This window comes from Hippopotamus amphibius, chromosome 2 (genome assembly GCF_030028045.1).
Source record: "Hippopotamus amphibius kiboko isolate mHipAmp2 chromosome 2, mHipAmp2.hap2, whole genome shotgun sequence".
NCBI lineage: Eukaryota > Metazoa > Chordata > Mammalia > Artiodactyla > Hippopotamidae > Hippopotamus > Hippopotamus amphibius.
In genome coordinates this window covers 56648436-56908036 of record NC_080187.1, presented here as the reverse complement: position 1 = coordinate 56908036, position 259601 = coordinate 56648436, and the positions used below count along the sequence as shown (strand labels likewise).

Here is a 259601-nt window from a genome sequence, read left to right as displayed (position 1 = left end):
TCATTTTTAAAGACTTTTTACAGTGCTTAATTTCATTTTTGCAGTACTAAATACTAAATCAAAGACTTAAACTTTCTAAAACAAGTTAAAACTTTTATCAGTCATAAACCATAACATAAAACTATCCTCAAGTGATTTACATAGATAAAATTGACACACTACATTTTTTTTTTTGTATTTTACTGCTATCAAATCTGAATGAAATGTACTTTACCATAGATGTTTTTCTTCTATTTTTGGTTTTCCAAAGCTATTAATATTAAAGACAAACTTTAAAGGTACAGTGTTCCAAAAGTGCTTAATGGACTCCAACAGCTGCCTCAAATAAAAATTTAATAATGTGTATATGATTACATTTTCCCTAAATGGTGATACCTTATCCAAAGATGAAGAGTACCCCTATTTTTAATAGGTAGAATGAACCTTTGTGTCAGTCTTGCAGAAGCTTTAATGGAGAAAAAATGGACTTTATTTTTAAAAGATAAATGAGCAGGCATTTATACTAGAGAATGGTAGTATGTTTTAGTTGAGCAGTAATACACAACCTTGAATTTTAGAGGACTCAGTGCTTCTTATTTGTCCACTACCTTATTATTCTATTCTCATCAATGAAAAATGATTAAACATTTCCACCGTAATTCCCTCTACACTTATACAGATGTAAGTTAACATTTTTAGCACACAGGAGAAATTATATGTAATAAAATTACTGTATCTTTTGAACTTAACAAATTTGAATTTGTATTTAAACACTGATTATATGTCTGATAATTCTTAAAATAATGGCACTTTCACTAATTTATTTGGGGATCTTGGGTACATTCGTAATTTGTGTTATTCTTCATGTTTAACTTGGAAGTGGGCTATTCCCCTGCCATAAGCAGACGCTGATAAGATCTATTTCTGATCAGTTTTCCAGAAGATCTTTTTGAGAGACTGTTTCCCTAAAGTTTGGGTGTAGGTATTGAGGTAACACCATCAAACAGCACTTGGAAATTTTTCTTTCATTTAGCAGTAGCTGTGATGATTCTCATCTGTGACACTAAGGGTTAGTTTTATATATTTAAGAGAAACATTGCTTAAATTAAAATGCCTCTATAAAGGAATGCTATTATAAATTATTGTAACAGTATTCTCAAGTATCAATTTTTAATTTCTTTGGTGTAGCAAACTATAAGCCCAGCCACTCATATGGTCATGGTTAATCTTTTTATTAATAAAAGTTATACTTAGAATAAACTTAGTCTTGTCAAGTTGCTTGTATTGTCCTATTCTCTTGACACCTACAAATATATACATATTCTATCCCTCTGTATTAAACTTTTTGAAAAATTATGGTAGGAGAAAACTTTCATCCTGTTAATCTCTTGATCTTTATTTAGTGGCTGGGCAATAGTTATTATATAAATCTGTATCTGTCTATATACATGTTTATATAACTAACTACTGGATATTAAGCTTTCCTCTGTGAAGCCCTTAGACCTTTGGAGTAGAAAAGTACATTTACATGCTCTTTTTTTCCTTTCAAATTGAGGATTAAAAAAAAAAAAAAAACCCAAACTTTAATTGTGAGAATCTGGTCACAGACATTCCTAAAGAAAGCTAAAGACAATAAAACTGAGGTTCTTTTAGTTTGTAACAGTATTTATACAAGTAATGTATAAATATTTGTGAAAGCTTAACATTACTGATAAAAGTATTTTTAGTGAAATTTAAACCATTGCCTGTTGGGGAACACTGCCTCAGCATCTTTTCTCTACCACATAAAAATTCAAGTGGAGATAGTAACGTTCACTTCTGGAAGAACCAAGCCAAGCCCCTTCCCCCACCCCCCCCCCCCCCCAAAAAAAGCAAAGCTAGGTATATGCTAGGTAATCAAGAATCAAGTCAGTTTACTGTAGAATTTGAGAGCACTACTATTTTAGATATTTATCTGTACACACACACACACACACACACCATGGTTAAAGGTTTTTTACACACCCCTCCTCTCCAAAAAGCCTTGGAAACTGATTCCACTTCATCTTGTAACTGCATACAAGGTCAAGACATTACATCTCACCCCTTGGTATTAATCAAAAGCTTTGAGAATTTACAAAGTCCTGAGGTTCTCAAATGCTGGTTTGTTTTTTGTTTTTTTTAATTCTCCGAAGGATTTTGGATTTTTTTTTAATTTTTTTTATTTTTTTGGGGGTACACCAGGTTCAATCATCTGTTTTTATACACACATCCCCATATTCCCTCCCCTCCCCGACTCCCCCCCCTCGAGTCCCCCCCACCCCCCCCGCCCCAGTCCTCCAAGGCATCCTCCATCCTCGAGCTGGACTCCCCCCGCCATACAAAAATATGGAACGCTTCACGAATTTGCGTATCATCCTTGTGCAGGGGCCATGCTAATCTTCTCTGTATCGTTCCAATTTTAGTATATGTGCTGCCGAAGCGAGCACTCAAATGCTGGTTTTAAGTGTAATGATAAGTTGAGTTTTGTCTCCTTGACATGATATTGCATAATGATATTAAATTTTGGGACCTACTATATAAGAAATGAACACCCACCTTGCAGGCTTAAAGTTAATAATTGGTATGAAAAGGCCCACCTTGGAACAGTACCTGTGAAAAGGAAGGCACTACAAAATTTAGTTTCCTCCAAAAGGAGGAATTTGGCAAACAAAAATAATTAAACTGGAGTAAAGGAGGAAAGCTGGTATTTGCCTTTTAAAAATGCTTTAACCTTATGTGAACAGCAGCCAGTTACTTGAGGACCTTCCCACTAGGGGGCACCAGTTAAGCCTTGATCAACATTTAGGAGGTATTTTTGAGAATGCATAAATGAGATTCTGTTTCTATACTGAAAGAGCTTCATTATTAAAAACCAAATTGGGAACCAAATAAAGGGAAAGTCCAAAGTGTATGCCCAAATAACACCACTATTCAACATGACTGTGGAATGAGTGATGGAGGGGGAACCCAAGTATCAACTATGCTGTCCGTCATAGTCATACCTCCTGGAAAAGTAGCAAAAATGAAACTGGAAGAGAATTAATTAGGAGCTGCCTTTTCTTTCAGTCACAGATTAATCAGTCTGCCCCCTTCCCCTTGCAAAATCAGATCTTTATGTACCATGTTACCTTTCTCCTTTACAAGGAGACCAGGAATTTCCTGTTGCACGTTTATGCTGATTTAACTCTGGAATGTCTAAATTCCTTTTAAAAAGTAACTTCTGTCTCCCGAATGTGCGTTCTTCAGCAAGACCAAGGAAAGAAAAAAAATACCCCAGCAGTAATCAAGCAGAGGAAATTCCCATCCACGTTTGTATGTATTTCTTTTGTTCGCTCTTTTCTGGGCATACTTAAAGCCAGATTTCCCCTCTACACAGCCTCGTAATTTGTTGCTGATCCATTATTTATTTAACCAGTGCCTGTTATCTAGATTGATTTTTATTTTCATTTTTGCAAGTGGAAGTATTGGAATAGTGAACATACATACCAGCCTTGGTGTGTAAGATTTTTAGGATACATTCCTAGAAATGTAATTACTGTATAAAAGGATATGGGTGTATTTAAGATTTGGTACATACTGTCAAGTTTCCGTTCCAAAAATGGAAGTTTCATCACAAATATACCCCTACCTTCACACTCCCACTAATGGACAAAAAAATCTCATGTTTTATAATAGTCAATCAGAAAAAGTCAAAAATGGTAACCCAATTTGTGTTTACATATTTCTAGTCAGATAGTATTTTCTGTAATCTGGATACAAGACTTTATCACACATGTGCTTTATAAAAATTTTCTCCCAGTATGAGGCTTGTCTTTTCACAGAGCTTTTTGAAGAGCAGAAGTTAATATTTTTAGAAATTTAAGTTTTCAGTTTTTATATCTACGTCTGGTTTGAGTTGGTTTTTGTATTTGTTACATATAAAAATTATATATGTACCATATGTAGATTGAGGTTCATTTTTCTTTGCACCTTTATTGAAAATCAGTTGACACAGTGTTAGTCTATGTCTGAACTATTCCATTAGTTTATACTGAGCTTTCACCCGTGCTACATTGCATGATCACTGTAGCTTTGCGCAAGTAATGCAACTATGTTCTTTTTGAAAATTGTTTTGCCAGTTTTAGTTCTTTTGTCTTGCCATATACATTTTAGAATCAGCCTGTTGACAAGACCAAACCCCCTGCTTGGATTTTGATAATGATTGCATTGAATCCATAGACTAGTTCAGGGAGAGTGGATGTCTTAATATTTGTCCTCCAATCCACGTATGCAGCGTATTGCTCCATTTATATAGGTCTTTGATTTCTTTTATCAGTGTTTTTAGATCTTAGCATACAGAGCTTGCACATATATTATTAGCACTTTATGAGTTTTTTTATGTGTGCTTTTGTAAATGGTACTTTAAAAATTTTCAGTTTCCAAAATGTTTATTGCTAATAACTAGAAATACGATTTTTTTGTATTTTGACCTTGTACCCTGACACCTTGCCAGATTCACTTATGTAGATTTTTAAAAAGCTTTCTACATAGTCATGTCTGCAGATTACTACTTATAATAAATGTTTTATTTTTTTCCAGTCTTTCCAGTTTTCCTTTCCAATGCCTTTTATTTCTTTTTCCTGTCTTGCTGCACTGGTTAGACCTTCCAGTATGATGGTGAAAGGAGTAGTGATATCAGACACATCCTTGTCCTGTCACCAATATTAGGGGCAAGCATGCAGTCTTCTACCATGAAGTATATTAGTTGTAAATTTTTTAGATGGTCTTCATCAGGCTGAGGAAATTCCCTTTTACTCCTAGTTTTCTGAGAGTTCTTAATCATGAATGGGTGTTGGATTTTGTCAGATGTTTTTTCTGCATCTATTACAATGATCATGTAGTCTTTCTTCATAAAAATGTTGACAAGGTGAATTACATTGATTTTTTACTTGTGGACCTGGCCTTGCATTCCCAGAGCATTACTGGATTCTTTTGCTAGTATTTTGTTGAGTATTTTTGCTTCAGGGTTCATGAGAGATATTCATCTATAGTTTCCTTACCTTTTAATGTCATTGTCTGGTCAGTGTAATACTGACCTCATAAAATGAGTTTCCCTCCACACCTATATTATCAAAGATTGTAGGCAGAATTCATATAATTTCTTCCTTAAATGTTGGGTGGAATTCACCAGTGATGCCATTTGGGCTTCTTTATTGAAAGGTTGTTATCTGAATCCAGTTTTTTTTGAAGACATAAAATTACACAAATTATTACTTCTTAAACGAGTTTTGGCAGTTTGCCCTTCAAGGAAATTGTCCATTTCACCTAAGTTGTCGCATTTATGAGCACAGTTATTCATAACATTCTCTTATCTTTTGTCTTAGTCTGCTCAGACTATTTTAACAAAATATCAGACTGGGTTTTCATTTTTTAGTTTACTGTCAAACCAAAGAGTTATTTCATTTAGGGTTAGAAAGTCCAACTTAAAATAAGAAAAAGTTATTTTATGTTCACTTTCATGTTTGATGGTTTTTATTATGAATCATTTTATTTCTTCATTGCATTTTCATGATGTTCTAATTCTGAACTCCATTAAGGTTATAAGAGGTAAAAATTGTTATAGGTGAAGTAGTCACTCCAAAATACCAAATAATATGCTGCATTAGCTTTAATTAATCTTGACCTATACAGCACTAAAAATTACTTAATTGCTTAAAGTAAGCATTATTAAACCAGACTCCTCATTTGAAAGATGACACAATATAAAATTGTTCTGGCAAGGGTCATATTAGCTGTGAATCACTCTACAAAGATGGCTGTAATATGTGTCCCTTTTGAGAATTGAAATGTGTTATTTTATTGTTCTCTGAATCTCTCAGCAGAGTCCGCAGAAGGAAGCACCACATTTGAAGTTTTCCCAGTGATTTTGCTTCCTCACAGTATCTTTTTGAAAATGTTAATTTATTAGTCCCAATCTAGATCAAACTCTTGCTGCCCACAGTTTACTTTGTAACACCTGAAAGGATCCACTCATCAGGTTATGTAGTTGTTACCTTAAGTGGCAAACAACAAGGTGGTTAGGATGTGGTGGAATGCCACACCAGGAACCCTGCCAGTCTAAGAACATATTATTGTAAAGTTCTCTTCTCTTCTCTCTTCAGTCTCTCAACTGGCAGTGCTGACTGATCTTGCAGAGCAGTTGATCTGGTCACTGGATGAGAAGGCCTCTCAACGGCTCAGTCCTCAATTTATTCTACCATGTTTACTTCCCTTCCTTCTGAAACCACTAAGTTTACACCTCTTCTGCTTTAGAATTAGGGCCAAAACAAGGCAAAATTACTTGCAGCCGGGTATGATATGGAATCCATACTCAATATAATTAATAATAGTTTGCAGAGTACATCATGGTTTCTGTAGCACTCTTAACAAACATCTCATGTGATCCCTACTACATCCCTGAGATAGTAAGAGAGCATTACTTTCCCCATTTGACCCTCAAGCAGGCTCAGAGAGGATGTGACTTGCCCAGCATCTCACCACTGGTAAGCCTGGCCTCAGACCTAGTTTTTCTTACTCCAGGTCCCATGTTCTTTTGTGCTATATTACACATAATTCCTCTCTGAGATTAAAGACGTGTATTTTTACTTCCATTTTATAATGGTGGTGATGATGACTGTAGTTGCATAGTACTAAGGATTTTACATAATTTAATTTTCTCAAAGTAACCTGCCTTGAGCCACACAACTAGTAAATACTACCCAGTTGGGTTGTCTCCAGAGCCCACAGTCTCAACCACTACTTTAGACTGCCAGGAAAGAGAAAAAAAAAAGTCCATCCACGATTCCACCTCTCAGAGATCATTTATTTTGCTTTCACACATACAAAAGCTGGAGTGCTATTCATACTGTTCTATAGACTGTTTTCACCTTACGGCTCACATTTTTCCATCACTGATAAACATTTTCATTTTTAATGACTGCATTACAAGGAAACACCATTGTGTATTAAATTGACTTCCTGTTGGCCACATCTAGTGTTTTTTTCTAAGTTCTTTGTTGCTAATGATGCTGCAATGACTATCCATGTACAGACTCTGATTATTTTGTTAGGCTAATTTCCTGGAAGCGAAAGTTCTAGATCAATAGACTACATTTAAAATCTGGATACACGGTGCCTACCAGAAAGGTTGTAGACAAAGCTCTGTTAGACACTGAGACAAGCTTAAAGTCCTAATTTATTATTTTTGTTTGTTTTGGCCGTGCCATGTAGCTTGTAGGATCTTAGTTCCCCAACCAGGGATCGAACCCAGGCCCTAGGTAGTGAAAGCTCAGATTCTTTACCACTGGACTGCCAGGGAAGTCCCTTAAAGTCCTAATTTAGATATCAATATTACAGGTGCCAAAGCAGTTCCCAAGATTGTGGATCACTACGTCCATTTCCTGACTGATTTATATCATTTGGTCCTTATTTTTCCAAAAGCAATAAATACTGCAGAGTTCTTGAACTTGATGAAACTTCATAGATCAAGGCAAAACATTTTCTGCAAGATACAATTATGGCTCTTTCTCTTTACAGGAAAGTAAAACTATAATTTGAGAGAAATCATTCCCTGGATTAATGCAAAGGCAGCCAGCATTTTTTTTTTTTTTGTGAGCATTTGAAAGGAAACCAATCCTTTCCTACAAGTCAAATGCTAAATAACTACACCTCATAGACTGAACTTTCGATAAGCCCATAATTAATAAGTAGGAACTCTGTGATTAGTAAAAAGTTCCAAAGGAAGGGTGCCTGGCAGTGCAGCTGGTGTGTCCAGGTGAGATTTCTGTAAATCGAGTAAAGAAGAATCCGGCCCAACCAGAGCCATTTTTCTAGACAGTGCCTTGGAGGCCAAGAAACTAGACTATAATCAGAATACAATGCCCATTTCATTCACATGTGTGTGAAAATGAAAACAGAGCACAGTAGCAGTGAGTCTGTACTTTGCAATCAAATGGTTATGGGTTCAAGTACGGGCTCTATCACTGTCATCTTGTTAATGGCACTGTGCAAGTGTCTGGGTTTTTTATTTGTAAAATAATCATAATACCTAACTCATAAGATTGTTGAGAGAATTAAATAGGAAATTATCTCAAATTAAGTACACAATAACTTTAGCTGCTATTCTACCTTCCACCTGATGTATTATCTAACTAGGTCTGGATGAAGGCAATGCGTATACATCCACTACATACAGTGTAGTATCTACAAACTCTTTGGCATCTAGACCCAGCTTAACTCATACATAATGCATGAATGTCCCCTCATGGTAAATTACATGCTTTACTGTAAGACTCATCTTCAGGCCTTCCCCAAGAGTAGGGCTGGCTGGACCACATGTCCTGCCACCCCTAACTAGGATCTCACTTGCATGTGGTTTTTCCCATCATAATAAACATGTGAAAGGGACATTTACCAAGGCAACTGGGAATAATTCAGGCTTTACTCAATAATTTAGTTTGCTTTAACTGGAATCTGCCTCCCTACATCAAGGAAACCCTAGTGTAGTTTACAAAGTCCTAAAGAAAAGGCCATTGTTTCTTGCTCCCTTTTCCTCTTCTACTGCTTTTGTCTGTAGCCTTGTGCTCCCATTCACAGGCCTCCTTCCTGTTCTCTGAGCATGCCAAGCTTCTGATCATCACAAGGCTGTCTGCTTTACATCTTAGTTCAAATGTCTACTCCTCAGAGAGTTTTCTCCAGACTAAAGCTGGTCCACTTCCTTCGGTTAGTCTTAATCACCAACCCCCGACCTTCTGTTTTCTTCTTGGCACTTGCTACTATCTGGAATTATGTCAGTCACATATTTGATAATTATTTGTCTCACAACTGAAATAGGAAGCTACAAAAAAAAGAAGCTTTCTTAACTGCAGCAATCTGGACGCTAAAACATGCCTGGCACTTGGTAAGTGCTAAAAAATATTTTATTGAATGGCTGAATGAATACATCCTGGCTTTTTGACTAGTCCTCTATAACCTTGCCCAAGCTACGCAATGTATTTAAGCTGGATACTAATAATGATACTTAACTCGGAGGGTTGTGGTGAGGATCACCTGAGGTACTATATGTAGCACAGTCCTTGGCTTTAAACAGTAGCTATTATGATGTTGGCATGTTTAATGATGATGTGATATTTTGTAATGTATTTATTGAAGGAAATTTTCATTGAATATAGATTATAGGTAGATTTTTTACTTTCAGCACTTTAAAGAAATTCCAACACTTTCTGCCCTCCATAGTTTCCAATGCAGAGTTTGCTCTTTTCTTATCTCTCTCTGTAAATCGGTTTTTAGCTGCTGCTTTTAAGATTCTCCTTTATCACTGTTATTTTCTGTTTGGTTGGTTTTGCCATGTAATTATGATGGGCCTATGAGTTTCTTCATCGCTTTCCTGTTTAGGGGTTGTTGAGTATTTTGAAAGATTTGGAAATTTTTCTTCAAAAACTTTATTTCTTTCATGATTTTACCTGTACTACCTTCTGCTCTCCTCCTAGGACTCCAATTATATGTGTTAGATTTGTTTTATACTATTCTATAGGTTACAGAGAATGTGTTCATTTTTTTCCCATCATTTTTCTCTATGTACTTCCTTTTAAATGGATTCTATTACTTTGTTTTCAAGTTCACAAGTCTTTTCTTCTGCATAAATGCCATTATCGGGGTTCCCTGGTGGCGCAGTGGTTAAGAATCCACCTGCCAATGCAGGGAACACGGGTTCCAGCCCTGGTCCGGGAATATCCCACATGCTGCGGAGCAACTGAGCCCATGCGCCACAACTACTGAGCCCATGTGCTGCAACTACTGAAGCCCACATGCGTAGAGCCAGTGCTCTGCAACAAGAGAAGCCATGGCGATCAGAAGCCTGTGCACCATAGGGAGGAGTGGCCCCTGCTCACCACAACTAGAGACAGCCTGTGCACAGCAACAAAGACCCAACACAGCCAAAAATAAAAATAAACAAATCTTCAAAAAAAAAAAGTCATTATCTTTGTCATTTCTAGGTCTATTTTTTTAAATAAATTATTTATTTATTGGCTGTGTTGGGTCATTATTGCTGCACAGGCTTTCTCTAGTTGCAGAGAGCAGAGGCTACTCCTCGCTGCTGTGCACAGGCTTCTCATTGTGGTGGCTTCTCTTGTTGCAGAGCACAGGCTCTAGGCATGTGGGCTCAGTAGTTGTGGCTCATAGGCTCTAGAGCGCAGGCTCAGTAGTTGTGGTGCACAGGCTTAGTTGCTCCATGGCATGTGGGATCTTCCCGGACCACGGCTGAAACCTGTGTCCCCTGCACTGACAGGTGGATTCTTAACCATTGTGCCACCAGGGAAGTCCCTAGGTCTATTTCTATTGACTGATTTTCCTTCTAATTATGGCTTACATTTTTCTGCTTATGGCTCACATGTTTCTGCTTCTTGGCATATCTAGTACTTTTTTATTAGTTTCTGGACATTTTGAATCATAGTTGTAATCACTGTTATATTGTTTGTAACATCTAGACTTTTTGTTTCTTAAAGAGTACTAGGTTTGTTCTTGCAAGCAGTCATTTGCAGTTCAACTTCATCTCTTCAAGACTTGGCTTTATTAAGCCATGTGAAGTTAGCCATAGAGCTTCACTGTCCAATATGGTAGCCTCTAGCTATATTTGACTACTGAAATTTCAAAATAAATTATTTAAATGAGTTAAACTTAAGTAAAACTAAAAATTCAGTTCCTCAGTCACACCAGACACATTTCAAGTACTCAATGGCCACATGTGGCTAGTAGCAACTATATTGGAAATCACAAGTCTAGAATACCTTTTTTTTTTTCTCGCTGCATTGGGTCTTTGTTGCTGAGCTCGGGCTTTCTCTAGTTGCGGTGAGCAGAGGCTACTCTGTTGTGCATGGGCTTCTCAGTGCGGTGGTTTCTCTTGTTGCAGACCATGGGCTCTAGGAGTGTGCACTTCGGTAGTTGCAGCATGTGGGCTCATTAGTTGCGGCATGCAGGCCCTAGAGCACAAGGGCTTCAGTAGCTGTGGCACACGGGCTTAGCTGCTCCACAGCATGTGGGATCTTCCTGGACCAGGGATCGAACCTGTGCCCCTTATATTGGCAGGTGGATTCTTAACCATTAGCCTACCAGGAAAGTCCCTAGAATATCTTTTACTCCAGAGATAGTTTAGCTCTACTCCTAAGGCATGACCTTTCTGGGGTCTCTACTGGGTGTTCAATGAGAACACGCCAATCTGTCTCATCAGAACTTAAATATATCTCATTCCTGAGTAATTGTTCAGCTTACGGTGCCCCAGGCATTCTTTGCTTGTGGAGTTTCACTTTACACTTGCATGCCTTAGTATTAAGCAAAGAATAAAAGGGATCAATATGCATTTTCTTTTTCACGTTGGGTCCCTTCTACCCAGAACTCTGTCCAAAAACTTCCAGTCATCTTACCTCCCTGGACTCAGAATCCTGTCTCTTTATCTCATCAAATCTACCATGCTCTGCTTTTAATTCTCTATCCTGCTATGGCCTTCCCTTTAATTAGAAAATCAAGGTAATTCTAGGACTTGTCTTGATTGTTTTCTTTGTCTCATGTATCAAGGTCCTATGCTTCTGGGAATTCGCTGGTGGTCCAGTGGTTAGGTGCTTTCACTGCCCGGGCCCAAGTTCAATCCTTGTTCAGGGAACTAAGATTCTGCAAGATGTGGCGTGGCCAAAAAAAAGTCCTATGCTCCCTGATTATGCAATGTTTGTAAACTACTGTTCTGTTTTATTAGTTGCATATTATCAGAAGCTAAGTCTAGACCCTGTTATTCTACGATAGATGGAAATGGAAGTCCCTGTTTCATTATTTAAATTATATTTCCTGTGCTAGTGACATATCCAAAATATATTAGCATTTCTGCCACAATTAAACATAATGTAATTACACACTATTTAGTAATTTTGGTAATTTATTTTACTTAAATAGTTGTATCCATGTTTTAACTTATTTTGTCTAGAAATTTTTTATACAACTTTTCAGTCAGTGATGCATTCATTATCTTTTTCTCCCATGTTTACACAATTTTCTGTTGTGTTTTTTATACTTAGACACCTAAATATAAAGTCTTATTCATAAAGAAAACTAAAACTTCCATAGACAAGAGGATTACTGCAAAGTTTGGTGGAAATTATGGACAATAATAAAATATGCAGTATATTAACACTGGAATATGAAGGAAAAGATATATAATAGGAGGTATTAGTTCAAAAGTTACTTTACTATTTTAATCAATGTATCCCTTTGATCTGTTCATTTTAAAATCAATTGTATTGATATTAGGGACTTCCCTGGTGGTCCAGTGGTTAAGATTCTGCACTTCCACTGCAGGGTGCGCAGGTTTGATCCCTGGTCAGGAAACTAAGATCCCGCATGCTGTGCAGTGTGGCCAAAAAATATAAAATAAAATAAAATAAAATAAACTGCATTAACGCATGATGTATAATAAATTAATCTTCTATTGCTTCCAAGCAAATTGCTACAAACTTAGAGGTTTAAAACAACATCAACTTATTGTCTTACAGTTCTGTAGGTCAGAATTCCAGGTGGTCTTGGCTGGTTCACAGCTCCAAATCTCAAAAGAATGAAATCAATAGGTTGGCTGGCTGAGGTCTCATCAGGAGACTCTGGAAGAATTCACTTTGAAGCATATTCAGATTGCTGAAAGAATCCAGGTCCTTGCAGGTTAGGAAAAATAATGGCCAGAGTAAATATTTAAGGGACTGATTCAAGGAAATTTTCCAGAAATGAGATCCAAGTCTATAAACAAAGACATAAATATGTAGGAAAACCTCTTGAGAGTCTAGTTAAAAAGTTAAACCAAATTATAAAGCAGAGAGGGTAATAAAACTGAACTTGGATTTCCCCAAAACAATATTTAGTTCTAGAAGACAGGGGAGTAACGCTGATACAATCCTTAAAAAATAAAGTATAACCTTATTATTTTATACCTTTCTATTAATATAGCACACAGTGTTCAGAGAGGAAAACAAAGTACTGTAGATGTTTTGAAGAAATATCACAGATTGCAGAGAAAATTTAATATAAGGAACTGTTTATACAAAATGACTTACCTAGAGACTAGTTACTTCAGGAAGACACTCCCAGCCCTGAGGCTGAAGACACAAAATGGGAAATGATGTTATCCAGAGATGTGATCATTTCTGTAATGGTGAGGCAGCTCTTGGAACTGCCAACATGACCTTATATCAGAAAGCCAGGAATGCAAACTCCTTTGGATGCTGTGGAAGCCCAGGAGTCCAAAGTGCTTGCGGGTCCCAGGCTGAGAGGCCACAGATGCTATGCTGTGAAGACTGCGGGAGTACCTGGGGCTGCTACTGTGGGAACCATCACACCCAGGCAGGAAGCCAGCAGCCCAGATTTACTGCCTCTGCTACTGCCGCCACTACCAGAGACACAATAAAGAAATGCTTCTACCATTCTTCCTACCTTCCAACTTCCTGCCAGAATGGCCCTTAAGCAGAAACTAGGTGGAAGCCAGATTGCAAAGAGATGTGGAAATGTAGTGTGCAGGCTTCTTCAGAGAGAACATGGAGATGCTGAGACAAGAGAACAATAATTGGCACACTACACAAATTATATTAAAATCTAAGAGAAACAGACATCTCCAAGCAAGAAGGGCTTAATGAGACCAGATTATCCTCCTGCCTGAAATTTTAAAAACAACACAGGCAAAACATATAAACAATAGTTTTGAAGACAATGAATATTAAGCAGCAAAGCACAGTAATCCCTGAGAGAGAAATGTCAACAAGGTGAGGCCTAAAACTGCTGCATTTCCTGCCTGGTGAGAGTTTCTAGACTGTGGCAAAAGGAGAGGGAACTGAAGTGGTGCCTGGGAAACTTTCTGAGGAGGGGTGAGTCTTCTAAGGCCCAGGTGGGTAGCATTCGCAGAACAAAGTACCAGAGTGATGACCAGATGCACAGAGGGAAAATGTCAGAGATCAGAAACCTACCCCCTTGAGTATTCAGCAGATACTGACTGGCCAATGCCCCCAGCCCCACACCTCCCTGGCTCAGAACTGGTTTTGGTGATGGCAGCCTATGTCCCTACTGTGACAATATGGTATCTGATTCCAGAAGGAGAAGAGCAGAATGTATTCTCAAAGAAATAGGTTTGTTCTAACCTGGGTGGGGACTACCTGAAGGTGCTTGCCTTTGCTTCGCTTAACTTGGAAGCCAACCAGGACAGAAAAGTGGCTATATAAAGGGAGTTCCTTGGAATTATTATAAGGCAAATGAACGACTACTGCTGCCTGGGGAGAAAATTAGAGTCAAGACAAGCAAATAGATGCACCAAAACCCTAGGGGAAAAGCTGGGGAGATAGTTTCTTTGGTAAATTAGCACATTCAAAAGTGACCACATATATTGAGGAATTTAGAAAGCCAGGCATATGCCCACGGCAGGATGTGTGCTTAAAAAAGACCTGAAAAGACCCGACACGTTCACCTCTGGCTGATCTTCAGGCTCACCATAAGCAAGAAGTAGTGGCTAAGACAAAGTGGCCTGGCAAAGCAATGAAGGAGTGCTCCAACACAAACTGAGGATTCATTCCATTTCTTTTTTCTTTTCTTTTCCTTTTTTTCTTCGGTTTCAGATATTCAAGGAAATCTCTGTCAAAACACTAACTAATCACAAACTAAAGGCACAGAGACTTCAGAGATCTCACTTGACAAAGTATGTGGACCTCACAAAAAGAGTTTTGTGTTTTTTTAGATTTATTTTATTATTTATTTTATTTTTGGCTGCATTGGGTCTTCATTGCTGAGCGTGGGCTTTCTCTAGTTGCAGCAAGCAAGGGTTACTCTTCATTGTGGTACACAGGTTTCTCATTGCGGTGGCTTCTCTTGTTGTGGAGCATGGGCTCTAGGCGCACAGGCTTCAGTAGTTGCAGCACAAAGACTCAGCAGTTGTGGCACAAGGGCTTAGTTGCCCAACAGCATGTGGGATCTTCCTGGGCCAGGGATCAAACCCGTGTCCTCTGCATTGGCAGGCAGATTCTTAACCACTGCGCCACCAGGGAAGTCCCAAAAATAGTTTTTAAAGGCCACTAAAATACAAACAACTACAGTCCACAACTAACAACAAAATAAACCCAAGAAGGGGGAAAATGTGATTTCCAGAGTCCTCATTAGAATATGTAAAATGTCCAGTTTCCAACAAAAAATCAAGAAGCACATAAACAAGAAAGTATGGCCCATTCACAGAAAAAATGAACAGTGTCTGAGGAAGCACAAACATTGACCTTATTAGACAAAGACTTTAAATCAACTGTTTTAAATGTACTCAAAGAGCTAAAGGAAAACATAGATAAAGAGCTAAAGGGAAACATGGAAAATGATGTCTCAACAAATAAGGAATACTGATAAACAGAAATTATAAAAAGGAACCAAAAAGAAATTATGAAACTGAAGACTACAATAATCAAAATGAAAAACTCAATAGCAGATTTGAGCAGACAGAAGAAACAATCAGCAAACCTGAAGACAGGTCAATTGAAATTATCCACTCTGAGAAGTGAGAAGGAAAAAGAATGAAGAAAAATGAAGTCTTCCGGTTTGTGGTTTGGCATTCAAGAAGCATGGAAGTTGCCACTCCATCCTATCAAAAAGTAAAAAGCTGAAAATAACTGAAATATCCAAAATTTTACTTAGGTCCACAAGAGAAGTGAGGACACAGGGGGAACTGCTGCACCCCAAATTGGAGAGACTGATGGGCAAATACAAAAAATCACAACTTTCCAGAGCAGAAACCCATGAGCCAAACTTCCCCAGGAATCAGTGCTGGGAAAATCTGAGCTGCAATTGATGAATTGCTGAAGGCTCAGTGCAGACAACTCTGAGAGTTAAAAAATTCCAAGGGATCCAGTCATTGGGAGGTCCCCACACTTGTGAGTCTTACCTCCTGGATTTCTACTGGGTTCTCACAGTAAATATTGGAGAAATATCGCCTCATGCTTTCAGCAGATCAGTGGAAAAGGAACCTTTTTTTTTTTTTTGACCACATGGTGAGGCTTGTGGGATCTTATTTCCCAACAAGAGACTGAATCCAGGCCCCCTCCAGTGGAAGTGCAGAGTACTAACCCCTGGACCTCCATGGAATTCTCAAAGGAACCATTTTGAAATATGCCAGACCATTCTGTTCTTCTTGAGAAAGTCTGCCCTCAGGAGAAACTATTTAACCAGACCCATACCTCCTGGGTTTCTTTTATTATTTTTTTAAATCAGCGCCTACTTACCTAGGAGAAGGGAAATACCCAATCCAGATGACTCTAACCTTCCACATGAAGGAAGGGAAGTACTGAAGTCCAGCTGCCTCTAGACTTCCATGTGAGAGAAGGAAAACACCCAACTTCAGCCCACTCTTGCCATCCTGCCTCACGTTAGCAGGGTGGAGAGTAAGACGCATGTGTGAAGTGTACAGTCTAGTAGCAGGCGCTCACTAAAAGACTGACACCTAATTTAATTATAAGATTATAGAACTACAGAACGTTTCCCCTTGCCTACAATCTACCTGTGCTTTACTAAAGGCTTATTAATAGCAGATCCTTTTACCCAGTACATCATGCTTAGTTAACCCCCACACCAAAAAAAAGAAAAAAAAAAAAAAAAGAAGAAAATTCAAAATATACTAAAAGGCAAAAAAACACAGCTTGAATAGATAGTGCAGGCATCAGAACCAGACAGAGATATGGCAGGGATGTTGGAATTTTCAGGCTGGGAATTTAAAGCAACTGTGATTAATACCCTAAAGACTCTAATGGATAAAGCAGACAGTATGCAAGAACAGATGGACAATGTAAGCAAAGAGGGTAAAATTCTAAGAAAGAAACAAAAAAGAAATGCTAGAGACAAAAATCACTGTAACAGAAATGAAGAATGCCTTTGATGAGCTTATTAGTATACTGGACATGGCTGAGAAAAAAACCTCTGAGCTGGGGAATATCTTAATAGAAACCCCCAAAACAGCTAAGCTAACAGACCTAACAGACAAAAGACTGAAGAAGGCAGAACACAATATCCAAGAACTGTAGGACAACTACAAAAGGTGTAACACACACAGGTTATAACAGAAGAAGAAAGAGAAAAAGGGAAAAAAGAAATATTTGAAAAAAATAATGACTGAGAGTTTTCCCTAAATTAATGTCAAATACCAAATCAAGACAGTATGGTACTGGCACAAAAACAGAAAGGAAGATTAATGGAACAGAACAGAGAACTCAGAGGTAAATCCAAGCACATATGGGCATCTAATATTTGACAAGGGAGGCAAGAATATACAATGGAAAAAAGACAGCCTCTTCAATAAGTGGTGCTGGAAAAATTGGACAGCAACATGTAAACGAATGATATTAGAACACTTCCTAACACCATACACAAAAATAAACTCAAAATGGATTAAAGACCTAAATGTAAGGCCAGACACTATAAAACTCCTAGAGGAAAATATAGGCAGAACACTCTAGGACATGCATCAAAGCAAGATCCTTTTGGACCCACCTCCTAAAACAGTGGAAATAAAATCAAGAATAAACAAATGGGACCTAATGAAACTTAAAAGCTTTTGCACAGTGAAAGAAACCATAAACAAGACAAGAAGGCAACCCTCAGAATGGGAGAAAATACTTGCCAATGAAGCAATGGACAAAGGATTAATCTCCAAAATTTACAAGCAGCTCATGCAGCTTAATACCAAAAAAGCAAATAACCCAATCCACAAATGGGTGGAAGACCTAAATAGACATTTCTCCAAAGAAGACATACAGATGGCCAACAAGCACATGAAAAGATGCTCAACATCACTAATCATCAGAGAAATGCAAGTCAAAGCCACAATGAGGTATCACCTCACACCGGTCCGAATGGCCATCATCACAAAATCTAGAAACAACAAATGTTGGAGAGGGTGTGGAGAAAAGGGAACCCTCCTGCACTGTTGGGAATGTAAGTTGGTACAGCCAGTATGGAAAACATTTTGGAGGTTCCTTAAAAAACTACAAATAGAACTACCATATGATCCAGTAATCCCACTACTGGGCATATACCCAGAGAAAACCATAATCCAAAAAGAAACATGTACCATAATGTTTATTGCAGCACTATTTACAATAGCCAGGACATGGAAGCAACCTAAATACCCATCAACAAATGAATGGATAAAGAAGATGTGGTATATATATACAATGGAATATTACTCAGCTATAAAAAGGAATGAAATGGAGCTATATGTAATGAGATGGATAGACCTAGAGTCTGTCATACAGAGTGAAGTAAGCCAGAAAGAGAAAAACAAATATTGTATGCTAACTCGTATATACGGAATCTAAAAACAAAAACAAAAACATGGTACTGATGAACCCAGTGACAGGACAAGAATAAAGATGCAGATGCAGAGAATGGACTGGAGGACATGGGGTTGTGGGGGCAGGGGGTTTAGAGGAAGCTGGGACGAATTGAGAGAGTAGCATAGACATATATATACTATCAACTGTAAAACAGATAGCTAGTGGGAAGTTGCTGTATAACAAAGGGAGATCAACTCAATGATGGGTGATGCCTTAGAGGGCCGGGACGGGGAGGGTGCAGGGGAGTCGTGGGAGGGAGGGGATATGGGGATATGTGTATAAATATAGCTGATTCACTTTGGTGTACCTCATAAGCTGGTACAAGAGTTTAAAGCAATTATATTCCAATAAAGAGCTTAAAAAAACAAACAAACAAAAAAACTCAGAACACCAGCAGGATAAAAGCAAAACAAAACAATGACACCAAGACATATCATTTTCAAAATACAGAAAATCAAAGATAAAGAAAAAAATTCTTAAGAAGCTAGAGGTAAAAAACATCTTATTTATAAAATAAAAGATAATAATTACAAGTGACCTCTCCTCTGAAATAATGAAGGCAAGAAAAGAGTGAAGTAAAATATTTAAAATGTTGAGAGAAAAAAACATCTAGAATTCTGTATCCTGTGAAATTATTCTTCAAAAATGAAAGAGAAATACAGATTTTCTCAAACAAAAATTGAGGAAATTTGTTCCAGTAGACCTGCCTTGCAAGAAATGTTTCTCTTGAGAAAATAAAATGATATAGGTCAGAAACTTGGATCTACATAAAGACAGGAAAAGCACTGGAGAAGGAATAAGTGAAGGTGAAAATTTTCTTATTCTTAACTGATTTAACAGATAACAGTTTGTTCAAAATAATAATAGCAACAAGGTATATGTGGTCATCAGTGAAATAAATGACAACAATAATACTAGAGAAGGAATGGAGAGATTAGGATTATTTTGTTATTATAAGGTGCTCACACTACCTGGGTAACAGTACAGTGTTACTTGAAAGTAGATTTGAATTAGTTGTAAATGTATATTGCAAACTCTAGAGCAGCCAGAATAGCCAACAAAATATTTAACATAACAACAAAGTTAGGGGACTGACACTACCAGACTTCAAGATTTACTAAAAATCTAAAATAATCAGTGTGGTATTGATCAAAGAATAGATAGACAGATCAATGGAACAAAAATGGAGAGCCTAGAAACAGCTGCACATAAATACAGTGAACTGACCTTGGACAAGGAGCAAAGGCAATACAATGGAGAAAAGACAGTCTTTCCAACAAATGGTGCCAGAACAACTAGACATCCCCATAAAAAAAAAAGAATCTAGAATAGACTTTATATCCTTCACCAAAATTAGCTCAAAATAGATCACAGATCTAAATGTAAAACACAAAACTTTATATAAAACTAGAAGATGACATAGGAAAAAAATCTAGAAGAACTTGCTTTTGTCAATGACTTTTCCACTGCAACACCAAGGGCATAATCTATGAAAGAAATAATTGATAAGGTGAACTTCATTAAAATGAAAACCTTCAGCTCTTTGAAAGACACTGACAAGAGAAAGAAAAGACAATTTACAGACTGGGAGAAGATATTTATAAAAGACATATCTCATAAAGGACTGTTGCACAAAATATACAAAGAATTTTAAAACCCAACAAAGAAAACAAACGATCTGAATGGGCCAAAGACCTTAACAGACACCTGCCCAAAGGAGATATAGAAAGAAGTAAACTGTCACTGATTTGCATATGACAGACACTGTATGGAGAAAAACCTAAAATCTCTACCAAAAAACCATTGGACAACTAATAAATGAATTCACAAAGTTGCAGGATACAAGCTTAATATACAGAAATCTGTTGCTTTTCTGTACACTAATAACTATCAGAAAGATAAAGCAAGAAAATAATACTATTTGAATCTCAGAAAAAAATAAAATAAAATAACTAGGAATAAAAACTTAGGAGGTTAAAGACATACTCTGAAAACCATAAAATATTGATGAAGGAAACTGAAGACGATACAAAGAAATGGAACAATATCCTGTGTTCTTGGATTAGAAGAATTAATATTTTTAAAATGTCCATACTACCCAAAGCAATCTTCAGATTTAATGCAATCCCTATCAAAATACGCATGACATTTTTCACAGACCTAGAACAACCAATCCTAAAATTTATATGGAACAACAAAAGACCTCAAATTGCCAAAACAGTCTTAAGAAAAAAAAGAACAAAGCTGGAGGTATCACGCTCCCAGACTTCAGACAATACTACAAAGCTACAATAATCAAAACAGTATGGTACTGGCATAAAAACAGACACATAGATCAAAGAGTCCAGAAATAAACCCACATACTTATGGTCAACTAATCCACAACAAAGGAGGCAAGAATATAAAATTGAGAAAAGACAGTCTCTTCAATGAGTGGTGCCAGAAAAGCAGGACAGCTACATGTAAAAAAATGAAATTAGCACATTACCTCACACCATATACAAAAAAACAAAAAACAAAAAAATGGATTAAAGACCTAAATGTAAGGCTGGAAATATGCAACTCCTAGAAGAAAACATAGGTACAACACTCCGTGTGGTTCAATCGCATGTTGTTCAAGGGTCAACTGTACATTGCTATAAACTTAGGATGTTAATTGCAACTTTCATGGTAACAACCTAGAAATTATAATTTGTTGGCATATAATTGTTCATAGTATTTTCTTATTCTTATTTGTATTTCTGTTAAGTCTATAGTAAGGTCCCCACTTTCACTTTTGATACTAGCTATTTGCTTCTTCTCTGTTTCTTTGTCAGTCCAGCTAAAGGTTGGTCAATTCTGTTGATATTTTCAAAGAGCCAACTATTTGCCTATTGTGTTTATCTCTGCTCTAATATTTATTATTTATTTCCTTCTGCTAGCCTTTGCTTTAGTTTGGTCTTTTTCCAGTTCCTTAAGTCATAAAGTTAGGCTATGGATATGCAGGTAAATATTAAGAAAGAACATGATCTTCTAAAAATTGGGTAGGAGAGGGAAAGGAGGAAGAAGAGGCATTATACTAATTTCACTACTGTTCCTTTCTGAGCATTAAATGAAACAATCTAAAGAAATGACAGAATTCTATAAATATACAGTTATAAAGGGAACTGATTGAACAAAAATTTAGATTTCTAGGTTATACAATGAAATACATCAGAAAACAAATAGGGCCAGAATGAAAGATATTTTAACGTATTAAGTGGAAAGCATGATGTAAAATAATAATATTAAATCCAAATACATGTAAGTTATCAATAAATGTAAATATGTTAAACTGCCCTATTAAAAGAAAAATAAATTTTGACTACATCCTAATGCAAAGACTACTTTTTTGCTGTTATCAAGTGACACACCTAATGGACTGAGGACAAAATTATGACCAATTCATAATGATAAAGACACAGTTATGAGGACTTCCCTGGTGGCACAGTGGTTAAGAATCTGCCTGCCAATGCAGGGGATACGGGTTCAATCCCTGGCCCGGGAAGATCTCACATGCCACAGACCAATTAAGCCTGTGTGCAACAACTACTACTGTGCTCTAGAGCCCACTAGCCACAACTACTGAGCCTGTGCTCTGCAACAAGAGAAGCCACCACAATGAGAAGCCCGCACACGGAAACGAAGAGTAGCCCCAGCTCTCCGCAACTATAGAAAGCCTGTGCACAGCAATGAACACCCAACGCAGCCAATAAATAAAAATAAAAATAAAAAAAGACACAGTTATGAGCATCTATGCATCAAATAATGAAGCCTGAACAACAAAAGAGATAGAAGAAATAGAAACATATCAGGAGTGGGAAATATTAACTGACCTCTAGAAATCCATAACACATAAAGAGGGGGAAAATATAAAAAACATAAATGACATTATTATTAAGGTAGTTCCAACAGATACATCAAACCTGCTGCCCTGAACACAGAAACCATACCTTCTTTTCAAATACTCATGGAACATTCCCCAAAAGGAACCATGTATTACGCTTCAAGAAAACCTAAGAAAAATCTCCAAACTAGAAATAGTTAAAAAAAAAAAAAAACTCTGACCAGCGAAAAGTTCTTAAATACCCAAATAAAGAATGAAATAATCATCAAATGTAAGAAGTTAGGAAAAATGAGACATAACAACTAATGAGCATAGGGTTTCTTTTGGGGGTGACAAAAGTACAAAATTAGAATGGTGATGGCTGCACAACTCTGTGAATATAACAAAAACATTTAACTGTGAACCTTAAATGGATTAGTTGCAGAGTATTTGAATTATATCTCAATTAAGCTGATAAAAAAGGACAAGAACATACAATTAGGAGGAAGGAATTGGGTTTAAAAGAGCCAATAAAATAGATAAACCATTAGGTAATATAATCATGACAAAATAAAGTTCAAATAACCCATGGAAGGAAATAAAGGTAACATCCTACAGAAACAGAACCGCCCCCCGCAAAAAAAAAACAAAACACACTAGATCTGGATGTTTCCTTAGGGGAAACAGAAAAATAATTTCAATTTTCTCTACTTAAGACCATAGAAAAGGAAACTTTTAATTTTTTTTAATTATACCAAACCTCAAAAAAAGATTAAGAAATGTTTAAGATTTTTTTAAACACCTTTAAAAAATTTTTTTAGAACTTTCATTGAGATACAGCTAACATACAATAAACTGCATATATTTAAGTGTACAATTTGGTATCCCTATCTCCCAGTTCATCCCCCCCAACCCTCCCCGCTTTCCCCACTTGTAAAATTTTTAACAAAAATAGAATAAGGAGGAATATCAGTCTGAATGGAAGACAACTTTGTAAATATGTCAGTTATCCCCCCAAAGTTCATCTGAAGAGTAACTAGTCAATGAAAAATTTTAAACAAACTTTCTCTTATAGTTATCTAATAGAGCTATTGTAGAGAAACCTGAAATGAACTCCCGTTTTTGTGGGAATTTAAAATGTGATAAAGGTGCAATTTCAAGTCAGTGTGGAAAGGACAACTTAAAAAATAATAAATACTGTTGGATCAATTGGGAAGAACTGAAGTTAAGCAATTTACAACATATAAAAATAAGTTTCAGATGGATTAGGAGTATAAATATAAAAATTAAACCTGTAAGAAAATTAGAAAAAAATTATACGGAGGAGATTCAAAATCATGGTGGGAGGGTATTCCCCAGCCATATAAAAATAATAGATCAGATTGCCTGAAAATTTTAACTTTGACAGAGTGGAAAAAGGTTAAAAGACAAATGACAAACTGAGAGAAATAGATGTCACACATATATGAGACCAAGGAAACGACAAAGACATGGAGAGAGGAAGCAGATGGAGTGTTTAGGAACACAGTTCACTGTCACCCACGTACAGGAAACATGGCTTGCCTTGTCACGTCCCAGAAATGGGCTAAGTGATGGACTTGGATGATTATTTTTTTCTCTAGGTTTTCCTGAAATTTTCCTTTAAAAAAAAAAAAAAGATTGCGTGCTGTCTGAAATTAAATTTAAAAAAATAATTGTTTAACAACTAAAAAGTCTGGCCTGCCTTATATTGTTCCCTGTTTGGCGTGTCAGTGTTCCACCAGCTTTATTTTAGATTTATGAGGGGAGGCACCGGGACTTTTGCTTCCTTTGTGTCACCACGGTACCCATTACACACTGAGTCCTTACAGATATTGAAAAAAAAATGCTCACGTATTGGATAAAACAATGTTGATCCTGTAGGTGTGGGAGACCTGCGTGCCTGAGGGCACCTGAGGGCCTTGCACTCCCTCATTACACACGTCGCCCCATCCTCTATCCCATTTCCAGCCCTATACCTCACTCCATCCGGCTGGTACAAATGACACGCAGGAATTCATTCCTGGCGCGCGCGTCAGCGTGCCTCCTGCGTCTCCACGTCTGTTGCTCGCCTGGGCACGCCCCCACCCCGCCCCGTCGCTTGTTGTGTTGTCATCACGTGGCCGGGGCGGGCCCTGACGTCAGGGCCAGGGGAGGGACTGCGCAGGCGCAGAAAAGGGGGCGGGGGACTCGGCTTGTTGTGTTGCTGCCCGAGAGCTGGAGACGGTCCTGCTGCGGCCGCAGCACTTCCAGCCGCCTGACAATGTCGTCTCACTTGGTAGAGCAGCCGCCGCCCCCGCACAACAACAACAACAACTGTGAGGAAGGGGAACAGTCTCTGCCCCCGCCAGCCGGCCTCAACAGTGAGTGCGGGGCCGGGGGGCTCGGTAAAGGGGATGGGGGAGGAGGAACTGCTTGGGCCGCCGCGGCCAGCTCCGCGCGGGGAGCGGGAGGAGAAGGCAGCCCATTGGTAAAGGCCGAGGATGTGGAGATGACTGACAGGTCCCCTCACCTGTCAGGAGACGCTGCTCCTGTCTTCTTCCTGACCTGGCTCAGCTCCCTCCCGGGGTCTTGGGTGCGGGGCTGCTTGGGTTCGCCGTTGGGGAGGGTGGGTGGGAAGACAGGGGATCGAGCGGATCCCACCTCTGGTGTGCCCCTGAGCACAGCCAATCGGGGCGTGGAGGGGCCGGCCTTGGGGTTCGGGGTGGGAGGGTGGGCGGAGCGGGCAGCCTAGGGGACGTGGGCAGGGATGGGGACGTGCGGCGGGGACGCCGGGGGATGGACGCGGGCGACGGGCCGAGGGGAGGGGGCGGTCGAGGGACGGGCGGGAGGTGAAGTGTGCGGCGGGGCTTGGGCCAGGCGCGGCTGACCCCACCTCACTGGGTCGGCCCTCCCCCAGGACTCAGAATGTGAGCCCTCTTGTTGCGTTCCTTTGTTAGCACAAGCTGGCCAGGAAAATTATTTGGTAATTCGGTGGTTACTTGTATCACGTGGGGGGGGCGGGGGTGAGGAGGCTATGCTACTTTTTTTTAAAAGATGTTTCAGAGTTGCTCAAGTTTGTGTGTGTGTGTGTGTGTGTGTGTATGTGTGCTTAACGGTGGGGTTGTGTGTCGTGTAAACCTGATTATGAACAGCTTGAACCATCCAAGACTGCACAGAAAACGGAGTCTGCGGCAATGAATTTTCAGGCATGGGATTAAAAATACATTGGTACACTGGGGCGGTTGTAAGTTAATGGCAGTATCGAATTACGATCAACTGCAGTTGCTTTTCCTAACATTCTGGTGGTTAGACATCTTGTTCTAAGGTTATTCCGTGTTGTCTTTAAAGCTCGCTTGAAAGTCTTGGAAAGGTTCTTACCTAACCTTCCTGTAATTTACCTTTTGAAAGAGGTGGTTGGGACAGTTAGCATATGGCCAGATGAAATCCTTTAAAAATCAGTTGGATGCTTAAATGACATTCAGAGGCACTGCGAGATCTTTCATCAGAGGGAGGTATTCCAGCATGGCCTAACAATTATTTTAGGGAAGACAGTTCCTGTCCTCACAAGATGGGGATAGAACTTAAGTGTTTTTAGGATGTTTTCATTGTTTATTGCTTTTGCTCCATCTTTTGATTAGTGATTCAATGTTGACTTATCAAAACTTTGAAGTGTCTTATGTTCCAGAATGTAAGATTTAGATGTTATTTCCCACAGCAAATTAAGATTAATTTCTGTCTTTTAATGTAATTTGCTTCACATATTAATATGCATTTTAAAATTATTTACCTGTTTTTAGCATACTCTTTTAGAAGCATGTGACTTTAGAATGGGCAGAAACTTTAGCGATAACTCTCCACTTTTATTTACTGGTAAAGAAACAGGTCTGTTTAGAATGGATAAAAAACAAGGTCCAAATGTGTAGCACTGGCAACTATATCCAATCTCCTAGGATAAATCATAATGGAAAAGAATATAAAAAAAGAATGTGTATATGTGTATAACTGAGTCACTTTGCTGTACAGCAGAAATTAATTCAACATTGTAAATTACCTATATTTCAATTAAAAAAAAAAAAAGAAACAGGTCTAGAGTAAAGTGTGTTGTCCAAGTTCACGGCAGGCTAGGTCCTAGAGCTGAGGTTTTACTTTCACCCAATCTAGTGTTCTTTTCAGAATACTTCTTTTCAGTGGCCCACAATCCCCTGATTATGTGTGTTTCTTACTCTCCCAGTGTTATCCCACCTACTATATAGAGGTGACCTGCCTATCAATCTCTTTTTAATATGCCGTTTCTTAATTGTACCCAAGTTTTCCTGTGATACTTACAAGGTAGCTGTTTGGTCAGTATGTGTACCTGACTTCATAGAAAGCAAAGGAATTTTTCTTTTCCTTTGACCATGTAACAGAAAAATGGGGTGAGCTCTGCGTGATGGTTTTCCTGTGTCCTGACAGACGTCTGAGGTCTTTGATGTCCTTGGCCAATCAGGTGCTGCTACGTTGGTATTAGCTCTTACAGAAGTGCAAGAACGCTCAGCCTGTGTGTGATATCAAAATGTTGCTTTGGGAAATATGCTAGATAGAAAGTATTTTATTTGGGCTAGAGTGTGTTGCTTTTAACTGTTACTGAAAAGCTTTCCGATAGTGCCACATTTCATTACGCTCCTCTCGCCTTTTACTCTGTTTTTTAGCTCGTTATACACTGGACTGAACAAAACAAGAAGTCTTATTGATTCCTTCGAGTGATTTTTGGACACTGAGCAAAACAACTTATTCAGGCATCTAATACTATCCAAATTGCTGATAAGTGAAAGTTCTTTGTTGGGTAAAGTTGCACAACTCTGAAAAACAGGAGGTGAACTCATTGTACAGATTATCTCTGGCTTGGGATTTTATCTTTAGTTCAGGGGTCAAAGCAGAGTTTTAATAGCAAATTATTGAAATATTTGGAATAAGGAAACTTTTCTCTGATCTTTTTTTTTAAGTTTATCCTTGTATGGGGCCTGTTTGCTTTCATTACAAATTAGTGGGCAAATATCTGAACTACTTCCAAAGTTAAAAGTATATTTTCCAGTTGGTAGTTTTATTCTAGAGAAAACTATCAAGTTACTTAAGAATATTGGACATTTATGTCATAAAATTCGGTACGTAATATGAGGGAAATTACGGTAGTAATAAAATTCTCGTCATTGTTTCACATAGGAAGTACAGCTTTTTTTTTTTTTTTTTTTTAGCACAGGCTTTTTAATCTTTTTAAACATCTTTACCTATGATGTACTTGCTTCATCAGTATGGCAAGGAGGCTTTTAAGGCTATGACATGTGGAACTTCAGTGCCATATAATACTTTTTTTTTTTTTTAGAAAAACATCAGTGACTGTTCTCAGTCTGGATTCCAAAGTCAGGTACTTGAAATAAAATAAAGGTTTTGAGGAAAGAAAATAAGACATAATGAAATGTGTTAACCCTGGTTAGAATGAGTTACACATGGAATTGAAACGTTGGGGAAGATATGAGAAATACTCTTTATCCTTTTCTCTCTCCCCCCATTCCCTTGCTGTCCTTGCAAGAGGATTGAACTGCTGATTATAAAATTATAAAGAGTAAATACAGCATGCAGTCATGAATGTAATCACAATTATTGGACCAACTTTCACGATGAACTGTATTACAGAATCTAGAAGTGTGCATCTCTGAATCCTTTTAGCAGTTCTCAGACTTAAACTAGAAAATATCTCCTGTAGTGTATATATGTACAGCCTGGCGTAAGAGTTTGTAGTTTTTTAATATAATAGAAAGAGCCTCCAGTTTTTAATTTTAAAACTTAATTATTAGGAAGAGAATTCGCTCTGAGATTTTTTTCTACATTGTACTGCTTGGACAGCATAATGCTCATATCTTGTTTCCTTTCCAAGTAAAAAGGGACTTTTTGATTTTTTTCCATTTTACTCAGAAGATAAAGCTATGTTCTAACTTTCTCTGCAGCACTGATTATTTCCATAGATGATATTACTGGAAGAGAATTAAGAGTTAAAGGAAATCTACCTTTTTAAGGCTTTTAACGGATATTGCCAGATTACCCGGCAGAATGTTCACGGAAGTCCTGGTTGTAATAACAAAATATTAGAAACAATCATTTGGGTAATGTTTAACCATTGCCATTTGGATAATGGTTAAAGCATTGTGTATCTTTATGATGGGATGCAGTGCAGCTCAAAAGAATAAAGTAAGGTAATGTATTTTGACATTGAAAGACATCAACAATTTTGTTAGGTAAGACACTACAGAAAAATATGTATAGTACAATTCCATTTTTTTAAAAAAAAAAAAAAGCAAAGCACAAAAACCAGAATTATTCTCTGGAAGTCTACATATGAAACTATTAAAAGTAGTTTCCTTTAGGACTAGGAATGGGAGGTTGGGAGGAGAGGTATTAATTTTTCCTTCATGTACTGATGAATGCATTAAGTTTGTAATAAGAAATGTTTTTTAAAAGATACCGAGTATAATTATAATAGTAACTAACACACAGCTCTTATTATGTGCTTGGGACTGTTTGTGTTTTATTCCTGTCATCCTTGCAACAACCCTTTGAGGTACACATGGGGGTGTTGTTTGTTGTTTGTTTTGTTTTGTTTTCCACTGTGTGCAGGCAACCATTCTGTGCCAGTTTTTTAATTGAGGTGTAATTGACATATAACATTATATTAGTTTCAAGTGTACAAAATAATAGTTTTATTTATTTATTCATTCATTTTGAAATGATCACCACAGTAAGTCTAGTTAACATTCATCACCACACATTGTTATGAAAAATTTTTTTTCTTCTGATGAGAACTTTTAAGATCTATTCTCTTTTCTTCCACATATACGTTACAGTTATTAACTGTAGTCACCATGCTGTACATTACATCCTCAGGACGGACTTCTCACTGGAAGTTTGTACCTTTTGACCACTTTCTGGTAAATACAGTTATTAACCCTATTTTATAGGTGGGAAAACTGAAACGCAGGTTAAGTGACCTGTCTAGGCTGTGACAATTTGATGTGATAGAAGGGGAGTCTTTGACAACTGGACATGATAGAAGGTAGAAGGAGAGTCTGGCTTCAGTCTGTGCTCTTCGTCACTATGCTAATACATGCCTGATAGATATTGTCTGCCTTGAGTAGGGATGCCTTCAGTTACACTACAGGGTGTTAAGGCAATTACAGGTCATTTTCACTGAGCTTTTCTAGGTGTGTCTCCTCAAGTTCCTACATTATGATTGCTTACATATATTTAATGTAGAAAGTAGAATTTGGATATGGGTTTGGAAGTCCTTCAAAAAAGCAAGGTCTCGAAAACCTGATATTGTTACAGCCTTTTTCCTCTCTGATCATCTGCTTCAACTGAATGTTAATTGTATTTTAGGGAAGACTGGCTTCCACAGAAACTCATCTAGAACTCCTGGTTCCTTGGTTCTGCTTCTGCCAGAGCAACTCCAGCCTTTTGTTTATTTTTTTTCACATTGGGCTTCTGTACAAGAAGAACTGGTCCCATTGGTGTAAAATGTTTGACAGTCCTAGAAAGAGTGGAAGTAAGAAAAAAACAGATTGTTCATCATATACCTCTTTCTTTCGCTCTTTGCAGTTAAAATATTTTTCAGAGCTCTGAATTTAGGGATGCTTTTGGTATATTTCTATGCATTCCAGAGGCACTCCACAAATATTTAAATGACCTTCAGTGTTAGATCTTTCTTAGCTATTCTAGTTGAATTTCTTCATCCATTTTGAGTTGTCTAGTCTGTGTCCATTTTTGTGTGTGGAGAGAACTAGATCGCAGAGATGCCATGCAGTTGGGTTGTTTGGCAGTACAGTCCCAAAGAATCAGGGATGATAATGGGACTCTGACAGCCACTGGGACCACCTTGGAGGGAAAGGAAGGAAAGGGTAACTTCATTCTTAGAGGGCAAACGCTGTTCTAAGTACGTTACAAATATCAGCTCTTTTAACTAGTGTATAGATGAGCATCTCCTGTTTACTAGGCACTTTACCTGTGTTCCTCTGTTTAATCCCTTTCAACTCTGGGAGGAAGGTACTGTGTTATCTCTGTTTTACAAATGAGGAAACCAAAGCTCAGAAAGTCATAGTAAGTGGGAGTCAGATTTCCGACCAGGGCTACCTTTGAGCTTTTTCTTCGTAGACAGGTGATGTCAAGTTCACTTCTGGGTCTGGACCTCATTTAGAGTGCATTTTAGGGTTTGAGCCTGTTATTCCGATTTATGGATGGAAGACTGTTCAGCCACAGAACTCTCTCTAACACTTCTGCTTGGAGTTTAGAGAAATGGCTCCACCAACCTGCTTGGTTACGTTTTCTGAAACAAAATTTGTTGTAAGGAATGGAAATTATGAAAAGAAAAATATACCACTCTCTCTTTCTGTTATGAAGTTGATTTATTGGCTGCTGTTGTCAATTCTCACTAAAATTAAAGGACCATCACGTAGTCAGCAAACTCATGGAGCCAATATTATCAAGACCAGTCCAAATTACCAGGGCCCATCCCCTTTCCTGTGGCTCCACCTTCTTTGACTTGTTCGCCTGAGGCAACGTCAGTGTTGCTGGTAGCAGGTGCCTGGTTTTCTCTCCCAAACCAACAAGGCTTCATGAAAACCCTAGAAAGTGGAAACTTGTGGGTGAGAAGAGAGAAAAGACAAGTTTGCAAGGTATGTTTAGCACATAGAGAAAGAAAAAGGAGCAGGAAGAGTGAGGTATAAAGGAAGGGAAGAAACTAATTTGTGGGATAGGGAATAAAGCTTTTTTCAGTTTTTAGCATTCTCAACTGACTTAGTTAAGAGCCAGCTGCATTCATTTTTATGCTCCAGACTAGTACGCAAATGGAAATGTTTATGTTCAAATTTAAGTTTCCTCTTCAGGAGCTTCTCAATTGTTTGCGCTAATTAGGGCACAGTTGTTAATGTACTTAGATAATCTTTATGAAGTTTCTAAGCCACATGGAGCGGATACAACTAAATAGCTGAGGTAGACTGTGGGGGAAAATATATATGTAACTAAAATATTAAAGATGTAAGTAGCCTCTCTGGTAACACAGTCACTATTTATTTTTTGAAAAGCAACCTACAGGTTTTCAGTAAAGTGTTTATTGTATATAAATTAAGCTTTAACCAGAGAGAAAATTGGCTGAAAGACACATTTTCTGAGATGCTCATTTCAGAGTTCCAGCTTCTTCTAAATCGGTTGATTGCACGAGCTCCTTCAGGAGCAGAACTATATAGATTCTCAGACGTTTATTGCTCCTTGTTTATTTTCTTCAGAATACTTTGGCATTTGGTTTGAGGCGAGCCAGAATTCTTATCTGAATTCACCAAATTCACATGGTGTGTGTGCACGAGAGCCTCCTGTTCTGCTGTGGTTAACTGCAGTTATCTGACTTGTCCAACAGGTTCCTGGGTGGAGCTCCCCATGAACAGCAGCAATGGCAATGATAATGGCAATGGGAAAAATGGGGGGCTAGAACACGTACCCTCCTCATCCTCAATCCACAATGGAGACATGGAGAAGATTCTTCTGGACGCACAACATGAATCCGGACAGAGTAGTTCAAGAGGCAGTTCTCACTGCGACAGGTGAGATCCTCGTTTTGGTGGAATTCTGGAAATGGCTGGGTTGCAAGGTTCATCCCCATTAGGAAAAATGAATCGCTTACATCGTCATTTGACGAAATAGAACTCCTGATTTCTTTTGCAGTGTGCGTATTTAAATCAGACAGCCAGTTGACAAAGACACGAGTGCCCACTTTTTGCTTAGATTAAATCAGTTTTCTTAGATTGTACCGTATTCAGATGTTTACCAGTTTAAAAGTCAGTGGTATGAAGGTTTACTTACAGAATTAATCTTTCTCCCATTTTCCTTTGTCCTTTCATAGATCTCTTTCTGCCTTGAATATGCTTACCTCTGTGTATGTCTGTCCTCCCTTCTAGACCGTGAGGCTTTGAAAGGCAGGGATCCTGTTTCATCTCCTCTGAACTCTTGACAGTGATGTTGCTGGCATACAGCAGACACTCAGTAAATGTTTGAGTTGTAGGAACTACAAGTTGATCCAAGTTAAAGCAGTATTTGCACAGTGGAAGCACCAGCCAGGGTCTGTAAAGATACAGAAGTCTATTGCGTTTCCTCAGAGTTCAGAGGAAGTTTTATTTCAAACCTCGTTTTTCTGTATTTGGCTTGGGGAAACCAGTTCTGATTAAGGACTGCTTATGGTGAAAGAGTTAAGGATACAGATGTGTATAAGGAGAATGAAACTGAGTTGTTAGTTTATTTTTCAGTCCAAGCTTCTCCTTTTTTCCAGAGGGACTAGGTATTAAATGATATAGTGGTATATTGAACAATTCTTAGACCAGTGACAGCCATAGTATTAGCATTCTGGGGTATTGGATGATCTTCTGACTAAAGGTTCACTGATATTGAGAGATGGCTTTGGATGAAAATTGCTGGTTTTAGGCCCTGTTTGGTGAGAGAGCTAGAAGAAAAAGTTCACTGATATTGGCCATATAGAAAATGCGGATACACAGGAAATAGATTAAGGAAACATCTAAAACTGTAAACAGTGATTATCTCTAGGAGATGGAATGATGGCCATTTGTTTGCTTTCGAATTTTTATACTTTGTAAGATTGTTTAGAGTACATATTATTTCTTATCGGAAAAGGTAGAAAAGGAGAATCAGGAGTTAAATCATGTTCGAAGTTCCTGCATGACTTATGATCCACTGATGTTACCAAGGCCACAGAGGACTGGTCTGACGGCTCTGTGGCACCACTGCCACCATGTCACATTGCTCACGTGTCCCTGTGCCTCTGAAGAGCCGGGGATGGCTCTTGTCATGAGCAGAAGTGGAGCAGATGGCTCTTCTCTGAGCAGCTTGCCCCCAATTCTCGGAGCTACAGGATTAGTCTCTTTTTGAGAATCATGTTTATATTATGTTACATTTATATTATGGGACTCGCTGATGGGTTTCTGAAGTTTTCTGCTGGTCATGGGCCTGTTGATAAGGCTTTTATTATGTGTTCAAATACGTGACCCTTAATCGTTGGTGCTGGTGAGTCCCTTAACCTGCTGTTCACTTGGTGCTGTCATTGAGCAAAGAAAAGCTCACCTGCCCACCCTTCTGGTCATCTTACGTCATTTATGGTTGCAGTTGTACTTGGAATTGAATGTGAATTCATCTTCCCATGATCATGTTTCAGTTAGGTTTCTAAACATGTGGATTGAGGTGTGGCAGACACTCGTGGACACTTTCCTGTTCTCCGCTTATGCAGCGACAGACTCGGGGTTACCGGTCACCTCTCGGAGGCGGCCCCGAACTCTGGCTTAGTACTGCTCTCCGGCGATATCTAACACTTGATCACTTTAAAAGGTCTTCACAATGCATGTCATCTGAACTGCCAACATCTCTATATTTGAATTTGTTAAGAAGTGTTGCTTCTAGGCGGAAATGTTTTAGGATTGTTGGCTGTTAGTCCCCAAGTTAATTTATGTATATTTTCAATTTAAAAACTATTCTGTAGGTATATTTTTGTCACTGTGGTGGTGGTTAGATTACCGCTGTGTGTTTTGCTTTGTGCTCCAGCCTATTGTAGGAGTTGCCAGCCTACACACTAGATTCACCCAGGGAGCTTTTAAAAATACCAGTGCACAGACCCCATCCCTAGAGATTCTTGTTCTGTTGTCAAGACATGAGAAAATTTTAAAAGCTCCCAGCTGATCCTAATGTGAGCCAGGATAGTAATGCATTCCAGATTGTTACCAGTGAAATGTTGAGTATTTTTCTAAGTGAGCTTGGTGCCAGTGGTAAGAAGAGTATAAAGTAGAGCTGTACATCTCTTGAATTCTTGACTTGGTCATTCTGCTGCCTTGACCTGGTCATGGCTGTGTGAGGCTGGTCCTTAACTTGATCTCTGGTTGTGAATCCAACAGTGTTATGAGCATAATGACGGTACACTGAGGATGACAAGAGTCCCTCGTTCTACTTGGTTTCTGTGCTATAGCCTGAGATTTCTAGTTCAAGACAAAAATTTTCTAAATACGTTGATATGATGGTTTGATATAGAACCAGCTTTTCACTTTTCCTACCCCCATTTAAGAATCTCCTGTGTCAGTTATGATAGTCAAAGACTCCTAGGCCTAACATCTGAAACATTTCTGGTGATCTTACTTACTTTCCAGTCAGTCTCACCAGCATCTCTATATATTACCATTGTACACATGCCCTTGACAACGTTAACAGTTAATATCTATTCCTTTGAGCAAGTTAAGCCTGGAGCATCCTTCATGCCCACTTGAGTTTATATTTGGTAAGGTGGGGCGTGTAGTGAAAGATCTAGTGACTTGCTGTGGTTACGCAAGGAATCATTGATAAAGCTAAGAATAGCACTTAGCACACTGTATTCAGCTACTGTATCAAGTACAGCTCGTGACCATATATCTTTGTCTAAAAATTTATCTGTAAGTTTTTATAGTTCTGAGAATATATCTTGTACTTGTTATCACTTGTTATAAGCTCATGTAATTCACTCTGAAATTCTCAAAGTCAGTATTTCTAAAAATGGTTCTCAAACTCTTTGGTCTCCATACTCCTCTACACTTGTAAAAACTATTAGGGACCCCAAAGATCGTTTGTGTATGTGGGTTATATATTTTGATATTTACTATATTAGAAATTAAAACTGAGAACATTAAAAATATGTATTCATTCATTCCAACAATAATAAACCTATTACATGTTAACATAAGTAACTTTTTAAACAAAAAGTAACTTTTCCATAACCAAAAAAATTGGTCAGAATAGTGGCATTGTTTTACATTTATGCAAATCTCTTTAGTGTCTGGCTTAATAGAAAACAGCTGGATTTTCATCTGCTTTTACATTCTTTTTGCCGTGATATTACACATAATATAGCCTTTGGAAAATTTCACTGTACACTCATGAGAAAATGAGAATGAAAAAGGCAAATAAATCCTAATAGTATTATGAAAACAATTTTAATCTCAAAGACCCTTTGAAAGAGTCTTAAAGGGCTGCTTTCACACGTTGAGAACTGCTGGTGAATTATTTAATGATGAAAGAACTTTAAAGAACCCCAAACTAGAGTTTCTGAATTTGAAGACCATTTTATCTTTATTGGAAAAAAGAATAAAAATAAGAAAATGTGACGGTTTTGTGTCTTTAGGTAATATTTCTGTTGCATATTTATCATTGCAAAGGAATTTACCACCACTGAAAAAGTCTAGAACGTTTGGGACTTAGGGTGCTCAATTTCTTTTTTTCTTACATGGGGTTATGGTATACTTTCTGATTTGCTGCTTTTTCAGAGCCATACTATTATAACTTTTAATTTTCTAATTTCCAGTAGAGGCTAATTTATTTGACAAAATGAGAATTAAAACTAATGACTGAATGTGTCTTTCTCTTCTAGCCCTTCCCCGCAAGAAGATGGGCAGATCACGTTCGATGTGGAAATGCACACCAGCAGGGACCATAGCTCTCAGGTGTGTGTGTATGTTTGTTTATTCTTCTGATTTACAATAGGTAATTAGGAAAAATGAAAATCTCTTAAGTAGTCTGTTTTGCTAAAATATAGTAAAGAATATGAAGACTTTAAAAAATAGTTTGAACAATGAAATGTTACTCAGCCATAAAAAAAGAACAAGATAATGTCATTTGCAGCAACGTGGATGGACCTAGAGATTGTCATACTAAGTGAAGTAAGTCAGAGAAGGACAAATATCATATGATATTGCTTATATGTGGAATCTAAAAAAAAAATGGTACAAATGAACTTATTTACAAAACAGAAACAGTCACAAATGTAGAAAACAAACTTAAGGCTACAGGGGGAAGGGCAGAGGAGAGAGAAATTGGGAGATTGGGATTGACATATACACACTACTATATATAAAATAGGTAACTAATAAGGAACTACCGTATAAGCACAGGGAACTCTACTCAATACTCTGTAATGATCTATATGGGAAAAGAATCTAAAAAAGAGTGGATACATGTATATGTATAACTGATTCACTTTGCTGTACAGCAGAAACTAACAACATTTTAAATCAACTATACTTCAATAAAAATTTTAAAAAATAGTTTGAGGCTGTTTTAAGTTATTCAGTTTCTGATGTTGCATTTTATTTATGCTGCTGTGGTTGTCATCGTGCTCCTTTACAGCTCAGAATTTTGGGTCCTATCACCCTAAAAGAATTAGGAAATTCTTGTTTATAATGTATCATTTCAATATTCCAGGCTAGTTTCTTGAGTTTATAAATAGAAAACTGAGACAGACGTCTTATTTAAGGTTACAGAATAAATGAAAGGGAAAGTTGTTGTAGAACCAGGTGTAAAAACTTTTTTGTGTGTGAAATCAAAGCAGTGACTTTCGAGATGACGTTCAACAGCTAGAGATGAAATTCACCTAAATTATGCAGGGTTCTTTAAGGTAAAGAAGTTAAATATAGTTCACTAGGAGTTGACATTGTTGGAAATTTAGATGGGTATAGTATTGAAAGCTTACAAAGGTTTGTGATAAATCAGTAATTGTTGTAAAAGGTTTAGAATGTTCGTAGCCAGCCCTTGACTTTATTGATGTGTCAGATCACCGACAAGTGTCAGATTGCACATTCTTAAGAACAGGAACCATTGTTTTTCTTTCACATGTTAAGGTACTTGAAGAATATATGTTGAATGAATGTTTAAATGAATGCTAACAAAAACACTGTTTTCTGGGGTTCTCACTGGCTCCCTTTGCACTGGAAGTACTTTGCGTGTTACCTTGGATCCACCCAGTATTCTTTGTGTTTCAGAGGCTGCACTGTTTCTCCCTATGTTGACTGTGCTTTATTTGTGCTGTTTTCTGAAACCTAGAAAATCTATGGGACTGAAAGCTAATTTATTTTATGATAAACTTTATACTGTAGAGAAGCTTATAGTAGCAAGCCTCTCATGTAGGGAGTTGACTGACTGGAAATGTGGAATTGCTCATTTCTATGTGTCGATTTTGTCATGTGCAGTAACCTGTAGCTAGTAAAGAGGAGAATATTTAAAGTTTCCGTGGGAAAAAAAAAGTGTACTGAAGAATCTGAAGATGAAGAAATGAAATTAATTCTTCGATGCGGTCTTTCCTGAGGAAGATGTCTCCACCCAAATTGTCTTTTGTACAGGCAGATTGAAAATCCAGAGTAGCATTTCCCAAAACATGTTTTGAGGAACATTTGCTCAATGGGAAGCTCCGTAAGATAGTTTTGAATTCAGATAGTGAGAAATACTGCAGCTCCTAATCTTGCTCACCCTCCACTCCAGTAGTCACAGTGCATAGTAGCACATTAAAGGCTCTGACAGTTCCTGCAGTAAAGAAATCTGTTGACTCTTCCTCGGTATCCTCAGGGCCTTGGTTCCAGGACAGCCCCCTGCCCCCATCCCAATACCGCAATCCTTAGATGCTCAAGTCCTATATATATATATATATATATATGCAGTTGGCCTCCATGTTCGTGGATATGTGACCGACGGGTACTGAGGGCCAACTGTGTTTCTCAAGCTTATTTGACCTTAGATTTCCCTCCCCTTCCACACATACCTTTTTCCCCTAAAAATCTACCTAATAACTAATAACCACAGAGAAGGGCTGTCCTGGCTCATGGGATGGCAGGTGTTAGGCTCACAATTAGGCTCACCTGAGAACTGAATTTTAAGTGGAATTCTAGAGCTGACTGCATCCATCCTAGAACTCCAAAGGAATTTGTGAAATCCAGGAGAGAAAATGGAAGATGCTGGCCTCTTTGTCAGAATATGATAGGATTGCTAGTGTGATCCCTATTCAGAAACAAGTGCCTGAGAAAACACTGGTTATCATCAAGTCGTGGGTAAAGAATATTAACAATCAGATCTGCCAGTTTAAACCAGGTTGTGTTTTCCAAAAAGCAGTCTAACTCCTATAAGAAAAACATTACATCCTTTAGAGTAAGAGTTTTAGTAAGGGAGAAATCAGTAGGTATAATGTATACTTAAACTTTCCAAAAGCCTTTTATATTGCTTGTTTTTAATTGAAGAGATGATAATTTAAAAATTAATTTAGGGTTTGGGAAGATGGGTTTTTTTTTCGTGAATGAGAAGGAAACAGTTAAAAACAGTAAAGGACTATTATGGTACTTGCTCTTACTGAATTTTTTTAGATTGTCCACGTGAGAAATATATGACAATTTTAACCTTTTTAGGAGGAGGAAGGAAAGAAACTAATATTTACTAGATATATTCTAGGTGCTAATTTTTTTTTAAAGGTTTTCCCACTTTAATGTTTTCAGTCCAGTGGAAGAGGTGATACATGCCCAGGCATGAATTGGAAAAAATGAAGCTTTGTCTTAAGTTACTTATCTAAGATCACAAAGCACGTAAGTGATAGAACCAGGACTGAAACCAGGGCTGTCTGGGCCTATGGCCCCTGTTCTACTAAAATAAGTCGATGAATGGGATTGATTTCAGGAGAGCCCACAAGGTCGTGAGAATGAACTAAAACATGTCTGGTGAGCGTGGTACGAGGAAGCCTAAGGTATAATGCATTTAGGAAAAGGATTATTCAAACTGGGCTTTTAAGATGATGGTCCTCAAGAGTCTCAGTTTTGTAGCAGAAAATAGACTGTAGATTGTCTCTCAGAGGCATTGTTCACTGTGTTTCTGGGACCAAAGAGGCCAGCACGGGGTTGGGTATCATTGGAAGATGATACAAACTGAAAATGCCTTTCTTTTCCCTCCTTTAAAACTGTGGCTTATCTGTATCACAGTATATAGTTTAATATCCACATTTAGAGACCTAAGAGAGCTTGAGGTGGGCCAGAGAAGGAAAATGTAAGTGATTAGAAGGTAAGGGACTGCACATGGCAACAGGCTAAAATGATCCGAATCTTCTATCTGAATAGATGTAGGTGTGGAGCGAGGGTTATTGATTTGGATAAAGGCATGAATATCACTTCATTAGATTAAGTGCATTTTTACCATATTCTGAAATTCCAAGAATCAAAAGGGAATTTAAAGCCTAAAACTGGCAAATTTAAGATTAATAAAAGGAAGCAAAGGATAGTAGTGAATGAGGAGAGCTGACAATCGTTATTCTTACTCATTCTAAACTAATCTGGGAATTTTTTTTTTAATAGCCCAAAGATCATCATCTTTAAAATTTCACATAAAATCTTGTTATATTTTCATTCTTTTGGAAAGTATGAAATGTTACCTTGTTCGCAAATTTAAACCTAAATCTTTGAGTGGTTTTAGAAGCGATATTTGAGACCAAAGCTGGCAGCTGAACAGAAGTGACCTGCAGTGTGTTGAATGAGGTATTGTGTGACACAAGCTGATCTATAAGTAAATTGTAACAATTTATTTTTTTTTGATTTAGGATGTTTTCAGATTTACTCCAGAGAGCCAACTCATGATTCTGAGTAATCTCAGTACCCAGTGGAACAAGCTTAATCCTAAAGGCTGCATTGTGTCATTCAGTGGAATTTGCCAAGTCCAGCAGAACTGAATAAGAATGATAGTACCAGAGTAGCAAAAATCCACGGGGATTTTACTTTCTGTTCGATAGCAAAAGGGACCATCTATATTTAGAGATTCTCTGAAGCTACCTTCCTAGGGCAGCTGTTTCATAGAGAATTTTCATAACTACCTACTAAAAAGAATGAAAGTTTGAATTCTATCCAAACAGAATAACAAAACAAAATAGTTCTTTGCTTTGAAACCCTTTGGTTTGAGGTCATAGCATCATATTCCTTAAAACTGAATAAAAAAGATGTGTCAATTTTCATGAATTTCTCATCCCTGTGGGGTGTGTGGAAAGAGAAGCTGTTGGAAATTTTGATTGTTCTTAGCCTGAAACTTTAGGTTATTCACATTAGCAAGAGAAAGGATTTCTTTTTTATTTATTTGATTTGAAAGATGTCAGATTCTTACTCCACATTAAATAAATTACTCTTAAAACTTTTGGCTTAAATAGTTTTGAATAAACCTTGGAAAATGTTTGGATAGCAATTTGTCTAAAAACATGTGATCTCCTTCCAGGGAGTAAAACCTAATGCCTAAGTGTGGGGGCTCTGGAGACAGTTTGCCTAGATTTGAATACTGGCCCTGCTACTTACTGCTTATAGAAACTTAGGTAGTTACTTAATTTATGTCTCAGTTTCCTCATCTGTAAAATGGAATATTAGTAGTTCCTTTTTTTTACAGGGTTGTTGTAAGGTAAAGATTAATGCATGTAAAGTGCTTAGACTGATGCTTGTCTCTTGATAAGTGCTTAATAAATACTATTTATATTATTGTATTATAAGTTATTTACTTCCTCAGCCCATCTCCCAGTTATTTATTTTCTCATCGCTTTATATTTGTTACTGTCTACTTTTTGATATGCTCCCCTTTGTTTTTAATTTTTTTAATTATGAAAAATTTTGGATGCATACAAAAGTAAAGAGGATATTACAGTGGCCCTCCATATATGTATCACCCAGATTCAACAGTTATGAATGTTTTCTGCACTTTAGTTACATTATATCCCAAAATATACTTTTATCAGATTCATATTCTTGTTTTTAATTGAGGAATAATTCAGATTTCAGGTTCATATTCAATGTTTAGATATAACAACAGTGAAACTTACTCAAGTTTTTTTTAAGATATTAAATACTCTGATCTTAGATCATTTTGTTAGCCTTTTTAGAAAAATGGCATCTTTCTTATATAAAAATTACTGATGCACAAGCTTATAATTTTTGTATATTTTCTGTCTAGATTTGTCTTCTGTAGTAGGAAGGATCAGTCTTCCTTTTTCTCCTTTTTTAAAGTGTGATTTCTCCTTTACAGTCAGAAGAAGAAGTTGCAGAAGGAGAGAAAGAAGTGGATGCTTTGAAGAAAAGTGTAGACTGGGTGTCCGACTGGTCCAGTAGACCTGAAAACATTCCACCTAAGTAAGTTGGTACATGTTTCTTTTCAGTGGACACAGTGCATGCAGTGTGGGCCTGCTAATTCCTGAGGTATTTTAAGCAAATGCATTTCTGACACCTGCCTCTGCATTTCTTCCCCTAGGGAGTTCCACTTCAGGCACCCTAAACGTTCTGTTTCCCTAAGCATGAGGAAAAGTGGAGCCATGAAGAAAGGGGGGATTTTCTCTGCAGAATTTCTTAAGGTGTTCATTCCATCTCTCTTCCTTTCCCATGTTTTGGCTTTGGGGCTAGGGTAAGTACTGGTCAGTGCCTCAAGTTTCTCCCATTCATTTTATTCACAGATTTTATTTCCAGCTGTGAGAAATATACATGAAAGAGTTTGTGTTGTTGTCCTTTTAATGTTGTAGCGCAAGTGGGGTGACCTTCAAAGAATTATTGAAGTCGATACATTATTGGTATTGGTTTCCCCCGCTCTCTGAAAATAGAGCATTTCTGTGAAACCTTCCGTAAGCTGAAATGGCGTAAAGTGAAGAAGCAGTTACCTTAGGACACATCTTGCTAACTGATGCACAAAATACATCAAGATAAAACACAGATGCACTCAGACTCAGTTCAGAGCTATGGGGACTGGATGCTGGATGCTGAGATGCTGGTGTGGTTCCCAGCAAGGAGCTTGACAGGGCTGCTCTCACTGCTCGGGGTGTGCTGCCTCTGTAGCAGCTTGCTGCAAAACCAGCATTGTACACTTCATTTTTTGCCTTTTTAAAAAAATAAAAGTGAAAAGCCTCTTCGAATTTCAGTTAGGGAAAACAGGTACTAAGCAAACTGTCAAAAAGTGGGGGATACCTGTCCCAATAAGCATTTTTAATAGTACAGATTTTTTCTTATTTAAAAATAAGTTGTTCATATGATTTAATCCCCTAAATGATCATTTTTAAGTAAGCGCTTCTATATTTGATTATTCTTTTTTTGGGTTTTGTTATTGTTTATAAATTACTCAAGATTAGCTGAGTTTTAAAGTAAACTACTCTTTAGTGTGTAAAGTTGGGGTTGATGTGAACATTTCTATTTCCCAATTGGGAAAATACACCATTTTATTGAGTAGTCCTTGAGTGAAACTGGAAAGTTGGTTGAGGGTACTATTGTTTTCTCTTTGTATTGATAGCATTTTTTTTTCTTCTAAAATCAACCCCACATTTATCTGTAATTCATCATTTTTCAGGCATGTCTTTTAAATTCTTTTTTTTTTGAACAATTGAGGAAATATATTTTTGAAATATTTTAGGAGTTAAACACTTACGGTTAAATATTTTTAAGAAATATCTGCTATTCTTTTTAAGCATGCCCAGTGGGTCATTTTCTGTACATACTGCACAGAAGATACAGCATCTCTTACCTTCCCTTTAAGGAGCTCAGCATATGGGAGAGATGTTCACAGTCATGAACTTGGAAACATACGTGACTTTCCCACATACTCCTTCTGTCTTTCTGGGTGCCTGATCTGCTTTTGTGAGGGTGAGCGCAGTGAGGGCACCCAGCAAAACAGAGAGTGTATGAATACTGTATGGGGTAGGAGTTCACACCCCCTGCAGCACTGACTGTACAGTAGTTCATTTGCCCTCAAGAGGTTGGTTGGCTTTTGTACTTTGAGGTATCTTCCTTCTATGAATCTTAAAACTGTTTCTCTTGCTGGTGTAACTATCGTTATAGATGAATGTAGAGAAAAGGATTTTAAAAAGTATACTTGGTTTTATTATGCTGGGGTATGGGACTGGTTCCATATTTTCCTTAACTTCCTTTATGCTTCTGTTATGTAAGGGTGAAACACTTGCTCGGCATAGGAAAGTAATATCTGGTTGGCCAAAAGATTCGTTCCGGTTTCTCCATAAGATGTTACAGAAAAACCCAAACGAACTTTTTGGCCAACCCAAAATAACGCCCTTAATCCTTAAGAGTTAAACTGTTAGTAAGAGCATTTTAAAGCACTGGCAGCTTTGTAATTTGATATATTACTGTATTTTGTATCTGAAATCTCAGTAGAATTTTTTGTCTACCACAGCGGACCATCTCAAAGGAGGTTGGCTCTGCTTTAAGTCTCTCTGGCTTTGCTTTGTCTAATCACTGCCCCGTGCTGTCCAGTCCTGCCCAATGAGTAAACATAATCATATAAAACCAGTTTAGCTGGCTGATGACTAGCTTTAAGTAAGTCAGTGATGATTTCAGGGTGTTAGGGAACTGTGCACAGAGACCTTCAGAGCCTTTTACGATGGCTGAAAACTTTCATTTGTAAGTACAGTTCAGCCTGTGGACAAGTCAGTATAGAACTGTTGAACAGATGAAGCATGATATCCTCTGTTTCCTTTCAGCATCTACATTGGAAAACGACTGAGCACGCCTTCTGCCAGCACCTACTGAGGGAAAAGAAGAGCCCCTGGGGGGGCGTGTGACTTGTGAAGTGGTGTATTGTCACAGTAGTTTATTTGAACTTGAGACCATTGTAAGCATGACCCAGCCTACACCCTATTTTTACATATCAAAGTTCCAGTAACTCTCAAATCCAGTATTTTATTCAGACTCTGTTGAGGCATTTTACTAACCTCATCTCCTTTTTGGCCTGTAAAACACTTTAGAATTTCCTAAGAGTTTACTGTTGTTTAGAAATTTGCAAGGGCTTCTTTTCCGCAAATGCCACCAGCAGATTATAATTTTATCGACAATGCTATTATCTCCTTTTAGTACCACCAGACTTAGAGCTGCATCATTCATGGTATAAATTTTACTCTTGCAAGGTAACTCCCATCTTTCTCTTAAAAGGAGACCAGGTTAGCAAATGCTATAAAAAGCTTTGTTGTTTTGTTTTTCAAGATAAAGGCAAGCTTCTCTAAGCTTGAATTTATAGTTATTAAAAAAAGAAAACAAAAACAAAAATAAGACACACGAAAAAAATATCCTGGGCAATAAAAAATTATTTTAAACCAGCTTTGGAGCCACTTTTTGTCTAAGCCTCTTAATGGCGCCTTTTAATTTGTAGGAGGCAGGCTATATAAAATGGTAGGTGCAAAGTAGAAGAACTAGAATACATCAGCAGATTTTAATACTAGTATGTTATAATGCTGTCTTTTCTATGGTGTAGAATCTTTATTTCTGGTTAAGGAATGTCTCAGGCCTAGAAATCTATGAAATTGCTTTGGGGATTTTTGTGTGTGTGTTTGTTATTTTTATGTTTATTAGCTGCATGATTTTGAATTTTTTTTCTTTCCTTTTTTCTTTTTTCCTAAGAGGCTTTAGAATGAATTCCAATTTGTGGTATAAATACAGGCTTCTTGTTTTAGGAAGCATCACTTACACTCTGAAGCCTTTAAACTCTGAAGATAATTGTTTCAGAGTTATTTCAAGAACTTGGGCAACTTTGAAAACCAGACTTGGGTTTTGGGAACAGTTGACAGAGTTCTGAAGAGATGCCATTGGTTGTCTTCTGCTCTCTCCCTTTCTCATGTTTACTGTACAACCTGCCCAAGGCGATTCCTGTGATTCTGCAGGCATTGGCCATTTCCTCCTCCTGAAGCCATCTTTTCAGTTACGTTCAACACCTGAAGTTCCAGAACACTCAACAACTTCCTCTAATGGTATACTTTTTGGTTCATTTCTCAGATGTGAAGCTTTAGGACCAAAATATTAGAAAGCATCAGATTTCCCACTTATTTCAAGTAGGTTTATTGGCTTTCCAAACACATAGCATGACTCTGAAGGATACTATTATATGTTTTATATATAAATAATTACTGTTTATGGTATAGACATTGAATATTTAGAGAACCATTGTTAATTTGAAGACTAGTAGTCTATTCAGTAAATAAGGAGCGTCAGGGTTGACTTGAGTAAAAAGCCCTCTAACCACCAGATTTTTCTAGTTTGCAGAAACTGAGTCTTTTTCTCTCTCACATCAAGTTTTGTAAAGTTGATGTGTTATAGTGGAAAATAACAGAGATTAAACAAAACAATTAATTTCTGATTCTTTTTATTCAAGAAAATAAGTGGCTATCTTTAAGAAAGATGATATATCCAAGTAGTTTTCTGAATTCTTTGACTGTTTCTCTTTATAGACTTTGGTGTCTAAATAATTTTGGACATCTTTTTATTATTCCTTGTTTCTATCTTCTTCACAAATCTGATAACACTTGATTTGCCTTCTATAACCTGCTTATTTCAAGTCTTCGTATTTCCTTGGAAAGAAAGTAAATCTGCTGGCCCACTGACTTTGAAAAGCTTGAATAAAATTGGAAAGGCTGGTAAAAGTTAAGAGAACTAAAAAGCTAAACTGTTCTAATATACAATTTATATTACAGTTGGTATGGGAGGAAAAAGTAAAATTACACTTAGAGAAAAGCAACTTTTTACAGGCAACACATTATTCTCTTTTAAAATTCAGTAGTAATCCTATCAGGTATGTGATTGAATTTGGGTATATTTGTGGGTTTTTTCCAACATTGAAAATAAATTTGGTCCTGCCCTTTTTCTTAAATAGCTGTGAAATTTTGGACTATTACTTAATACATTATCACAGTAGAACTTAATCACAAGATGAAATCATGCAGTATTTATTGATAACCTTAACATATGGGATAAATGTTTTGTGGTCCTATGTGTTGAATGGAAACAGATTGTGTGATTGGAGAGTTCGACAATTAACAGTTGACATTTTTAAGATTAATGTTTAAAAAGCTTTACACGTGTTTACAATTTGAGGACGAAAAGGCAGGCTTCATTTTCCTTGTATTTGATGAAAACTGGCCTAAGATATTTGTAAATATAATCAAGAGCAAAACTGCACAAACTTGCACATTGAAACGTGCAGCAAGTTACTTTGAATGCAGTAAAGACATTTACTATTCTAAAAAATGAAAACTGAAGACTTAGCCAGTCAGATGAATTTTCAAGTGAACCAGTTGAAATTATCGGAAATAACTGAGCCAAAGTGATTATGCATTCTTCATCTATTTAGTTAGCACTTTGTATCATTATATACAGTTTACAATCCATGTATAACTTGTAGCTACAAACATTTTGTGCCATTAAAGCTCTCACAAAAGTCTTTCTGTCAGTATATCATTTTGTGTTCCGTGTGTTGCCTGGGAGTTCAGGGGAGATGAGGCCTCACCCGTCTACACACGTTTTCCATCATTAAGCTCCTCAAATCCCAGAGGACCTGCCAGTGTGCCAGTCACATAGGAGTGGATGGTGTTCCTGCCCTCCTGAGGCTGCCACTCCCAGGGAGACAGCCGGATGTAATCATTTATCATGTATGTGGTACTAGGGTGTAACATTCAGAGCATCTGTTCTGCCAGAGAGCAGCGGGTGCTGCTCACAGAGGAGGGGATTTGTTGAAGGACGAGTAAGCGTTCAGCAAATGCAAAAGGGAATTACAAGCATGCCATGGGAAAATACATTCCGGAAATAACGAAGTTCACTGTGGCTGGAAAACTCCGGGCTGGAGAGGACACTGAAAATGTACTGAAGGGTTGAACCAAACTAAAGTCTACATGCCCTCGGGGTGGGGGGTGGATGTTGAACTTATTTGAATAGTCAGTGGGATACCTTTGAGAGGTTTATTTAAAGCAGGGAAATGCTTGAAGACTTCAGTGTTAGATAGTTAGGAAAGAGTGAGGAAAAAGAGGCCAGGAGACTGGTGAGTTCTCTAAGGAAGGAATAGGAGCTTGCCCTCGGCTGTAACCTTAGGGGTGGGAAAGGTGGGCTGGAGTGGACTTGGGACACAAAGCCGAGTCAATGGTAAAGAGATGGTTGAGAAAGGAAGAAGGCCTGTGTGATGATGCCATTAACTGTGAAAGTGAGGACCAGAGGAGGAATGGAGTGGTGGGGGAGGGAAAGATGATCTCAACTTTGAGTACATTTGACCTGGTTTGAACATAGCCAGCAGACACTTCTTATTACATAGAACTAGAACTTAGGAGAAAAATCTGGGGTGGAAATAAAGCACACAGGCATGTGTATTATATTTGAAGGTTTGGCCATGAGGACAGATGAGAGAAGTCAGCAAAGTAGCAGTGAAGTGCAGCATTTGAAGACTGAGCAGAGAGAAGCTCAAAAAGTTTGAGTGACGAAAACAGTGTGGTAGGAGAACCGCCCCTCCCCCAAAAGAGGAAGTGGTGACCTATCCTGTCCAATTTAGTGGTTAAAGAAGGTGAATTGAAGAGCTTTTGGACTGGGCAGTTGAATCACTGCTGATCTTTGCAAGACCATTTCTGTCAGAGCAAAAGAGGGGTCCCAGGTTAAACTGAATCGGGTCAATGAATGGATAGCAACTAAAAGTGTTGGCTTTTCTCGGTCCATTTGGAGATGAAGAAAGTGAAGGGGAAGATTTCCAAGAGGAGACTGGATGGTAGGATTGTTTGCTTAGGCTGGGATACAGAGCTAGGAGGAGTAAATTTGTAGGCTAAGGAGGGAGTGCAAAGGGAAATAGCCAAGACCTGAGGGAGCCGATAAATAACTGGATAAAGTCCTGGAGGGAGTAAGCAGGATATATTCAGGACTCAGAGGGGAGATTAACCTTGGAAAGGGGGAGAGGGACTTTTGGAAACACTCAAAATTTACAAAACCCAAACATTTACAATAGGAAATAAAAAAGTAGATGAGAAGAGGTGAAGAGAGATCTGTGAGGAGTGAAGGACTGGTAATTTGAGGAAATCCACATCTGATGGGCTCTGTTTTCCCCATGAAGACTAGGTCTTTGAAGATGAGGTTGGTGGTAGATGCTGAAGGGAGATGGAACTGTTTTCCATCAATATCTCCAGATCTGAGAGGAGCCGGAACTAAAGCTGAGACTCTTGGAGCCTTTTCATTGCTCTTGGCATCTTTCCCCAGTGCACCTTGATGTTGAGCAGGCTGTAAACCCAGACCCGGCTCTGCCACGTTTCAGCCTAGTCGGTGCTTTTGAGCTTTCAGCTGTCTCGGATTAGACTAAATGATCTCTTGGGACTTTTTAATTCTATAATTGCTGTCAATAAATTACAGTTCAGTCTAAAAGGCAGGATTAAGAATGGCTGAATGACGTATAGGCGTTGTGAACATCTTACAAGTATTACTTTATATTTGTTAGTGGAACAAGAAAGCGTGTTTTTCTGAGCGTCTCCTTTATGTCACTTGGTAAATGGACAAAATTGCAAACCAGAATGCAGAGGAAAAGCTATGAATTCTGGGTGCAGATGAGCGAGGATTCCAAATCACAAATGATTTAAAACTTTAATAAATTAGCCCCATTCCTGACATTTAAGATTGTACGTGTTTTAGCCCTGGGGTGTTTGATTTATTGTACCTCTGCTCTATGAAGGGTATGAAGTTCAAAGTCCTAACCACTTTTCTAGATTAATTATAAAGTTTAGTGAAATCTTCGGAGTGCGGAGAACAATTTGTAAAGATTACCATGTCATCTACTTCATTTATTATCATTTCTTACTTAGAAACACAACTGTAAAGGTCATGAAATTAGCCAGTTTATAAATTCAAATCGAGGGAAAAACAGTTTCTGCCAAAGGCCTCATTTCTCCAGCAGAAAAGACAGGAGGAGCTCAATCAGAAGTCAATGGACAGGACTTCCCTGGTGGTGCAGTGGTTAGGAATCCACCTGCCAATGCAGGGGACACGGGTTTGATCCCTGTTCCGGGAAGGTCCCACATGCCGTGGAGCAGCTAAGCCCGTGTGCCACAACTACTGAGCCTGTGCTCTAGAGCCTGTGAGCCACAACTGCCGAGCCCACATGCCTAGTGCCCATGCTCCCCAACAAGAGAAGCCACCATAATGAGAAGCCCACGCAGCGCCCGCATGTCGCACCTAGAGAAAGCCTGTGCAGCAACGAAGACGTGGTGCAACCAATAAATAAATACATAAATTAATTTTTAAAAAAAGTCAGTGGACAATGAATGGCAAGTCCTATAAATAACTGGAAAGAGCATTCAAACTGTTTCCAAGGGTTCTGAATAAGTGCTAGTGGATGGTTAAGCCGCTGATCAATTCTTAGACTTTGACATGCAGATTTGAAGTTTGCGTAAGTGAAATGAGGCTGGAAACTTGGGGTGAGAGAAGAAAGGCTAGAAATCACATCAGAAATTATTTCCTTACCACTTTGTAAAAAAGCACACCCCCACAGTTGGTAGCATTTTTTGAAATGCTCAACAAACAAAAATGTCTTTACTTCCTCAACCTCGATGAATTTGACTTCCATTTAATGTCCTCTCCTCTACTTTCGAATATCGAATGTAGATAGCATGAATATTGAATACGGAAATAAACAATAGGTTTTTGTTTTTGTTTTTTAAAGCTCCAAAAGTGATTCTGCTGCACAGCCAAGATTTTGACTCACTGACCCCCTGGAAGGATGCCCATAGCTGTAATCAAGGCAGTTCTCTACTGGACTCCAGGCCCATGTATCCAGCCACCACAGGCACTTGTTATTTTTATTTTTATTTTTTGGCCGGGCCATGCAGCATGTGGGATCTTAGTTCCCGGACCAGGGATGGAACCAGAGCCCCTTGCAGTGAAAGCGCGGAGTCCTGACCACTGGACCTCCAGGGAAGCCCCAGGCACTGGCATTTAAAACTTATGTCCTGAACTCATCTTCCCCATTTTCTGTGTGCCCCTCTTCTTATATTGCCTCTGAATTACACAAGTATCCCTTCAGTTGCCCAAACCGGAAACTTGCCAATTATTTTCCTTCTCTACTTCTCCAGTCAGTCACCACTGGCCTGTTAATTCTACCTTCAAAATAGCTCCACCTACTTCTCCCCACCTTCCGCTACCTTAATTCAGGCTGCCCCCTCTGCCCCCCCTTCCCCCCCCCCCACACCGTTCTTTGTTGGGCCCCTGCAAAAGCTTCCTAACTGGTTTCCATGGCAGCCAGAGTAATTGTTCTGAAATGCAAATCCGATCAGATCACGGTGTCACCCTTAAATGGTTCCCCATTGTCTTGAGAGCAAAATTAAAGTTCCCTAATTTTGCTGCCAGGCCCTTCTTCATCAGGCTCTGCCCATCTCAGCCTCACCGCTCCCTTGGCTGTTCTCCAAACCCTCCTCCACAGGGTTCAGACTGAACAGGTCTTCATGCTCTTCTAACTCTTGGCCTTTGTGAGTACAGTTTCCTGTGCCAGCATAGCCCTTCCCCCACCCCTCCCTCTCCCTCTTCATTTTTCAGGGCTCGGGCTCAGCGTTCACTTCCTTTGAGAAAACTTCTTTGACACCTGTCACACACACACTCCACACCCGAGTGGACTGAGTGCCTCTCCTGTAATCTCCCAGAACATCTGGCATTTACCCCCGTTGTGGCACAGTTCACCCTGAAATATGATTGTCCTTTTCCATGTCTGCTTCCCTCGTAGACCTCGAGGCTCCCTAAGTGCTGCATCTGGTTTGTTTTCCACCGTGTCCCAGAATGGACAGTGCTTGTCCTCGCACGCATGCTAAAAATAGTGACAATTACTGAATTTTGTTTTACACAGACACAGACACACACACACACACACACGGCCAGCTTCACGCTAGTTTTATTGAATTTACCTGAAGTGGAATAGCGAGTATTTTGAGATAATTTAAGAATTAGGAAGGACTGAACTCTAGGGAAGTTGCATAGAATGGCAGCAGATTTTTGAAAATGTTCATTTTGGAGAGAGAAGAGGAAAATGATTAAAAAACACTTAAGGGAAAGAGCAGAGCTCCTGGAAACCTGAAATCTCCTGAAGCAACATGGGTCAAACTGATTAGTTAAACATCTGGTTAAACCCAGAAATCTTCTCTTGTATCCTAGCTAGGGTGCCTGTGTGTTCTGTATTAGAACTGTCACATGCCAAAGCAGCTCTGTGTCATCACTGGTTTTAAAAATGGGGTTAGAGGTACCCCAGGGCTGGCTTGCATAATGTTAAACGTCGGCTGATTACCCTTCATCTTGTAACGTTGTTCATGGGTTGGGATTGCATTAGGTGGCTTGAAATGAGATGGCTGGCCATTGGAGGTGTTTGGACTAAAGTTCAGCTTACAGAAAAAGTCTACAGTGGCAAGTCTGAGACATTTTTAAAGGTTACACTCCATTTATAGTTATTATAAAATATCAGCTATATTCCCCATGTTGTACAATACATCCTTGTAGCTTATTTTATACCTAATAATTCTTACCTCTTCCTCCTCTACTCCCATATTGCCCCTCCCCCCGCAACACACACTGGTAACCACTAGTTTGTTCTCTATATCTGTGAGTCTGTTTCTTTTTTGTTATGTTCACTAGTTTGTTGTTTTATTTAGATTCCACATATAAGTGATAACAGATAATATTTGTCTTTCTCTGTCTGACTTACTTCACTTAGCGTAATGCCCTCCAAGTCCGTCCGTGTGGCTGCAGATGGCAAAATTTCATGAGACTTTTAAAAATCAGTGTTTCTAACAAGTTATCTCCACTGCCTGTTGAGGAACACTGCATCTGGTAAGGATTTTCTTTTTGCTGAGCTCTGTGGTTGCTGTTACTTTAATAGAGTCCTATAATAGGTAATTTTATAGATGAAGGAACCAGGGCTCAAAGATCTTAAATATTTTGCTCATATCATACCATTAATCAATTATAGCTTTGAGATGCCAATTTAAAGCAAAATCACTTTCCAGGGCTCTTTTTTAAATCAAGCATCTGGGGTTTCTTACTTTTTCTGAAATAATTCTGAAGTGTCCATTTATATCCTGAAAATCACAGCTTCTAACCAAAACATGATTTCTGCAATAATTAAAATTTTTTTGAAAATACTTGTCAACTGCTCTAATGGTAGATCTGAGAAATAACAGAATTGGATCAAATCCTGGGCAGTGTTGTCACAGTGAGTGGTATATTTTGTTATACTTGGCAACACCAACAATCCTTGTGCAAGGATAGATTTTAAGCTTTAAGCCATCCATTTGGGCAACACCAAATGGATAAATCTAAAAAAGGAAACCCATACACATTTCAGCCATTTCTGAAAGTTAATTTTCATATCATCTGTGCCTTTATCCATGTTATAATGTTCTTGCCAAAGAATCTATATTTTGGGTGGGGTGTAATTCAGGCTGAGAACAGTGTGAAGAAAGATGTGTGGGATGGGGGTGGGTGGGAGGGAGGACCAAGAGGGAGGGGATATGTATTGTATATACAGGCGATTAACTTTGTTGTACACCAGAAACTAACACAACGTTGTAAACTATACTCCAATTAAAAAAAAAAAGAAAGAAACTGTCAGTATCACTGGCTTCTTAAACATTGCCATGTTAGCCATGGGATTTAATACACAAATCACTGTTTGAGGTGAGGAGTGAGGGGCAAAGGAGGGACCGGAGGATGGAAGGAAGTATGAAAACATTAGGGGAACCCTTAGCATGGGCCAGAAATGGAATCTTGAGCTCTTACATTTGTTAATCCTCACAACAGCCTGTGTTGTTGCTCTTGAGATTTTACAGAAGAGAAAATCTAGGTTCAATAAATGACCCAGATCTCACCCACGTTTTTGCTCATAGAACAACTTCTGAATCCCTTTGGGTTTTAGTCTATAGGCTGGTGACTCTTAGTTCCAGGTGAACTGTCCTTCCCGTAATGCACACTCTCTGGTTGATGGGTCAACTTTTTATTCTTTGGTGGATGTGATTTTTTTTTTTTCTAGTGGGAAAATCAGATATTTATGCAGTGAGCACAGTCTTAAAGGAATTTCCAATGTCAGTAAATGCAGTGTTTTCCAAACTTTGGTTTAACCTTGGTGATTTTTGCTGGTTTAATGTAAGGTGGATGTGAATCTTAAAAATCATTCTCTGTAAGAATAAGGACGCTTCAGTCCACAAAGGCACTTATGACCTTTTGTTTCACGCATTTTTTTTAACCAACGAGTGTTCATGGTGTACATGCTCTGTGCCAGGGACTCTTCTGGGATGCCAGATTTATAGCTGCTGCATTCATTAGTCGCCTCTGACTAGTGGATTCTGGTATAGTCTGATGTACATAGGGTCTATTAAAAAGTTCATTACAAGTGACAGAATCATTGAGAGGACTGGAGAGCCACTCCTCTGAACTAATGAAACTGCTGAACCCCAGGCACTACAGTTTTCTTTTTTTTTTCTTTTTAACTGATGGTCATTTTATTTTATTTTTCAAAATTTTTATTGGAGTATAGTTGATTTACAATGTTGTATTAGTTTTGTTGTACAGCAGGGACATTTTTTTCTTTTTCTTCTTTATTTTTGGTGGCACCACACAGCAGGCAAGATCTTAGTTCCCCAACCAGGGACTGAACCTGTGTCCCCTGCAGGGAAAGCACAGAGTCTTAACCACTGGACCACCAGGGAATTCCCAGCAGAGACATTTATCAATCCTACTCCCAGGACCTCACTCGGCAGCTCCTGCTGTTGCCAGCACCAAAGCTGCTTCTGTCCCAGGCACTAATCTTTGGAGCCACCACCACTACTTCTGCCCGAAGGAAAGAAGTGATTCTTCAAACCCTTTCCTCTTGTGTGATCAGTTCTGGACTCTAAATCCTCTGTCAGTGTGCCTGATGAGGGATGCTCATGTCCTATGTGCAGGAGAGCCTAGTAAAGTGAGTGAAACTGGGGATGGTCTTTCACCTTCCTGCCCCTCCCACTTGGGTTCACTAAATGGTTGATTCTTCCAACACAGAAAGTTCAGGTGCCGAGTCACTACAAATGAGTTCCGTTCCAAGAGCACATGCATAAGTCCAATTTGCTTGAAAGTCCAACAAAGTTAGCCTAGGTACCCAACTAACACAATCGGCTATATAGTACTGTACTGTAATAGGTTTATAATACTTTTCACACAAAAGTAAAGTACATAAAAGCACAGCCACTTGTAGAGGAAGCATGCATATGACGATGTACACCAGACACGTGAACTAACTTACGTGATTGGACACGTGAACGCACGTTCCCATCTTTGAAAGTTCGCAACTTGAAGGTTCGTATGTAGGAGACACTGTAATTGTACAAATCATTGCAATAAGTGTTAAGAAGAAAAGGAATCTCTGAGAGCCTATCATATGGAGATTTAAAAAATGTGAAGGAGCAGAGGAAGTGGCCTTAAACTGAGCCCTGGAAACTGAGAAGTGGCTGCAGGAAGAAAAGGGTGGAGGAGACCATTCTAGACATAGGGAGCAGCACGTGCTCTGAAGGTAAAAGAAAACATGTGCGAGTAGCTGAAAGAAGGTCAGAGTGATGTGCTTTAGAGCATTGGGGAGAAACTGGAGAGGCAGACAACAAACAGGATATGCAGAGTCTGGGAGGCCAGGCTAGTGATTGTGGACTTCATTCCAAGAGTTCAGGGGTGTCACTGAAGAATTTTAACCGGAAAACCAACAGGCATAGGCATAGATTTGTGTAATTAAAAGACCACTGTTTTAAATTTAGAGAATGAACTTGAGAAGGACATGAATGGATGCAGGTTGACCAATTAGAATGAAGAGATTATAGTGGCTTTTTCTTTTCTTCTTCTTTTTTTTTTTTTGCCACGCCATGCAGCATGTGGGATCTTGATTCCCTGACCAGGAATTGAACCTGCTCCCCACCCCCTGCATTGGAAACATGAAGCCTTTTTTTTTTTTTTAATTTTTAATTTTTAATTTTTTAACACAAACTGCATATATTTAGAGTGTACAATTTGGTATCCCAATCTCCCAATTCATTCCCCCCCAACCCTCCCCACTTTCCCCACTTGGTGTCCATATGTTTGTTCTCTACATCTGGGTCTCTACTTCTGCCTTGCAAACCAGTTGATTTGTACCATTTTTCTAGAGTACACATATATGTGTTAATATACGATATTTGTGTTTCTCTTTCTGACTCACTTCACTCTGTATAACAGTCTCTAGGTCCATCCATGTCTCTAAAAATGTCCCAGTTTCATTCCTTTTTACAGCTGAGTAATATTCCATTGTGTATATGTACCACATCTTTATCCATTCATCTGTTGATAGACATTTAGGTTGGGAAGCATGAAGTCTTAACCACTGGACCGCCAGGGAAGTCCCTACAGTGGCTTAAAATGAAATCTGTGGTTGTGGAGATGGGGGAGAAATGGATTTGAGGAATATCCAGGAAGTAGAATCAATAGGATGAAATGAATGATGCGCTATGTCACCCAAAGATGAAAAAGGTTATTCTCAGGTGATGGTCCCACTTCCTGAGGGACAGCAAGTCTAGTGGTTCAGAATGAGATCGAGGGCTTGTCAGATAACCCAGCAGAAATGTGTACCAGGTCACTGGATAGAGAGCCTGGAACTCAGAAGTGAGAGCTGGGATGCGGACACAGAGTTTGGTCTTAAGCAGCAAATGGATGGTAGATGAAGCCGTGGAGTGGGAGCTATGGTCTAGAAGGAGAGAGTGAAAGAGAAGAAGGAAGATCTAGAAAGAGTCCCAGAAAATGGCAACACTGAAAGATTTGGACAGAGGAGAAGCTAAAAGAAAGTTGAAAAGGAAAAGCCAGGGAGGAGGAAATTCAGGCGTGGGAACTGAGAGAGGAGAGTATTTATAGAGCTGTGATGCCAAATGTTGTTTCAAGATCAATTTACATGAGGGACTGCAGAGCATTTACTGGTTTCATCAACATGGAAACATTGATTGGAACAACTGCCTAGTTGGAAGATGGCTGGCATTGGGAGCTGGACTAGAGAGCTTTGCGGAGACGGAGGAGGAGGAATGGGGACAGCCCTTTCTGGCACACGTGGCCATGAAAGAGAAGAAAGAGATAGGATGATAACTGGGGGATAGGTATTTGAGGGAGGATTTTTTTTTAAAGCAGAAAAGATTTGAGCATATTTAAGTGCATAAGCAAAGGATTGAGTAGAAAAAGAAAATAAAGGAGAGATACAAGTGAGCAGGCTTTTGCTCTAGTCTCTTGCTACATGAAGATCAATGGCCCTGAGAAGGATGAAGCTGCAAAGCTGCCTTACGATGTCTCACCAGGACCCTCTCCTCCAAGCCCTTAATTGCTCTATAGGCCAATGCAGAACCCCGGCCGGGGGCAGTTTTCCTGTGCACAGTGATGCACTTACCTTCAACACTATCAAACCAATAAATAGTACTTGTAAAGTGATTTTGGGGGGGGGGGGGCATGCTGCACAGTATATGGGATCTTAGTTCCCCGACCAGGGATCGAATCCCTGCCCCCTGCAGTGGAAGCTCAGAGTGCTAACCACTGGACCACCAGGGAAGTCCCTAAATTGATTTTTAAGGGCATGTGTGCAACTACATCCAACCTTGCAATCACACCTGGTATGTAAGTTTGAGAGCAGAAAGCTAAACGGGTCTTCATGATCCAGGCAGAGGAATTTGGGGTGAGTGTAGAGGTCAGATCCCTAGGGGATGGAGAAGGAGCCCGGCAGAGGAACGAGGCCACAGATATTCTTTAGCTGAGAGGGACTTTGGAATGTAAATCTCTTTTTCCCAAACAAAATCTCCAGTGACGTCTGCCCTGCTTGTCCCAGAGAGTAAGTGGATTATTTGGGAAGCATTCAAAAAGATGTTGTATTTCAAAACTGGGTCAAAACTGTAATTCAGAGAAAGCTGTACTCACTGGATAACTTGTTTTTCACTATTAAAAAAAAAATCCAGGCTTAATTTACATAAAGGAAAACTTTTAAATACACAGTTCTTCGAGTTTTGACAAATGCATAGAGTTATATAACCACCACCACAACCAAGATACTAGAATAGTTCCATCATCCATCCCCCAGATTCCCACATCCTTATATTATTCATATTATACTCATATTAAGAACAAAATCCTGATTGGAAAACTGGAAACAACCTCAGTCAATGGTAGTTTTGAATGCTTATGGCTGTCACCTAATAAAATTTTTAAAAAAATAATGGGAGCAGGCAAAGAAAGTTAACATGGATTTAAAAATTATACTAGGGTAATTGCCAGTGTTGGATGGAGTTGGAAACATGAGTTTAAAAATCATTTTAGGGACTTTCGTGGTGGCACAGTGGTTAAGAATCCACCTTCCAATTCAGGGTACATGGGTTCAAGCCCCGGTCCAGAAAGATCCCACATGCAACTAACCCTGTGCACCACAACTACTGAGCCTGCACTCTAGAGCCTGAGAACCACAACTACTGAGCCCATATGTCACAACTACTGAACCCCGTGCACCTAGAGCCCGTGCTCTGCAACAAGAGAAGTCACCTCAATGAGAAGCCCACGCACCGCATCTAAGAGTAGCCCCCTCTCGCAGCAACCAGAGAAAGCCTGCACACAGCAGTGAAGACCCAATGCAACCAGATAAATAAATAAAATTAAAATATTATAAATAAAAAATAAAAATCATTTTACAAACAATATTTATTGGCTTAAATTCTGTTATAAGGAGCTCCTTCCAACCTTTTCAGAGCAATTCAAATAGACAATTTTTTTTCTTAAAGAAGGGAAAGCCATATGCACACTCAAAATAGGATGACTATTTCCATATAGAGACTTCGGAGCCGAGGCGGCAACTCAGGCCTTCTGGGCTCTAGTTCGAAAGCAAGCGGTGGAGTTGGAGATGGGGTGTAGCACCGCTCCACAGCGGGTGAGCGCAGGGCCAAGGTCAGCCAGCTCTGGAAAGCGGGTGTCTGCGGGGCAGAGAAGGCAGAGCACAGCTCCTGCCGACACTGCATCAGCCCTGGCCAGCCGGTAGGAAGCCGAGGCCGAGGGAGGACGGAGCCAGCCTCACAGTCCAGCTGCAGCTGAGAGAGCCGATGGGGCACTGCTACAATCACGTGGAGGAGACTCCATGAACCACACAAACACAGGGGCCCCTGCACTGCATGCCCAGCGAGGACCTCCGGCCTGGCCAGAGCCTGCAGACTATGCAAACCACCAAGACACCTAACGCTAAACTCAAGCTGCCAACACAAGCAGCCATCAGATGATGGGTTCCAGAGGAAATGCAAATAAAAGATGTTTTTTTAAAAACCATGGTTAAATATACATGTTCTACTGTCTTAACCATTTTTCAGTGTGCAGTTCAATGGCATTAAATGCATTCACATTGCTGTGTAACCGTCACCCCCATCCATTTCCAGAACTTTCCGTCTTTCCAAAATGAAACTCTGTACCCATCAAACACTAACTCCCCCTTCTCCCCTCCCCCCTACTGACCACTGTTCTACTTTCTATCTTTATTAATTAGATGTTTGTCGTATTTCACTTAGCATAATGTCTTCTAGGTTTATCCATGGCGTAGCATGTGTCATAATTTCCTTCCTTTTCAAGATTGAATAGTATTCCGTTGTGTGTTGATGGACACTTGGGTTGCTTCTTTTGGCCCTTAAATAATGCTGCTGTGAACACGGGTGTACAAATCTCTGTAAATGGCAGGGGTTTGTTTGGTTTGGTTTGGTTTGGTTTTACTTTGTTTTGTTTTAAAGAGGAAGCATAGGGCTTCCCCGGTGCCTCAGTGGTTAGGAATCCACCTGACAATGTAGTGGACATGGGTTTGATCCCTGGGCCAGGATGATCCCACATACCTTGGAGCAAATAAGCCTGTGAGCCACATCTATGAGCCCGTGTGCCACAACTACTCAAGCCCGTAAGCCTAGAGCCTGTGCTCCAACAAGAGAAGTCACCATAATGAGAGGCCCGCACACTGCATCGAAGAGTTGCCCTCGCTCACCACAACTAGAGAAAGCCTGCATGCACCAATAAAGACCCAACGCAGCCAATAAATAAATAAACGAATAAATACATTTATAAAAAAACAAAAAACAAAACAAGAAAAGAGGCAGCATAGCATAATAATTAAAAAACAGAGCCAGAAGCTTAGGTGGGATACATGTTATTTGTGGACTTCGTTCAATTTACTTCACTTCTCTTCCTGTACCTGGGTCCCCTCACCTGTACAACAGGGTGATAACAATATCTTCCATAGAGGGTTGTTGTAATTACATGAGATTTTATATACACATAAAGTGCTTAGCACAATGCCTGGCACATAGGGCCATGTAAGTATTTATTATTTTACGTTGAATCACGTATGCTCAGGATCCCCAAGAAGATAGATGAAGGCATAACGTCCACTAAAAATTCTAAAACAAAATATGCAGAGAGGAAACAAAATCAAATACACATGAGAAAAAAACACCTTGAGAATGAATTACACAGTCACTGAAAAAAGACACAGGATGAATGATAAACTAGAAATAAGGAGAGAATTACTAAGTTGGAAGCTGCTGCTGTAATATTCACCACAGTGCATCACTAAGTGTCAGAGAGCTTTCTTTGTGATGCTCAAATAACTCTTATTTAAAGGTGGGGAGGACTTCACATCTCCTTTCAGCCCTTCTTTCCAGCACACATCCTTGGAAAAGTGGAAGAGTTTTTTACTTCCTCTCTCTTGCTCTTAAACTCCCTCGGTCAGGCTTCTCCATCACCCCAGGAACACTGCCTTTGTCAGGGTCACCTATCACCTCCATGGTGCTGTATCCGGTAGTTCCTGCACAATCCTGGTCCCCTGTAACCTCTAATTACCTTGTGACGCCACTGATCACATAAACACTTTCTTCCCTTGACTTCCAGGATCTTGCCCTCTTGTGTTTTTCCCTCCTACATCCCTGGAGCTGCTCCTCAGGCTTCCTTTTGTTGGACCCCCCGGCTCTCTTGCCTTGTAATACCAGTGCAACCCCAGAGCACTCCCTGGACATGAGCACCCAGCATCTCATGGCTTCTAGTCACTGAAGACTCCCACGTTATGTCTGTAGCTGCGAGCTGGCCCGTGGACTCGGAGTTCATACATCTGTCTGCTTCCCACCTCCACGTGGACAGCTATTAGCCATCTCAAATGGATTGAGTCCAAAATACATTTCCCCTCCACACAGACACAGACCACTCATTTCTCCTGCGTTTTCCTCCATCTGATTAAATGGCAACGTGGTCCATTCAGTGGCTTAGGTCACCTTCCTCCCATCCTGTGTCTCTGTCACACCCCCATATTTAACCCATCAGCAAATCTTAGCCTCTACATTTAAAGTACATCCCGAATCTAACCTCCACCACCACCACTTTAGTCTAAGGTTCCAACCAGTCACTGCTCTGCTTATGGCCCTCTCCCTCCCAGCAGTCACTTCTTATTTCCTTCTGGACAAAATGTACAGGTCTTGACCATGACTCAGCAGGTCCTATCTTGCTGCCTTGATGCAATGCTCCACTCCTATGTGCTCACTGCAGTTCACGCTCACTGACCTCCTTTGTGGGCATCCTGCAAGCTGGCTCCCACCTCCCCACCTTCTCATCAGGGGTTCCCGGGACTGCGTTTTCCCAGAGAGCTGATTAGCTCCCTTCTTTACCCTATTTAGGCCTCATCAGAGAGGGTGCATCTAAAATAGTGAAGCCTCCCTTCTGCCATTTCATATCCTCTGCTTTATTCTTTTCATAGCACGTACATATGTGTACGCACAGTACCTATGTGTACGTGTGTGTGTGCGCGTGCACGCACGCTCTGTCTACCTCCATTAGAATACAGGCGGAGATTTCTTTCAGTTTTGGTCACTGCTGTGTCATACAGCACATAGTCAATCATAAAAATATAAAGATCCTTAATGCTCAGCACCAGGGGATGGTTGAAATATATTCTGATGCCCCCACCAACTGGAGGTGGTAGAGCCATTTAAAATGAACTTGTAGAAGAATAGCTAATGACTGAAACAATGAGAGGGATGAGATAGCCATAAGAATAGTTGTTCATGGTCTGCAGATGAAATATTGACGTTTAAGATGTCAAGGTAGGACCTGGGTGATGAGAAAGCCCAGGAAGGAGGCTGAAATAGAATGGAGGTGAATGTCACCCAAGTGAATATTGAAGTTGCCCAGCTGGATCGTGGGGCTTGGGATGGAGAGGGAGGCTGGCGACTTCCAGCGTCCTCTAGGAGAAATGGCGAGGGGTTAGGATTTGGCAGGTGACACATAAAGACAGAGGCACAGAAGGTGGGACAGCGGCGGGCAGGAGCTGCCGGGTGGCGTGGAAGCAAAGGCAGAGACAGTGCCAGTCCCAGCCATGGATGTGGACATGGGAGAAGGGCAGCCTCCGTCGGGGGGCAGCAGGGTTACGGCTCAGATTGGGGGCACCTTAATGAGGGTCCCAGAGAACGTGAGGTGAGGAGGGAGGGGCTGCGTTGGGGTGAGGTGGGGGCGGGAAGGGTCTGCCTTTTGAGTTGAGCTTGTTGTTTAGGGAAGAAGACAGGATGAATTTCATCGCTTCCGCCATGTCCAGTGTAACCAGCAGGGCTGAATAAAAATGCGGCACCCTTCAAACTAGCGTCCTTGAAATCATGGGAATCAATCTGTGCACCACTCTCTTGGCACTAAAAATGTTATGTTTATTTTTTCTAGTGGTTTTCTAATAAAAAAAAAAAGCGACTTTTTCACTGTTGCCTCTTCTCTCTCCATAGGACCACACATTCCTCAGCATCTTGGGCATAACTTCTGACTTGCTTCGGGGATTAAAAGGCCAATCTGATCCACTTTAAAACACCCATCTCAGGGAATTCCAGCTCAAGCAGTGCAGCACAGCCAAAAAAAAAATTTTTTTTTTAATTTTTTAAAGAAATTAAAAAAAAAAAGAAACATAAAACGCCCATCTCAAGGTCAGGTGAAGTCCATCCCTTCCCCTTCCCCCAACATCGACCTGTGTTCAGTCCCAGGGAGTGAAGGAGAGGGGCTGGCTCTGCTCTCTACCCCTCTATCCCCTCCACATCTTGAGACGCCCTTCACCCTCCTCCGGTGTCTGGGAGGGGAGGGAGAGAGAGGTGTGTGAGCTGGTCTGACTGAGTGACCTTGTACTTGCTGCCGGTCAGAGGCTGCGAGGAGCCAAGACCTCTCTCTGGCTTGGCGTGACTTGTGTCACTGGGCAGTGCCTGCACAGTTGGGGTGTGGGGTGTTCTCAGGGGGGCATCACTTCTGTATTCATTTCCTCTTCCAAACTCCAGCGGACAAAACCCACCTCCTCTCTGCTTTGCACCCAGAGAGCAGCACTGGGGCAGGCTCAGCTGACTCCACCTGGAGAAGGGCCTCCCGCTCACCGTCCTGCAGGGCAGCCCGGCACTGGCTCCGCGGCTCCCTCAGGCCCTGCCTTGCTCAGTGAGCACCGCCCCCCCAGCCCGCAATGGGCAGCTCTGAGCCCTGGAGGAAGCCAAAGCTGCCTTCTCCCTTTATCTCCCCAGGCTGTTCTTTTTCATCGTGGAGAAATTCACGTAACATACAATTAACACTTTCAACACGAACAATTCATTGGCATTTAGTACATTCTCCGTATTGTCCGACCACGTCTATCCAGGTCCAAAGCATTTCATCACCCCAAAAGGAAACCCTATCTTCATGAAGTAGTTACTCTCCATTTCCCCTCTCCCAGCCCCTGCCAACCACCAATCTGTACTCTATTTAGCTATTCTCGATGTTTCATATAAATGGAATTATACAATAGGTGGCCTTTTGTTTCTGGCTTCTTTCATTTACAATGAGATTCATCTGCATTGTCACATGGATCAGAACTTCATTCTTTTTTAAGACTGAATAATGTATTTTTTTGGATATATGCTCCCTAGACTTTTAAAAATACAGTATACTTTTACATATAAAAAGATATACAAAATAGTATGTGTCACTGCCCAGTGACACAAGCCACCAGCCAACTTAAAAAGGCAAACACTATTTGGGAGCTACTCTATACCTTTAAGAACGCATCTTTACAGTCATTTGAATGGGATTTCAGGAGGCAACAGGAGTAGATGAGTGTATATGATTTGCCCTCTGCATTCAGAGACCCCTATTTTACTTTGCTGAACTATGTAGATGTAGGGCTTTAATAAAAATAAAGCTAAATAAAAATGAAAGAAGCTCGGGAATTCCCTGGCAGTCCAGTGGTTATATGTGCTTTCACTGCCATGTGCCCAGGTTCATCCCCTGGTCAGGGAACTAAGATCCCACAAGCTGCACAGTGACATGACCAAAAAAAAAAAAAAAAAAAAAGTTAAATTTATTAACAATCTGGAAGATTGCAATTGAAGTGAAAACGAGTTACTACTTTATATCCATCAGACTGCAAAAATTAAAAAGAGCCTTTCATTACAGGAGTTGGGGAAGGGAGATGCAGATGGTCTGGCAGCATTTATTAACATTTGACACACATGCAACTTTTGGTCTTGGAATTTGACTCTTGAGAATCTGTTCCATGGGGAGGAAAGTTCCAAGTTTGTAATGATATGAGTACAAAAATGTTTGTTAGTGTTGCAGAGGCCCAAACTAGAAACAAATGAAGGGGCTTCCCTGGTGGCGCAGTGATTAAGAATCCACCTGCCAACATGGGACACGGGTTTGAGCCCTGGTCGGGGAAGATCCCACGTGCCTCGGAGCAACTAAGCCCGCGAGTCACAACTACTGAGCCCACGTGCTACAACTACCAAAGCCCAAGTGCCTAGAGCCTGTGCTCTGAAACAAGAGAAGCCACTGTAATGAGAAGCCCGCACACCACAACAAAGAGTAGCCCCTGCGCACCTCAACTAGAGAAAGCCCTCTACAAACAATGAAAACCCAATGCAACCAAAAAATAAATAAATAAATAAGAAAGAAAGAAATAAATTTATTGAAAAGAGAGAAACAAATGAAGGCCTGTGAGTGGGAATGGCTGAACAATGGTTCACCCACATCATGGAATGTTAAATAGCCATTAACTGGAAATCAACTACAAGGAAAAAACCTGCAAAAAACCACAAACGTGACGGCTAAACGATATGCTACTAAACAACCAATACATCACTGAAGAAATCAAAGAAGAAATTTTTAAAAATACCCTGAGATGAATGAAAATGAGAACACAATGATCCAATATCTATGAGACACAGCAGAAGCAGTTCTAAGAGGAAAGTTTATAGTGATACAAGCTTACCCCAGAAAACAAGAAAAATCTCAAACAACCTAACCTTGCACATAAAGGAACTAGAAAAACAAAAACAAACAAAGCCCAAAGTTAGCAGAAAGAAAGAGATCATAAAGATCAGAGCAGAAAAAAAAAATCAGAGCAGAAATAAATGAAACAGAGACTAAAAAAGACTAGTGAAACTAAGAGCTGGTTCTTTGAAAAGATAAACAAAATTGATATACCATTATCCAGACTCATCAAGAAAAAAAGAGGGTCCAAATGAATAAAATCAGAAATGAAAAAGGAGATGTTTCAATCAACACAACAGAAATATAAAGGATCATAGGAAATTATTACAAACATTGATAATTATACACCAACAAAATGGACAACCTAAAAGAAATGGACTAATTCCTTGAAATGTACAATCTCCCAAGACTGAAACAGGAAGAAATAGAAACAGACCAATTACTTGTATTGACATTGAATCAATAATTAAAAAATAAATTCCCAACAAACAAAAGTTCAGGACCAGACAGCTTCACAGGTGAATTCTACCAAACATTTAGAGAAGAGTTAACACTTATCCTTCTCAAACAGGCCAATATCACTGATGAACAGTGGCGATCATCTTGAAATGTATAAAAATATTGGATCACTGTTGTGTGTAATAGGAACTAACATAGTGTTATACTTCAATAACAAACAAATTCATAGAAAAAAAAAAGATCAAGTTTGTGGTTACCAGAGACAGGGAATGGGGGAATGGGAATGTATCAAAAGCTATTGATACAAACTTCCAGTTATAAGACATAGAAGTAAAAAAAAAAAAAAAAAAAAAAAAGGAAGGGCTTCCTAGGTAGCGCAGTGGTTAAGAATCCGCCTGCCAATGTGGAGGTCACTGGCTTGATCCCAGCTCCAGGAAGATCCCACATCCTGTGGAGCAACTAAGCCCGTGTGCCAAAAAAAAGACATAGAAGTACTAGGGTGTAATGTATAACATGATAAATGTAAGTAACACGGCTGTATGTTAGATATGAAAGTTAAGAAAGTAAATTTTAAGAGTTCTCCTCACAAAGAAAAACATTGTTTCCTGTGTTTCTTTGATTTTGTAACCATACAAGAAGCTGGATGTTCACTAAACATATTGGGATAAGCATTTCATGATGGATGCAAGTCAAATCATTATGCTGTATACCTTAAACCTATACAGTGCTGTATGTCAATTATGTTTCAATAAAACTGGAAGAAAAAAACCCAGTAAATGAGAACCATATAAGATGTCTCGCAAGGAATTCCATGAGGTATGGTTCAGTGAGAAGTATGATACACTGTCTGTAAATACTATTATTTTTATTTAATAGTGTCCACCCTTGTTTATATGTGAGTATACATACGTAGATGTAGTGTGTGTGGCACTGTGTGACTTTGGAGAAAAATGACTAATGGGGACTTCCCTGGTTGTCCAGTGGGTAAGACTCTGAGCCCCCAATGCAGGGGGCCTGGGTTCAATCCCTGGTCGGGAAACTGAGATCCCACATACATGCTGCAACTAAGAAGTCTGCATGCTGCAACTAAAGATACCGTGTGCCGTAACTAAGACCCAGTGCAGCCAAAATAAATAAATAGATAGATAAATAAATAAATAAATATTTGTTTAAAAATGACTAATGGGCAGTGTGGTGATGGAGGACCTGAAATAGACGAAGTGGGGGAGAGGAAACGTCAGTGCCCAAAACACCACATATGATATAACCCATTTATGTAAACTTCTATACCTGTGCGTGTCTATTTTTTAAAAATAGAGAAAGAAACCTCGACATAATGGGCTTTGATTTATATTGCGTATCTTTTCTGCATCTTTTGAGATGAGATGATATGTTTTTCTTTAGTATGTTAATCTGGTGGATTGCATTAAGAGATTTAATGCAAAATAATTCTTGCTTTCCTGGGATAAACAAAACTTGAACATGACTTTTTAACATACATAACTGGATTCATTTGTATGTGAGTGGGGCTCAGATCTCTGACCCTCTCCCAACCCACTAGCCTTTCCTCCTTCAGGCTCAGGAAATGCACTCTCCCTGGATCTGGGCCACTTCCCCTCTTCCTACCAAAGACTGTCCTCTGCCACCTCATTGACCATCTACCCTAATTGCAGAGGTACGTTTCCACCTTTAAAACACAAAGTTCTCTCAGTGGCTTCCAGGGTGACTTGCTTGTCTGCCAAATTCTTCTCTTATCCTAAAATGTGTGCATGTGCGCACACACTGATAAAAGAGAATTTCATATATTGAGGTCTGGGAAAGTCATTCTGGCTTATATATGAGTTATCTTGAATTTTTTGCTAACTAAAACAGCCTGTTTGTGGCCTATCAAACACACATTTTACATTTGCTTTAATTATTAAAGAAAAGGGTGCATTGACCAGAATTAAACAATGTCCCTGTTAAAAATAAAGATTAAATGACTCCCTTCCTGGGACGCTGATGCAGGTACTCCTTTGATGATAAGATTCTCTCTTCAGGTGCCAATGCTGTACTGACTTGCTGTGTGCGTGCCCATCTTTCTTTTTTTTTTTTTGAAACCTTGAAAGAATGTATCCCTGACTTGTTTGATGTTCTTTGTTCTGACAAAACATAAAACCGTGCTGAAAACCATGCTGCTACGAAGCAGTTTCTCAGAGTTATCTGAGAGGCTGTCTTCCAGGCCATAGTTCTCAGTTTGGCTCAAATAAAACTCTTTTCTATTCCTATTATAGATTGTTTATTGTTTATTTTCGTTGACAACACACACACACACACACATGCACACACACCCCCTATATCAAAGAGAACCAAAGCTTTAGAAATAAAACGGAGTTCTGATTACAAATATACATCTCCTCTCCCTCCCGAGACCCTACCAAAATTACAGTTAAGGAACTCGAAAAGGAATCAGTTGATCATTATAAAGAGAATGTAAGAGAAGGATCAGCAAATGGGAGGTTTCAGCACATTAATGGAAGAAAGATGCCAAGGGAACTTGGGACTCCCCATCTCCTTATACTGATGGTGATGTCGTTAGCTACAGATAGACTGAAGCCCCAGCAACGCCCTGCTGACTTTGCCCTTGATCCTGGCTCTGCCTCAAACTAATCAGTTTCAGGGCCGCATTTGCCGAGATGCTCAAGCCCCCAGATGAAGTCCCCCTGTGGTCTCCCTGTGCCTATGAGGGCTGTGGCTCAGTGTGGTGGATTTACATCAAAGATAGGCATGGGGAGGGGAAGGGCAGGGAAAGGCATTTTACGGTGATGGGGGGTTGGAGGGGGAGAGGGAGTGAGGGAGAAAGAGAGGAGCTTGTGTGTGGTGGGAGGGAGGAGGCAAACAGGACAAATGAACATTTCAGAGCCTAAGGTCCTAAACAAACTAATAAAGCTACTGAATAAAGTCCTTTCAGCTTTCTGAATTAGAATACGGCTAACCAAGATTTAATTTCTTAAAATTATAATAGGTGGTTTTATTGGTATTAATTACATTTGGAAACGTATTTATTAATCTTTTCTCATGAAAGTCAAATTCTGAGTGTCTCAAATTGATGCAATTTGATTAGTCTCTTTGAGACCAATGGGCTATTTTTTTTTTAAGATTTTTTTTGATGTGGACCATTTTTAACGTCTTTATTGAATTTGTTACAATATTGCTTCTGTTTTATGTCTTGGTTTTTTGGCTGCGAGGCATGTGGGATCTTAGCTTCCTGACCAGGGATAGAACGCACACCCGCTGCATTGGAAGGTGAAATCTTAACCACTGGACCACCAGGGAAGTTCTAGGGCTACTTTTTTTAATTGCAGTAAAACACATAACATAAAATTTACCACCATAACAATTTTAAAATTACTATTTTATTATTTTTATTAATAGACTTTATTTTTTAGAGCAGTTTTATTTAGGTTCATAGCAAAATTGAGTGGAAGGCACAGAGGTTTCCCATATGCCCCCTGCCTCCCCGCCCCTCAGCTCCCGGGCAAGCATCCCTCACTAAAACCATCCCCCACCAGAGTGAAACATTTGTTACAATGATGAACCTACACTGACACATACTCATCATCCAAAGTCATAGTATACATTAGGGTTCACTCTTGGTTTTGGACATTCTATGGGTTTAGGCAAATATATAATGGCATGTATCCATAATTACAGTATGGCATAAAATCGTTTCACTGCCCTAAAAATTCTTTGTGTTCCACCTATTCGTCTCTAATGCCCCACTAACCTCTGGCAACCAGTGGTCTTTTTTTTTGGCTGCTGTGCATGGCTTGTGGCTTTCAGAATCTTAGTCCCCGGACCAGGGATCAAAGCCAGGCCTTCAGCAGTGAAAGTGCGGAATTCCAACAACTGGACCGCCAGGGAATTTTTACCAGTGGTATCTTCTTCATAGTTTGGCCATTTCCAGAATGTTACATAATTGGAATCATAACAAATGTAGTTTTTTCAGATTGACTTTTTTTTTTATAAATTTATTTTATTTTTGGCTGTGTTGGGGCTTTGTTGCTGTTCGCAGTCTTGCTCTAGTTGTGGCGAGGGGTGGCTACTCTTTGTCCCAGTGCGCGGGCTTCTCGTTGCAGTGGCTTGTCTTGTTTCAGAGCATGGGCTTTAGGCGTGCATGCTTCAGTAGTTGTGGCATGAGGGCTCAGTAGTTGTGGCTCATGGACTCTAGAACGCAGGCTCAGTACTTGTGGCACACGGGCTTAGTTGCTCCGCGGCATGTGGGATCTTCCCGGACCAGGGCTTGAACCCGTGTTCCCTACATTGGCAGGCAGATTCTCAACCACTGCACCACCAAGGAAGCCCTCAGATTGACTTCTATCACTTAGTAGCATGCATGTAAATTTCCTCCAGGACTTTTCATGGCTCAATGACTGATTTCTTTTCACCACCAAATAATATTCCATTGTCTGGGTGTACCAGAGTTGATTTGTTCATTCACCTACTGAAGGACATCTTGGTAGCTTCCATGTTTTAGCAATGATGAATAAAGCTGCTGTAAACATTTGTGTGCAGGTTTTCATGTGGATGTAAGTTTTCAACTCCTTTGGGTAAATACCAAAGAGTATAACTGCTGGGTCATATGCTAAGAGTGTGTTTAGTTTTGTAAGATACTGCCAACCTGTCTTCCAAAGTGGCTGCATCATTTTGCATTCCCACCAGCAATCAATGAGAGTTCCTGTTGCTCCACATCCTCTCTAGCACTTGGTGTGGTCAGTGTTCTGGATTTTAGCCATTCTAATTGTTGTGCAGTGGTATCTCATTGCTTTAATTTGCATTTCCCTGATGACGTATGACGTGGAACATCTTTACATATACTTATTTGTCACTGTGTATCTTCTATGGTGAAATGTTTGTTAAGGTCTTTGGCCCATTTTTTTTTTTTTTTGGCTGTGGCATGTGGCGTGCGGGATCTTATTTCCCCGACCAAGGACTGAGCTCGCACCCCCTGAATGGGAACGAGGAGTCTTAACAAATGGACTACCAGGGAGGTCCGTGGCCCATTTTTAAATTGGATTGTTTGCGTAAGTTAGAAGGGGAAAGGGTGTGATCCAAGTTAAATAATTCTAAGGGACTTCCCATGTGGCGCAGTGGTTAAGAATCCGCCTGCCAATGCAGGGGACACGGGTTCGATCCCTGATTCAAGGATGATCCCACATGCCTCGGAGCAACGAAGCCCGTGAGCCACAACTACTAAGCCCACGCACCACAACTACTGAAGCCCAAGCTCCTAGAGCCCCATGCTCCGCAACAAGAGAAGACACTGCACAGAGAAGCCTGCACACCACAACGAAGAGTAGCCCCCACTAGCCGCAACTAGAGAAAAGCCTGTGCGCAGCAACGAGTATCCAACGCAGCCCCTCCCCTCAAAAAAAGAGTTCTAAGGACTTGTATTATATAAAGGGGAATTAAAATATTGTGTAAATTTAGGCTTTGTTCAGTTAAACATGTAAAAGTTTTGAGGATAACCAATAGAAACAGATAGTATAAATTCCATATCAGCAGAGGGGGAAACAGTGGATAAAAGAAATATACATTAAAAAAAATAATAAATGGAGTTGTTTGTTTTCTTATTGCTAAGGTTTAAAATTTCTTTGTGCATTTTGCATAACAGTCCTTTATCAGATGTGTCTTTTGCAAATATCTTCTCCCAGTCTGTGGCTTGTCTTTTCAGTCTCTTGACATTGTCTTTTGCATAGCAGAATATTTTCATTTTAATGAAGTCCAGCTTATTAATTCTTTCTTTCAAGGATTATGCCTTTGGTGTTGCATCTAAAAAGTCACTATCAAGCCCAAGGTCATGTAGATTTTCTCCTTATGCTATATAGTGTGAATTTTATAGTTTTGCCTTTACGTTTATTATAACCCATGATCCATTTTGAGCCATCTTAACCATTTTTAAGTGTACCGTTTAGTAGTGCTAACTGTGTGCGTGGGGTTATGCAACAGCTCTCTAGAACTTTTTCATCTTGGAAAACCGAAACTCTACACCCATTAAACAACATCTCCCCATTTCCTCCAATCCCCAGCCCCTGACAACCACCCTTCTGTTTTCTGTCTCTATGAATTTGACTACTCTAGGTACTTCAAATAAGTGGAATCACACAGTATTTGTCTTTTTGTGACTGGCTTATTTCCCTTAGCAAAATACCCTCAAGATTCATCCCTGTTGTAGCATGTGACAGGATTTCCTTCCTTTTAAAGGCTAGCTAATATTCCATTATGTATATATATCACATTTTCTCCATCCATTCAAATGTCAAAGGCTACTTGGCCTGCTACCCCCTTTGTTATTATGAATAATGCTGCTATGAACGTGGCTGTACAAATATCTGTTCGAGAACTCACTTTCAATTCCTTTGGAGGTATACCCAGAAGCGGAATTGCTGGATCATATGGTAACTCTATTTTTAACTTTTTTGAGGAACCTCCATATTATTTTCCACAGCAGCTGCACCCATTTGCATTCCCACCAGCAACGTACAAGCGTTCCAATTTTCTCCTCATCTTCCCCAATGTGTGGGGTTTTTTTGGTTTGTTTGTTTGTTTGTTTTACAGTAGCCACCCTAAATGGGTATAAGGTGATCAGGACTTAAATTTTCAATCTTTATCTGGAAATGATTTACATTGAGTTAGAGATGGTTAACGGTCACGTGTGTGTGTGTGTGTGTGTAAGAGAGAGAGGGAAAGAGAGAGAAACTACATAGGTATAAACTGCCTATTTTTGCTAATTAGCAATGGGACTATAATTGGAATTATTTGAGAATGAAGGATTCAGTGTGATGTGGTAGCAAAAAAAAAATTCACTTTACGCAGTAGACGTGTTGAAGAGATACTGTGCCTATTGGGAATTGTTTTTTAGTAAAGCAAGTGAAAATGCAAATATTTTCAGAGAACTCTACATGAAGGAATCCCATGGTGAAGTTACATGTAATTTGGTAATGTAAATAATTAATGCGATTGCTAAGCACATGTTTTGGAAGAGTTGTCTCTCTCTCTTTCTCTTCCATTTCTTTCCCTTCTTCATTCTTTTCTTTCCCGCCACCTTCAAAAAGGACTTGATATACCATATTAAAGATGAGTGTAAGATTAAAAGATAAATTGGAAGAGAAAGAAAAGATAGGAGAAAAATTTAGTCAGAGCAAATATTAATTCCCCAAATACATGCTTTGTGAAGATATGCTTTTTATTAAAGGAAGCTTGAAAAAAATAGGATCTGAGCATCCTAGCTTCCAGTGCAAAAAGGAAAACATAATCTAATATGTCATTTACACAGTCCAAAAAATTCAAACAAGCCAATTGCATAGTTCTGATTAGTGATGCCTGAAAGATTTTTCTCCCCGAGAAGTATTAAAAAAAAAGGACACAGTGTCCTATCAATACCTGCATACTCCACAGTTATCTCCAGAATAAATACAATACTGAATTTTTTAAAAATCAATGTGCCAGCAAAACATAGGCCGGCCTGTGTAGAACAGTCCTTTGCCTAAAATGTTGCTGATCTTGTCTTTCAGAGATCTTATTTGTTTTTTTTATAATCTTCAGGACTGACTCATCAAAGACAAAGGAAGAAGGGTTTTATTGAATGTTTGGAACCCCAGACTTAACCTCAAAAATTCTAAGGAAAATATTTGATGACAAATTTAATTATTGAAAAAAATTTGAACTTGTGTACGAAAAATACCGTAAAAAAAGTCAACAGGTAAGTGATAATCTGGGAAAAGGTTGTTCAGCAAATATGACAAAGAGAAAAATTGCCTCTTCTGCTAAGCCCCCAGCCCCGCCCCACCCCGTTCCCATTTACATGTAAGTGGATACAGTGCGGAGAAGGGAGGAGGACAGGATTCAGGAAGGGCCTTTACGGAAGATGTTGTATGATAATTTTTGGAGTTCATAAAATCTTTGTGAAACCCTTCTCTCAGAATCAGGTTTCTGTGGGGACAGTGCTCAATTTCCATGGTGTTTCTCCATCATCCAATCTGTAACATCCCTCAGGTTCTGGCAGCCCCCTGACCCTGCCTGGATTTCTTGCTCAAGGACCCTACATGTTGGGGCTGGGTAGTCTTTCTTTCTTTTCTTTTCTTTTTTAAAAAAATATGTTTATTTATTTAGGCTGCCAAGTCTCAGCTGCAGCACGCGGGATCTTTGTTGTGGCACGTGAACTGTTAGTTGTGGCATATGGGATCTAGTTCCCTGGCCAGGGACGGAACCCTGGCCTCCTGCATTGGGAGTGCAGAGTCTTACGCACTGAACCACCAGGGAAGTCCCGGTCCTGGGTAGTCCTAACGCCCAACCTGGGTGATCTCATCCCAACTAGAGGTTTTGACTTCCAGTTTGACTTTATGTAGATAATATCTTTATATGTGTATTGCCTCCTGGGACTTCTCCATGAGGAGATCTCCTAGTACTTCAAATCCAACACATTGAAGATGGAACTTAATCTCTTCCCCTCAAACTCTTCCTCTCCTGATCCCTTTCTCTCCTGGGAAGTGTTGCCACCACTCAGCTGCTCCAGTCAAAACCTGGGTGGTACCCACATTCCTTTTCTGCCTCCCTTTCCTGTTCAAATGTATCACAAGTCCATTGGCTCTGACTCCGATATTTCTCCAGTCCATTTACTTCTCCCTCTCCCTATGGCCTCTCCCCTGGTTTGCTTACTATAAATTTTTGTCTGAGTTACAGAGCAGCCTCCTGATGGGTCTCCTTGCCTCCATGGTACCTGCCTTCAGAGGATTCTGTACAGGGCAGCCAGAGTGGTCTTTCTAAAATGCAAATCTGATCAGACAGCCTTCTGTTTAAATCCCTTCAATGGCTTACAGTGGCCCTTGGTATAAAGGCCAAACGCCTGCTCTTGTCAAGCAGAGAAAGATAAAAATAAACAAACAGGGAATTCATTGGTGGTCCAGTGGTTAGGACTCCATGCTTTCACTGTCAAGGGCCTGGGTTCAGTCTCTGGATGGGGAACTAAGAACCTACAAACCACATGGTGCCGCCAAATATAAAAAAAGTAAATAAATTAAAAAAATAAACAGATATTTTAATAAATTGTATTAAAAAGGCCATTTTACATAAAAATACGTGCAACAAGAAAATAATACAGAGTGATGCACTAGATGTGAACGTAGATGTTGGTATAGGTATGATTTGAGGAGGAAAATGACATTGGTGTTGATCTTGGTCTATGAGGGACAGCGTGATTGGGCACCTCCCCTCCCTGTTCCACGTCGTTGAAGGCACCATGTTCTGACTCCTAGGCCTTCACACAAACTATTATCTCTGCCTCATTTGCTCCCTTCTCCCTCTTCACTTAAGTAAAAACTACCTTTCAGGTCATCTTTAAGGAAGTCTGCTCACTCTCCAGAACACTGTACTTTGCAAGGTATGTCATGCTCAGCTGCTTTGTAGAAGGTGTGTTCCAAATACACCCTCACAAGCAAGACATCAAAGGGCTGGTTCCCCATGTCTACATGCCTGCAGGTGGCCATTGTCTATGCTTCTTAATCTTGGCCATTTTGCTATTGTCCCTTCTTTTTAACCTTGGCTGTCTTGATAGGCAAATGATAGTATCTCCTTGTTGTCTTAATTTGTGTTTCTTTGATTGTAGTGAGATTGGACATATTTTTATGTGTTGACTATCTGTTTGAGTTTTTCTTTTTGATTTTCCAATTTATCTCCTTCATTTGTTTTTCATTGCTATTCTTATAGTTTTATCATCCACCCAACAGCACATTTCCTGCATGCATACTCTATGTCAGGCCGTTGTGATGGGCTGAATTGTGTTCTCTTAAAATCCATATGTTAAAACCCCCAGTATCTCAGAAATGGACTATATTTGGAGACAGGCCCTTTGAAGAAATAATTAAGGTAAAATGAGGTCGTGTGGGTGGGCCCTAATCCAATATGACTTTGTGTCCTTATAAGAAGGGATTAGGACACAGACACACAAAGGGAAGATGGTGTGAGGACACAAGGGAAGATGGTATCTACAAGGGAAGAAAAGAGGCCTCAGAAGAAACCAACCCTGCCAACACTTTGATCTTGGGCTTCCAGCCTCCAGAATTGTGAGAAAATAAATGTCTACTGTTTAAGCCCGCCCCCACCCCCACCCCAATCTGTGGTATTTTGTTGTGGTAGCCCTAGGAAACTAACACAGCAGTGTTCTGGGCACTGGCATTTAAACATTCGAATAAGACAAAGTCTTTGCTGTTATGAATTGGAGCAGGAAGAAATAAATAAGATACATAAGTTCATTGTATATCATATTTTATTATATTTGTATCTTGTTATAACTGCCTTATTTATAATAAGCTGCAGATAATATTTGTGATAAGTGCTATAAAGAAAATATATAGGATGTTGTAATAGAAAGTGATGAGAGCCCACCAGGAGGGATTGTGGGGTTGGAGAAGTTCTCTCTGAGGAACTAAGACCTGAAGACAGGAAAGAGCTGACCACACGAAGGTCAGGCAGAGGTGAAACACACAGGCAGTGCAAAGGCCTGGAGGCACCCATGAGTTTGGCTTGCGTATTAGTTTCCTGTGGCTGATGTAACAACTGCCCACAAATTTAAAGGCTTAAAACCACAGAAACGTATTCTCTCCCAGTTCTAGATGTCTGAAATTAAGCTGGTGGCAGGGCTATGCTCCCTCCAGAAGCTGCAGAAGAGGAGCCCTCCTTGCCTCTTCCTGTTTCTGGAGGCTTCAGGCATTCACAGGCCCTCTACCTCTGTGTGCACTTAATCTCCCCCAGTTCTCTCTTATAGGACACTCGTGGTGGCCTCTAGGGCCCACAGGATAATCCAAGACAAGTGCCTCATCTCAAAATTCTTAATCACATCTGCAAAGACTCTTTAGCAGGTAACATTTACAAGTTCCAGGGATTAGGATCTTGTATCTTTGGGTGGTGGTTAGTCAGCCTACTGTGGCTTGACTGAGAACAAGGGAGAAGGTCTGTTCTGCCTGGAGCACCTGCATGTCAGGGGGAGTGATGTCTATTGTAAGAGACATGGGACCCAATGGCAGGTTCTAGCAGGGGACGGAGGGAACCGATTTAAGTTTGAAGGCCATCACTCTGGCTGCCCTGGGAAGAATGCATCACTCAGGGGAAGCAGGAAGAAGAGTTAGGAGGTTATTGTAGTTGTCCTGGAAGGACGTGGAAACAGCTTGCATTAGGGTGGAAGTGATGGAGATGGGGAGTAGAGTCACTTGGGATGCATTCTGGAGACAGAGCCAGCAAGACATACTGATGGGCTTAATATGCATGCTGAGTGGAAGGAGAAATCAAAGATAACTCCTAGGTTTCCAGCTTGAGCCAGAGTGTGCAGTAGTGCCATTTACTGAGGGAGGAAGTCTGGGCACAAAGGAGATAAAGGGGCTGTGGGAACAGAAGTTCTTTTTATTTCAATATTTATTTTTTATTGAAGTCTAGTTGATGTAGAATATTATGTAAATTGCATGTGTACAGTATGGTGATACACAAGGTTATAGTCCATTTATAGTTATTATAAAATACTGGCTCTATTCCCGTGTTGTACAATACTTCCTCTTATACATAACAGTTCATACCTCTTACTCTCCTACACCTATCTTACCCCTCCCCCCTTCCCTGTCTCCACTGGCAACCAGTAGCTGGTTGTCTATATCTATGAGTCTGCTTCTTTCTTTTTTTATGTTATATTCACTAGTTTTTTGTATTTTAAAAATTCCACATTCCTGTATAAGTGATATCATGTGGTATTTGTCGTTCTCTGTCTGACTTATTTCACTTAGCATAATGCCCTCTAAGTCCATCCATGTTGCTACAAATGGCAATATTTCATTTTTTTTATGGCTGAGTAGTATTCCATTGTGTGTGTGCATATATATATACCACATCTTCTTTATCCATTCATCTGTTGATGGACACTTATGTAGCTTCTATGTCTTGGCAATTGTACACAATGCTACTATGAACATGAGGGTGGAGAAGTTCTTTTTGGATAATTTGGAACTTGAAATGCCCATTGAACACCCAGTGGAGAAGTCAACAGGTGGTTGGAAATATAGGTCTGGAGCTCAGAAGAGGAGTCAGACCTGGACATGTAAATTTGGGAGTCATCTGTGATAGATGGTATGTACAGCCATGGGACTGGATGAGGTCGCCTCCCTAGAGAATGTGGATTAAGAAGAGAAGTGGGCCTGGAATTGGACCCCCAGATGTTCCAAAACTTAGCCAACAGCCAACACATCTGTCCTGTTTGAGGGACTGCCTCCTAAACGCTCACAAAATCACACAAGAACCAGTCAAAGCAAAGCTGCTCAACATCACTAATTATTAGAGACATGCAAATCAAAACCACAGTGAGTTATCACTTCACACCCGTTAGAATGGGCATCCTCAGAAAATCTACAAACAGTAAAGGCTGGAGAGGGTATGGAGAAAAGGGAATGCTCTTGCACTGTTGGTGGGAATGTAAATTGATACAGCCACTATGGAGAACAGTATGGAGGTTCCTTGCAAAACTAAAAATAGAGTTACCATATGACCCAGCAATCCCACTACTGGGCCTATACCCAGAGATCACCATAATTCAAAAAGACACATGCACGCCAGTGTTCACTGTAGCACTATTTACAATAGCCAGGACATGGAAGCAACCTAAATGTCCATCAACAGATGAGTGGATAAAGAAGATGTGGTATATATATACAATGGAATATTACTCAGCTGTAAAAAGGAATGAAACTGGGACATTTTTAGAGACATGGATGGACCTAGAGACTGTCATACAGAGTGACGTGAGTCAGAAAGAGAAAAACAAATATTGTATATTAACACATATATGTGGAATATAGAAAAATGGTACAAATCAGCTGGTTTTCAAGGCAGAAATAGAGACCCAGATGTAGAGAACAAACATATGGACACCAAGTGGGGAAAGCGGGGAGGATTGAAGGGGAATGAATTGGGAGATTGGGATTGTCATAGATACACTACTAATAAGAAAAAACATACCAAATTGTACACTCTAAATACATGCAGTTTATTGTATATTAACTGTATCTCAATAAAAGTTCTTAAAAAACAAAAAGAACCAGTCAAAGCAAATAGGTTAACTTACCCTCAGGTATGGGTAGGGAAAGACCTGGAATGTTTAGCCTCTGGAGGAGACTTTGTCATGTCAGTCTGGGGTCCTGGAAGCCTATGGTAGGAGGGGTGTGGAGACAGAGAATATGGGGAGCATGGGAGGCCCCATGCATCCTTCCTCTTGTCAGTATGGCCATGCTTTGTAACCTTTTAGGTGTGGTTGTATCAGAATGTAAGTATCGGGGACTTCCCTGGTGGTGCAGCGGTTAAGAATCCACCTGCCAATGCAGGGGACCAGTGTTCGATCCCTGGGCCAGGAAGATCCCACATGCCATGGAGCAACTAAGCCCGTGCACCACTGAGCCTGCATTCTGGAGCCCACAAGCCACAACTACTGAGCACACATGCCACAACTACTGAAGCCTGCATGCCTAGAGCCCGTGCTCCACAACACGAAAAGCCATGGCAATGAGAAGCCCGTGCACTGCAGCAAAGAGTAGTCCCCGCTCGCCAGCAACTAAAGAAAGCCTGTGCACAGCAACGAAGGCCCAAAGTCAAGCAAAAAATAAAAATAAATAAATGTATTTAAAAAAAAAAAGAATGTAAGTGTCATGAGTGAGATGTAGTGCAGTGTGGTAGCCATGAGCTCAGATACTGGAGCCAGGCTGCTTGGGCAGAATCCTTAGCTATGTAGACTTAGGCAAGGTAAGCAATCTTTCTGGACCCAACTTATCCTTCTTTAAAAGGGAATAATATCAATTAATTCCATTTCTGGTTATAGGTCCAAAAGAATTGCAAGAAGGGACTCAAAGAGATACTTGTACATCCATGTTCACAGCAGCATTATTCCCTATAGCCAAAAGGCAGAAGCAACCCAAGGGTTATTCAAAACATGAATCAATAAAAAAATGTGGTGTATACATATAACAAAATATCGTTCAGCCTTGGAAAGAGAATTCTGACTTGGGCTATAACACGGAGGAAACTTGTAGACATTAAGCGAAATAAGCCAACCACAAAAGGACAGATACTGTGTGATTCCACTGATACGAGGTCCCTAGAATCATCAAACTCATGGAGACAGAAAGCAGAATGGTGGTTACCAGGGGATGTGGGGAGGAGGAAGGGAATTTATTGTTTAACCAGAACAGAATGTACATACAGTGTGTATGTCATGCCACATGGGTACACTTCAAAATGGTTATGTGTACACTTTAAAAATGTACAGTTAAAATGGTTAAAATTGTAAAATGTATGTTATGCCTATTTTACTGCAATGGAAAAACAAGGAAGCAGGATAATAATAACTGTCTGGTAGGTTTACCGGGAGGCCTAGCTGAGCTAATACACGTAAAGAGCGTGCAGCAGGGCCCAGCGAATGACAGTTACTGCTATTTTGTGAACACATTCACCTTAAAAAGAGGCTCATTTTATGGCAGCTGTTCTCAAGAGTCCACCCTCTGGGCACGTCTCCTACACGACCCCTATGTGGCCCTCCAGGTGCCACCGTAAATACCGCTGAAGTGTCTCTCATTCTTCTTGGGAAAACAGGCAGCATTGGTCAACTTGATCTCAGCAATTTTTTAACCTTAGGTATAAATCCATCCGTTTTGTTGACAAACCTTGAGCCAGGACACAGCTGACAATACTTAGAAGTGCCTCAGCCACTTGTTTATTGTATGGTCGAGGGCAGCTGGGTCATCCAGGTGTCCCTGGATGTCAGGGGACACATCCCAGCCGGACTGGAGAGGGCGGAGCCTGGGAAGCACACTCGAGCTTCAAGGCCTGCTGGGTCTATGTGGTACCCCTCTTCCTGGCTCTCAGATCCTCTCGCAAGGATCCCAGGGGTATTGTTTATCAGATCATCACAGACATGCCCAGAGTCACGTTTAATCAAATATCTGGGCACCCTGTGGCCCAGTCAAGTTGACACCAAAATTATCCATAACGAGTATTGTATGAATCAATGAGAAAAAATGTCCTGGTTACAATTACAGTCCAGGACCTGGAAAGGGAACCAGGCTGAATTCAATTTTAGGTCCGGAAAGGACTTCAGAGGGCATCTTATGAAGCCTAGTGTTTAAGAGCTTGAAGTGCTTAAGTGTTTTGCTCAGATAAGTAGAGCTACTTAGTGGTGGAGACCCAGGTGCCCTCAAATGAATGAGCAATTGCTTATTATGATAATAATAAGTTAACATACTGGCTCATCTCTTGTATTAATCCATTTAATAACAAATGAGCCCCTAATCTGACCAATGGGGATGCTGAGGCCGGGCCACCCACCCACCGGGGCAGAGCCAGGAATCACACCCATGCCTACTGGTTCCAGAGCTTCTGCCCTTAACTACCGTGCTAGAAGATCTGATGGATTTGCCTGAGAGCCGTGTGTGGGTCCAGGAGAACCTTTTATGAGGCATGATCTCAGCTGGAGCTTGAGTGGCACAGCAAGCTGTGCGAGTTCGGCCAGTTTTGGCCTCTGTGAACTTTCTGAATTGGACTCAGTGGGCCAGTCTGTTGTCTAAAAGGAAAAGGACCGCATTCACGTTGGAGTTTCATTAAAAGAGGTTTCTGGCCCCTTTACCATACCTTCAAAAGAGGATATACTTTCTTACATGAGTCAATACAGCTGCTTTTTAAGAACATGGGACCGATCCTTATTTTGGAAGCTGTCAGCTCCCCTGTGATGTAGGATATGAACCAGGGGAAATAGGGTTTCAATACCAGGGAAACTGCTCAGTTTATTGCCCTCCAGGGACAAACGGGAAGCTCCGCTTCCTTCCCCTACAAATGCACTCACGTAGCTTTTTCTTTTTCCCTTTTTAAAATGAATCTGAAGTTTCCTTCCCACACTCCCATCTATGTTTTGCCCTCATTCATGTTTTGCCCATCAACAGTGTTTTTACTTTTATTTATTAAAAGCACACTGTTTTAGATCACGTTCCCAGAAGGAGGACTTGAGAGAGATATTCTTGTGAAAGTGATTTATTAAGAGAATATTCTTCAGAAAAAAACCTAAGGGAGAGAGGGAATCAGGATAGAGAGGGGGAAGGGCTGGGGCCCAGGCAGGATGCGGTCTCAAGTCAAGGGTAAGTTTGGCTTAATCCACAGGGGGAAGGTTCTGGAACATAAACTGCCCTGCACAGCTAACCCACCTGGAGGCAAAGAGTCAGCTGTGTACAGTGTATCAATCAGTCTGTGGCCTTGGGGGGGTCCCGTCAGTGTCAGCAAAGGGTCATTCTCCAGACCCCGGGGGGCTGTGGCTGGGGCGGTTCTGGCTGGGGCACCACAGCTTCTGCTTCACACATGCCGTTTGATCGCCCAGCATCTGACAACATTTCCCCATAACTTCCCTCCCCCTCCCCCTCCTCCCCACCCCCTCCTCCCCTCCCCCCCCCCCCCTCCTTTGTGTTACAGTTACCAAATGAGCAGGGGCAGAAGCAGCAAGGTGGAGGGGCTGGAGAGGTGGGGAGGTGGAGGCCATTAGGGAACAACCCCCCAGTGGCCATTTGCTCTGTTCCTAATTCACCACATGCCTGGCCTGGTGTTCAGCCTGCAGATGTGAAAAATCAGAGTTGGGAGCAGGAAAGGAACTTGGAAAACATCTGGTCTGCAGGTGTGCGGGCGTGCATTAAATCAGTAACAAACTCAGGACTGGAATTCAGGTCTCCTGACTCAAGGACAAGGCTCTTTTCCCGACAGCCTGCTGCCTGCGCTGGCTTCTCAGACTGACTCTTTTTGCTGTCTGCGCCCCGGGGCTACTGTTTGTTGTGTGACAATCCTGGAGAGAGTATCTTAGTGCACATTTAGTATCACCAAAATGTGAGGCACAGGGACTTCCTTGGCGGTCCAGTGGTTAAGACTCCATTCTCCCAATGCAGGTGGCACAGGTTTGACCCCTGGTCTGGGAACTAAGATCCCACATACCGAAAGGCATGGCCAAAAAACAAAAACAAAGAAACAACAACCAAAAGAGAGGAAAACAAACAAATAAATGCAAGTCATTTCATTAAAAAAAAAAGTATGGGGCACATAGTAAGGGAATGAGAGTAGACAGAACAGAGATAAGTTGAGATTCTTTAGATTTTTCAGTCACATGCTATAGAGCTTTCTGTAGGGCTTGGGTACCCAATGAAGGTTTTTAACAAGAGGAATGATGTAAAGAGTTGGTTTGGGGGGAATGTGGCAGTATGGAGGATGGGCCAATAGAGAAACAGATGGCAGACAAGACTTCCCTGGTGGTGCAGTGGTTAAGAATCTGCCTACCAATACAGGGGACACGGGTTCAATCCCTGGTTGGGGAAGATCCCACATGCCACAGAGCAACTTAGCCTGTGCACCACAACTACTGAGCCTGTGTGCTATAGCTACTGAAGCCCATGCCCTAGAGCCCGTGCTCTGCAAAAAGAAAAGCCACCTCAGGAGACGCCAGTGCAACTAGAGAAAGCCCACGTGCAGCAACGAAGACCCAATGCAGCCAAAAATTAAAAAAAGAAAAGAAAAGAAAAAGATGGCAGACAATTTATAGCAAGTTAGGCAAGACACGATGAAGCCCCACACCAAAATATCTTTTAGCATAGGTGCTAGGGGGAGAGTTGAGCAGGATAGCCAAGAAGCTAGGGATCTGATAAAAACAGCCGCCAAAACTTCATCTTTAGGTAAAATACGGGTTACCACTGAGAGCACTTCCTAAAAGTCTCTTGCATATGTTTCTTGGAAGGAAGGGGTAGGAGGTGATACCGTGCCCAACACTATCTGTGAGGGTTACCGCGTCCAAGCTCCCTCTGCTCGCCACATGACAGGCCAATGAATCAGAGACGAGGTGCTGAGGCAAGGAATACGACTCTATTTGGAAAGCCAGCAGACTGAGAAGATGGCAGACTAGTGTCTTTAAAAAACCATTTCATTGTGGTCTGGATGTCAGTTTCTTTTACAGAATCAGAGAGGGAGAGGTGGTGAGGAAGTAAAGTGAAAAGGGCCATCAGTCTTGCAAAACACCTCCTGAAATGACCCGCCTTGGTGAGGGGATGTGTTAAGTTCATCTCTGCAGCCCTTCACAGGTGGGCAGGGCAGATTGTTTGCCTGTGGGCTGAACAGAGGCACTTCGGTTGAACATTCAGGCAGAGGGGCAGAGTTCCCTGAGGCAGGCCATCATGTGTGATTATCATAACAAAAGCAGCAAAAAGCAAAGGTTAAAGTCAAAGAAACAGACCCAACACGGAATCTGATTTAGCCTTTCCCTGTTACATGAGGGGTTGTATTGGGTTCCTAGGGCTCCTGTAAAAAACGCCACCAACTGGATGGCTTGAAACAAGAAAAAAATATTTTCTTGGGGTTCTGGAAGCTAGAAGGTCAAAATTCAGGTGTCAGTGGGGTTGGCTCCTTCTGGAGCTTCTGAGAGAGGATCTGAGGGAGTTTTCACGCCTCTCTCCGAGCTTCTGGCGGCTCCTGGCATTCCTTGGGTTGTAGATGAGTAACAGGCAAGAGCTAAATCAGACCCTGCCCACCTGTGAAGGGCTGCAGAAAAGAAGAGCTTAACACATCCCCCCACCGAGGCTGGTCATTTCAGGAGATGTTTTGCAAGACTGATGGCCCTTTCTACTTTATCTCCCCTCTGCCTCTCTGTCTCTATTCTGCTTTTTCACTTTGCTTACTCACTGCCTCTTCCTCTCTGATTCTATAAAAGAAATTGGCATCCAGACCCCAATAAGATGGTTTTCCAGAGACTCTAGTCTGCCATCTTCTCGGTCTGCTGGCTTTCCAAATAAAGTTGTCTTCCTTGCCCCAACACCCCGTCTCTGATTCATTGGCCTGTTGTGTGGTGAGCAGAGCAAGCTTGGACTCAGATGCATCACTCCAATCTCTGCCTCCATCATTCATGGTGTTCCCCCTGTGTGTGTCTCTGTCCCCACCCTCATCTAATGTGGCCTCACCTTAGCCTGAGCACATCTGCAAAGACTAATTCCAAGTAAGGTCACACAGTACCGGAAGTTAGGACGTTTCATCTTTTCAGGAGACACAGTTCAACCCACACCGGTATGTTATGCCCACTCCAGTTGAAAGTTTCAGACAACCTCTGGCTGAAGGGGAAGAAAGGGACTTGACCTACTTGCGTAATTTGAAGTATGAGGGCATGGCTCTGCCGTCCTCAGGATTGCTTCACTGTCAGGAAGGATCCCTCTGTGGGTGGCTAAGATTATCCTCCACCCACCCTGATCACATTCAAATTTACAAAGGTAATCTCAGTAAAAAGGTCTCCCTCTAAATCCACGGCAACCTTTCCCCAGGAGTTATGGGTCACACCTCCAATCCTTGGAGGCAACGTGCCCAAATCATCACAGCTGAAGCAGGTTATCATGGAATATGGGGGGGGGGGCTTTCCCCAAAGTGTTGCCAGTCAATGTTCTTTCTCTGCCTCTGCACAAGTGAGGACAAGGGGAAAGCCCCAGCTATAAATACCAGCTGCTTCCTGGCCATCTTGATTTTGTGGACAACTTGCATGACAGACAGGCACTGCATCTGCTGACTTCTGTTCATGTGGTTTTGATGGACACATCTCTGATCAGCCTTTACTTTGTTCTGCTCAGGAATCTGACATTTACCCCCGTTTCCTCACCTGCCCACGGGAGGTAAGAGCCAGTGGGAGAGCTTGCCTAATGAATGAGCTGAGCTCAGTACCTAGAGGCTCTCTGCTGTCTGTGCCTCCGAGGCCATGACACTGAGGGTGGCTGGCTCCTGGGCGCTGTTCCTTGTATTATGCCTTTTGGGACTGCCTGCCACCCATCAGATTCTCTCTTCACAGGCCTCCCAGAGGTGCAGGGAACCTAGTCTGCCAAGTGCTCCAAACTGGCCTCTTCCTCCCTTTCCCAGGACAGGAGAGCAAGAAGCTAAAAACATCTTGAGGTCCGTACCTGGGTCATAGCTCCATAAACTTCCTGCTACCACCACTGCCATCACGCTCAGCATCTGAGCTGGAAAACTGCCCTACTTCCCTCCAGCCAGCTTTTCTTCTATGTTGCTCAGCCAGAGTTCCCTGACAATAGGCCAACAGAGCTAAGAAAACCTCAGGGACAGCTAGCCCAGGCCCCTCCCTGTATAGACTGTGAGAACATCTCGTTTTCATCCTCATTCGCCTGAGGGGCGATGAAGGAAGGCAGGCTGGGTTGCGCCTTGAGCAGCAAGGGCCTCCTGGACTGGGCTGACCTGCGGCCCTGCTGGATCCCTGTCTTCCCTTTGTCCCAGGTGAACAGCCGCCCACCCTTACCCCCGACTTGGCACTTGCTTTTCCACCTTGAAAATAAAGGAAACCCCCTCTAAAATAGAATCGGGCAGCCCTGAAGGGGGAGCTCTCACACACTCAGCCTAGGTCACCAGCAGGGAGAAAAAAGATGAGAATTATTCTGAAAAGAGACAGCATTTTCCACCTGGGAGTTTAATCTCCTGTTTTTAAGAATTAGAAGGAAGATCCCTCCCTGCCCCAGCAGCAATGCTCTAACTACCACCGGCAGCCGATGAGAAACTGTCACAACCTTGAACTCTCCTTCTCCTCCGATAAACTTTTGTTTAAAATAACCCTCCCCAATTTCCTCCTACAACTTAATAAAAGCTGACCTTCCCTTTGTCTTTTCTGACTTGCCTACCAGTCACCAGAGCTTGCTTGTCCCAGATGGCAATTCCTCTGCTCTTCCCAAATAAACTCCATCTTATTTTTTGTAATTTGTCAATTATATTTTTTTCAGGTTGACACCACTCACGTTCTCCTCTTTAGAACCTCCCATAGGATGAAACAAAATATGAATATTCTTACGAACAATATCATCATCAACAAAACAATAATAATAATATTATGCATCCCCATGTACCAAGCCCTGTATTTAGTCCTTTCCGGTCAGTAGCTCATTTATTCCTTTCTCCTAAAAAAGTAGGTATATCTCTACTTTTCAGATGAACACACTGAAGTTCAGAGAGAGATTGAGAAATAGGCCCACATTCACAAACCTAGTGTGTGAAAGGACTGTCAGACTTGAACTCTGAGTGAGGCAGTCTCAGGCTGCGGGAAGAGGTGAATATGGCCATTGTCCCTTTTCTGTCTTCTTCTTGACACCACTTGCATTTCTCCTATACCTGGCCATGTCCTATAGCCATTTTTCTTAATTAGAACAAAAAAGCTTTAATTTTTAACCTGCTATTTTAATTTTTGAAATAATTAATTTTTGCCGTATCTTAATTTCTTCCTTTTGGTTTCCTTAAGTTTCTTTTTCAAATGTAAGTGTTCTGAGTGTTAATTTCTAAAGGATCTGTTGTTTCATCTTGAGTTTCTCTTTGACCCAAGAGTTAAAGATTTCCAAATGGTTAAGCTTTCATGACTAATGACTAATTTTGTTTGTTTGGTTCTGATGTTGGGGTGGGGATGGGCAGGAAGGCTATTTGTGTAAGTGTGTTTGTGTGTGTTTAGGAGAAACTTGTTTGTTTGACCTGCATTAATTCACACCAGCTGTGTGAGGGCATATGTTGAACTCCACAGGAAACACAGAAGCAGGTAAGGCAACGCTTATAGAGAATCAAGTCTCAATTACTTACATCAGCTTCCAAGGCTTTTTCTTTTTTTAATTGAAATATAATTGACATATTAGTTTTAGGTGTATAACGTGATTTGATATATGTATGTATTGTGAAACGATTACTGCAATAAGTTTAGCTAATATGTTTCACCTCACAGAGTTACAAATTTTTTCTTATGATGAGAACTTTTAAGATCTAATCTCTGAGCAACTGTCAAATATACAATTACTAGTATATATTTTAAAATAAATTTATTTACTTATTTATTTATTTGTTTTGGGGTCTTTGTTGCTGCAGGTGGGCTTTCTCTAGTTCCGCCCATTGGGGCTGGGGGCTACTCTTCTTTGCGGACTGCGGGCTTCTCACGGGGGTGGCTTCTCTTGTTGCGGAGCACGGGTTCTAGGCACCCGGGGTTCAGTAGCTGTAGCTCGCTGGCTCTGGAGTGCAGGCTCAGTAGTTGTGGCATAGGAGCTTAGTTGCTCCTCTGTATGTAGGATCTTCCTGGACCAGTGATCAAACCCATGTCCCCTACATTTCCAGGAGGATTCTTAACCACTGTCCAACCAGGGAAGTTCCAGACGGTGTTTCCTTTAAATAAGTTGATATCTTATTACTCAAGTCCTGAGGGCCTGTGACTGTTAGTTCCTCCCATTTTTAAAATAAATACAAAAAATGTATTTTTTACTCATTTCCTTTGTTCCTTTGACAGTTTTCACCTTGAATTCCACTTTGCATGACATTGGATTTATCACCTCTGCTTTATTCTCTGGCTTGTATTTCACTCTCTTTCCTTCCTTCCTTCCTTCCTTCAATAAATAACCGTGCGCCCCACTGTGTGTCAGGTTGTAGGTGCTGAGGTAGAGCAGGCAACAAAATAAACCTGGAACTTACATTCTAGTGCAGGGAGAAAGAAAGTAAAACAAGATAAATATGAAAACTATGGTCTAGTGTTTTAGGTCCTTTCTACTTAAAGGCCCCCCCCCCCCCCCGCAGATCCACAGGCACAAGGTGGGAACGGGTTAGAAACGTGAGGACCCACCTTGGACCAACTGAGTGTGCATCTGTGTTGTATGTAACAAGTTTCCCGGGTGGATCCACCCGCATGTTCGGGTTTGAGAAGCACTGCTTAGACCCTGATAAATGCTATGGAGAAAAACAGGCAGTGAAGGGGGTCGTGAGGCCTCGCTGGGAAGGGGGCCTTGTAGTAGAACACGTGAGTTCCGCAGATACGAGGAGGAAGAAGGTGCAGCAAACGGCAAAGCAGAGCGAGCGGGTGAAAGAAGCTCCCAAAGAAGCAGGCATCCTCACTCGGCCTTGATCTCAGGCCTTTTGTTTTGGGTGTGTCCTGGCGGCGCCGTTTCTGAGTGCGGCGATTTGGGCGGCGCTGCAAGATCTCCCTGCGCAGGGATGCAAGGAGCGCCGTACGCAGTGCTAAGCCGGGGCGCTGGCGAATAAAGCTTGCCTGCCTAGGGTTTCTACGGTTCCATCCTAGCTCCCCAGCTCCCCAGGCTTTCTCTTTAAAATGCAATTCCTCCTCCCCGCCCCCTTACACCATCCAGGCTAATTGGAAGAAATCCCAAGGCAACCTTGGCGTTTACCACATTCTCTCGGCTTCCTTTACCTAAGTGTCCCATCCACGGCTCCTCTCATCCCTGCAATCTTCCCCAGTTTTTCCACGCCTGCACCATCGAAACTCTTAGGAGAGCCGTCCAGGCAAGTGGATCTCACACGGAGCCGACCGAGAAAATCACCCGTGCCTCCACTGGCCCTCGGTTTCTGAGCAGAAGGACGTGGAGCCAGGCCTGGACCGGCGTCAGACCGAGCCGGGCTCCGCCGCCCCGACTGGACCCTTGAGGCGGTTACTTGATCTCTCCACGCTGTACTGTCCTCCGCTGTGAGAATGAGATAACACCCGTTTCACTGGGTTGTTTTAAGGCGCAAGAGAGAGCATTTACAGGAAAGCAGTTTGTAAGTGGCAGAGTGCTAAACACACGGGACTAACTTCAGCTCGCTGCTTGCGGCTAAACGATTGATGTCTAGACTCCCCCCTCTCCCCAAGCCATGTTCCGGTTTCTTCTGCACTTGGGATTGCCCTCTCGCCTGGTTATTGCACATAGCCTACTCGATTCTGCATCTCGGGCCCCAGGTCTCCCCGGGGAGGGCAGGCCGGGTGCGGAGAAGAGGACTGATTGGTTGGGCAGAAGGTGGGACGAGCGGTGACGCGCGGAGCCGGGGAGACTGCGCCGCGGGGCGCGCCGGGCGCTGGGGCCGCGGCAGGGGCGGGCCGCGGCGGAAAGGGAGCGGAGCGGTGGGGGGGCCGAGTGGGGGGGGGGGTAAGAAGGGGACGGGGACACGACGGAGAGGGGCGGAGGGAAGAACGGAGAGGGTGGGGTGGCACAAAGTGGAGGGGAGGAGGAGAGGAAAGGAACCGGGTGGGGAGGGGAGAGAGTGATGGGACGGGAGGGAAGAAGAGGAAAAGAGAGCCAGGGTGGGAAGAGGGCCGAGGGCCTGGAGGGGGGGAGAGGAGGATGGGGGCGGAGGGCGCCTTCCTGCGGCGGGGACTGAGGCCTGATCCCGGCCCGGGCCGCCGCGTCCCGCGGAGGACAGTGTCCCTGGTGAATCATCACTGGTCCAGTAGGAGAAGAGACGGAGGCTGAGCTGCGGGAGGAGGGGGCTCGGGAGAGAGAGGGCCCGCAGGGGCGTCTGGCCGGGATCGGGTTTGCACCCACCCGCAGAGCCTTGGCTCCGGGCGTCGCTGCGCCGGGAGGTTTCCGGTCACAGCTTGTCTCTGGGCATTTGGGTTCTTCCAGGGCCGGCGGTTCTCACAGCCACCGCCCTTCCCTCCCTTGGCTGCTGCCCCGTGCGGGAGGGGAGGGACGTCGGGGTCGTGTCCCCGGCGCTGGCTGGCTGGCTGGCGGGGCGGAGAGGTGGGGGCTCTCAGTGACCCAGAGTAGGACCTCCCGTGTGCTCGGTGCGGGTTTGTGGGCTGTGAAACTGGAGTACAAGGTCTCCAGGAGGACCCCGGGAGAGGGGCCGTTGCAGGGGGTTCTGGAATGGGGTCTGACCTCGGGATTTGCGAGCGTCAGGGCGGAGGAGGCATGAGCCTTGAAAGATGGGGGTGGTCTGGCCGTTGGAGATGTGGGTGCCCCAGGCCTAGGGAATGAGGTGATGGAGGCACGGGCCTGCTGGGGTCGAGGGCTGGAGGAGTGGGAGGCGAGCCGGAAAGGTCCCAACCCATCGAGTGCCTGCAGAGTGACGCGCCGCCGAGGTAGCCCTTCTGAGCCTCCATGTCCTCATCTGTAGGTTGGGACAGTAGCTCACTGTTTTGAAGATTAATAATGTATGTGAAACTAAAGCTGCTCCCAGCTTGGCGCTGCTTAATAAACTTAGTCCTTTCCCTTCCTGGAAGGAGAAGAAAGTGAACTTGTGAGGGTTCTCTGGACACTTTACACGCACAGCTAAGAGCCGAATAGAGTTCAACAGAATAGGTGTCTAAGAGTCGAACGGAAAACGTGCCTGACCTGACCCGCCATCTGCTTCTGAGATGCACATCCCTTAGGACTGTGGTCTCAACTTGTTCAGTCTTTGTTGGGGATGCTTACATAGCACAACGGAGGGAGTTTGCTAGTACTGATTGCATTAGAATGGATAGACACACATCTGGTGGCTTTCTCTCTCTCATATGTATATAGAACCACTCAGATTATCTTCAGCCAGAATTCCTTGATTTGGAAGTCTGTGCCAGGTTCAGGATTCAACATAACAAGGTCAGAGAGGTGGGATCCCAGAACTGTCACTGAGGAGCCCTGGGCAAAAGTTTTGGCACCAGCCAGGCCCTGTGTCCATGATAAAGCACAAGGCAGAGTGACCTGCCTGAAGTCACGCTGCTTGTGTGTTGGGCTTTGTGGGATTTTGACCTTGCTGAGTCATGGAGGGGTTGAGAAGGCCCTGGCAAGGTGCTTCCATGACTCAGTTTCTCTACCTGTATCCTGGGAGTGAGGATACTGGCTGTTTAGTTTCACTTAGGGTAGGTGCCGTCTTAAATAGCTCCTCCCACTCAAGGCAGTGGTGGGTGGGACAGTCATTAATGCCGGATGGGTGTGGATAGCCTCCTAGTGAGCTCAGTACCCTGGCACGCTTGAAGCAACGCGGAGGGGCCTGGCAGGGAGGGTGGCACCCCCAAAGGGAGGGGAAGAGGAAGGTGCAGAGGTGTGGCAGACTTGGCAGAGAATGTCATGACACTGGGGTTCCCCATGGGTGGGGCAGGCTGTGTGAATGCCCTGGACAGGTGAAGCTTCCCCTGGTGGGACCATGATTTAGGAAGTAGATTGAGTGATGGAACAGTCTGGGCTGAGCCACAGAATGTGGCCATAAATGCAAAGAAGTATGTACCTTCTTTCCTTTCTCCTAAGAGCAGTAGTCAGCCCAGCCCTCCTGAACCTGGCTCCTGCCTTGTTTCCTTCTCCAGGTGGACCCTGCTTTGATGACAGGCTCATTTTTGGAGGTATTTTCTTCCCACAGAGATTTACATAATGAGCAGCCTTTGCTGGTGTCAGCTCTTAATGTCATTGAAACACCCGGTGAACCCTAGAAGCAGCCCTGAGTGAGTAGAATGGCTTGTAAGACCCCTCTTTATTCTGGCCAGGCTGTTGTCTTCCTGCCTCTTCATCCTTCTTAGCATTACCTCTGCCCCCTCCTCAACAAGCTCATTTATCTGTATACTTACTCTTAGGATTTCCCCCTCCCTGCCGCACCCCTCCATACACACACCGAGAATATTCTCTCCCACTGCACTCAATCCTTCTCATCCTCAGGGTTTAGTGCAGCCCAACCTCCATTTCCAGTCCTTCCCTGACAGCTCCAGCCTTGTTCTGTGAACTCAAATAGCATTCAGAGTCATTTCACATGTTATATATGATCGTGAATGCCTGCCACTTTTATGTTTCTGAATCTTAACTCCTCATCTGAAATGTGAGTTTCCCGGTGGCAGAGATGCTACCATATATATCCTTATTTATGTCCTTTTGAAATGTTTCCATCAATCTTTTGAGCAATTCCTTACTTAAGAATATTCTAGGCATATCTTATGCTCTGAGCCATTTGTCCTAGCAGCGCTGACTCTTTTTAGCAGAGAATGGATTTAGAAACCACAATTAGGGTGGCAGATGTGCTGGTTACAGTTGAGGTATTGCCACTCCCACACCTTCTCAGTGGACAGAGCTAGGGATATACATGAAGATACATTTGTATATTTGCATCTGTGCACATATATTTGTTTCTATAATGAAATGTACCGATGAAAAGAATGAGCTCGCACCAATAACTCCAGTTCCAATCTGGCATCAAAAGATTCATTCTGGTTTCCTGCCTTTATTTGTAACTCTCTTCTCCAACAGGAAGAAATCTGGCTTAACATTATCTGTAATATGGCTACTTACTGATCACCCCTGCCCCCCTTTATGCAACCAGTCTCCCAGTGCCACCGGTACCCCTTCCCTATGTGAATGCCATCCTCACCCCCTTGAACTCCAGCACCTCATTCACACACAGTCGCCTTCCTTTTCAGGATCTGACACTCTGTGGCACACCCCCTCCTTCCTGCTTGCACTCTGTCCTCCACATGCTTGGGTTTTGACATCTCACACTGGGGCACTCCTCAGCACCCCTGTTGTTGAGACACCTGTCACCGTGCTCAGTGTCTGAGACCTCACCCTGTCACGCCCCGAACCTGAAGCAGAATCCGGCCTCTGCACCCCGATACCAGATTGAATCTTGGAGATGGTGTTCGGGTGGAGTCGTAAAGAATAGCTTTATCGCTTTCCCAGGAAAAGGGGGCCACCGTGGGCTAATGCCCACAAAACTGTGTGCCCTCACCTGCAGGGGGTATTGAGGCGTTTTATAGTCATGGTTCAAAGAGGGTGTGATCAGCCTGTGGACAAGCTTCTGACGGGCTGGTGGCGAGGTAAGTGCAGCATCATCAGCCGTCTGGTTGCAGCCCTGTCTGGGGTCAAGTGCTTGTGGGCAGATGTAACTTCTCCCACCTGGTGGGGGTTTCCGTATCTGCAAAACAGCTCAAAGGTACTGTTGTGTGTATCTGTTGATGGGGAACCAGGACCTTGCCCCAAGGCTGCAGTACGGTTCCTCCCTTGTCTCACATCACCTCCCCTCTCTAATTAACAACTGTTTCAACCTACCTGTTGGAACTCAGGGAAGGTCATGGAGGCCGAATGAAGCCTATTTTCTGTAATCAAAGAAATGGCGGACACAGGAAGGCGTTTGTGCCCAGGAGCCCCACAGGGTCTTGCTCGATATCAAACAGAGCCGCCCTTCTACCCTCATACTGACATCCTTTTCACCTGCTTCGGGTGAAGTGGGGGCCTGACACCCCAATCGAACCCCTTCAGTTCCCATGTGGACAGCTGCTTTTCTAGGCTTCACCCAATGGCTTTAGGACTGAGTTATTCAGGTAGGAAAGGGGAAGAGGAAGAGCCACATGTTAAATCTTAAGTCTCAGATTCCTCATCAGTAAAATGAGTGTAATAATGGTTCCCACCGAATACAGTTAATTACTGTGAGAACTACGTGACATAGGTACGGGAGTGCTTTCTCCGCTCAGGGCCTGGCCCACGGCAAGTACTCAGTGTCCAGTGCCATCATTATTACCATAAATTAACATTCCCATTTTTATTGCATCATTTGGCAGGAATACAATGGAGACCTATAGAAGAGAAGAAAGCAGGAGGCGTGGGTGCCAATGGCAGATGTATCAAGACAGGAGGACTGGTGCCTCTTTCTTAAGAGAATGAAGACATTCATTGTATCAACTAAGTTCAAGTATGTAAGTGAGGAGAAAAAATGGGGAGGAGACATCCAATATGTTAAGAGTGGTTATCTTTTTGGTAGGATTATTTGACTTCAAAATTTTTAATGTTTTCCAAAATGTATTCAATAAATATTATTCAGACATAAAAAAAAAAATTTTAGAAGGATTCTGCTTAACTTCGACGTAACTAATTTAAAAACTGCTCTAAGCCTGAGTGGTTGGTTGTGCCTTTTTCTTCTGCCTGATCGGTTCGGGAGTCAAGGGAGCCTGGATTCAAACCCTGGCTCTGCCATTTACTAGCTGGGTGACCATGGACAAGTTAATGAACTCCTCTGCACTTTTATTTTTTGTTTTGTGAAGTGAGGAGTCTTATAGTGCCTAATTCAGGGTTATTTAACAATTAAATGAGATAATGCCTATAAAGTACCTGGCCCAGGGTAAGCACAAAAAAATGTTAGTTACTAATGTTTTTATTATGTCATGGGAAGGAATGTAGTGAGTGGTTCCTCCAATGTCTCAGAAGGAAAGAATTCCTTCTCTGAGTAGCCTCAGCTATGCCTCCCACTGAGTGAGTAGCTTGTGACTAATCCAGAGAGCTCAGGCCACTGAGCCTCCCATGGGACATTCAGCAGAGGCAAGGGTGGCAAATTAAAGCAGGGGAAGTGGTTTCCTCCCTTCTTGGATGGGATCCAAAGAGATCAGTTTCTTAACTGACTCGGCATCCTGGCATTAGGACACCATGACTGGCACCCACAGGACAGATGAAACAGCTCTGTCTGAGTTGATGTCCAGTCTGGGATCCACTCACGCGTTCATTCATTTCTCTGTCAATTTCATGTGTATTTATTAAGTGGTTGCTATTTGTCAGGCACTGCTGTAGGCAATGGTATACAACTGTTAAAATACGATTAATTAAAATTATATATAAAAATTAAAAATGCAATGAATAAGGAACTCAGATATCTGTACACCCATGTTCACAGCAGCATTATTCACCATAGCCAAAAGGTGGAAGCAACCCAAGTGTTCATTGATAGATGAATGGATAAACAAAATGTGGTATATACATACAGAAGAATATTATTCAGCCTTAAAAAGGCAGAAATGCTGTCATGCTGTCACGTCTACAACATGGATGAACTTGAAGACATTAAACTAAGTGAAATAAGCCAGTCACAAAAGGACAAGTGTTGTATGATTCATTTGAGGTGCCCAGGGCAGTCAAGTTGATAGAGACAGAAAGCAGAATGCTGGTTGCCAGGGCCTGGGAGGAAAGGGGAGAAATGAGGAATTAGTTTTTAGTGGGTACATAGTTTCAATTCGGGATGATGAAAAAGTTCTGGAGATGGATGGTGGTGATGGTGAAGGTATTTGATGCCACTCAACTATACACTTAAAAACAGTCAAAATGGTAAATTTTATGTTGTGTATATTTTACCACAATTCTTTTTTTTTTTTTTTGGCTGCATTGGGTCTTCATTGCTGCACGCGGGCTTTCTCTGGTTGTGGTGAGCGGGGGCTACTCTTTGTTGCGGTGTACGACCTTCTCATTGTGGTGGCTTCTCTTGTTGCAGAGCACGGGCTCTAGGCACCTGGACTTCAGTAGTTGTGGCGCACGGGCTTAGTTGCTCCGCAGCATGTGAGATCCTCCCGGACCAGGTATCAAACCTGTGTCCCCTGCATTGGTAGGCAGATTCTTAACTACTGCGCCACTAGGGAAGTGCTATCACAATTTTTTAAATGTGAAAAATTATAGATATTCCACTTTAGATAGTGGAGTAAAGAACAGAAATTAAGTTCATGAAAAGATTTACCTAACAGGTTTAACTTACAATTTGTTTTCTTTTAAAATTTCTTGGAGACTTCACCACACAAGATGTGTGGAAGGCAAATAAGCCTGTGAAAAGATGCTCCACATTATTAGTCATTAGGAAAATGCAGCTTAACACCACAGTAAGATACCGTCATACACCTATTACAGTGACTAGAATTAAAAAGATTGACCATACAAAGTGCTGACAAGGATGTAGAGCAATTGGAACTCTCATACTTTACTGGTGGAAAACAGTTTGACAGTTTGTTTAAAAAAAAAAGTCGGACATATGCTGCCATACAATCCAGCCATTGCACTCCTATGTATTTACCCAGGAGAAATGAAAGCATACGCTCAAACAGGAAACAACACAAATGTCCATCAACAGATAAATGGATAAACAGACTGTGTTATATGCATACAATAGAATACTACTCAAGAATAAAAAAAGGATATATGACTGCTATTTCATGGATGAATCTCAAAATAATCACACTGGGTAAAAAAAAGCCAGGCAAAAGAGAGCATATACCATATGATTACATTTATATAAAATTGTAGGAAATGCTAACTAATATGTGGTGTCAGAGCCAATCAGTGGTTGCCTGCAAATGAGAGAAGGGTTGTAGAGGGCAAGAGGAAGAGATTATCAGAGGACAACAAGGAAATTTGAGGGGCTGCTAGATAAATTTATTATCTTGATTGTGGTGATTCTTTCATGGGTGTGTACATGTCAGAGCTAATCATATTATATACTTAAATGTGTGCAGTTTATTGCATGTGAATTATATATTAATAAACTGATAAAGCCAGTTTAGAAAAAATTGTAATGCACACAAAGAATGCAGTTAGGGGCAAGAAGTTGAAAATCTCCAACAGCTAGGGTTGTGTGGGACACAAGGTAGGGCTGTGCACGCGAATGGTAGAGGTCAGGTGAGGCTTCACAGAAATGACCTGAGGACAAGTAAGTGTTGTCAGGCAAAGCGTGGGATTGTGGATGGTGTTTCACATTGAGGAAGAAATGGGTGTGAAGACTCACAGGCAGGAGAGAGCCTGAGCTGAGACTCCGTGTGGCTGGAACTCAGGCCACAGGGGACAGTAGAGAGACATAAGGCCAGAGAGGTCAGCAGGTGACCCACTATGCGTGTGGATTTTATCCTGGCGTCAATGGAGAATGACTAGAAGCAAACAAGGGGTTATCACCTGTGCAGTTTAGAAAGATGCTCTGGCTGCAACCTGGGGAGTGAGCTGAGGAGGAAGCAGAGTGCAGGCAGGAGTCCAGGGATTAGGTAAGGAGGGGTGAGGACATTTGACTGGCAGGGAATGACCCAAGACTAGAGCTGTTGGGATATGCCACTTCCCTTCAACTTTTCAACACCCTGCAGAGCTAGGAAATTTTATCTCAGCTTTACAGAAGAGGAAACAGTGTGGAAGCAGTTTAAGTAACTTGGTTACGGTCATATAGCTCCTGAGGAAGAGATCTGGAGTTTCCGGTCTGATGGGTTCTTAGTCAAAAGTCCACAATGCTCACAGGCTTCTCTCAGATTTAAATAAAAGGCATCTGGGATGACTCTCCTCTCTCCCACTGCCTGATTTTCTCACCCTCACTGTGGTTTGTTCTATGAATGTCTTCCTTTGGGAGGAGGCAGGGTGCCATGGGAACACCTAACAGAGAATGTAACGCCATCTGGGAAGTCAGGAAAGGAAGGCTTCCTGGAAGAAGGGACATTGCAGCTGGGCCATGAAGAATTCAAAGGAGAGGGAAGAGCTAGTAATGGAACAAGCTGGGGGAGTGGGGCATGAGAAGGAGAAGGTGTTCTAGAATGGAGAGAAGAGCATGTGAGAATAAGCTCCAGCATGGCATGCTGGAATAACTGAGCTTCAGTGTGCCTGAGTGATGGTGTGAGGCGGAGAGAGGCACATCTGATGGATTTTCAGCTCCCTGTGTAACAACTGAGAGAATGGAGCGGATGGGAGGGAGACCAGTAGGGTGAACCTTGTTGATTTGATGGTGAGATCCTGCTTGCCAGGCATCTGCTTATTGTGGTTACCATGGAAACATAAGACAGCAGACCCAGAAGCCTCTAGTCAGCCCTGCTTATTCAATATGATGAGACTAAGTTCAAGATGGGGAAGAGGTTTTTTTCCTAGCTTTTCTACTGGCAGCACGGAAACCTTGTTTAAAACTATGTATGCATAGTGGTAAAATACACATGACATAAAATGTATCATTTTAGTCATTTTAAGTATATGGTTAGTGGTAGTACATACATTCATAATATGGTACAGCCATCTCCACCATTTATCTCCAGAAATTTTTCATCATCTCCAACTGAAACTCTGTATCCATTCTTATAACTCCCATCTTCCCTTCCCCCAGCTCCTGGTGACTAGTATTCTACTTTCTGTCTCTCTAAATTTGACAACTCTAGGTACCTCATATAAGTGGAATCATGCAATATTTGTCTTTTTGTGACTGGCTTTTTTCACTTAGCATAATGTCTTCAGAGTTTATCCAAACTGTAGCACGTGTCAGCATTTCCTTCCTTTTTAAGACTGAGTAGTATTCCAATGTGTGTACATATCACATTTTGTTTATCCATTCATCTGTTGCATATTTGGATGGCTGCAACTTTTGACTATTGTGGATAATGCTGCTGTGAACTCAGGTATGCTGGAAGCCTCCTCTGTAGACATGGATTATTGGTAGTGAGTGAAGAAGACAGACTTTTGCTGATGAGTTTTGAGTAAAAGAAACGGAGAATAGAGAGAAAAGAATAATGTTTTCCCTGAAAGTCACCCAGAAGTACCTTTTGTGCCTACATAAGGACTGATTCTAGGCAATACCCTCTTTTGCTGTTGTCCTAAAGACGTTCATTTAGTCTGCACGTGGTCCACCTTGAGTTAGCATGACAGACTTGGCAGAGCCACTTCCATTTTGGAAGCACAGATTCGCCCTGGGAACTTTCTCCTGGGGAATTCTCTGGGCTTTCAGGAAAACTGCCAAAAGGCCAACTGGTTTACTCCATCAGCTACAAAAATGTAGGCTCCTTGATGGGAATATCATGCCTATTCTGTCTATCTTACTAACTAGTGAATCTCCAACAGCTAGAACACTGCCTGTCACTTAAAGAATATTTGTCAAGTAAACGAATGTGTCTTCCACTGCTTGAGCCCTCCGTGCTCCTGGACAAGTCTTATCTCAGGAAAAGAGGCCACGGGACTAGAACCAGACTCAGGAGCTTACCCAGGCTCTGATTCTGTCTGACATGCCCTGTGGTCTTGCCTTGTCACTTATAGTTCCTGGTTTCTCATCGCTCAGCTGGTGGAAATGACAGCTGCTTGGACTCACCTCACGAGCATGGAGGGGAGCATGTAAATAAAAGTGCCGTAGGAACGGACGTCATGACTGTATCTAGCTGTGAACTGTCTTTAGGGCGCCAGCCCTGCACTGACAGCTAACCTTGTACTTGCGGGCACCTACGAGATCTCAGTGCCTCCGCACAAGCAGCCCTGCATCCCAACTTCCTATTTTTCTCATTGTATCGCTATTTTCTCGGTCTTTTGTGCTTGAAACGTGAGTCACGTCTAGCTCTTCCCTCTCTCTTGCCTCCCCTTTCAGGCCCTAAGCCCAGCTGCTTCTTTCCTTCCCCACCGCCCCTGGTCAGGTGTCCCTCCCTACTCTGACCATTGCCGAAGACTTGATCACCTCCTGCCTCTTGACTTTGCTGCTGCCAGAGACAACCTCCAGCCTGAAGCTCTGATTCCATCATGCCCTTATTTAAAAATGACCCAAGGATGCTCAGGCACACTAGAATGGCTACTAACAAAGAAACAACAAGTGTTGCCGAGAATGTAGATAAATTGGAACCCTTGTGCCCTGTTGGCAGGAATGTAAAATGGTGCAACCATTATGGAAGACAGTGTGGTGCTCCCTCAAAAAATTAAAAATAGAACTACCATATGATTCAGCAACCCCACTTCTTGGTATATATCCAAAAGGATTGAAAGCAGGGACTCAGGGACTTCCCTGGTGGTCCAGTGGTTAAGACTCCAAGCTTCCACTGCAGAGGGTGTGGGTTTGATCCCTGATGGGGGAAGTTCTACATGCTGCATAATGCGGCCAAAGGAAAAAAAAAAGGTTTCATGGAAGCAAGGACTCAAAGAGATATTTGTATACCCGTGTTTGTCTCAGCATTATTCTCAATAGTCAAAAGGTGGAAGCAACTGGCCTTTATCCATTGACAGATGAGTGGATAAACAAATGTGGTCTGTACACACAACGGAATATTATTCAGCCTCAAAAAAGAAGGAAACTCTGTCACACGTTATAACATGCATAAAGCTTGATCTTCAGTGAAATAAGCCTGTCACAAAAAAGACAAATGCTACATGATTCCACTTAAATGAGGTACCTAGAGTGGTCAAATTTATAGAGACGGAAAGTAGAATGGGAGTTACCTGGGGTGGGGGTGGGGGAGAAAAGGGGAGTTGTTTAATGGGTACAGAGTTTCAGATTCGCAGGCTGAAGAAATTCTGGAGACCTATGTCACAACAATGTGAATATACTTAACGCTACTGAACTGTACTCTTAAAAATAGTTAAAATGATAAATTTGATATACTTTTCACCACAATTTTTAAAAAAAGACTGATGGATCAGTCGACTAAATCTATCCTCTGCACCCTGACTTTCAAGGTCCTCCAACACCTGTTTTTTCTGTTGACCTCGCCTAGACATATCTTGAGCATCCTGGCCTCTTCGCCTCGGCATCCACGGCTCCCTCTGGCCAGAACACTGATGTTCTTTCATCTCTGTGAGGCTGAAATGCTTCCTGTGTTTTAAAAACCCAGCTCAAGTGTTCCACTGTGTTATTTCTGTGAACGATACACACTTCTGGGACTATACCTACAGTGTTGGTGGGAAAGTGTTTGTGTGTGTTCCTTCTTTTGCTCCCCTGACTAGGCTGAATTCCTGAGGGTGGAGAGGACATGGTTTGTTCCTGCTTCCAGCACAGTGTGGTCCAACCAGCAGTAGGTGATTGCTGGTTTGTGGGGGATGGGGGGTGGGCGTTCTCCTTGCTCCCCATTAGGCCTTTTCTGACTCTCTTTGTCTGTCTGTCCCAGCCTCGATTGCTGACCTTATCCCCTTTCTCATCCATGAGTTCTTGAAGGGCAGAGCCTGGAGTGTATTCTCTTTTTTTTTTTTGGCTTGCTATACAACATGCGGGATCTTAGTTCCCTGACCAGGGATTGAACCCACATCCCCCGCAGTGGAAGCCCAGAGTCTTAACCTCTGGACCACCAGGTAAGTCCCCTGAAGTTTATTCTTTGCATGACTCACAACGCCTTGCCCAGTGCCTTGCTCGGAGGGGCTGTACAAATGTTTGAGGGTTATAAAAATAGGTGAGGATGCCTAGCCACGGGTTTTGTTGCCTCTCTCCCAGATGGGAAGCTGAGAAGGAGTTGACTGAGCTCTTCCTTCTGCTGCCCTCTGTGAATTGTAAACCCTGGGTCCTAGCTGTCCTGCTGCTTCAGTATTTCTTTGTTCTGGAGCAAGTGCAGCTGCCAAGACCGCAGAGGAAGGGGGTGAGGGAGATTCTCAGCCATTGCAGATGACTGTCCTTGTTACCTCCAGTGCCACCAGCCAAAGGCCTTTTCATTAGACCAGACACATTGGCTCTAGGCTGGCCGGGCTTCCTGTCACCGATGGACTCTCTGTGTAACGTCTCAGCTGGATTTGGCAGAGTTTGTGATTCCAGGGGACATGGCTGGTCCACTTTGGTGGATTTGCACATTGACATCCTGTTTGTGTGCCCGTCTGCAGGCCTGGCAGCTTCTCTCTGCGTCTGCCTTTTTCTCGGAAGCTCAGCAGCAGGGGAGGTGGCTCTATCCACTACCTCATGGAAACCAGACTTCCATGTACACAGAGGAGCAGGCTGAGTTAGGTCTGGGTTTTTCTGGAATAGTTGAGATTGTCGTAATTTTATTCATTGAAATGGAGATGAAGTGCTAAATGTAAGAGTTAAGGGTAATGTAAACATTGTATCTTTGTAAAGTTTTTTCAGGTCAATTCACTAATTTAAAAAAAAATCCTTTGGCCAGCCACGTGCCCTTATTTTTGTGTTGTGTGAGCCATGGGGAAACTGAGACGTAAGATGTTCCAGCTGGGACACATTTTTCTGCTTCTGAACATTAGGAATTGCCTTTAAAACACTAGACGTAAGACCCAAGGCTAGAATTAGCCTATTAGTGGGCAGCCTTTTGAAAACATCCCTAAAGTTCTCTTTAGAGAATAGTAGGTTCCCACACAACCATTTCTTATCTTCCAGTTTGTCAGCACCTTGATCTTGTTACTGATCCCTGATCCTCAGTTCCCATACTGAGCTGACACTTCTGCATTAATCATACCGGTTTATTTTCTGTATTTTCTGATGCTTTGACATGTAGGACCTTGCTGATCCTGGAGAGACTGTCCCTTCCAGGTCTAGGCAATTTCTAGAGATAGTAAAAACGTGCCTGCGAGTGCACCTTTCATAAGCAATCCAACCAATCCAGACCCCCAATCACCTCCTTTATCTGCTCTCACCCTTTGGGCCACTGTCCACCTGCTCTAATCACCCCAGGGCCAGGTACTGGACAACTAGGGACAATGCCGGTGCGCCAGAGCCTGCTGAAATTGTTCAAACTAGCCAATCCTAAGCTTGCTTCCCCTGCCTTGCCTTTCCTGAAAAAACAATAGTAAAGACTCTTTCTTTCTCACTCCTTCTGCCCCCTGACTGACCCTGATGCTTCCCCATGTGGCCCTGCATGTCACATCCCCTATTTTTAGGGGTGTCTGAGTATAAAAACGTCTTTCTTCATGAGGGTCATTTTCATGTCTGCATGTTTACTATACCTGATTAAAATAATCAACACATAGCCTTTCTTTGGCTGAGATCTTGGTAATTCCTAGTGACTCTCAAATGGCAGTTGGCTCCTTGCCCCTGGCCTTCATTCTTTAGCCTAAGAGTAAGCCTGTCATCTGACTCTTCAGGCTCTATGCTCTCATTTCTCTCTGACCAATGTCAAACCAGACACAGCAAGAACTTACTCTTGGAAGAGAAGTTTAGCTTCACAGGGTAATTTGAGTTGCCCTAGAAAAGCTCCAAGCCCCCTAAACTGCATCCTGATGCCTAAAATTTTCCCATCACTAACCCACCCCTTCTCCTTGAGCATCATCCTCTACTTTCTTCTCACCTTTTTTGTTTTGAAATAATTTTCTCAGTTGCTTTTCCCGTTATGATAAAAAGAATAAAGATTGGATCATAGTGGCATATGGAGTGCATGCATCTACTTCTCCTATTCCAAATCCCACCAAATGACGGTAAATATATCCTTAATAAGGATGGCCTCCAAGCTCAGTCATTAGTTCCCTTCTACCCATACAGATAGCATTGTGGAGAATGACGTATATTCTGATTAGCACAAGATTTTGACAGGAAAAAAATTTTTCAAGTTATATTTGTAGAAAAATAGAATCATAATGTAGAATTTCCAAATCATTAGAAGAAAAATGCAATCCAATAAAAGTCAGAAAACAAATAACTTAAAGAAGAAGAAAGCATGGTAAGTATAAACCATAAAAGATAATCAGGAACAAATCTAAGTACATCAATAATCACAATAAATGAAAATGGATTTAAATATTTTATTAAAATTCTCTCAGATTGGGTTAAGAAAAGACAACAACCTCAAGGGATATACAGTTTGCAGGAGACTTTTTTGAAACTAATGTCTTAGTGTTAAAAAGAAAACATGAAAAAAGATATTTTTAAGTAAATGTTAATAAAAAGAAAGTATCAGAGAAAAATAACACTCAAAGTGAAAATTATTATAAGAGAAAGGTTTTGTTTTTTATTATGAAAGCTGTAATTTACAAAAAGAGCTATAGTAGTTTAAATCTTTATGCACCTAATAGCACGGCTTTAAAACATATTAAGCATAAACTGATAGAAGTATAAAGAGAAATGAATGAATCCATAATCATAGTGGGAGATTTAGAAGTTCACCTTTTTCAGTTATTGACAAATAAAGTAAACAAAAATTAAGTGAGGACACAGGGGATTTGAATAAATGAATACAATTTACAAATAACTATATGTAGAATTTTATATCCAATGAAGAGAAGCTACATTATTTTTACATATTTAAGGTACATGAATAAAAATTAGCTATCAAGTCTCACACACACAAAACATCTGTTTGAAAAATGCAGATGGCCACAATAACAAAAATTATTGCAAAAGAAAATATACACAATGAAATCATTCACATAGTATTTAAGAAAGAATCAAAAGCTGCTGGTAGTGATTATGTCTGGGGAAGAGCTGAAGGTGGGTCTGGGAATTTTTACAGATAGCCTCATGAATGAACTGTTTGCTTGAATTTTTTATTGTGTGTAATTCTGAAGTATCTAAGGTAACAAGTACATAAAATAACAAATGAATAAGATATAATGAGCATGTTCTCCCTTCTTACAATTAAGAAAAAGAACACTGAAAAAATAAGTTATTTAGACATACAATCACCAAGATCATCATATATAAAATCCCATGGATGAATATAAAGCCTAGCCAGAGTGAATGTATAGCCTCAAATGCACATATTAGAAAATAATAAACAGAACATAAGTGAACTAAGTGTTTAACTAAAAAAGGCTTTTGTAAAGACTTCCAAAACCAAAAGAAAGGCTAATCCAAATAAAAGTTTCCAGTATTGAAGAGACAAGACTATTATTTGCCGTTACTAAAATTATCTACTGTAAACATCCCAGGGAATCAATTGAAACCCCATAATCCAATAAATAAGAATAAAATGATGTGATATTTTTGCTCCTTATTTAGATAACATTTAGAATTTCCAGTGTTTGTAGGGATGTGGGAAATAGACATACATAGTGCTGGTGCGGATGTAAGTTAGCCCATTTGAGGGTAACTCAGCAGAATCTATCAACTTTAAAAGCACTTATCCTTTGACAAACAATTGCACTTGTAACTATCCTAGAACAAAATTTTTGCATGTACTCAAAGAAACTTGCACGAGGAGTTCGCTGCAGCATTGTTTGAAATCAGGGGACATTTAAGAGCAATCTAAAAGTTTATTAGTGTGAACAAAAAAATGTCATCTATTTATACTATGGAATATCATACAAAATTTTTAAAATGGTATAAAATTGCTGACAGAATCTCTAAGACATACAATATTGTTACTTGAAAACATATACAAATTAAAATATTAGCTATTTTGTCAGACACCGCTGTTGATAGACCCGAAAGCCACTGTCAGACTGCCTCCTTGACGCTATCTCCTCAGATCGTTGGAACAGTTAAACACTTGCATTTATGGCTTCCATTGCATCTAGAGGTGACCATGCGACACATCTGGCAAGTGAAATACATATGGCAGTCCATTGGTAGGTTTCTGGAAATCTTTGCTTTCCCGATAAAAAGATCAGATAGAGCAGTCCTCTCCTCTTCTTCCCACCTTGAACACAGAGATGTAGCAGGTGGACCGCTGGAAGGGTACATCTTGCAGCCACAAGATCACAAACAGGAGTGAAAGCCCCAGAGAATCATCAAGACAGTAGTGCCACCTAATGTCACCGAGCTTCTTGGCTAACTCTAGGACCAACTCATGTCCAGAATTCGTAGACTGTGAGTCAAACCAAACCCCCATTTAAGTCACCTTATAAAAAGTTTCTAGATAAACACATTTCAACTAAAACAACCACACGTTGGTATATGTACACCCAGAGAAGATGCACAGAGACTACCCAGAAGGTGTCTCACCAAATTATCTATAGTTACCACTCCAGAATGGAATGGGATTGACTCTAATTACTTTGTAGTGTTTCACATATTCACAAAGCCTGCTCACCTAGCGCCTGTGCTCCACAACAAGAGAAGCCACCGCAATGAGAAGCCCCTGCTCGCCACAGCTAGAGAAAGCCCGTGCGCATCAACGAAAACTCAACCCAGCCAAAAATAAATAAATAATAAAAAATAATAAAATAAATCTTTAAAAAAAAAGAATTCTATGGGTTTGGACAAATGTATACTGACATGTATCCACCACCACAGTATCATACAGATTAGTTTCACTGCCCTAAAAGTTGCCTGTCCTTTACCTATTCATCACTCTTCTTTCTCCTCCCACCTACCCCTACTCCCCACCACCACCAGCCCAATCTCTGGCTATCACTGACTTTTTACTGTCTTAATTTTGCCTTTTCTAGAATGTGATATAGTTGGAATTGTATAGTATGAAGTCTTTCAGATCAGCTTCTTCTTTCTTTTTTTCCCCCCCAGACTGGCTTTTTTCACTTAGCAATATGCATTTGAGTTTCCTCCAGGTCTTTTCATGGCTCATTTCTTTTTAGCACCAAATAATATTCCATTGTCTGGATGTACTATGGTTTATTTATTCATTCGCCCACTGTAGGACATGTTGGTAGTTCCCAAGATTTGGCAGTTCTGAATAAAGCTGCTATAAATATATGTGTGCAGGTTTTTGTGTGTATATAAGTTTTAAACTCACTTGGGTATAAATACCAAAGAGTACAGTTGCTGGATGGTATGATAAGAACACGTTTAGTTTTGTAAGAAACTCCCAAACTGCCTTGCCAAGTGGCTGTACCGTTTTGCATTCCCACCAGCAATGGACGAGAGTTCCTATTGCTTGTCAGCGTTTGGTATTGTCAGATTTTTGGATGTTAGCCATTCTAATAGGTGTGTCGTGGTTTGTCATTGTGGTTTTAATTTGCGATTGCATAATGACATATGATGTTTTGCTTCTGCTCACATGCTTATTTGCCATCTGTTGCTCTCTTTTCATAAAATGCATAACCCAGGTGACAGCTGGGGTCTGCTGACGCCTCGAAGTCCGATGAGATTTATTAACCTCTTTATTCCAAGCGCTGTGAAAGTGCTCCTCCTTCTTTGAGATAAATCTAGGCTAGATTAGACAAAGAAAGACTTACGGAAGTGGAGCAATTTATAATGCCTAACACCGAATTCTGGTCCTCTTCCAGAAGTTCCCTGCCTCTGTCTCATCTAATTGGGCAGGGCAGTGCCCTCAGAGTCACCCTTCATCACTTCTCTTCCTCATTCTCTTATCCAGGTCCTGGCAACGGTACCTCCAAAATATTTCTCAGATCCATCCACTTCTCTCCACTGCCATCACCACCACCACCCAATACATAAGAACCTATTCAGGCTACCTTTTTTCTCACCTAAAGGACTGCAAATGGGACAAGAGCAAGAGGGACCTCTTCAATAGGCAAATCTCTTCACGTTACCCTCCTGCTTCCAGAACAGGTAAAATCCTGACAAAGTCCCTGTACCACAGCCCTCACCCCCCACTCCACTCATTGGCACATGCATTTTATCCAGTTCGAATCCTTTCTCCTCGCCTCGGTTCCTGGGAACATCTACTCAGTGTTCAACACGCAGCTCAAGAATCACTTGGCAAAGAAACTGACTGTGAGTGGGACAGACCTCCTTCTTACAACACAGGCTCTCTCTCCCTCGGAACACCTGTCACAGGTGCAATTTGACACGGCTTGTGTGATGTTCACAGTGCCCGTTTCGCCATCAGACTGTGAACTCCATTAATCTAGGGATCCTGCCTGCTGCTGCTCACCATTTTATCCAGTGCTTAATACACTGTCACCCTCCTAACAAGCACTTGATAAGTATTTGTCAAATGAATGAATGACTAAATGAATCCCTTCCCCGCAGGATTCTCAGCACAGGACTGACTGATCCTCCTGGCCTTCTTCTACTGAGGCTGGCATAATAACACAGATAAAAAAATCACCCCAAAACGTGAGTGGCTCTAGAACAGATGAATCTTACTAAACTCAGCAATGGAGAATGGCTTTTGACTTTCTGGGAAAAGATCCAGTATAATAAAATAATGTTTCTTTCTCTCAGCATACAACTAGGCCAGAAATATTTTACATCAGCTTGCATTTTACATCATCACCATTTCCTTAGAGCTCCAGGGAAGCTCTCAGTATTCCAGATGGTAAAATCTGGATACATTTGTAAGATCTGAATTTCCTCACCCTACGTTAGACTAGCAGGATGGTTCCTGAGTTCAACTTTTTCTGCCTCCTTTCACATATGAATAGTGTGGTCATGTGATGGGTGCAGATGGGGCCCCTGTTTCTCCCAGGAGCTCACAGCCTGTCTTGTCCAGGTCAGGGTACACGGTTAGGAGAAAGTCTGGACTACAGCCTCCTGGTGAATCATCTGCCCAAAGATTTTGGGAGAATTCTACCAAAGGGGACTTTGAGGAACTGAAGAACACATTGGTTGCTTCTCTGAGATTCCTCACTGTGGAAGGGAGAGGGTGACCCTAGGCTTTGTCTGGTCACACCTGATGGACTGTGGGGGGAGGGACCCCTGACTGAGCATGAGTGAATGAGACAATTTTCCTGGAACTGAGGGCTGGCACAGAGACTCTTCTAGTTCCTATTGAACTTACAAGTTGGAGGGCTACTTGGGGTCCAGGCTGGCACGACTGTTTTTTCCCTGCGCACAGAGAGGCGGATAGATTAAAGCACAAGAGGCCATTTCGTCCCAGTTCCTGGTTCCAGGCCCTTAACCAGTTCCTGGTTCCTGTGTTCCCCTCCCGAAGTCCTACGAGATACCCCTGCATCCTGCCAATAGATTCTAATTGATGCTTGAGCATGTGCCTATAAACAGATACAGAGATATGGTGAGGACCTCCCATATATCACCTCCTTTGCGAGAATCTTACACATCAGATCTCATTACCCTCATTTGACAGGTAAGGAAACAGAGGCTTAGAGAGGTCAGGCAACGTCCCAAGGTCACACACCTAGTAGGTGGCATGGAAGCAGATAAGCATCTGGCATCAGTGTTAATGCAAGTTCATGTGCCAGATGCACAGTGAGGCCAAACAAACTGAAATGTTGGAGTTTAGAGCAGAGAAAGGCTTATTGCAGGGCCATGCAAAGGAGACAGGTGGCTCATGCCCTGAAAAGCTGCGAGCTCCCGGAAGGGTTTCCACAAAACATTTTTAAAGGCTGGGGGTGGGGAGAGTGGGGCATGTGTGTCACAGGGCACGTGATCAGCTTGTGCACAATTCTATGATTTGGCTGATGGTGAGGTAACAGGGCGGTTTCACAAGGGTTAACATGCTCAGTCCTTAGGCTCCAGGAGGCCTGGGGCCATGTGATTCTTCCACTGGAGGAGAGCAGGGTTTTCACATCTGCAAAACAACTTAGGAAATGTGCATCAAATACTATTATCTAGGTACTTCAGGGAGGAGCTAAAGCAGAGGACACGGGGGAGGTCTGTCCCAGGAAGACCCCATAGGGGCCTGCTTGGTTACATTAGGAACCAAGGTGGCAACTCCAGTGGCTCCTGCCTTAACAACTAACCGGTGGGCCAGAAGTGGGGGGATGGCTGGGGTGGACGTCGTCTCCTGTCCAGGGAAGAAGCAGCATTTCCCTCCTGTCCTGGTTACACCTGATCACCATCCATCCACGCAGCAGAAGGCATCAAATTCATTGCCCTATGCAAAATTCCTTCTCTGCCCCTCAGCCCTGTCTCATTTCCTCTGCTGACACGACAGGATGCAATTAACATCATAGCCTTCCAAGACAGATGCCTGTTTGACCCATCACTCAGGCCAGGGGAGGTCTGTGCTTCACATCATTAAGGAGCTGGCACATTTCCCATCGGGGTGCTTGGGAAAGCGGGGGCCATAGGAGGGAGGAGGAAGATGTATGTTCTAGTTGTAGAGCAGCAGTCTTTTTGCTTTTCCCTTCTCATGACTTGTCTGCAGGTTCCTACCTCAGGCAGTACATTCTCTCAGGAGCCAGGCTGATTGTGCTAGAAGTTGCCCTTGTGTAAGCATAGCCCAAGCATGGTTTCCATGGGAACATCTCAGAAGGAGGATGCTAGGATTCCAGGCTCTTTGTGGCCTTGGATAAACAATGAACTGGTTGCTTTTGAGAAGCCCAGACTCTTCCCTTGAACTTCTCTAATGCTCTGCACAGCCCCTCCCACCATACATACAAAAAGCAAGTGAAATGAAAAACTAAGTTAATTCAGCCTTCAATTTGTAGGAAAAAAAGAAACCTTATGTTTATTTAATAAACCAGTGTGCGTGTGTTTTAGAAAATGGAGTGGTCAAACCCACTAAGAATTACAAAGAATCCTAGGAGAGAATTCTAACAAGGGACCCCTGAAGTTCCTGCGGGGGGTTGGGGGACTTTAGCTTCCCCTTGATGCCTTGTCTGCTCAGTCACTGTCTGATTAAGCAGTTTTTCAATGCTGCCCCTCGATTAAGGACTCATCCATCCATCCACTCATTCATACATCCCACTATCATTTATGGAGCACCTACCCCTGGCAAAGTCGGGTACTGCACCACCACCTGGGGACACCAAGAACTTAAGGAATTTACAGTTTAGTAAGGAAGACAAATAGTGGGCAGATTATAAATTACAGGTGTGTCCAGACCTGAAGAAGGAGGAATTCAAGCAGCTGTAGCCCCACGTTATAACTCAGCCTTTGAGATATTATTAGTAATGGTCAGCCCTTTGCTTTCTGCCCTGGTGACTCCTGAGTACTTTGGTCCTATAATTAGAAGAGAATGGCCTTTCTCTTTCTAGACTGCCTTCTAAAGATTGGAACATGCCGTGGAGCCCCTGTGGTCCTCAGGACCCACTTTAGGTAACTTCTCAGATGCTTTATTTTCTCTTATTTTTTTAATAGTTTTAAAAATTCTTTTTCAAACTCTTTTCCAATTTAGGTTATTACAGTGTATTGAGCAGAATTCCCCATGCTATACAGTAGGTCCTTCTTGCTTATCTGTTTTAATTACAGCAATATGTATATGTCAATCCCAAACTTCCAATCTATCCCTCCCTCTCAGATTCTTTAGTATCATAGGGAAAGACCGTGGGCTTGGAGGCCAGGATCTGGGGTCAAATTCCACCCCTGTCACTGACAAGCTGGGTGACTGCTGAATCTTGGTTTCCTCATTTTTATTTTTAAAAATTTTTAAAAATTTATTTTATTGAAGTATGATTGATTTACAGTGTTGTGTCAATTTCTGCTATATAGCAAAGTGATTCAGTTATACATATATCTTCTTTCTCATATTCCTTCCTTTTTTAAATTTTATTTATTTATTACGCCGTGCTGGGTCTTAGTTGTGGCACACAGGATCTTTAGTTGCAGCATGCAGGATCTTTAGTTGCAGCATGCATGTGGGATCTAGTTCCCTGACCAGGGATTGAACCCGGGCCCTCTTCATTGGGAGCACAGAGTCTCACCCACTGGACCACCAGGGGAATCCCCTCATATTCTTTCCCATTATGGTTTATCACAGGATATTGAATATAGTTCCCTGTGCTATACAGTGGGACCTTGTTTATCCATTCTATATATAATAATTTGCATCTGCTAATCCCAAACTCCCAACCCATCCCTCCTCCATCTCTTCTCTGCCTTGGCAACCTGAAGTCTGTTCTCTCTGTCTGTGAGTCTGTTTCTGTTTTGTAGATAAATTCATTTGTATCATATTTTAGATCCCACATATAAATGATTTCGTATGGTATTTGTCCTTCTCTTTCTGACTTACTTCACTTAGTATGATAATCTATAGGTCCATCCATGTTGCTGCAAATGGCATTCTTTTGTCCTTTTTTTATGCTTGAGTAATATTCCATTGTATATATGTACCACTTCTTTACCCATTCATCTGTCGATGGACATGTGGTTTCCATGTCTTGGCTACTATAAATAGTGCTGCTATGAACATTGAGGTGCATGTATGTATTCTTTGGAATTGGAGTTTTGTCCGGATATGTGCTCAGGAGTGGGACTGCTGGATCATATGGCAACTCTATTTGTAGTTTTTTAAGGTTTCCTCATTTTTAAAATGGACTGTCTGGTAGAGACTGTTGTGAGGTTAAATGAAATAATACCCGCAAAGCTCCTGTCATAGTGTTTGGCATATGGAGAGGTAAAGAAGTATGGGTCCCCTCCTTTCTACTGTTTAGAATTCCACCCCCACCCCCACCTCGCTCCACTTATTGCCAGCTGTTTGCCTGACCTGCCACTGGAAACAGCTGTTATCTGGGACCCAGCACTACTTGCCAAACTGTACTTTCCTTTTACTGGACCCCACAGCAGAGTGGTTTCCCCGAGTGCCTGGCTGGTCTCATGTGCAGACTGCTTTCTGCAGCTTAGTACACACCCCCCATGCCCCTATTCCCCTCTGCTCTGTTTTGTTGTAAGAGGATAAACAGTGCATGGGGTTCCTGTGAGGGAACCTGAAGAAGTTAAGTGTATGGGGAGAAGTATCAATGTGTTGAGAAGACAGGTCCACCCAGCAGAAGTAAGTAAACCTTCTCCTCTCTTGCAAGTTTAATTGCATTAATCATTTATGTTCTTTCATCCCCTGAAGGACCCCACTGTCCCACTTGTCTTTGTATTGAGTCTCAGCCTATTATAAAGCCTTCAATTCAACAGTTACAAAGTAATTATCTTAAGTGAAAGCATAGGCAGCATTGAGCATCCTTCCTGGTCTCTGAAAGGGCCTGGTGTTTGGATAAGGGCTGGCTGTCTGAAGAGGCAGCACAGGCAGCCTCCTGGGAGGTGTGATTTGAGCTATGTCTTCTCCACCCGAATATCTCTTCTCACCAGCTGTCGAAGCGCCTGAAGTTCCAAAATTAGACGACTGCTTTTTTTCACTCCCTGAAGTTCCAAAATTAGACGACTGCTTTTTTTCACTCCCCTTATTAAAATGTCCCAGTTCCTGGCAAAGGCAAGGAGATGAAGTTGTCATGGCATGGCCAGTAGGGTCAGCCTGGGGTCCCTGGGGACATGCAGGAGCCAGGACAGATTTGCAGACTTGACCTTTTCTTTGGTACCGCTTTCCTGGCCTGAGACAGCCAGCCGAGAGCATGGGCCTGAGAAGCCAGCAGACTCTACAGGAGAGGAGGAGGAGGATATGGATACAGGACAGGATCGGTGCTGATGTGGAAACTATTTAAAGAGATTGTGCTCATACTTGACCTTTCAGGGGCAGAGGCCAGGGCAGGGGGCCCAAACTCCGTGGAGGTGGCTTGGGAGTGTCTTGAGACCAGGAAGTCCAGAGTGAGAAAAAACAGCGTCCGTGTGAGAGCCCCAAGCCACGACGGAGGGGACAGACTCACGTGCCACACTGAGGGTCGGGATGGCCCAGCAAAGCAGGAGACTGGATGGGGACCAGCAGAGACCAGCTTAGGTTTTTGGGGGGTTGCAGTGAAGCACCACCTTGGGCTTTGGGTCATTGTGACCTCTGCTGGGTGGGGTGGGCCTGAGGCTGGCTCCCCCTGGGCCCTGGGGCTGCACTGTGGGCCCCTGGGTTGACGTTCCTTCATGGGTGCCTACAGGATACTAAAAAACAACAAAAACAAACAAACACAAAACCATGGTCTTTGTCCCCAGTTTCTGTCACAGAGCTTCAAAAACCCTTGGACTTTCCAGGGAATCCCCTGGTGGTCCAGTCGTTATGACTACACGCTTTCACTGCTGAGGTTGAGGACACGGGTTCAGTCCCTGGTCAGGGAACTAAGATCCCACAAGCCACGCAGTGCGGTCAAAAAAAAAAAGAAAGACAAGAAAAAACTCTTTGTATTTTGCAGATGATGGGAGCATCTTTTGTTATTTATAATAAGCTCTCCCCTTTTCCTCTTTTTTGGCCTCACCCCGCAGCATACGGGATCTTAGTTCCCCGACCAGAGATCAAACCCACACCCCTTGCCGTGGAAGCATCAAGTCTTAACCACTGGACTGCCAGGAAAGTCCCTGCAATGAACCCCGTTTAACCATACTTGAGTTTATGCTAACAAGGTGACTCATGGCAGGACCCCTAAGTAGCTTCCGGATGGAGACTGGTGCCAGAAAAACCACCACGTGACCAGAGGGCTGGAACGCTCACCCCCCACCCCAGCCCACTGCCCACCTCCGGGGAAGGAAGAGGGGCTGGAGACGGGTCACGTGGTCAGTGGTTTCCTCAACCAGGCCCAAGTACGGAAATCTTGACAGAAGCTCTGAACAAAAAGCTCAGGGAGCTTCCTGGTTGGTGACGTCATCCATACACCAAGACACAGGCACATCCTGACCCACGAGTGGGCACGGAAGCGCCTGCACCTCCACTTCCCTAGACCTTGCCCTACGTGTTGCTTCTAGTTGGCTATTTCTGAATTGTATCCTTTACAATAACATGATAAGTGTGTGTATAGTGCTTCCCTGAGTTCTGTGAGTTGTTCTAGTGCATTATCAGATTGGGGAGGTGTTGTGGGACCCCCCGAATTTGCAACTGACCAGGTGGAAGTGTAGGTAGCTTGCGGATACCCAAGACTGTGGCTGGTGTCTGAAGCGTAGGCGGTCTTGTAGGACTGAACCCTCACCTTGCGAGGTCTGTGCTAACTCCAGTTAGTGTCAGAACTGGACTGAATTGTAGAAAACCCAGCTGGTGTCAGGACACAGCCCCTTCCTCCGATGAAAGGTGAAATTATATCTTACAGCTGTGTTGGTATAAATGTGAATGTAATTCAGGCTGGGTTCACTATGATAAATCCACTATTGTGACGATCATTTTTCCCATCTGACTCTAAAAGAAATTCACATGAAAACCTTCGCACTGGCCCCAGGCACTGAGCCTAGTGTGCACAATGGATGAGTCGGTTAGCCTTGCACTTCAGCGCATGTCTCCGAGAAGCTGGGCTCCTGCAGCAGCTTGAGGATGGAGCACAGAGAGGCGCCCAGAGGGACAGAGAAGGAGGTAGGAAGGAAAGACATCATCATTTTGTACTGGAATGATTCCTTATATGCCAGATTCCTGTTACAACAACCTGGACCCATGCTCGGACCATGGCAGCCTTTGTAGTCTTTAGGGACAACTTTCAGACACTATTTGGTGCTGTCTTTGCTGGCACTTGGACAAATGTCTAATCTACCAGGGGAGTGAAGCAGTATCCTGGTTCAAGTCTAAGAGAGGGGTGTTCACAAAGATTTAAGAAGTTCCCAACCCCTTCTTACAAATTCTAGCTTCTCCCAAATACAACCATGTGACTACACACTCAACATAGAAGGGACGTTGGAGGGAATGTCATCAGGATATGAATGAATTCAAAACCTGGAGTTTCTGATCCCAACTTGTCTGGTGGTCTAATTGATATTCCAAGTAGGTCATGGCCAGGTTCTGGGCAATCTCTGCTCCAAATCAAAAATCCCAAGTTACCTAGATGGGGACATGCATTCCACACCCCCCCTGCCCCCACCACTGAATTAGTTTCCTAGGGCTGCCATAATAAGGTGCTGAAAACAGAGTGACTTCAGCAACAGACATCCATTGTCTCCCAGTTCTGCAGGCTAGAAGTCTGAGATCAGGGTGTCAGCAGGGTTGGTTCCTTCTGAGGGATGTAAGGGAGAATCTGTCCCATGCCTCTCCGCCCTCTTCTGGTGGTTTGCTGGCAATGTTTGGCATTTTGGCTAATAGATGTGTCACTCCGACCTCTGCCTTCATCTTCACATGATGTTCTCCCCGTGTGCACGTCTGTGTCCACATTCCCCCTTAATATAAGGACACCAGTCATATTGAATGAGGGACCCACCTTACTTCAGTACAACCTTATCTTAACTAATTACATCTCCAGTGACCCTTTCTAAATAAAGTCACTGCCTGAGGTCCTGGGGGATTAAGACTTCAACATATAAATCTTGGGGCGGGGGCACAATTTAACCTATAACACCTACCTTTACTCTTCTTTGTTCACTGGAGGCTCTAATGGAAGCAGACATGAACCCAGCAGCCAGAAGGCAAGGTGGGTGGGGGCTCAGTGAGCTGGGGATGAGGAGGCAGAGAACCATATGCACATCTTTGGTGGTTCATATGCATCCTTCCTCAGAGAAGCTCAGCAGCGATTGGCTTTGAATGTCTGAATTATTAGACTTCCTTGTAGCTACTGTATCAGTGTTGTGGGTGTGATGAATAATGTTGCACTTTAGCCATTCTCTTTGGCAACTGCCTCATCCCTAGTGGCATTTCAGATTCAAAGTTTCCTCTGCTCTCATGAGGAAAGTCACTTTCTATAATCCAATGTCCCTTCACTCCTGAATTAGAGCAGGTTCTTAGTGATGAGTGGCAGAAATGGTCTCTGGGTAATTTAAAAAGAAAGGGAATTGAGGAAGGGATGTTGGATAGGTCACTGGCTCTCTAGGAAGGATGGAGAACCAGGTGAAGGCTGTGCTTCCAGAAACAAAACACTCCACAGACAGAAGGACCCAGCACGCGCTCCACCACTGGGCTCAGGCACCAAGGCGGCATGTCCACCCTGGATGTTAGGCGTTGCTTCCACTGCCCTGGAAAATCTATCTAGAGGGTTTTTTTTTTTTTTTCAGATTCCGAGGCATCCCTGAGACCCAAAGGATAAGCACAGCTGCACTAAAGCTTTCTTTTTTTCTTTTTCCTTTCTTATCTTTTCTTTCTTTCTTTCTTTTTTTTTTTTTTGCTGTGTTGGGTCTTTGTTGCAGTGAGTAGGCTTTCTCTCTGGTTGTGGCAAGTGAGCGCTACTCTTTGTTGTGGTGTGTGGGCTTCTCATTGTGGTGGCTTCTCTTGCTGTGGAGCACGGGCTCTAGGTAAGTGGGCTTCAGTAGTTGCAGCACGTGGGCTCAGAACCTGTGGCACACAAGCTTAGTTGCTCTGCAGCATGTGGGGTCTTCCTGGACCAGGGATCGAATCTGTGTCCCCTGCATTGGCAGGCAGATTTTTTTTTTTAGCTCTTTATTGGAATATAATTGCTTTACACTGTTGTGCCAGTTTTTGCTGTGCAACAAAGTGAATCAGCTGTATTTGTACTTATATCCCCATATCCCCTCCCTCCCGCGACTCCTTCCCACTTTCCCTATCCCAGCCCTCTAAGTCATCACCTATCATCGAGTTGGTCTCCCTGTGTTATGCAGCAGCTTCCCACTAGCTATCTATTTTACATTTGGTAGTGTATATGTGTCAGTGCTATTCTCTCACTTCATCCTGGTTTCTCCTTTGCACCCACCCCCCCACCCCATGTCCTCAAGTCCATTCTCTACATCTGGCAGGCAGATTTTTAACAACTGCACCACCAGGGAAGTCCCTGCACTAAAGCTTTCTAAAGCCACCTTTATGGACAACATTCTCTGATTAGCTGTAGATGCTAATAGTCACCTCCTGACGGTGAAAATTTAGCTCTGCTGGGGTCTTGAGGGGAGCAGATCCTGAGATGAGTTGAGTGAAAAACTTTATTAGGAGTAACACCTGTGAGAGGAAAAGGCAGGAAGCGGGATGGGGGAGGGGTGGGGGCAATCAGACCGTGGTGCAGAACTGTCCCCTCCAGACTGATGGGAACTCCGAGCAAACACCTGCAGAGGAGAGGGGGATGGGAACGGCCGGGCACTCGAGCCGAGTCATGCTTGGCCACTGTCCCGGGTACCTCAGGAAGAGGGTGACTTTGATGCCAAAGCAGAGGTGGACTTAAAGGAGTCTGTCAGTTAATCATGTGCCTATGGGCTGGGCTAGAGCTTTGGTCCCAAAGCAAAGGGAAACAGCCCTTCAAGAATGTGGGTCGTGCGTAGCCATGCAATTCTCAGAGTCTGCATCCCCTCCAGGCAGAACTGCACATGTAGTTGGGGGCATCTTTACAGAGGCAGCACATGTCAATATCATGTGTTGGCTTCTGTCATTTTGTTTATTCTGTGCGTCTTGTTTCCACTTCCCCAATAATATTGCAACTCTCCAAAGCTACAGATGAATCTGACTTCCTTAGCATCCCCAACAGAGCCTAGCCCGAGGCTGAACACAGAGTAAAATCTCTAGGAACATTTTCTTTCTTTCTTTCCTTCCTTTTTTTTTTTTTTTTAAATTTTTTGGCCATGCTGCGTGGCATGTGGGATCTTAGTTCCCTGACCAGAGGTTGAACCCACTCCCCTTGCACTGAAAGCGCAGAGTCTTAGCCACTGGACCACCAGGAAAGTCCCTCTAGGAACATTTTCTGATCCATCTTAGGTGGCTTCACACTGCTTCCTCACCCTGTCTCCACCACAGCCCCACCCTGTCCCTAAGCATTGCAGTCTGAAGGCTTCTTTGGAACGGGCCAAACCTTAAGCCCCTGGCTCGCTGTCAGGATGAATTCCTGACAGACAAGTGCTTTCCTGCCCATCCCCCTCTCCAATCATTCATTGTTCTTGTCACAAATTAAAAAGAAAAGCAGGCAGTGCTTAGGAAAAGCTGTGGCCCCACTCTTGACACCTCCCGCGCAGAAAAGCATTTGACAACCGGTTCCCATGGCAACAGGCTTTCTTTGAAATAATTTCTTGTTCGGTGCACCAGACCCCCGCCTTTCTCTTCTTGGGAGTAATGGCCAGCATTGAAAATGAGATCAGACAAGGAGAGAACATCAAGACGAACGGAGTCTGCAGGCTGGCAAGAGGGCACTCATATCCCAGGAGGGAAGAGCTCAACGCCTCTGTCCTCAGGGCCACACTGGTCCTCACCAAAGGGTTAAAAATGCCAAAGATGAGACCTGAAAAAAGCTGACAGCAGCATCAACAGGAACTATTTAGAGCCACTCAGTTGTGCAGAGCTCTCTAATTTTGGAAAGGGGCCATGTTCGCACATTCTGTGCAACAGTGTCTGTCCCGGAAGCTGCTGGCTTCCTTTTTTTTTTGGGGGGGGGGGGTTGGGGGTTCTTTGGTGCCTTGGTGCATGGGCAGTGCTTTCCCCTCAGAGGAGAGCTGCCCCTGCCCTTATCTGTGTCCCCACTGTGCTAAGCAGTGAGACCCAGACCTGACTTCTGTTATGGGCTGACCTGTCCCCCAAATTCCTATGTTGAAGTCCTAACCTCCGGGAATTCAGAATGTGACTGTATATTTGGGAGACAGGGCCTCTAAAGAGGTGATTAAGTGAAAATGAGACCCCTGGGGTGGGCCCTAATCCAAGCTGACTGATGCCTGTTTAAGAAGAGGAGATTTGGACATAGAAGAGATACCGGAGATGCACAGGCATAGAGGAAAGGCCATGTGAGGACTCGGTGAGAAGGCAGCCATCTGCAAGCCAAGGAGAGAGGCCTCGGGAGAAGCCAGCCCTGCCCACACAGTGATCTTGGGCTTCCAGCCCCCAGTCTGTGTTTCGTCGTGGCGGTCTGAGCACGCTAACGCAACTTCGCTCTGGGCCGCAGAGGCTCCATTTGTCAGATTGGGTCTCGGGAAAGTCCGTCTAGAATCATCTGCTCTACATTCCCTCCGCAGGCGGATGGGCTCCACCAAGAGCTCCAGCAAGCTCACTGCCCTCACCATGTGACGTGTGATACACTTGTGTCTTGATGCGTCTGAAGGTCTCTTCCCTAACGGGATACAGCATTCTATGAAGTGACTCATGGAGGCCCAGGGTCCACCCTTCACAGCAAAGGAGGCCAGATAGGTCTGAGTGATTCAGGAGGCTGGGCGACCTAAGTGGATATGTCCTTGCTTCTCCATCCACCCACGTTTACCGTATTTTAACATATATGAGATCCCAGAATGGGATGCTTTGAGGTTGGGATACTATCTTCTCCCATTTGTATCCTGGCTGCTGGGACTGTGCTTTGCATGAAGGCACTTAACAAGGATCTCTGAATAAGTTAATGAATTTTATTTTGGCCAAGAGAAGGAAGCTTTAGGATTTAAATCAAAAGAGAAATTGCTGGTCTTTTGTTCGTTTTCTTCCTTCCTTCCTTCTTCCTTCCTTCCTTCCTTTTCTTTCTTTCTTTCTTTCTTTCTTTCTTTCTTTCTTTCTTTCTTTCTTTCTTTCTTTCTTTCTTTCTTTCTTCTTTTTCTTTCTTTCTTTCTTTCTTTCTTTCTTTCTTTCTTTCTTTCTTTCTTTCTTTCTTTCTTCCCTTCCTTCCTTCCTTCCTGCCTTTCTTTCTTTCTTTCTTTCTTTCTTTCTTTCTTTCTTTCTCTTTTTCTTCCTTCCTTCCTTCCTTTGTTCCTTTTCTTCTTTCCTTCCTTCCTTTCCTTCTTTCTTTCTTTCTTTCTTTTTCTCTTTCTTTTCCTTCCTTCCTTCCTTCCTTCCTTCCTTCCTTTCTTCCTTTCTTCCTTTCTTTCTGAAGAGGAGGAGACAAAGGCTTAGGAAGTGAAGTGACACAGAAGCAGAACCAGGACCAAAAAGAAGGTCTCCCAAATCCAAGTTCAGGGGTCTTTCTGCTCTGCCATTCACTGAACTTGATGCACAGCCAACTGTGTGTGCACCCATGTCAGGAAAACAAAGACAACACCTACATTTTCAGGTGAGCATAGTAACTTAGGTCAGCATTCAAGTGTGAATTTACTTATTATGTTTCAAGGGACCTGGCATTATTCTGTGTACTTACTGATATTTGCCTCTTTTATCTTTTCAGTCCCTTCATTAAAATTCTCAGTGGCTCGCAATTGAGTCCCAAGCAAAGGGATTGTACATAGTAAGCATTCGATATGTTTTAAAAAATAAGTTAAGAAAAATTGAAATCAGAGATAATTCTTAATCCCTCCCCCCCGGCATTCAAAGCTCTCCATAGTCTTATACATTCATTTTCAGCCTTTGTAGACAAAATCCTTTGCTCTAGCTGGCTCAGTTTCCTTTCTGCTCCCAGAATGCATCATTTGTAACTCTACTTTGGTTGTTCTCCCAGACTCAGATCACCCTTTTCTCCCTTATTTGTCCATCCTGAAGTTGCTCACATCTTCAAGCCTAACCGAAACCACCCCTCCTTCTGGCTTGGTGCACAAATAAGAGCAATAAGGATTTGGAGTCTGGAAGCTGTGGGTGGAGGAAAAGGAATGTGCAAAGCATCCTGAAATAGAGCTGCAACTTAGGAAGAAAACATGGAGAGACAGAAACAGAGGGGCTGCGTTTGCTTCTGCCATTCAGAGAAACTATGACCTTGGGCATGTCACAAACCCTGCAGCTGAAGTTTCCTCATTTATACAATGGAGCTTTAGACTAGACCGTCCTTAAGACAATTCCAGCCTTAACACTGACTGCACATCAACCCAAACATCTGTTTTGCAGAGCTCCCGACTCTTTTCTCTCCTCCTCCCCAAGGCCATGTGTGCACAAAGTCCTGCTCCCCAGAGACCTTGATCATTAGCCACCCCCTCTTTTCTATCTTCAATGTCTTCCTCTCTAATGGTTCTCTCCTACCAGCACTGAATGTGCTGAACATCCTTTCTATCTTCCAAACAAGGAGGTGGGCTTCTGCTTTTGTCCATGATGGAATATCCAGTACCAGATTTGCCTTCCTGCCATAAACACCAATACATTAGACAAATACATTAAAAAATGTTTTCAGACATTAGGGAATGGGCAGTGCAGAATTGTGATTCCCTATAGAAAGGAAGCAAACGAGATTAGCCCTAAGATTGCTCTGGTTTTCTGCCTGGAGACACTTTCCTGATGATGGCACAAGGAAGAGGTACCCAAGCAGAGCCAGGGGTCTCCGTGAGTTGAGGGGAGGCCAAGGTAGCTGGAATTTTGCTGACAGAGTGTCAGAAAGGAGGATGACATGTAGAGAAAGCACTCCAGAAGTCAGCATTGAGGTCCCCTTGAGTCTTTGGCTGAATACTTAGTTATGCCCACATAGGAAAAATCCCCACATTGCCAGGCAAAGAAAACTATAACCCCCATAATGGAACAATTCCCAAAGCTTGGAGATGTTAGAGTTATGACTAGCCAAAGGAGAGGAATCTCTTTGAACACTGGGATCATTTAGTAAAGACTCAGAAGAGTCATGCATCAGTAGTAGGGCTAAATCATCCCTATCTGACTTCTCCTAACAAAGCTTAAAAACAAGCCTCAAAAGATGCAAGGTGTTTCACAAACAACTGTCTGGTAGAGCTAACTTCTACACCCTTTAAAGGAACAGAACAAAATCCAGACACTCAACAACCTAATATTCACAATGACATTGTATTGTCAGGGTTAAGTAGTCAGGATTCAATCAGAGAAGCAGGATGTGTAGGAGCAATATATGTCTATATATGACACGAGGTTATTACAAGAACCGGCTTACACAGTTACCGGAGTTAGCTAAGCAAGCCTGAAGTCCACAGGGCAGGCAGGCAATCAGGGAAGAACACAGTAGGCTAGAAGCACAGGGGGGAAGAAGAAAGAAGAAAATTTCAGATCTAGCCATTTTTTGGAATCTCTGAGCTCAGCGGAGGCCCGAGCCCTTTTTTCTGGAGGCGGCGGGCTGTGTTGGGTCTTGGTTGCTGCGTGCGGGCTTTCTCTAGTCGTGGTGAGTGGGGGCTACTCTTTGTTGTGGTGTGCGGGCTTATCATTGCAGTGGCTTCTCTCTAGTTGTGGGGCATGGACTCTAAGCGCACGGGCTCAGGAGTTGTGGCTTGCGGGCTCTAGAGAACAGCCTCAGTAGTTGTGGCACACGGGCTGAACTGCTCTGCGGCATGTGGGATCTTCCCAGACCAGGGATCAAACCCGTGTCCCCTGCATTGGCAGGCAGATTGTTAACCACTGCGCCACCAGGGAAGTCCCCAGACCCCTCTTTTAAAGACTTCCAAATGATTAAATTAGGCCTCTTAGAATATTCCCCATTTTACTAACTTAAAGGCAACTGATTATGGGCTTGAAATACATCTGCAAAGTTCCTTCAAAATGGCCTAGATTTGTATTTGACTGAAACTCTAGGACAGGGTGTATGTGTGTCTTATAAAATAGTTGCTCTTTCCCTTCCATACTCCAACTCCCATGAGAAACTATGTCTTGGACCCTACCCTAACTGGAAACATACTAGAAAGGGAATTCTGGGGACTATACTTCAGCTTAGCCAAGGTGACGTATCACTAAGCCATCGCATTCAGCCTCCATTAAAAGAAATTGTCAGACCTTTGCTGAAGCATAACCAGGAGAAAACTATAAACAGATACAGACATGACAGAGATGATGGAATTAATAGAAAAAAACTTTGAGAACCATCATAAACATGCTCAAAAATTTAAGGGAAAATCTGAAGACAATGAGGAGATAAATTGAAGGTATTAAAAGAAATCAAACAGAACATCTAGAGTTGAAAAAATAAAATGTCTACAGTGAAAAATTCACCAGATGGGCTTAGCTGTAGATTAGACACCAAAGAAGAAAAAAAATTAAGGAACTTGGAGATGTAGTAATAAAAATTCTCATTGAAGCACAGAGAGAAAAAGATCTGAAGAAAAAAAAGAAACAGAGCCTCCATGACAGTATCATGTAGTCTAACATATGTGCAGTGGTGGTCCCCAAAAGAGACAGAGATCAGAATGTAGTTGGAAAAAATAGTCAAAATTTTCCAAATTTGATGAAAAATATAAACCTCAATATTCAATAAGTTCAATGAACACCAAGCAGAATAAATAAATACCACATCAAAGCACATCATAATCTAACTGAGGAAAACCAGTGAGAAAGAGGAAAATCTTAAACTAGAGAAAAAAAAGAAACATCATACTCAAGAGAACAAAAATGAGATTTACTACAGAATTTTTGTCAGAAGCAGTGCAAGCCAGAAGTTAAAGGAAAGACATCAAATGTGCTGAAATTGAAAAAAAAATTGCTAACCTAAAATTCTGTACGTAGTGAAAAGATTCTTTAAAAGTAGGGTAAAATAAAGACATTTTTCATAGAAACAAGCTGAGATAATTCATTGCCAATAGACCAGCACCACAAAAAATTGTAAAAAGGAGTTTCCACAGGATGAAGGAAAATGACATGAGATAGAAACTCAAATGTATATTAAAAAAATGAAGAGTACTAGAAATATTAAATGAGTGTGTACATACAAAAGATATTTTTTCTTGGGACTTCCTTGGTGATCCAGTGGTTAAGACTTTGAGCTTCCAATGCCAGGGGAGTGGGTTTGATCCCTGGTTGGGGACTAAGATCCCACATGCTGCGTGGCATGGCCAAAAAAAAAAAAAAAAAAAAGAGAGATTTTTTTGTAGTTTTAAAATATTTTAAAAAAACATTGAAGGCAGAAATCAGAACGGGCCGGGCCTCTCCCTCTGCTCAGGATCTCACATTTCATTGTTGGCTGGGCTCTCATCTGGAGGCATGGGGAAGAATCTATTATTTAGCTCATTCAGGTTGTTGGCAGAACCTGGTTCTAGGTTGTAGGTTGAAGGTCTAAGGTCTATGTTTCCTTGCTGGCTGGGAGCCAAACTCCAGCATCAGCTCCCTGAGGCTTACAATTCTCACATGGCCCCCTCCGTATTCAAAGCACAATGATGTATCAAGTTCTCACACTTTGAATCTGCCTGACTTCCCTTTTTATTAATCAGAGATAGGTCTCTAAATTTTTTTTTAAGATTTTTTTTTTAGAACAGTTTCAGTTTCACAGCAAAATTGAGAGGAAGGTACAGAGATTTCCCACATGCCTCCTATCCCACCATGCATCACCTCTCCCATTATCAATGTCCCTTACCAGAGTATCCCGTCTCAACAGCTCTTACCATCATCGACATGCCCTATATTTGTTACAATAGATAAATTTACTTTGACAGCTGAAGTTAAATCAGCGTCCAAAGTCCACTGTTTATCTTACTTCATTCTTGGTGTTATACATTTTGTGGGTTTGGGCAAATGTATAATGATAGGAATCTATTATTGTAGTATCATACAGAGTATTTTCATACCCTAAAAATCCTCTGTGCTCTGCCTATTCATCCCATCACTCACCTCACCCCCTGGCAACCACTGATCTTTTTATTGTCTCCATGGTTTTTCCGTCCCAAGAATGTCATATGGTTGAATCATACAGTAAGTAGTCTTTTCAGATTGATTTCTTTCAGTTAGTGATACCATTTGAGCTTCCTCCATGTCTTTTCACAGTTCGATAGCTCATTTCTTTTTAGTGCTGTATAGTATTCCACTGTCGGAATGTACTACAGTTTACTTGCCCATTCACCTATTGCAGGAAAACTTGCTAGTTTCCAAGTTTTGTCAATTATGAAGAAAGCTACCATAAATATCCATGTGCAGGTTTTGGGGTGGGCATAAGTTTTCAGCTCCTTTGGGTAAATACCAAGGAGCATGAATGCTGGATGGTAGGGTAAGGGTATGTTTAGATTTTTAAAAATTTTTTTGTTTTGTTTTGGCCACACCACATGGCTTGTGGGACCATAGTTCCCCAACCAGGGATTGAAACTGGGCCTCGGCAGCGAGAGCACCGAGTCTTAACCACTGGACCACCAGGGAATTTCTAAGAGTATGCTTAGTTTTGTAAGAAACTGCCAAACTGTCTTCCAAAGTGGCTGCACCATTTTTATTCCCACCAGCAAGGAATGAGACTTCCTGTTACTCCACATCCTTGTGAGCATTTGGTGTCGTTAGTGTTCTGGATTTTGGCCATTCCAATAATTGTGTAGTGGTATCTTATTGTTGTTTTCATTTCCATTTCCTTGATTGACATATGATGTGAAGCATCTTTTCGTATGCTTTTTCGTTGTCTGTATATTTTCTTTGGTGAGGTGTCTGTTAAGGTCTGTGGCCCATAAAGTTCTCTAATTTTAAGGGCTTATGTGATTAGATAGGGCCCTCCCCAATAATTTCCCCAATAATCTTTTAGTAAATAAGACAGTCAGTATTGGTGCCAAGATAGACAGATAGATCAACAGGGCAGAATAGAGTCCAGAAACAGACACCCACATATATGGTCAATCGATTTTTGACAAAAATTCAAAAACCATTCAGTAGAGAAATGATAGTGTTTTCAACAAATGGTGCTGGAACAGTTGGATATCCATATGCAAAAAAGAAAAAAAAAAAAAAGAAGCAAAACCTGGAAGAACCAAAAGAGAGAAGCAGACAAATCCACAATTACAATTGCATATTGTAACACCCGTCTCAATAATTCACAAAACAAGTAGGCAGAAAATGAGCAAGGAAATAAAAAAAGTGTACAGCTTTTTCAACCAACTTGACTTAATTAAAACTTGCAGTCTACAACAGTAGAGTCCACGTTATCCTCATGTGCACATTGAACATTCATGAAGATAGACCATGTGTTAGATCATAAGTCTTTGAAACCATACAGGGTGTATTCTCTTGCGACAAAAGAACTAAATCAGAAGTCAGTAATAAAAAGATGATTGAAAACCCACATATTGGAAACTGGGCAACATATTACTAAATAATTCAAGAATCAGAAAAGAGATATAAGAGAAATTAGGAAATATTTTGAAATGACTAACAATAAAAAAAATCAAAATTTGTGGAATGCAGGTAAAGCAGCTCATAAAGGAAAGTTATAGCTTTCAATGCTTATAGGTAGCTCCCTATACTCCTGAACAACTGGCTATAAATCAGAAGTTCCCACACTCCTCCTTTGGGTTCTATTAATTTGCTAGAGTGAATCACAGAATTCAGGCAACCTGTTTACTCAATAGATTATGAGTTTATTACAAAGGAAATGAAAGGATGTGAATCGGCAGCCAGATGAAGTGATGCATGGGGCAAGGTTCTGAATAAAGGAATTTCTGTGCTCAGGGAGTGTGGAGCCCTGGGGTCCAGCATGCTGGCACATGGAAGCGTTTTGGTTCACCCACCTGGAGCTCTCTAATGCCCCACATTTTTGGTTGTCTTATGGAGGCCTCATTACAAAAGCACGATTGATTGAATTACTGACCGTTGGTGACTGATGCAACCTCCAGCCTTACTCCCCTCCCCGGAAACTGAGATGGGACTGAAAGTTCCAACCCTCTGCTCATGATTGGTTCCCCTGGCAACCAGTGCCCCCATCTTCAGGGGATTTCCAAAAGTCACCACATTAACATAAACCCAGTTCTGCTGAAAATGGGCTTGTGAATGACTAGACACCTATTTCACCTTTATGGCCCTGAAGCCATTTCAGGAACTGAGAACAAGAGAACAAATATTATAACAAAAGATGCTCCCATTGCTCTTATTTCTCAGGAAATTACAAGAGTTTTGAGAGCTGTGAGCTAGGAACTATGGCCGGAAGACTGAAACATGTATTTATTGTAAATCACAATATCTTTTAAGTACTTTGCAACCCCCAAAAAACTAATTCATGGTTTATGAAAAAATTCATAATGAAAATATTTAAAGTACTACATAACAAAATTATGGGATGTAGTTAGAGTGATACTTGGGGGACCTCCCCAGTGGCACAGTGGTTAAGAATCCACCTTCCAATGCAGAGGACATGAGTTTGAGCCCTGGTCAGGGAAAATCCCACATGCAGCAAAGCAATTAAGCCCATGAGCCACAACTACTGAGCCCGCCTGCTGCAACTGCTGAAGCCCACAGGCCTAGAGCTCGTGCTCCGCAACAAGAGAAGCCACTGCAATAAGAAACCTGTGCAGCATAGTAGCTCCCACACTGCAACAAAGAGCAACCCCCACTTGCCACAACTAGAGAAAGCCTGTGCACAGCAATGAAGACCCAATGCAGCCAAAAAAAAAAAAAAAAAAAAGGGATACTTGGACATAAATTTCTATGCTTATTAATATTTTTTAAAAAATTATGAAACATAGAAAAGAAGGAACAATCGTCAAGAAGCTGGAAGTGAAGTGGTATATTAATTCTAAACATCATGAAAGGAAAGATAATAAAAATAAGAACAGAAATTACTAACATAATGATAGAGATTATGAACAAGTCCAAAGGCTGATTCTTTGAAAAACGTCAATGAAATAGCTAAACTTCTGGGAATGTTAACCCAGAAAGAAAGAGCAGGAACACAAGTAATAGAATAAGGAACCACAACTATAGAAGCATTCATAATTAAAAACATCTGATAGAACAGTGACAAATTTATGCCTAGACATTTTTTAATTATTTGTTTATTTAGACATTTCTTTAAAAAAACTAGATAAAATGGAAAAAAATTAGAGATCTGAGCTACAAAAATTAACTTCAGAAGGAGACAGAAAATCCAAATAGTTCAATAACCATTAAATAAATCCAATCAGGAGTCCAGCCCCTCCACTCTGCCAACCACCTCCAAATATTTCTAGGTTCAGATGATTTTAAAGGCAAATTTGTACTAAATCTTGGCTGAATGAGGTTTATTTATGCAGTGGTTTAAATATGTTATTGCCCTTTTGGCTTTCATATTTTCTTAAGAGAAGTCAGCAGTACGGTTAGCCCCCAATATCCGCGTGTTCTGCATATGTGGATTCAACCAAAGGCGGATTGGAAATATTCGAGAAAAAAAAATCCAGGTAGTTCCAAAAAGCAAAACTACTTATATAGCATTTATATTATATTAGGTATTATAGGTAATTCAGAGACGGTTTAAAGTATACGGAGGATGTGTGTAGATTATACGCAATTACTATGCGTATAAGGGACTTGAGCATCGTGGATTTGTCCTGGAACCAATGCCCCTAGGATACTGAGGGAAGACTGTAATTCCTATGATTACGTCTCTCAATGAAATATGCAACTCACCTCTGGCTGGTTTCAATATTTTCTGGGTTTACAGCAGTTTATTTTTGGTTATAGCGGCTTGACGACAATGTGCCTGTATGGGATTTTCTTCATGCTTCGCTCGGGTTGTCTGTTCCCTTCCTTGTGTTTTGTTTCACTCCTTGTCTGTTTCCAGGTTTTAATTTCCATTGCTCTGTCTTTTGTTTCCGCTGTAGGTTGGAAGTGTCAGGAGTTGGGGTGGGGTAGGAGGTACAAATGGCCCCCTCGGCCTCTCTCCTTATTCCTCGGTATGTATCAGGCCCCATCCCTGGGCCCTGAGGACTTTGCCTACTTCATAAGCAGATTGCTCAGTTCAGGCTAACCTGCCCACTCCTGGCAAACACCATAGCCCACCTGGTAACAGAGGAGGTACATAAGCCCAGCCCTTATCCCAGGGAGTATAACTCTGATAGATTCTTAAGCCAAAACCACTCTTGTTACAAATGGGGTACTTTTCAGATCCATGCCACCGAGTGCTCTGAAGCATCAAAGAGCTGCCAAGCAGGCTGTGGTCAAGGAGGACTAGCTTGCACCTAGCTTAGCTGCCGATAAAATCTAGGGGTCCCAGGGAGGGATACGACCTAGGGATTCCATGGTTCTGCCAAGTTGCCCTCTTAGTCATCAACTAAAAGCCCACCCAAGGCCCTAATGTGGCTTGGGGAACCTCTGAAGCCGGGGCCCTCACCCCACACTGCCAATTGTAGGCCATAAACCCAGGCCAGGGATGGTGCTTGGGAGTCCAAAGGATTTCTATCTTAGCTTTAGGCCCATTAAATCACCTTGAAATTGGAAACAGCCTTAGTTGGTAGGTGTTTTTCCCAAGATGGCAAGACACCCAGCCCTAGACATTTACAGTTGCCTCAGGCCTATATAGACGTTTTCTATTTAGAAAATTTAAAATGTTCACTAGCCATTATTTGGGTAATTTTTTGTTATTAATGTATAGTTGAATTACAATGCTATGTTAATTACTGCTGTACAGCAGTGACTCAGCTATACATATATATACATTCCTTTTCATATTCTTTTCCATTGTGGTTCATCACAGGATATTGGATATAGTTCCCTGTGCTTTACAGCAGGACCTCGTTGTTTATCCATTCTGTATATACCAGTTTGCATCTCACTAGCCACTATTTGGAATGGCAGGGTCCCCAAGCTCTGGAAGTGTCATCAGAGGCTGACATCCCTGTATGGGATATTACTAGGGAATGAATACGATGGCCAGTCAGCAGAACTCAGCATCCCTTCGTCTTCTTCCTCTTTTTTTTTTTTTTTGGTTGTTGTTAATGTGCTTTTTATTTAAAACAGTTTTAGATTTATACCATTATTGGATAGATAGTACAGAGAGTTCCTGTACATTCCACACCCACTTTCCTCTATTGTGAACAGTATGTACATTGTTACAGATGAACCGATACATTATTGTTAACTAAATTTGTACTGCATTCAGATTTCCTCAGTTAGTCCCCAACTACCTTTTTCTGTTCTTGGATCCCATGCAGGACACCACATTATATTCAGTCATCACGTTTTCTTAGTCAGTGTCCCTTCTTTACCAACCTCGTTTCCACTGTATTACGTATGTTCACTTACAATACAAAGTTTACTCTTGTAGAAGGAAATCCTGCCATTCGTGGCAACATGGATGCACCCTGAGGACATTATCCTAAATGAAATAAGCCGGACCCAGATAGACAAATACTGTGTGGTCTCACTGATATGTAGACTCTATAGTCAAACTCACAGAAGCAGAGAGTAGAATGGTGGTGACCAGGGGCTGGGAGGTGGGGGAAATGGGAACATGATGGGCAAAGGGCACAAACCTTCACTTATGCAGGATGAGTACGTTCTGAAGAGCCATGTATAGCGTGGTGACTATAGTTAGTAACACCGCAGTACGCGCTTGAAATTTACTAAGAGTGTGTCCTAAGTGTTCTTACAACACATACCATGGTAACTACTCAGGTGATGGATGTGTTAATTAGCTTGATTGTGGAGATCATTTCATAATGTATACTTACATCTAAACATCACACTGTACTTCTTAAATCTATATAATTTTTATTTGTCAATTATACCTCAATAAAGTTGGAAAGACAAAGTTTCCTTTTGTGACAATTGCTTGTTATTTCAAGAAAGCTTCATTTTAATAATTAAGTTTCCTAGCAAAGCTGTTGTGCCAAGAAACCAGGAAGGGCCCTCAGTGGGGCTGCCTTTAGGCTGTTCAGAGCAGGGGCAGGATTGGGACAGGATGGGATGGGGGTCCCCGCCCTTCCCTGGGGACATCTTGCAGTGGCTCCCAGCCTGAGTACCACTGCACTGTCTGGGTAACTCCTCCCTCTGGGAACTTTTCCCTTCAAGGGTGGATGGGGGAATTCCTAGGTGGTGCAGTGGGACATGGGTTCGAGCCCTGGTCTGGGAAGATCCCACATGCTGCAGAGCAACTAAGCCCGTGCGCCACAACTACTGAGCCTACACTCTAGAGCCTGTGAGCCACAACTATTGAGCCCATGTGCCACAACTACTGAAGCCCACAAGCCTAAAGCCTGTGCTCCACAACAAGAGAAGCCACCACAATGAGGAGCCCACGCACCACAATGAAGAGTAGCCCCCGCTCACCACAACTAGAGAAAGCCCATGTGCAGCAACGAAGACCCAACGCAGCCAATAAATAAATAAGTAAATCAATCAATCAATAAATAGTTTTTTTTTTTAGAACGTGTGGGTGGGAGTGGGGCAGATGGGGAAAAGTCTCAGCTGCTGCTTAAAGCAGCCCATACAATTAATGGGCAGCTCCAGCTGGAGGCCTGAAAGAGATACTGAAATCCTACACTATTTTTTTCTCTTATAATAGAATTGATTTTGGCATGCGCTTCTGGAGTTACTATGGTTTTTAAGAAAATGTCCATTTGGGGTGTCAAGGACCACTTGGGCACAGCAGAGAGTTGGGTAATGCAGGTCTGGACCAGGAACAACTCCAGGGCCTGCTAGAGTGAGAAGGCTAGCTTCAGAGAAGCCCATCTTTGGACACCATCTTCCATCCCAAGAGAGCTTCTGGATAAGCGTTAAGTCTTCTCTGGGCAAACTCAAGGAGTTCCTAGTCTACCCAGACAGGTGGGGGATGGGAGAGATGTCTGCCCTGATCCTGGGCCTTTAGACCGCCCAAAGATTATGCTGGTGGTCAAACATCAACAACAACAACAAAATACACCCTGAGTGAGTTTTACAATACTTGTCTCAGATCCTCTTACTGCATTGTATGTTTCATCTCAGGCTCCATGCCTTCAAAACTCTACCTTCCAACCCTCTGGCTTCAAAACTCTGCTTTCCCAGTCTTGCTTGTAGGTGTCTGTTGGACACGGCTTGTATTCATTAGCTTTTTGTTCCTATTTCTTTAGATAACACCCAGCCAGATCCGGTCCTAAATGCCACCTTCCCCCCACCCCCACCCCGACATTAGTTTCTTTGCCAATGCTCTGTCCAGGCTTGTTAGGACTGACCCACAGTGGGAGATGGGGCAGAGTGAGTGAGCACATGCCAGGAGGGAGCAAAGGTGTTTGCAGGTGGGAAAGTGATGGTGAACAAAAGAGATGCTGTCACCACTCTCCAATCTCTCCTGAGTCGGGGAGGCTGAGAAGTTTCCACTCAAGGGACTTGAGGACAACAGATTACGAGGAGGACCAGAGTTCAATTAACGAATATGGTGACAGGGTACTCTGCAAGGGCTCTGATAACATAGGCTAGTTTGTCCAGGACATCGTGGAATATCCGGTAGGCATGTAGGAGGGTCTCAAAGATCAGCAGTGGGGAGAAGGCACAGTGTAGGGTGGACGTGAGAGTAAAGATGGGAACTGATGACCGGAGAGTCTTGCGTTTAGGATGGACAGCAGAAGACAACAGAAGGAGAGGCTTGGCAGGACTGGCTGGTACAGGAGGAGATATCAGGTGATATCTACGGCCTGAAGAGGCGGGTGGCCCCTGGTGAAAAGTTAACTTCAGCAGTAGGTTATGTAATCTTGGAAGCCTCAGTCTCCAAGGGTCAGAACCAGAGACAGATTAAGTACAAGGTGAGACCAATCTCCCAGAAGGTTTTGTGCAAGTGATTGGGAGAGGGTGTTGGGTATCCCTTCAGACACCCATCTTATAATGGGTAGATCTGCACTGTGTACAGCCCCTGAGGAATGCTCCCCCATTGTGCTGTAGAAAAGAAGGGAAGAAATTTCAAGAGGGCCAAAGGCAAGAGGAATTTTATCCCTTTTATATATTTATAATAGCGAAAAATGATTTCATCAAGAAATGCAGTATTTCACCTTTAGGTCATTTCACCATTGGCAGAATAGAGTCTGGTGAATGTATCTGTACAGTTACTTGCCTAAGCAAATGAGCTGGAGGTCTCTGAGGGAACTGGCCTCCATCTGTTGTTTCTTGTAGTTTAAAAGGGAAATCAATGGTGGGTAGACTGAGCTCTCTCTCATCCTTGGAAACAAAGCCCAAGTATTCCCATTCCAGCATTTTGCTCTCAGGTTTTTTTTTCTAGAAGAGTTCAAGCCCTTTTGGTTTTAGCTTGATTTTTTAATCTTACCTCTCAATTTTTTTTTTAGTAATGAAATCCCTTCTTCAAGCAATAGTTTGTGCACGACACGAAGCAGAAAAAAACTCAGAATTTTACCAGTATGTATTTATTTTATAACTTCACATTTATAACACTTTAATTTGCATACTGTGAATACATGCGAACAATGAGGCCATTTTCATGAATACAAAAAACACACAAAATCAGGGTGTATAGGATGACAGTTGTATCACTTTGATTGAACAATATTGAGAAGTATAACTTAAATGATCACAAACGGTACCTTTTTAAAAAAATGCTTTTCTTACAATCTCAGGACATTCAGTTAAAATTATTCATGATCAGAAAGAATTTATTTCTTATAATCACTAACAATAGCCAACAATAGCTGGAAAATTTATCACAAAGATAACAGACAACAAGCGCTCAAACTTACCACAAGTGCCGAAATGGTTTCTAATGTAATATTGTCACAACCTGACAGCCAGATTACACATTTACTTGTTACTGCAGGACTGTTAGAAAAGGAAGAGAGCATGCATTGACCAGACAATAAGCATTGTGAAAATAATAAAAAGAGCCTTGATGTATTGAGGGCTTTCTGTGTTCCAGATATTATGCTGAGTGCTTAAAAGGCGTGATGTCATTTGATCCTAACAACAACCCTATTCCATTATCCTCCCATTTTTCTGATGAGGAAACTGATATTTAGAGAAGTTAAGCCACTTGTTCATTGTATATAAAAAGCTACCATGCTGCTATACATCAATTGTGTTGAAGCTTTGCCTAGCATGTAACTAAATGATGTTCATTTCTGCTTGAAGCACACATGACGTCACAGGACACGCATGGGCCTGATTTAAACATCTCTGAGGTGCTAAGACTTCCTTAATCGATGAAGAAGTAAAAGAAGTTTGGATATGTGCTCAGAATTTGCAAGGGAACCTTTCTTCCAAGGTCTGCACAAAATGAGTTAATCTGGAAACAAAAGTGAGCCTGTTGATAAATGCCAGCATGTTAAAATTTGGGTATCAACATACTTGTGTCTATCTGTTATTTATTAGGGATTTAAAGAGTTTAGAATACATTTTCAAGATGGAACTGCTGAAAAATCCCTGCAGAACTGCAAAGCACAATTTGAATACCGTAATCACAGTGGAGAGAGGATGAGCCAGAGTCAGAGAGGTTTGGACTTCCGTCTGGGCTCTGCCACATGTTAGCATTTTGATGATGAGCAGACCATGTAACCCATCTGAGTTCTTCCTTCTCTTTTATTTTTTAAAATTAATTAATTAATTTTTTTAAGATTTTTTTTTTGATGTGGACTGTTTTAAGAATTTTTTTTTTTTAGAGCTTTTATTGAGATACAGTTAGCAGACAATAAACTGCATATATTTAGGGTGGACAATTTGGTATTTTTTTTCTTGTTAGTAATGTATATATGGCAATCCCAATCTCCCAATTCACCCCAACCCAACCCGCCCCCTTGGTGTCCACATGTTTGTTCTCTACATCTGTGTCTCTATTTCTGCCTTGCAAACTGGTTGATCTGTACCATTTTTCTATATTCCACATATATGCGTTAATATACGATATTTGTTTTTCTCTTTCTGACTTACTTCACTCTGTATGACAGTCTCTAGGTCCATCCATGTCTCTACAAATGTCCCAATTTCGTTCCTTTTTATGGCTGAGTAATATTCCATTGTATATATGTAGATGTGGACTGTTTTTAAAGTCTTTATTGAATTTGTTACAATATTGTTTCTGTTTTATATTTTGGATTTTTGGCCATGAGGCATGTGGGATCTTAGTTCCCCCGCCAGGGATTGAACCTGCACCCCCTGCCTTGGAAGGTGAAGTCTTCACCACTGGACTGCCAAGGAAGTCCCTCTTTCTCTTTTAAAATGAACATAATTATACCACGTTGGGGATGCTGTATACGCAAAATGAGATACATGTAAAATGCCTGGCACAGAGCAGGTCCTCAGTAACTGTGAGCGCTCTTCCTCTCCTCTTTGCCCTTTGTCGCCACTAAAAATCCTCCTCTTTAACCAGGCTGGCCTGATTCCAAACATGGCCCACACGCCCCATGCTCTGGCTGGCCCTCCCGTGATGTCTACCCCTTCTTAAGGATGTCCCTCACATTGTGGACCCCTGTGTCCTCAGGGCCCAACACACTGCCTGGAACCATATATCTGACACCCAGCAGAGAAGCTGGAAATGCTTGTAGGAAAAGAGAGAAACCTAAAATGGAGATGTCGTGCTCATTTGGCAATGACACTTATCTTGGCTTCTACTGGCATCGTGAACTTATTTACACGTAAGGTTATTTAGCTTTTCATGCTCAGAGGCTATATCTTCTCCAAGAGCAGGGCCAGGGTGGTGGGTTTACGACCATTAGCTCTTTGAACACTGCCTCACATGGCTTGGTACTCAGAGACAGCTTGCTGATTCGAGAAAGGAAAACACTTAAGTCAAAGAGCTTGGATTTTTAAATACATGACAAAAGATATTTTTTTCTCACATTATTTCTTTATTTTGGTCTTTTGGGGGGACGTATTTAAAGGAAACCTGGTTCAGATTCTTTAGGTGTAATATCTCATACTTGGAATTTAATGTTTTATTTATTAATAATCTATGTAGGGTCCAAGGAACTCTCAGGTATATTTTTTTCTTAGGAGAATCAAGACCTGGCTTGAATGCCTTGATTGCAACTGTGCAAATTAAAGAAAAAAAGACTGAGAGGGTCTCAGCCTGGTAAGGCGCTGCCTCCAGGTTGTGGGTCCCCCTGTGAGTTGGGTTCTAGTCATCGTTACCCCAGTGGCCATAGCCATCCCCATCTTCTGGCTCTTCAATATTCTCGTTTTCAAAAGCGGCCTCTTCTTCCTCTTCTTCGCGGATTACCTTCATTAACTCCAGGAAGCTGGGAGGCGGCCCCTGGTCTTTCAGCTCCCTGAGCCTACACCAGAGGATCTCGCTGAGGCTCGCTCCGGCCATGACCTGCTCCAGGCGGACCTGGTCCGCGATGTTCCTGGGAATGGCCCGCTTCTCCACAGCTCTCCGCAGCAGGGTTTCTAACCGCAACACGTAGGCTGAGACTTTCTCTCCTTCCTCCTGATAGGTCTTCAGGTATTTCACCTGCGAGGTCCTACAACTCTCCAAGCTTCCAAACACTTGCTTAAATGCTTCCAGACACTCTTCTACACTTACAGACGGATTGTCTGCCTGGACTATGTGCATGAGGTCCAGGGCAGGGCCACGAAGGCTTTCCGTCAACCATCTTTTCTTTTCTGCCTCTGCTACCGGCCACTCTTTGACTATCTCGGTGGCCTGTTCCAACCAGATTTCAAAGGGCTCTTCCTCTGGGGCAGGCGCAGCGCTCCCTGAGAACATTCTCAGTTTCCGGTACCGCATGGGGAGCAGAGGTTGAGGGGCATGTGCTATTGCCTGTCCCAATAGATGGGCCAGTAACTCCTGTGAGACGCAGGGCATGGACGCTGGAGACACTCCCTCGTGCCCGAGCGCTCGGAACATTCCTGAGACCGTCTGCCCCTCTTTCTCTAGAAAGAGGTTCAGTCTTTCAAGAAATTCAGTGTCCTGGTTAGGGGTCTTAAAGATCACTTTCCAGATACCCCCCTTTCCCTGAACCTCGCTGGGGATCACAGAGACGTCAGTGTCCTCCAGAAGCTCTAACAACACAGCATTGGCGTTCTCCTGCTTCCTGAATATTTTGCCAAGCATTCTATACCTGCCCAGAGACTTCAAAGTCTCCCGGAGGATCTCTTGAATCTCAGCTTCATTGCAGTCCAGTGGTATCCCCATAACCATCAGTGACTTCTGATCGTCCACACTCATGATCCTACACCAGTCCTCCAACAGTGCCAGCGCCATCGCCCCTGATACTGACTCACTTGAACTCTACGGCTCCTGATTAGTTTGTGGTGCAGATAGGTGCTGCCTTAGAATTGAGGATATCCTGGATGAGCTTCTAAACTTACAACCCGCCAGTGAACAAGCCCTGGGTCCTCGTCTTCTGGACCAATAACCCTTACTGCACAGTGGCAAGAACTTGTCACTTTCTGTGAGGTCTTCAGACCTGACTCAAGGTGGCTGGTTAGCATCTCATTTACGACAGGACCATGGGCTGGGGCTCTACAGCCCAGTGGGTGCTATTTCTCTCACGCAGCCACGTTGGGGGGCTGCCCCACGGGAAGCACGTGCAAGAGCTGCTTTCTCTGCCCTCTGGGTCTGTGCCGCCTCACCTCACTCTAACCAGTGGGGAGTCGCCTTCACTCTGGCACCCAGAACTCCTGGAGGGAAGTCTCCCAGCAGAGTGGCTTGGGCTCCTAGGGAAACAAGGCTCAGTTTTACCACACAGCCCTCTCCTTCCTGGAAGCATCGGTACCTGGTTAGGGATGGAAGTGGGGGCGGGGGGAGGGTGGACCAGGGATTCTGTGTCACATAGTATTTGAGTCAGAGCTCTTCTTTGCTTATAGTGACTTTTTTGTTTTCTTGGGGACCCTCCTGCAATCTGGCTTCCCCACCACGTACTCATCAGGCATGCTAATTGATGGAACCTTAGTTTTGGACAGGACTCAAGATCCTTCCCTCGTGAAGAATGAAATCAGGAGACCTGGCCTGATACCTGTTTATGTGTTCCAAAACATTCCATGACAGCCAAGGAGCTTATGTATTCATTCCACTTCCAGCTCAGGAAGATGTCACCCAACTCTGCACAATGGCGTGTCTGGGTGTCTCTCAGCTCCAGCCAAGCCAAGCTGATCTGTAGAAATATAATAATAGTGTATTTTTATGACTTGGTAATATCCAATGTGAAGACTGTTAATGCACTTATTCAAAAATATGGCAATCCTTGGAAATTCCCTGGTGGTCCAGTGGTTAGGACTTGGAGCTTTCATTGCTGGGCCACAAGCCTTGTGACGTGACTGAAAAAAAAAGAAGGCAATCCTTCACAATTTAATTAAAGCTACTAAACAATATTAAGTTGCTTCATTTCTTTGATTAAAAAATCCAATTAGGAATCACTCAAACATTTAAAATCCATTTAATATAGGTTTAGCAATATAACGTATATAATATACTTTAATATAATAACATAGATACAACAATTTAATATGGGTTTAACAATTTAAAAATACTCAAAGCCAAATAAATTAAACTCGGAGTCATGAATTAATTCTCTTTGGTTATGCCTGGTTATGCTTTGCAAATGAACATCTAAGGGTTTCTTTTGCTATAAATGTTAAGTTACTAACATGATGCTTTCTTCATAGTATCTGAACTTGAATGAGTTATTTGAGGACAAAAAAACAGAGAGGAGGCACACCTGTGGAAAGCCAGTGGAGATCGGGTAATGTAAAAAGGGAAGAGTGTCTATCTTGTGTTGCTGTCATGGAGTGTGTGGTAAGTGGCTAGGGCCATTCTTCCCCTAAAAATCTCCATTGGTCCAAATGGGATCCATATGCCACAGACGCCAACCTTCAGCTATAGAGGCAGCTGCTCCTGCTGCAGGCACAATTCCAGAGTCCTTTTGGTAGGTGTTGAAAGGAGGGTGCGGGTGCCAGAGGGTGGGGAGGGAAAAATGCTGGGTTGCATCCTTGCCCAGAAGCTCCAGGGATCTGAGTTCAGTGTCTCTTCCCTCCGTGCCTCACACTCCTCTAAGATATGGGGGTGACCTTCCTCCCCATTATAATGTTCAGAGGAAACATGAGATGTCAAAAGGCATTGGACACCCAGGAAGAAACATCTCTAAGGTCTACATGACTGTCACGCTGCAGTTAGGCTACATTTGGGTGGCTTCTTCCTCCAAAGGCAATCTCTGCCTGCAATGTAGCCTTCAAGTAAAAAGATGGCAAATGAAACGTCCCTGATACACGGTAAGGCCACAGATGGGGATATTTGGATATGGAAAAAAAGGTGAAAATCTTGTCTTTTCTCACATAAAGGTAGGATAAGTTGGAAAAGGAACCAGACTTTCAGGTGGAAGACCCAGTAGAATTGTTGGATCATTTAACTAGCTAGTTACCTTGGACGAAGCATCTAAATCTGTTTCCTATCCTGGAACCCTTGGAAGTGGTCATCAGTGAGCACTCATAAGGGGGATGCTGGGACTAGGAAATAGTGTAATTCGTGTGGAAGCACTTTATTCACGTGCAAAGCACATCTGGTGGTAAGTCCAGTGTCTGCCTCTGGTTCTCTCATCCCCTGCACATATACATTCCTCTCACTCCTTCCCCCTCCTCTCCTTCTCATTCGGAGACTCCTTCCCACCCACCACGGTGGGCTTATCTTCAAGCTGGGAGTGGTTGTTCTCCAAATTTAACTCCATTCACCCGACTATCCCTCACAATTGTGCGGGCGGGCAGGATATTCGCATTTAGTCTTTCCAAGGGCAGGGGCTGACAATGGGACTGAATCTTTGGTTGCTCTGCCCGGCACGACGCTCCTGCGGTCAACAGTTTCCCAGTCCAAACCCGCCCTGGTTACTGAGCATGCCCCGAGCTCCTTCTCGAGTCGCCAAAGGACAGGCATCATTTCTGCAGGGCTTTGGCACTGTGGCGAGAGGGGTGGGGCTGTAATCCACCCTGGAAAGGGACTGAGACGTGGAAAAACACACGCAGATAGGAGTAAGCAATGAAGAGCCCTCCGAGACCGTGTTACTGGCATCAAAATGCCCTCTGACGCCCACCAACCGGTAGCTGTGGCTGGTCTCCTTGCGCAGACACACCAAGTCCCCATATCTCTTTCCCCTGCTTGGCCTCACACAGTTCAAGGCAATCATCACAGCCAGCACCGCATCTCCTTACCCTAAACTGGACGCGCGCGCACTAACGCTCCAGGCACAGGGCTTCTGGCAACCTAGGAAACCCCGCGGCTCTGGCGCAGTGCGCTGCAGGGCCGGTGGAATAAGGCGGGGCTCCCCGCGCGCAGGGCAGGGCTGGAAATTTGGGGATTGGGCTTCAGTGTGTATCTTTCCCCCTCTCTTGGCGGGGGACCGGGGCAGGAGATAGCAAATGAAAACATTCTGCTGGGCCCTTCTTGGCGCAGTGGCGCGATTATCGTACGTGGCGCCATCGGGCGATATAGCTGGCCTGCATCCTCCCTTACTATACGCCCAAGCGGCCGTGCTGGGCTGGAATTTGCAGACTTCACGCTTGGCCACACTCGCACAGACCGTAGACCTACATCTCTCTATACCCACACCCTCCGTATTGGCTACGCCCCTCTGTATCTCTCCCCGCCCTGCTGCGCGACCCCCCACCACTGCGGATGCAGTAAGTGAGACCCTTGTTTCAATCTCTGCTCCCAGTAGCCCACCAAGGCCCGTGGCTAGACTGAAGCTTCGGTGTCCCGCGCCTCGTATGGTCCCCACCTTTCCGCGCTGCCTGCGCCATCCCTTCCCCACCCTCAGCGCCGCCCCTTCTTCTCCCCCCCACCCCCCGCCCCGGGTGTCCAGGCGCCTGCCAGTGTGTGTCCCTTTCCCCGTCCGTCAGCTCACACCCCTCCCCACGATGGGCCCTCATCGCTGGCCCACCTCCGCAATGCCGTGGGGGAAAGGCGCCTAGGCCGGGTAGATCTGGGAGCTGGGCGCGAGGGCCACGGACTGTGCGCTCTGATCTTCGCCCCCGCGTGCCCTGCCCCATCCCATACTCACCCTGGCGCGGAGAGCGGTCAGCAGGCCCTCCGCTCCGCATCCATTAGCCGGTGGTCTGGCAGCTTCACTTCCGGAGCGCGGGAGTCTCGGCGGCGCCGCCCTCCCCTGCCTCCCCGGCTCTGCGCTCCCCTCCCGGGCGCCGCGCCCCGCCTCCGCCCCGCCCGCGCCTCCCTGCTCGCGCAGCTGCCGGGAACTGGCAGCCTCTCGGTTCTTGCTGCCGCAGCCCGCCACCCTCCCAGACCCAACTTTGCTGCTCGCCAGAGCTCGCGCGGCGGCGGCGGGGGGCGTGGGCAGGGAGGGGAGAAAGCAGGGTCAAGGGGAGGGACCGGGAGGGGTTGGTCGCTCGCTCGCCAGCCCTCCTTCCTTTCTGTACACCTTGCGGTTGGCAGAGAGCGGCAGCCGCGGCAGCAGCCGGGGGGTTTGTGCATAGAGACAGGCAGACTTAGGGACCGGCAGGCGGACGGACGGACGGAGAGGACCCTCCCCAAGCCCCCCACGCCATGGCCGAGAGAAAGCAATCCGGGAAGGCGGCAGAGGACGAAGAGGTCCCTGCCTTTTTTAAAAACCTGGGCTCAGGCAGCCCCAAGCCTCGGCAGAAATTCTGTGGCATGTTCTGCCCAGTGGAAGGGTCCTCGGAGAACAAGACCATCGACTTCGACTCGCTGTCGGTGGGCCGGGGCTCGGGGCAGGTGGTGGCTCAGCAGCGGGACGTCGCCCACCTGGGCCCGGACCCGCAGCCGCCGTACTCCCGGCAGGGTCGGCGCGCCGGCGGGGAGCCATCTGTTGAATCGGGCCGGAAGGTGGAGATTCGGCGGGCCTCGGGCAAGGAAGCCCTGCAGAACATCAATGACCAGGTTGGTATGGGCGGGGGCCGGTGTTTGAGACAGAGGATGCGGCGTGGGGATCGCCCCTCCCTCGCCCCCCTTTTAGCTTGATGGAGAACCAAGGATCCCAGCGTGCCCACCGTCCTGCCCCGCCTCGAATATTGCTTCCTTGCCTGTGCACACTCACCCCACCCTACCCGACCCTTCTCCGTGCCGAGTGCCGAAAGGCTCGGGCTCGGTGGTGGGCGGCTGTGTGCCCACAAAGGCTGCCCGCGCCTCCCTGGGCCTGACTGGTGGGGGGTTGGGGTAAAGGATGGGCCTATCCCCGCCGGGGTGGGGGTGGGGGTGGGGGTTCGCATGGCTGGAGGGGGAAGGGACGGACCGCGTTTCCATTCTTCTTAAATCCTCCGGGGCGGCTTCCGATTGCAGCTGTGGCTGGCTGCCCCACCCTTTTTTGATGCAGCTCCGAGCGTGCAGTGAAGGGTTCGCGTGCAGGCCGGCGGGCTCCCCGGGGGTCAGGAGGGGCGGGGGCCTCGACGGCTGCGCCCCGCCGCGCCCTGCACGCTCTCCCAGCGCTGCTCCTCTGGCGCCCTCCGCGCTCGCGTCCCGAGCTCGGAGGCCAGGACCATGGTCAGCGCCTCCCCCGGACCGCAAGGGAGAATCTATCTTGTCACCCTGACTCCTGTTCGCAGCGCGAGAAGGACCCAGGAGGCAGTGGAATCACGCGAGGAAACCGCGACGCTCCTAAATAGCCCATGTGGAGAACAAAGTTCCGCTAAGTATCTCAGCAAGGGCTTCCCAGAGCGCTCCCCCAGCCACTGTTTGGGAGGGGCTGTAAAAAGAAAATGGAAAAACCCTCACATTTTGACTAGGCTGTCATAGATGGATTAGATCCCCTATACTGTGTTAATGAGGAAACAAAGAAGACCAATTTGGTAAACCTAATTTCAGAAAATGTTTGTCATCTCTGGCAAATATGTACAGTGTGCATTTTAAGTCTTCTCATACCACGTGTTTTTTTTTTTTTTTTAATCAGGGTGACCTTCACACTAGTGCAGTTTTTTTCCCTCAGCCTTAATTTCTCAAGTGATAAATTACTGTGTGAAAGGTTTCAACACTTGTTTGCTGTTTTTCTCCCATGACCGTTGGTGAAGACGAGAAATCAATGACTGCTTATTTATTGAATACCTATGGTATGCCTTGCTTTTCTGGGTAGGGTGAAGGTTAGCTATAAAAAGCTCAAGGTGATTTCTTCTTAAGGGTGTTCCGGAGTAGTTGGGAGTGGGCTGTACATGTCCACTGAGTGATAACAAGCATTTATTCGGCACTCAGGTTGTAGGCTCCCAGGAACTCATCAGAGAACACTTAAGGGTTGATGACAATGGCCCGAACACATTACTGTTTCCTGATGTGGTACAGAGTTTTGCAGCTTTTGACTTTTATAGGACCAGTTCTAGGACAGATAAACCATTTGCTGTCACTTTCAAATGACAGCTAATTAATTAATTCCTCCACCTGCAGCCCTGTCCTCTGATTTATGCACATGGGAGGGGGTACCTGCTACCCATATTTCACTATGAGTCAACCAGAAGAACTCAATCCAAGAACTGGCTTTGTTCCAAGTGATCAGACAATTGAAGTAAAAGTTCCTAATAATGTGACTTATTACTGAAAGCTGAGTGATGTGAAACACTTCCCTGTGTGAATACACTGGGTGAGGGCCAGACCATGATTTGTATAGTATCTTCATCTTCAGCTAGTTGTGATGGTAATCCTGATGTCCTAAAGGGAGCAGAAAAATGCCTTGAGATAAGAAAGAGATCATTTAGAAAATGGCAGATCAGAGGACAGAGGTTGAAAGTGACCACCTTTATAATGATGGCAAGGAATTAAAGCTCAAGCTTGAAAGGCAAAGTTTCACTGGGTTGAATAACACATCTCTTTTCCTGTCCATTTAGAAGCTTGGATGTTTGACCGTCAGAGCTACTTGTTTGAACACTCTCTGAATTTAATAGAAATTCTAAATTGTAGACCTAGGGCACATGGAGGGGGAGATTTGAAGAGGAAATACCCAACCAACACCCCAGGCAGTTTTAGCCTCTGAAAACCCACATTTGCTTTGGGTATCCAGTTACTAGTAACAGAGGGTGATTCTGGCTTGGTCTTTCATCAGCCTTCCCTGAATCTTCATTTTCAATGTTGCCTTATCACATAAAAGCTGTTCCTGTGGGAGTTTTTTTTTTTTTCATTCATGACTAAGAGCATTTACCAGGATCAGTGTTTGAAGATTTCATGTCTATACAAGAGAGAAAAGGGATTTGTGGTTCTATATCTATATCTATATCTATATCTATATCTATATCTATCTATACCTATATCTATGCTTATTTCCAAAAGCATGGTTGGATCCATCACTTTGACTGAATTGAGTAGCCATTACTTAGTTTTCAGCTAATGAGCAAAGTAACTACCAACATCTCAGGGCATTCCTATCTGAAGCCCTGGAACAGACAGAGGTGGAGGAGAACGAGAGTGAGTGGGTCTTGGGGCCCCTGTCTCATGTCTCCCTCCTCCCCTAAATCTGTATTTATATGTGTCATTATTGTATTGTCAGAAGTGGCTTTGTCTGCTCTAGGGGTCGTGCTGTTCTTCTAGCAAGGCTTTGGGAAAGGATGGTACAGGCTTCCTTAGCCCAGATGCCACATGGCTTGTGGGAGATGAGGGGAGGTTGACAACTTGCATTTGCATTTGCGGGTTGGCATCAGAAAGCAATGGGTGTGGCTTGGGCTGGGTTGGTAAATTGTGGTGAAAGGAAAGAGCCTGTGTAGTGAATGTGAATGAGGAAAGCTATCTCATTAGTCTCTTTTCCTTTGTGTGCTTGGGGATGTTCACCTTGGGTTGCAGTGAGGTTAAGTTGATCACCACCCATGAAGGACTCTGAGCTTCTTGGAACAGAGAGCAGAAGGACAGCATGTTTGGCCTAATTCTCCTTGCCAGTGCTCAGGGGTCCCCCAGCCTCCTCCCTTCCTCCTAGGAATTCCCTCCGTTCCACCTCAGACACAGTTTAGCCAGAACCAGCTGTTCACCCGGGGATACTAGACCATGAGCATCCCTTCCAAAGTGGCTCCCAGGCTCTTTTCCCAGCAACAAACAACCTGCATAGACTAGAGTATCAGGGGAGTTATTCTCCACTTCCCTAGGGCAGGTGCCAATGAATGAACTATACGAGATTGCTGCTGAACTTGACAAAATACCCAAGTCTGTAAAATGCTTTCTGATAATCCCTTCCATTCTGTGTCACCATGCCTTCTCCCCATGTTGAGTATCTTCCCAGCCCTGGGTGCCCGGTGATTCTGCTGCCCTCTTACTGTTCGATACCACTCCTGCACCATCCTGATGGTGATGCTCATTCTAGATCTTTCTTTCTTCAAAAGCAACGAGTTCTGAAATCACTCTCTTCTCTTTTGCATCCCCTACCCCCATTCAAAATCTCTTCCTTAGGACTTCCATGGTGGTCCAGTGGTTAAGACTTCACTTTCCAATGTAGGGGGTGTGGGTTCGATCCCTGGTTGGGTTGGCCCACATACATCATGGCCAAAAAACCAAAACGTGAAACAGAAGCAATATTGTAACATATTCAATAAAGACTTTAAAAATGGTCCACATCAAAAAAAAAAATCTCTTCCTCATATTAATCTTAGCTAGAGAGAAATCCCAATGATTGAAGGCATCCATTTCTTATGTGAGTAACTGATACACAAGTTGTCCCTAGAGATACTTGTTTGATAATAGACTAGCCTGTTCAACAAAATAGATGTCTAGTTAGCAGGATGTGTGGTGGAGATTTGGCTGGGAGCCTAGAACAAGGGCATTAATTTGATATTTTAGAGGCCACATAGTTTCAAAAGGGGAGACATAAATATGAATATTCGTGTGTTCAGGATTCCAAATAAACCTAAGACCTATCTGGGTTCGAAGGAGGAGGGGTACTTGGGGAGGAGAAGAACACTGTGATGATGCATAATTACTGGTTACGGTTACTCGATTTCCTAAATGATCATAGAATTAGTTAAATTTTAAAAAGTAATCGTGGTGAAATACACGTAACATAAAATTTACCCTCTCAACCATTTTAAAGGGTACAGTTCAGTCATGTTAAATATATTCATACTATTGTGCAACCGACCTCCAGAACTTTTTCATCTTGCAAAACTGAAACTCCATGCTCACTAAACCATTAACTCCCCCTCCCCCCAGCCCCTGACAACCACCCTTCCACTTTCTGTCTCTATGAATTTGACTCCTCCAGGTACTTAATATAAGTGGAATCACAGTGTTTGTCTTTTTGTAACTGGCTTCTTTCACCTAGCACAATGTTCTCAAAGTTCATCCACGTGGTAGCATGTGACAAGATTTATTTCTTTTTAAAGGCTGAATAATATTCCTACAGTTAGTTAAATTTTAACAAGTTATTGATGATTGAAAAATCTGTTACTCAACAGATCTGCAATGAATTCGTTGTGAGAGGAAGTAAGAGGAATCACAGTTGGGATGAGATAGACTCACCCAGCCTGGGACCCAAGGCCTGAGTAGAAGAAAACTCCCACTAAAAACCTCTTCCATCTTCCCTTCCTTGTAGCTTGAGGGTGGAGAGAATTGCTGTTATTGACAACGTCTGGCCATGACCTCTTGAACATTGCATGGTTCACAAACTTGTGGGCCATGGAAATCAGGCACAGGCTGGGCATTTTCCCATCCTAGGTAAAGACAAGCTAGGTATTCTTATGGGTCCCCTGGTGCCAGTGTTCCTCTCTACTTCTTTGAGAAAGAAGGGAGAGTCAGACTTGATCATGGATTCACATGTGTACTACCATTGAATGTCCGATCTTGAAAGAGACCTAATAATTTTTGATCACCTCACTTTAAAGGTGGAGAAATTGATGTCCAGAAAGACAGTGCTTCACCCTGCGGAACTCAGGTGACAGTCCCACGAGTAGGATGAAGATGTCTCACTGCTCTGTCCCGCTGCAGTCCTATACCAGTAAAACCCTGTTATTTATGTAGCACTATATAACTCTAGAATGCATTTGTGGGAAGAGGTGTGCTTCACATCCTGCTACTCCACCATCTTTATTGCTCGCTTCTATGTCCTTTTTTACCTTCTAGGTCCTGTATTTTAGAATGTGTAGAATATATTATTTTAAAAATTGTCCCCCAACCTTCTGATATAGGCATTTTTCCCTTTCTGTAAATAAGGACACAGAGAGGCAGTGACATTTCCTGATCTATTCCAAGGTCTTGCTATTTAATAAGTGCTGGAACTAGGATTTGAACCAAGGTTTCCTGACTTAGTCCCTTATTTCTTCTTGCAAGACAGTATTCTATGACTCAGTTCCACTGTAGAGATAGTTAGTGAACTTAAAAGTACAATTTAGCTTTCTAGGCAAAATATTTCATATCCCATTAAACTTTATATATTCTATGGGGTATGCCCTGTGTTAAATGCTTGCATCATCATTTAAAAAAAATTTTATCAGCATATAGTTGATTTACAATGTTGTGCTAGTTTCAGGTGTAGAGCAAAGTGAATCAGTTATACATATACATATATCCTCTCTTCTTAAAAAAATTTTATTGGAGTATAGTTGCTTTACAATGTTGTGTTAGTTTCTACTGTACAGCAAAGTAAATCAGCTATACGTAGACACATGTCCCCTCTTCTTTGGATCTCGTTCCCATTTAGGTCACCACAGAGCCCTAAGTAGAGCTCCCTGTGCTATACAGTAGTTTCTCATTAGTTATCTATTTTATACACAGTATCAGTAGTATATATATGTCAATCCTAATCTTCCAATTTATCCCACCACCACCTCCCCTTTCTCCCTTGGTATCTTGTCTTATTTCTGCTAAGACAATTTTATTAAATAGGTACTACTATTATCCATATTTTGTAAAAGAAATACCTGAATGTCAAAGAAACTTGCTAACTAAAAGCCAGAGGCAGAATTTGAACCCACATCTGTGTGACTAAAGAGCATCTTAATCGCTGTGATGTACTGAATTGCTTTCGACATTAATTATTCTTTTCTCATTTTATCTCTGAAGAATTAACTATTGCAAAACTAGTCCTGAGCAGTTCTGAGAATCTACTTTTTTTTTCTGTTTTGCAATGTGTTCTTTGAAGCCATTTATGAAAGAGACCATTGATCTGTCTTTATGGATGTGCCCTACACTGTTGATATTCTGTCCATCATTTTTTTAAACACAAGACACGGTTTTAAATATCACTGGGACAGAGGCCAACCCTGACATTATGAATGACAGGCTTTTCTAAGATTAGAGCAATGTGATGACAATGTGATTTTCCCACTTGATGTAAATCATGAACTACAAGAAAATAATGAGAGAGTCAATAAAAACATTGGCAGATGTGTTGATGGACACTTGAGTTGGGTTGGTTGCAGCCTGTGGCCCAGGCTGGTAGCTTAGGGCAAGAGCTGCACACAAATATTGCCTTGAAGGGAAAGCACCTGGTCTTGAAGGTGACTTGGGGTTTGCTTTTGAGACATACAGACAGCTGGCCTGGGCTCTGATTTTGAGGCAGCTCCCTGGTGGAAAGAACTCTGAGCTAGGAGTTAGGAAGCCCAGCTTATAGTCCTGGCTTTGTCTTCACAAGCTGTGCTAACCTACATGGTCACCTACCTGGTGCTGTCATCGGGCCAGGATTTACCCTCTAAGGCTCCTTCTTCCATTTCCACTAAAATCTCTGAAAGAAAGCTGTGCTGTTCCAGGCTGTTCTTCTTTTTCTTTCTTTTTTTTAAGAGAAGTAAAATTCATGTAACATAAAATTCTTTTTCACCATTTTGAAGTCTACAATTCAATGACTTTTAATATGTTCACAATCTTGTGCAACCATTACTATTGTCTAATTTCAGAACGTTTTCATCACTCCGAAAAGAAATCCTATATCTCTTAAGCTATCACTTCCCAATCCCCCATCATCCCAGCTTGTGGCAACCAACCATCAACTTTCCTCTCCATAGATTTACCTGTTCTGAACACTTCACATGAACGGAATCATGTGACATGTGGCCTTTTTAAATTAATTAATTAATTAATTGGCTGCGTTGGGTTTCTGTTGCTGTGTGCAGCGAGCAGGGGCTACACTTCATTGCGGTGCTCGGGCTTCACAGTGTGGTGGCTTCTCTTGCAGCGGAGCACCTCTAGGCATGTGGGCTTCAGTAATTGTGGCTTGCAAGCTCTAGAGAACAGGCTTAGTAGTTGTGGCGCATGGGCTTGGTAGCTCCAAGGCATGTGGGATCTTCCCAGACCAGGGATCAAACCCATGTCCCCTGCATTGGCAGGCGGATTCTTAACCACTGTGCCCCTGTTATGTGTGAAGCCCAATATGTGGCCTTTTGTGTGTGGCTTCTTTCACTTAATGTAGTGTTTTCAAGGTTCATCCACATTGTAGCACAGATTGGCACTTCATTCAGGACAATATTTCTTAAGTTTTAGTTTGAACATATTTTTTTGGTTCTCTTGGGTGTATACCTAGGAATGGGACAGTTAAGTCATATGGTAATTCTATGTTTAACTTTTTGAGGAACTGACAAACTGTTTTCCACAATGGCTGCACCGTTTTACATTCCCACTAAGCCTACAAGTGCTTCAATTTCTGCATGTCTTGCACAACACATTATTTTTTTATTACAGCCATCCTAGTGGGTATAAAATGATATGCCATTGTGGTTTTGATTTGCATTTCCCTAATGAATAATGATGTTGAACATCTTTTCATATGCTTATTGGTCATTTGTATAGCTTTGGAGAAATGTCTATTCAAATCCTTTGCCCATCTTTAAATTGAGCTTTTTGTTGTTGAGTTGTAGGAGTTCTTTATATACTCTAAATACCAGCTCCTTATCAGATAAAAGGTTTGCAAATATTTTCTCCCATTCTCTGGTGTCTATTCACTTTTTGATAGTGTCCTTTGATGTACAGAAGCTTTTAATTTTAAGTCCAATTTATCTGTCTTTTCTTTTGTTGCTCAGGCTTTTGATGTTATATTATCCCTGGCTGTTCTCAAAACTGCCGGATCAACGGAAATTTGGCGAAGAAGTTCCAGGGCCTTGTTTCCTAGAATTGTATTCATGTAACTAAATTTTGTTGTTTTATGGGAGCTTTAAAATGCGTTTAGAATCGCATTTGCCACAGTGCAGTATTCTTGAGTGCTTCATGTACTGCCTAAGTCTGATCTTTCTGTCTCACAGTCCTGTTCATATAAAGAAAATGCATATTTGCACATATATGTAGTTATATATATTTTTAATGAAGTTGAAAATTTGTTTTCCAGACCAGTGATTTGGGAGTGGTAGGGATGATATTAAGGAGGGCAGTGACTAACGAGCTGTATTTAGGAAAAATAACTGAGAAACTAACTGAATTCAGTCTTTATTTGTTCTATTTCTTAGAAATAACATGACAAAGTACTATGTTTATTGTAGATTACACTGATATGCAACTTCACAAAAAATAAATCATTGAAAATCTTATTAGCTAGAAATAACCACTGATAACATTTTGTGTATTATACAGTCTTTATACTCCTACCAAAAGTGAATGAGAAATACTGTTTTTCAGTATCCCTGACATCACTGGTTATTATAGTTCCTGTAGATATTTCCCAAATTTATAGGTGACAAGTGGTATCCTGCTTTTTGCAGATTTTCCTATCAATGTATTCATATTTTAAACACTGATTCGTAAAAATCATATATTAAAATGGATACATTTTAAAATCCCTTGTTACATGTTTTTTCCTAGTTTGCACCTAATTTTTTTATGACCTTTATTTTTTGACATCCAAACTTAAATTTTACATAGTTAAGTCAGTTCATCTTTTCTGACTTTTTTTTTCCTGTCAAGATTATTACTTACTTGTAATTTCTTTTAAAATCTTTTTGGGTTTTGTGTTTTTTTACATTTAAATCTGGCAATTAATTTTTGTCTATAACTTGAATTAAGATATAACTTAATTTTTCAAGTCATTAGCCAATTGTCCTAACGGCATTTATTGAATAATTGATATTTCTTCACTTATTTTTTATATACTCAACTTTTTATATATGCCTGCATGTTTTTCGGCTTCCTACTCTGTTTCGTTAGTTTGCCTTACTAATTTCGTAGTGATTCATTACCACTTTAGTTACTGTAATTTTTTAAACAATTGATTATAAAATTAATTAAAATTGATTATAAAATTGATTAAAATTATATCAGTTTCAGGTATACAACATAGTGATTCAAAGTTTTTTTTTTTTTTTTGATTCAAAGTTTTTATAGATTATACTTCACTTATGGTTATTATAAAATATTGGCTTTATTCCCTGTGCTGTATTGTAACTTTTTAGTATCTTAATTTTCTTCATTTTTTTTTTTTTTCCACCATTCAACTGCATTTTCCATGAAAGATATTTTCAGTTACGGAAACCTGATATAACTTTTGTCAGAATTATATTAAATTTATATATCAAATTTAAGAAATTATTTTTAGGATAGTAAGCCTTTCTACCTCAGTTTATAGTATGTCTTGCAATTTTTTTCATGGTATTTTGTTCTATTCCTCTGACATTTTTTGTTACATTTATTCCCAGATGTTTTGTTGCTACTGTGCATGGAGAATTTCCCCATTATATTTTGTAGTTTTATGTTAATTTATAATAGATTGCTTTATTGAATTCACTTTGGGTTCTAATAGTTTTTGATTGATTCTCTTGGGACAGTTTAATTGTCTAGTATTACTTGTATGTTTTTTTTTCCAATGTCTTTATTTATTATTTCTCTTCCTGATCTGATCACATTGCTTCAACTCCTAGAACTATGTTGAATAATGGTGGTTTTATTAGGGTTCCCTGTTTGATTTCTGACTTTAATGAGAAGTTGAATGAGTTGGGTTTATTACTTGTTGCAGTGAGAGAGACCACACACGACAGGGAACCATGGGGCATCTGTACGGGGGCATTAGAAAGAGATTTGGGCTTTGATGGGGTGATTCTGGCAAGGGCCCAAGGAAGCAAGTATTCCCTCTGGACTGGGTGCTGTCACAAAGTGGCAACAATTCTGTGATCGGGTATCTTAATAACTCTTATCTTTACAAGGGCAGATTAGTCTGAGGCTGAAGCTGTGGTTGGTAAATAAGCAGTGAGCGCTCATATTAATTTAGATGGGCAGATTTTGTTTGGTATTTTGTGACTTGGACAATGTTCATATTTTATTAGATGTGATTTTCTGGAGGAGTCTCATCTTTATTTTGATCCATTGTGGTCGCTGAGTGGCCTTCTCTGATACGGATGCTCTGTGAAATTTACATTCGATAAGAGAACGCTCAGGCCTTGCTGTGAGTGCCAGGCCAGATCTCAGCAACTATTTTCTGTTTCTCAACATACTGTTAAAATCAGAGCTTGATGTGATAGAGTCTATTCTGTAGTGTTTTATGTCTGTTTCTATTTTAGAGATATCTTCCTGTCTTCCACTGAAGATGCCAAATAGTTTCCTGAACTCCCCTTCCCCACCCCCAGGAGGTGGTATCTCTTATTTCATGTTCTGTAACAATTTTTCATAATCTTGATTTTTTTCCTTTGTATTTACCTTCAATTCAGATGAGGTCACTTCAGAATTCATGTTTATAGCAGATGAGTGTGTGAACACTCTTCACCCTCATTCCCTGACTATGTGTACCAGTTGAATCTTTATTACGCTTAAGAGTTTGGGGATTGATTCAAATACCAACTCCTTGTCCAATTCCCATTTTCTGGTGCCGAAGTTGCAGACTTTGGCTTTCACTCTTCAGTTAAATTTCAAAAACAATTTTGGGGAACAACTTAAGGGTTGCCAAATTTTTATGTTGCCAAAATAGGGACACTAAAAAAAAAATCCAGCATAACTCTGTAGTATCATCTTCCAAAATGAAGAACATTTTTGCACTTAAAACTATTAAAGAGATAAACAACTCTCGAATTTAAACATATAGATGAATTGAACTTTATGAAAAATTAAATGTATTGTCCTTATTTTTCTCATTTTGACCTAGATTTGTGAATGCCTTGCCTGGGGCAGCGTGGCATTGGCTGCCAGGCCAGCATTCGTTGAGGTGGCATATCTCTTTTTTTAAAAAAAAAAGCATTTATTTTATTTTGGAGTAGAGTTGATTAACAACATTGTGTTAGTTTCAGGTGTACAGCAAAGTGATTCAGTTATGCATATACATGTATCTATTATTTTTCAAATACTTTTCCCATTTAGGTTATCATAATATATTGAGCAGTGTTCCCTGTGCAATACAGAAGGTCCTTGTTGGTTATCTCTCTTAAAGAGAGCAGTGTGTACATGTCAATCACAAACTCCCCATCTATCCCTCCCCCCAACCCTCCTCCCCCACCCCCCACCTGTGCGGTGGCATATCTTTTACCTCTCCTTGTCTGGCCTTTCCTGCACAGACTCTTTCCAGAAGTTTTCATCTCTGTTGGATAAAGAGAGATGACTCCTCCCAGGCCAGCATGGGCAATTGTTTTAAAATGCACCTGGGGTTTGTTTCAATCTGGTATGGGAAGGCACACAGACATGGAAATGACTGTCATGAAGGAAGGCGTTTTTATGCTCACAGGTTCTTAGAAACAGGAGGCAGAGCAAGCATGCAGGGCTACACGGGCAAGCGCCAGAGTGTGTCAGGAGGCAGTGGGAGCCATGGGATTGGCTAGTTTGGATAATTTTAGCGGGCCCTGGGACACAGGGGCTGTCTCTAGTTGTCTGACACCTGATTAAGGAAGGGGAAGTGGCCTTGTGAACTCAGCTTCTTCAACTTGAGCTTCTAAAAGGAGGTGGATGGGGTTATGGGTTCTGGATTGATTGGTCTGCATATGAAAGGTACACTCCCAGAATAGTCCAGGAATCTAGGAACTGGCTCACCCTGGGAAGGGCAGTCTCTCCAGGGTCAACAAGGCCCCAGATGTCCAAGGACTAGAAATACAGAACGTAAAAAGGCATGATTAATATACTAATACTAGCTGGCAATAGTAGACCTAAGATTATTACAAGATTCTGGCCTTACATGTATGTTGGTCTTAGATTTACAGAACTATTGGGTGTTTCTGTATTTGTATGATCTTTATTAGTATTTTAGTTGGAATGTTCCATCTAGGGTTTTTGACCTAATGCCTTTTTAAGTCTGGAAATCCGTAATCTGACTTTTAGTTCTGTAAAAAAAATTTTTTTTTATTGAAGTATAGTTGATTTACAATGTTATGTTAATTTCTGCTGCACAGCAAAGTGATTCAATTATATATATATGTACACATATGTATACACATTCTTTTTCATATTCTATAATTTGACTTTTGAAAACCTGATACATGTTCGGAGTTATAGACACAGTCACTAAAAGGAATGGAGCCAAAATCTGTCTATCACATTGCTGGGCTTTTAATTTATTTATATAAATGAACTACATTTCTTACAGGGCATAGGGTTATGCCAAAATTGGTAGCAAAGATGACTAGAAAAAAAATTAACTGCAAAAAGCTATTATCTACAGCTCTGCTCATTAAATATCCTCCAATTGCAGTGACAAAATTAGCAAAAAACAGGATTTCTGGGAAAGATCAGCTTTACCTACTGACCATAAATTCATCCAGTAAGCACATTAATCACTGCACTGTGGACTTAGCTTACCAATAGTACACCAGCAGAAGTATAGCTTTAAAATGTTAGAGAATTACCTGAGCAAATCACCTATTTCTTTAGAACTGCTTTCTCATTTGAAAAGTGGACATCAAAGTAGTGACCTCATGGGGTTATTAGGATGACTGAGTGGAGTATTGTATGTAAAATTCTTGGCCTATGATAGGGACTCTGCAATCTTAGCTGTTACTATAAAATGAATATGAGATGTATGTGTGTATAAATAATTAGAGCACCATTTGATGAGATCCATAGCAAAGGTATAGAGGCATTACTTAGAGCACCAAGGTGGGAAGAGTTTATTTTCATTTAATTGATGGCCACAAACTGCAAAAGGACTTTCAACCCTTTTCAGTACAAAGACAAACGCTCTACAGCTTCTCTCCACTCAAACCTTCCGCACTGTTTCCTTCTGCCTTCTCTCAGTGGATGACTCCACTTTATTCACTTGGAGGTAGAGGAGGAAGCAGATCTTCAGGGAAGAACCCACTTATTTTATCACCTTCCATCACTAGGACTGTCTTCCCTTCCCTTCAACTCACAGCAGAAAGAAGGTCACTACTCTGCCCATGGCCATCTGCTCATGTACGTCCTGAATACGTTCACTTGCCACCTCCGCAAACTGTCCGCCCCCATCACCACATGCTGGATCATTTCCATCAGCATATAAACATCCTTTACCATTTTCATTATCAAACAACAAAAGTAAAACTCACAGAATCCTCTCTTGGGCTTCCGTGGTGGTGCAGTGGTTAAGAATCTGCCTGCCAATGCAGGGGACATGGGTTTGAGCCCTAGTCCGGGAAGATCCCACATGCCTCAGAGCTGCTAAGCCCGTGCCCCACGACTACTGAGCCTGTGCTCTAGAGCCCATGAACCACAACTATTGAGCCCATGTGCCACAACTACTGAAGCATAGAGCCCATGCTCTGCAACAAGAGAAGCCATTGCAATGAGCAGCACAAGCACTGCAACAAAGAGTAGTGCTTAATACCAAAAAAGCAAATAACCCAATCCACAAATGGGCGGAAGACCTAAATAGACATTTCTCCAAAGAAGACATACAGATGGCCAACAAACACATGAAAAGATGTTCAACATCACTAATCATCAGAGAAATGCAAGTCAAAGCCACAATGAGATATCACCTCACACCAGTCAGAATGGCCATCATCACAAAATCTGGAAACAACAAATGTTGGAGAGGGTGTGGAGAAAAGGAAACTCTCCTGCACTGTTGGTGGGAATGTAAGTTGGTACAGCCACTATGGAAAACAGTTTGGAGGTTCCTTAAAAAACTACAAATAGAACTACCATATGATCCAGTCATCCCACTACTGGGCATATACCCAGAGAAAACCATAATCCCAAAAGAAACATGTACCATAATGTTTATTGCAGCACTATTTACAATAGCCAGGACATGGAAGCAACCTAAATGCCCATCAACAAATGAATGGATAAAGAAGATGTGGCATATATACACAATGGAATATTACTGAGCTACAAAAAGGAATGAGATGGAGCTATATGTAATGAGGTGGATAGACCTAGAGTCTGTCATACAGAGTGAAGTAAGTCAGAAAGAGAAAGACAAATATTGTATGCTAACTCATATATACGGAATCTAAAATGGTACTGATGAACTCAGTGACAAGACAAGAACAAGGACACAGATGCAGAGAATGGATGGAGAACTCGAGGTTTGGGGGGGTGGGGGGTGAAGGGGAAGCTGAGACGAAGTGAGAGAGTAGCATAGACATATATATACTGCTAACTGTAAAATAGATGGCCAGTGGGAAGTTGTTGTATAACAAAGGGAGTTCAACTCGAGGATGGATAATGCCTTAGAGGACTGGGACGGGGAGGGTGGGGGGGGAGTCGAGGGAGGGAGGGAATACGGGGATATGTGTATAAATACAGATGATTGAACTTGGAAAAAAATGGTTAAACTGGTAAATTTTCTGTTGTATATATTTTGCCACAATAAAAAATTTAATGAAGAAAAAAAAAAAAAGAGTAGTCCCCCTCCCCATCACCCCTGCTCTCCACAACTAGAGAAAGCCCGCGTGCAGCAACAAAGACCCGAAGCAGCCAAAAATAAATAAATAAATAAATGATTTTAAAAAATTAGACAAAAAATTTTCCTACAAAATCCTCTCTTGACCCCACAATCCTCTCCAGATCCTGCGATTCTTCTACTCTTAGCAAACCTCTCTGACGTCTAATCTATATGTGCTGTCTCTGTTTCTTCATCTCCCGTTCACTGTTTTAAAAAAATGAACTTTATATACATCACACAAGAATATATTATTAAGCATAGAGATAAGGCTAAAGCCCACTTTGACCATTCTCCCCATCCTGGCCCCCTCCTCTGACCAGAGGTAACCAAGATTTATCCACTCCTTTGTATCCTTCCAGGCTGTTTCCTATATATTTACATGTGCACATGTCCTTGGAGAAAATGTGTAGTGTTATTTGTGCGTGTGTGTGTGTGTGTGTGTGTGTGTGTGTTGCATAAAGATACCACTCTGTATTGGCAGCTGTTCCTTTTCTCTCTGTGTGCTTCAGAGGTCTGTGTTAATGTATATAAATTTTGTTCGTTCCTTTAAACTCACATTCTTTTAACTGCTGATATAAATAATCATTGCTACTATTTATTGTGTGCTAACCATGTCCTAAGCAGTGAGCCTGGGGAATAGGTATTATTGTCTCCATTTTAATGAGGAAATTGAGGCAGAAAACAACTAAGTAATTTGTTTAAGTTTATGTGCTCAGGAAGTGATGAAGTTAGGATGTAAAATCAGGCATTTGGCTCCAGAGTCTGTGCTCCTAACCATGACATAGTTCTAGAGTATGAATACGCCGTGGCATATTTAGCCATTTTTCTGTTGTTTCCAGTTTTTATCGATAATAAACGATGCTTCGGGGGCATCCTGCACATACTTGCTTGTTTGTGAGGGAGTGTGACTGTTAGTCTCTGGTAGACCCCGCGTAGTGAAACTTCTGGGTTCTGGGTAAGCACGTCTAACATTATTATAGATACTATCAAATTGCCCTTGAAAGGGACTGTCCTTTTCACACTCCCATCAGCCATATAAGAGCATACCTGTTTCCCCATGATCTCACCAACCCTTGATAACAGAGTTTAAAAATTTGCCAGTCACATAGGTTAGAAATGGTATCTCATAATTTTCACTTGCCTTTGTCTGAGTGCTAGTGGATAGAACATATTTTCATATGTTTACTGGTCATGTATAGTGTTTCTTTTGCAAACTGCCTGCTTATAATCTTTACCCATTTTTCTGTGGGAATATGTGTCTTTTTCTTTTTGGCTTCTAAGAGTTGTTTATGTATTTGGGATACCACAACTCACTCTTCAACCCACTCCAATATGACTTCTGTATCTACCGAAACTCGTCAAGATCATAGCACTTTCCTTGGAGTGGATTCAATGGACCCTTTCCTGTTATTATCTTACTCTATAACCCAATGCTTTATGACAGTGCCCACTCTAGTGGGTTTGAGGACAATTGGGGCTGGTAAAGGGAAAAACATGACCACTAGATGGCAGTAGCACACGAGCCTTTTTGGGCGGAGCTTTGACACGTTGCTTGAGAGGGAAAGCCCCACCCAGAAGGCGCCCTGGGGGACAGAGGTGTGGGCTGCCACCCAGAAGGGAAAGAGGGCAAGGGAACTCCTGGGGGAGAGGGGCATCGTACTGGGTGGGGGTGGAAGCTTATGACTCTAGGTGATGTTGCTCAGCAGCACAGTTGTGTGTCTGGGTCAGAGCCTCAGAAGGGCAGCAGCACTTCGGCGTCTTCTATAGACACAAAGTTTTTTAAAATTTATGGCTAGCAGATGTTGGGTGCAGTTTTTCAGGATATGCAAAGTAGGCAGGCTTTAAATGGCTGAAAATATGCTTATTGGGGCTATATTTAAAGCAATTGGATGTGTAAAAATTTGAATTTGGTGCTGGTGGGCTTTGAGCCAACAGTCCCGGTGTACTGTAAAGAAGTAAATAATACAGGGGCCAAGATAGAGGAGCAAACTTGAACCCATTTATTTAATACTCTCTTGTTTTGAACCGCTCTTCTGATTTCTGTAATGCTACTCTCCCTGGTTTTCCTCCTAATCACCAGCCTCCCTCTCAGTCTTCTTTGCTGACTCACACTCTTCTATCTGTCCTCTAAATCAGTGCTTCTCAAACTTTTTGCACTCGGGATGACTTTACATTCTTAAAAATTATTGATGACCCCAAAGAGCCTTTGTTTTTGTACGTTATAGCTCTCTGTATTTACCGTATTAGAAATTAAAGCTGGGGATTTTAAAATCTTTATTATTTCATTTAAAAATAGCAATAATAAACTCATTACCAGTTGACATAAATAACATGTTTTACATGAAAAGTGACTCAAAGAACCTTCTGATACGTCAATTTCATCTTCGGCATCTTTAAATGTAGACAATATGGCTGTGTGGTTAGAAAATGAGTCTTTTAATCTCGTTTTCTTTTTTTTCCTTTTTTTTGGCTGTGCCACGCAGCTTGTGGGATCTTAGTTCCCCCAACAGGGATTGAACCTGCACCCTCAGCAGTGAAAGCAGAGTCCTAACCACTGGAGCACCACAGAATTCCCCTCTAATTTTTTTAAAGCTAACAATCCATCTTTAAACATAATAAAAGTATTATAAACAGATTTTCTTTTATTTTAAAATAAAATATTCTAAATAATGTCAGGTAAAATTTAAAATTTAGAAAATGGTTTAAAAATTTTAAAACATTATTGCAAAATAAGGAACAAAGTATACTTAGTTCTAGTTATGTTTCCACATAGGCTAAAGAAAACTTTGGGATTTCAAAATAATTGCTTATATAATGATAATGAGACTACAGAGATTATAGCAGGTATAACTGGTAACAGCTTTAGAGTAGAAGCCCTGAGAAGAGAGTTAATCTCTAAAAACACACATATTGATAATGTAAAAAAAAAAAGAAAATTCTGCATGTAATTATCCAGTTTTTTTTCCCAGCACCATTTGTTGAAGAAATTTTTACCCTATTGAGTATTCTTGGCTCCTTTGGCAAGTATTAGTTGATCTTATATGCAAGGATTCATTTCTGGGCTCTAGATTCTGTTCCACTGGTCTGTCTGTTTTTAATGCCATTACCATACTGTTTTGATTACTATAACTTTGTAATTTGAAGTCAGGAAGTGTTATGCCTCCAGCTTTGTTCTTTTCTTAGGATTGGTTTGGCTATTTGGGGTCCTTTGTCATTTCATACAAATTTTAGAATCTTTTTTTTCTATTTATGTGAAAAATGCCATTGAAATTGAATCTGTAGATGGCTTTGGGTAGTATGGTCATTTTAACAATATTAATTCTTCCAATCCATGAACACAGAGTATCCTTCCATTTATTTGAGTCTTCCTCAATTTTTTTCACCAAAGTCATATAGTTTTTAGTGTACAGATCTTTCACCTCCTTGGTTAAATTTATTGCTAAGTATATGATTGTTTCTGATGCTATTGTGAGTGGGATTGTTCTTTATTTCTTTTTCAGATAATTCTTAGTTGGCATACAGAAACGCAACTAACTTTTGTATGCTGATTTTGTATCTTGCAATTTTACTGAATTCCTTGTTAAATTCGAATAGTTTTTGGTGGAGTCCTCAGGATTTTCTACATATAAGGTCATATCATCTACAAACAGAGACAATTTTACTTTTTCTTTTCCAATTTAGATGGCTTTTATTATTTTCTTCTTGCCTAATTGCTCTGTCTAGGTCTTCCAGTGCTAGGAGGTATTGAGTATGATGTTAGTTGTGGACTTATCATAAAATGCCTTTATTATGTTGAGGTATGACATCCTTCTATACTGATTTGAAAGTTTTTATTATAAAAGGACATTGTATTTTGTCAGAAACCTTTTCTGTACCTATTGAGATGATCATGTTTTTTAATCTTTAATTTTGTTAATGTGATGTATCACATTGATTGATTTGCAGATGTTGAACCATCGTTGCATCCCTCAAATAAGTTCCACTAGAGGTTCTTTTTTTTTCTTTTTTTTTTTTTAGTGAAAACTTTTATATTTAGAATTGGCCAGCTGAACTTAGTTTAGATGATCCCAGTTTTGTTCGAAGCATCCAAAGCACCATAGTCAGGAGCCAGTCGAACATGTGCCTTCTTCTCTTCATCAGGCCTGATCAGGGTGTTCACCTTAGCCATGTCAATGCCATAGAGCTTCTTCACAGCCTGTTTAATTTGGTGCTTGTTGGCCTTGACATCCACAGTGAACACCAGTGTGTTGTTTTCTTCTATTTTCTTCATGGCTGACTCAGTGGTGAGGGGGATCTTGATGATGGCTAGTGGTCGAGCTTGTTTCCCCAGGGGTGCTCTTCGAGGATATTTGGGTTGCCTCCTGAGCTGCAGTGTTTTGGGCCGTCGGAAGGTGGGTGACATCTGGATCTTTTTTTTTTTTTTTGTGGCTGTGGATGTCTTTCAAAACTGCTTTCTTGGCCCTCAGAGCATTTGCTTTGGCTTCAGCTTTGGGAGGGACAGGGACTTCCTTCTTGGCTTTCGGTGCCATCTTCATGAAAAGGAGATTCTTTTAACGTGCTGTTGAATTCAGTTTACTAATATTTTGTTGAGAATATTTGCATTTATGTTAGTTAGGAATATTGGCCTGTAGTTTTCTTTTCTTATAGTGTCCTTAAAAGGCTGGGTATCAGGGTAATGGTGACCTTGTAAAATAAGTTTGGGAGTGTTCTCTCCTCTTCAGCTTTTGGAAGGATTTGAGAAGGATTGGTGTTAATTCTTCTTTAAATGTTTGATAAGTAGTCACCATGGAAACCATCTTGTCCTGGGCTTTTTGTTGTTGTTAAGAGGCTTTTGACTACTAATTCAATTGCCTCACTCATTAGTTTGTTCAGATTTTATATTTCTTCATGATTCAATCTTGATAGGTTCTCTGTTTTTGGAAATTTATCCATTTCTTCTAGTTTGTCCAGTTTATTGACTTCTAATTGTTCATAGTAGTCTCTCATGATCTTTTGAATTTGTATGGTAATCAGTCTCCTCTATCATTCATGATTTGTTTGACTTCTCTCTCTTTTTTACTGAGTTTCCTGAGCTAAGGGTTTGTCAATTTTGCTTATCTTTTCAAAAGTCAGGTCTTAGTTTTGTTGTTGTTTTTTTCTATTGGTTTTATGGTGTCTATTTCATTCATTTCTGCTCTGATCTTTGTTATTTCCTTCATTCTGATAACTTTGGGCTTAGTTTATTTTTCTTTTTTAGATCCTGAAGGTATAAACTTAGGTTGTTTATGATTTTTTAAAGATGTAGGTGTTTATCTTAGAGAATGTTCCATATGTGCTTGAGAAGAATATATATTCTTCTGCCATTGGATGGAATGTTACATAGGTGTTTGTTAGGTCTATTTGGTCTAGAGTATAGTACAGATCCAACATTTTCTTGTTGATTTTGAGTGGATGATCTATCCATTGTTGAAAGTGAGGTAATTGAAGTCCCCTATGATTATTGTACTGTCGTCTATTTGCATAATACATTTAGGTGCTCCAATGTTGGCTGCATATATATTGTTATATAACGTTGATGAATTGATCCTTTTATCATTACATAATGACCTAGCAGGAGGGTGAAGAATATATTAGAGGTGGGATAAGTCTGGTGGTGAAATGACTAAAAGAAATTAAGGAGCAGCAGCCAGAGGAATAGGATGAATTGCAGGCAAGAGTGATAGCATGGTAGATAGAGCACTGATTTTGGAGCCATCTAGAGCTGAGGATGAGTCAGTTATTTAATTCTGGGTCTCAGTGTAATGAATGTACTGGCTCTGGAGCCAATAAGAAAAAAGATACAACCCCTCTTCCACAGCATCATTGATTAACCATAAGGATTGTAGAGGTACAGTGCCTGGTATTAGCAGGTGCTTAAGCAATGGCTGTATTATGTTAATATTTAAAAGTTAAAATAGAGAAGGGAGGGAAGGAAATTGCAGAAGGTGCAGGATGGTCAGTAGTGTCCAATGCAGAATAAAATGAAGTAAAATGAAACCTGAAAGGGACCACTGGTTGTCTGCTAAGCTCTGGTCTCTGTGGGAGCAATCTTGGCAGAAGGCGGGTGGCAGTTGCTGTGTGCTGTGAGGTTGAGGAGATTGGGAGTGAGGTGGTGGGGGTAGTTGGGGGATCACATTTTGGTGTCCTTAGGAAAGACAGGAAGTTTGCTAGGGAGGCAGGCACAGGGAGGATCCTTGTGTGTAAGTTCATTTGCTTTTTGTAAGGTGAGGAACCCTGATCATATTTGTGTAGTGAGAGGAAGGTCCTAAAAGGAGGGCATGACTGATAGAGAGTGGAGAATGGTTTCCTGATAAGGGAGGGAGGGGTTGACTTCAAGCATAGAGGTGAATGTGGTTGCCTGGGGATGATCAGTGCTTTCTCTTGCAGCCGGAAAGAGACTGTGTGAACCCAGGGATGGGGTTGAAGGTGAAGAGAGGCACTTGAGGGAGTTTGTCTCTAGTTGGCTCAATTTTTTAGGTCAAAGAGGAGGGGAGGATGTCTTCCAAGGGCAAGAGGGGTCAGAGTGGACTTCAGGAAAGGAGTGAGTTTTGGTAAAATCATTTTTTATTGAGATATAATTCACATAGCATAAGATTTTACCCCTTTAAAGTATATAGTTCAGTGATATAAATTTATTCACAAATTGTGCAACCATCACAATATCTGCCTTCAAAAAAGTTTTATCATCCCCCAGAGAAACCCATTAAATAGTTACTTTCTATTTCTTGCACCCCCAGCACCTGGAAACCACTAATTTGCTACCTGTCTCTATTGATTTGTCTATTCTGGACCTTTCATATGAATGGAGTCATACAATGTATAGCCTTATGTGACTGGCTTCCTTCCTTTAGTTTTATGGACTGCATGTTTGTTTCCACTCAAAATTCATATGTTGAATTCCTAACTCTTATTGGGATGGTATTAGGAGGTGGAGGCTTTGAAAGGTGATTAGGTCATGAGGGTGCAACTCCCATGATGGGATCAGTGCCCTTCTAAAAAGAGGAAGAGAGCTAGTCCTCTCTCTCTCTCTCTTTGCCATGTGAGAGTACAGTGAGTAGATGGCTATCTGTAAACCAGGAAGAGAACTCTCACGAAAACCCGAGCATGCTGACGTCCTGATCTTGGACTTCTAGCCTCCAAGAAGTGAGTGTTGCTTAAGCCCCCCAGTCTCTGGCATTTTGGTATAGCAGCCTGAATTTACATAATGTTTTCAAAGTTCATCCATGTGTCATATGTATTATTACTTCGTTCCTTCCCCCCCGCCCCCCCCCCCCCCCCCCCCCCCGGCTGAATGATACTTCATTGTATGGATATACTACTTTTTCATCAGTTGACAGACATTTGGATAGTTTTCACTTTCTGGCTATTATGAAAAATGTTGCTATGAATATTCATGTACAAGTTTTTGTATGGACATATGTTTTCAGTTCTCTTAAATATGTATCTAGGAGATGAATTGCTGGTTCATATGGTAACTCTATGTTTAAGGACCTGCCAAACTGTTTTCCACACTGGCTGCCCCATTTTATAATCCCACCGGCACTATACGAGGGGTTCCAATTTTTACACATCTTCGAAAACACTTTTTTTAGTGTTTTTGATTATAGCTAGCCTACTGGAGGTGAAGTGGTATCCCATTGTGGTTTTGATTTGCATTTCCCTAATGACTAATGATGTTGAGCACCTTTCTATGTGCTTATCAGCCATTGGTCTATAATCTTTGGAGAAGTATCTATTCAAGTCCTTTGTCCATATTTAACCAGCTTGTTTGTCCTTTTGTTGTTGAGTTTAGGAGTTTCTGGATACTAGTCACTTATCAGATATATGATTTGCAAGTATTTTCTCCCTTTCTGTGGGTTGTTTTTTCATTTTCTGGGTAGTGTCCTTTGATGCACAAAAGTTTTAAATTTTGATGAAGTCCAACTTATTTATCTGTTCTTTTGTTGCTTGTGCTTTTGGTGCCCAAGAAACCAATTTCCTAATCTGAGGGCACAAAGGTCCACTCCTATGTTCTCTTCTTAGAGTTTTATAGTTTTATCTCATACATTTAGGTCTTTGATCTATTTTGAGTTCACTTTTGTATCTGTAAATGTGCATGTGGACCTCAGAGTGATCCACTTAAGTATAATTGACAGGAGTTTATAATGTACCAATCCCACTTATTTCTCACCAGAAAGAAGAGAAATGCCATTAATTATGTGAGCCTCCAGGTCTAAAGAGGAATTTGAAATTGAACTAGAGTCTCTCAGAGGAGAGGAGAGAGCAGTTGTCCGTGGTTATTCATAGTGCTTTATATAATCCCATGGCTGTCTCATCCATTATTTCACCCTCTGCCTGCCCATAGCAACCTTCAAAGAAGAGGGGGGTAAATGAGAAGGGAAAGTTCCATCCAGGAGTTTGTCACTGAGCATGTCTGAGGTGACGCACCTGTGGGCTGTCAGTGTGGGGGTGTTCTGTCAGCCTCTCAGCAGCCTTAGTCCACCACTCCCACTTTCCTGAAGGGCTTTCCTCCTTGGTGCCCATTTCACCACACCCTCCTGACTCTCTCCGACCAGTCCGTTTTAGTTCTCACAGGCAGATCTTTTCTTCTTTTTAAATTGAATTAGAAATATGAGAACGGGGTTCCCTTCTCTCCATCATTCTCACCTTCTCCCCCGGTGCTGTCATGGTGTCCTCTGGCTTTAATTACTGTCTTGGTCCATTCAGGCTTGTATGACAGGATACCATAGACTGGGCAGCTTATAAACAACAGAAACTTATTTCTCACAGTCCTGGAGGCTGGGAAATACAAGATCAAGATGTGGTAGATTCCATGTGATGTCCAGTGAGAGCCTGCTTCCTGGTTCATAGACGGCTGTCTTCTTGCTGTGTCCTCACATGGTAGAAGCGGTGAGGGATCTCTCTGGGGCCTCTTTTATAAGGGCACTAATCCCATTCATGAAGGCTTTCACGATGTAATAACCTCCCAAAGGCCTCACCTCCTAATGCCATCACCTTAGGGATTAGGTTTTGACACATGAATTTTGAGAGGACAAAACATCCAAAATGTAGCAATTACCATCCATGACTAATGGCTCCTACATTAAAATCCTAAGCCTTGACTTTTCACCTGAGTGCTTTACTATTTCCACTTGGATGTCTTCAACGCATCTCAAATGACCATGCCTCAAATCAAAAACTTCCTCCTCCCTGCAAAATAGAAATCTTGACTAGCCCCACATTCTCACACCGCATGTCACCCTGCTTCCCCCCGGTCTTCCTGATATCAGTCAGTAGCACAACCATGCACCTGGAATCAGGCCTCAGATCTAGGGTTCACACTTGATTTTTTTTTTTCCTGGCTGTGTGGCTTGTGGGATCTTAGTTCCCTGACCAGTGACTGAACCTGAGCCCCCTGCGGCAGAAGTACGGAGTCGTAACCACTGGGCCGCCAGGGAAGTCCCCCTTGATATTTTGCTTGCACTTAACTCCTGTCCAGTCTGTGGGTGATTCCTGCTGACAACAGCAGCAAGAGTGGCTAAGAGGAGGTAAGTGGTCAGACTCTGACCAGACTGCAGAGGCTGGATTCTTGGCTCTGCCACTTGCCAGTTTTGTGTCTTGGAGAAAGTTCCTTAACCTCTCTGTTTCCACCTTACCTCACAGGCATTTTGTGAGTATAAAATATAAGTATTGGGACATCCCTGGTGGCACCGTGGATAAGACTCTGCGCCCTCAATGCAGGGGGCCTGGGTTCAATCCCTGGTCAGGGAACTAGATCCCACATACGTGCTACAACTAAGAGTTCACATGCCATGACTAAAATGCTCGCGTGCCGCAACTAAGGAGCCTGCCTGCCAAAACTAAGACCAAGTGCAACCAAATAAATGAATAAATAAATAAATATTTAAAAAATATATAAGTATTATGAGGATTAACCTGAGCTAATACATGTAAAGTACTCAGAACAATGCCTGGCTCAGTAATTACTGAAAAAGTGGTAACTGTTAATATTACCTTCAAAGTCAATGGCATATCTGTCCATTTCTCTCAATGCTGCCTGCCCCCCCACCCTAGTCTCAGCTATGGTCAGCTCTCCCCTTCTTATGGCTTGCCTCCCAACAATCCTTTCATTCTGAAGCTAGAATAATACAGAAAGTATGAATCAGATTTTGTTGCTCCCTGATTAAAACCTTTCAATGGTTTCCTTATAAACAGAGAATAAAATCCAAATTTGTTTCCATGGCCTAGAAAGTTCTCTACATGTGACCCCTACCTATTGCTTTAACTTTGGTTGTACAAGGTGGGTATGGCTGTATAACAAAGTACCCCAAAAGGTAGTGGTAAAAACCAACAATAGTTTTATTATGATCATGGATTCTGTGGGTCAGGAATTTGGATACAAGGAGCAGGAATATATGGTCTCTGCTCCCCAGCATCTGGGGATTCATTTGGGGAAAACTTGAATGGCTTTGGGTGACTTGAATAAGGAGATGGCAGCATCTGGAGACTTCTGCATTCACGTGTCTGGCACCTTGGCAAAGATGGCAGAAAAGCCAGGCTCAGCTGGGACTGTCCATTGGAATTCCTGCATTGGCCTCTCTATGGCTTGAGCTTCTTTACATCATGGCAGCCTGAGGGTAGTGGGTTTCTTACATCATGGCTCAGAACTCAGGACACGGTATGCTATGACCTATACTTGCAAGGCAAATAGCATCTCTTCTCACATACTCTATTGGTTAAAGCAATCACAATCCCATCCAGATTCAAGGGGAGGGCACATAGACCCCACCCATAAGAGAAGGATGTTGAAGAACTGTGTCAATGTTTGTTTTTATACTGCCACACTCATCTCTATTTCTCTTTCTTGCTCACAGTTCACCAGTCAGACCAGACTCCTTTCTGTTTTAAAAACACACCACCTAATCCTAATCTCAGAGCCTTTCCACTTTTTTGTTCTCTCTGATGTGAACTCTCTTCTTCCAGATGTTTGCACAGATGGCTCCTTCTCATCTTAATCCAGAGATAGACCAAGTCTTCACTTTCAATTTGCAGTGAGTCTGAAACTTTGCTGCCAGAGATGAAGCCCTAAATTCAGTTTCCCAGGCACCACATTCTGACTCCTCCCTGTGAAATCTGTCCCGACCTCAGCTGCCTGAAGCTAAGTCGATAATTTTCCCTCCAGAAGCAAAGACCTGATTTTTGCTCTTGGGACTAAATATCCTCTTAGGTGTCAACTCCCCAGAAAGACCTTCCTAGACCCCCATAGCATGCCTCTCTATCTTTCTGTCCTCTGTTTATTTCATTGACAGTGCTTACCACAATCTGTAGTTACCTTGTGTATTTGTTTCTTGACCTTTCTATAGAATGTAACTTACTTATCCTGTGTATTTGTGTATTGTTTATAGAACGTAACTTCCGTAAGGGGAGGAGTAAGGTTTTTTCCATTACTGTATCTTTTGGCACATAGGAAGCGCTTAATATATCCTCGTTGAATGACTGAAGGTTGGGAGGGGTCAGAAATGAATATTTGGAAGTCAAAAACGTCTAAATAGTTGTTAAAGCCATGGCCAAGAAAGAGGCTCAGGAGATAACGTCGAGGATCTTCAATATTTAGGACTGGGTAAGGGGAACCCGCAGTGAACATTTCGAAAGAAGGGCCATAAAGGTACAAGGAGAGCCAGGAGAAAGACGTCAAGGAAGGAAGGGAGGGGAACTTGAAGAAAAATGGTAGAGGAAATAATGTTAAGTACCACAGAGAGGCTAATTTAGAGGAAGACTGTAAAGTGTTCCTTAGGTTTAGCGAGGAGAGAGCTCATTGCCAGAGCTCTTTCAATGGAATCAGGGGAAGAAGGCAGCTTATAGTGGCTGGGAAGCAAACGGGAGTTGAAGTTGGAGAAGTAGTGACCATGTCACTTGACCGTGATGGGAGATCAATGCCAAGGCAATAGCTGGTGAGGAATATAGGGCCCGGGGGTGCGGCGGGGGGTGGGAAAGGCTAGAGGATGTTTCCAAGCTGAAGGGAGCGAACGGTAGAGAGAAAGAGATTGAGACCCCGGCGGAGGGACACAGCATGGATTCAGGAGTAACGCTTGATCAGGCTGACGTCTTCCGGTGAGCTTGTAGGGAAGTGGAAAAGACGGGCGTGCACCATTCTCTCCTAGGAATGCTCATTCCGTTTGTAATAATTCCTTTTTTGGCATTTGTCTTGCCAACTGGACTGTGAGTTCCACGAGGGCAGGTTTGAGTGTGGCCTGAGAAGATGGTAAAGTCATGACAGCTGCTGAGATGCGTGAGGGGGCGACCGAGGCAAGGACAAGTGCCAGTGAGAGGCTCTTTTGGGATTATCTGTCCCCATCTTTAAGGCAGTGGGAGTTTTCTCTGTTTTCTCTCTGCAGCTTCGGTGCAGGAATAGTGACTTTTAGGGTTGCTCCAGGACAGGAAAGTTGCAGGGTAGGAGGAATAGAGGATGCTGCTGTGAGAGCTGCTCAGATGATGGACCATGGAGTCCAGCTGGGAAGGAATAAGGTGTGGCTATTGCTGAGTGGTGGGGATGAGGGTTGATGTAGCCCTGAGAGGCAATGGCTAAAGAAAAGGGCAAGCCAACGTTGCTGGGGTCAAGAAGGTGCATGAACTGAGATGAGTGCATGTGTGTGTGTGTGTGTGTGTGACACAAATTTTAAATCCAAATAGGATTATGATAGGAGTTGGGCTAGAAAGAATATTGCTGCTATAGCAAATAGACCCCAATACGTATAATGGCTCAAGCATAAGAGGAGTTTAGTTCTGTATCATATAATAGTTCAAGGTGTGTGTTTGTGATCCCCAGTCAGGGATGGGCTCAGGGTTCCTGCTGCATGCAGTGAATTGGAGACACGAGCTGCCGATGGCTCTACCACCTAGAACATGTAGCTCCCAAGGCTGTCTGGGGGACCATCATCCCAGTCAGGTAGAAGGAGGAAAGAGCTTGCAGGGACATAGAGGGAGTTCTCCATATCTCAAAGCCCCAAAGAGACGACCATAGTTGTCAGCCAGCCACGTTCAGTTGGCTAAAAACTATCATACCTAGTTGCCGAGGATGCTGGGAAATGTAGTCCAGATGTGTGTCCTAGAAGAAGAAGAAGAAAACATGGATTTCCTCAATAGCTTAGCAGCCTCTGCCACACTGCAGTGCCACAGAGAGAAAGACTGATCCAGTTGCTTACATCCTGTGTGGATGTGGAGAGAGGTCAGGAAACAGATGCACAGGGCACTAGGTATACTGGGGCGGGACTTCTGCAGCGTGATGGGAGAGTGATGGTCTGGAAAAGACATTGTGGGCTGGACAGATGGTGTGCACAGGAGTCAGATTTATCTGGATTTGAATGCTGGGTTACTGTCCAGCTGTCTGACCTTGACCCAGTTATTTAACTTAATTATTTAATTTCTTCCAGCCTTGGCCTCTTCATCTGTAAAATGGGAGCAACAGCCCTGTGGTAAATGGATAATGTAGGTGACAATTCGTGGTCATGAGCAGCTGTTTCATAAAACCTGCTTATTTATTTTATAAAAGCTGCTTATTTATTTTCCTCCTTCTACTTATTTAAGGCTCATCAAAGTCACAGGCAGAGAGAAAATTTTTTCAAACAGTTGCCTGAGGTCTGTGGCTGGCTAGAGCAGAACTTACCTGGATCCAGGTAGGTAGATGTGCAGCCGTCATGAATGAGGAGGGTCTCAGTACAGGAGGGACAGTAGCTGAAACTCAGCCTCAGTGTGAGGGAGATGCAGGGGGTGCGGCGAATTGTGCAAACAGAACCCAGGCCCCCTCCCGGGCAGCAGCTGCCCTGCTCCAGCCACCGTTGTCATCTGGGGACAGGCACTCGAGTTGCCTAGAACTTCTGAAGGGAGAAGTGTGGGTTTTTCATGCAAAGTGTCCTAAGTTTTCAATGTTGGCTGCAAATTCAAAATCAATTAAAATCACTGTGCAGCCAAACAAGATGTGTCTCTGGGCTGATCTGGCCCTTGGGCCACCAATCTGCAACTTGTGGCATATTTGGTGTCAACAAAGGTCAGTTATAAGGCCTAGTCTCCAGATCCGTGCCGTCCAATGCGACAGCCATAAGCACCAGGGGCTATTTGAATTAAAATTAAATGAAATAAAATTTAAAATTCAGTTCTTCAGGCGCACTCACCACATTTCTAGTGCTCCACAGACACAGTGGGGAGGCTAGTGGCTAGTGTTTTGGACAGAGCAGGTACAGAACATTCTCTCATTACAGAAAATTCTTTTACAAAGCACAGATCTCTGGATGGAAGGGGCGTGAAAGGCAATGTTGTGTCAGAAGTGATTCTCTTTCTTAGATGTAGACATATGGCTCTAATTTATCTGTGTTGATGTGTTAGGTGCTGTCATATAGCCAGGATGCGGGACAAAGGGATGATTTGTGTAGGGTTTCATATTGTCTCATGCTTCTTGGGGCTGTAACTTTGGTGAGTTATGGGGACTTGACAGTGTTGGATGGTTGGAAAATCCCACCTCTCCACCCTGTTTCTAGCCACTCTACCCTGAGTGTAAGAGATCCACCCCCTGTGTGAGGAGAAGGAGTTTTATCTTAACACCCTTGAAGCAGAACTCTTGTTCCTCCAGTGGAAAGGAGCCGTGGTCTATCCCAGATCCTCCTGCACCAGGATGGATATGGAAAAAGGTTGACTCATGTGGAAATTGGCACTGGTGCTTAGTTGGGCAGGTACTGTCCATCAAAAGGTTCAGCTCTCTTTTTTTTTCATTTTATTTATGTATTTTTTTTTTTGAGGTACACCAAGTTCAATCATCTGTATTTATACACATATCCCCGTATTCCCTCCTGGTTCAGCTCTCTTTAGCCACTTTTTAGACAAAGCGGGTGCCAGTGGTGGCATCTGTGGGGGGATCGCTAGGGTGCAAAGGCCAGTGATTCATCACTTAAGTAGAGCCCTGGAATGGGATGTGAGAATAGGACTCTGAGGAGCACCAGCTGGTAGGCAGCAGATAGCTCTTCCAGGGGAGGTCTGCCATCTTTCGGGAGCTCATTCCACACCAATCATCCCTGGCCCTGGACTTCACCAGGCTGAGGTGCAGCTGAAATCATCTGGGGCCACTATATTCTTCATGCTTTGATGAGAGCACAGCCTGTTATGTTCCAAATGGCCCCTTCTCTCTCAGCCATACATAAGCCGGTTGGACTCGGGGGTGAGCAGACACAATTGCCACAGGAGAGCTACACGAGGTTGCAATTTAAAGAGGACTGGAGGGGACTTCCCTGGTGGTCCAGTGGTAAAGAATCCGCCTTCTAATGCAGGGGACACAGGTTCCATCCCTCGTTGGGGAACTGGGATCCCACATGCTGCGGGGCAACTAAGCTTGCACGCCACAACTACTGAGCCCGGGTGCCTCAACTAGAGAGCCCGTGTGCTACAAACTACAGAGCCCACACCCCCTGGAGGCTGTGCACCATAACTAGAGAAGAGAAAACCTGCACGCCACAACTAGAGAGGTCTGCTTGCTGCAATGAAAGATCCTGCATGCCGCAACTAAGACCCGATGCAGCCAAAAATAAATAAATAATAAATAAATAAATCTTTTAAAATGTAAAATAAAATAAGCAGGCTCGGAGGAAGCTGTCAGAAGGACCCTGCCATGCTCAGGGAAGGGAGAATCAGGCGTTCGGTCAGGTGTTGCTGTTTTGTTGAAGGTCTGAAGGTGCGGAGAGGCTAAGTCACTTCCCTGTTGTTCCTGGTGATGCAGGGGATGAATGGGATCATGGCCAACTGACCTGCTCATCACTGTCATCCCAAGGACCAAATTAACCTTCGCAAGCAAGTGTAGGACACTCCCCGGGTGGTCCCAGTAGAAACTGCTGCTGAGCACTAACCTAGGTGGGCTGAAGTAGAGATGTAAGCCAGCTGCATTGTGGCCAATCAGCTGTGGATATGCATAGGTGGAGAGGGTAGCTTAAGCTGGCAGCGGCCCTACATCCTGATGCTGCATGCTGTGTTTTTCATTACGACTTTGTAGCCTGACAACATTTTGCTGCGTCTTTGCTAGGAGAAATGACAATGGCCTTGATGTACTCTTCCCCACTGCTCTTCTCCATCATTCTGACTTGGAGGTCATCATATGAATGCCCAGATCTGGCTTCCCCAGCAGATAAGGACTCAGGAGACGATCTGTGTGAGGCTCACACTGTGTCTCTCAGCTCTGGCCTTGACCCTCAAGGGGGTTGAATGGGAAGGGCTCAAACCTCTGGCTCCCCAGGGTCACAAGTTTAGGATTCAGACCTCTGCAGTTCTGGTGATAACCTTGATCACCCACCAGATCATGACTACTTCTGGTTCTGTAGGCAAAATGGCCAAATGACTTGATATAGGAAAAAAAAAAAAAAAAAAGGAAAGATAATAAGTGGGGGGGGGGGTAGGAGAAAGAACACACATCCCAATACTGGATTGAAAGGACGTTTCATGAGGTAACCTTAATCGTCCTGCCTTTGCCTATCAGAACTTCCCATGTGCCAACCAAGAAGGATATTTGTCACACTGGAGGATACCAGTGCTATAAAGATGTCCTTTGTTCAAGCTCTCCTATCCCTTCCCATTAAGGAGAAATGTCTGGAGATACAGCCACAGATTCGAGAAGTTTCTGCAATATGGAGAGTGTCTCCCAGAGGGTACCTAATCCATCTATGAATACAGAGTGGTACTGGCAGCAAGTTAGGGCGCCCAGGCCTTAGTGACAGTTCCACAGCCTCCTCTACTAGGAGACAACGGTTGTCATGAGTGCCCATCAGTCGTCTTGGGAGCTTTCACTAAATGGATGGGGTCTAAGACAGAGCCTGGTTGTGCATTTTGTGCCTTAGAAGATCATTTTAGACTCAAGTTCCATTGTAACTGTATGTTATAAACGGGACTTTTGTTCAAGGAACTTATTCATTTATTCATCCCATCCTTTACCCACCAGTCCATCCATCATCCATCTATTCATCCATCCACTCATCCATCCATCCATCCATCCATCCATCCCCCACCCATCTACCCACCTATTCATTCTTTTCGAATTTGTTGTGTGCCTATTGTCTGCAAGGCATGACAATCGATAGGTGCTGAAAAAAAGAAAGCGTCATCTCTACCCTCAAGAAGCTTATTGTCTAGGAGAAGGAGACAATGTATAAAGAAATAGGTGCAGGAAACTGTTTCAGGTGCTTTGTAAGAAGTCTGTACAGGGCCCAGTGGTGCAAAACAGAAGGAGTGGTCAGCTCTACTTGGGGGCTCAGGAATGGCTGCACAGAGGAGGTGACAGTGTGAGGGATCACAAAGGGGATGTGAGGGAATTCCCTGGTTGTCCAGTGGTTAGGACTCCATGCTGTCACTGCCGAGGGCCCGGGTTCAATCCCTGGTCAGGGAATAAGATCCCATAAGCTGTGCGGCGCGACCACAAGAAAAAAAAAAAGAGAGAGAGAGAGAGGGAGAGACGGAGATGTAATACAGACATAGAGGCTACAAACAGTCTAGTCTACACAGGGAAAGGGAGAGTTTGGTGTGGCTGGAGCACGGGGTGTGAACTAGGGCAGCAGAGAGTGCTAAGGGAGGAAAGGGCAGTAGGCGAAGGCTAGATTACTCGCAAAGCCTGCATACCATGCTAAGGATTTTGGACTTTATCACACAGGTATTGTGGAGCCATTAAAGCACTATAAACAGAAAAGTAATGTGGCCAGATTTGCACTTGTGAAAAAGCACTCTGACTCCTGGACAGAATAAGACCCAGAATAAGACCCAGTTAATTAGGCCTGTGAGAGGTGGTGACCCCTCAAACGAAGGCAGTGGCCTGGGATGCAGAGGAGAGAGGACGGGAAAGGAAGGGCACCTGTCTCCCCCTTAGCCTCTCAGACCTCCGGGTTTACTTTCTCCCTTTCTCAGCCCAATCACCTTAAAGTGGTCATTTTACTAATTTAACTTCATTTCTCAATTCCTGAGGAACAGAGGGGAACTCCTGAGCTGGGTGGACGAGCGTAGGCACTCGGATTCCTCCCCTGGTTGGACTGCAGTTCCCACGTGAAGCCAGTGTTGCCGGTGGGTGTAGAATCTGGTCTAAAGGCCCACGTCCTCATTGGAGAGTCTGCTCACAGCACAGCTCCCATTGGCTGTTCGTCCTTTGCTGACTCTCTTATCTGCTTGTGTCTAGGGAGGTCCCCTTCTGTTTCTGGAGGGAGGCTGGATGTGCTCAGAAGTTGCACGGTGCTCAGTCTTTGGATGGGTGACACTCTGGGGGCACAGAGAACCCAGCCCAGGCATAGGGCAGAGGGGCACCCTTTTCTGGAGCTGGTCGAGCACCTGGGCCTCGCCTGATGGCCTCGCCATGGACAGCACCTCGTAGGGCATGGAGGGGCCGTGCTTAGGAAGCTTGTGAGCTCATCTCCCAATTCCCCTTTGGTCTTCTTGGGCTGGTCCACAGTGGATAATAATCTCTGGCTGACTTGAAAACAAACATTGGGTGGGCCGAGGAGACAGGAAGGAGGAAGGCGGGAAGGCAGACCAATCTGATTAAGGGGAAATTCCGCGTCTCTTGAAATCTTTACGGTATCAAACTGGGCTACTTCCAAGAATTCACAAACTAAGCTAATAAATCGCCACAAACAGGTCTCTAGGGAACCTGTTTGAACAAACAGTCAAGAGGCATGGAGTGTTTTTGAGTGAGTAGTGTTCAGTATTTGAACATGGATGGATTCTTTTAATTAAGAGACAAACTCCTGAAATAATATTTACCCTCCCTGGGCACAGAGTTCATCTTTTTTCTCGGCCCTTTTTGGAACTGACACAGCTTCTGAATCAAGGAGGGTCCAGATTGACAAGGATCCGCTATATTTTCTGAGCGTTGGGGAGCCCCAGCCTGAGCTGTGGGCTTGGAAAGAGGAACCTGACTGCAGTGCCCAAGACTGGCCTGCAGGTGGAGCTGAGTGTTAGGATGCTTTTGGACGGCAGATCCCAGTGGGAAAGGCATCTGCTCACTCTGCCATGGTTAACTGGAACCCAGCCCACACGACCCAACCCAATGAGGCGAATTCTTACCATCTGGCATTTAAAAAACCTGGGATTTACATCAGGGAGGCAGAAGTGGCCACCTAGGCTGCGGGCTGGCTCAGCGGGGTGGGGTGGCAGGAGGATGCCTGCATGGGGTCGTAAGGAAGGCCCTGCCGTCGGTTTGCTCATTCACTTTGTGTTTACTGAGTGTGGTGAGGTCCGTGCTGGCTGGGGTGGAGAACAAGGTCGCTTCGGGAGTTTGCAGTTGAGAGGGAGAAGTGAAACTCCCCAAGTAAACAAATACACAAAAATACTTCCAACTTGTGACATTGCTGCCGAGATGATACTGAGACAGGGAAGAGTGGCGGCTGTGTGGGCTGACTTTAGATAGACTGGGCAGGGAGGAGCTCCCTGAAGAGGGTATCAAAGGGTGAGGGGAAGTCGGCCCTGCCACGAATGGGAGACAGAAGGAAACAGAAGGAAACTGGGGGCTACAGAGCGGGGGCAGGGCAGGGCAGCCTAGGAAGAGTTTGGGGAGGAGGAGGCAGAAGTGACAGTTTGCATTGTATTTGTGGAAGCAGCCAGTCAAGCTCTTCCGCTTTCAGTCCAGGAGTAGCACAGTAAGGATTCTTTGCTTGTTTAAATTTTGGTGTTTATCATGTTTTCAATGAGAGGAAAGCAGGGCCACCGAGAGAGACTGAGTCCTGTTGAGTGACGAGGAAAGGAAGAGATGCAGAATTAACTTGGGGACGAGGGGAAGTGTCTAAATAATGCACGCAGGTCCTGACTGACTGATGGGGTGAAGAAAGAGACCACAGACCACCTACACCCACCTCTTTCACGGCAGGTCCTGGTTTCTGCTAAGCAGGTATTTTAATCTTTCAAAGAACTAGCCCCTTAGGCTTAGGGTCACCACACACCTGGATTAGAACCCTGCTCTTGCATTTGAACAAGAGGTTTCTTTGTGCTTTCCTCTCCTGCCTAGAAAATAAGCATAGGAGATTTACCTAGTAAAATTTTGGGAGGATTGAATAAGATGTATTTAAAGCACCCAGTGCTGCACTCAGACTATGGTAGGTGCTCAGTGAATGCAAATTTCCTCCTTGTTGACTACATAACAGTTAGGACAGACAAGTAGAAAGATAGTAATGGTGACATTAACCACTCTTTCATAAGATGTTCCCACTGGGGAAAGAGCAGGACCATTGATGTACGTTGGGGAGGGGCAAGTCCTGGGTGAGAGTGACACCTGCATTTTAGTTCATATTGTCCCAGCCTCCTCATCTGTAAAAAGGATGGTGGGGGTGGTCTAGAGGCCAGAGGTATACTAACTTAAAAACATTCCCAGGCTTTATCTCTGGAGATTCTAATCAGCAGGTCTGATCTGGGGCTCCGGATGATTCTGGCAAAATCACTCTAGGTGATTAAGACCCAGGAACGCTGCAATTAGTGTCTCCAAGGCCCTTTCCTAGTCCTGAGTCATCATCTCATGCCAGACAAGGACCAAGCGGACCAGAACCACTCCTCATTTGCCACCAGAGGGCGAGCTTGAGGCATGATGGACAGAGAGAGATGCTGTCTGTCTCAGCTCTGAGGAAAAGTCCCCAGGGGAAAAAATCTGTAGTCACACAGAGCGTGCTGTGTGAGGCAGATAAGGCAGGGGTCATTTGGGAAAACTGTGAACCAACTGGGGATAAGAGGAGAAAGCCAACGTCTACTAGATTCTGTGAAGTGCACGCTTTCCTCTGTGCCCTGATGTGGGACAAGATTTGGACGATGAAACTTGTTCTTTTTCATGCAGTAAGGACGTCCTCAGGACACTTCACGGCCACAACTTCCAGTTCCAGCAAAATCAGCATCTGGCTCAGAGGGCCAGTCACTCTGATCCGTTGGCCCCCCACTCTGTCCCCTCCAGTAAAGGATGCACCCACTGTAAAAGGCAGTGGGCAGGCTTGGATCTGTTGGTTCTTGGCTGTCCCTCTGCAGACACTGCCCCTTTGGAGTTACAGGCACAAAACAAACAACCACCATGGCCTGATTCCAGCTGCAGAGAAGCAGGCATCACTTCCCGCTCTGTGTCCTAGTCGATGCCCTTAGTTTTTGGCAAAGCAGAGTTCCAGCCCTTTCTCTTTACCACCGCATTAATTTTAACCTCTGCAGCAGGCTGCATTTGAGGCCACAGCCCTTGGCATCTGTACTGCAGCAAAGTGGGGACTTGAAATCTTCTCTTCTTTGCCCGCAATTTAAATTTGGACTTTCCCTGCTCAGTGACATCCTCAAGGTTCCACTTCTACAGAGGCCCAGGAGGCCACAGAAGCAGAAATGGTTACTCCCTCTCCCCAAAGGGGGAAGAAGAAACTGAGAGCAGTAGCAGGGCTGGTCCGGGACGGGACACTGCTGCTCCGGGTGCTAAGGAACTGAAAGCAGCCCAGTCACCCCAGAGCACCTGAATGGCAGTACCTCATCTCCCACCCCCAGTTTCTGGCAGGTTGTAGGATGGGAACATCTCAAAAATCCTGACTGGATGTCATCTTTTCATGCACCCCATCCTTCTTGAACCCCTACCCTGTTGGGCCCTATGTTAGGGTAAGAGATAAGTGAGACTTTTGAGAGTTCCTAGACTCCCTGAGCTCAGACTTCACATGAAAGGAAAACTGTGCTCACCTGGTTATAGGGGAGGGTAGTAGAGTGTTGATGGAGTAATACAATACATGGCACAATATAGGTATATGCAAAGAATAATGGGAGGGTGGAGAAAAGAACAATTGAAGAGAATATTGATGCTGAGAAAAAATGACTAGAGATGCCTTGTCTGATGCTGGAGTTGTTTGAGGGTTCAATGCTCTCTCCCTATGTTTTCTCAGGCTTGGTGGCACACAGTCGTTTTGTTTGGGGGAGGCGTAGCTTAAGATTCAGGCAGCTACACGCACAAGGAATAATAAGCTGCACTGTGACAAGGTCCTGATGCAGTTTCAGAGTGGAGAGGGTTGCCTGGAAGGAGGCCGCGACAAGGCAGCAGGGCTAAGAGAAAGGCCTGAGCTGAGGATATAGGTGACATCCAAACACACTTCGGTGGGGACATGTGGGAAGCTTTTTTTCTTGTAATAGCAATGACAGTTTATGTACCAAATGTTGAGGGTCCTGCCACGGATCCGGCAGTGCGCTGGTCACTGGAAAAAGAGGAATACAAGGCTCAGCTTCTGGAAGTCATGCTCTAATAGAAGAAACGGACAAGTAATTACGATGCAACAGGATGTGTGTTACAGCAGAGGTGAATACAGGAGTCCGTGCTCAGCGCTTTAGGGGGTGGATGGGGGCAAATGCACCCAGTGAAGAGGTGGCATTTAAACTCACTCTTATTTATTTGTTTATTTATTTATTTAGGCCTTGCTGCATGGGATCTGAGCTCCCCCATCAGGGATTGAATCTGCGCCTCCTGCAGTGGAAGCGCAGAGTCTTAACCACTGGACCACCAGGGAATTCCCTAAGCTCACTCTCAGAGGAAGTGTTGAGGGAACAGGTAAAGGGAGAAGCATTGGCAGGCCCTCTGGGCAGTGTGTGTCTGCAAGCACCCCTTGAGCATGGAGATGGGGGCGTGGGTGCCGAGGGATGGGTGATGAGGCTGCAGAGAGGCTGTGGTCGGTCTGGTACAGCACCGCAGTAGAACTCACTCCTGCTGCTCATGGATCATGACGCAGGTTCTCCCTTCCTCCAGATTCCCAGGATGGCCGGGATAGAACCATTTCCTTAACCCACCGTTCATCCCTTCTTGCTCTTTCTGGATGCTGGGGGAGGAGGATGGGAAGTGAGAAGGCAGAGACTCTGGGAAGGGGTCATGAATGTGGAATAGGCCAGCTTACAATGCTTTAATTTTTAAAAAATTCAGAAAAATCATGCCTGAGAATTGGTTCACATATTTGGTTCAGAGACAAGGATTTGTAATTTTACAGGCAATTGTCATTGAGTGTTTGTCTAAAGACAGTATAAAAATACTGTATATTAACAAGTCAATCAATACAGAATGGGTGGAAGATTCTCCCCCACATCCTTTACTTTTCTGCATTGTATTGAGTGGTAAGTATGATAAGAAGTGCAGATTGCTGACAGTTCTTTTCTTTGGTCAATTAAAAATATTTGGCATCTTCTATGTGCCAAATACTCTTAGGCTCGACTCAGAACAGGCAAATCAATTTACACCTTACATCTTTGGATATTTAAGAGTGGTAATGTCAGTTATCCTGGACTAGAAACCCTATATCAATGGGTATAGAAATAAGACTGATACAGATAAGATTGACATAAAAGCTCTTGGGAGCAAAATATTCAATGGCAAACTGATAAATAACAAGGTATAGTTAAAGCTGTTAGGATCAAGCAATTTAGGAGCAGGAAAATAGAACAAGAATATAAACAAATAATGTAATTAGAGGTTATTTTGTTTTAAATTAATTTGACTCTCATTATTTACTTGTTTGCCAAGTAGTAGTTTCCTTATGATTTAAGAGGATACTCATCCCCCTGCTGGCCCTCCCCCACTCCTAGTGTGAACCTACAGTGGGCTTCCTCCGGTACGAGGGTGCATTCTGTGCTTTCTCAGACTTGTGACTTTGACCTTTTTTAGGCTGACATCAATACTTGCTGACTTCAGCTCACTTGGCTCTTAGCACATCACATAGTTGGAGCCGGAAGTGCTCCCTTTTTAAAATGCACAGCTAATTGGAACTGGAATGAATTAACCAGCCAGAAAGCTTGCTGCATACCCCACAGCCCTTTTCTGGGACTTTAGCATTTACAGGAATAGGAATGCAAGGGTGCATTTTACACCTTCTGGACAAATAACCACCCAAAGTGGCCAGATACAGAAAGACTTTGAAACTTGGCCCATAGTAACCTCAGGATTATTTTGCATTTATCTGGCTAATCTTTGTTTAGCAGGTGTGTGCCAATTAAACATTCTTTTCCCCCCACGGTTGCCTGAAGGCCTAGACTATGTAGTGATTCTATCTATTGTTTGATCTCAAGCGTAGAAGCCCAGGGCCGGCCCAGATGTTTTAGTCATTGTACCCGGCTGGGCAGCCTTCCAAAGAGATGACCTTTGGTAGACCGCTCAGAATCAACTGGTCCAGCTTTTTCCTTCCACAGGGATTCTGAAGTAAGAGCATCAGAGCAGGCCTTGGACAGAGCCAAGGGGTCCCAACCTGTTCAATTGCTAGCCCAGGAAGAGAGGCCTTAAAAGCAGCTGGAAGTGTGACGGGATCTCTGGCTGGAGAGTCAAGTCTCCCCCTGTGTTTTAGACTCTGATTCTGGGAGGTTCTCTCCATGACTCGCCTTCTTTCATCCTCCTGCTTCTCTAGTTCAGCTCCTGGCTTTTGGCCTCATTATGTGAAGTGGGGGCCCATCTACAGCAATGCAAATCCTTCGGGCTCCTAGGGCGCTGTAATTTCCAGCAGCTTCTCCTCAACAAACTGCAGGCAGCAGCGAAATGCACCCCCCACCCCCGCCCCAAACAGGTGTAGATGAACTTGACTGTTAAAGAGGGCCTCAGATTGCGCCTTTTTTGGCCTCAACAGCGGGCTGCTGCTCCTCCCCCTGCCCCCAAGTTCCTTGCGACCCCAAGGCACAAAAAGACGTTCCGGGGCTGGGTTTCCATCCCCAGCAGCGGATTTTAGCTTTCCCGGCTGCCTCCTTTCCCTACTCGGAGCAGTGAGGGCTTCGAACTTTCCTTTCCAGCAGCCCACCCACGGACGCCCGAGGCCCGGCCTCCGCATCCACTTCCTGTCTGCAGCCTCACCTCGGGCTCGCGCCCCACCGCCCCCGGGGAGCCCAGCCGGGCGCCGGCCGCCCGCAGGCGCGCGTCCAGCCGCCCCTCTCCTGGGCCGGGCGTGGCCCGCGCGGCGCCTCCCCGCTCCCCTTCCCTCCGCTCGCTGCCATCTGAATTCCCCGGTCGACTCCTGGGCGGAGGCCGAGCGAGCCTCCGTGAAAGGCGAGGGCGACGGGAGGAGGGCGCGGGGGCCCCTCCCGGGCGGCGCGGCGCCGGCCGGCCGTGCAGTCGCGCGCTCGCCGCCAGCAAAGCCATTGGCTCGGCGCAGTCACCCCACGCGGGGCTGCAGCGGCGGCCTCCGCGGATTGGCGCGCGGGCGGGCATCCACCGGGGCGCGCGCGAGCGGGTGCGTGCCGCCTGGGCCGCACCGAAGCCCACCGTCTCGCGGCTGGGCTCCCCCTGTCCGCAGTAACCACCCCTCCGTTGTCCCTGCGTTGCTGATGCTGCCTCTGGGGCCGCTGCCAGCCGCGGTGGCTGATGCCCGGCTCCAAAAAAAGGGCGCGAAAGGCGCGCGCCCCTCTCGGGCGCACGCACCGACCGCCGCCCTCGGCCGCACACTGCAGCAATTCGCGCTCTCGCGCCGCTCCCCTCCCCGCCTGCGCTCATTTGCATATCCCACGATTGTGGCCAATCAGGACTCGTCTCTCTCGAAGCGGAGGGCTTTGGCCTGAGAGGAAAGGGAGTGGCTGGCGGCGCATGCGCCGCGGTGGCAGACTTGAACCGAGGCTTTTATTGCTGTAGTTTATTTCCACCCCCTTCTCTCCTGTTCTCTCTCTCTCTCTTTCTTTTTTTCCGCCCTAGCTGGGGCAGTGTTGGAGCAGAGGAAGAAAGAGAGACAGAGAATTGCATTTATCTCTTACGTTCCTGAAATTGGCTATCAGCAAGACCAGCTAAGCGGCTGCACATTTTTCAATCCTGCAAAAAATACCAAGTCTCTTTCCTGGCGATTTTTGTTTTAAAGCTGCCCTTTTGAAATTAATATTTTCCCAGGAGAGAGATGTCTTATCAGGGGAAGAAAAATATTCCACGCATCACGGTGAGTTTGGTACTTGGGAAATCCGCGATCGGCCAGCAATCTGTGCCTTTTGTGGCACAGAACATCTAAGGATTTTTTTTTTTTTTTGAAACAGGAGGGGGAGGAAGAGGAACCCAACTTTTTTTTTTTTCTTCTCCTTTTTACCCTGGTTGCTAAAGAAGGCGATCGTGGTGGGAGACGCAATCCTATAGAATTGTAAGCCACATAGTTTCTAAGGCATTAAAATAGGAGCGTGAGTGCATTAAGGTAGTTTTAGGTAGCGCGCCAGATCCGCTGTATCCTTTTATTGTCAGAGCGAGATGCTGCAGTGCTGGCCTGCGGGGTGTAAGCAAATGGATGCCAGATTGAATATGCATGGTTGAAGCTCGGATATTGTTCTCTCGGCTGCGGGGCTGGAATCCAGGAGCTGGATGGGGAGATGGAGAAATGGATTCTCCCTGTGTCTCCCGCCCCCACCATAAAGGGCTTTCTGGAGGCTTCCTCCGTTTCTTCAGAAAAAGGAGCGGGTTTCAGCCCAGAGGCGTAGTGACAGTAGAGGGATGCTGAAAAGGGCTGGGTGTACCGGGATCCTGTGGAAACGGGAAGGAAAAACAGGGACGCGGTGACGAGCAGAGCTGGGGGGCGGGGAGGGTGCAGGCGTGGGCTTTTTGTTGACCGGGACCGGTTTTTGGTGGCCCTCACGGGTTTCTCGACCAAATAGTTTGGGGCTGGGACCCTGGCGGCTCTGGGCTCGCTTTCTTGTGTCTTTATGCCCCTTCTGCAGGCGGGGAGGCGTCCGTGTTGGCGCATACAAAGCGGACTGGGGGGCGGGGGGGTGGGCGTTGGGGACAGCGCCGAGCCGGGCTCGGGGAGGTAATGGCGCTGCGCGACGCGCGGAGCAGATGGCCCGGCCTCGGCCAGACAATGATCGCAGCGGCCGGAGATGTCGGCGCAGCTCTGGGGCCTCGGATGGTTAGTTTGTATATCTCGTGAAGCTCCGAGCCATGACTTTGCGATGCTTGGGCGATGAACACAGGTTCTCGTTCCCGCTGCTCCCCCGCCCCCATCTTCTCCCGGAAAAATCTTGCCAGTCCTAGTTCTCTGCATCCCCAAATGAAATCCCGGGGAGGGAGGAACGCGAGGGAAATTCATTGTTATATAATGATGTGCAATTACAGTGCCATTGCTGGTTGCCGGGCAGAGCCCTGGGCTGCGGCGGTGACCGAAGGAATCTTTGAGAAGTCAAGATGTGTTTAGGGCTGCGTTTGAGGGCGCGCTTTCGCTCTGGTTTCCTCCTTAGCCACGGGCACCCCGGCTTCCACTGGATGCACAAGGGCACACCCATCCGCAGCAGAGAGATGCGGGAGCAGACGCACAGGGGAGGGGGCGTGTGCTCGGGAGGATTTTATAGGACGAGCTGTTCTACAGCGGGGGTGGGTATTGTTTTTCTTGAGGGCCAAGGACCCAGGATCCCAAAGGGCCGAGCACCGGGGGACCCAGCATTTTGTGTTCCTTGCACCGGAGGGAGGAATCTGGGGAGTGGGGGTGGAGAGCAGATTTGCTGCAAGCCTCAAGTAATCTGCTGTCTTCGTGAATGAAAAAGGCAGTTTCGTTTTGACAGTGTGGGGAGAAAAAAATTTAAAAAGCAAACAATCAACAAGACTGATTTTTAAAAGAGCGCCCCCTCTGCCCTTTAACGAAGTCCGGTTGCATTATCGTAGGACCTATAGCATGGTTTCCCTCCCTCCATCAGCACGGCCAGCCTCTTATGTAAGAAGCCACGCGAGTGAGCGGGGCTGTGATGATGCTTTTTTTTTTCTCAACGTGATGTTGGCTCGGGCATTCGCATGATGGCTGGAACAGGTACCGCAGTGACTAAGGGAGCAGGTGGTGAAGGGCAGGACTTCTTGCTTCAAAGGCGATGTTTATCCTGTCAAAGCTGGGTTCTGGGGAAGAGGGGGAGATCATTGTAGACAGAGATAAGTGTGCTGAATCAGGTGACCTTGGGCCAGTGGCTTAACCTCCCTGAGCCTCAATTTCTTTATGTGTCCTGGGAACAAGAGTCTAGCTCCCTTCACCTCACAGATTTGATTTGAGGCTTGAGTGACATGGTTTACAGGACATGATATTTTAAAGGTCTGTACTTTTACCTTACATAAATGATATAAATGCAGGAATTGTTGTTGACTTCCCATTTGACTTTCCAAAGTCTACAGCGGAATGAAGGCTCCCACAATGTACACAATTAAAATAATCTTACTGTTTTTCATTATGTTAGAGAAACAATAAATACTTTCTAAACCCAGGTGTGTGTGTGTTTATGTGTAAAAGTATCTTTTTTCCTAGATCTCTAGTAGCTTATATATTTTTTAAAAGAGTTGCTGTAATTTTCTCTTCTTGGTAGGTGCTAAATATAAATAGCACTTGCTGAGAATATTATTTTTACCTGAATTTTGAGTTAACCATTGTCAAAATGAACGCCATTCTTTGAAGTGCTTTGCATATTAAAAGGACAGTCGTTTAAACCCAGTGGAGAATAATGCAGGTGCATGTCCACTGAACACAGAATTTTAACATAACATTCCATCAACAGCATTTGGGATAGAGATGAATCATAATGTAACATTTCTGTTACATTCTTGGCCCTTATGCGCTGCTTGTCATATATTTTTTGCACCAATTTAAATATCTGTATGTGTATAGTCAATAATGGTGTTAGCTTTTAGAACTTGCCATCTCACCTACTTTAGTCTAAAATTTACCTTTTTCTTAACAACTTAATAGTTAAAATGGTGCATATTTGAAGTGCTTCTCCCCTCTTTGCTACAATTGCTGTGATTTACCTCAAAGATAAATGCAAATATAAAGAACATACTGAATTGAAATCTTGCTATGGCTGCACCAAGTGTGTTTGTGTAGAGTATCCCATGACAACAGACTTTTGGTTAATTTTTCCCGACACCAAGAATAGACTTCCTCTACATGTGGGTGTATTTTTTTTTTAAATGAAGTTTAGCCTAAAGCCATGCAAAGCAATTGTCTTCTTTATCTGAAGTCTTTTTACTGGGCTTTAAAGGGAGATTGTTAGGCTTTTTTTTTTTTCCATTCTCTTTTGCTTGTGGGTCTAATGGAAAGAAATTTTTTTTTTCCTCTAGGATAAGCTTTGAGCTTCGCCAGTATGTTCTGGCTCATCAAGTGATGAATAGGTTACCGCATACGGATTCACCTTTGTCACTGAGTCTTTCCAAAATTGGCTTACTTTGAGCATCACTTTCGAACTGTGAAAATGTGTTCTTAGCTCATTTATCTTACTACCAATGTTTCTCATGGGTCAGTTTCACACTGTGACCTTACTACTTCTTTGTTTCAGAGTGATCGTCTTCTGATCAAAGGAGGTAAAATCGTTAATGATGACCAGTCATTCTATGCAGACATATACATGGAAGATGGGTTGATCAAGTAAGTGTAACTCAGTCTCCCCACAGATCTGGGTACCTTGCAGTGTTCCTAAGCATTAGCTACAATTCACACCTGTGGTATCAAGCTATAGTGACTTAGAGACTAACTTAGTATCTGTTTAAGCCTAGTTTGATTGGTGGTAATTAGTGAATTTGAAAACAGATTTAGGGAATTCAAAGCCACAATTAAATGCACACCCCTTTCCTTACGTGTTATGTAACTGACTATTTTTAACTGAAGTGACACAACATCTTCTTGTTGCCAAGTACTCACGTTGTGATCCATTGACTATATTAAGGGTCTTCCTAGCATGTGGTTGTGTGGGGAAGGTAGAGCAATCAAAGGACACAAACGTGAAGTACAGCCTTTCCTATCGTGATAGCACATCTGCTTTCTTAATCAAGAATCCACGTTGTTGGGGCCGACGGACACCAAATTAATTACTAGCCACAGAGACAAATTACTGCCTCACTTCAAGGGAATTTTAGGTTTTGTTCTTTAAGTGGCAACCAACACAAATAGGACTGCCCTTGTGTTTATTGTGTATTGTATTTCAAAGGAGAAAACAACAGAGCAGTTACTGAGTTGGGGTATTTTTGGACCCTAGGGGGTTAAGTGAGCTGAGACCATCCCAGTATCCTCGTGCCCTTCCGACTGGGACAGCTCACAGGGCTCTGGAGAAATAGCACATCTGTTTAAAGACAAACACTGCAGCAAATGACATCTTTTAAATAAGCAGCATTTATCAAGGGCTAGCAGCAAACCAGTCCAGAGGAGTGGAAAATTGGAGTGGACGTGTCTGTTGCCTGGAAACTCACACCCTGATTTATGATCCTAAAAGAGGTTTTAACGTTTCCACGTTTAATGTTTTCTCCATGTGTGTTTGCTTGTGACAGTCTCAGCTCCAGGCTCTCAAATACCATGACTTTCATGTTCCATTTCCCCCCTCACTGGAAAGCAGCATGATCTGGTCTGTAAGACTCTGGCCTGGAGGTGAACAAGCCCGGGTGCTATTTTTAGTCATCACTAATTTGTTTTAGAACTTTACCAACTCCTCCTTGATTACTTTTTCCTTTTGAAAAAACTGGCATAAAGATGTAGCCGAGATAGTTTTGAAAAATTGGAAATGAATCCATGTCACCCAACGTAATGAATATTAATTTTTCTGCCTTTATTATCCGAGTTGCTGATCACATGCTTCCAGATTTTAAGATCGTTTCAATCTAAGTGTTTACTTATCATTATTATTTTGCTTTATTTTGTTCCATTCCTTGTCCTTTTACTCCTCATTTTTCTTTGTGGAAATGATATGGTGAAAATAAATGTCTGTAAAGTGCAGTCAGGTCTGGAGAAAGCTGTTAAAGGATAATTAACTCAACTGAGTGTGTTATAAAGAAAGTATGGTGTTTTATGTAAATATCTTAGGGTTTTGTTATCATTTGATCATATGGGTTTTCTGGTAACTAAGCCTCTTTGACTGGCCTCTGATGCCTTGTTTAGATTTCGTTTTCCAGTGTGCTCTGCCTTGCCTCTTGGGGGAGGGGAGTGGCGGGTGCACAGCTTATGAATAAAACAATAATCGAAAGAGTCTTTGGAACACAGGGAAGGGTTGTTGATGGCTTGCTGAAAATGCCTGTCTGATACCATTTGATTTAGGACATTTCATTTACAATCATTATCTGTTTATTTAGGCAAATAGGAGAAAACCTGATTGTGCCAGGAGGCGTGAAGACCATCGAAGCCCATTCCAGAATGGTGATCCCTGGAGGGATCGACGTCCACACCCGCTTCCAGATGCCCGATCAGGGGATGACCTCTGCTGATGACTTCTTTCAAGGCACCAAGGCGGCCCTGGCTGGGGGAACCACCATGATCAGTAAGACAGCTTGACAAAGAATAATCTTAGTGCTTGGGAACCATTATTGTTTGAAAATGAGTCTATGTTGTTTGAGCCGTTCCTTCTAAAGGTTGCTGAACTGAGCAGGGGATGGATCTGCCACGTAAGGGGGTGGGGGGTGGGACAGCCTTAGTCTCATTTTCTGTCCAACGCTGAGGTTCTCCAGTTGAACTTGAGAATAAGCTTCTAGAGGATTTCGGTAGCATAAAAAAGTGGCTTCTTGCTTTCTCTGCTTGGGAACTTTTGTCTTCCTTAACCTGAAAATGTGATTTGATTGTGGTCACTTTGAAAACACAGCATTTGGGGAGTAATCTTCAAAACGATCAGTTTTGAGCCTTTGCTCCTAAGTAATGGATTTTGACTTTTAAAGAATCCCTAAGTGTGTATCTTCTTGGAATGAGGCTGGGGTACAGCAAGTGAACTGTTGAACCAGGAACATCAATTCCACTGATAAGAAAATCAAATGGAGGGATTACTTCCTGGTCTGGGTTTGACATAAATGGAATTGGGCAGTCCTGCTTGGAGAAGTGCCCGCAGATATCAGTTGTCGTTTAGATATGAAAATTGCTGCTGTGAACAGCTGGGTGCCTTGCAAATACTGCTCTGTAGCATTTATGCTTTTCATTCAACCATATCTAAAGTATATTTCCTAACAAATGTGAAGAGTTTGCTTGTGAATGGTCAGTTTCCAGCATGGCTGTTGATCCTCCCTTTGGCAAATATCATTTTAATCTTGAGGAGGTAGGCAAGTTGCACAGTGGCCCACCAGACACATTGTTTTTTAAATTTTTGTTTTTCTGTTGAAGTGTAGTTGATTTACAATGTTGTATTAGTTTCAGGTATACAGCAAAGTGATTCAGTTACATATCTATATCTATGTATCTATTCTGTTTTCAGATTCTTTTCCATTATAGTTATTACAAGATATATAGTTCCCTGTGCTATATAGTAGGTCCTTGTTTTTTATCTGTTTTACATATAAGAATACCTATCTGTTAATCCCAAACTCCTAATTTATTGCTTTTCGCCTTTTCCCTTTGGTAACCATAAGTTTGTTTTCTATGTCTGTGAGTCTGTTTCTGTTTTGCAAATCAGTTTCCTTGTATCATTTTTTTGGATTCCACATGTAAGTGATATCACATTGATGTTTATCTTTCTCTGTCTAACTTCCTTCATTTAGCATGATAATCTGTAGGTCCATCCATGTTGCTACAATTGGCATTACTTCATTTTTTTTTAAAGATTTTATCCTAGAGTGAGAGTCTATCTTAAAAGCTTATAGTTCAGTTCAGAAGAGGGTCCAAGTGGAAAGAACTTCGCTCTTTCTGTTTTAGAAAAACCTATCTTACTGGTTACTTTTTGGCACGATGCTCTTTCTACTTGTAACTTCAGGGTCTGTTTCTGGGCTTCTTGTCAGAAGAAGACATTGCTATCCCCTTCTAGTCTGAGCTTTTTGACTTTTTAAATCACACAGTCACCTTCTCATGTCCTTTCTGGTCTTCGGGTGTCATCACTGACCGGAAAGAGCCTCCAAGTTGAAGCCTTACTGCCTCTTTCTTGCCTCACATGTTACCTTCTAACCTAGAGGGTGCTGTTCTTGGTGATGGGGGGGAGGGCTTGGCATCCGCACACACCTTGGGGCTCTGGCCTCGTGTCAACGCCTGCTCTTTTGTCAGTGGTGTCTGCCAGGACCCACTGGCACCAGTGGGCATTTCCGTCCTTCCTCCAGGGCCGGCCCCAGCTTCCACACTGGGGCTTGAAGCACAGACTGCTCGGGTGTCAGCCTGGAAGACCAAGTCAAGGTTATAATCTGCCTCAGTTTGGAGTCCCTATGGGGGCCTTGTAGGCCTGTGCCTTGGTCACAGAGTGTTAATAAGTCACAAATAATATTTCCTAAGGGAGTGATCAGTGACGTTTACTACTGAGCTGAGGGGCAGCGCTCCGAGGTGGAAATTCCCCCCCGGGGCGGGGGGGGGGTCTGGAGATCTGGTCTCCCTTCAGCACTCACTTGCTATGTGACCATGGGCGAGTCACCTCGCTTCTGTGGGCTGCTCGTCTGCACAGTGAAGGATTTGCACTAGATGACCCTGGATGTCCTTTCCAGCGCCCACATTTGGTGATTCACTGAGCTCAGAGTTTGCATCTAATCGAATGCACTTTGAGCCACAGATCCATCGGAGCTCTGCTTTCTCGCCGACTTACTTGAAAGACCCCACCCTGTGTTCTTGACTGTGCCTCTTCCCTCCTCACACCTGACCAGTCCTTTGGCCCCTGTCCTGCTTCTTGTCTGTTTTTGTGTTCCTGCCCCACGACCTTCACACGTGGGCGCATCCCTTCCTGCTGACACCCTGACCTTCCCTTTGGCCTTCTTTCTCAGTGGCTCTGAGCATCTTTCCCTTCCTGCCAGGTGGGTTCCTTCTGTGCATGGATTAGGGATGTCTCCACAAGTTCTGCCCAAATTCCAGGGGCCCAGCATCAGCAGCAGATGACCTTATGGCAGATTAGAACGAAGGAGGAGGGAGCAGTCAGGCTGCCTGTCCTGCTCAGTTGGACAGAATGCAAGCATATTTTAATGCACAGGTGGTGATTGCAGTCAAAGAGAAATTTAATGAGCAGATCTCAAAGGATGAAAGTAATCAGAGGTGGTAGGGGTGTGGTCAGAATTGTCACACCCCCAAACTCTACTGCCCATATATCTTGAGAAAAACATTAACTCCTGCAGATGTCCATCCGTGGTTACTGACCTCTACAGAATTCCACTGCCTGCCCTTCCTTCAGGAGGTACGTGGTAATTATACAGATGAGGCAATCAGGACTATTTTCTGCTTGCTGGTCATGCATTCTGCATTGCTTTAAGTGAGTCAGTGGCTGGAGCACGCTTTACAAGTGGGAGCCTTGCAGAGAGGACTAGATAGCGTAGTGGGACGTCGTTGGTACCTATGACCTGCTCTTTCAATGAGATCGTAGCTTCTTTAATACGTATTGAGGCCAGAACTAAGTACTTTGGGTACTTTGAAGAGATTCAAGTGAAAACTTACAGAAACAAGCTGTTGAAGGAAATTGGTACCACACCGCCTGCAGCCCCTCCCTCCCATCTTTCTGAGTTGCTCCAAGCCATGTCACCCAATGCATCTTCACCGTGCGCTTGCTGTGTGTTTCGCAGACCACAGGATCTGTCTGAAAATTGCACAGCCTGTGGTGGAGAATGCAGCTGAATATTCCCAGTTTGGAAATGGAGGTGACACGTCAGCAGCAGAAAATAATATTATTACCGTCAAACAGAGCCTCTCATTGAGAAATGTACAATGAGATCTTTGTAAGGGGCCCGCCGTGTAGGGCAGAGGGAACGTCCTGTGCCCTTTGCATCCAGTGATGGGTGGGCAGAGGTTCCAGACACACGCCCTAGAGGTGGCATCCAGACTGGCTGAGGGGTCACGGAGGTGGCAGGGGTGCTGCTTGGGGCAAGTGCTGCTGGGGTCCCGGGGGCTTTATGATCATCAGAGCTGTTAAGACCCCAGAGTCTCCAAGGAAGCAGGCGGGAACAGCTACTTCCATTTTCTAGAGGGGGAGACTGAGGCCGGAGGGCAGGGCACTCACTCTGTGCATCAGTGCAGGTGGCAGGTACGGAACACACACCTGCAACTGTGGCTCCACCACCTGGAAGCTGTGTGACCTTTGCGTTAAGCCTCTGTTTCCTCACCTGCAAAAGCAAATTTGTTACAAAGATCGACCACGGAGGCATCAGAACAGTACCCGGCCCGCAGTTATCACTCAGCCGTGGTGACTTATTGTTCCATCTCACATCAGGTACCAGCAACCTCCCATCTCCATAGAGACCCCCTCTGGATCTCTACTCTCTCAACAGAGCCAGAGAAAAGAGGCTTCAGCTGCAGGAGGGTCTGACCCGAACATTTACTGGGAGCAGGGATTCTCCAGGTGTGGTCAGCAGACTGGGTGCCCTGGTGTTACTTGGGGTGCCTCTTGAAACATTAAGCTTCCTGGGCCTCACCCAACCCCTTGAAGTGAAGAGTCTGCTGATGTGACTTGTGAATCCATACTTGAATCTGGTGATTGTCAAGTGCGCCTGGAGAGCTGTTGGAAAGTCTGGATCTTGGGGGTCCGTGCCAGACCTACGGACTAGGTCACCAAGGACAGGAAACCACTGCTCAGAGAAGAGAGCCTGAATGTCGTTTCTGCTAACCTGAACTCAGGGCTTTCCCTAGAGGCTTGACGCCCGGGGCACAACACACCCAAGGGGACTTCCCCTCACTGGTGCCGCTGTACAGCAGAGACCAGGCTGGGACTTGAGCACAGGCAAGGCGAGGACAGCCAGCTGCCTCAGGGCTGGAAGGGGCCATCTCTCCTGAACACTGGACTTGTCACTTACCTTCTGGGTGTGGCTCCCAGAGATGCCATGATTCCTGCATCCAGCCATCCCCTGTCAGACTCACTCTCTTCTCTCCATCTCTTGCTCCTACCCCAGCGCCCAACCCCGGAGGGGGTTGCCCTTGGGGTCATGCTGGTTCAAACCCAGGGTCACCCTGTGCTGAATCAAGTTAATTCTGTCTCTGTATTATCTCTGGCGTGTTACCTCTTCCTTTACCTATGCAGACTTTTGTCATTTTTACTGGATTTTGGCCCCAGCTTCTGAGGGTCTCACTGCCCTGATCTCCTATCTCTGCAGCCCGTACATCTTGCAGCCTGGGCTCTTCTGGACTGATCATGCTACCTCCATCCTCTGAAGCCCTCAGCAGCCTCCTATGGCTCAGAGAATGCAGTCCAAGTGGCAGAGCCCAATCCTGCTGCCCCGGCCAGAGATGCCCTTCCCTTCTTTCCTCTGCCTCTGGGAATCTTCATTATCCTTCAAGGGCCAGCTTAGGAGTTACCGCCGTCCCGAAGCCCCCATGCAGCCCCCTCAGCCATAATCTGTCACTTTTTCTGTGCTCCTCAGCCAACAGTGGGTTTTCATGCCGTGGCTCTCGGGACATTCATCCTGTGTTACAGTTTGATCAAGGCACCTCTGCCTCTCTCGTGTTAATGTCCCCCGCCCAGCAGTCTTTCACTCCTGAGACATTCACTCCATTGATGCCTGCGGTTGAATGAATGAATGAGTGATTGGATGAATTTATATGCTCCTGGGACTTGGTTTCCTGCGTCATCTGAGTGTGATGTCAGAGGACCGAGAATCCTGGGGTGGGAGGAGGGTTTACACGTCTGGTGTTAATTGCGTTCATTTCCACCGAAACAGCTGTCTCTTCACAGTGCCCTGTTTCTGCTGCTCCAGCCCCCTGGGCACTGCGGTCCAGTCAGCTGTTGCAACCGTTGGGGGATGGAGGCAGGAGGGGAAACCCCGGAGCCCAAGCATTGGCCTGAGGTCGGGAACGGGGACGGCTTCCTCCATCTTTTTGGCAGGGGGTGGGGTTGCCTGTCCTCCCGTGAGGGGGCTCTCTCTCTGAGTGAACAGGCTGGTCCCCTAGCACCATGGCGGACTCAGCAGTCATCTCTGAAACCCCACGGGCTGGTCCAGCTCCTCCTAGAGAGCCATGCCTGTGGAGGCAGGAGACCTAGACCAAGGCGAGGTGACTTCCTACAGCCACACTGGCCGGGCCTTCCTGGGAAGATGTGTCCTTGGAGTGTCTCTGGGGCACATCCACTGCTTGTCATTTCTTCATCCATGTGGCATTTGCGTTTGTTCCCCCGCCTCTGACGGGTCCATGTGTGAACACGCGCACTGTAATATGAATGTGTCTGTAATCAATACTTTCATTATTCCCTTTGCATCATTCGTTTGACATGGGTTAGAAAGTGTTTACAGGAAAACTCGACCCCATCAGACGAAACGCTCCAAGTCCAGGACCCAAGCTGTCGCCACAAAATCTGCCTGTGGGCTGGCGATTAGAAAGCCACGTTATCCGATGGGCTGTGGGTGTGGGCTCTTTCTGTCCGCTCCTCCTCGCATCTCCCGGGCCCCACATGTATGAGGTCACACGCCTATGGACACGAATGCCTTCTGCAAGCAGATGCCATGGGACGGGGCCTGCTCAGGTGTTGCCGCGCACATCTTGGCCATGAATGGCTGGACTGGAAGAATCCAGGCACTCCCTGGGATATTTTGGGCCAATCACCTAATACCTGGTACGGAGCAGAACGGAGGAAGAGAGTGAAAAAAATGAAGCGTCCTGGGAGGCAGCACCGCTCTTCCTGAAGGGCCACCACACACTTTACTAGGTTCTTTGCTCAGAAAGGAGGCCGTTGGGTTGGGCTCGACCAGCCAGCCTCATAGCCCAGCTGGGTGTAGTGTCTGCCCTGCCCTTCTGGAAGCAGGGACATTTCTGTTTGGGTCCTTGGCCCTATTTCATGGACATTGTGGCAGTTATCCTAGTCAACTCAGGTGTCTTGTCTGGCTCCTGGCCCTGAGAGCTGGCAGTTACAGCTTTGGAAATCACCCCAGCCCACAGAGGGGTGGGCTTCCCCTCTTAAGACAGCATCTGGGGACTTCCCTGGTGGTCCAGCAGTTAAAACTCTGCACTTCCACCGCAGGGGACGAGGGTTCGGGTTCGATCCCTGATCAGGGAGCTAAGATCCCATGTGCTGCACAGCGTGGCCAAAAAGTAAAAAAAAAAAAAAAAAAAAAAAAAAAGAAGGCATCTGCATCCTCCGTGATCTCATTCTGACTTGGCCTGTGGGTGTTGTGCACAGAGCGTGGAGAGTCTCAGTAGCGGATGTTTCCAGAGCCTGTTCTCTGACTTTCCGTGGAGCTAGATATTCTGACTGCTGGGAATGTCCTGTCGATCCTGTTTCCCCGAGTGACAGGTGGGGGATGTGGATGTGGTGGGCTCCAGCAAGGTCTTTCTGGACTTTGATGGGAGGGATGGGCTTTCAGCTGTCAGCATGGCACGGGCTGAGTGAACTGGGCAGAGACTTACGGAGCGCATGGAGCTTGTCCTATCCATTGTTGTATGACCCCCAGCAAACATGGAAGCTGCCCACGCTGGCCGCCTGATAAACGGCTGAATGAGCCTGGACCAACACCTTGACCCCATTGCTCCTTCTCCGCTTGGAATCTTTAGCGTCCTGGGGTCACCCTCTTCTTGCGTGAAATCTTACATGGGACCCCCCCACCTGGCAGGTAAGACTGTTGAAAGCAGGGCAACTCTGGTTGGAATGGTGGGCCATGGGAGAGCCCAGATCCTTGCCCCCTTTCTCCCCATCTTCCCCCTCTTGACAGCCCCTCTGCCTCTGGGGAATCCTAGGGCTTGGGGAAGCACAGTTAGAAACCCCCCATTTCATCACTGCCTTCCCTCCAGAGCCTGGCAACGTGACTGATCCCTGCACAGCTTCTGTGCCGATTTGGAGGGGAAAGGTAAGAAGTGTTTAGTAAGAAGGGATGTACCCACTTACTCATTTAGGAAAACTTCTAACCACACCATATGTTTTCAGTGGTTTTGCTGAAGTTACCTCCTTCTGTTCAAGAAAGGAACTAGGACGGAACACCTCATTTCATTTCCCTGCCCAGATTGGCATCAGTTTGCTGTGCTTTTTGTAAGAGTGCTTTTTCCTAATAGGTGAACGTTCTGTCCTTTAAACAATTAATGGTATGCAGTGTTTTAAAGAGATAAATGACTGTCTTAGGAAGGGGTTGGCCAAGGGGTCTGCATTTTCCTACCTTCTGTCCGTAGCTCTATCCCCAGTCACTCCATTGGGGGCCCCTTCCCCAGCTTTCCTCTTTTTCCCTCTTTGAAAAGACCTCCCCGTGTCTTCTTGGGGAAATGATTATTTATTTCCCTGGGCTTTGAGGGCTCTGCCTCCGACAGGCTGCTGTTGTTGGGTGAAGCCATTCACCCAAATTCCTTGCTTTTAGTCTGTCTTAACTGCCATGGTAATGACCCAGGGGAATGACAGTGAGTAGAAATTAGAGTTCTTTCTGGTTAACCCATATAGGAGCCGGCTCTCTTTGAATGTGACTAAATGTTCCCCTAATGATAGGGAGGATGCGGCGGGGGTGGGGTCTCTGTGGCAGAGGCTGACTATTCTGTGAAGGGAATTTTGCGATGAGCCAGTTACAGACCTCGACTGCACGCTGGAATCCTCTGGGGAGTTTTCAGTAAGCACAGAGACCAGAACTTCTGACTTGACTGGGAATTGGTAGATTATTTTTTTATTTATCTTTAAATTTTGATCTAATTTAATTTAATTTTGCCATGCCACATGCATGCTGGATCTTAGTTCCTCAACCAGGGTTTGAACCCCTGTAGTGGAAGCGCAGAGTCTTAATGACTGGACTGCCAGGGAAGTCCCCTGGGCATTGGTGGTTTTTTTTTTATTTTTTTTATTTTTTTGGGGGTACACCAGGTTCAATCAACTGTTGGCATTGGTGGTTTTAAAGCTTCCAGGGGGTGGCTGGGGTTAAGAGCCATGGATCTAGGTGCCTGTTCCAGCAGTTGGATTTCTGTTGAAAATGAATGAACATCTGCCAAGGTTTCCTAAAAGCTAGCGGTGCCTTCTGCCCCTAGTTTCTTGCTGTATCCTATCCTCTTTGCAAAGGGAGGAGGATTACACTCTTTTGACCTAGGATGGGTGGGTTCTGTAGCCAGGTGCTCTCCAGAAACTTTAAGAAACAGGGTAAGGCTGAGCTTAGGTCCCTGAAAAGGGCCTTCTCCTTTGGTTGCTGTCCTTGGTGTCCTGGAAGATTTTACTTAGCTGATGTTTAATAGGGCCCTGATTAGGACTTGGAGTAAGGACGGTAAGAGGTGATGAATAGGACAGGGCTGGGTAGTGGGATGAGAGGCGGCTGCTGAAGGCAGAATGGAGCTGGGATGTGGACCGCTCTGCCCAGCCTTGTGGGCCACCTGCTGTGCTGGTTTCCCTGAGAAAACCCTCTGTCTTTAGGTTGAATCAATAGTGTTTATGACCTAATCTCCCTCTAATGATAGGTCAGAACTGGAATCCTTCCGTGTGGGGAGCCTGTGAGGGAAGAATCAAAGGGGCCTGGTAATAACATAGAATCATAGACTTTTAAGGCAACCATTCAAATCATCTGTCCCAGCCTCTCTCTTTCCTTCTCTCAGCTGGGTGAGATTTACTGGAGCATGTTTCAGAGGGTGGGAGTGCAAGGAACAGGACAGGACAGAGATGAGAGAGCTCTAGCAATCAGAAGATCTAAGTTTAATTTCCCTTTTTAGTACTTTCTGTTTGAGTATGATCATCTAATGTATTTCTAGATGGCAATTTCCATGTCTATAAAACGGAGACAATAGAGTCCTATTTCTTAGGGTTATATGCAAAGTAAGTGAGACTGTTTGTGCTATACTATTTAAAAATGATTATTGTGACACCTTAGGCTCATGTGTGAATCAAGTGATCATTTGATCTTGTCTACCTTTCTAATCTATGATCTAGCCATCTAATCTCTCTCTGTATCTCAATTGCCTATCAAAGCTATCATCATCTGTCATCTATCTTATATATCTAGTCTGTATATATAGCTGTTTGTTATCTATAGAAATCAATATCATCTATTTTATCTATTTAATCTGATATCTATCTATCTATCTATCTATCTATCTATCTATCTATCTATCTGCTGTTCATCTCTCATGAGCCAAAGATACAGTCACATGCCAGCTGATTCCAGGTAGGTATCTCCCTTTACTGCCACTTGGGGGGATCAGGAAGAAATTCAAGCTTCCTTCATCTCCAAGCCCATGTAATGTGTTTCCAACAGGAAAAACAATCATCTATCGAAAGCCCTTTAAGATGGCTTTTTATACAGATTTTTTTCTTTTTTTTTACTTTTTGCCTTTTTTCCCCCTCCAAATAATCACTGGAGAATTGGGGACTTAAATTTCTCGACAACACACTTGACCCCACAGATGCAAAGCGATTTCATCCACAAGTGGCTCATCTAGTCAATAACTCTTGTTAGATTTGAATTTTTAGCCAAAAAAGGAATTCAAATGGGGCCGACTTTATCATGGGTCATTACTGTGCTGTTTGCATGCCCGGGCGCCTCGTTTCTCGTGGTGGATTCATTACAATGTCTGCAAGGAGGTTTGCATTCCCTGCACAAACAGCTCCCTTCCCACAGCCTTGCGGCTCGCCGCGCTTCCAGTGCACGGCCTGGGGTCACTCCTCTGGCAGCGTTGGTGACAAATTCTTCCCCAGGGGGTGTTTTGGCTAAGGAAGCTTTTAGCTGTAGAGTGCCTCACACTCAGAGACACGTGGCACGAGAATCCTATGGGACTCAGAGCTCACTCCTCTCTGGGCAGACGCGGCCAGGCACCCGTTCCTCTTTTGTGGCATCAAATGAAGGGACTGCATCAGACCCCTCAGAGATGACAGCGCTGGTCCCTGACCATTGGTGGCCACTTCTGGTAGAGACAGACAGCTGCTTTTTTTTAAAAAAATTTTATTTATTGAAGTGTAGTTGATTTACAATGTCCCATTAGTTTCAGGTGTACAGCACAGTGACTCAGCTATATATATGTGTGTATATATATACACACAATTTTTCAGATTCTTTTCTATTATAGGCCAGTACAAAATACTGAGCTTAGTTCCCTGTGCTATATAGTGGTCGCTGTTGGCTATCCATTTTATGTGTGTATATCTTAATCCCAGTCTCCTGATTTATCCATCCCTCTCCTTCCCCTTTGGTAACCGTAAGTGAGCTTTGCATGTCTATGGGTTTATTTCTGTTTTGTAAATAAGCTCATTTGTATCTTTTTTTTTTTTTTTTTTAAGATTCCACATGTAAGCGATATCTTGTCTTTCTCTGTTTGGCTTACTTAGGATGATAATCTCTAGGTCCATCCATGTTTCTGCAGACAGACAGCTGCTTTTTCTTCAACATTCACATCTCATGCTTCTGTCATTCAGCTGGGAGTCTTTATTATTGTTATTTATTTATTTTTTGCCTTGGTTCATTAGCTCCACAAATCATGGGGGTGAAAGAAGCAGGCAGAACACATCCATAGTGAAGCAAGAAGAGAGTTTAGTTAGAAAACTTTGTCTGTTTACAGATAATTTGGGGGCCCCTCTGAGCCCAGTGGAGGTGGGTGGACTTAGCATTTTGGAGGAAATGCAATTTTTGCAAGTGGATTCTTAACCACTGCACCACCAGGGAAGTGCCTGGATGCGCTTTTCGGAGTGAAAGGGCTGCTACTAATCGTTATCCCAGAACAACAGCATAAGCCAGGCTGCCCAGGTAAACCCAGGTATATGTCACTCTTCCTCCAAGGGGCTTGCATTGAGTTTTCTTGTCGTCTGATGAGGTCTGAAGGGGAAAGACCCAGTAGCTGCTCTCTGGACCCCTCCACCGACCTGCAGGGAATCATAGGGGGAGCTCTGTGATCCCATCCTTTGCATAAGAAACCGTAGAAGAAAGTGAGATGATTTGGAGGGAGCAGATCATGGATACCATTGATTGGAGTCTGGGCCCCAAGACAAGCCCTGTACTCACCATTTCTGCTTACGTCAACCCTGAAGATAGCTGGGCTTGTCCTCATGCTGTAAATGAGGAAGGGGAAGCCCAGAGAAGCCAGGTGACTTGCCTGAAGCCGCGGGGCTTGCATGTATTAGGGCCGTGATGCTGATCCACGCTCTGGCTCGTGGCACTCTCAGACCACAGAATAAGGAGCACTGTTTGCTTTTGAACAATCAAAGAGCGTGCTCATGGGAATTCCCTGGCAGTCCAGTGATTACGACTCTGCACTTTCACTGCTGCAGGCGCGGAGCCTATCCCTGGTTGGGGAACTAAGATCCCACAGGCTGCGGGGCACTGCCAAGAAACAAACAAAAAACAAAGAGCGCGCTCGCGCTCACCACTGCCGCTCTGTGCCTGGCATCCAGGTGCTTCACAGACATCCCAGGTGCAGTGCCCACCTGCAGTTTGCGATGGGGTGCTGGGCTATCCAACCCCCAAGAAGCAGAAAGATCTGGGTGTTCAAGCTTTATGTTGCCTTCGACCCAACTTTTATATGAAAGTAATTTTTCTGTAATGTGAAGGGAGAAAGTGATCAGCTAGTGACCATCTGTCACTGAACAGGAGCCTGTGTCCAGCAGGGGAAGATGCTCACTGAGATGGTGGTGTGCTGAGGATCTCTGGTCCCACACAGAAGCACCGGATTGATGACCTAGATGTGCCCCCTTGCATCCCACGGGAAATCTGGAGAGCCATCAAGAGGAGTAACTCATGCTGTGCGTTCATCAACTGAACTTAATCCCTCTGTTGGGAGGCCCAGCAGCCCTTTTCCACGCATGGCCAGATTGCGCCACGCAAGCTGCTTCAGAGGTCTCCTTGCCCTTGCCTGGGCCTCATGTTCCCCCATTTCTCTGAATCGCTTTGGCGCCGTCTCCTGCAAGTTTCGTTAGGCTCAGCTCTTCACAAGTCTGGCTGGGAAACACCACGGGCAGATGGCATTTTTTGAGGAGGAGCAGGGACAGGGAAGATCAAACAATCGCTCAGAGTCGGGGTTGCTGCTCTGTGCATTGTTTTTTCCGTTGTGGAGGTCATCCAAGGAGAAGATGAGGTATCATGGAAAGAATTTGAGGCCTCAACTTCTCGACGACACATCTTCGTGGAGCTGGGAATCAGGAGACCTTCATTCTGGTCTTGATCCCCAGCTCATTAGCTCAGGCACGTTGCCCCATGTCTGTGTCTTGCTGCTGTCAGTTATCAGAAGGGCCCGGATCAGCCTTTCTTGCCTGATCGGGTTGCTGTAAGGATTTGGTGAGGTGGTGGCTATGACACGGCTTGGGCAGGTTATGCAGGAGGCGGGGTAGGCCCCGCAGTCCGGTTTTGCTCCTGCCGGTCACAGCTTTTTACCATGACACCTGGATCCTGAAATGTTTGCAGGGCTGACTTTGTTTTGTGGGGGTTGGTTGCAACAGTCATTTCTCATTTCATGTATACACCTCTTCTCTTACTCTTCTTTCACTGCGAATCAATTAAAATGGTGAGTATAGCTCTTTGTCATTCCAGAGGTACCTCCTTCCCATCACCTCAATTTCTTTTCTGACTGAAGGCATTCAGCTCTGTTTATTGGAGGGTTTGCCACCCCCTGACCCCCCCACACCCCCAAGGAAAACATATTTTCCATCTTACTCTGGAAAAGGAAGATTCTCTTTGCTGAATTTTATATCCTGCTTCGTGAGATACTCAGAATATCTGATCATTTTGTCTCTTTATAGTATGGAAAAAGGTGCCTGGAATGAATGGTTGGCTCAAAGGGCAGGTAAAGCTTCAGCATCAAAATCTTTGTTACCGGGGAATGGATGGGAGCGCGACACCTGTCCCAAGCTCCAGGTGCGGGCTGTGTCTGGGACGTAGAGATGGTTTATTGCAATCTTCTCAGTTTGCAGGAGGGAAACTGAGGCCCAGGGGTTTCCCCGCTTCTGTGCCCTTTCTCCGTGGTGCAGGCTGTATCTGTGGCTAGTGCTGCATGTGTGTATTGTAGCTCACGACCAACAGCGAGTGCTGGTGATGGCGAGAGAAGCTTTTCCACCGCCCAGAAACTCATCTCTAAGAAAGAGCTTACTTTCCAGAGGATAACGGAAGATGGTCTTATCATCCCTATTTGAAATGTGAATTTTCATTAAATGGCAAGGCCTCTTAATGAAAGAGGAGCTGGAAAAGCCAATCAAAAAAGAAATAGGTTCTGCTATGTCAAGAACTGGAAAATTCTCACTTTGCATTTTCTGAATCCTTTGGCTTGTACGGATGGGCGTTTTTCGGTCTAAGTTCTGAGAGTCAGGGGATCCGGAAGGCACGTGCTGTGTGACATTTCTGCCTCTGTGACATAAATCTTCTCTTTTCAGTTGGTCTCCTTGCCAGTTGAAGGTGGCCTCTAGCGACTGATAGCTTTTCCATCCCTGATTGTGCCAGAAAATGTTATTTTCCTGATTATTTTCCCTCTTCGTGGACTGGCTTGGCCCTTTCTTTTCCTCATTCTCTGTCCTTTAGGCAATTTGCAAAACTCGTCTGTTCTTCTTGCTTGTTCTTAGGAATTGTATCAAGAAAAGATGCCAAATCACAAAGTCTTAGCAGTTTAGGCTTCATTCATTTATTCTTTCATTATTTATTTACATATGAATTGTTGGCTTACACAAACTATATTGACTCTTTAAAAATTAAAAAAATTATATGTAATTTGTTTACCATAAAAGTCACTCTTCTAAAAAGTGTACAATCTTTTTTTTTTTTTTTTTAAGGGTATTCACAGAATTGTGCAACCATCACTCCTATCTAATTTCAGAACATTCTTACTACTCCCCAAAGAGACTCCATATCAATTAGCAGCTACTTGCCATTTCCCAGCCCGTTGCAAACACTAAAATAGAAAGTTCTCTATGGATTTGCCGACTCTGGACATTTCATACAAGTGAAATCATATATTATGTGACTGGCTTCCTTCACTTAACATGGTGTTTTCAGGGTTCATGCATGTTGTAGCCTGTTTTAGGACTTGATTCTTTTTGTGGCCAAATAATACGCTGTAGGATATACTACATTTTGCTTATCCGTTGATGAGTTGATGGCATTAGGGTTGTTTCCACTTTTTGGCTTCTGTGAGTGAATAATATTCACTTGTGGACAGGTTTATATGTGGACATATGTTTTCATTTCCCTCAGGTATATATCCGAGAGAGGACGTGCTGGGTCATATGGTAATTTTACCTTTAATTTTTTGCGGAACTGCCAAACTGTTTTCCCAAGGGGCTGCACCATTTTACATTCCCACCAGCAGTGTCCGAGGGCCCGAGTTTCTCCACATTTTTGCCAACACTTGTTACTTTCTGCACTAGGATTATCGTCCTCTCTAAGGGTGCATGCGGTAACTCATGGGGTTCTCACTCTAGGCTTTATTTTAAGGCCAGTCCACTTGTTCACAGATCCTTAGTCACATTTCTCTTGATCCATGATGTGAGAACTTGGTTTTGAGTGTGTTTTCCTAACCGTGCGTGGGGACATCTGATGTGAAAAGTACAAGGATGTTCATAGAAATGAGAATGATCAGTTGAAATCAGGGATGTCCCAGGAAAACATAGCTCGTCCCCCCGCCCCCGCCAGCCCCAAGAATCCTGTCTCTGGGGTTCACTGTCCTTGGTTGGCGGAAATGGCCACCTCCTTTGTCTTCAGGCCCCCCCTCTCTCCCTCCAGATGCATTGCTTTCTCACCATGGGTCCCAGAAGGAGTCCTGTTTTTCTGCCTTTTATAACCACCTTTCATTCCGCTTAATGGTGGGGTGGGCAGGTAAAGGGTCTTGTGTCAGGGCGGGAACTTGGTGGTGGCCTTGTAGCCTCTTTGCTTTAGTGTCCTTCTTCTGACACCTTCTGTAGCTGGCCAGGCCAGGGCACTCTTCAGCCAAGGACTGAGGATCTACCAGGCCAGTCTGTTCTTGCCTCAGATGGGTGTCCCCCCTCTCCATAGGCCAGGGTAGTAAAACGAATTACATCCTGCATTTATAGCTTGCAGAGCCTTTACTCATGGCTGCTCTCTCCTGGGACCCTCCTTCTCCCTTTGTAAGATCAGTAGGGTGGGAAATAGCCCCCACTCCCCATAAGGAAATTGCAGAATAGAAAGGTTAAATGACTTGCCCAAGACCACCCAACTCATACGAGGCTGAATTAAGACTCAGACCCTGGTTGTCGGGCTCCCTGGCCAGCATGTATCCTGCTTGGTGTGTTGCTGGGGGCATTAGGTGTAATGCCTGGTTTCAGTATGTGCACTGGATCTCAGGGGACTGCATTCTTGCTTTCTGGGTGCTTCTGATGTCATGGTGATGAACACCTGCTAAAACTGCAAACTGTGAATGGCGTTGGGTGGCTGGGCCTGCATTGATGTGGGCGGAGGGAGGGAGCTAACAATGGAAGGATGTGGTCCTGCCCAGTGCTATCACAGTATGGCTCTCTGTAATCTCTGTGGTTTCCACCGCTCTGGATCCCTGTTCATTCATCCCTCCAGTCATTCACCTATGTGGCTGGTCTTTATTAGGCCACATGGTAGGTTCTGGTCTAGCCATTAGAAATGCAGATATGGGCTCTATTCTCAACTTGCCTTCTCCTGGGGAGACCCACAAAGAAAGGATTACAATAAAATGTGGTCATTTCTAGATGAAGGTTCAAGGGCAACAGAGAAGAAGAAATCTTGAAACTCTGCCAGAGATGGTTGGGGGAGGCTTCCCCAAAGAGATCAGAGACTTGAAGGCTGGTCAGGATTTTACTTTGGAGTCTGATTGTGGGGTGGGCAGCAGGAGGGGGTGGGAGAGGCCTGGGTGAGTGGACTGAGGCATGAGGCATTTGGTAAATAAGAGTCTGGTGTCCTTTAGAATCTACAAGTAAATTAGTTTTGCTGGGTATGAAAGAAAGACTTTCGGTGTGACGAGTGTGGGGGACGTCTGGAGAGAAGGTAGGGAGGGTGATGCCGGTGGTTTGGGTTTGATACCCATGGGTGCAGTCCTGTGGGTGGGGCGGGAGTGGCACTCCCTGTTCCTCGAGGTTGAGGGTGAGCCCTAGTTACCTTTTTTTTCGGTGCCTCTCCAGTCTCTAGCCCCTCTGTTTACCATCAGAAGTCAGCGAGACCTCTCACAGAAGGTGCTGAGGGACGCTGACAGTGAGTATGTGTGGCCCAGCAGGCAAGAGGGCCTTCAGGGCAGAGGAATCTCCTTTGCTAGAGAGTCCTGGAAGGCCGGAGGAGGGTGTGACAGAGCCTTTGTTGTGCAAGGGCAGCTTTTCCAGAGTGTGAGTCTTCATGGCAGGGAAGTTCTAGGGAGGTACTGGAGGGAAGGGGTCCTGGATTCTGGATTTGACCTTTGGTGTTTGAGTTCTACCTTCACTGCTGGGCAATAGTTTCCATTTGCAGAGAAGTCGCAGGGTGTTTCTTTTTCCTTTCCTTCCTCTCTTCTTTTTTAAAAAATTGTGGTAACATGTATATAACATAAAGTCTACTCTTTTAATTAACCATTTTTAAGTGTACAGCTTAATAGCATTAAGTACATTCACACTGTTGTGCAACCATCACCCCCATCCGTCTTCTCAAACTGAAACTCTATACCCATTAAACACGAACTCCCCTACCTCATAGAAATGCAATCCTACAGCATCTGTTCTTTTGTAACTGACTTCTTTCCCTTAGCATAATATCTTCAAGGTCCATCCATGTTGTAGCATGTGTCAGAATTTCATTCCTTCCCCCCACCCCCCCACCCCCCTCATTCCTTTTTAAGGATGAATAATATTCCATTGTATGTACACATTGTACACATTTTTTAATCTCCTCAATGGACACTTGGTTTGTTTCCACCTTTTGGCTATTGTGAATAATGCCACTATGAATATGGGTATGTAAACATCTGTTTGAGTCCTTGCTTTCCATTCTTTTGGGCATGTACCCAGAAGTGGAATTGCTGAATCATATGGTAATTCTCAGCCACAGTTTTCTGATCTGTAATACCGTGTTTCAAGGTTACTGAGGTGGCTTAAATTTGATAGAGGGTACAAAATCCTGAGCACGTGCCTGGCTCATAATAAATGTTCAATCCCTTCCTTCCTGAAAGGCCCCTTCCATCCTCTCCTGAAAAGTTTACCCTTTAAAACAAAAGCCTTTGAAACTATTGTGATGAAAAATTCCTCTCCGAAGGTAGTGCACAGTTCCTTCTAAGTGGAGGAAACAGAACGTAATATAACCCCTTCTTTATGGCCCAGGGTTGTTGTTTTGAGTCCATGTTATAACACTGTGCTCACCTTCAAAGTGTTGGGCCTTTGACAGCTCCCACAAACGGTCTCTAGCTGTTGGGAACATCTGTCTCTGTTTCATCATTCCCCGCCTCCTCCCCTCCGTTCCTCGCTCACCTCCTGGTGCTCCCGTGTACCTGACCGCGGCAGTCATTCTCCCTCATTTAAGTTCACATTTCAGGTCTTCCTTCTACTTGGGGGTTGGGTGATTGAGATCCTTATAATTGTGTGAAAGTAGGAAGATACAGACCCTGAGTGAGAATCTATAACCACCCCTCCCAAAGGGCAATTTTTTTTGATTGAATGAAGGTCCTTTACGGCCATTTTGTGGAGTTTGAATGAAGGGTCCATGGCCAGATTTGGTTAGTGAGGTGTCATCGCCTTTGGGAACGTCATGCCAGGGAGGAGGTGAAAGCCAGGTGAGTACTCTGCCAGGACTGAAGGGCAGGTGGCCAGCTTCCATCTGGATAGTCTCAGAAGGCTTCCTGGAGGAGGGGGAAATGGACATGGTTGGGGAAAGAGGTGAAGAAATGTGTGAGAGAACCTGCCTTCCTCCTCTTGAGAATCAGAGGAAGCACAGAGCTAGGAAAGGGGCCACTGGCCGCCTCTCAGGCTCCAGAGCCACCAGACTTTGAACACTCCTTCATTGTAGGATTAAAGTCTGACGTCTGACCATCTCCACCCTAATCCCCTCACTGTCAAGTCTAGTACTTACCGTAGAATATTAGCATTGTCTTCATTTCGTCTCTTTAGGTGTCCGATATCTTATGTATTTCTCAAAGGCATTTTGTTCCGTTGTGGAAAATGTGTAGAAACTGCTCTCTCTTTGCCTGGAACCTGCATCTTACATCAGGTCTCTGGGTCATGGAATTTGAGCAGGAGCACTTGGGCTGGCCCAGCAAGTGCTTCAAAGTCTCCCTTCCTAATGAGTAAGGGGCCAGAATGTCGGTTATTGTCACTGTTATGTAACATTGTTCTGGAAGTCTTAGTCAGTGTAATATGATAAGAAAAATTAGAAGTAAAACTGTTGGAAAGGAAAAACAAAATCATTGGTATTTGTTAGTTGGTTTACCTTAAATATTCAAAGGAATTAACTGTAAGAAGATATTGGCTCTAAGAAGAAAGTTTATTAAGATGACCCAGTATAAAAATGTGTATTCAAAATTAATAGCTTTCCCATATGCCAGAAATAACCAATTGGAAAATATAATTTAAAAATCCCATTTACAATAGCAACACAAAACATAGAGTAACTAGGAATTACAAGAATACATTTTTATGTTTTGGATCCAAGAGGAGACTTTAATACATTTAAAAGTGCTATATTAATGAACAGAAAGACCTAATACTGTAAAGAAGTAGATTCTTTGGAGATTAATTTATAAATTTACTGTGATTCCAACCAACACTTCAAAAAGTGGGGGGTTTTGTTGTTGGGTGTTTTTTTTTTTGGACATCTTATTGATTCTGGTTCTGGTGGAAGAATCAATACATAATAAGAAGTAAGAAAAATTTCAAAAAAAGCATATTGAAGAAGGGGAGGAGACCACTACTGGCTAGATATTTAAAAAATTATAAAAATATAATAATTCAGGTGGTATGGTACTACTTCCAGAAGAGACATATGCATTAACAGGAAAAAAATAGAAAATCCATAAGTGCCAACTGTATTTAAGTATTTAGTGTATGGAAAAAAAAGGAACATTTCAAACTCATGGTGAAATGATAACAGTCACGGTTTTATGGTGGAATAGTTAACTATTTGAAAAACAAAGAAAAGTAAACTCCTTACCTCAAATCATATGCCGGAATACCTTCCAGATGGGTTAGAGTTAAATTTAAACAACAAAGTCAAAAGAGAACCAGAAAAAAATATAGCCAAAGAGTCATGGAAAGTATTTCATTAAAGGTAGAAATCAGAAAAGATGCAGACACTTGACTACCTAGAAGTTAAAACCGTCATCAGAGTAAAATAATTAAAAGAAAGTGAGTATGGAAATTTTATTTGCAATATATGGCATAGGGTTGATACATTTAAAATACGAAACCTTAATATTTTAATAAAAAGATGAATGCTCTCATAGCAAAAATAAAGGGTATGAACAAGGTATTCGCAAAAGAAGAAATGTCTACCATTAAGCTTATGCAAAAATATTCAACTGAATAAGTAATACAAGAAATGCAAATTAAAATAACAGTGAGCTAAGTTTTTGTTTACTAAATTTTCATATGTTAAAAGGAGTTCTAATACCCAGTGTTGTGGTGATGGGCACTTTTAGACTGTGGACAGGTGTTTATGTTGGTATGGCCTTTCCGGAGGGCAGTTAAGACACTACCTAACAGGAGCTTTAAAAACTTATAAACAAAAAATATTCATACCCCTTGAACCAGAATAATCTATGTGCAATAATCTATGTGCAATAATCTATGTGCATTTAGCTCTAAGGATGTTCACTGCAACATTGTTTATGAGAAAAAATTAGAAACAACTTAAGTGACCAAAATAAATGATTGAATAAGTAAATTATGGCCGCTTCTAGACAAAATGGTCTGTAGTCATTAAAAACCATTGTAGAAAATATTTATTAATATGAGCATATTCACAATATATTGATGGAAAAAAAGCAGGCTTTCCTTGATCACTATGTCCAATTCGATTCGACTTTTTTTAGAAAAGAGCTTTGTTGAAGTATAACATATACTATGAAATTGATACTATTTTTATAAACAATACGTGTGTGTATAAGTGGGCAGGAAGAAAGATTGCATAGGCACACATCAACATATTAAGAGTGATTTTCTTTTGATGACGGAATAATACAGATTTTTTTCCTCAATTTTTTCTGGCTTTCCAAGTTTTTGGCAGTTACATGCTTTCACACTTAAAGGAGTTTTATAAAAAGAAATTCCCTTGGAGCTATCCTTTTTCATGTGGGTTGCTGTCTCTTACCTCTGTCATTCCTGGGAAGGAAGAGAACATAATGTGAGGAAGTGTTTGAATTTATGTACAGCCATGTGTGTGGTGTTTGTGTAGGACCCGAACTCCACCATCGACACAGTTGTGAAGTGTAATTAAGACTCCCTGAACAACTGGGTCCCTTATCAAGCTTAAACCTTGTTGTCCAGATACACTGGCTGTTAGTCAGAGTCTTATTAATCAACTAGGGGAAAAAAGATCCATTGAACAACCAGCCCTCAGCCCGAGATGGGGAGTACATCATGGTACAAGGACCATGGTTCAGACTCCAGAAATGTTATGCTATGTTTTTGAATTCAGTCCAGGTTCCTAGGAGGAAAACACCCGTCAATTATGTTGGCTCTAGATAGATCCCAGTCAACATATGACATCACCAGCTCTTCCTTCCCTGCCTGCCTTTATTTGGAGGGGATGCAAGGAGAATTGTGCAACGTTGGAATAAACAGAATAGAGCCCAGATTCCCAGTGCTTTTGTTTCTGGGTTGAACTCCGGTCTGATAGCTGCTGTTTTCTTTACCATAAACAGTGAGACTGTGTCATAGCAGCTTTGTACAAGGGAGGAATCATTATTCAGTTGCTAATTGGAGCCCCGTGTGCATGACATTTCTTGTTTGAACTAGGTGCTCTTGTCTTTATTATGTTATTTGGTGTGTGTGCACACGTGATGCCCTGAATTAGAGTAGGTGTAAACCTCTCACTACTTCAGTCCATATTTTCACAGAAAGAATTATTGTCATCAGATCATAGGGTTTGTTTGTTTGCTTATCTGCTTCGATAGGAGTGTAAACATAACCCTGTTTGAAGTAGTTGCTTGGTGTTCTTTCCTGTTATTGACAGTGACCTTGGGCTGGAGCATTTTGACATAGTTCTTCACATTACGTGTGTCAGTGCGTGTGTTTCTGTGGGTCTCTAATTAGGAAGCTGCAAGCCCTTGAGTTTCTCGTCGGGTCCCTTTCCTGACAAGGAACCAGCAGGAAGGAAGACAGATAGACCCAATCTTTGCATGTGAAAGCCTTGTGGTGTGACTTTTATTTTTTCGTGATGTTCCACACAGCCCTGTAATCTCTTATTTTTGGCAGGCTGGCCTGAATCTGTGGTCCGGTAGTCCCAGGCAACCAAAAGCTGAGACAAACAGAGGAAGTGTCATTACTCACATGTTTCCCCAGCCACCTCATCTTGGCCCGACACGGCCAGCTGCCGCCCCTCTTCGAGGTGGAGCTCCTCAGCCGAGCCTGACCTAGCCATAGACAGAGTCCCTTTTGGTTGTCCCCCCAACCCCTAGGGTCCCCGTCCCTCATTACTTTCCTGCATGCTTTCCGTAATTTGTTTCTAGGCTGGAATTTATCTGTGGCAGACTTTGTGGTGAAAACTGGGACGTCTGCTCCATTTTCTTAGAGCAGCCTGGAGTGGAACTTCCCTGGCGTTTCAGCAGTTACGAATCCGCGCTTCCGCTGCAGGGGATGCGGGTTTGATCCCTGGTCGGGGAACTAGGATCCCACATAGCCGAGCAGTGCGGCCAGAAGGTTGGAAAAAAAAAAAAAGCAGCTTGAAAGCCACAGGAAGTAGAATAGGGAGCTTGCCTCCTACCCCTCTGCCTCCATCACACGCATGCGGGCACATGCATGCAGGCACACACCCTCTGGTCCTCATCCTGGTGCCCAGGGCCTTGTGTCTGGTAAAGGATGCTGATGGAAGGGGCCCTGCTCAGGAAATCTGCAAATCCTCGGGCTGACTCTTAGGAAACTCACCTCCTGCTCCTCCCTGCACGGAAAGGGAAAGGGGAGAACCAGGTCATGCATCCCAGCCTGGAGTTACCACATCCCTTAGGGGGTTTTGAAAATATAAATAGTTTCAGTATTCTCAAAGCCTGCCTACACTGCAGTGATGTTTCCAGGATAAGATCAGGTTTCTTTGCTTGTGATCGGAATTACGTAGACTCTGCTCGTGATGATCCCGCTCTGCTTGGCCATTTGTCTTGTGTTTGATTCATAATACAAATGGATACGTTTCTTCATGCCTAAGACATTCCATTTGATAGGAAAATTGTTTCCATCATGGTGTCCCGGGGGTCGGGAGGAGGGGATGGGGAGGGTGGTTCCCTGGGAGGTGAAAAGTCTATGTTTATGTCTGTTGACAGAGGATCTCTGTGATTCTTCCTGCTCTAGCATTCACTGTCTTTTATTTTACGACCCGTGCCTATTTGCTGTGTAAACAGGACAGATTTGTTTTGCTTGTTTTCGTCTTATTCAGTTTTATGCAAAAGACTGTTCAGCTAGTTGAGGACCTCAAAGTTCCAGGCCTTTCTTGTGGCACCGGGAACTTCAGACCTCCTCCTCTCAGTAACGCCTTTATCTGCTCCCTTCCTGCACTGTGTTACTCCTTGTGGCTACTCCACCGGAGCCTGACCCCCTGAGCCCTGCCCCTGCCACCTGGCCCACAAACAGCCCTGGAGGGTGCCCTTGGCCTCCTAGATTCCGTGCCCCCATGATGTCCAAGCCCCGACCCCCTTCACATTCTACCTCAAATCACAATTGAGGGGACTTCTCTGGTGGCACAGTGGTTAAGAATCTGCTTGCCAATGCTGGGGACACAGGTTCAATCTCTGCTCTGGAAGATCCCATGTGCCGCAGAGCAACGAAGCCCATGCGCCACAACTACTGAGCCTGCGTGCTGCAGCTACTGAAGCCTATGTGCCTAGAGCCCATGCTCCACAACAAGAGAAGCCACCGCAATGAGAAGCCCACGCACCACAATGAAGAGAGTAGCCCCCACTTGCCACGTGTAGAGAAAGGCTGTGCGCAGCAACGAAGACCCAAAGCAGTCAGTAAATAAATAAATAAACAAATAAATAAATAAATAAATAATATATTAAAAAAAAAAGGAAGCACAATGGAGCATGTGGAGAAGACTGACTCCATGGCAGGAATTAGGTTGAGCAGCCTTATATGCTCAAGACAATCCTATTTTACTTTCAGTGTATTTAACAGATTCTTGTATAAGACCTACTCTGCCAGGCACTGGTATAAGCCCCCCTCTTTTTTTTTATTTTAATGTCGACCATTTTTTAAAAATTAATTAATTAATTAATTAAATTTATTTTTTGGCTGCGTTGGGTCTTCGTTGCTGCACACAGGCTTTCTCTAGTTGCTGCGAGCAGGGGCTACTCTTCATTGTGGTGCACAGGCTCCTCATTGTAGTGGCTTCTCTTGTTGTGGAGCACGGGCCCTAGGCACGTGGGCTTCAATAGGGGCGGCACATGGGCTCAGTAGTTGTGGCTCACGGGCTCTAGAGCACGGGCTCAATAGTTGTGGCGCACGGGCTTAGTTGCTCCGTGGCATGTGGAATCTTCCCAGGGCAGGGCTCGAACCCGTGTACCCTGCATTGGCAGGCGGATTCTTTACCACTGCGCAACCTAGGAAGTCCAACCATTTTTTTTTTTAATAGTCTTTTTTGAATTTGTTACAATATTGCTTCTGTCTTATGTCTTGGTTTTTGGCCCCAAGGGATGTGGGATCCTAGCTCCCCGACCAGGGATGGGACCCACACCCCCTGCATTGGAAGGTGAAGTCTTAACCACTGGACCACCAGGGAAGTCCCCTGGTATAAGCCGTTTACCAACACCATTTCATAACAACCCTGTGAGGAGGTACTGTTATCTCCATTTCACAGGTAAGAAAACTGAGGCCCAGAGAGAGTGAAGGATCTCGAGTGGGTGGCAGAGCTGGGTTGCCGACTCAGGAAGTCTGACCCCAGAGTTCATGCTTTTGACCCCTATGCCATGAGGTAGCCGTGGCTGCTATACTTATTTTGCACGTGGGAAAACTGAAGCATGGTGGGGGATGGTTTAAGTAGCTTGCCCGAGGCCCTAGAGCTAGTCGGTGGCCCAGCCAAGATTCAACCCCAGGTGGACGAGCTTAGAGCCAGAGCTCCAAACCTGTGCAGTGCATGCCCTATGGGATTTCATCCCGCCCTGTTTCCGGAACGTTCACCGTGGACAGTTATAGCACTGGAGGCCGTCCCCACACAACACTTACTGGTTCTAAAAACTTACTGGTGCTCTAGCTGTTTTTTTCATGAACACGAGCATATTTAGCTGATGGAGTTGAGGCCCAGTTTTCTGATCAGGCCATTTGAGAGCCAGCCAGCTCAAGGGCCCGTGAAGTCCCCTTCCGTGAGAATCCCCAGGACTTCAGACAACTTAGAGGAATTCCAGGATCCAAACACAGGCCTGAAGCAAACTTCGTGTTTCTCCCACCGGTGCATGGATGTGACGTGCTGTAAAGTTGGCTTGTCTCCAGACTGAGACTCAGAGTGCCTGTCTAATTACAGGAAGCAGAGCCCTCTCCTGCAGTTAGCCAATGATTTCAACATCTCTTGGAGAAATGCTACATGAGCCTGGAGTTGGAAGCTTTGCTTTCTAAAGAGTTTGGCTGGAATTTTCACCTTTGGCTTTTCTTGCCTTCTCCCTGGGCCACAATTTCATCATCCTGCTTTAGAGCTGGCCCTTCCTATAAAGTGTCTGTCTGTCTGTCTGTGAGCATACATGGAGCTAAGAGAAAGCACAGCTTTGCTCTGTGCACCTGGGGCCCAGGGTCCTGGGCTGCTGCTGCCTTGCCTCAGTCTTGTAGGCCTAACAAGGCGGCCTGAAGGTGGGGGTCATCTTAGGGCTCAGACAGACAAAGCTAAGAGCAGAGATAGGGACAGGAGAACGAAGATGGTGGCCATAGCCGTTTCATCGTATTCTGGTTAAATTGTCAGTAACCTCTTTGTATAGCTGGTTGATCTGCTCTCTTAAGTATTACTTAGTCCCCAACTTGGGTCTTGGAAGGTGGCCATTTATCTGAAACAGAGATGTCCTAGAATAGTGAAAAGAACTTTGTTTTTCAGTCCCTTAAATAGCAAGCAAATAAAATGAAAATAGCAGCACTGCCTGGGGTGACATTCTGATGCGTGGCCGGAGGCGGTGTGAAGTGATGATGCTCTGGAATGCGATGTGGTCATCTGTGTTATGAACCGTAGTAACCCCAACTCTAGGACCCTCTCCAGAGAAAACCATTTAATGTAGGGGGAAAGTTATTTGCTTGAATATGTCCATAGGAACGTTATGTATAATAGAGGAAAATTGGAAGCAATCGATAGGTTCAGCACAGGGGAATGGTGAAGAAAGTTGTAATAGATTCTCCTAAGAATAGTTCTCATAAAAAATGGAATTATGAAGACCCGAAGACAACACGGTATTAAGAAAAAAGCCACAATTAAGACTGTGCCTTTTGATTACACCCACATAAAACATGTACATGACAGATGTGGAAGGTGATGTATTGAAAAACAGAAAAAGATGAATAGTTATGATCAGGAGAGTGGGATTATAGGTAACAATTTCTCCTGTTACAAAAAAAAGTTAAGGAGGGACTTCCCTGGCAGTCCAGTGGTTAAGACTTTGCCTTCCAATGCAGAGGGTGTGGGTTCAATCCCTGGTTGGGGAGCTAAGATCCCACATGCCTCGTGGCCAAAAATCCAAAACATAAAACAGAAGCAATATTGTAACAAATTCAAAAAAGACTTAAAAAAAATGATCCACATCAAAAAAAAAAATCTTAAAAAAAAGAAGTAAAGGCAACAGTACAGATTTTGGATTCAGACCTGGGATTAATTCTGGCACTGGTACATCTCTTTATGTGTCTTTGGTGACTCTTGAAACTTCCCTGGGACTCAGATTCCGCATCAGTAAAAAGATAGAACCATTTCTAAGGGTCTCTGATTGTAGCCACTAACAGTCTCTTTAAGTGGAGTCTGCCGGACTTGCTTATATCCATAATCAATTTGTAAAAAACTTGGCAACTAACGCCATCACTTTGCACACACCGTGAATTCCTTTAAGCATTCCTGGTGGTTAAGCAATGCTACAGATTTGTCGTCACCGTTTATGACTTGATGACGCCTTTCCTGCAGGCGCTACTATGCACATCCATTTCAAGTGAGTGGAGAGCAAACTATCAAGTCCGCAGAGGCTGGTTTTGAAGTAAAGCCCTGTCTGGCAAAGTGGCTCCACTTCCTTCCCTCCCCATGCCCACCGGTCGACTCTGGTGGGCCTCTTCCTGGAAAGTTGACCCCATGTTGCCTACAGATGGGCTCTCAGGCTCTCCATTTCTGCTTTTCATGAGTCAAGGAGAGGATCTCTGCGCATTGTTTGGTTCGTAAATCCTCTTAAAGGATTTACATATTATAAATGGCCCTTCATTGCCACACAAAGATTTCATTAGCTCTGCCTTTGATCGTACATGCACGGAGGCCGTGTGCAAGCTATTCCAAGCCTCAAAGAAAAAGGTTTTACGAGGTGCTGACATTTTGACAGGCTCTTACCTGGCACCCCAAATTGAATTTTAGTGACTCACATTGGCTGTATCCCCTCTGTCCACTGGGTTCAGTTCATTAGCTGCCCACTTAAGTGAACCTGCATATGTTTTCAATGATAGAAAAGGGTTTAGGTTTGGGAAGTTGAGGTGCGTGCTGTTCGTAGATATGCCAAGAAGGTGGTGGCTAGTGAAGGCTGTCAAACAAGGGGGGGTTGGGATTCGAGCTTTGAGTAAGTGTCTGCAGGACTTCAGACACATCCCATGGCCCCCCGTTTCCTCACCTGTGATGCAAGCATTGTGAACCCGCCCTGCCTGCCTGGTTTGGGCATCCCACGAGTTAAGGCACGTGATAGCACTTCGTGAACCGTGGTGGAGCTATACGGAGGTGAGGTTGATATTGTTGCTGTCAAATAAATACAACAGTGGTATGAAATTAGAAAATGGTATGAAATTAGAAAATGATTTAACTGTTTCCTATTGAAAAAAATTCCTGGAGGAGTGGATATAATTTCCCTAAAGTGGGGAGCTTTGGTTATGCCTTGTGTTAAATTGTGAAAATGGATTGAGAAGCCAAGAGACCCTTCCAAGATCATCATCAGAATCGGAACTAATGCTGGGTTTGGAATCTGGGCCTTCTCTCTGCCCTGTTCCCCACCATTCCTTTCCCACCCTCTGTCTCCAGCTATGATTCCTGAACTCCCAGAGTTACCTTCCCGCAGGCTGGAAGGAATGGGTAGCCTCATTCCAGCAGGCCCCAGGCCACGGGAAGGGAAATCGAGTGGGCAGCGGGCATGGGCTGCAGGTGTGGGAAGCTCCAGGTACCCACTTGCAGCTTCTGGATGGGCAGCTGCCTTTGGGCATCAGGGGCCACCCCAACAGGTGCTGCAGCCTGGGGGTCCCACCTGCTTCTAGCTGCTCATCACGGGGATTTGCCTGAGACAGAAGAGGGCCTGGGTGCCCAAATCCATCCACCAGTGAGTGCTGAGCCCAAGACACAGGAAGAGTCAAGATGCAGGAAACTTGCAGAGTGCTTTCTGGGAGCAGGGGCGGTAGTGCTTCGGGCAGTCACTCTGAGGTGGTGGGGACGGGGTTGGAATGAATTTGGAGCGTGTTCAGGCCAGTGGGGGCGGGGGGGGGGGGGGGAGGGGAGGCAGAGGTGCAGTGGGTGTGAAGGGGAGGTGGGGCCATGGGGTGTCAACAGTGGTTCAGCCCTTTCCAGAGCTTAGTGGGAAGGATAGGGCAGGAAGAGAGCAGTAGCCCAAGGATGGAGCCAGAGTCATTCCTATGTGTACCTTTTATTTATTTTTTAAATTATTTTTTTATTAAAATTTTTTTTAATTGGCTTTCTTTTTATTTTTATTTATTTACTTTTGGCCGCACCACACGGCATATAGGATCTCAGTTCCCTGACCAGGGATCGAACCCGTGCCCCCTGCAGTGGAAGCATGGAGTCTTAACCCCTGGACCACCATGGGAATCCCCCTATTGTACCTTTTAATGTACTTTTTTCCCAAGTAGATTTTAAGTATCTCAGGGGCCTAGTTTATTTCCTCCAAACCTGGCTGATCCTCAGATCACTTAAGAGGTTGTTTGTTTACTTTGTAAGTATATTTTACTGAATCCTGCCTCTGCCCTCATTCCCACCAGATCTGGCTTAATGATTCTAGCGGTGATCACTGGATACTGAACAGTTTCTTACGGTTCAACTTGGTTCATATGAATAGGCTCGTTTAGTTTTAAAAGCAAGATTGTAGTAAAAGAAGTTCGGGAAAGAGAGAAATAAAGGGATGACCCCAGTGCCTTGAGGTTCGAGCAGTTAGTATGCCTGCGATTGTTAGGCCAATGACACAGTTCTCTTCTATGTTTTTTGAATTGTTGAACTACTTGCTATCATTATAAGAAGTAAAGGGATAAGGCTGCATTTCACTTCCCCATGACCCTCTTGGCTTGCTTTTGAGCAGGAGTGGCTGAGTAGGGGCTCTGGAATTTCCCATCTGGGGTCACAGTTCACCTCTGCCAGGCGGTAATTACACCAGCTAAGGCCACGTTACGGCCCACCTTCCAGGGTTCTGCCCAGGGCCTTGCGGGGCTGCAGCCCGGGTGCTGTGAGGTTGCCGACCTCCTGCAGGCCAGGCCCTCTGCCCCGTGCGCTGTAAATAACATGAGTGGCTCACTCAACCTCACTGTCCCTCACCTCCTTTAACTGAAACCTGGGGCCACCGTGGCTCCTGCTGCAGGGGGCTGGTGTGAAGCTCTAACAGGGTAATCTAAGGGAGATGCATAGATGAGTCCTGGACACATAGGAAGTACTTGATGAATATTAATTACTTTTGCTATTACTCCCATTTTCAGAATATGTGAATTACACTTGAGTTAGTTATTCCTTTCTTTGGCCAGGGCTAGCCTAAGGCAGGGGACCCCTTGCCGGCATTCAGGAGGGCTGGGACGTACAAATCGCCATGGTGAATCTTTAGGGGGACAGATGGCATTGCCGTGTGTGACAAGGACTTTGGTGGAGGACGAGGGGTCCTTCAGTTGGTGTGTTTCTTCATGGAGTCCCATGGCTGGGCCCCTGGGAGGAAGCGTGGTCCAGTCCTCGAGTTGGCCGAGGCCTTGCTTACTAGAGGCACGTGTGATGTTTGGTCACCTGTGCTTATTGGGCGCCTTCTGGGTGCCAGTCCTCCTGCTTAATTAATGTTTTGGGGCACACAGAGTAGCGAATGTGAATGGTAATTGGTCATATCTGAGCAGTGCCTTGTAGCCTACAACTTACTGAAGACTCACAAAAATGTGGGGAGGTACGTTCTTGTTGCTGGTTTGTAGATGAGAAAACCAGGTACAGATGTTCTAGATAGTTCCAGCTCTTAGGAAAGTTCTTCCTTGCTTTGCAGGAGAAGCAGTATATTTGCGCAAGGCGAGTAGTTAGCTCTGGAAGCGTGTGGTTTACAGACATCTTAATACTTCGCAAAGGGATTTATGTGGGCATTTTCCTAGCGAAGGAATGAAACTTTGTCTTCCTGCTGGTCTTTTTGAGCACGTTTGAGTAGCAGGCACTCTTCGGAGTAGTTCCTGAATTGACTCATTTACGCCTCACTAGAACCCAGTGGGTTAGGTACTAGTATTAACTCCATGTCACAGATGAGAAATCTCAGGCCCACGGAGGTTGAATATCTTGCCCAGAGTCACATGATGAGGAGGTGGCAGAACCGGTCAGGAACTCAGGCATCTGACCTCGGCCTCTCCTAGGAGTCCCTCTTATATTCCCAGGCGCAGGTGCTTTCTCTTCCCTTTCTGCCTTTTTTTTTTTTCAGAACAAAACCATGTTATCCTAACTGGCAGGCTGGGCTCCCCAAAGGCTCTTATCTCTCCACCAAAGCCATTCCCTGCGGAATAGGTCACCCGGCATTTCTCTGAGTAGACGCCAGCCCGGGAACTCCGCAGATAAGCCAGCGTTCGTTTGTGTTGTCATCTCCCTGATGGTTTGCTTTTAATTCAAGTCCATTAGTTTATCTAAGATGGAAATGGGAGAGGCCAGCGCACACACAGTGAAGTGCAGGGCCTGGAGAGTGAGTCAGTGCTGATGGTGTAAAGGCCGCAGGGAGCACAGGCGGTGTGTGTACTGCCTCCAGGAGATTCTGGACCTGCCCCTACATTGGTCTGTGTGTGAGGCTCTGGGGAGGCAGGGGGAGGGCCCGAGGTGGGACTCGGCAGGGTTGGCCCCTTGACCCCCCCATCTTTCTCCTGTTCCAGACTTGGAACGTGGTTCCTGTTCAGCTGCTTTAATTCCAGAACAGGGACTGTGGTGGTGACTTTTCTGGTATCTCCGTGTGTTCTAAATACGCAGGGCCCCATGCAAATTGATCAGAAACATCAACCACTGGCCTTTTGAAAGTCTGGGGTCTTAGATTATGTCAGGGCTGACTTCCTAGGTGTGATGCTGTACTCAGGTTAGCACGACGTTACCCGTAGGGCTTCCCTGGGTGGAGGGTCTGAGGACCTGTCTGTATCCTTTCTGACAACTGCATGTGACTCTGCAGTTATCATAAGAATTGTAGAATTTAAAGCCTATTTAATAGAGTCCTTTAAATACTACAAACTCCAAAGAGGTCCTAGATTTGAGTTTTCCAGGAGCAGCATGTTTACGTGGTGTTAACATTTTGTTGCTCGATCCAATAAACATAACAATAGGGTACCAAACCCACTGAAGGCAATAAAAAGGAATGAAGTGCGATACACGCTACAGTGCATGAACCCTGAAAACACTATGCTAAGTGAAAGAAGCCAGACACGAAAGACCACGTATTGTACGATTCTTTTTATATGGAATATTCAGAACAGGCAGGTCCGTAGAGACGGAAAGCAAATTAGTGGTTGCTTAGGGCTGGGAGTAGCAGAGATGGGGGAGGGAGTGGGGAGGGGCTGCTGATGGGTATGGTGTTTCTTTTTTGGGTGATGTTCTACAGTTAGATTGTGGTGACAGTTGCACAATTCTGTGACGAGACTAAAAACCATTGAACTGTACAGTTTAAATGGGTGAATTGGCTGGTAAGTGAATTATATCTCAATAAAGCTGTTAAAAAAAGGTGGGGTCCTTTGACAGTTTTAAGGGAAGTAATAACAGCCCTTTGGAAAGAGCTAGTGTCTTTTAGATGCAACCAGTGTCCTCCGGACACTGGTTGGAAGTCCTTAATTCAGGCCTCGGGCATGTTCTTGGCTCCTTCATAAGCCAGATTCACAGGCCTCCCGCTGAAACCACAGCGGTGTTTCCGGTGGCTCATCTTGAGGGAATGAAAACTCAGCATGTGCCAGACATTTGCCAGGTGCTCTTACACGCTTGCGTGAACTTCTTGTAGCCCGGCGTGCATGGTAGTTTCATGCCCATGTTTTATATGTGAAGAGATGGAGGTCCAAAGGAATGTACACAGCAGGGAGGTGCTGCCGCAGGAGTCAGGGTCAGAACTTGGGGTTCACTGACCCCAAAGGCCATCTTTTCCCTGCTCGATGCCAGGCTGGGTTGGTGAGACGTCCCTCACGTCTTACATGAGTGGAGAGAAGTCAACTGTCAGGCAGAAGCCAGGCTCTCCCGGGGACACATGGCTTAGGAAGGTCACCAGGGAAAAGGCCTGTGGGTTCCATGCAAGTCCTTTCCAGGCTCTGTCCTTAGAGGAGCATCTCTGCTCCCTCCGGAAATGAGTGTGACATTCTGCCCTCTTCCCCGGAGCAGCTCTTCCCAGGAGAGCTTCTATGGAAAGAGAACTGTGGGAAAACATGTGGAGGCTTTTTGTGGACACGTTTCTGAGTGTCTTTAGCTCTTGGAGGAAATGTGTTTATTTCCCTAAAGCCCTCAACTTTGCTTGTGTCCTGAGTTTTCAGGGGTTCATAACTTCCAGAGCTGCTGTTTTTGGATATGGAGGGAACTGGGTATTTTTGGTAAGTGATAATGCTGTAGTGTAGGAAACAGGACCCTGATGGTAAAGTGGCCCTGAGTGCATGGCAGTGGCAGGAGAAATCAGTGGGAAAAGATTTGCACTTAGTGATGATCAAAGCGGGCCCAGGAAGACTCATCAGCTCCCAGGGAGCTTATGAAAAGAGCAGATTCTCAGGTCCCAGCCCAGACCTACAGAATCTGAAAGTCTGGGGGTGCTGTTCAGGAACCTGGGTTTTAATAAGCTCTCAAGATAATTTTTATACACCCTGAAGTTTGAGGAGCATAGTACCTGATGATCTTACATAAGCTTGAGGTTGAGCAGGAAAATCCGGTTGTGTTCCCAGGAGGGCATGTCCTTCTGTGCTTGACCTGATCTTGCAGGGGTGGCGTGCGAGCTGGAAGGGAGTGTTCATTCATTGTTGAAAATGTGTACTGAGCCCTTCCTATATCTAGGCACCCACTCCCTGCTCTGAGGGAGTTTATATCTCAGTGACGGGGGTGGGGGTGGAGTCAGAGAGTAAAGTAGGGAAACTTGATGCAGAAGCTACTGCAAATGGCGATGGGACCCTGGGGTGGTGACATTTAACCCAATCAGAAGGAGAAAAATGAGATGCCCAAGGAAAGAGCAAGGTGAATGTGTTTTCAAAGAGAGGGCTCTGCTTGCGCAAAGGCTTGGAGATGGGGGAGTTGGGCAGGTCAAAGTGTGAAGTATGGCCGGGGTGTTCTGAAGTGGTGAGCAAGGGGTAGGTGGCAGAGATTCTTTTGGGGAGATGAGCCAGAAATGATCTTCAAGACCAAGAAAAGGAGTTAGAATTTTACTCTAGAGATGGTGGACAACTACCAAAGGATTTGAAGGAGGGCAAGTGACGAAGCCAGGGGCGTGACTAGGGAAATTCTGCCCAAACTGTGATTGCTACGAGGTCAGGATTTCATCCTCTTTTTTATTCTTTTTGCCAGGGGCAGGGGGACACAATTTAACAAGAACAATTGGAATTGCTCTGTCAGAGTTTCAATATTAGCATTTTACAGATGGAACAGACTTGTATTAGAAGGGTACATCCTCATTGCTTTCGTTAGATAACATTATATGTTGTATGTATTACAATACCAGCTATGTATTTACCCATTTAACTACATTAATTACTACTTACAAAAAGTAAATTTTGTCAAAGGTAAGTTCAGCTTAGATGTCTGTATTTTCAAGCATATGAAGCCAAACTCAGTTGATTACAATTGAGCAGTGTCTGTAAGATTTGATCCACTTCAGAAATCCAAGCTCACTAGCATTACCTGGGCTGGCATTTTCTTAGTTGAGAACTGCTTACCTGGGTGTAGAAAATCTAATAGTTAGAAGAATTATTCATTGCTTTAGGCGTCAAGAGTCCTGGGTTTTGTCTTCTTGGTTGCATACATTTGATTTGACCTTGGACACATCACTTGTATTTTAGTGTCTCTGTACAGAAGATGAGTAATAATAATCATAGTAACTAGGCGAGAGCTCTTCAAGACCTAGGAGAGACAACAGCATGTGTAAAGGCCCTGTGGCAGAAGGGAGCAGGCTGATATTGTAGGAACTGAAAGGCAGCCTGAGTGGTTGGAGATCAGAGTGCAAGGGGTAGATGGTCTGGGGTGATTTGTAGAGGTAGGCAAAGCCAGGATCTTGAAGACCTTGTTGGGAACTTTAATTTTTATCTAAGAATAAGGGGAAGCCGTTGGAGGATTTAAACTGGGGAGTGGTATAAGGTTGGTAGATATGCCGTCTCACTGAATCCTCATAACAAATGTACGTGGTACTACGTAATATCGCTATTTTAAACCAGCACAAAAACTTAGGGTAGTGGAGATTAAGTAGTTTACCTTGCCAGGAAACAAACTCAGGTGAGCCTAATTCCAGAGTCCTCTGTCCTCCGTATCAGCCGACCTCAATAATAATATAACAATAACCACAGTTTTAAAATGCTTTGAACTCTTAGGATGAACGATCTCCCTTAAATTACAAAGTGGTATTATGCCACAGAAATCCGAGCGGTGATGAGAGAGTGGATATTCCGGGGAACTTTTAAAAGGCCCCGTCTGCATGGCTGTGGTCCAGCATCCTCAGGTTCCTTGCCGTCTGGTGGGGGGTGTCTCACAGGCGAGCTATCAACACAAAGAAGGTCCTGGCGACTCTGCCCGCCACTTGACACTGCCATTGTCTGTAAGGACTCATTGTCCTTGAAATGTGCCCGAGGTCTGTGCTTTCAGGGGTTTTGAGCTGGGAAATCAGATCGCGCATGGTTTCACTTGGAACAGCCATGCCATGCCAGGTTTCTGCTTTCTCCTTCTTGGGTAGTCAGCTGACTTAAGTGGATTCTTAGAAGCGGGTTGTAGAGGTCACCATCTCAATTTTGAACCCAAGAAGCCCTTGTTCAGGGTTGAAATGGGGAAACAGCTGCTGGCCTGCAACCCTTGAAGCTCCTGTTGGTGACGACGCATGTCTGTTCCTTCCTAGTTGACCATGTGGTTCCCGAGCCTGGGACAAGCCTGCTGGCTGCCTTCGACCAGTGGAGAGAATGGGCCGACAGCAAGTCCTGCTGCGACTACTCTCTGCACGTGGACATCACTGAGTGGCACAAGGGCATCCAAGAGGAGATGGAGGCCCTGGTGAAGGACCACGGTAGGTTGTCACGACCCAACACCTACTGGGGGTATTTCCTTCTCAGACCACGAGCTGGCACAGCTCTGAAGAAAACCTCTGTGAAGAGTGCTAATAGCTGCCTTCTGCACCCCCGTGCCTGCCAGGAGAGAGGGCTTGGGCTGCAACTTGTGCTGATTGTAGGTGACCAGACAACTAGTCACAGCTTATCGGTGTGAGCAAACTGTGTGCCCAGCCAGGCTGGGAAGTTGAGGCTGCGAGAGTGATTTGCCCTCAGAGGATGACATGCACGCGTATCCCAGGGAGGATTCTGGGCGGTGTTAGGGGAGAGCCTGGGACCCTGAATACAGCCCTTGGGCAGCCTCTTCCTGCAAGCTCAGAGGAACCAGTATAGATTTGAAGGTGATAGGGCTCTGGGACAGACTGAGGGATCTTTTTTGTTTTTCCACAGGACTATTTTGGGGAGCAAGATTCTAAGGATTGGGTTGTGAAAGATTCCCAGGGAGGCTGGGGGAAATCTTAACTACCTCAAGGTGCCTCTGGGACCTTCTTGTCCACAGGAACCTTGGGGGTTTGGGTGGTGTTACCAGACCATGTCATCTTTGGGGGTCTCCTTGACTTTGGCTATAGAGTGGGGGTCGCATGGGGTCACCTCATCCTTTGGATCCTAATCGTCAAGGAAGCATCTATGCTTTAGGGTTCTGGGACTTCTAGTCTCAGAAATACCATGGGCTGTGAGTACAGTCTAGGCATGGATCTGGTAGATATCCATAGGTATGGTAGAATAAGCCTAGAATGAAAAGCTGGAGTCTTAGGTTTGTATCTCTGCTCTTCCAGAAGCTAGCTGTATGACCTTGAGCAAATCACTTAAATTTTATGAGTCTCCGTTAAAAAAAAGTCTCACATGAGGGTATTGGATTAGATACCCTAAGATTCGTTCCGGCATGAAGGTCCCACGTAAACGAAACTAGGTAACCCTTGACCTTTCTCACTTGTGAGAATACCAAGACTCAAATGGATTCAATACTTATAATGAATTTACCCCACATTAGCCTGGAGGGTTCCCATAGCAACTGTTACCTAGCAGGGGACTAGGGCAGGGATGTCTTGGGGCATTGACCTCAGGCAGCTTCCAGTACCCCCCGTGGCTTGAATTAAGCTGCAAGTCTAGAAGGTTGTCAGTACAGTTGTTTACCATTGTGATGAATGTTGAGCAGGGATGTTTGGTCTGGTGCCTCTGGAAGCGAGAACTCTAAAATGCCAGGGTGAGAACTGTGACATCTGCTTGTTGCACTCATGGGCTTTTTCTTGTTTAAAAACGTTTCTTAAAAATCAGCCTGGAAGGCAGTCCATTTATCAGAAAAACATTTATTATAGATCTTCATCTACAGGGTCTTCTAATTCATCTTTTTGTTGAAGTCACAACAGTTAGGGACAACTTTTATTTTTAATTTTTCACTTTTAATTGTGGTAAAATACAACATAATGTACACGTTACCATCTTCATCCTTTTTAAGTGTACAGCTCAGTGACATTAAGGACATTCACGTTGTTGTGCAGCCATCACCACCATCCATCTGCAGACCTTCTTTCATCTTTCCAAACGGAAGCTCTGTCCCCCGTAAACAATAACTTCCCCTGCCCCCTCCCCCTGGTCCCTGGCAACCCCCATCCTACTTTACGTCTCTCTGAATTTGGCACATAGGTGGAATCCTGCAGTATTTGTCATTCTGTGACTGGCGTGTTCCCCTGAGCAGAATGTCCTCAAGGCTCATCCACGTTGTAGCCTGTGTCAGGATTCCCTTCCTTTTTAAGGCTAAATAATATCCCATTGTAGGGATGGACTACACTTTGTTTACCCATTCGTCCACGGACACTTACTTTTGCTTCCACCTTTTAGCTCTTGTGAATGATGCTGCTATGAGCGTGGGTGGACAAATACGGGCAATTTAAAATTTTGATTTAGTTTTAAAAGTAGGGAAAATTATGAAAATGCTAAAAAGGACCCTCATGCACCCTGTTGGCAGATTCGCCAGTTATTTATATTTTTCCACATCAGCTTCATCATTCTCTCTCTGTCTCCATCTCTGTCTCTCTTTGTCTCTCTCTCTCCCACTCTCTGACTCTCTGTCTCTCTACATACATATGCATACTGTTATTACTTCCTTATTCCCTTCCAGATTATTTGGTTTTTCTATTAGTCACGTCTCTCTTCTCTGTTTTGTCTGTCCACCAGGGGTAAATTCCTTCCTCGTGTACATGGCTTTCAAAGATCGCTTCCAGCTAACGGATTCCCAGGTAAGAAAAGCCGGCTTTTCTGAACAGACGCACTGGCATTTGGTACATTTGGCCACTGCTGTTGTCTTGAAAGCGGCCTCCAGTGTACGCTCACGGGAAGTGGCTGGTGGATGAATTCCCTGATGGAACTCCCTTTAGGGAGGGCATGAACCCAGTGCCCTGGCCCCCAGGGCAGGTGTTCTACCAGGCTCTGGAATCAGCCACCTGCCGTAGGACAGTGTAGCCGAGAGGTGTTCCCTGACCCTCCTCAGCAAACCTGGTCCAGAGCAGGTGTTATCCACCAGCTTCTCCTAATCCAAGCCCTTTTAGGTTACACTGTCTCTGTTCATTACCGAGAGGTCCTGCTCTGCCAAGTTGTGGCGAGAAACACTGCCCTCGGGCATGTCAGAAAAGCCAGCCTTAATAGGAGCAGTGAGGGGTCCTGGTGCTGGTCCCTGTGGCTGTCAGGAGGTGGTTGTACTCATGACCAGGAAGACAGAGGTCCCTGTCTCTGATCCCACCCTCTCCCTCCCTCAGATCTATGAAGTCCTGAGCGTGATCCGGGACATTGGAGCAATTGCCCAAGTCCACGCGGAAAACGGTGACATCATTGCAGAGGTACGTGCTTCCTCTTCATCACTTGTGCGTGACCCACGGGGTGAGAGGCAGGCTCGAGGGGGCAGAGCGGCTTCTGTAGCTCAGCTCCAGGGTGGGGAAAGCAGAGTGACCGGGTGGGACTGTGCAAACAGCCTTACTGACAGCGTGGATGTCTGGGACGCATGTGCCCCTCGGTGTGTTCTGCAGGACGTGTAGCCTTTTCACAAAGGAGTCCTTTCTCTTACCACTGTGACATGACTGCCTGTGGGGAGGGGGACATGGACATCCACGTGTGGATATTTTACACTGTAGCCCAAGCCTGGGGACACGTCGGCTTTCGGCTTCCTGGGGGACAGCTGTACATATTTGGAAGGCTATAATTGATCTATCATAGCTCAGGCAGGACTGGGAACAGGGTACTGAACCTTCTCTTCGTGGGGTCTTGGGATGAGGGCTGAGTGGTCAGCGGTGCCATTCTGACGTCTTGCCCAAGTAATTTTTACCCAGGTCTCAGCAGTCAGAGCTGAGGTCCAGCTCTTTGTGACAGCCTGGTTTCTTTAAACATTGCAGGAACAGCAGAGGATCCTGGATCTGGGCATCACGGGTCCTGAGGGACATGTGCTGAGCCGGCCTGAGGAGGTGAGCGTCTGCTGAATGGAATGCATGAGTCCGTGTTCTGGGGTGGGCGCCGCCAGAGCCGCAGAGAACCCACTTCCTGCCTGTTGAGAATGGTGCCTCTCAGATGCTGATTTTGGTCCCTCTGAGAAGTCACAGTCCCCCACTGAGAAGTGTCTGCACAGGCAAAGCGATGAAGAGACAGTGCTGTGGGGTAAAGCAATGTGGTTTGTTTAGCCTGAAGACTCCTCTTTCTGTTTCTAATTCTCCAAGCCCTTTCTTGGATAGACAGTCACAAACAGCTTTTTATTAGCATCCTGCTGTCGGGGTTTTGTGGTTCCTAACCCAGGGCCTCCGAAATCTTACCATAAAAGCTCTTCTAAGTATCTAGAAAGCCGAAGGGGGATCGTAAGTTTTTCCATGATAAGTCTGCACGGGGTATAACATAATCAGCGCTGTGCTAGACAGAATCTTTCAAAATTGAGGAGGGAAAATTCAGAGCAGGGTTCTTGCTGGCCGACAGGTTGAGAGTCACTGTCGTGGATGGCAAGGCTTGAGTGAGAAGGGGGTGCTCACATCTCATGTGACAGAGAATCTGCTTTTCTAAATTAGAATCTTTGGCCTCCGAATGCTTTTCAGGAGTTGGCTCTTTAATGAAAGGCTCTAGGTCAGGCTTTGGAGGACCTGGCAGCTCTGAGCAAAGAGGATGCTGGGAAGTTTCATGGAAATGAATAGACTTTGTCCTTCCAGGAAAAGGAACGGGCAGAGAGGGGAGATAAAATCATCACAGGAGTGGATGGTGACTTAAAATTAGGATTTTTTTCCCCCTGGAAACAGGTGGAGGGAGATACTGGGTAAGAGGAGTACAGATGGGACCAGGGCCCCCAAATCACAGAGCTTTAGGGCTAGGATGTTGCCTCTGAGTCTGGGAAGGGGTCACGTTAAGACCTGTGGGTGTAGGGGCTCTGCCCCCCGCCAGCAGAACATGGATTCTGAGGATGTGGCATCGAAGGTGCCGTCAGCAGGCTGCCTGGGGTGGGGGGAGGTGGCTTGTCTCCCCAGCTTTTTCCCGAGGCTTTGGGGGAGGGATGAGGCTGGAAAAGGAGAAGGAATGTAGGAAAGAGGCAGAAAAAAAGTAAAGGTGGAAGCTGCTTGGAATGTCCTGTACACACTGAGGGCTTATACTTCCTTGTTCTGTCCTTTTTTCTGCATGTGTGTACACAGACACACACACAGACACACAGACACAGAGTCACAGACACACACACAGACACATACACAGATACACACACAGATACACACAAAGTCACAAATATACACACAGTCACAGCACACAGAGACACAGACACATACATAGACACACACAGATACACACTCATTCACAGACACAGAGAGAGACACCCACAGAGAGACACACACAGACATACATACAGAGACACATCGTAGATACACGCAGAGACACATACATAGAGATAATCAGAGACACACATCACAGATATACACACACAGACATACGCATAGAGACACACACACAGAGTCATGGTCACACACACAGTCACACACACGCAGACACACAATCACACATGCAGACGTGCGCCCTTCAGAGCACCTGTACTACCACCTGAGGCCCTGAGGACATTTCCCTCAGATGAAAGGACGGAAGCTGTTACATTTGCACTGTTGTCTGGCCCCTCTCCAGGCCCTGCGATGCAGGTCCTTTCATAATCACCAGCCTCCCCGCATGTGCTGAAAAACCGAGCTGGAGCCGTCGTGCGGGAGGCTGAAGTGACCTCTTCAGGTCCCTGTGTCGTTGGCTGCAGGGAGCCCCAGGCTGTGCCTGTGGCTGGTGGACAGTGATTCAGGGATGCAGCTCTCGGGAGAAGCAGGCCGTCCCAGTAGCCGACGCTAAAAATACCAGAGGCTGGTTGTATGCACAAGGGTGCAGACGCACAAGTACATGCATGTACACACACGTGCACACTCACACACGTGTGGACACCATCTCACTTGCACAGACACCCCGAGGATTCCTTTCTGTGCCTTTGTTTCCCCTTCAAGGCTGGCCTCGGTGATCATTTTAACTGCATCTCCCTGGACAAAGCTGTGGGGTTGGGAAGGATGGCGCGGGCATGACGGTCCCCAGACCCATCCTCCTCGGAGGTGGTTGGCCCTGTGTTTGCTCTTGAAGCAGTTTGGGGATCAGGCCTCGGAGCTGCAAGGTCTCCAGGAGAGGCAGAGGGATGCCACTCCTTTCTTTTCCTGGTAAGCCCCACTAGGAGCTGGCATTCGCTGAGCACCCAGAGGTGCCAGGCGCTGTGTGTAACAGCCCACATTTCAGCCCTATAGTGTCCCTTCAGGGTGACATAACACAGCCTCCTTTGCACAACTCCAAGGGGTGCCATTCAGTCCACTGCACAGCTGGATCCAGGGAATCCATTCCATTCAGCTGCCTGTGTGTGGTGCCGCCCAAGGTGTCCTGTGGCGACGCCTTTGTCATCTGTGTCTCTCGTGTAAAGAAATCACGGGGATGTGAAGTTCAGCATCAGAGAGCTAGAAAGTGCAGGCAGTGTCCTACCTGTCGTCCTGACCACCCTCAGTGTGTACACACACACACAGACACACACACACACCCACCCACCCAGGAGCCCAAGGTCAGTAGGAAGCCAGCGGGCCTGTGTAACCAGGTGGTGACACCTGGGGCTGGGCTTCATTAGAAAGTTTACTCTCACCTTCATCCGGTGGCTTGGCTGGGAGCTCCTCCCACCCAGTTCCAACCGCCCAGGTGAGAAGGGGAAGAGGATGTTATCCTCTGAGAAAAGCAAACACCCCTCTTCCTGTTACCCAGGGCCCCTCGTCAGAGCCGCCCACTTGTTTCTATTTCAGAGCCTTCCTGGGGGCTTGCTGCTGTCTCTCCCACCATCTGCGCTGCATCCCCAGGTCCCTGCAAACCTCCAAACAGAAAGTGAGCCCGCCCTGGGTTTACTGAACAAGCCAAAGCTATCAGAGGAGAGGGGTCCTGGTTGCTGTTTGGACCACAAACATCGAACCTCTTTTTCCGTGATGAGGCATGGGAGATGGCAGCCGCTGTCGCAGTGGGACCCCCGGGATCCCCGGCAGTGGATAGGGAAGTCTCCTTGCGGGGCTGGCAGAGCCAGCGATCCTCCAATTCTGGGGGCTCCTGACTCCTTGGGAGGGTCCTGTGGTCTCTCCAGAGGCTGCTTTGGGGAATTTACCCTCTGTCTGCTTTCCAGGGTCACCTGCTTCTCAGCTGATTCAGGGGCACTGACTCTAGACCAGGCACAGTGGGCAGTGCTTCCCCTGAGCAGGTAGAGCCTTAGGACAGCCCGTGAGCCGCCAGGCGCTAGCTGGCACCTCCTCCCTCGGCTACCGGGGACAGTTTTTCAGTTTGTCACCAGCAATCTGTTAATAGTGGGTTAAACCCTCTGTAGGCAATCCGGTTAGGGAGGTATTGCCAATGCAAAAGAAACAGTTAATAACAAACAAAAATGTATTTGCTTCCCGGTCCTGTGATCCATCGCCAGCGTCGTGATGGCTAACTTGTGCTTGAACCACCCAAGGCATATTCTTCTTTTTGCTGCTCTTTCCAACCCACCGTATGAGACCATAGGGAGGGTTTCCCCCAGTTTTCAGCTGAGAAGATTGAAAGCGAGACGATAGGGGATGCGGAAATCTAGAAACCTCCCGTCCATCGATGGTACACAAGCTCGTGTTAGAGGGAGGCAGTGCTCGGCTTGTAGGGGACATGGTGATAGATGCGAAAGTGGTCCCTTCTGAAAGGGATTCCAGACAAGCTGGGGAGAGGGGGAGATGCAAAGCACGTCGGCGGGGCGGCATGTGATGGGGCTCTGAGCCAGTTACAGCCCTCACACTGGTGTCTGGAGAGCTCCCTGGTGGCCTAGGGGTTAGGATCCTGGCCTTGCACTGCCGTAGCCCGGGTTCAGTCCCTGGTCGGGGAACTGAGATCCCACAAGGCAGGCCGTGTGGCCAAAAACAGCTCGCGCGCGCGCGCGCGCGCACACACACACACACACACACACACACAGTCTGGTGTCTGGCAGGAAAATGGGGCGCTGGAGGTGAGGATGGCAGAATTCTTCATGGAGGAGGGAACTGCCTAACTGTGCCTTGTGGAATGGGATGACTGGGGTATGCAGGCAGTTGGGGGCCTGGGCCACAAGGGGAGTTTCGTGCACTGACACTGTTGTGTGTGCCTGTACAGGTTGCTTTGCTCTCTGGACCTTGGGGTGACTCATCTTTAAAATCAGAAAGCAGGGCCTCCTAAATCCCTGACAGCTCTACAAGGAGATAGATACAAAATTTTATTTTTAAACTGTGACACTATTGTCATAATATCGAAGCCAGAGTTCACTGTTTGCGAGACAGTTTATGTTTAATATCGGAGGCACACACATGTACACACAGAAGGGTACACGTGGATCCTTCCACGGTTCTGGGTGAAACATGGAGACGTGACCTGAGAGCCTCTGCCCTCCCTGCAGTCCTGTTGCCCTACTAAGGGCTGGGGAGGGGGTCAGAACTCACCTGGTAGCCGATGAGCCAGTGCGGACAGGGCCCTGGGAACCCAGATTCTCCCACCAAACCAGTCTTAGCAGAAGCCAGTCCTCCAGGGTAGGGCCCCCTAGAACTGGCACTTCTGCTCCATTTACTCCCTAATGAGCATGACTGTGTGTTCTGGTTCACCCGGGCAGTCCTGGTCCACACCCACTGCTCCATGCGCTTATGAATAGCGCCTCTGTTTGCCTTTCAGAAGAGCCCGGGTTGGGACAGTGAATTCGGGCAGTCACCTGCACCCCTGGAAGCCATGCAGATTCTAGTGGCGTCCTGTTTGCATTTCACCCTGTGGACTTCTGAGGTGACCGCAGAGATGCAAGACGTCCCTCCTCTGTGCTGCCCAGGCTAGAGGCCCTTCTGTTGTAACTGGAGCCAAGGAGAGAGGAGACCGATCGTTCAGCTATGCCAGGAATTAAAAACACTTGGATGTTTAATGAGCTTTTCCAAGAGCCTTATGGTTTGCCTTTGGGTCTCTAGACATCTCTCTTCACAGAGTTGAAGCCCAAGAGACCAAATGTGAAGGATGTTGTCCTTGTATATTAAATTAGATCACCCTTCAGCGCAATTACAGAACTTCAGCTCTTGGCCGAGCTCCCATAGAGACTGGTTAGCTGAGATGATTCAGCCTGGAGCTTGGTCATTTCTTATGAAAAGTAGCAGCTCTTTATAGATCAGCCTAGCTTTAACCATTAACCTGACATGAAGTCACTTATTTGCTCAGTAAACATTTTTGAGCACCTGCTGGGTACCAGGTGGTACCTTGGGAACTGCCTGGAGTATGCAAAAAACCAAGGAAGACCCAGTCTCTCTCCTGTAACAGTTGAAGCCAGCCTTTTTTGCCAGGGTTTGGGAGGGAGCAAAAGGCTTCCTGAGGTCCTCTGTTCCATCGTTCCTCTTGCTTCTTGAGCTGCTCATGCTAAGCACACGCTGCTGATTCCCCTGCACAATATAACAGTCTAAGAACTAGTCTAACTTGATCAGGTGTTTAGCAGTAATCCCTTGGGGGTTTTTGGAATATTATTCACTGAAGCATCAGGTTTAAAGAATCAGGTTATTGGTTAGAGCAGCCCTCCCATTTTGTGCCGAAGGGCGTACCAGTCTGTGGCTGGTGATGATCGGTTTGCCTATACAGAGGGGCCTTTGGTTTACACAAATCTGCCTGCTCTGTTCGCAGAGCCCTGTGAGGTCGCATTGTTCCTTGAGTGATGCTGGCTTCATTTGTGGGCATGGGACAGAAGCCCAGCTCAAAAATTCCATCATTGAATGTCTTGACTGGAGACCACACCCCTGGAGTGAATGCACCAAACTGGGAGCCATTAGTTTCCAAGTGTGGTGGTTCTCAAACACTAGCAAGCGTAGAAATCACCTAGAGTCAATGAGATCCACATTCCTGGGTCCCACCCCCAGAGTTACGGATCCTGTGGGTCTGGGGAAGGGCCTGGGGCGCCTCAGAATCTGCATGTCTCACCCACCACGCGGATGCTGACCACACTTAGAAGCGTCCACAAGGGCCAGGAAGGAATCGCCCCATCCTTTCAACCAATCAATATTGAGTGACACTGGGCACGTCGCATCCCCCCCCCACGGTGCCACTCACGGTAGAACCCTGAGGACACAGTGGTCTCTGGTTCACCGTGGCCTCTCCCGGTGGGGGGAGGGTAGAGACGGCCTTAGGAAATGCACAGAGTGTGGGCACAGTTCTCAAGCTCGGATGCTCTTCTGCAGGTCGAGGCTGAAGCCGTGAACCGCTCCATCACCATCGCCAACCAGACCAACTGCCCGCTGTACGTCACCAAGGTGATGAGCAAGAGCGCAGCGGAAGTCATCGCCCAGGCCCGGAAAAAGGGTAAGTGCGTGCCGCCTGCTGTCCGCCTGCGCGCTGGCTCCCGGAAGGGAGGTGGGCAGGGGAAGGAGGGAGGGAGAGGGCTGCGTTTCCAACCCTTCCTGCCAAGTGGGCCGCTCCGCTCTCATCACGTTCCAGCATTAACCTAATTACAGCTGGGCATGGCGGGGAGCTCCAGTTTCTTGCTCTGTTCTGTGCGGCTGCGGCCGTGTTGGTATCTATTTAAAGCCGCACACAGCGCAGGGTGGGTGGGCGGGCACACTTGCCTCCTGCCCCCGTTTATGTAGAAAGGTTGGATTTAATTTGATGCAGTCTAAATGGACCGGGCATATACACAGATGATATCAGTTTCCATCTGCTACAGAGTCCTGGGGAACCTTCTATCGCAAAATGCGTTTCCCCTCTGCGGCTGGTCGTGATTTCCGCTGGGGTGTGTAAGAGAGTCTTGAGGGGGCGTGGGGTGGGGATTTTGACCCTGGCCCCCCTCGTGTCCTGTTTTCCTGGTGCTGGAGTTGCTGCCTGTAGATTATAGTGATATATTCTGGGCTGAGGCTGGCTCTCTGTTCCAGAGGGAAGGTTCTTGGAAACTAATTTGCTAAGTGCCGCTTCCAGGGGATGTGCTGTGAGCACCTTATCCATTATGAATGCAGCAGGGCGCTATTGAACCTGCCTTTGACTGTGAGTTCAGGTAATCACACCACGTGGTCTGTGCTTGGGCGTGTAGCTCCACGTGCAGAAAGCAAGCCTGATCCTGTTTAGTGGACTTGGGGTGGATCTTGGCTGGATCTGAACATGAGTATCATGGAAGGGTCCTTCCTGTCTGCCTCCTTCCTTCCCCGTCTCTCTCCATTTTATTTCCCTACCAGATTGCCTCTTTGCGTTTCTCCATCTCAGTATCTCCATTTCTCTCTTGACTTTCTTCTAGCTTTCTCCTGGTCTCTGTACCACTTTATTGGCGGCTCTCTCTCCCTCTCTCTCCCTCTCATTCTTTTCCGATTCCTGTCTCTCTCTCCACGTGTCTTTCTTTCTCTGTCAGCAAGGGAGCAGTCTGACCTCTCTGGTTTGGTCCTGGTTCCCTGCGGGATGTGATCCACATGGATCAGGAAAATTTTTTCACTGGTGGGTGAGTTGGTGCAAGACTTAGAACAGATTGCTCAATGACCACTGAGTCAGATGGCTTCTGGATGGACCCAGGAATGACTTCCTGGCCCCTGTTCTTTCAGCTCCCCTGGGGCCTCTGTCCTTAGGCTCTGCATGAAATGGTTGCTGCATTACCGGATTTTTGGAAACCTGCCCTCTCCTGGCCGCCAGGAGGAACTGCCTTTTTGAAATGAAACATTCACTTACTCAGAATCCGCTCTGAGTTGTGTTTCTGGGAGACGTGTGGATGATTAATGTCGGTGACCCTGCCTCACCTGGGCCCTTTATCACCCAGGCACACATTTGCAATACGGGAATCAGCCTCAGCACCCAACGCTGATCACAGAATTGCTGCTTCCGTGTAGTGGGGGGGACAGCTGAGACAGTGTCTGAAACGGGGAAGTTGGGGGCAGCTGATTTTATGATAGTAACCATACCATACCCAGATGAAAATAAGAAACAAAAAGTTAGGCAAACATTTTAGTATAGTTTTTAATATAATCAAACATTCAATTTAGCAGAATTTAAACACCGAGGCCATGGTTTCCAATTCGGACCCACACTTGTCTGAACTTCAGGATGGAGGTGTCTCTGTCTGGGGTGGGTGGCGCTGGCCCTGCTCTTGGGCTGCAGAGAGAGCTCTGGGCTCCAGCCCACCCTGCCAACAGTGCTGCAGCTCCTCCTTTCTGTGTGTCAGTTTTCCCATTTGAAGACACAGAGCTGGAGTCCAGGCCCCCACTGATACTCTGCGACTCCACGCCTCAGAATGTCCCTCTGTTGTCTTTATGATGTAGACCCTATGAGTGTAGTAGGGGCTGAGTATCAAGAAGGGGCCACTTCAGTCTATTCATTTAGAACCTTCAGGGTGTGAGTCCAACTGTGCCTGCTCTGTGGTTCCCAGGGCGGCTTTTGCGTTCAGACAGTGGCCCTGTAGCCCCTTGAGAGCCTTTGCTTTAGATGCATTTGAGCTGCCAGAAAGGAATTTCCGCTGCATTCGGGTGCTAATGATCAAGAAGGAGAAATCCTAGCCTGCTTGTAGGCGCTTAGGCTCTTTCCATCTTGTTAGAACTTCATAATAACTTTGGGAGGCGGCCAGGGCAGGAATTTCTGTACTTTGTTTTACTTTGCAGCTGAGTAAACTGAAGCTCAGAGCTGGTGAATGGTGGAGTTGGGATTTGACCATTGACCTCAGGCCGTGAAGGTCCCCATTAATGTCTGACTCACCTTCATGCTTTGAGATTATTTTAATATGGGAAGTGCCGTGACCATCTCCTTCTCGGTATCTGTTGGGTTTAGTTCCTCAACAAACTGGGTAGAAAGTGGACTCTGACACCCAACAGAGTCGTGAATAATATGGAAGCAAGGATTCCCCAGTGACCAAGAAGAAAACAATATGGAGCTGTATTGCTCGCCAGTGGTCTCGCATCAGTATCCTGCCCTGGATCAAATCCCAGCTGCACAAGGCACTGGCACTTGATGCTGGGCAGGTAACTTACCATGTCTAGGTCTTCTTTTCCCATCCGCAAGGGGAGGATGGTAACCCTGACTCATCTCCTAAGGCAAGGATGATGCTTCCGTGAGATGATGCACCTAAGAATGTGTCTAATAACCAGACCTACTACTATGATGAGTAATGAGCGAAGGACTGGTTTAACTTTGGGCTTGTTGGAAAAGCAGAGCAAAGATGCCTCTGACCTGGGGCAAGGATTTTCTGCTGAGGATTGTTTTTCGACTTCAGGTGGCTTCTTCTGGCCCCTGGAGGCAGGTGTGAGACACTGCCAATGTTCTGCGGCTGCATGTCTTCTTCTATAAAATAGAGAGGTCCCCTATTTATCCTGCAAACTTTTACTATGTGATACTTAAGGCATTTGAGCCGGAGACACGAAGTGTTACCTCCTTCACCAGCAGTGAGAGGGCACAGGAGCAGACAGTCACGTGGGAAATAGACAATTTATCAAAGAGATGTGAGCCTAGTATGGGCAGAGCACAGAGGAAGGCGCCACTGTTTACAGACACGCCACTGCAGCCCCCTAGCTGGTCTCACAGGGGCCGGCTGTGTGAGATGACTCAGCATCCCTCTGTGAATGTGAGCTGTTGCAAAACCAGAATTCCATCAATGGCAGGAGCAGTGGCATCTCCTCTTACTGGTCTCCATGTGCTTCCCACCCAGAGACTTACAGGTCCTAAACCAAAGACAGGAGGTGTTTGGGTACGTGAAGGTGTGAGATAGCGCGTGCGGACTGTTTCCGGGGGGCTGCTTGGCCTGCCATGACTGCATGCAGACTTCCCCCAGAGCCAGCGTTGCCCGAGCTGTCTCCTTCATTCTGTGTCATTCGGCAGGACAGCATGTCACCGACCCCATTCTGCAGATAAGGAGTGAAGACGCAGCCAGCCAGCACCCAATACCTTGGGCAGTTTTCACTCTTCAGTAGAACTTAGACACTGGTCGATGTAATAGGCTCATGTCACGGAAAGGAAACTGAAATGTGGAAATTGACTATCTTGCCCCAAATCATCCAGCCTGTGGGAAATAGAACCCCTAGTTCCAGACTCCCGGCTAGTTCTCTTTCCAGTGAGGATCCAGTGTGGGGATTTCTTTCGAACAGGTTCCCTCCGACGGCATTTTGTCCACACGTGGGCTCCAGCACGGCACCGATGCCCTCCATGTGTGAGAGGTGGCGCGTAGGCGGTGCCCAATGACCTCATCCAGTACACGTCCCTCCCCTCCTCCCCCCTCCCCACCCCCGGAACCCAGATGCAGAAACAGTAACAACCCAAACTTGAGACAAGACTTCCTATGCCCTGTGGGTCAGTAGGAATGACGGGGGTGTAATGAGAAGCACATGGTCATGGACCCCGAGAGGACTGTCCCAACTTGCGGACGATTCCTTCATTTTGAGTTAATGCACAACCTAGTAATCTTGAACCCAGAGAGTGGCCCGTGGGTTGGGCTGTGAATGTTATAAAATCTCACCAAAGTCTGTAATAGTCAGGGCTCTGGAGAAACAGAACCTCCCCACCCACCCCCCACCCCCCCCCACACAGATTTTAAGGAATTGTCTCATGCAGTTGTGGGCACTGGCAAGTCTGGAGTCTGTGGGGTAGGCTGGCAGGCTGGAGACTTAGAGAAGAGTTGATGTTGCAGCTGAAGGCCATCTGGAGGCAGAATTCCTTCCTTATCAACACCCTCACCTTAATGGCAGACGCCTGCAAGTTGGGAATTCAATTCAGCCACTTGCAGGGTGAGACTCCATTGTCGGTTTTCAGCTGGTTTAGCTCTGAGGCTGCTGGAGATGAGGATCTCTTTCGAGGTAGATGTAGAAGCTTTGGGGTCAGTTATGGGACCCTTGAGCTGGGAATTTGAATCTCTGAGTCATCTTTGTCTTTCCTCACTTTGTCCAGTGTAATTAAGAACAGCCAGCCAATCTTGTCTGACAAAAATGTTCTAAGGTATCAAATACACAGTCACCCAGAACTTTGCTTCTTTTAAGTGCTTGATGTGGTATTTTGTGCATTTCTTTTGCCCCATCACGCCATGTACTGTCAGCACTCTCATAACTACTAGAAGTAGAATCATGAGTGCCTTAAGTCAAATCAGATTTAGAGAGCCAATTCCAGAAACTCCAGAACCAATTCAGAGAACTTTAGGATTCTGTTCCTTTAGAACCACTCTTGATACCAAAATCTGGCAGGGTTATCCATGGACAGGTGGTGGGGGGTTGAGTTCTGGCCTGAGATCTCTGAGAGGAGAGGGAAAGTGGAGAGAGAGAGAGAGAGAGAGAGAGTGTGTGTGTGTGTGTGTGTGTAGTGTTTTGTTTTGGCCACATTGCAGCATGTGAGATCTTAGTTCCCTAACCAGGGATCGAACCCATGCCCCCTGCATTGGAAGTGCGGAGCCCCAACCACTGAACTGCCAGGGAAGTCCCAGTGTTTGCATAGTTTTTCACTATGCTTTTGTGGCTGTGTTTTGAAGTACACACACACACACACACACACACATACACACACACGATTTTCTATTGTTTCTGCTCTGGATTTGTCCTCCTGCTTCTCTCTTGTTCATGGGAAGTGACTAACTGTCCGGGTGGGAGCTGTCAAACATCTCTAACCCCTGCCTTCCTTTCTTCTTCATGAATGCGCTCAGGCCCACAGTGAATAAACACCACCCCCAGCCCTGCTGTTCTCGGCCATGCTAGGGAGCCTGCTGAATGCTGGCCCGGGGTCACATCCTTCAGTTTAGACTTTCCCCGGAGAAGAAAAGCATGAAGGTCTAACTGCCGCCAAGAAAACATCAGCAGTGTGTTTGGAGGAGTGCAGAAAGGCCAGTGAAGCCTGTTTTGTGGTTTATTATTATTAGTGGTAAATATTTCCGGCATGCAGTGCAGTGGTGTCTGTGGCCTGACTGAGGTCCAGAAGTCCATCCGTGGTTGTCTCAGGTACAATGTTTATAAAATGGGCAGAGGTGGAGGCCTCCTACAGGGTGGTGTAACTCCTGCCCTGCCTTTGGGGGCTGAAGAGAAGAAAAACCAAAAGACGGCAAGGACCTCTGAATCCCTGAACAGGGCAAAAGCACAAATGAGCTACGAAGATGCCTTTCTCCCTGACTTATTTCACTCTGTATGACAGACTCTAGTAAGTCATGAAGAGAGAAAAACAAATATTGTATATTAACGCATACATGTGGAATCTAGAAAAATGGTACAGATGAACCTATTTGCAGGGCAGGAAGAGAGACACAGACGTAGAGAACAGACATGTGGACACGGCGGGGAGGGGTGGGAACAGAAGGATGGGAGATTAGGATTGACATATATACACTACCGTGTATAAAATAAATAGCTCACGGGAACCTGCTGTATAGAACAGGGAGCTCAGCTCCGTGCTCTGTGATGACCTAGATGAGTGGGATGGGGGGTGGGAGGGAGGTCCAAGAGGGAGGGGATATATATATATATACATATAGCTGATTCACTTTGTTGTATAGCAGAAACTAGCACAACATTGTAAAGCGACTATACTCCAACCAAAAAAAAAAAAAAAGATGCCTTTCTCCTTCTCTAAGTGCCCCCATCTTTGCTTGGCTCTGCCCCAGCAGTCCTGGCTCGGCCTTGGTCTAAGGAGGCAGGTCTGGTCAGCAATGGCCTTGAATTCTGACCCAGTTCTGGGTTTTGCAGAGGCTGAAGGCCGAGCTCGTTCCCTTGCGGTGAGCTTTGTGGACCTGTGCACAGAGAGGATGGGCCCCGGCTGCTATACCAGCTCCTCCACCCCAGACTGAGTTGTATTTTGCAGAGTGAGATGAAGGCCGAGGTCAAGGGCACTCCCACTTGCAGGATTCAGGACACATTCCAGGAACCAGCCCCTCCTTGTCCTCAGGTTTCCAAAGGCAGGACTGAAGCGCAGATTCAGGGAGAAGATCTGTAATAGCGAGTTACGGGAAGATCAGGAAACCGCCGGTGCTCAACCAAGGATTTCCAGAGACCCGCGGCCGCTCTTTTCCTACAGGCAGTTCTGTCTCTTGATCCGTTTCAGGTCGACAAAGCCAGGAAACCTTTAGGGTTGCGGATCCTTTGTTTTGCTAGTGACTCGCTCAGACCTCACCTTTATACTGACTGCAGCCAGTGGGACCTCGACGGAAGGAGGGTCGGACGGAAGAGCTACTCCCAGCTCAGCCACTTCTGGCTGATAGTCAAACCAAAAACCATGGCCCTGGGGGGACTGGGGCCTGTGCGGCCATTTGCGTTTCATACACAGGTCCCTGACAGCAGCCAAGGCCTTCTTGTGGTGCGGGGTTTTACCCCTTTGGGAAGCGCTAGAGCGGTCTGTGCAGCTGCCCAGCTGGCTCCTTGGACCCAACCCTGCCTGGGGCTTGGAGTGGGTCAGGACCACCGGGGACCTTCCAGGTGATTCTGAGCATCGCCCCCCTCTTCCTGGGGGCCTCCTTCAGGGTGAGGCTCCCCCCGCATTCTGGAGCCCTCCCTCCTGCTTGGGGATTGTCACCGGCTTCCTTAAGTGAGCTGCCTGCTGGGCCTCTGGCACTCCCTGGTGGGACAGAGTGTCCTTTGTGAGATTCCTGAGGCTGGAGGGGGGGGCAACTCTCAGAGCAGCGGCTGTCCCAAAGTGGGTGTTGTGCTGTGTTATCAAGAGATAAGGCCTTGGAAGAGGCCGCGGAGAGGAAAGGAGACACATTCCAGACTGAGAAGTGTTTGGCCTTGAGGGCCCTGGGTTTGGAGAAAAGGGCCCACTTGGCAGGACCGCTGTGAGGGTAGGGGAGCCCCGTGGTGGGAGGAGGTAGAAGAAGTGAATTCCCAGTGGTGGTGAGGCTGGCTTGGGATCAAATTCCAGCTCTGATGCCTTTGCTTAGTAAAATATCACACCCTTCAATCAGTTCAACACACATTTATCGAGTGCCTCCTTGTGCAGGCAGAGTCGTTTTCCTAAGGGTATCTCCATCAAGTGGAAAAATCAAAAAAGTTAAAACTGAGTGATTATTGGATTATTGGAGTGGAGGATGAGATTGAGCTTTTGGACGATGGTACAGAAGAGACCAGCTTTGAGGTGAGGCCGGGTAGTGAAAGGCATGAGATGCTTCAGTGAGAAGTTTGTTTCTATCCTTGAAGGCAGAAGGGCCCTTTGGGAGGATTTTATGCAAGAGAATGGCCCGGGGAGATTATGTTTTAGGACGATCACTCTGGAAATGCCGTGGAGAACGGTTGAAGAGGTGGGGGAAGCAGAAATAATATGAACTTTGCTTGGGAGGCTCTGTTCTATCGGAATGAGGTGGGGAGAAACGATGAAAGCCTGATTTAAGGGATGGTATGCAGAGTGGAAAGGAAAGGATGTATTTAAGGCATTAAAGCATTGTCATTCAATGGTTACAAGTGATTCTCAACTTTTTGGCTTGGGCATGAGTGAATAGAGAAGAGGACATGACTTAAGCATCAGCAAATCAACATTCTTTCCTGATGATGTATTGAGTTAGGCTAGGCTTCTGCAAACTCTGAAATCTCAGTAATGTAGCTGTGCAAAGTCCTGTACTTCTTTTGTTTAAGATTTATTTATTTATTTATCTATCTATTTATTTATTTATTTTTGGCTGCATTGGGTCTTTGTTGCTCACCAAAACTAGAGAAAGCGCAGGCTTTCTCTAGTTGTAGTGAGCAGGGGCTACTCCTCCTTGCGGTGCATGGGCTTCTTATTGTGGTGGCTTCTCTTGTTGCGGAGCATGAGCTCTAGGCACGTGGGCTTCAGAAGTTGCAGCACGGGGGCTCAGTAGTTGTGGCTCATGGGCTGTAGAGTGCAGGCTCAGTAGTTGCGGTGCACAGGCTTAGTTGCTTCGCGGCATGTGGGATCTTCCCGGACCAGGGATTGAACCCATGTCCCCTGCTTTGGCAGGCGGATTCTTAACCACTGCACCACCAGAGAAGTCCCAAGTTCTTTACTTCTTACTCTTAACAAAGTCTGCTGTGAACCTGGGGGTCCTCAGGGTGGCAACTCAGGGATCCAGGCTGTCTCTTGGGCAGGTGTGGAGAGCTTTGTGCTTGCTCTCTAATGCTTCATCCCACTGATGTCACATCTAATTTCCTCTCTCAGCCCATTAGCCAGAGCTGGACACTGGAGAAGGACTGGGAGATGTTGGGAGAGCAGGGGGCGTGTGTGGTGAGCAGTGAGGTTCAGTGTGAAGTGCCCTGGATCACCCAAAAGTAAGAGTCTAGACAGTGCTTGGGATTGGGTGCTTGAATGCGGTCTGACCTGGAGATTGTTAATAGATTTGGGAATCAACAGATTTTAATTAGGCCCCATTTGTTTATTTTTGTTTCTATTTCCATTGCTAATACAATGAAATATTACTCAGCCATTAAAAAAAAAAGAAATAAGGCCATTTGCAGCAATATAGATGGACCTAGAGTTTGTCATACTGAGTGAAGTCAGACAGAGAAAGAGAAATACTGTATGATACCGTTTATATGCAGAATCTAAAAAGAAATGATACAGATGAACGTATTTACAAAACAGAAACAGACTCACAGATTTAGAGAACAAACTTATGGTTACTGGGGGGAAGGGCGGAGGGAAGGGATAGTTAGGGAGTTTGGGATTGACAAGTACACACTGCTATATTTAAAACAGATAACCAGCAGGGACCTACTGTGTAGCACAGGGAACTCTGCTCAATGTTATGCGGCAGCCTGGGTGGGAGGGGAGTCTGGGGGAGAATGGATACATGCATATGTATGGCTGAGTTGCTTTGCTGTGCACCCGAAACTATCACAACATTGTCAATCAGCTATACTCCAATATAAAATAAAAAGTTTAAAAAAACCCACAATGGGGTGAAATGTTTGTAATCCCATAGGGAGAGTGGATTGAGGTAGAAGAGATGGGGCTGTGGGGAAAGCTAAATGAGGAGTTGGGGATTAATGTACGCACACTACTGTGTAGAAAATAGATAATCAAGAAGGACCTGCTGTATAGCACCAGAAACTCTACTCAATACTCTGTCATAACCTATATGGGAAAAGAATCTGGAAAAGAATAGATCCATGTATATGTATAACTGATGCGCTTTGCTGTACACCTGAAACCAACACAACATTGTAAATCATCTCTAGTTCAATACAGAATAAAAATATTAAATAAAGAGCAGCGGTCAAAGGTGAAATTTTAGGGAGCACTTGACTTGGTGACGGGGTGGCTGGAGTATACGACTTCCCCAAATGTGAGTTTCCTCCGCTGAGAGAGTGGGCTGGCCTCTTCTTTGAAGGGATGCTCAGAGCCCTTGGCCTGCTGCCAGTCAGGCAGCGACTCCCAGCAGTGGTGGTTTCCTCCCTCCCTCTTTGTATGGTCCTCAGCTCTGCGTTCTGTTTGCCAGGAACCGTGGTGTATGGTGAGCCCATCACCGCCAGTTTGGGGACTGATGGCTCCCACTACTGGAGCAAGAACTGGGCCAAGGCTGCTGCTTTTGTCACCTCCCCGCCCCTGAGCCCTGACCCGACCACTCCGGACTTTCTGAACTCCTTGCTGTCCTGGTGAGTGTTGGTGACTTGTCCCCACCTTCCGTTCTTGGTCTTTCCTTGGACCAGGCTGAGCAGGTGGGTTCCAACATGGTGAGCAAAAAGCAAGCTCTCCCACAGAGACCTCATTCTCCAAACTCGGATTGCTGGACGGCAGCCGGGGGTTATCACTCTGATGCTTTTGGGGAGATTCTGAATCAAAACCAGGGCCATCCTGAAAGTCAACCAAAGGGGGTGAATGAGGTAGCAAAAGGGTTCCACGGTGGTGCAGTGTCCCTCATAAGATGCCTCGTGAAATAGATTCAGGTACATAGCATTAGATGACGCTTCAGTATCAGGCCATATCTTCCCGAATTTCCTGTCTCCTGAGGGGAGGATGGCTATTTCAAAAACTTCCAGTGGCCTGGCTCATTAAAAAACATGCTCAAGGATGATTTGAGGTCGGAGATTAGTGAAAAGCCAGTGGTATGTTTTCCTTCCAGTGGAGATCTCCAGGTCACTGGCAGTGCCCACTGTACTTTCAACACTGCCCAGAAGGCCGTAGGAAAGGACAACTTCACCCTGATCCCTGAAGGCACCAATGGCACGGAGGAGCGGATGTCCGTCATCTGGGATAAGGCTGTGGTAAGGAGCGGTGGTCTCACGCATGGGGAGGGCTCAGCTGTCTCCTGCCTCCTCATCCGAGGGCCCTGGATCTCATGCGGGCCTTGAAATGGCAGTTGAGGAAGTTCTAGAAACTGGTACTTGTGTGATAATATTTCTTAGGTTTGAAAATCTAAGCCCACTCCTCAGAGGTTATTTCCTAAGTATCCCATATGTGTTTGTCACCATTGTCATCTGTGGACCAGTAGAGACCAAAAAAAAAAGTCTTTAAAATATGACTCTTTTGATTAGTCAAGAAAAAGCTTCCTTAGCAGCCTGGGGACGTAGTTAATCTACTCTTGGAAATGGACTCAATTTCCTTAAAATGGTCTTTTGGACTCTCTGGGCTTAGCCTACTTTGAGCATATACTGACCTTTAAGAGATCTTTGGGGGTTTTTGTTTTTAATATTTTAAAATGTAGCTTGTAGGAGAAATTTCTAGACGTGGTACTGCTAGGTCAAGGGGTGTGCATATTTTTAAGGCTTCTGATATATATTGTCAAAGTTCCTTCCAGAAAGTTTGCACCAATTCATATGCTGTCAGCAGTATATGGCATTCCTGGGTTACTTCTACCAGGTCCTAATTGGTGTTATCAAAAAAGTATCACTGATTTGATTGGTGAATTCTGTGTCTCATTGTTTTACATTTAATCTCTTCAATTACTGACTAAAGTGTATATTTCTTTCATACGCTTTTGACCATTGTGAGTTTTTCTCTCTCTTGTTACCTGCTCATTTCCTTTACCCATTTTTCTATTGGATTTAGAGTGGGTTTCCTAGCTCATCTCCTCAAATTCTGCATTTAAAGGGATGTGGCGTGTAAGCTGTAGAGATGAGAAGATGGGCAGAAGGCCATGGGGAATGGGATTGGCACGCAGGGTGTGCTGCAGGGGTGGGGGCTGAGACCCCTACACTGGCTGGACCAGGAGCCGAGGTCTGTGTTTGTATCTTTGAAAAGAACAACCATTCAAGCCAAATGATGTTTCCTGAAGAGGCATTGCAACCCCTTCAACTTTTTGTAAAAACTTTTTACTTTGAAATAAATAATAATAAATAATGATTCCTTTGGAGGAACTTGCAAAGATAGGACAGAGAGGTCCCATGTACCCTTCACCCAGGTTTCCCTGTTGGTTACATCTTACATAATTAGAGTGTGATGCCCAAACCTGGAGGTCGGCAGTGGTACATTGTGTGTGTACAGTTCTGTGTTATTTTGTCATATGTGGATTCATGAAACAATCACCACAATCAAGATAGAGATGTCCTCCATCACCTCAAAGACCCCCATCCTACTGCCACTTTATAGTCATACCCACCCCTAACCCCCAGAGGAATCTCTGTCTCACCCCTGGTCTGTCCCTCTCTATAACTTGGTTATTTTTGCGAATGTTATATAAATGAAATCACACAGTATGCGACCTTTGGAGGTTGTTTTTTTCACTCAGCATAATGCCCTTAATAGCCAAGCTGTTATGTGTATCAAGAGTGTGTTCCTTTTTATTACTAAGTAGTATTCCACCCTTCAGCTTTTTAACCTGATTTTGGCATGTGCATGTGTGCATGCATATGTTGTCTTCCTCAGGTCACTGGGAAGATGGACGAGAACCAGTTTGTGGCCGTGACCAGCACCAACGCAGCCAAAGTCTTCAACCTTTACCCCCGGAAAGGCCGCATTGCTGTGGGATCCGATGCTGACCTGGTCATCTGGGACCCCGACAGCGTGAAAACCATCTCTGCCAAGACCCACAACAGCGTAAGGCTGCATGGACCCCGTCCAAACAAATTCTACAGTCATAGAAAGGGACTGAGGCAGGGAGAGTCCCCAGGATTTATGAAAAGAACTTGCTGTGATAGGAAAGAACTTTCCCCCAGGATATGTTATAACTTGTAATTCGCTGAGAAAAAAATAGCTCTTTCCTTTTCGTTTAGTGAGGTCAGTAGGACTGTTAATCTTATCATCACTTTGGAGTGTGGTGGCCTCTCTCTGGATAGAAGTCTCTATCTATGGACCTTCAGAGCCTTCAGTGTCATGCCTGGACATCAGAAGCTTCCAGCAGTCAGGCAGCAGACTTCTAGAAGCTATATTTTAATAGTTGGTGCAGCAGCTCTCATGGCATCCCTTGGTGCAAGGGATCCAAATAAAACATTCAAATGTCCACTCCCCAGATGCCCACTGGGCACTTTTATTCTTTAAACCCACTGTTTTTGCATCTCAGTGTGGCCATCCAGAAGCCTAAAAGGCAGATGCTCTTAGTCCTAAAGAAATGAATTGACTTTAAAGAAATAGAACTCCCCTGGCAGCCGTTCTGATCAAGATTTTAGGATCTGTGGTTCTGGGGTATCTCATGCCTCTTGGTCTAGACTGCAGAGCTTGGGGATGCCCTGTCTTGTTAATGGGACCCTGGGCAGGTGACATCATGTCACATCTTAGGCTCATCAGCTGAGAATAAGGGGTTTAGACGAGGCCCCGAGTGTCCTGTGATTCTGTAAAGTCAGTGCGCATTAGGTGGAGGTGTAGATACCATTGTTTCTTCATAGAAAAAATTGTGTGTGTGTGTGTGTGTGTCTGTATAGTATTGGAAGGACATGGATAAAGGGAGAGCTTCGAGAAAGCAATGGGCATAGGACAGAGTGTTTTATGTTAGAAACCTATGTGAATCCTGAAGTGAATTCTTTGTGAATGAAGGGGATGTTCTAGATCAGGTTCTAAATTGAAAGCTGGCTCAGTGGGGAATCTGATTCTAGATTGCCCACCCCAGATGGCCTGGGCCAGCAACTACTGACACCTCCTCCAAGGGCCAGCTCAGGGGTGGGCTTCTGGCATTTCTCCAGGACAGTGCTGGACCCTTGGCTGAATCCCAGTCCTCTTTCTCATTTGGGCAGAGGGGCTTGGCCTGCCCTGGCATCCATGGGTACCAGGATGGTGGGTGCCTTTAGGGAAGGCTGCTCAGCTCTCAGTATTAATAGTTGACTTTTCCCTTTTTCCCCATTGGCTGGCTTAGCTATGCAGCAGAGCCTTACAGCCACACCGACTTGTGACTTAGATCCCAACCTCCCAGAGGTCCAGAATTGGCTTCTTTATGGGCAGGGGTCCTAGGATCCTGCCTGGTGAACCTACCTCTTCGTATGCATTTACCATCACAACTCCATTTACCCTTTCATTTGGCCTTCTCAATAAAGGGACGGTATTATTATCTCAATCGGGAAGATAAATAAGCAGAGACTTAGAGAGCTTAAGTGACCAGTCTAACGTTACATAGCTATTTTGCGGTGGAGCCAGAATTAGAACCCAAAATTGTCCAGGGCTCTTTCCTGCCAGACTGTGTGTGCAGCCTCTTGGTCAGGGTTAGAGGGAGAAAATGCTTCTCCTCCCTTATAGAATCCCCTTCCCAGAGGTAATGGAAAGGGCAGACTGGACTCATCGTGTAAGCTGCAGATGACCTAGCTAGAGAGCCTGCATTTGAAGCTCTTAACCCGGCAGAAGAGAGGATATAAAGGAGTGATGATTTGAGAAGACAGATTCTGCCCTCTGGACTTTCAATAGCATTGCCCTGCCTTTACCTCCAGGCAACCCTGTATAGAAAATCATGACTTCTAAAAGCACCTCTTGCCGGTCCTCACCTGTTTGAAAGAGCCTGCCCTAAGCATGCTTGTGCAGCATTAATTATCTGGGAGAACGCAAGCAGGAGGCTTTCCCCGTGTAATAATACAGTGTTTCCTACCACGGGGCTAATTAGCTTTAATTTGGAGTATTTAGCTAACTCTTGTTGACAGCCCTGTTGCTAAGCCTCTGCTTGGATTTACCAGGCATCCATCCAGATGAGTCATTTTAGGAAGCCTGTGTGGATGGGAGGTTAAAAATATCTATACCTGGTAAGCGACAAAGTCTCCCTTGCCTTACGGTTTGACAGAGAGTAGGCTCCAAATACCCCCGAGCTGTGATCTGACTATTGAACTTGTTAAAGTCACTTAGAGTTATGGGACTGGTTCCTCCATCTTTTAAAAATAGGAGGTGGCCCAAAGCTCTTCTGGGCACTGTGATCAGTCATTTATAGGCAACTAAACTCAATATATGCGTCTTAGGATGTCTTTGACACTAAGGGCTTGCAGTCTTGTTGGGAAAATGCAGTAAAAAAAAAAACCAGACAGTGAATGAGGGATTTTCTAAATGCCTACTTAGTGCTGAGCAGTGGGCTACATGCTTTTGTTCCTTTTATTTCTTGTGATCCTAGCATCATTCCTGTAAGGTGGGCCATGTCCCCTTATAGATGAGGATGCTGGATCTCAGATCAGTGTAAGGGATTTGTCCACAGTCACTCAGCTGGCAAATAACAGACCTGGGGTGTGGACTCCAGGCTGATGGCACCATGGCCAAGGTTGTCTCCATGACTCCAAGAGGGCACAAGAGGAGCTTGTCAGAGTATAGCCTTTAAGCCGTGGAGGAACACGGAAGATATGGGGCTTGATTCAGCCCTTAAAGGATGGCCCTTTCAAAGGTCATTTCAGAGCAGATGGAATTCTCTGCTGGTGGTCTGCACCCATACGTTGCTTCTTGGTTGTCACGTTCACAGAAGCCTTGTGAGGGAGGCAGGTGAAGACTCTGAAGGTCTGAGGCAGGATTAATGTGATCTGCCCAGAGTCACACAACTCCTGAATTTTATCAGGTCTAAGATGCTACCGATTTTAAGATATTCCTTTAGTTTAAGTACCGCTATGAAAGAAGACACACCCAGGAGGAGGCGTCTAATAGGAGACTCCTCTGAAAATATGCTGTGTTGCCGAGGGCCAGCTTGTGCTGAGTACGGGATAAATGAGAGGTGGATCTGTCAGGGAGAAAAGGGTGGCAAGGAATCTTGGCTTTGGCTGCAGAGAGGGCAAAAATGGCTCCTCTGAGAATCTGAACTGAAAGCTGGGACTCAGGCAAGTTGGTGGTCTGAGTGCTGTAATGGTCCAGAAAAACCAGAAGCTGAGACTTTCTTGTAAAACAGCCTTGGTGTGGTAATCCCCCAGGCCAGTGGGAAATGCTGACCTCATCCCCCAGAAGGACTCGGTTCCACCTAGGCGGACATTGACGGTGCAGCTCCATGCACTGTGAGACAGTCTCATTTCAGGGATGAGTGTCTTAGAACTGATGAAAGAGGAGACACACTTTGGTCCCGGGAATCCACGTGTAGAGTCCCCTTCCCTCCTCCAGGTGCCTCTTCCCGCCAGTCCTCCAGTAGCTTCTGCGTTACTCCTTTGAGTCTCAGAACTTGCTGTGTTGTTGCTGTTTTCAGTCAATACCACTGATCAAATGTGAGCTGATGAGCCAGCCTGGGGCTTTTCCATACTCACCAGCCCCTGCACTAAGCAGGGGTTGTTACCCTGAATGACAGTGCAACAGCTCTGTTCCCAGACTGACTCTTTAGTGCTGATAACCTGGTCTGAATCTCCCAGAAGCCAAGTTGCTTTTTATGGATGGAGCTGCCTATTAATTCTCCAGGTTCAGCCATCTGTACCTGTGATCAAGGCAGGCGTCTGCAGTCTGGGGAAGGAGCAGTGGGGGAGCTGAGGCTGTGGGTGGGGCTGTGATGCATGGAGGTTTTACCATGGAGTGCAGCGCCCCCATTTCCTGTTGTCATAGCAACAAGCTCACTCAGATAGAGACCCTGCATATTTTTCCAAGAGGGCACATGGATACATCCCCCTCTCACTGTGGAAAGCTTGAAACTAAAAGGATGGCTGTCTTTTTGGGAAATTAAACCGCAAACATTTTATCGAAGGCATGTCTCTGGAGTTACCACAGTCCTTTCATTTAGGAACTTCAGCTTGACCACATCGCTAACAGATTGGAAAACTAGGCAAACCAGTGGGAAAATCTACCCGTGGATGGCTTATTTCAAGATTAAATTTAGAACTTGGTCAGAGAAGCCTTCTTGGGATTTTAACCTGATTGGAGCTTGAGTTAGTGAGAATAAAGTCACCGCTAATACGAGGAATCATTTTCTTATATTCGTGTGGCATTTACATACCCTCATGCTTTTCCATACCATTTCTCTGTTCAGTTATTTTTACCTCTCAATTTACTTATTTATGTATTTTGGTGCCAAAACTCATGAATGAATCAGTCCACATTTTTGAGAGGTAGGAAAGATTATTCCATTTTCTAGACAGAATTAACACATAGAGATTAAGTCCTGCTGGGTGGCCCGTGGGGAGAAGGACTTTGTCTCTGGGCTTTTCTTTCATCCAAGTGATGTTAGGCTGTGGGTGCTACCACATGGATGAGATTTCGCCAGGATGGAGGGTGGGTTCTGAAGTTTACTGTGTTCCCTTCCTCTAGTCTCTTGAGTACAACATCTTCGAAGGCATGGAGTGCCGCGGCTCTCCGCTGGTGGTCATCAGCCAGGGGAAGATTGTCCTGGAAGATGGCACCCTTCACGTCACCGAAGGCTCTGGGCGCTACATCCTCCGGAAGCCCTTCCCTGACTTTGTTTACAAGCGTATCAAGGCAAGGAGCAGGGTGAGTACCTCTGTCTTGTGAGTGGTTTCTATCGTGGATGAAGTTCAGTTCCACAAACACTAAGCACTTTGAGTCAGACTATCGAGGTGAATACAGAGGATTCAGGCATAAGGGAAACATAGTCTGTTTATTATTCCTGGAGTTGAGAATGCCAGCGGAGAAGTCAGGCATGTCCACAGCCAGCCAGACTGAAGTGAGACTGAAGCATGTATTGTAATGAGGAGCGTGTGATGAGGCTCAGAGGAGGGAACCGCTGCTGCAGAGTCATAGGGGAAAGTGTCATGGGGAGAGGGCATCTTGGGTTGGGTCTTGAAGGTTAAGTAGAAGTTTAACAAGTCAAAGAAGGGAGACAAGGGAATTAGGTAGAGAGAATATTACGAGCATGGAAAATGTAGAGAGTATCAGGACGTGGTGAACACTCTCCAGCACTGGTGCTTGGGGACCGTGAGGCAGAGAATGGATGGAGCTGTAAGGGAGTTAAAGGGAGAGTAAGATTGGAAAGTTTGGGGCCAGATCTTGAACATGTGACCCAATCCTCTTCACAGCATGTTTGGGAATTGCTACAGAGTTTAAGCTGCAGTGCCTTGGGGGGAAATGGGAAGAACTCTTCATCAGTTTTTATATGACCCATGTTGGGAGAGCTTTGCCCTGGCGCTGAGAGGGCTGGCCTCATGCTGACTTCTGTCCCTGTCATACCCCTCCACAGAGGGCCCTCCATCCCCAAATCTCACAGGTCTGTCCTGGCACCTGTTCCTTCCCCTCAGGAGGCTTGCCTGGCAGGCATCCTCTGTAATGTGGCCTGAGTCGAGGGGCTCTTGTGTTTTGCAGCTGGCGGAGCTGAGAGGGGTTCCTCGTGGCCTGTATGACGGACCTGTGTGTGAGGTGTCTGTGACACCCAAGACAGTCACTCCTGCCTCCTCGGCTAAGACGTCTCCGGCCAAGCAGCAGGCCCCACCTGTCCGGAACCTGCACCAGTCTGGATTCAGCTTGTCTGGTATGGTTATGGTTTGGTCAGGGCCCAGTTCTACAGGCCGTGCTCCAGGTTGCTGGCAGGGCGGGCATCACTTTTGTAGAAGGAGAAGAATTGGAAGTGAATGAGAGACCCATTCTTCCCAAAGATGTATTTCACCAGAGATATAATTCATAGCAGATGGTGGGTTGGGTTTCAGAATCTTGACATGAGTCTATATCACATATAATGTCACAACAGATACACTATTTGTCATACCCAGGATACTAGAGGACATTTTTTCGATGTATCATGTCCATCATGAAAAGGGATATTGTGGTGTTTTGGGACTCTCTTCTCCCTCCCATATGCAACACACTGTAGTGGTTCAGCTTGTGAAATCTAGAGTTTCAGCAGGTAAACTTCACAGCCCAGGTGGGAGCTGTGGGAGCTGTGCCTCCATCTCCTCATCTATAGGATGGATCTCATGGTAGTAGTTACTCATGGGGTTGTTCTGAGGATTAAATGACTTAATAGACATGCACAATGCTTAGAACGGAGCCATTTGATAATTGGTAGCTATGTGCCTGGATAAAATACATGATGACAGGGACGGTGAGAGGAAAGAGTACAGATTTTAGAGCTTCCTTACTTGAACTTTCCTCTAATACTTCATTTTGCCTATGAAGAAACCTACTCCTCTAGTTCCCTGAGTCACAGATATGTATCTAAATTTCTATGGTGGGTTAAAGAAACAGTACATCCGATACATTTTTTTTTCTTATCAGATATACTGGTTTTTAGAAAGTTGCCACATACAGATTAGCCATTTTCAAAAAATTTTAAAGTAATGAAAATTAGTTTTTGCATAAAGTAACACGGGCATGATACTGTCTGTGCTCTTTCACCAGGCCATTCAAATATAAAGACCATCAAGACTCCTATCTTTTTAAAAAAATTTTATTGAAATATAGTTGATTTACAATTGTCGTGTTTAATTTCTGCTGTACAGCAGAGTGATGCAGTTATACATATGTATTTTTTCATATTCTTTTCCATTATGGTTTATCACAGGATATTGAATATAGTTCCCTGTGCTATAACTGTGAAACAAAAATAGACTCGCAGGCATAGAGAACAGACTTGAGATGGTCAAAGGCGGGTGGGGGAGGAAAGGACTGGGAATTTGTGATTAGCAGATGCAAACTATTGTATATAGGATGGATAAACAACAAGGTCCTAAGTATAGCACAGGGATCTATATTTTCTATTCAATATCATGACTCCTATCTTAGATTGCATAGAGGATGGATAGTGTTAGGGGAAGAGGATGCACCTTTGGAAAAGCCACACTCAATCTGATCACTGAGAATAGGGACAGGATATAGTCTGAGTCGCTCAAAAGCCTGAAATGTAATGTTCGTTTTTATATAGTTTTACTTTTTAGGTAATGTATCCAATTAGCGTCTACGAGGACAGCTTTATACAATCTGTGATTCTTAGGCCACCTGAGGCCTATCCTTTTTCTGTAGCTTATACTTCTGGTGAGGTTTTAGAAGGACAAAGAATTAGCCTGACACTTTTTCTCCCAAGCTATGTTATTTTGTTACAAAACAGAAATAGAGTCACAGGTATAAAAAACAAATTTATGATTACCCAGGGGGAGGGAAGGATGAATTGGGAGATTGGGATTGATATATACGCACTACTGTATATAGAATTGATAGCTAATCAGGACCTTCTGTAGAGCGCAGGGAACTCTACTCAATACTCTGTAATGACCTGCATGGGAAGAGAGTCTAAAAAAGAGTGGATATGTGTATATGTATAACTGAATCACTTTGCTGTACAGCAGCAACTAACACAACATTGTAAATCAACTATACGCCAATAAAAATTAATTAAAAAAACCCCAAAACACCAAGCTGTGTTATTTCTGTTTAGTGCAGGGATCTGTGTAACTGTCTCTGACCCTCACCCTTCTCTCCTCTCCAGGTGCCCAGATTGACGACAACATCCCCCGCCGTACCACCCAGCGCATCGTGGCTCCCCCTGGTGGCCGTGCCAACATCACCAGCCTGGGCTAGAGCTCAGGGCTGCCGGCTGCTGCTGCCTTTGGCTGGGGGGTGGGGGATGGGACACCTGAGGACATTCTGAGACTTCCTTCCTTCCTTCCTTTTTTTTTTTAAGAGCCTGTGATAGTTACTGTGGGGCAGCCAGTTCCTGGGGCTCCCTCTCGGGCCCCCACACTCCGTCCCTCACCCGGAGTCACCGATTTTGCTCACCCACCTCCCTACACATCTACGAACATCACACCCGAGTCTCTCCACCAAGCCCGTACACAGAACCGCATCCAACACTCAGACACGCGAAACACAGCAAATCACAGTGAGGGTGTCTCTCATCTCCAGTCTCTGTTGTCATCCTCTTCCTTTTCATCAGGGGAGGGGAAGACAAAGTGAATTGCCCAGAGCTGCCTTTTTCTTTTTAAAGTTTTAGAGAAGTTTTCTTTGTGGGGCTGGGGTGGGCTGGGCGGGAGAGGGGGGAGAGTGTTTTTGTTGTTGTTGTTTTTAAATACTAAATTGGAAAGCCGAATTCAATATTAATACAAGGGGTTTGAACTGGACATCCTAATGATGCAATTGTGTAACCATCGAGCTGATTCAGGGTGGTGGGCAGACTCGCCATGTCCCTCCTGAGAGGCTGCACAGTGTCCACACCGCCATTCCATCGTCTTCTGGGTCAACTGTTAATAAAGGGCAGGTTTTCTTTCTGGCCTGGATTTTGCTGCGGATGAAATCTTTTTTGAGGATTCTCTTCTCCTCTCTTCACCTCTTTGCTGCTCGCACTCTGTCCCTCTTGCTTTTTCATTCATGGATATTTTCACGTCTGGCTCTTTTTTTGTGTTTCCTCCAACCCTTGTCTCTGGCATGCTGTTTTCCCCTGCCTTCCCCCATGGTCCTTTCCAATGACCAGTCTGCCATTTTACTGTGGTCCTAAGAACCTGCCTGGAAAGATGTGAGCTTTGTCATTGCCGTCATAGTCCATATAAGGCCGGTGCTACCCACCCACGTGCCCAGGATGTGTTTGAGTTTGAGATGCTTCCCAGATGCAGAAAAGGGCCGAGTTATCCACACTGTCACACGTGGGCCCAGAATAGACCTCAAACAGTGCTGAGATGTTGAAGAAGTCTGAGGCTCTAGCACCTGAGAGTTTTTCCTCTGTGCAATACTAAGTGGCTAAAGACATAATTAAATCTATAATCAAGACTTAGAACCCAAATGAGCCAGCCAGCCTCAAGCCAGCCACCAGCTCAGAGGTGCTGAGCTGATGGGATTCTGGCCCTGAGGGCCTGCTGTTTACCAACTAAGTATTTTTGGGGATGCCAGAGCACACTGGGCTTCTCATTTTGGAGGAAAAAAAAATTTGTTTTCTTGTCCAATTATTTAGAAAGACATCATGCAATACAGGGAAGCCTCCTAAACCCAGAATACCCATGGGAAATTTGACTTAAAGACCATTTTAGTTTCTGAGAGGAAAAATCTGTTTTGTGAATCAGAGCTGTTGTGAGGAGGAAACCTCGTAAATTTCACATGTGGCCCCTTAGAGACCGCAGGCGACCTTGTGTCCACACCCCACCCTCTCCTGGTCTCAGAGACCCCTTCCACTAGCTGCCTTGTGCCTGTCCCTGTCTTTGCTGAGCTGTGTTGCATCTCCTTCCAAATGTGTTTACAGGTCCTCCCAAGCCACCTTATGTTTGCAGGATTTTATAAAACCAAATCTGCTTTTGTAACGCGTAACATCAAAATGTAGCTAATCCCATCATGACACTCGTCTCCCCACACATTTTGCCTTTGGGGTTATGGTTGGGGTTTCTTTTCTTTCTTTTTTTTTGTTGGTGTTGTTATTTGTTATTTTAAAAGTAAATTGCACTTTTAAAGAATAATTGGTTAACTTAATATATTTGCTTTTTTTTTTTTCTCACCTGCACTTCGAGGGAATTTGAACCAGTCGGAAAAAAAAAATTTTTGTTTCAATTCTAAGAAACACTTGCAGCTCTATCCTATTCACTTGAGTCTTCCTGTTTTTCCATGGTGGTCATTTTGGTTATTTCGATTGTTTCCTTCAAAGAATTTAAAACCTGGAAATTTCCGCAGGCTGTGTAAGCATGTTTACCTGTTGGCTTGCTTTGTGTGTCTGTTAAATAAATGTCATATGTAAATGCTAAAATAAATTGACAGTGTCTCAGAACTGAATAACTGCAGTGACTTGATGCTCTAAACCAGTGTAGGATTTAATCATAGATGGTTTTTAATCCTTGGAATTGTGATTGTGACCCACGAGTGGAGGAAATTTCAGTGCTAAAGCTGATTATGTGTGTAGCCAGAAGAGTACCTTTTTTTTTTTTTTTTGTAACCACTGTCTTAATGGCAAAATAATTATGGTAAAAAAAACAAGTCTCGTGTTTATTATTCCTTAAGAACTCTGTGTTATATTACCATGGAACGCCTAATAAAGCAAAATGTGGTTGTTTCAGGGTGTGTCTGTGTTGAGATATTCAAGGAGGTGGCTGCTTGGCCCGGGCCTCCATCAGAACTTCCCTTCCTGGAACATTCTGGATGCCTTTGGCCTCATTTGGATGACTGTACCAATTCAGGAGTTTTCACTGCATGTTGAGGGTGGTTTTGTCCAGGACACTGAGGTCTTATTCCAAGCAGAGCCCTGAGTCTCAGAAATTCCTAGACTCCACCCCAACAGAGGCCAAAGGAGCCTCTCGAATGGAGCTGCAAACATAAGTTGGGAAGTAGAAATCGGCGGGACCATATCAGGAGGCCATCCCCAACATTTTTGGCACCAGGGACCGTTTTTGTGGAAGAGTTTTTCCATGGAAGGGTGTGGAGCGGAATGGATGCTTCAGGCAGTAATATGAGTGATGGGGAGCGGCAGATGAAGCTTCACTTTCTCGCCCACCACTCACCTCCTGCTGTGTGCCCGGTTCCTAACAGACCACTGATGGGTACCGGTCCACGGCCCCGGGGGTTGGGGACCCCTGGGTTAGTGTAGTGACCCCCGGGCTCTGTGCATCCTTAGAGCTTGTGCACTCTGGAACATCCTCAAGCCACACACGGGGCATGGAAGATAAGAGACTGAGATATATAGGCCTGCATCCAGAGCTCAGTCAAGGGGCTTGCAGGAGGGAATTCCCTGTCGGTCCAGTGGTTAGGACTTCGAGCTCTCACTGCTGAGGGTCCCCAACCATCCCTGGTCGGGGAAAGAAGATTCTACAAACCGCGAGGCACAGCCAAAAAATTAAAAGAAAAAAACAAAAAGCTTGCAGGAAACCGGAATGTAAAGCACACGTTCCTCTACCCCCCAGGCAAATGCCAACCAGGCAAATGCCAAGAATGCTCATCGGGAGGGGAGGGTGAGCCTTGCCCACCCCCGCCTGCCGGATGCTTGGTTCCCTGCAGTTACCTTGTTAACTGCCATCCATATTACTGGTCTGCAAAACACTGAATGAAGAGTGTGTGTGCTCGGGGGCTCCCTGGGCCCATCATATGGTCGATGAAGTCTTTTTCTCTTCTCTGTTTTCTATCCAGCCCTATCCAAACAGGATAAGAGATGATTTACAAAATATGCACACTCTACCACGCTTTGATAAATGCGGCGTTTGAGTAAAGAGAAAATAAGAGCAGGAAAAATACGATAAGGTCTGAGTTTGGTTGGTATAACACACTGCCATGAGGCTGTAAATTTGTGAGGGAACGCTCGAGTGTTCTAGCAACAAATAGGAAAAAGGGAAACATGGCCAGAAGACCATATAACATAGTGACCTGAAGAGAAATTAGTCCTTCCAAAGGAATACAGAGATTCCTGGTCCTCAGCCCTGAGAGCAAGTCCTGGGTCCCCCCAAGGGCCACAGTGTTGCGTGTCTAGGGCTGGATCTCATCCTGCCTTCACTGTAAGCTGACGGCAGAGCGCCAAGATCTAGGACAATTGAGCCTGTCCAGGAGAGAAGAGCAAAAAGTCTCCCCCTGACATTTATGGGACCTGTGACAAGAGAAGATGGAAACCTCAGGCCCGCAACCCACCCTCCCTGTAGTCCCACCCTGGCTTCACCCCACACCAAGACAGTCCTTGTGCTCAGGCCTGTGACACCCCACCTGTGTGTCCAAGTTCTGCCCAACCCCTAGCAAACAGCCATGCCAAGGGCCGTCCACACCCGCTGTGAGATCCACCCTCTCACGGAGAGGCCTGTGAAGATACTGAAAAGAGGCTTGTGTCCATTTGAGGAGGGAATTGAAGGGGGGTGACCGGAGAGCAGGTACCCTAACGAGGGGAGTCCCATGGGTGCCATACGGCTGAACAGTGGGGCCAGATATGTAAATGGGGGTATGATTCAATCCAAAGGTAGATGTTAGAGCATCTAGAAAAAGTAAATGGGGACTTCTCTGGTGGTCCAGTGGCTAGGACTCTGCGCTCCCAATGCAGGGGGCCTGGGTTCGATCCCTGGTCAGGGAACTAGATCCTGCATTCCACAACTAAGAGCCCGCATGCTGCAACTAAAAGAAAGAAAGAATGAAAATCCTGCTCGTGCCAACAAAGATCCCACATGATGCAACTAAGACCCGGCACAGCTAAATAAATAAATAAACATTAAAAAAAAAAAAGTAAGTGGAATGCATATCCTTCAGAAAGTGTTCTTGTGCTGAACTGGTGTGAGTTGAAGGCTGTATTGCCTGGCAAATTTCTGTAATACACATGTCCTGTAAGACAAGGCAGATCTAAAAAAAAAGTGTTGACAAATTCAATATTGAACAAACAAAAACAAAAACAAAAAAAAAAAAGAAAGAAGGAAAGAAAAGGCAGATCTCTTCCTTTTCGCAAGAACTGAGATGGGGCTAAGTTTTGATAGTGCTACTGATTAGGTATGTATGCTTGTAACTTCTGTGGGCCTTATTTCCCCTCTCTGCGAGAGAGGTGATGTTATCTCCCCAACCTAACATAATGGAGAAACCATAAATTAGATACGGTGCAGAGCAAAGGAATAGGACGCTGTCGGAAACGGTGTCCTAAGTGTCTCTCCTGAAAGAGAAACAGAATAGCTAATGAAAACTGATGGCCGCAAAGGTCTTTAGTTGACTGCAGAGATTGTAGAACGATGCAACATCAGAGCTGGTGTCGGTCATTAAACAAAACAATCTCCTGGTTGAAGTCGTGCTGATAATAGCAGAGGTTATTATGTGCCAGGCTGTGCTCTAACGGGCATTTCACACATTAACTCAGTCCTCGCAGCAACCCAGAAGAAGGTACCATGATTTTTGCCATCACACAGATGAGGAGACAGAAGCACAGAGTGTTAGTGACTTGCTCAGAACCAGTCTTTGCCCCCGTTCGGTCTGGGGCCAGTGGCCAGCTTTACACTCAAGGTGATTCTACTCTCTCATGAAAAAGCGCCTGCTTAGAGGTGGGAGGGAAAAGAGAGAAAGTGCCAGAGGATATGACCGTGCAGGTAGTAAGGGAGACTCAGAGAGAAAAATTGTGGACAAATGAGAGCTTTGCAGAAAGAACGATGATCTCAAGCCCAACACAGATCTGGAGCTATATGGGCTCTAGATAAGAAGAAATGAGAGGCGTAGAAAATACACAGAAAGCCAGGGGGGCAAAAAAGAGCGTAGAGAAGGGCAAAAAGGGTAAGGGGAAGCAATAATAATTTGAGGGCATTACGTTTTATATACCAGAGGTGGGGAAATTGTGTTGATTTGGTTAAAAATTACAAATGTGTGAATATGCAGAGATGTACATATGTATATAGTTAATTTTTACAAGGATCTCAAAAGAGTGAATAAAATAGTGTCCACTGAAAATACTTTGAAGAAGAGCAAAGGGATGTAGATGTGAGCGCGCATCATTGTGTTCAGAAGTTTGATGTCAAGAGAGGGATGCTGCCGTTGGACGGGGTAGGCAGGTACTGCCGCGCCACATCTGCGCACCCCGCCCCCCGTCCCGCCCCTGGCTTAGCAGTGAGGAGCGTGGCCTCCACGCAGGGCTTTGGGCCTCATGGGGCTGGACACAACATGAGGGGCCTGAGGAAGGAATACTCGGAGGGTTGAAGGCCAAACATTATACCAGATAAAGTTTTATGGTTCAAATAATTTATTACATTGATATTTATATGATTAGTTTCGGCAACTAAGCCTCATCCGTGCTATAGTTACACAAACGGTCCACATCTTAATAAACTTCATCCTGCAGCCCACAACCATCTGGCAACCTGGTGTGTGCGATGGGGGAGGGGGCTGTCAGAAAGAAGTGACCTGCCTCCTCCAGCAATGACCTTCAGCTTCATCTTGGGATCTGGGGACACCAGGGACCCTGGAAAGCACAAAAGGGTGGACCCCTCAGGGAAGAAGGGGGCGGGAGGGGAGACCTTCCTATCTGGCTGTTCACAGGTCTTTAGGATCCAGCCCTTCTCAGGGAAGACTGGATGAGCAGTGGACTTCACATTGATCCCCTGATGGTTATTCCCCTTGAGTGTTCCCGTCACTCCAAAGGTTTGCTGTTTCCCTCCATCAGCAATTCAGGAGGCCTCTGGGGACCCAATAAGCCTAGTAAAAGAGGTCAGCTTACTGTGGTGTTGCACTCCCCCACCTGGAGACACACATCTTTTATCTTTTCCTACATATTTAAGTGTTAGATGAGAAAGCTCAGAATGTAGTCAAGGACTGCTTTGTCTTTCAAGGGAGCAAGGAGGAAACTGGCCGGCCACCTGCTGGGATGCTCTGGGGGGTCCTGCCTAGATGCATGTAGGTGGTCTCCCAGCTTTATCATCCACTCCCTCTCTGACCACCCACTTTTTGACATTATACGCCTTCAGTCCTGTGACTTGGTTGTCTTCCGGCTGTTAGCCTCCCCCTAGCATCCCACCAGTGCCCTGTGGTGGGCATTTTAAATCTCCTACTAGTTCCCTTAATGTCCTCCAATTGTTCCTGTTGAACAAATCCTGGCTCTGGATCCCTGGCCACAGCAGCCCTGCCAGCCAGCAGCCCCTGCACCTCTATCTTGATCCAGAGCACCACCTCCAAAGACAGACACAACCCCATCAAGGTGAAGGACTTCCTGCCTATCGCTCAGTTCCTCCCTGGCAACCCGCACCATGTGTCAGATCGTGAGGAGAGCAGACTCATGACCCATCCCCAACTGCCTGGCCTCCTTCCAGGCCACGGCTGAGTTCTGGGCAGCCCAAGTGCCACTGTGCCACATGGGACTGTTGACCTGAAACAGACAGACTGCCAGATATTTCTCCAGCAAAGATGGGTTTATTTGGGATCAACAGAGAATTGCCATTCAGGGTCTGGAACCATGGTGAGCCATGTGCAAGTTCCCGCAGGGCCAGGAAAGGGGAACACTTGTTTTTATTTTTTAAATAGAGGAAAAGGAAGTTGGGAAGCTATAGTAAACAAAGAGTCAGTGGCTTTCATTGGCTGAGCCAGGGAAGAAGCAGCTTTCTTCTTCCTGTTAGGCTCTGTGATCATCTCGGGGCATGAGAGCTCCCCCTTCTGGTGGCCTGACTCTATGTCACTGAGGTTTCCGTTTGTTAATTTTTTACCGGATTAGGGAGAGCCAGTTCATTACACCTCATCTTCCCTTCTTTTCTCCGTTTTCACCTACAGATTGTCCTTCTGGGCATCTGTTCTCTGCTCTTCTTCCTCTTGGTCAAGCCTCCCACTCCCAAACACTATGTATATGCTTCACAC

The 259601-nt window shown here is 44.1% G+C and overlaps 3 protein-coding genes, 1 non-coding gene and 1 pseudogene across 6 annotated transcripts; 2 read left to right on the top strand and 3 right to left on the bottom strand.

The window, feature by feature from the left end:
* Positions 1-2340: 2340 nt before the first annotated feature.
* On the bottom strand, positions 2341-2447 carry LOC130847687 (U6 spliceosomal RNA). Its single transcript, XR_009052431.1, has one exon. It is a non-coding gene; the product is annotated as a U6 spliceosomal RNA (small nuclear RNA).
* A 21981-nt stretch (positions 2448-24428) lies between these two features.
* BNIP3L (BCL2 interacting protein 3 like) lies at positions 24429-46308 on the top strand. Of its 2 annotated transcripts, none has more exons than XM_057721194.1 (6): positions 24429-24620; positions 31676-31859; positions 35708-35780; positions 41137-41240; positions 41359-41508; positions 43583-46308. In XM_057721194.1, exons 1-6 carry the CDS (start codon positions 24521-24523, stop codon positions 43629-43631), a joined length of 660 nt encoding a protein of 219 aa, XP_057577177.1. In that variant the 5' UTR covers positions 24429-24520; the 3' UTR covers positions 43632-46308. The 2 variants fall into 2 exon arrangements, with proteins under 2 accessions (XP_057577177.1, XP_057577176.1); XM_057721193.1 differs by lacking the exon at positions 24429-24620 and adding an exon at positions 29674-29812 and having other exon boundaries at positions 41359-41458.
* An 85853-nt stretch (positions 46309-132161) lies between these two features.
* On the bottom strand, positions 132162-139784 carry PNMA2 (PNMA family member 2). The gene is made up of 3 exons (XM_057719861.1): positions 139707-139784; positions 136677-136814; positions 132162-136377 (listed from the first exon to the last, which is right to left on the bottom strand). Exon 3 carries the CDS (start codon positions 135920-135922, stop codon positions 134834-134836), a length of 1089 nt encoding a protein of 362 aa, XP_057575844.1. The 5' UTR covers positions 135923-136377; positions 136677-136814; positions 139707-139784; the 3' UTR covers positions 132162-134833.
* Positions 139785-140181: 397 nt separating this feature from the next.
* On the top strand, positions 140182-254373 carry DPYSL2 (dihydropyrimidinase like 2). Of its 2 annotated transcripts, none has more exons than XM_057721928.1 (14): positions 140182-140560; positions 184560-184648; positions 186340-186524; positions 221531-221695; positions 223911-223972; positions 224489-224569; positions 225119-225187; positions 231482-231602; positions 241609-241765; positions 242233-242374; positions 243975-244145; positions 248715-248894; positions 249723-249888; positions 251839-254373. In XM_057721928.1, the coding sequence occupies exons 1-14, from the start codon at positions 140207-140209 to the stop codon at positions 251928-251930; spliced, it is 2034 nt and encodes a 677-aa protein (XP_057577911.1). In that variant the 5' UTR covers positions 140182-140206; the 3' UTR covers positions 251931-254373. The 2 variants fall into 2 exon arrangements, with proteins under 2 accessions (XP_057577911.1, XP_057577912.1); XM_057721929.1 differs by lacking the exon at positions 140182-140560 and adding an exon at positions 180905-181210.
* LOC130845145 (60S ribosomal protein L23a-like) lies at positions 159388-159859 on the bottom strand (annotated as a pseudogene).
* Positions 254374-259601: the final 5228 nt, after the last annotated feature.

Excerpts from the sequence above, each read along its gene's own strand:
- DPYSL2 (XM_057721928.1), top strand. The coding sequence starts at position 140,207 with ATGGCCGAGAGAAAGCAATCCGGGAAGGCGGCAGAGGACGAAGAGGTC. Across the intron at positions 186,525-221,530 it reads TGGGGGAACCACCATGATCA|TTGACCATGTGGTTCCCGAG; the intron begins GTAAGACAGCTT and ends GTTCCTTCCTAG. Across the intron at positions 248,895-249,722 it reads GTATCAAGGCAAGGAGCAGG|CTGGCGGAGCTGAGAGGGGT; the intron begins GTGAGTACCTCT and ends TGTGTTTTGCAG.
- BNIP3L (XM_057721194.1), top strand. The coding sequence starts at position 24,521 with ATGTCGTCTCACTTGGTAGAGCAGCCGCCGCCCCCGCACAACAACAAC. Across the intron at positions 35,781-41,136 it reads GCAGGGACCATAGCTCTCAG|TCAGAAGAAGAAGTTGCAGA; the intron begins GTGTGTGTGTAT and ends TCTCCTTTACAG. Across the intron at positions 41,241-41,358 it reads CCTGAAAACATTCCACCTAA|GGAGTTCCACTTCAGGCACC; the intron begins GTAAGTTGGTAC and ends TTCTTCCCCTAG.
- PNMA2 (XM_057719861.1), bottom strand. The coding sequence starts at position 135,922 with ATGGCGCTGGCACTGTTGGAGGACTGGTGTAGGATCATGAGTGTGGAC.